Consider the following 288,358-nt stretch of genomic DNA (forward strand, 5'->3'; position numbering starts at 1 on the left):
GTCCTGAGACAGAAAAGTGCTTTCTATGCCATGGGTCAAAAACAGCACCAGCTGCAACAGGCTCCTTTCCCCTCACAAGGATCTTGCTGATGCTGTAAAGCAACCACCTATAGTTAGCTATGCTTGCACTGTTAAGGTAACTGAGGCATTGGTTTATTATTAAAAAAATGCATATATCTTTCCTGCCCAGCTTTATTTCAAGGAATTCAATAGTTTTGATCTAATTAAAGACAGTTTTCACCTTCCGAATTACTCTCGCAGTCACCCACTCTCAGCCCACCCTAGTGTGGTGCTTTCTCCATCCAAGTGCAAATGAGGTCAGCTTTGATGCTCCGCAGAGAAACAAATTTGCCAGTGTGCCTCGTGTTGCTGCATCTAGGCACCACTAAGAGCTCTGCAGATGTCCATTTTGACAACTCTGCTTTCATTCGGATGTGAACACACAGCCCATGAGTTAGGGATGGACTTTCAGAAACACTTAAAGGTTGAGATTCATGGATAAGAAGCACACAATTTCTTGAAAATCCCCCTAGGCACCTGTTCTAAACCTTCAGGTTTCTAAATACAGTTGAACATACTGGCCTAAAGATATTTACACAACAAAAAACCCCACTCTAACTAGCTTCCAGGCATTTCTCAAAGTGACCCTTGGCAGCTCCCAGATGCATTTATTTCTGTGTTGCCTGGGCTCAGATTTTAAGGAAACAAAACAGCAGCTGAGAACATCTATAACAAAGATCGTTTTGGTAACACAGAGAAACTTGGGGTTAGGTCATGTACAAATCGCCCATGTGCAATTACTTCTTTAGTTACAGGCTGAAATTTGTGTATAACTCACATAAAAAAATACTTTTTTTGGGGGGGGGACTGAATATTTTAAGAGATTTTCAGTGGTAAAGTTGAAACAAGAGAAGGGAGAGGTATGATATGGAGGGATTAGTATCACGTAATGAAGTGGTGTTCCTGCCATGTGTCACACGTCTTATATGGGAAGGTGGGGGAGAACAGGAACAAGGCAAGAAATGTGTCCACCAGGAGACCCTTGTCTACAAACACAGCCAGGCAAACCCACATGTGCACGTGTATGTATGCCTGTGTGTAAAACACTGGCAGGATCCAGCTGTGCATACAGTTCCTCCCAGAGGTACTATTACAGCAGAGTTTCTTTGCAGGAAAATCCTATGGCTTTAAGCCAGTAGAGAGACAGGAGGTAATAGAAGTCAGGCAAGGGGAGCAGAATCCCTTAATACCAGAATGGAGAGAGGAAAGGGAGGTTTTTCTTTCTTCTGCCTTTAGCAGAAAGATTGCTGTTGCACAATGCAATGCAATGAGGTTTTTAGTCTACTTTTTTCTTTCTTTTCATCTTTCCTAAAGCAACTGCAGTGCCCAGACCACAATGAGTTAGCAGGAAGGTCCATTTTATAGACTGGAAAGCAACTAGGAAGCTAGTAATATCACTGAACTGTCACTTCTCCTCTGTGCGGCTGATGCCCACACACTGCTGTGGAGAGGTCCTTGGCCCATTTTTTTTTGAGAAGCCAAATGTTGCTGGGAGTTCACTGATTCAGCATGTCTCTGCTCTTCAGATGGAGCTATGGGCTGGGCACATTGTGGGAGCACTGGTAAGAAAGGATGCTGGCTTTACTGGAAGAAAAATGCCCTTGAGATTCTGCTGCAGCGCCATGCTCTGAGGTGACACATGAACCTTGCATGAGGTGCTGCACACCAGGTCAAAGCAAGGTGGGGAGGACCGTCCAGGCCAACTCTTGGGGGCAGCCAGAAGGGCTCATTTCTGGGAGGCCTGCAGCTGCAGCCAGCCTCGTGAGCTGGCCCAGGCCCAACATCAAGGCCAGTGTGAAATCACTAGCTCAGCAGGATCAAAATAAAATGGTCAGCAGGGAAGGGTAGAAAACTGTAAGGTCTGATTCCAAGAATAATCTCCTTTTCTTCTTATTTTTCTTGCCTTTTTGACAGAAGTATATTAATGGCAAATATCCATTAAACTATTGCAGCAGGTATGAGCCAAATATACACCAAAAACCTGCGTCACAGAACTATTCGTAGAAAGTGCTACTTCTGCCTGTCCTTTTGCTAAAGGAATACATCAATGTTCCTGCGTTGTTTTGAAGCTAGTCCTGTGGGGACTGTGTACTTTCCCCACTGAGCACCCAGATGCACAGCGTGGTACAGGATCAAGCCCAGAGGAGGTGCTGAAAGGTAGCCAGGGGAGAGGGATACTGCCCCTCCTATCACAGCAAACTGGCTTCCAGCCCCCGCTGACTTACCAGCTTTGCCCCCATTTTCGGGTGCCACTGTCCACCATGGTCCCAGATGCTTTGAGGGCTCCTGGGAAGCCCGGGTGACCGCTGGTGCAGGGGGTGGCTGTTGAGACCCCAGCTGGGGCATGAGAAATGGGTCAAGGAGAAGGAGCCAGGAAGAGCGTAGGGGCCAAGACACTACGAGGCAGAATGGCAGCTCAGCAACCGTGTGCTACGCGTAGCTCCGTAAAGGGGATGTAAAACTGCTGCTTGGATAATGACAGCTCTTCCTTATGGTCTCAGACTAAACACTACTGAAACCTCACCAAAACAAATTTCTGTCTAATCTTTCATATCTCCCATTCTGAGTAATGAACTGCCAATTACGCACAATCTTCCCTAGATTCGTATCCATCCTACTCATCATAATGCACTATCAGTGTCCACTAGAGTCTTATCAAATTTCCCTTTAACAGCTTAGTGAAGTATATGCCTGGCTATAATCAGGCCTGATGTCCCTGAAGCCTGTGTCATCTCCTCCTTTCTGCCACGTGACACCACAGAAGAAACGCTACTGTGTTAAAATACAAAAGAAAATTACAGGGGTGAGAAAGATGAGTGAAGGCTCATGCTCAGATTATACCCTGTGCAAACGCTAGCTGCATTTTCCTTTATATCAGCATGTATATGTGGACCACATCCTCGTAAAGCTGTGGCTGAAATGACATGACTGTTTTCACTTGACTGAAAGAGCGAAGAGCCTTGGAGAAGTGATGGAAGCCTTGCCGTTGGGTCAATGGTGTGCCTTATTTTTGGTTCAACATTTTACTATTGCAGGTGCCCTGGCTTACAAGGAAGTAGCTTTTTCTTTAAGTAATCATTTGGCATGAGAGGGAAAGAACTGTCTGTTGCAGTGGATTTTTTAACCTGAAAACAATATCCTCCAAATTAGCATTTTCTTCTAAAAGACAATTTATGCCACTCATTTGTGACAACCTATTTTATGAAGAAGACCTTGGCTGAGGAGGTGAGAGATCAAGCTTCAGAAAATAAGTTCAGGGAGTCAGGAGGATCTCTGCAGAGAAAGGAAGATCAAACATGGCTTGTGGTTCTGAGGCCTCTGCTCAGTTTGTTACTCACTACCAGCAGTCATAGGAATGCAAGTATAGAGCGATAAAATAAGCTCTTTATGTCGGACAATCTTCTTCACCTCCTCTGAAAAAAAAGCAAGAATAATGAAAGGACTGTAAAATCAGATAAACAACAAGGAAAAAAAAAGAGATTTTCGGTTGTTCTACTCTCTAGAAGCATTCGGTGTACTTGTTGGGTTTGTGACAACCCAAAATGCTTTATGTTCACCTTGGGAAAATGGCATCACAGGGTAGACAAACTTAAGAGACCAAAGTCTACTGGCTTAGTATTGCAGTTGTGCTCACATGTGCAGGAGAAGAAAGCTATCATTGCTAAGGAGAAAAAGATAAAATCCAGGCAATAATATCTATACAAGGAAAGAGATGATGTCAAGAGAAACACTAGACTGGGAGGGATCAGCTAAGAGAAACACAGGCCAGTATGAAAATCTTCTCTTTGCTCCTTGTCTAAATAAGAACTTGGGAAAAGAGTTAATCTGTCTAATGTTAACCTGATGTAATAATATTGCTGCTCTTGAGTCTACAGTCAGGGGTGACTGGTTTTGCAGGAGGGAGCCAGAAGAGTTGCACAGGCCAAGAGCTGTGAGCCTGCATCCATCCCAAGGCAAAGCACAAACCAGCTACTGGTCTGTGCAGCACTGAGCTGCTCTTGGGAAGAGCTGGCTCAGGAAATGGAGAAAGGAAAAGAAAGGCTTGGGGTACAGAGACGGAGCAATTTCTTGTCCTCTGAAAGGTGGGAAGGTAGCAAAAGCTGCCTATTTGATGTACTTCCCCAGCTTTGGACCCATAAATCTCCCCTGATAGCACCATAGGGCTACATCAGGTTTTGTTCTCATTTACTCTCTTTGAGCCTTAAATATAAACCCCTGAGCAGGACAGACTACCTGCCTTTCTCAGTGGTGACATGGCCTTCTCTCCTCTTTGCAGTGTTTCTTCCACTGGGAACTTCCTTCTTCTGCACCATTCTGAAGAGCCGGTGGCCCAGGTCTTTAATGGCAGGAACAGCATGTGCTGTGTCTCACCCCCTCCATAGGGCTGTACTCAGGGAACCCACTCTGTCCTGAGCCTTCCCCTGCTCCTTCTCATCACTCCAAGAGGTGCTTGACACAAAACATAATTATAGGGTGGCTTTGCAGGGGACAAATAGGCACTTCACTAAGGAAGACAATTTGAAGCAAGAAAGTCAGGAGAAGAAGAGCTGATGCACAGATACAACCAGTGAAACAGAGAAGAGCAACCAAGGTTCACTCAACAGTTAGAGGGCACTTGACTTGTCCACCCTGGATCTCGTGCTACCTGGACATCAGGTCATGCCCTTGCATAAATCACAGCTACCTGAAGGCTGGTCTAATTTCCTGCGCGCTGCCAAGAGTCCCATGGAGCAGCTACAGCAGCTATTACTTGCAAAAGAGAAGGAAGCCCTGTGAGCAATGTCCCCATTGTCAGGCAGAAAGAGAAAGGTGGGAGAGGAGTGCCTGCTCAGTGGCATTTTGGAAACTGAGGTGGCATTTCACCATGCCTGCACTGCTATTGATGGGCTAGTATCTTGGTCTTGAAAATAGAGCATGGCTTCAGCTCCTGGGGTGTTTTATTACTTTGATGGCGCTCACACTTGCAAGATACTGGGTTGTATCATCTAGCCAAGCAGACAAGTACTTCACACTACTTACACCAGCATGTCAGCACAGGTGGTGTAAAGAGATATGACTCAGTCTGAAATCGAGGTGTTTACCTTAGGGGAAACTGCAAAGGAAAGACAGATTTAGAAAGCTTTTAACACCATAAATGAAAGACCAGCTCACCACAACAGAGCTCAGAAGGAATGCTGGGCATGGGAATTTCAGCAGAGAGCAGGCTGCAGGAGCACACCTAGGGTTTCTAAGGACAGGTGCAGTGTTTTCCCTACTAGGAAAACCTACCTCAGGCTCTGAGTGATAGCAGCCTTAGTCCTTCACGGGGTCCAGGGATCCTCTGCAGAGCCCCATTGAAGCTTGATGCTCACCTGGCCAGATTGCTGCTACAGAGGTTAAGCACAGACAGCCTTTCCACATCCCTGAGCTCTGCTGAATTAACATTTTATATCTTCCATTTCCTGAGGATTTTCCGTGTTGGTATCAGAAGTCTTGTTTCCTTATGAGCGTAAAGATTGCTGTGCTTTCTGGGAGAGAAGAACAGACAGTGCCTGGCACATCTTAGGGAACAGGCGTCTTGTTTTGCAGGCAGCAGACTAAAGGCACGAGTCACAGCCTGATTATCAATGGCGGGAGGAGAGATCCTTCTGGGCCTTGCTTTGAAAGAAATAGTCCAGGAAATGCTAGAACACAGCAGAACAAATGACCTCAAAGGTGCCCAGCCCCTGCACAGGAGCAACATTAGTAGGAAGGAGAGGGGGGAATGGGTAGAGTATGGAAAGAGATGAAACTCATGCTGTGTTTAAATGATGCTTGGTGCCTCTGTAGCCTCACATTTGAAAAGTTTGGAGATCTTTGCAAGCTGTTAATGAGCTTTACACTATTTTCGTGGGGCAATTATTGCAACCTCCACTGCTGGCTGAATAAACATGGTTGTGACTGGGCTGTACGTAGCTCCTAATGAAGACAGTGAACAGAGCTGTGTCAGCTTCCTAGGCTGGATCAAGCCAAGAGGCTTGATAGCAGAGCCCATTTGTATCATTGTGCTGGGGGAGTAGTGACAGATTTCAGAGTCTCCGGTGCCTTCCAACATTGGTGCCTCTTCTTCAGAAGGATTCTGCAGGTCTTTCAGACTGAGGCGCAGGCTGAACTTAATGCTGCAGCAAGTAGTCTTCCCTGCAGTGTGGCTGCTTCATGACCCCTCCGAGACTCAAAGCTGGGATACCCAGCTACAGAGGGCTGGTTGATGTTATTCTTTTGTCTATGCACACCTTTATTTGTATAGTTATTCATGTCTTCACCCTGGAATGGGTTACGTTAAGGTGCCTTTGGCAATAGAGAGTGCACAAGAGTTCTTACAGATGCAGAGAAAGGAAGAAGTGAAATTAGACTGAAGAAGGACAGACAATAGCAATTTTGAAGAAAAACAATTCCAACAGCAGTTGCTGTCCTGTTTGGAAAGATAGTACGAACATTTATCTTTTCTGCTAGAATGGCCAGGTGCTGGTTTATTGATGTTACCTTGAAGATGACAGAAAAACATATTAATCAACCTGAAATGAGAATCTGGGCTTTGAGAACAGCAGTTGATGCTTTCTAAGGGACAGAGTGATTGAAATCAGTCACATTTTATGACTCTCAGCAGTCAGTTTCTGTAAGCAACTCAGACCCAGCTACCCCACCACTACCAGTTTTCCTTCAATGGCAACAATCTGGCTTTCAGAAATAGCTATTTAGTTTGGTGTTATCTTTGCAGTGATAGTGGAAAACGAGCAAAAAACATTTGGCTCCCCGACACAAATGTTTGACCAGATGTGCACAAGTGCAATGGGGAAGAGCTGACTCAAGGCTTCTCAGGCACATAGACCAAACCACTTTTCATCCCGAGGCCAAGGCATAAAAGCCAAGGTGCCCCTGACCCAGGCTAGAGAAAGGGGAAGAAAAAAGACAACAAGCAGGGTATTCCAGCTGCTACAAGGAGAATGGGAAGTGACAGTTTGAAACACAGCATTAAGCAATAATTCAAGATGAAAGGAGCCTCTGGAGCTTGTCTAGTTCAACCTGCCAGTCAAAGCAGGGCCAACTTTAAAATGAGAACAGGTTGCCTTGACAAGTGGACTACCGAACATCTCCTGCAGGGGTGTAGATCCTACAGCCTCCAGGGGCAGCATGTCCCAGTGCTGAACCACTCCCAATTGTAGATTTTTTTTCCTAGTATCTAGCCAGCACCCCTTGCTGCAACTGTCACTGGTTTTATCTTATCCTTTCTCTCTCTACCTTGGAGAAGAGTCTGGCTCTGACTTTTCTATAACCCACTATCAGGTAGTGGGATACTGCGGTTACTCCTCACCTCAACCTACTCTTCTGCAGGCTGAACAAGCCTGACTCCTGCAGCCACTCCTCATCTGTTATATGCTGCAGCCCCTGAGTTGTCCTGGTTTCTGTCTGCTGGAGTTGTCCCAGTCTGTCCAAAAATGGACAGTACTCCATATGTGGCCTTTCAAGTGCCAAACAGAGAAGGAGAATAATGTCTTCTCTCGGCCTTCAGGCTATGCTCTTGCTGCTGCTGCTGCTGTATTTGGTAAACCATCATCTCTGCCAGGGTGCAGTGCTGACTGCTGTGCAACCTGCTGCACCTGAGGGCACCCCAGTCCTTTTCTGCAGAACTGGTCCTGAGGCAGTTGGTCCCCAGCCTGTGCTGGTATGAGCTTGTGCTGTTCCAGATGCAGGACTTTTTTGTCGACATTCATGAGTTTTCTGTCAATCCCTTTCTCCAAATTTCAAGATCCTTCTGAACAGCAGCCCTACCCTCCCATACATTGACTGCTCCCTCCCCTGCTTCAGTGCCACCACAGATTTGTTGAGGATGTACTCCGTCCTTTTGTCCCGGTAATTGAAGAAGATGTTAAATATTAGGTCTAAACATTATGCCCAGTATCAACCCTTGAAGACCACTCATAACCAACTGCTAGTTAGATTTTGAACTGTTGATCACTATCCTTTCAGCCTGATGGTCCAGCCAGAAGAAATTGTCTTGATGCTTTTATCTCCCCTCTTTCAATTTCTGTTTTTCTCCCTGTTTAGTCTTTTTCCTGGTTAGTGTTGCATATGAAGATGGGGAAAATGACTGACAGAATGTGAAAATTTATCCCAACATCACACATTTTGCCTTCAGAGTGACATCTCCATCCATATGTCTGGCAGCACTACTTGTATAATTCCCTTCCGGTTTACTAGCACTATGGCAGAAGACATTGAAATTCCAAAGAGATACGAAAAACTTGACAGTTGTCTCAGCAGGCACAGGCCCCACATGCTTTGCACATAACTCTCTTCTATTGCTAATGCCAAAAAGGTGCTGATCATTAGTTTTTATCTGTATGTACACAGATCATACAGAGATCCAGCTCAAGAGTCTCAAAGAATGACATCACTGTTTATTGGTAGAAATGCCCGGTGGTGGCAGAAAATCCCTTCTAGCATGTCTCAATTTGGACATAGAGGGCCTGTCTAAAGCACTCAGCTCTGTGCCTGGTGGAGTCCTGCATGCCCTGCTGGAGTGGTTAATAAGTGCTTCGGTATCGTGGTGACATGAGCCAGAGCCAGGGAGAGCATGAGTGAAAACAAAGGTGCCAATTAGTGCCTGGTTGATGAGGACACCTGTCCATAGTGAGGAGGACGAAGGCTTCCTTCTTGCTTGTCTGTTTAAAATGTTGACTTGTGCTATTCGTACATACAACGTTTTACTGGGCATGCTGATGGCTATATCTGAGCTGCCTGCTGTCGGACATGCAGCTGCAGCCTGAGCTGATGGCTCTGATACTGTATCTCTGACTCCTTCTGTCAGCATAAAGTGACAAAGACAGAGTCACGGTAAAATCTAGAGCCTTAATGGAGAGAAAAAACACCACCTTTATCTGATATATTTGTATACAGCAGTTCTTTATTGTATACAGTTACCATGACTGTGCTTCTGAAGTGCAAAACATAGACGTGTTAAGGACACCCATTTTACTCTATTCCTTCCCTAAACTTCTCCTCAGCAAAGATGCACCTGATTTAGACCAGGCTGAGAACAGAGTCTTAGGGAGATTAATTTTCAGTTCACACTCTGAATTGATTTTGAACTTGCAAAAGCCTCATTATTTCAGTCCCCTCACCCAGGATATGCCCTGCGAAGAAATGTCTAGAGGAAAGAGATCCAGAAGTCTCCCTACACCTGGGCTGCTCAGCTTTCATCCTGAGGAGCGCTCTGCAGTGGAAGGGTCCCCTCTTACCCTGTGGATACCAGGAGATGCAGGGGAAGTAATGCAGGCATCAGCAGGCTGGTGCAGCTGCTGCAGTATGAACTTCTGCCAGCTCAAATTCACATGCCAACCTGCTGAACATACTCAGTCCTGAGAGAACTCCCTTGAGAGGAAAGAGTGTAGTTAATGACTTAATCAATAAAAATACACACTTTGCTATTGTTTGTTGGTCGGTAGTCATCATATGGAGGTATATACACCCAATACCACTAGAAACATATCACTAGAAAGAACAGCCCCCACTCTATTCTTGATATGGGATTGATTGCCATCCTCAGAAAAGATGTCATCAGGCTTAAGAATATCATAGAATATCATAGAATTGGTAAGGTTGGAAGAGACCTCTGCAGGTCATCTAGTCCAACCCTCAAACAAGTGGCCCATACAGGGATTGAACCCACGACCTTGGCATTATTAGCACCACACACTAAGGATTTCTGCATCCCTGCATGGCTGGCTGCTCTATCTTTTAGGAATTGTTTAGGAATTATCTCCTTCACTTTAGGAGATACTTCATTTGCATGTAGATTTGTTTTTGTCAGCCAGGCTGGATGTTTTAAAAACCCTCTAGAGTTCAAAGTAATGCCTACTCCTTCTTTTCTCGTACTGTCATTGACAAAAGCATGCACCTGAGGATGCCATGTCCTCACCATCGTCTGCTACTGGGTCTTAGTGAAGTGGATTCAATCACTCCTCTGTCCAGCCCTCCCATTCCCACCTGCCCGAGGGTCAGAGGATCAGCTTTGCAGCTGGGAGCTTCTTAGAAAGTAGGAAAAAACCTTGTTATTTTATGCCCTGGTGCTTTGCGAGTAAGGCTGCAGTAACTAAGCATTTTAATCCTTCCCATTATCTTTGGCTTGAAGCATGTTGTAATATTCCAGAATGCGTTTCAATTTAGATAGGAACAGCATGCTCCTGAATGTGATTCTTCTTGTGCTCTAATGCACTCATTCAACTCCAATATTCAGGGAACTATCAGCAATGTATAGGCCCAATTCAAACTATAGAATGTAAGGGGAATCTAAATTGAATTTCTGAACCTGTTCTTCATTAAATGTAGCTAGGACATGGAAGGTGCTGGCACACAGCCAGTTAACCAGCCCAGAACTTGCTTTTATGAGTATTGAGTTGCCTTTATCAAACCCCTGAGTGCCTAGGAATTTGTTGACTCTTTCCAGAGCAGCAACAGTTGTTGTTTGCACTCTGCATTTTCTGATGAACTTATTAGGCCCATGGTATCATTTTAATATATGACCTTTTTTTTCATGATTTTGTTTTTGCCTTATCAAATGGAGTCAATTACATTATTTATGATTCAAATATAACCAGAGTTCTTAGTGTGTATTATACAGATTTGGTACAAACAATTTCCCAATAATTAAGTAATTGCTGTGGATGGGGCATGCCTTCAAATTGCTGAATGTGTTCTGCCTCTGTAATGCATGGTAAAGCTGGATCAGAGCCACAGCACGCCCAAGCGTGGGTAGCAGATTGTGGTACGTGATTATGTTAGAATCATCACTTTATTTTTGAAAATAAAACAAGAATTTTCTAGTCATGTCTGTTACTCAGGGTGGCAAAGGAGTGTAGCCAGCAGCACCTTGCAAACAGTCTGCTGCTTTTTATTCTGATATGGTTCAAATTCTAAGTGGGGCTGTTTGGTCCCTCAATTTGCTTACCTACAATCCCTTCCTGACCCCTATTGCAAAAATCCCCTCCAAAATCCTCCACTCTGCTTGTCCCTCTCTTCCAAAAGGAGGATTGAGGAAAGTCCAAACAAACTAAAACAGACTGAGCTGCCTGGGGGAGTTTCCTTGGCACAAGGAAAAACATAGTTCCTGGGATCTGGCCCTTCTGAGAAGAGTGCTAGGTACAAGGGCAAATAGCTCCTCACAGCTGAAAGAAAGACAGACATTTTGAATTAGTGAAAGAACAAAATGAAGGCCCTTAAACTTATTAAGATGCATGATTAATTGTACCTGCAAGGGATTCACAGTGATTGTATCTATTTTCCCACTGGTATCACTTCAGGTGTTGCATAAGAAGCTACTTGATTGGGAAGAGAGGTGATTATTTTTTGAGATTATTCTGGTTATTTCATCCACCGTATCATACTGCATGCTGTTAAGCACTGTTAAAGCAAATTATTAATGTTGTACAACAAAACTAGCAAAAGCTAAAATAAAATACAAATTCTGTCTTTACCAGTGTTATTTTTTGCAGTTTTACCTGCCCAGCCACTGTGCTGAGGGAGGGAGGCAAAGGTCCTGACACAAAAATGTATGTCACCAGATCACCAATGCATCCGTTTCCAACAGGGCAGAAGCAACCAACACTGTGGCTATTCCTAACTTCTGGGAACCTCATTAGCTTAAATATGCAGTTTCCTACATTTTTAAACAGAAGAGGCTTCAAACAATTTATTATATTAAACTGCAATGAGTCTCCATTCCCTCACCCTCATCAGACTTTGTAGGACTGAACTCCCTTATTTGGTGGCACATAAAGGTGCTCTCTGGATCCTTGCACCAGCTGCAGCAAAGGCTGCTGCCTCAGAAAGGTGATCCAGATATTCCTACCATGACCCAGCTTCCTGCAAGATCTAAGGGAGAGCAGATGGGCTTTGCTCTTTCTCTATCCTTCGACACCCGCTATGCATACAGGTGCTGAAACCTGCACCTCGCGATGGCTGTGAACACTTCTTATTTTGAAATGCTGCCAATATTTTACTGGAGAAGGTTAATGAAGGAAAATAACATCCTTAGCAGCGTATAAGTGAGCTAATTCTAAAACAGATTTTCGTGGGCGAAGACAAGGTATATCTGTAGATCAACATCTCTCCAGATGCCAAATTCTAACCATCTGCTGCTGGCAATGGCAGAGCATAATCTTTAAAAAATCTCTTACCCGGGAAAGTATTCAGCAGTCCAAGTGTATAGGTAGATATCAGCATCCCCTAGAGTATACCTTTTAAAACCAAATACAGGGAACTGAAGGGGAAAGCACTACATTTACTCTTGTTTTATTTTAGTTCCTGTTTGTCCAGTTCCAGCTGAGATCAGGCAAGAAAAAAAACTGTGAATGAAGAGTAACCTAGACATTTATTATTATTATTTATTTTTAATACAACTCAAGTTAGCGAATGTGTTGTTTTTGCTGGCATACAGACATTCCAGAGTATTGTCAGGAGGATTTGAATCTTTCATTGCAACCCACTGGCTCTTTTCAGTAGCTTTCTCTTAAGTTATCTCCACAGCTATGTACTAAATGCCAGGCAGTACAAACCCCAGATAGGCAGTACTCCCACAAGAGTGTTGGCAAAACCACCCTGTGGTCTCCAGAACTTGTGCTGTGAGCAGTTGTGACTGAGGACAGGATCCACAGGGCTGAACAGGCTGGAGATGAGTTCTTCAGGCTGGCACTGAAGACCAGAAAAACAAATAAATGCAAGGAAAGGAAAAAAAACCTGCTTGTGAACTGTGTGTTGCTAAACAAGGATACAGCAAGAATTCCTATAATGTGTTTGTGATAGTCAGCTTTCTGCGTATCTCCCTTCCAACACACATGTACATGTGCTTTGAGATATTCAACAATATACAGTATTTTTGTGTAGTTGTCAGATCACATTGAAGATTACAGCAACTTTACTAAGTTATTTTTACTGCTATTATTCAAATCACTCCTTCTCTAGAAGTTATGAAATACAGATTGTGAATAGAATCTGAATAAGCATATTTTTTCTTTATTGTGTTAATAGCCTGAATGAATCTTATTGAAACAGGTTTGTGTATGTGGCCAATGGATTTGTTTCAAACCTCTGGATGCTTTATATATACAAGCTAGGAAGAGGCCATCGTGCACAGATCCATTTATGTGGTGCTAACTTGCCCTATTTTAAAATTATATTTGATGAAGACATTCTCCCTTTATTGAAAGCAGTCTAATAATTGACACTTTGAGGAAATTTTTCCTAGTAATAGGCAATGTGAGAGATGTCTTCTGGCTCTGCTTATAATGCAGCTTATTTCTTATGTTTTTCAAAGCCTTATCCAGTGACAGGAGATGCATCAGTAAAGTTATATGATCATATGAATGAACCAACTTCTCAGCTGTTCTAGCTTCTGTGACATGGAAGCTTGCCCAGACAATCCAAACACAGTTGAAGTGTTAGCTAAAGAGATGGATAAAATTTTTAAAGCTTGTCACCTAAATCCCATCAAGCCATGCCCACCACCGTGGTCTAGGAAATCTACTAGAAATAGAAAATGGTACAAGATTCACAGCATTTTTTGGCCTGATTTGAATAACACAACAGTGAGATTGGTACATCTCAGTATCTCTACCTCCCGTCTTGCTTTTCTCCCATTTCAGCTCTTCAGCTGATCAGTGTCCAGAAATGTAATTGCTTTCTCTCAGATCCCAAGCTCTTAGGAACCGGACAAAAGATCAACATGAACAGTTTTTTCCAATAGGGACCTGGGCAGACAGTATGCTTGAATCTCATGAGAAGCTCAAACACCTGGAGACAGAGAATGCGTAAGGTGGCAGGAGTAACAATCTTCGAAGCAGTAGCAGTCTTTGAAAGTTACCATGAGGAACCGAGATAGTTTCCTGAAGTGTTCAACCAGGGCAAGATCTTTTCATCCACCAGACGATTTAGTGAATCTCAGTCATCTGTTACATTCCTGGCAATTTGCTTCAGAAGAACTCACAAGCTTGTTGCATCCAGCTGAATAAGTAAGAGAAGTGGCTCAGACAGTTCCTCTTGAAACACCTAATGTTCACCTCTATACATATATTTACAATGAAACGTCATAAACATCTGAGCAGAGCTTTCTATTCCCAGTACTATGTGAATTCAGGTTTTTAAACACACCAGCAACCTTCACTTTTGTTTTGTTGACATGAATTTAGTGCTTGTACCATACTACCAGCCCTGACACAGGAGCACCGTGCTCATTCACACAAGACATGTGGAGCTTGAACAGCCAGTGCATGAATTCCCTCACTCAGTGCCATGGCCAAATTTCACATCTAAATGTGAGGAAGCACATTTGGGTTGAGTTTCCCATTTTTAATGCAGCCTTTTGCCTCTCTTTTGAGACTGACAACAAAAATGTCCGCTAGCACCGTCTGTGGTATTAATAACTCTTAGAGACATTTCTAAGTACTTGACTGAGCTATGACAACATGCTACCTCACCACATCTAGGCCACCAAAACCCTGTTGCTTTCTTCTCTCCCTGAAGCACAGGGAGGAGTTCAGGGAGTAGAGTGGAAAGGAGGGAGGACTGCTGTTCAAGCGTGTAAGGTGCAAACTAACCTCTGAATCCTCTTCCTCTGTCCTGTACTTTATTCTTCAGCCAGAAATAGTTGCCATCTTTCTGAGCACTACAGTAAGTCATCAAAGTCATCAAAGGTGTTGTGCTTGCCAAATTACTCACTGGAGATGGAGTTCCTTTGACTGGTGCTCCTCTGAAGCCATTGCCTCCCCTAAGCACAATGCTGAGAGCCCACCAGGGAAACAAACAGGAGAACAAGTTCCCGAACCTTTGCAAGCTGTGGAATCTGGCACCTGACTGAAAATCAGTGGTAATGCACACTTGTGAATGACCTTGCACTAGGGCTCCCAAACAGAGACATCCTACCTTGGCTCCTAAAAGGAGCAGACACAAGCCCTCAAGCTATAAAAGTGCAAACCATTTGAACAATTCTCACATATATAAGTTTGAAAAGACATAAATACGGCCCTGCAATTTCACCTCAAGGCTGGCCAGAGCCCTTGTGCTCAAGGGAGGCACCTTGAAGTGTGGTAGCAGAAGAGATGAGGCTGGTGGGAGTGAACTGTTAGACATTTTCCCCAAAGAAAATGCTATCATTCATGCCAAGAATTCTGCTTCACCTGCTATATCCTGCCTGCCTGTTCTTCTCTCCTTGCAAAATCCTTTCTCTCAGAGCAGGTGCTGGCAGAGGCAAACGAAACTCTCTGTCTGAGCCATACTGCAGGAGAGAAGCTTTCTTCAAGGGAGTTATTCTACTTAGAGATTCTGGCAGTTCTGTAAATCACAAGATTAATGTTCGTTGTAAATTAAGGCAGAATCAGCCAGGCAGAAAACTCCAATGGTTGAACATTTCACGCATTATAAATAGGAGTAGCTGCCTTGTATAACATGAAATAACCAAGAAACAACAGGATGTCCCTTACATTGTAGCTACAAAGACTCTTTCTATTCACCTGGAGGAAGCATACACTGTAATAATATCATTTATTTTATGATCAATACTTACGCTTCAAAAAGAAATTCAGCTCCTTTTTCTTGACTACTCTCGGGTGAAATTGAGTTTGTTGTTGACTTCCTGCGCTACAGAGGGAGCAAAGCCTTATGCATTGTTCATCTTTTATCACCAGGGAAGAGAAATAGTTGTATGGATTTAAATTTAACATTTCCTTGGCTCTAATTCTTATTAAAATGCTATTGAACATGCTATCAAACTGTGTGGGTTAATGACATATTCACACTAATGGAACCCCCTAATTCAGACTCAAGGCTTCTCTGGAGTCGAGAGAGATCCCTACAGACTAGACTTGGCCCAAGCTGCCAACAGGATACATGGTAGGATGGCATTGACTCTGGCTTCCAGGAGAGTCTCCCCATCTTCTGCTCAATTTATCCTAGTCCCTTCTTCCAGCAGAACAAGCCTGGCTGTCCAGGGCTATGGCACAAGCTGAAAAAAAAAACACTGAGGCAATGCTTGTTTTAACACCATCACTCCCATCCATCCTACTTCAGCTGTTTGTGGCTTAAGGAAGCATAAATCAGTTGTTTAGGAAACATATATCTCTGGAAGGAAATCGGATGGTAATGAGCTGTGTCACTGATATTTCATTCTTAAAACGGAGCCAAGGGTGCCTGGGAGACATCTGACCACAGCAATCTGTGTGTTGGGCACTCCTGGGTAGTGTAACAGCCTCCTCCACTTGGGACTGAAAGCCACATAGGATCACCAGCAGGAGTAAAAGCACATTAGCCCAGTGCTCCAGGAGGAATTACTGAACAGTCTGTTGGTTCCATGCTCCTCACTTTGCATCAGCTCCCTACTGCTGTAGCTGTGCTCATGTCCTCACAGCTGCCACCTTTTCTTTTTCAGGGTGCTCTAGAAGGTCGCAGCCAACTGCCTTTGAAACTCTCCTGACCTTCCCATGCATGCACTGCTCTTGCTGGCAACTGAAATGATGAAGTCAATGGTCTACAATGTGAGCAGTCCGTTTAGAAGTCTTCACTGCAGCAGCTCTATTTGAAGTCATAGGAAAATGACATGCCTGCCTGAAAAAGTGTCATTCTTCTCCGGTCTCCATAGGGAGATCATGGTCTCCACATGTTTCTAGGGATTCTCCATATTTTTTCCTTGCTTGGCTTCTCTTTATGTCCCAGATCTCCAATTTTTGTTGGAGACCATGGACAACAACCCTCAGCCAAAAGAATGTTCAAGGTAACGAATATCATGCTTTCCTCTTCCTGTTTGCTTCAATTTGTAACTTTTTATTTTCTCACAGTTGACAGCAACATTAAAGGGTATCACATTGTTTGCAAGCCTTGGGTGGGGTCCAGAGTTTGAACTGCATCTTTTGATGTACCCATAACTTAGCTTTAGAATGAAAATGGACCTTTACCAACCCACGCCCCCTGCTAACCTTTAGGGTCTTCACAAAATATCCCCCCCAAATCCACAGAAGAATTGTGTCTTCTGCATCTGTGAACCTAGGAATAGAGTTCAAGAAAGTAATTAGCAAGCCCACCAGCTTGGCAGATATAGAGGGGCACCCTACAGACAGGCAAAGTGAAGACAGTGTCTTTGTCTTGTAGAATATCTAGACAGTATGTATCTGTGAGTCTGTGCTGGAGAATCTGCTATGACTGCCCATTCACGTCTATAGTGGGCTCTACCAGTTCATATGGGTTGTCAGCTAGGCCCCATATCTCAAGAATTGATGTGGTGTGTGAAGGACCTCAAAGTCCTCAAAGCAACCAGGGAGGTGCCTGATTCCACTAACTCGATGGAGTTTAGGCAAGGGGGACTATTCAGCTCAAATGCTCCTACTGTAACATGTGCAATGTAGCTTCACATGACTCCTCAGGTATGAAAGAGAGAGTCTTAGATCTGTTAGCCACCAGGCACAGTGAAGTTACGCACCTGTGGCCACCACTCCATTTTGACTGGGTGACTTGTGGAGCTGCAACTGCAGCATGAGAATTGGGCCAGTGTGCCATCCCACAATTTGTTAATAGGAGAAATTAGGAGAGTGCATCTTCTATTTCTCTTCAGTAAATCCCTGTCTAATCATTTACAGATTTGTAAAGCAGATTTTTTATCATTATTTTCACTCTCATCTTTGAGAATCCCATTTACCTCTGTAGTAGTGCCACTCACTCCAAGACTACTGGCAAATATTTTTAAGGCCTCAGGAGATGAAGTGACTCTGCAAAATCCTACACTCTTTAAAGCTAAAAGTACATTTGAATATGGTTAATTTAGAGATTGTAATAAAACATAAATAATTGGTTCAAATCTAGTCTTGGGAAACTCCTGTATTTGTTCCCTGAAGGATGAAAAATAAATATAGATTGGAAATCAAGGACAGCTTTGTTTCCCATTCTGAAAATAGGACCTCTGTCATGAGACCAACAGTGTGTATTTGTACTTCACAAGAAAATCTTTTTTCTGCAATGGAAACCAAAAATACAGTGGTCAGGATTCAACTGAATTGGCCTTTCTCCATAGCAGTGCTTGAAACAGCCCTCTCAAAATGGTAACTGGACATTTGCTCAGCAATGATCAAAGAAACTCATGATTTCACAGAGACATTGTGACTTTGGCTGTTATATGTATATAATGAGGCAAGTAATAGAAACAGCAATTCCTCTATTGCTTACACTTTCAGTGTGACAAAATGTTCACCTTACTCCATCCCCAATATATTGGTCCTTACACAGTTATTTAGAAAATCTATGGAAGAAGTGTATGACTGAAAAACTGAAATGTAGCATAATCCTAATAACGCTTTGGTAACCTTACACAGCTCTTATCACAATCTTCTCTCCACTCATTTGATTTCGCTACTAAATCCCTCGTGTTTTCTCAAGCAACATATCCTTGAAGGCTGGAGGTCAGGTTGCATCCAGAGTGGCAGATTCTACTCTGATAGCATGTCCAACATGAGGGAGATTCCATGCCTTCAGCAAGTTTTTCAAAGGAGATTATTGATTTCACTTTGCAACCAAATCAAAGTAGATCACATGATTGAGCACACTGGGATTTCATTTGTGGGGTAAGGACAAAAGGTGAAGGTTTTTCAGTGGAGTAACAAGCAGAACAAACAAATGATGAACCCTCTAGTTTTGAAACCCCTAACTCTGCCGTAAGGGTTGTCAAGGAAAACAGGGAGTAACAAAAACCCCACCTCTTTGAGAAGCCCGTTGAGTAGTGATTGCTTAAAATGATTTAAGATTTTCTGTGAGACATTCACCTAGTATAAGATAACTCTCTCTGCACTGATCTAGGATCTGAGCCCACAAAGTCCAAAATGGCCTTCATGTCTGAGTATGTGGAGCACATGGAAGGAAGGCCAAATCCGGAATTAATGAGGAGATTTTCCTCTGAGATTTAACACATAAACTGTTACACTGTCTCAGAGTGTTACTGTTCCTAAACCCTGCCTTGGACAAGTCACTGGAGAAACACATCTGAAAGAAGGTATATTTACAGGTGGCTAAGCATAGTGTTGCAGAAAGGAACTGATTTTGGAGAAACATATCTGGTTGCTTTCACAGTGGGTGTCTTGCACACTTTTCCCACAATCAGAGTTGGACTATGGGTCATTTGTATTCCCCAAGTCAGTGTTTGCCACCAGCGCATTCATCCCAGCCTAATGGGCTCTGTCAGCAAAACAAAGATGCTCTGTTCTCTGGTTTCTAGAGAGAATTAGAAAACTTTATGCTCCCTAGAGCTAGGCTAGTTTCCCTGCTGCAGCATCACTGCAGCATCAAAGGCAGGATGATCTCTCCCTCCAGATTGAAGGTAATGTCTTTTGATGGCTGTTTCTATTTGAAAAGTACATGTATTTCTCTCCAGGCTCTGAAGCACAGAGACTTAACCCAAACACAGATCCACATTAGCAAGTCAAAATAGTCACATTCCCAGCCAAACTCTTCTACATTTTCAAATGGGAGGGGGTGGCTCAGTTACAGGGAGTCTTCCGTCTCTACGTAGATCAGCAGCTATGGCACTCCAGCCTCCTAGGATTCAAATCCCTGGCACATACCCAGGCTGCAGCAGGGGAGCCCAGCGCACACAGCGACAGAGGCAAGCGAAGTTACCTCTCTCAGCCACTCTGGCTCTTGAGACCCTAGTTCTGTCCTCCGGTATAATTTATGGTACCTTGAAGGACAATCCAAACAACTGCAGTAGCACGATCAAAAGAGTATAAAAAAGACCCAGAGGTGATTCGGGATGTTAGTGCCATGGAGGCATAAATGCACTGAGAGGTCTCAGACCACCACCTTCTCCCCTGCCTTCCACACCACTGGAAGTGGAGCCACTAGCAGGGCTTCTAAGCACCAGCTCCCCTTGCAACAACGGAGAGACACGTTATTAGAGAGTATAACTCCCACTAAGATATTTTCTACAGTCACTATATTTGGCCACTAACTGTCCCCGTTGGCAAAGACAAACCCAGAAACGTTGCAGTGTTTCATGGTCAAATGTGTTAGAATTAACATTCTCTAGAACGGCAGTAATTAATTTCCACGCAGCTTACTGGGATCTGTTTATTTTTGCTCTTTAAAAACTTTCAGTTGTGGACTGCAAGATAGAGATCCTTATTATCAATCACTCTTTTGATTTGTGATTCTTCTACTGTGCTGTTACTGTCATCTTAAAAAAGATCAAAATAATAAATTTATTTATTGGCTACTTGAATCATGTAATCTATTAAGTTTCATTACTATGATTTGGAAAATATTTATATTCAGATAAGCCTTCATGCCATTAATTTTCAAGGATCAGTATTGTTCACAAGATGAAAAAGAGGTCAGAAATTCAATGTAATGTGACAAAATTTTGTTATTCCACTTATAGCAACACGCACTGGTACCACTAGTGGTAAGGCTTGCATCAGCATTTCCATTTTAAATCTTATCTATAGAGATCTGTAGCTCAGTCATAGAAATTTGCTGTAGGCAGAATATGTCATACAAATATTCAGCTTAGAACTAATTTTCTTTAACACGTTTTAGCACCTTCCAAAACAAACAAACAAACAAAGACTTTGGCACTTTTAAAAACAGAGCCCTCTATATCTTGATCTAAACAAAGGGCTTGATTCAACAATGAGCTGCTCTAGTTTGAGGCTAATATGCAGTATAATAACATTAAGTGAATTGAGTTACTCGAGCTAAACTAGAATAACGTACTGGTATGTCAGGCTCAAAGACTCTTTGTCTATTGGAAACTCTCTATATCTCTAGTAGATTCTATTTTAACACCAACCTAAAGCCTGCTTATTTCTGCTTCTCACAGTAACTTGTGCAAAAGGGATAGAAACCCTATGTTATAAAACCCGTTTCCAGATGATCGTATTACCTGATGCATTACCTGAAGCATCCAGCAACACTCCAAACTTGTCTCAGGTGAGATAAGTTAGGCGGGTGCATCTCACATCTCCTGTTTTCATTTGTTCAAAATGAAAAGTTACTTTTGAGGGATAATACTTGTATAGAACACAAAACAAGACTGACTTCAAATAATCTGAACGTTGATCTTACTTCCTAGGGAGATCACGGTGCTTCTCATTTCAATCATGATGCTCCTAACAACTAAACATTAAACAAAACAACAGAAAAGTACAAGTAAAAACTCTAGAAAATAGGTTATACTGCAGAGAGCTACATCTGAGTTTGTTATTCAATGTCACTTTTACATTGAACAGAGAGAAATAGGGCCTGTCAGAGGGTGACTCGACTTGTAGAAGCTACATAATATAGGTCAGCTGGATCACAGCCTGTAAACATCTGCTTTTCTTCTTGAGCTGTAAAGAGAAACATGATTAGTTCAGATGTAGGAGGCTTCATTTGGACAGAAGATCTCTGTCCTTGAGAATCTGCAGTAGAAATATCAGCGAGATGATAGCTATCCCATATATTACTTGGCTTTGCAGGAAATAGTTATGGTGTGTTTGAGAACTGTCTTAAACAAAAGACAAGGTTACATTTCTTCCAATAACCACACTGCTTTGGGGAGTTTCAGTTTACGTGGCTCTCACAGAAGGTGTATGTATGTGTTTTTTACTTCAACGTCTGTCTGATACCAACATTTTTGACTGTGTGTATTGGGACCATGTGAGCATCTGTGCTTGTCACCACCTCCAAGGATGACATAAATAGCAAAGCATCTCCTCTCCTCAAACCCTAGCCAGACAAAATCCCAGATGTGACACAATTCCCTCATTGCTACAGCACCAAAGAGGCTTAGAATTGGTGGGAAAGGGAGGGAAAATCGCAGAAACTACAGTACCAGTGGCAGAAACTGCTGTGCCCTGCATATATTGGGTAATTAACTGTACTAGTAAGGTGCCACCTGGAGTATTATGTTCAGTTTGGGACTTCTCAATTCAACATGGATGGTAATAAACTGGAGAGAGCACAGCAGAGGACTACTGAGATAGTCAGGGGCTTTAAGCACCTGGCAACAGGGGACAGTTTACAGACTTGGGCCCATTTAGCCTGATAAAGAGGAGATTAAGGGATGATTTAATAGCAGCCTGCAACTATTTGCAGAGCATTTACAAAGATGACAGAGCCAAACTCTCCTTAGAGCCAGATGATAAAACAAAGGGTAATGGCAACAGATAGTGACTTGGGAGATTTAGGCTGGATATTAGGAAAAAAAAATCTTTGCTGGGGGGTAATGTAGAATGCAGGTTACCTGGGCAGGCTGTGGAATCTCCACCCTTGGAGGTCTATGAGACTGGGTTAGACAAAGCCACGTTCTACCTGATATGGTGCTGGTGATAGTCCAGGAGGTTGGATAAGATGACCCCCAGATATCCTTTCCAGCCAAGGTTTCTTTGATGAATTATAAGCCTTGACAGCTTTGAAAGGAATGCAGTTGTTTACAAAGGAGGAAAAAAAAGTCTGTGGATTTGTGAAAAATAGACTCTGGGTCCTACAAATCCATCCAGGTGAAATGAAGAACAAGTATTTAGAGATGAAGGACAGCATTTGTGTTTCTGGCAAAGCTGTCTTCATAGAGTTTAAAGTCTCCAGGTGAAATGAGTGTAACAGTAAGACAAAGCAGTCTCACTAAAAACTGGAATTCTCTGTATTTCCTGATGTGAGTCCCAGGAAGCTAAGGGTCCTATCGGTGAGATTTTTTAGAGAATATAGTACCTCACACATACTGGGGTTAAAGATTTCTTCAAAGGGATGGAAGCTGTACAGTTGACTGCTTTTGAATGCCAGAAAAGATACTTTGCATATATTGAACATAGCTCTTGTGATTATATCCAAAATAACTTAAGAAGCTCAAATCATTATTTTTTGCCACTAAGTAAATTTATACAATCAAGTCCTGAACTCTCTCAAGGCTTCTGTGGTAGTTTGTTAAAAAATAGAACCATATTAAAAAAAAAAGGACCTGTTTAGCCCATGAAGACTCGCTGCCTGAGAAGTACATTTCTGCAAAAAGTATCTGAAGTTTCTTGAGCTCCTTCTTCCTGTTGATGGATTTAATGAGACCAAGCTGTTTACATTTTTTCAGTCCCACTTTATTTCCTGCATTTCCAGCTGCAATCTAAAGCTTGTAGCTTAGTACTGGTAACACCAGATTTTCCAGAGGAGTTATCACTATATGACTACAAGTAAAGGTTTCAAAGACACTTAGGTAATTGGGAAGGTGGTATCTGTTTTATTTGCATATTCACTGTTCAATGTATGTGCATTACATGCTAGGTACAATTTAAAAGGCTGTGGTTAGGCAGCAGAAAAGAAGGCAGCAGCTGGCACACTTCCTGGCACGTGAGCAAGGAGCTTGCTGCTTCACAGGGAGCAGGTGAAAACCTCTGGAAGAAGGGGAGGGATAGAGAGCAGGGGGCCTGCAGGCTGACCGGAGGCTTTTGAAAGGAAGAGGAGGCTTGCTTGTAACTAAGACTCATAAACAACCTTCAGGCTGCCAGGGAAAAATGACACTTCCGCAGGGTGTCAGATGGGACCATGCAATCCAGGAAGCTGCTCAAAGTTTCACAGAGCAAAGAAGAAAAAGCAAGAAAAAAAAAAAAGAAAGAAAAAAAAGAAAGCTTTTACAGGCAGGGAGCAAAGACTCATTTCTGAACATAGGAAAAAAAAATCTCTATCCCTCCGAGGATCAGAGTGTCTCTGTCAGAATTTACCTTGCGCTCATCTGTATTCTAATTAAATCCAGCATTAGAGACTGAAAGCCCTTTTGATATTTCAGGCATACTCCCTTCAAGGAAAAGGTATAGGAATATCTGCTCTAAGCTCTGAGCATCTCAGGATCCTGTCAGAACAGCTTAGCAATCTAAGCCTCATTCCTGCCTCTGACTAAGGGGTTTGAGAACTTTATACCACTAACAAGAAGTGAGCATTTACACATCACTTAAAAAAAATGCAGCTTGGATATTTCTGAAAATGTTCCTTGAGATGAAAAGTAGTGGAACTATGGATGGAATTTGTAATATATTTCTTCTAAAACATGTGGACAAGTCATTAGTACCATATTGTTACTCATTTACTGCAATGTGGTTTGCTGTCTGCACAGCTTGGGAGAACATGTGGTGCATTCAGGAATTATCACTAGCCCGTTTAATATGCAAGCCTAGTTATTTCTCCCTTTTTCTTTCTTTGAGGATTATTAAAACATTACTGTGATATTATAAAATATTTTAAATGGATGCTCATCTGTGCTAGTCTGAAAGTGATTTCACTTTCCTTAGCTTTCTTTCAGTCTCTTCTATTTCACATTTGTTTTATAACAAAAAAGCAGCAGCTGAACTATGCTGGGTTGCTCTGCAATAACAAACGAGGATGGACTTGAAAGGAAGCTATCTATACACAGTCCTAGCAAGAATTCACACTTTGAGTTTCCAAGCGGATTTTATGCATGAACCTTAATAAGGTTATATAGAGATGATGAAACTCTCTTGTCAGCATCCCTTTAAAGTTTCCCGGTATAAATATCAACAATCTTGCTGGACAATTGGCGAGACGTTAGGAGGCTTACTGCATGCTGTGCTGTGAAGCTATCTGGTTTTAAAGAGCAAATGACTCATTTAATGGATATGGTTCTGTTGAAAGAACATTCTTCAGAGCTTCGTAAGAGGTTTAAACCATATTAACATTAGAAATCAATGAGCCAACAAACTATGGACTACTGAGGTCATGGTTAATAAAGAAAGACTTAAATTTTATTTTCATATCCTGGTTTTGGACTAATCATTTAACCTCATTTTTAGACAAAGTTTGGATATAATTCACTATTCCACATAGATTCCACTGATTATTTTTCGTTTGCGCCAGTTTTACTCTCTTTAGTAATTTCAGTGATATTAATCCTGATATACAACAGAGGAATTGGCTGTAACAGGGGAATCGGATTCACCACCCAGTACAAACAGGCCCACCAAACACAGTCCAATTCAGTGGTGCCATTTGGAGTATTTCTGTCTAAATGATATGCAGCTTCTGCTGACTATATGACATTAAAATATATACTAACGAGCCCATTTTTTGCTTTCCCCTTCAAAGGGCAGAGGCCTCATTCCTCGTTGTCCAAGCCAAAGTGGACTGGAATGGACAGACTGGCATTTCCCTCACTGAAAACACAGTTGGCTCGAGCCTGCACACTGACTGAATGCTGAACAAATTTTTATATTAATTGGTGCCTATATTTAGGCACCCTGCTCATATACAAGTATTTGAGCAAATAGATCTTGCTTTGTCCACGTGCTGAATCACTAAGTTCCTCTTTAAGCTTCAAGACAGGAGAGTGCATAGGAAAGAAAAAGACAGGAATATTCTTAAAAAAACTGTTATTGTCCACCAAGTGAAGACATTGCAAGTTTAAGTGAAGCAGCTTTTTGCTGCCCCTACTGAAGTCCCTACTGAGAAACTCTTAACAAAGGAAGGGAAGAATCTGAGAGTCATGTGGCAGAATATAGTCAGCAGCCATAAATTTCAGATACAGATTCATTTTTAAACCTATTAGGGAACAATCTAACCTATCTCGAGCACAAACAGCTTAAAGTTGCATGCATTTTGCACTAGTGGTAGAGTATAGCTCCTGAAGCAGTGTTTTTCCACACAAAAGAAACATTTCTTGTTGAAAAGAAACATTGTGTATTGGGTTGGTGAAAGGAACATCCATCACATTGAATAAAATGCCATTGCAGGAGGAGAAACATGGAACTGCTCAGAATGCAGGTATCAGGTTTCCACAAAGATTTCTTAAGAAAATATCATCTACCAAAGCTCCTTCTGGGCTGGAAGTGAGACTACAGTGCTAGTGGTAATGAGAACCCTAGAAGGCTAAATTAGTGCTTAGTACTGGACCACTCTATAGTGTCTTATTTTTCTGTTAGTCACTCAGATAGTCAGATAATTTCATGAGCTTCAGTAGGAAACAAAGTTGGTAAGCAGCAAACTTCTAATACTTTTAATTCAAGTTCAGTCTGACTAAGTACCACTGCTTAGATATTAAGTCCCAACTCTCTGGAAACCAAATTCTGTCAGATTTCTGGTCAGTGCTTACTCATGACAATAACTTTTCCTGAGGTATTCCTACAACAGCTTTCTGGGTTCCAAACAGTGGCTTTACAAAAAATAAACAAGTTACATTAATATGTCCGATTTTATTAAAGTTCTAGTGTTTGGGTATAGACAGAGTCATCCCTCATTAATAAAAGCACAGCTCAATATTGCCCATGATTACTAGTGGTGTATTTCACATCTCCCACTCTCTGACATAACACATTCCTGCCTCCTTAATCTCCATCATCTTTCCGACAGTCTTTTTAAACATTCCCAGCTGATGTCTAGACACAAGGACACCTGAACTGATATCAACAGCATATTCAATAATGCATTGTTTTTTATAACACTCTTCAGAAAAAGTCCATCCACTTTTTTTTCACCTTTTGAGATTTAATGATTTGCTATTGTATGGCAGGGACATAGAAGCAAATTTATAGACTTTTTTGCAAAACTAACTCATTTGTATTATTCTTGTATCTGCCTCTGTTTCAGTTAGGACAAGGTCAATGTGACTATTACTAGATTAATTCTGTGATAGTATATAGCAAAACAGCCTTTAAATATTGTTATTCAGCAAAGGAAAAAGGCTCATGTTTTTAAAAAATGGAATAAAAGACATAAGACTATTTCCCTAGAGAAGTCAGTAAAATAAATAGGATTCCAACACTCTAATGCTCGATATCTTTGACTGATTTCTAAAAAGAAAGGATGTAAGAAATTTGGCCCATTCATTCCAATTTCTGGCCCTGCTGTGTCCCCATAATTTTCTGCAACAGCTAGCAATGTTGTTTGCCTGTCTGAAAGGAGCAACAAGACAAAAACCTAAGAAAATGTGCTCTCTGCACTTTCCTCCTCCCCTGTTCTTACTTTCATTTCTTCCTTGGTAAAGATTTCAGAAAACTGCATGACATAGTAAGGTTGGACAAGCACATTCTTGGCTGGTGGCTTTACATATGACTAAAAACCTGATTTAGAAATCTAGCACTATGAACAGACACTAACTTAAGAGTCTGCAAAATAACAAAAGATTTACATTTTGCGAGGTTAGATTGAATTATACTTGCCTCACTTTCTGTTCCACAGCCACTGTGGACAATTGAAGTGGAGCATAGACTACAAAATGTTTAGGTCTAGCCTCTTTATGGCTTTGTCTAATCTCACACAGACCTGGCCCCTGGCTGTCCAAATCAGGAATCTTTCAAAGCTCACCAAGCTTTCCTTCTGGCTCACGTGCTTGGATTCTTCCCAAGAGAAAAAGAGGGGGAGAAAGGGGGTGGAGGGTAGAATTTTCTTTTCACTCCAAGGAATTGTGTTTCAGGAGGAATAGAATGAAAAACACAACTTGTGTGCAATGAGAATGGAGCAGAGATTAGGATTTATACTCCTGCCAAATTCTTTTCCAAGATTGCTAAAGTATGTATTTCCCTCTCAGTTTGCATAAGCTGCTCTCAAACATCCAGAAGTAAGCTTTCATCTGCAAAACGTTGCTTCTGAGTTCAAAGACATTTTTTTCCTACTAATATTTGCAGTTAAAGAGAGAGGCTAAAGAACAGCTTGTCAATAATTTGATGTTTCTGATGTTTTCAAATGATACAATCCCATCTCCTGCATTTCATTCAGCTTCTTAGATGTTAGAACAAAAATTACAGCATAGAGCTCAAGAAATGCTGCAATAACAAAATAATGCATGTAGCAACCTCCCCCCCCCCCTTTTTTTTTCAGACTAAACATTGCTTTCTAAGCAATTGCCCTACAATAACCTAGTTTGTTCATATTACAAATATTTCAGGCATTTTTTTCCCAGACAACTGCATTTTGGGCACAAAAAGAACTAATTTGGGAATTTATATTAAGTAAGGCACAGAAGATGTATGAAACTTCTGTATAAAGCTATCACATGCCTACTAATAGGCATCTACAATATGATTATGCTCTCAGAGCTAGAAAAACATCAAAAATTGTCCCTGGTCTTTGCTAATAGCAGTCTAAGAAAACAAACCATTTACTAAAATATGGTCCACATTGTGAGAAATGTCTGTGAACTATTTCAATAAGGATCTGCATGGAAATTAAGGTCTCACTTCTAAGGCAGAAGCAGAGCATTTTGTGATCTTACTATGATTTGTACTTGTCCCTTTTACAGAAGTAAACACCTGAGCTGGCTTGCATGTTTGGTTTCTGCATCTCAGTACTTCACGAGATGGCCTGCTGTGCTGGAAAGGCTTTGCTAACATTTAAAATACTTCCATGTTACTGTTTCAGTTCAGACCAGGAGCACATCTTTGAAGTGAATTTCCCAGTCAACTCTACTACTATGCTTTGGTTCATATTGTGGGTTGGCTTTTGAGCCCAGATTCTTTTCAGATTCTTTTCAGATGAAAATAAACCAGATCCCACCTAATGAACGACTCCAACCACTAAAGGGTTTTAAGTCATAGGACTAGACAAGACAGTCTGAAAGAACTCTTCCTATCCCTCAAAACACTAAAATTTTCTTGTGTTCCACATTAGTTGCTAAAGTAGACAGCCTTTGCCTCCACTTCACTAAGAGGCATTTTTGATAGCAGTAAGTTGCTCTGAGAGGATTATTCTTAAAAAAAAAAAAAAAAAAAGATGACAGACGTGCCCAACAAAATGCACATAACTTATGTCAAATCCAATTATGGTCGCTGATAAATACTGTATTTAAATGTTATAAAAACAAACAGGCCAGACTAAAAACTCCTTCCCCTGGTGAAAGTTACGTCGGGAAGAAGCAGTTGCTTCCAACAAAATTGCTTTAGTGAGTAACTGCTCACCAAAGAGACTAAGAGATTTGTAGATAGAGTTTTCTCTAGAAACAAAATATTTCAAAGTACAAGACAGAAAAATAAGAAAGATAACTACTGAAAATCCTTTTTGCATAGGTAATTATAACGTGTTTTCAGTTACCAAAATATAAAGAGACTAATGGTGAAATGAACATTGTACTAATAAACTCTAACACACACTCTGTAGCATCACTTCAGAAAAAGCTTATTCTCGAGTTTATTTTAGTTAATATAGCTTTTCAAAGAGGATAGATCTATCTTCAAAGACACACGTTCACAGAAAAATTGTGCGAGTTGTTTAGCACTGCTACTTGGCAAGGTCTCTAGCCAGATGGGTTTGCTAATGACTCTTGCAAGGTGTTTAAATCGGATTTTAGTGGAACACATGACTGCCATGTTTAATTACTCTAAATTAATATAGCTTAATGGACATTATTTGGTACTTAAGAGTCAGAGTTTTTGATTGAAAGTACAAAGACAAAACCATCTTTTTCATTTGGAAAAAATGATACCAAAGCTTTGATTCTCTGCTTATTTATAAACCTTCCTAAGAGAAGTCATTCAAAATAATTATTATAGCAGAGGCAGACATGTGCTCCGACTTACAAAAATGTTTCTAATCAACATATAGTAACAATGGATACAGACTATTATTTTTATCAGCTGAATATATATTTGAAATATTTCAAGATTTTCTTCAGCTTTGCCTGAATGCATTCTGCTACTGAAAGGAAATTGAGATTTGACCATGATCTTTAACTATTTTTTCCTCAAGAAGCATAACTTCAAAGATGCTCATTAACTTCATTTTGTAAAAACTATACTTTTTGGCATAGATTTTATGCACACTACTATATATGAAACTGTAGCAAAATAAAAGGAATATAAAATAGTCTAAAATATTATCAATCTGCTTTCACATCTCACAGATGCTAATGCTGTGATGAAATCTTTGATTGCAGACACAAGTGAATGGCAAGCCATTTGCTGTTATGATTAATTGCAAATAATAAGAGAAAATCTTACACCTTTTGAAAATCTTCAGGACATATTTTGGGTAAAGCAGTTTTTCTCCTAGGTAACTAACTAGTTGATGCCTGTGAACACTCAAGATAGCTTTATAGGTCGAGGGACAACAGCTATCTCCTCAGCTGCAGGGCAGGACACACCAGAGAGCTCAGCTCTGATAACACGAACAAGGGACCATGGGAGCTTTCGAGGGCTGGACTCTCTCCGGACTGAAAAGCCAGTTAACAGGGATTCCAGGTGAATGTGATGCTCACAGTGGACTGAGCAGAAACCTGAGCTAGTTGTGACGGCATTGGATGTAGACAATACAAGATAGAGTAATTTTCCGATTTAAAATTTTTGAACATTTATTAAAAAAGCAAGATGTATGTTCATTTCAAATTAAACAGTTAAAAATGTTAAAGCATACAAACAAATCAAGTGTGTACTAGCAGCATCCAGTTGTTAGATTTTTCTAGAACTCCTCAGTACAGTCTTGGCAAGCTAAAAATATTACAACTTGCAACCAACTGACCTCACCATAGTGCAGATAAAACAAACTTTATAAAATTAACAATTTAAGGTTAAATAAGCTTAAATAAAGGTGTTAAATACAAGACACTTGATCAAAGCTTCTGTACAAAGATAAACAAATTTGGCATTGTACAATTGATTGGCTGGCTCACATCATACATGATTTTAATAGTTAAGCAGTATAACTGTTTTAGCTGAACATCAACTATACAAAAGTAACTGAAGTTGGGAGCGGGCTAACCCCTGTGAGCCATTTACAAGGCATATGCATCTTTAGAAAATCAGAACGCTGTTTATATTCAGGCACCATTTGTTCCTGCAAATAAATAATCTCTAATGTATCTGCATCCAAACTAGTGTTAAACACATCAGTGCTAACATTTTATAAACACAGCTTTGTGACTATTCACTATACCTCCATTCTTATTGCTATGACAATGTGGACTGTGGAAATAAAACTACTGTACATACAAAAAATAGAGCACCTTTTAAACATTAAAGTATATGTCTGGTTATTCTTTTTATCTTACAATACTGAAGCCCAAGCTAATGTAAATTGCTTTAACATCTTCACCAATGAACCTGAAATGTAGGAACTAAAACCCCAAATATTCCTTTTCAGGCAAGCCCCAGCCAGAGTATCTTCTAAAAATGTCTAAAATGACACCAATAATTTTTACATTCATCTTCACACAAACAAACATCTGCTATTCTCTGCTTTCTTCATATGAATTTAAAGATAGATTACCACAGTTCTCTCTCCTGTTCAAATGAATAAAGCTGGACAGAGAATGTAGCAGAAACATCTAAAATGGATTGTGAACACAGTGAAATTATTACCCCGCTAATTCAAAAATACAGCTCTTACACTGTTAAAGTAAGGATTTTCAAAGGGCCCAAACATTAGGATTTTTTGTCTATCGTATTGAAAAACCATTCTGTAAATTTCCTCAGTTGAGCAGCTGCTGTTTGAGATTCCTCTTGAAGCCTCATGTTATCTTGTCTCAGGTGCTGTACCTCTGCTTGGAGAACTGCTTTGTCCTGTTTTTCCTGGTTAATAAAAGGTAAGTTGAATCAAGTGAGTAGCCATGATGACAACTTTTAGTTTTGTTGCTAATATTTCTCTGCAAGTCATACAGCTATATTTGTTGAGCTCCCTAATCCATCGTGACAGCTACTAACTGTAATATGAATTCCAAAATGTGCTCAAATGTTGTTTTGAAGAGAAAATATTGCAGGCTAAAAAGAAAACCAGGTTCTACTTCAATACAAGAATTCTAGAAGTTCATTTAACAAAGCACTGAAACAGTAAGAAGCTCTCGGTATCACAAATGAGAGGACAAGTCACAGGGATTTGATTTCAAATATATATTAAGAAAGAAGTACAGCTGGTTTCAGAAATTTCCCTTACATGATCATTTTCTTAACAAAAGCGGTCTCTTCTGAGGCACAAGTCAAGTCATTGTTAAATGATCAAGATCACAGAATGGTTGAGGTTCAAAGGGACCTCTGGAGATCATCTAGTCCAACCTCTCTACCTCTAGTTGCCCCAGATGGTTTTTGAGTATCTCCAAGGAAGGACACTACACAGTCTCTCTGGCAACCTCTTCCAGTGCTCAGTCATCCTCACAGTAAAGAAATTTTTCCTCATGATCAGACAGAATTTCCTGTTTCACTTTGTGCCCATTGCCTCTCATCCTATTGCTGGGCACTGCTGAAAAGAGTCTGGCCAAATCCTTCCCACACCCTCCCTTCAGGTACTTCTACACATTGATAAGATCCCCCCCTTCAGTCTTCTCTTCCCCAGGCTAAAGAGGTCCAGCTCTCACAGCCGTTCCTCATAGGGCAGGTGCTCCAGTCCTCTAATTATCTTCACAGACCTACACCAGACTCTCCCCAGTAGCTCCATGTCTCCCTTGTACTGGGAAGCCTAGAACTGCACACAGTACTCGAGATGAGGCCTTACCAGGGCTGAGTAGAGGGGCAGGATCACCTCCCGCAGCCTGCTAATAATGATCTTCCCAATGCACCCCAGGATACCACTGGCTTTCTTGGCCACAAGGGCACATTGCTGGCTCGTGGTCAATTTGTCATCCACCAGCACTCCCAGGTCCTTCTATGCAGAGCTGCTCTCCAGAAGGTCAGTCCCCAACCTGCAACTGGTGCATGACTCTAGGTGCAGGACTCTGCACTTGCCCTTGTTGAACCTCATGAGGTTCCTCTCTGCCCAGCTCTCCAGCCTGTCCAGGTCTCTCTGAATGGCAGCACAGCCCTCAGGTGTATCAGCCACTCCTCCCAGCTTGGGATCATCAGCAAACTTGCTGAGGAGGCACTCTGTCCCCTCATCCAGGTCATTGATCACAAGGCAACACAGATGATAAATCTGGTATTAACTACTTAGCAATAGTGCCTGTGTGCATATTCCTACCCATTGTTAAATCCAAGATATCATAAATGAAATGGAGATAAAGTACCTCATATCCACTCCGGGAGATGACTGTATATGGGATAGCTATTCTGGAGTAGTTAATGACCTGTGAATTTGTTAGCCTTGCAGTAACTTGTTTACATAACCATTTCCAAAGAACTTTCTGCACCTCACTGTACTGATCAACTGTTGATCTTTACAATTCATTGATCATCCTTATGTTATCTAGTTTAACTGATGCATTTTTTTCATGCCTTTGATGAACTCTGCATAAAAATTTAGATATTAAAACTGGAGAATAACAATGCTGGTAACAATTTTTTACCTTTCTCAGGTCAGTTTGTAGCTGCCGGAGGATCACTTCTAGCTGGTTTACTTTTCCAGTCAGAGTAGTAGGAGCATGTTCCCTGTAAAGTAAGCGACTACCTTACTCTGGGTTAGTTAAAAATATTTACTCCTTCCCCATGTTTTGCAGAATAATACTTGTAGTGACAGCAAGGGAAACAAAGCAGTTTAGGGATAGCTGGGAAAATACAGATGAAAACAGAAACAGTGGCCAGCTATTACTGAAGCATAAACCATTGCTGCAATACCCAAAATACGACACTGCCTCTTATGCTACTCAGGGAAAAATTAAGATTATTTTTAAGGAAGAAATTTTTTAGGAATTATTTGCACATACTTTCACAGAGCAAGCCAAACCCACTGCTAAATGGTGTGCTCAGTGCATTTGTTAACAAGCTGCTTTCTGATAAGCACTGTACTAATCTGAAGCAAGCTGCAGCAGCAGTTATGGTAAATCAAAAGAGCTGTTGGAGTTCTTTTGTCTAGTCTACAGTTGTGCCATTTCCAGTAAAAGATGAACCTATGACTTTATGAAGACAAATATTTTGTTTAAAGGTCAAAACACATGAAATATTGCCACAGGTTAATCAAATACATGACTGAAGGAAAATGCTGAGAGGAGCTTCTCTTTCTGTATGACAATGAGCACTCTGGGAGAGGGTTTCATATATATTATAGATGAAATTAGACATACTGTGAATTTTGTCTAGAAGAGAGAATATGTAGTTATACACAAAGCTGAATCTGCTGCTTCATGCAAATGTGCAAACTGGACAGATTTACTAATGTTAAAAGTGGAACATCTTTAGCAGCCTTTTGCAATCCTTACTGCTCACTAGTTGGTGTAAAGATGTGGTCTTAGAAGACATTAAAAGAAATGTGCTTTACCATGTAAGTAACTTAAGTTGTGTAAAATTGGCTCAAATTAAAATGTGATTGTCTAACAAGCATGAAGACTAAAAACTTTATTTTCCCTCCACTTCCTTTTCTTCCAAACTTGCAGTTGAAAAGCAAAACTAATCAGAGAAGTGTTTTTCTTTTATGGTGTACTAATGGATAGATTCTGCTGTTGAATATCTATTTTAAAAAGAAGTATACTCCACAAAGAAGAGAAGAGAGGAGAGAAAAAAAAAGAAGAAAAAGAAGAAAAGAGTATATAATCTAATTCTCTCCTAGAGCACTGGGTGTGAGGAATTAGGACAGTTATGACACTAAAGTCTTTTCAGCCTTCAGTTACAAGTTTTCTTGATTCATTTTTCTCTATATAAGCAGAAAATTATGGATTTGCAAGTAGCAATTTTTCCTTGAACGTGAATACATATTCACGTTTTTCCTCTTGAACAGTGGCAAGAGTTAGGTAGAAACATCTGTTGCATGGTCTGAGACATTTGCTACAGATAAGGTTATTGCATACTGCAGAGTTATAGCTCCTGTCTTCACTTCTATTCAGATGAAAACAGAAAAAAGCACAATACAAACTATTGTATAGGAGGAGTACAATGAGAAATTCAACTCTGAGATGCAGTAGGATCAATCCAAAGTGACCTTTCAAAATTCTAATACCTAATTGTACTCTGCATTGGAGCAGAGTGACAATTTTTAAAGAGAACACTTTTTCTGGCTATACTGCGAAATTCCTAAATGGAACTGTTCTGACTCTGGCTGCAAGAGATGACATTTTCCAGAAGCAATTTAAAGACATGTTCAGTCAAGGCAACTAGTCTGTCAACAAATAATAGTGAAATATGTACACAGACAATTTGCATCATGCTTTTGGAGATAAAACCCTACAACTCATTTTTATAGAGAGTTTCTAGAAAAAGTTTCCTGGTATGGTCATGCAGAGGTTAAAAACATTTACAGGATATGTGGTTGTTATGGTACATCAGGATTCAAGGAGATGTGTTTGTCTAGTGATTCATGATCTAATTCTGATTTCTTCATGATGTAGCTTCTTGAGCTGCCTGCCTTAAAATAAAGTTTTAGGGTTTTTATTCTTATGGTAACATAAGACAGACTAATTGTCTTTTTTGAAACTAACAAGCTTGGCAATCCCTGTGGATAAAGCCTATCAGCTGATGAGCCATAAAAGTCAAGAATGATTTTCATACAGTAGTAGTTAGACCAAAATAATTCTATTCAATGTTCTATTTTCTTGACAGTTCTTCAGGTCTTATAGATATTGCGCTGACTTCTGAACAGTTTCAATCAAATTCTAGACTTTCCATGGTCAAAGGTCATGCAATAAACTATACTATTACATGAAAAGACCATATTCACTACTACCCTGCAAGTGTCAAATCTGATGTCAGGGTAATTTCAACATTCCAGTGTGTTGATCTTACATAAGTATTTCTCTTTCTAATTTTCATTACATAGAAAACAAGGAAAACCAGAGATTATTATGTAGTACATGTAATTTTAAAACCTGAACATTTTCACAGCAGTAGTGCTTTTCTTCCTTTCCCCCTTTTTTCATGTTATTGACATGTTGACTCTCTCCTCCCATTTGATTTTTTTGTCTGCCCATATTACCTATCTTTCCCAGTTTTGTCTCTCCATTTCCTTTCCTGTCCATCCCTTTTCTGGGAGGAAGAGAGCATTTAATTTAGGGGGAAAACTTAGCCCATCTACTTTTTGCTGTTCTGAGAGTAGGATTTGCCATCTTCCACCTGCAATGGGAGCCTCTCTCCTACAGCTGTTTTTCCTGTACCACCTCTACCACAAGAAACAAGAGGGAAAGAGAACCTGCACCATCATGCAGCATGCAAAATTAAGAGAAAACATTTTTTTCTATTTTTTAAGAAATTTGCTCTAATTATGACATACCCAGTAGCCTCAAGGAAATCTTTTCCATCTGTAGGACTCTCATCCAATGGCAACTCTTGTGCTCCCTCCAAATCCTGAGCTTGCTGTATATCATTCAGGGTGCAAAAAGATGCTACTCTCCGATCTATATTAAAAAAAAAAGAAGAAAAAAGAAGTAAGGATATGTGCAAATACAGACATATGTACCAAAGGAAAGCCTATATTATAAGTTGCTTTCCAGGCACAATTAGAGAAAGGGATGTAGGTTTCTACATCACAGCTTTGAAGATAATCGGCAGATATAAAGTATATTCCAGTTAGTTGGTTTCCCAACATCTGTATCCAAAGGCAACCTCACAGTCCATTGTTTTGCATGTATCAGCAGGGTAAAACAGATTTGTTTGGACCAGGTAATGCTGATTTAAAGAGTAATTTGGTCTTGATCAAATCCATAGAAAATCTTTTGAGAATTCAGGGCCACAACCAAAAACACTAACAATTCAGCTATAAAGATTGCATTTTCCATGGATTCAAAACCATCAGATTCCTTAGAAATCCGCACTGTTTAGTTTGTATTGTTTTACTGTCTCAAGCATTTGCAGAACCTGCTGGTAATCTGCATACTTGAAAAACAATAAATTAACGCTGCTCTTATCAATTGAGTATTTGTCGTATTTTACTACAACATACCATTCTCTATGTTGATTTCACTGGAACATAGTCTAACAAGCACAAATATAATTACCTATGGATGTACAGTGCAGTTGCCAAAATACACCAATCACCACATAATAAACTATGCCATGCATATCATCATTGCACAGAACAGGAATAAATGATGCATTCACTATGATAAATTTTCTTCTATGAACAACCCATATTCTGTGAAGATTGATTTAACTGATTTCTGTCAGCAAAATCCATGCCTATAGGTTTGTATATATTCTGGCCACAACATGCCTGCCTTGCCCTTTCTCCCCTCGCTCTGCCACCCCACAGGCCCAAAGCTTGCATTACCATGCAAACGTGCAAACATAGCAAATATTAAAGAAAGTTTACAAAAGGTAAAAGTCATCAATCCCAGATCATCACCTAGAAACGGCGTGTAATGACAGAGCGGCCCAAGTTCTTCATCTGAGTCAAAACCTGGAATAAGATTTAGAATGTTCCTATAAACAAGACAGACCAACCCCACTGCAGTAGCTGGGGCCTTACGTTAAGCTCACATGATGGAACACTCCCAGGGCAGCTCATGCTCGTTCTCACCGTTCACCTTTCAAAGCCATTTTTACACAACACCAGCATTACAGTAAAGCATGAGCTTTCATGCCCTGTGTTTCCTATATTAATACCCGGTGTTGTAACATAGAGCATGACAAGTTAGCACAACACACAAAAAGACAACCCTCCAGATTCTTAGCAGCCCCCCCCCCCAAAAAAGTGAATGCAAGTCAGATCATCTTAACAAGGAAGAACATTTTGTTTTAAAGATTTTATCAAATAAAAATAAGATAATAAATCACTAAAGAGCTGCTTAGAGGGATTTTAAAATGATCACTTTTAAGAATTAGCAAAGGCTGACTACACATTATACAATAAAGCTAAGTTGCATGCCATTTTTCTCCATTTTTAAAGATCATGAGTGATTTCTCCTAGGTTTATCCCTATTTCTGACCAGTGGCAGATCTCAAAAAAATATGAATATGACTTTTTCATATGTGTTGACAATAAAGCAAGAATATAATTTTAAACTCATAATCAATAACAAAACTTTCAGAACTGAAACATCTTAGTTTGTAGAGTTTTAAATAGTACAAATAAGCTAAAACTAATTTCCCTACTCAAATGCAGTTTGTAGGTCTGAAACAAGACTGTATAAACAATCAGGCTGACAAAGGCATGGCGTATAATTTTCATGCCTAATTACCTGTTTCACTTTTATATTTTGTTCACATTTTCATTACAATGTCATACATTTCATACTTCTTTTCTTATGACTTCTCTTATGGACAATCGTATAACTCAAGCATTCACTTTTTATTTTCTGCCTAATTACTAGAAAATTCCAACTGCACATCATTTAAAAAAAGATAGCATATAGAGTAGGAAATTTACTATTGAACTCTTTCTCTAATTTCATAGTATAACTTTAAAATATTTTTCTAGTATTCTGTTCTTTATAAAATATAAACTGTATTCTCATATTCATCAGGTGAGGAACACTGATGATCAGGCGAGGGCACTAGTTGGTCTCCTCTACTATAACAAGCAAGAGCCTCCTATCATATAACATGCTGTATACATTTTTGTGATGTTCCTCCAAGGATAGTTACTTAATTTTCAACAGCCACGCCAGTGTCATATCTCAACAAGTTTGTAACACAATAAACTGCTTTAATAACTAACATATCAACAAGATTCTTGAGTAGCAAAAACTTATGCCTTTGCCTAGTTTTTAATGTTACAGAAAACAGAAAAGTGAGCAACCAAATAGGACTTTTCCTAACCATGTAATTGAAAGACACTAATTATATCAAGTCCCACCGATCTCCCTATAAATATTCATGTTTAACAATAGTTTCACCAATTTATCATTTCTGTCAGAACTTTTTTTTTTTTTTTTTTTTTTTTTAAATCTAAACTGTGGTTAAATTTGACCTTGTGCTCCCATGAGCAAAATCTTCCTTATAGATTTTGGTTTTATTTGTTTTTAAATGTAATGGGCTTCATGTTCTACACATGAAAGTGAAATCAAAGCTACCTTCATTAACAGTTGGGTTTTTTAAAGAAATTAAGTCTGTTTCCAACTATGATATTACAGATGTAAGTTCTGTTCTCTCCAACCTATGAGGATACCATCTTTTCAAGTGATAAGTGCAAATTAAGCAGAAGAAAATGCATATAATTTCAGATCTCTAATTTTTTATCTAGAACATCCTTGTCAAGCCACAGGTAGGAGCCATGCATAAAAACTGTCTGAGAAAATATTTTAGTGTTTTTATCAAAAGCTTAAGCAACAGATGACTTGTGAAAGACACAAAGATGAAACAAAATATGTCTCACTTGAAAAGTAATAGAATTGTACAGTTGTAGCCACTCAGAATTTGAACCTGGATTTGCATTGTTTCAGTCTACTAATAGAAGGCAAAAAATCCTCCAAGCAATTTTCAGGTAATGGAGAGCGGAAAATGCTAAAATCAATATGGTTTATGAAGAATCCCTCTTGTTATCAAGGCAAAGCCTACCCACAAGCATATACTGACATATGCATGGAAGCAAAGAGGAGTTACATATACGCATTTGAAATGACCAAATGTTATCTAAATATTTTCAATTTTTATTTTTCTAGAAGTTTAACATACTAAGTTGGTTAAAATAATTCTCTTTTGTTGAATGCTTCACTTCTTCCTCATTATGTTTTCTCAAGCATTATTCGCATTATGCTTTGCGGATTTTAAATGGAAATGTTAAAATAATATTAATTATAGTAGCACAGATGTTCCTGCAAAGATAAATCAGAATTAGGAAATGCTGCATTTTGATTGGCATGACTAGTAGACAATCATAAAAATAACCTGGAAAAAAAAATCAGTGGTTGAAACCACCTATTTTAATGAATTAAATTAGGGACATCAGAGGGACTATCTTAGGCTGTTTATCCTCATAGTATGATTTACAAAATACTTAAATTTTTTAAGCAGGTTATAACCACTTTAAAATCATACAAATAGTACTGAGATCTATTTACAATAACAACATATTTGTTTGTGCCAATCCTCTTTTCCTAGAATGACAGAAACAGCTACAGACATCTAGAAAGGCTTCTCCCTTTCCCACCTCAAATTTTCTACATGATCCAAAATTAGCTATCAGCTTTAACACAACACATACGTTCAAAACCTGTCTTTCTTTCCTAAGCTCAAAAGCTGGGAGAAGGATAATACAAAAAGAGAATTAAACATTGTCTCCTTCTCCCTTACTCTTTTCTGAGATTTCTTTGTTCTTCCTTCTTTCATTTGGCTCTCCAATTTATTCCAATTTATTCTTTACTCAGTTCAGCACACTGTGTTGTTTTCGCTCTGTTTCTTTAACTTCTTTTGCCCCTGAAATCCTGCCTTTCCTCTTTTGCTGTGCAATCACACCCACTTCTCTACCTATTCTTTACTGTTTGCCTCAGGAAGGGATATAAAGGTATCTGCACACTGAACTAGTGTGTCAGCTGCTCCCTGAGCACCCTCGCTCCAAAATAAAGGAACTGGAAGTAGCCTACCCATGTGCACAAGAAATTGAAGGGTATTGCTTGCTGTTGACTGTTTGAATGATAAAGATGATCTCTGTTGTGTAAATCCCCAGGCTGCAGTGGAAGGCTGTGCCAAAACTTAAACAACATTGCACAGGGCTCCAGCTTATGCACACTGATCCTCGGCAGAAACAGCTCAGGCACAAAACCTTACTCACGCAGCTTCTGGAGCTTGTGGAGCAAACTCGTGCACAGTTGTCTATTGCCCTGCGAAGACCTGTCTTACGAATAATAAAGGATTTTCAGGAAACGTTTGAAGTTAACATTCAGCTCCCCACAAAAGTTCTTGGAAGCAAAAGCATTTAAAGTTAAATCCTCACAATGTGAAAAGCAGCACTCTCATTGTACTTTTAATGTAAAAAACTCATCACAATTTCTTGCACTTTTTCTGAGCCATTAATTCCACCCTTGTGGACCACAGTTTAGAAACTTGTTCTACATAAGACCAAGGCTTCAGTAGGATGCAAGTCAATACTAAGGAATAAACAATTTTCCCAACAGTCCAGTTGGGGAAAAAATAGCTAAAAATGAGACCCCTTCTTGTTTCATCTGTGAACAAATTTTTAGACCAGATGATGGTTGCAAAAATCTTGCTACTGTATTTGATTCTTAATTAATTGACTCTAATATTACAAACCTCTAAAAAAAGGCTATATATCTAATATTCACCTGAGTACAATAGTATATAATATTAACCTGAGTACGACTACATTTTAGGAGAGAAGGAAGAAGACAGTGAAGTTTGGATTTTGAACTGATAAAAATGTTCAGGTTGCCTATATACAGACTGGAAAGACTGTGAGGCGAAAATCTTGGCTTTAGAATCAGATTGGTAATTCTAATGAGTTGAAATTAACAAAAGACTTAAAAAGAAATTTTGTGTCTGGTTCCAGCACAGAGCACAACATTTAAATATCAGTTTGATAAAGCCAAACTAGAGATAAATTCTAACATTAATTCATTAGCTCAGTATTAAGTCCTATCCATTTTCTGATTCTTTTTAATCAAAGCGATTTTTTATTTGAAGATTTTTTTCAGATGGTCCAATATAAAATGTGATCACATTTCCATTCAGTTTATTAGAAAGATAGAAGTAGTTCTATATTCATAAGTACACAATCTTTAGAATCAGTCACTCTTTTTCACATTGACAGAATGTAGATCAGTATTTCCAAGCTATTTTTAAATATCAACTTCAAGTGACTCCTCAGTTTTAAAATAATTGGGTATGAATTGGCAGAATTGTTTCCTTGTGTATTTTAATGTTGTCCTTTAAAAGTAAACATAAGCCATATTCCCTCTCCGTGAACTTTTCATGATATGTCAATCAGTTATTCTTATTTAAATGACTAACTGTGAGACACAGTACACAAAGATGAACAAGGGTGTAAAAAAAAAAAATCTATTCTTAATCATAAGATTCAAATTGGAGTACTATTTGGTCAAAATATTTTATAAATTATCTAACAAATGTCTCCACTGAAGAGTCCTAAACAGAAAAGAATTCTATTCCTGCATATAAAACTACTGTATTGTTTACTCTTCAAATTCTTCCAAGAGTTCAAAAAAACCCAAACCCACTAGCACTGTTTCTGTCTTGTGACTCAGGTTGTCAGTTCTTTGTTTTTAGTTACAAATATATCTGAGATATTTGCAATTAAAACCTAACAAGTAAATACTGCCTCCCTAAAATAGGGCACTGTATTTAGTTATGTTTTTCTACATCTCTGTCATAAATTCAAATGGTAATTACATTCACATAACACTTCCAAAGTAAAATTCTTCAAACTGATTAAATAAAGGCTACTTTTACTCTAATTCCAATATGAAAAAGTAAAAACAAAGAAAATGTACTAAAGTCTTTTTTAAAAAAAACTTCTTGAAAAGACGGGCATAACTAGTGCAGAATAAGAGCTTTTAGATAACCGAACTCACATTTTTTATATATAGTAGTTAAAAATATTCTTCATGTACAAAGTTACAAAGTCTGTCTTGTACGGATCCAAATCTATTTTTAGCTGTTTAAGAGGCCAATACCAAATATCAGAATTTTCCCTGAGCAATTAAGCATACAAACACATGGGAACAGTTGTCAGACTCTCAGTTTTACAATACTTCCTACCAGCTACATGCTCAACAGACATATTTAAGTACCAGTGAATGGAGATTAACGAATAAAGTTAACCAGTTTAAGAAACAATACAGTACTTGGCTAATTATTCATCATTTTTTTTTGAAATGTTAATATTGACATTCAAATTAGTATGGTAAGATGATCTGAACAGCTTTTTATCAAGTTAAAATTTAATCACTTCATACTTAGAAAAGAACTCAGAACAGAAACCTGATTACCATGGTTGCTTCTAGTTGAAAAAACCACAAGAACATCTCATCCCTAACTCCACCACCAGTTTTCTTCATATAGGTAATACCTGCATCTTAAACAACCATGTGATTGTGATACCAAGTTCCCTTTGACTTCTCAGATCTTCACTAATGAGAGTAATACCAGTTAACAAATAGCATAGATTTTAGGACAGCATAGTGACCCAACCAAAACATCTCACAGAAACAGCGAAACACTTATATCCATATAAACCTTCAAAAAAACATCCACCCCCCTCATTTTACAAATTCAATATGTGTATGTAAGTTTAGCTGTCAGAAACCTGAATGAAGTTTCCTCTTTGGTTAGCCCAGTTTTATATTTAATAATGTAATCTTGGTCTTGCACCTGAAATTCTACTACTGGAAAATACAGCATATATTTTTGGTGTTTTTTGAGAGCTTACGATGAAAACTGAGAAAGACAGTAACACCATTTGGACAACACATTCGAAGTTTATAAATACAACACAATAAACCCAGAGAAGTGCTACTCTCAATCTCATTTTAAGCATCTAACTTAGGGACACTCAAAGCACCTGATTTTTCCAATTGATTATAGAGGGAACTTAGGCTCCTAAGTGGATGAATTGCAGCTAAGATACTAAAAGTATCAATCCAAATTGTTAGTGACAGTCTTCTGCATTAAAAACTGATACTGCCAAAAGAACTAAAGGGCTACGGAGGCAAACACTGAATTTTGATAATTCAAACTATGGCTATACAATGTATAAAAAAGAAACGTTTCTGTATGGAACAGTGATTTTTATTCAAGTTTTCCTGTTACCTTCAAACGCTCGTGCAGCATCTACCAGGTGGGACCAGTCTAGCCCTGTGGCAGTGTCTGGCAGGGGCATCAGGCCAGGATCATTGAATTTGACTTTATCAGATAAGGACCCATCTGAGAACCAGAATTCATCTAAACAATAAACACAATAATTAGTCTTCCTATAACAGTGATGTACAATCCATTTTGAAACTATTCTAATGAACTGTTAGAATTTATAAGCAAAGCACGCTTATCCTCATTTTCTTTGTTTCCATCTTTTCCTGCTCAATACTCAATCTGAGTGGAACAATTGTTAAACTTAGGGCAGGATAAGATGGGGAGCATTTTTAAAGATCTTTTTGTGCCACTTTACATATGATATGTTCTTTGCATTTTTCTGTGAATGCTGTGTGAATAGGCAGCATCCATTCTTAAAGTATACCATACTAAACCTAAGCACTGAGCAAAAAAATTGCTAGATATACAAAATCATATTTTTAAAAAGGCTGTGAAACAACACCTGAGATTTACATGCAGAATTTTATATTGAAAGACATTTTAGTTCCAGAAGAAATTTCAAAAATATCACCTAGTCTTAATATCTTTTTAAGTTCCAGCCTATACTCAAAACTCACTTTCACATTGAAGATACTACTCTATCCAGTTTAATATTTGTAGCTGTACATCCAAGGATGTAAGATTTGTATACTGATCTCTAAAATCCAGCGAGCTATGACTCATAGTATACTAAAGATACTGTGTACATTTTGATTAATGTACGATATTTAAAGAAAATTTAAACATGGTTATGGAGTCTTTTAGAAAGATACCATGCATACACATCTTAGCAGAAGAGAAGATTATTTTTATAACCACCTTAAATATTTTTTTTTACATTTTCCTTTTCTAGATATACCAATCTTTACTTGGATAAATGTGAACACAGTAAAATGAATACAGCTGAGTAAATACATAGATGTTTTAAAAACCAAATCTAAATAGTATTTGTTTTAGATTTTTTTGGTTTTTTGACACAAAGTATTTAATCAAACTTCATCTTAACCATAAAGTTTGTGATATGATATTGTACTTTATTAAATACCATAGTCAGGAAAAAATGTAATTCTGCTTCAGATATATCTGCTTGAATTAAGTAAGAGAGATCAAAATAGTAAATTTTTCTTCAATATTTCAGAGATACAGGACCCTGTATCTTCCTTCCAGTTATTCTAGAGATCCAGATTATAATATGTATGAAGAATGTTTCTTCCAGCAAACACCACCAAATAAAATCAACGCACACATACAAGTGGAAGATGCACTATATTGTAAGAAAATGGCATGTTGTCATTGTCCTGATGCCACTGAAGAAGAATAGCAAAGTCTATCTGAATTAAAGTTTGCATACCTAAAAATCCAATAGCCTGTTATAACACATTCTATTGCACACAGCAATGATTAGAACAAATCACATTCTTTCTACAAAGTTTTTATCAGAAACAAGACAGTAAAGAAGGTTTGCAATCCTTTGTCAAAAATTGGGAGTCTCACAAATCAAAACCAATGCAGAAGAGGTAGAAATCCTGCATACTGTGGAATTTGCATTCTACAACTTATGTGCAAGATGTAGTATTGTTATGTTACAAACAGAAGTGTATCTCTTTCTCAATAGCCACTTTTGATAGGCAAAAGCAGATCTTATATTAAATGAAAAATGCAGTATAAAAATATATCCTACTCATACCTGTGTACTAATATTTGATTTTCAGTTCCTAATAAACATAATTAAAACTTTATCTAAGGTCACCTTGAGATGAAAATACTTTGGAAGCTCAAGCACGGGGCGTTCCCTGAACTTTTCCATACAATCTGGGATTTGTAAGAACCTTATTTATGCAAGTATAAAGTTTTTATATAACCATGTCATGGAAAACAGATAGAATGCCTTATTTGAAAGCTGGCAAGCCAGCTTTTGGTTCTAGACCAGAAGGCAGGCCCTAAGGGAGAGCCCTTGCTTTTGTGTGATCAGCCTACAGATGTTGATTGTGAAACCTGTCAGGAAGATGTCTGTTCCCGGTACAATCCTGCTGGCTTTCCAAATTAGAGTGTAGGAGTGATATATTCACCAGTAGTCATCCTTCATTATGCATTGTCTTTGCAAAAACCTCAATTCATCTTAGGGTGGATCCTACCTGGCCCTGTATAAGCTTTGACAGAGCAAGTCAACTGCAAGAAAGCCCGCCAGAGTAGAAGATTTGAATTCTGATAGCTCTGAAAAGTGAAGCGCTCATGCTGATGTCTGAATTATAAGCTGGAATAACTGAACAGGCATCAGCATGCTACCATCAAATAAATCATTTTCAAGATCCAAATTGCGTCTTCTTAGACAACAGAAAAAAAAAAGAGATTCTCTAATGATACAGGCTTCTTTGTGCATTCAAATTTCAGAGAATTTTGTTTATATTTCAGGAATGCTCTGCGTAAGGGGAATTATTTCTATAGCACCATATTTGCATTTCCATCCTGCTGCTCTTACCTCTCTGTTGCCTCCACTTTTTCTTTGTATGACTGCTACATCAGCAGCTTGGAAGCTGCCTATTGTTTCCTTTCCAATTTGTGCAAAGGTGGCAAGTTATGCTTGAGCATCCACACCTCTGCATGGCCAGGAGGGTATGCCTAATCTCACAGGCCACTGTCCTCATTGCCCATGAGGCTGGTTTTGAAATAATACAAATATATGCTTTATTTACTTTGAAGAAACAAGATAAGTGTTATCTTTTAAAGATTATTTTCTGTATTCCCTTTTGGCACAAAATCATTGATTTTGTGTTTTCTGGTCCTTTCATTTATGCTACTCTCTGCCTGTACATAGGAATTTTCTTTTTTCTTTTTATTATTGTTACAGAAAAGTATCAAGCAATTTTAAGAGTGCTTATTTTCACCGAAATTATATAGTAAGCTCAGTTTCAAAGAGAGATGTCCTTAAATTGACTGTCATCAGTCCCACATACCTGTATATTCAAAGAGTAACTAGTTATATAGAAAGAAAAAAGATTCATCTGACTTAGTCTATGTCAGTTAGAAAACAAGTATTTTGCTTCAGCTGGAACTGCTACTTCTATGAAGAGATCTTAGGTCACGGGAAAAACAAATTCTTAGCTACTCCTCACTTGCTGCATTCGTAAACCAAATATAGTTTCCACTAGAAGAGTGGATTACACTCAAAAGATGCTGCATCTTAAGGAACATTTGAAGTCACATGCAGACATAACTCCCGTTGACCACCTCCTACTCTTCTCTCCTGCCATCAGCAATTCTATCTCTAAACTCCTTTCGAACAATAGCTCCTGCCCTTCCCTTCTTCAGTACTATCTAGAGTTGCCCAAAGTCTCCTTTCAAAGATGTGTAAATATGCTGGCCTGCTGAAAGACTTTCTCATGGAAATATGTTCATGTTACTGTTAGAATACTGGACACACGGCCCCAGTAACTACTTTTCTCTTTTGCTGTTCAAAATACTTTTATGTTCTGCTATGGTAGATTATTCATTGTGTGGGAGTTTGTCAAGTCAATGTATACATCCCTTTGGTTGTGTACATCATTTAATCAACAGCCTGCTCACTGACAAACTGACTTCCAGATCATTCAAATTGTACAACACTGACAAACAGTGATAATTTTTCAGTTTAATATTGCTGCATATCACTTAGACTGGTTTTGGGATGCAGCTAACCTGAGCAGTAAGCCAGTATTAGGACAGCCATTCATCTAGTAGCATAGTTTCAAGTAAATTGGCTGAACTTCTAACAGCCTTTCCATATAGCATGTATAATCTGAAACCTTGTAGATTTGCTAGTGCCTCATGGCAAAACATTCCCTTCATTATGACCCTCTTCGCTGCAAGTATCCTGCACCTTGCTTCTTCCTTCACAGCACTGCAATATCATACCAGGTTATCACTCACACTTAAGTGATTTCTCCTTCCCCCTTTGTGTTGTTTTTCATAATACCATGATGCCTGCAGTCTCAGTCAAACTGTCTCCATGTGTGTTCCTGGGTTTCCCTGGCTTGTGTCTGTGTACTCGTTCCGTACTGGTGGTTCTCCCTCTTTTCATTCTCTACCGTCTAGACCTGTCTATCAGACAGGGATAGATTTGTACCTGCAACAGTGTACGCTATGTTAGAATCACTCAACACAAACAGTGCTGTCTCAGTTAGAGTATCTTCAACATCCCCAAGGCAAGATTCCAGAGTTCTCCGCTACACACGTTTTGCTTTCTGTTTTAAGTTTAAAATAAGATAAAATGAAATAAATCTTTCTACAGTTGCATACTGTGTGCAATCAACAGTATTCAACTATCAGAACTTGCAGTACTTCAGGTGTTACTGAAAGCAGCTCTTTTCTTGCTTAATTTCCACCAATAATAAAATAATAATTCCTGTAGCTTCATTTTCTCACTTCTTCCCATGGTGAACACCACATACAGTTTAAGATCCTGTTTCCACATTTGCAAGGTCATTTTGTTCGATAATTCAGAATACCTTGTAATCTGAAACCCTTCAGGTTGCCCACTGTGCTTTGCTTTTGATGCTACCCTGCTTTACTATTAATCACACTCATTTCCTTGTGAGAGGGTCTCGTGAGGCTTGGTGCTGCTGCAGTATTTTGTGTACCACATGCTGGGTAATAATATGCAAGAATGTGTCTTTCTTAAACGATTTCCAGTCAAAAATAAATCACACTACCTCCACTGACTTCTGGAAACATTAAATATTGTTAAAATTTAAATGTTTTAAGAATGCAAATGTATGTATTTTTCTAAAGACATTACTATGACAGCTAAGAATCTTGTCATCTGAAAGCAACCTCAAGCTAAAATGACAAATTTCTTTCATTCCCATTGCAATTGAATGGGAATATCCACTTTGTACTGATTGCAAGGTCCTTCCCAGCTAGAGCCAGTTAGTTTCATATATGAAGAATTTGCATAACTGCAATTGAAAACTAATAGTAGGCAACTCATGATGTGTTTATTGGCAGAGGACAATTACAGATAAGCAATTATATCTTCCTCAAAACAGCCATCATAAAAGATCCTGTGCTTTTATAATATAAAATCAAACGAAGAATATAGAGATTGAATATGAAAATAGTATGAACTACTTCGGATATCAACTGTTTTGTTTAGACTGATAGGATACTACTTTTCATGTTTTTCTCCTGCAATGTTTTTTCCCTTGCTTAATTATCTTCCTTTAACTAAGAAGCAAGAATGGAAAAATAACATATGCAAGACAGAATTAATACACCACACACACTATCTCCAGAGAAGGAGACTCCACAACCTCTCTGAAGATACAAAGATATCACAAATGAAGAGACACTTTCAAAAAATAATTTTAACTTGGCACGTCAGATTACTTTTTCTGCTAATAACATGAAGTGTTATTTGCAAAGGCTTTATTAACATGTAAAGAAAGTCTCAGCAAATCCAGTTTTGAAACTGGCAATGACAACTATTGCAAATTTCCTTTCAAGATATTACCAAAAAAAAAAATCTAAGTACAAGATATCCCATTTATCAATTACATTAAAAATATTCATTAATATGTACATATTTCAATAGTTTGAATACACACAAAAATTTAAGGAAACAAATATACTAAGACAGCAGGCCATCTTGGCTTAAATAGGTCACCACTGGTTGTAAACAGGAAAATAAAATCAAAACAAGAAATATCTCCAGAGAAATTTTCACAACCATCGCTCATATCATGAAAATTTTGGGAGGAGAAGTAAAGTGAATGCTGTTCCTAAATATGATAAATCTGATTTGATCACTAAGGCAACCATAAGCATGTACTGCTGACCAAATACACTTTTTATGAGTCTATCTGGACAAATGATTTGGAATTTCATAATTTAGTCTCTATTTTAATAGTTGGTGATCCATTTCAGTTTATTAATAGTATTCTAAACTCAACAACAGAAACAATCACTTACTTCTCAGATTTCCCATTCCAGGAGTCACGCTCATTCTGGGAGGCAATGTGCTGTGATATGGTGGAGTAGTGCTGAACAAAATATCATTTGGCAAGGCCTGGTCTATCATTGAACTTCGAGAACTAGCATATGAAGATCCTCTTCGATTGCTACATATGCTCTCATCAGATAAGGTACGATAGAGTGTCCTCCGTGGAGAAAGGTTCCCATAAAATGAAAACTAAATAAGAAAATATGAACACACAAAAATACATACTACTGATTCAATTAATACACATTCTACCATATCCTATCATCAATCCTTGGAGTATTTTTCTGGGTAGGCATTCTGGAATTCTTGAGCTAATAGAGAAGATTAGAGATCAATTCTACCACAGCCTCAAAGGAGTTACTGAATTGGATTTTGACACATTCTCTTGATATTTTGGAAAATATCACCATGAATTAATCAGATACTGTGTAGATTTATTAATTCTGAAATGTTAAACAAAATCTCCAAAACCTTATAAAGAAATGGTTTCCAGAACCATACTCTGGCAAAATCTATTCAAGACCATACATAGAAGTACTTGATTTTGATATTAACCATTTTGCACTCATATAAGGTGCAATATAATTCATTTGATGATGAAAGCGATTTGAGGCTTCAGATAGGCTCAGAAGAGAGGATAGATTTCAGTGAATTTCAGTGAATGCATTTCAAAAAGTTACTTAAAGGACTACTCGGAACGTCAACAGTAAAGTAATAGTTACTGTATTGTAAAACTGGCCCATTGCACTTCATGACTCATTCTTCAGCACCGGAAACCCAGTTAATTTTTCACATCTACCAAGGTCAGTTATTGTCTGACTGTTTTGTCTTGCATGCGACAGGTTAATGTCCTGTCCTATTGTCCTTGTAATTAATTACAAGTTGCACGCTCCCTGTGTAGAATGTATGCTTAAAAGTAGTAGTTTTTTAAAAGACTGACTGTATCATAGAGTTTAAAATATTGTTATATTGTTATACATTATACTTTGTTATATTTCTGGCAAAATTTGCTTGCAGGCAATTACTTTCAAAAGGAATAGACAGAAACAGTCATGCACAAGCAAACATAGCCTTTACAAAATGGTTTAATACATATCGTAGATCTAGTTCAGGAAAGCATCTATCTTGAGGACAGTAAAGTACATGCTTAATTATTAGAATGCTTAGCTCTGTCCAAAATAAAATTGGGGCACTTACTTGGATTCTAACCTAGGAAAGCATCAAAGTACTAATAAGGTACACACTAGGTTTAGAGATTTGATCAAAACAGACATGGGTTAGGGGAGCTGACATTAGACCAAAACTTTCTTTCAACACATATCTAAAATAATCACAATGGTAGATATAAGCAGCATCCCTAAATGAATGGCAATACGGTATCGTTTTTATAAGCAGTTAGAAGATTATCACAAATTCTTCAGAAGATTACCAAAAATCCCTTAGACTTGTTAGAGACCATGTCAGGCAAAAAGTTAGCAAACTTCACCCTCTGAATCAAGGGGTCTCCCATTCTCTTTCCTGCACTCAGGATCCACAGCAGGCATCCTGTTCTAATTCTTATCTCTCACTCAAGTCTTCCAACCTCATACTGCATCTTCTGTCTAAAAAGGTTGGTCAACAGCTAGCTAAAGGTGTTAAAAGCTAATTGTTGGAGCTATGCAGTTTGCTTTCAGGGTGTGACAGAAGTTAAACAGTTTTTATTCTAGAAAGCTCATAATTCCCTGAAGATATGAACAAGGTGAAACAAAACCAAACCAAAGATGTGATTTGGTCCTGTAAAATCTCTCACACTCAAAAATTCCCTTTTGGCTTTGCTGTCAAAGGTAATTGTTCAACCTGTGCCAAGACTACTACCACCGACTTCAATTACTACATAATGGAAGACTGGATCCTGCTGACCGAACGGCTGTCAAGATCTTCTCTGGACCAGAGTCTATGGTCTCTCCCACTTGCAGCTTTACTTGCTGAACTTTTGTTTGTTTGTTTGTTTGTTTGACCCACTTTTTGGGTGTCATGGGAGGGGAAGGGGACAACAGTAATTTATTTCAGGATGGTCATATTTCCTCACTCGTTGATGTTTCTTATTCGAATAACCAGAAATATGGGCAGCTCTTGCAATTATCACAGAAAACTAATTATTGTATCAAGCATAGATCATAATGATCTCTAAGGCATTATTCCTAAGAATTCAAGCACATAAAATGCATCCTCAACATAGTACATGTTAAAAAAAAAATGTATGATCTGAAGTTTGAATTCACCTCTTGCACTTAGAGGATTCCTATGTGTTACTTTTGTTCAGACATTATGATTATGCTATTTCAAACCTATTATAAACATAGTAGGTTAAGATATATCCAGTTATAATTATTATCTCAGGTAATTCAATTGCTTTGTGTATTATTCCACATTAGGTAGAGAATTCAGAACTGTGCATACTTTGCAGAACATAAAATTTTAAGTTCTGTATGTACTTTTCATGAATTTTTTAATGTTACTGATTGTCTTCATGTGACGATAATCAGCTCCATGCTCTCCACTAGCAGACAATTATGCCTTTTGAGCAGTTAATGCCGATATTTACATGAAATTGTGATTCAGGGTTCAAGCAGAATTGCTAGCACTGAGTGGAGCAGGAGAAAGCAGGCTATTTTTATTCATATGCCTAAATATGGTTTGAGGCATATCAATTTAGGTACCCAACCTTGAAAATGTTATTCTAAATCTTTGAAATTATAATTAACTAGCCCACCCTTTACAGCTGAGCAGAGGCATATTCAAACAAATACTGGATTTAATACATAACCACCAAAATAAGTATCATTTTCATATTGTGGGAAATGATATTGTGGGAATTACATGATTATTTATAGCCTTCCTATGGAATATATTTAGTTCATACAAAATGAATTCATACTTTCTTCATACTAATTTTAGGAACACTAGTAAATCATTTCTGGATAATTGTGTCCAAGAGATACAGAGCCAAAGAAAGCAGCTAACCTTTCTTCTTCCCTCCTCCACCGAGAGATTGTCTGGCAACATCAGCTTCAGAAAATCTTCTTTGGACAATACTTGCTGGCTTTCTACAATGGTACTCCCCACAGAAGTCTGAAGTGGGCTTGATGCAGACACTGCATCAATATCACCATACACTCTGTTGAGACAATTAGCATGATAAGTGCTATTGGATTTGCAAGGCTACATTTATTTTCAATCATGAAATAAAATTTGCTTGCAGAATCTTCTGGCATAGGACACTCATCCAGAACATTTTCCAATCATTTTGAGTATATTAAACTGTGGGTCCAAGACGAAATTCTTAAACCACTAAAAGAAAAAAAAAATGATTGGGAATTCTTCAGAACAATCAAAAAAGCATAAAGCTTGTTCCTCCCATCTTGCCTCTTTTTTGCACACTATACTTCTTTATTTTTGAACTTGTATTTAGATCTATGTTTTCAATAATTCATCACAGATCAAAATATTTTAACTTCCACTTCTTTAACAAATGAGAAAAAACAGTAATTTGTGGTGTGACATTGTGTCCAGCTTTACAGTCTGACAAAATTACCATGGTCATCACTGGCAATATTTGAAATATATTTGTAACCAATTGTACCACGTGCCAAGTATGTTTTATTATCCACAATTTCACAAAGCTGTTAAATAAAACAGCCATCTTCTTTAATTATCAGATAAAAATGTATTTACAGTCAACAGAAGACTGTCAAACTGAGTTATTAGTTTCAGCTTTCAGCTTTCTTCCAGTGAGAAGGAGAGGAGATAATTTTAACTGGTTTACTTTGGAAATGCAATTTAAGGAACCAGAGATTCTGAAACACACAGAACATATATTTGAAGTCATTACTTACTGCCAAGTGCAGCATAATTAGTGACTGTATCCTCAGCAGAGAGGAAACAGGCTTGGCTACAGTAAGTTGTAATTCTCAGTGAATTATATCCTATAGTGGCACAGCCTTCAGCAATTGACCTGATTTTCATCACCATTGATGATTGAAGATGTTATTTTATTCAACATAATTACCTACAGTTAGAGATTTCCTCTCTGGGATATACAGAAATCTTTCCTAGAATGAAAGAAGTGAAGAAATGCTCTATGGTATGGAAACAAATGAAAATGTCTTCTGATATGTGAAGTGCTGCATCTTCAATTAATATTTTTTAAATAGAGCTAGTTCTTGAAGATGCTGTTCAAAATTGCTGTGGTTTTAGTTTAAATGCCATGCTTCATTATACAATTTTGTTTCAAGGGTTCCATCCAGCATAAAGAAAAATTGTTGTAGGAATTCATCAACTTCATAATGCAGAAACTTGTGGGACCAATGAAGCTGCCATTTTTCTATGCCAACTTCTACTATGCCTGAACAATGACTGAACAATTTAACAGATGAAAACATTGGGGAAAAGAAAAGAAAAGTTTACAGTATAGGAACAAAAAGAACACTATGATCAGAACTGGAGTGTAATAGCACCTACTACTTCTGAAAATTAGGAATTCAAGAGCTTAACTGTAGACTTTTATTTCTTAGTACATATATTCTAGTCTATATTTTTAAATATGAATCTTACTATAAACATGCACATATGTGCAATATAAGACAATATAGGCAAACATTTCATTCCCATTAAACAAAAGAGTAATCTCACATTACACATTTGAGAATCATCCACTACAAGCCACCTTGCCAATTTATCAAGACACACAGGGCTGACTACAATTTATCGAGAAGCAGAACTAAACAACTTATGTACAATAAGAAAGCAATAAGATTAACAGAGATGATGTTGAAGATAACAGGAATTTAAAAGATGATTTCTAAGCAGCAGAGAAAGATGGAAAATATCTGAGACATTGCATCTTTTCCTTTAAATCTAAGCCTTTTACCTCTGCGCAAGAACACTACATTCTTCATTAGCTATTCCTATGTTAAGATGAAAATATGATTGTTCATTAGAGCTGATGAGAAAATTTTTGGCTAAGTGTCACTTTCTAAAATAAATAAATAAATAAAAAGGTAATTCTGCTGAAGCCTACACATTTTGTAGTCTCTTGACTATGTGGGTCACATAAGCCCCCTCTAATCTTTCTTTTGTGGGGTAGTTAGAAAACAATGCTGGAGTAAAGATGATATGGGTCCAAATTCCTATTCCAGGTAATCTGGTTAATACCTTTGAAATGGGAAGTGGAAGGACATGAAAACTGGTACCTAATATCAGTCCTGTGTCCTAACCACCAGCTCCTATCTGTTCTTAAAACACAAAGTCAGAAAAAGATATTAAGAATCCACCAAACTACTTCCAACTGGCACTATTTCTTTTTTTATACTATCTACCATAGAATGCTATTAAGTTTTTGGTCATCTCTCTCAACTCTAATGGATTAGCTGGTATAATACGTAACAAGGTTTAACAAAGAACGTCAAAGTAAGTTAGGGACTTTTTTCAATTAACTGTAGGGTTCCTGGGGATTTCCAGAGGAGTTCTTTACTTTAATAAAATTACAGCTTCCCAGTTGTTTTCTAGGGATTTAAGAAGAAAAATCAAAATGTCTGACACAACTAACTTTTTGCTTACACAGCTGTTTCAGTAATTTCTTTCAGCTTGCTTTATTTTAGACATGGGGAAAAGACACAATTGAATAGAACAGAGGAGAAACAGTAACCTGCAGTTATTACCTTTTTTGACATGAGGAAGAAAACCCTCATACATTTAAAAGTGAAAAGGAAATCTGTATTTTTTCATCTTTCTATCCTATTGTAAAATTTATTTTCTTTATACTTCTCCTCCAAACAAAGTTAAAACAGAGTTCTTACTCATGGCATTCAGAAACTTCAGATTCTTCAGGTGTAGGACTGCCTTCTGATTTTTTCCATCCAATGACATATTTACTCACTGCTCCTTGTCTGTGGTATGGTTTTGAAATCGACCCAGAAATCTGTTGACTACTGTTCTGCGATACTATATAGACTTTGGAGGTATCTAGGGAGCCACTCTTCTTAGAGCAATGTGTTGATGGGCTTCCTGAATGATGCGACCCACTGTAAAAGTAAAGAAAATATATAAAAGCAAAAATGAAGTCTGCAATAAAATAACAACTCAGAAACTCTTCACTCAATAATCAGCTATAATTTTTAATATTAAGTTTTTTTCAAGGTTAAAATCAAGGCAATAGAATCAATATAATAATTTCCTGGATATCAGCAGCATATATATTAAAGCTCTGATAATACATACATGCACATATGAATGTGCACAAAGTTGTTTTAAGTTTCTAAAATGAGTAATGTTACAATTCAATGTGCTGAAATGCCAAGGCAAATTGATATGAATTAAGATTAAAGGACTTAGTTCAATATATATATATGGGATGAGCATGTGTGCAGTTTTCAGTATATATGTACATACATAATATATGGTATAATTCCATTTATGTCAGGAATTACATAGGGAATTATTTTGGCTCCAAATATCTCTCTAACGTTAAAACTTCTGCGCCTTCCCACTTCATGATAATTTTGCTAGCCCACATCAGTTTAAGATCAGTACTTCATTCAGTACAGTTGAGAACTTATTACCAGAAGTAATTTTTTTGTTAAACAAAAGCAGTTTCCTGGATGATTTTAATAGTGTCTTTTATCATGAATAATAGCACTGGTAGGCTCTAATGAAACCTTTTACTGAAGATTCTAAAAAATACTTTAAAATGAACTAATATTGTAAAGACTTATTTGAAGAATAAATTTCTTCTTTTTTTCTTACAAGTGAAGTAATTGAAGTATTCATGAACCACCTGTCTTGACTAGAATCATAGGCTGGAACCTGAAGCTGCAGCTCCTAACTTTCACTGCTGTTCGCTAAACACCAAGTACAGTGCTATCTTTTATTTTAATCCCAAGATTACCACATTCATTCAAAGAGTTCAGAAGGTGTTGGTGAAAGTGTAACATATGTATATACTTTGCTATCTATGTCATTAGGTCAAATTAAAATGCCTACTGTGGAAGAAAAATAGATCATTTAAAACAGGGAATTAATAATTTTGATCATAGTTAATAGGCACATTTAGCTTAAAAACAACTAACTTTCTTCCTCCCTCTTCTCTTTTCTCCCCAAAAAAGTAAAAATAACATTATAATTTTATTAGAAAGGTCAACATAAAAAGCAATAGGATTGCTCTTTTGCTTGTTTTCCTTACAAAATACATGAAGAAATGATGTAAAGACATAACAGTAAAGAAGAAAATTTAGTCATGAAAACTTGAAGTTGAAAGGCCAAATGAAGCAGAATGTAGAATGTTAGTTTGACACTATGGAAAGTATCCAGAAGATTTTAGATATCTATTTATAACTAAATTTAATAAAAATCGAGCATCTAATGTTCCTCATGTCAGTCTCATCTGCAGGCTTTAAACAAGGGAATATTTTTCAAAATAAAGAAATAGAATGCCTACAGAAATCTGCTTTAGTTAGTGAGGTCAATGCAACTGTCTGAATAAGCAGCATGTATTTTTAGAAATCAAGAAGTATTGATAACCTATATACGAAACAATGCAAAACTGAAGGCAATGAGGCTGTTTCAGCTACAGTAACCTAAAGGTATTTGATAATTCATATGTGCAATGAATATACAATAGGAGAGATCAAAATCATTAATAACAAAACTCTGAGACAAGGTTTTGCATCTATCAGGTCAGTCCTGCAATATGAGATATTGCTTTACACAATAGATTTAAATCTGTAACCCTTATTCAGATACTACAGCATTAATCTTTTCAAGACATTCTTTTATATAATGACGTTACAGAATCAGGCCAGTATTTCCAAATAACATCTTTCCTGTGTTTTGCACATTATCTATTCAGTAACTAGAATAAAATTTTAGTGAGGAAATGTTACATTTATAGATCAATGATCTTCCACCAGTCTGTGGGCTTATTTCCTCAGGTTTTACACTGTATAGCTATGACAGAAGTTTACTACTAAACATTTCTAACTGTGAATAAATGCCTCAGTCATCTTAGATTATAAACAAATAAAAACTCAGTCTCTGACCAGTTGAAAAATATATATGGGATTTGGCTGTAAATGTCACACACTTTTGGCCTAATTTGAAGGACACGTAAGCAGAGTTTAAATAAAAGGCTGTTCAGTCAACATAACAAATTTGCTGTTTGATTATTTTCCCATACTGGTTGATATTGCAAATGGAAAAACCAGAGGGAAAGAACAACAACAAAAAAATCTCTTTCCATGCTTTACAGAGCCAAAACCTTAACATATAGACCAAAGCTTCAACTTCAAAGTCTCCATAAAAGGGGAATTAAGAGATAAAGGCAACCAGCTGTAGAAGTGTGCCTTCACAGTTTGCTTTAGAACAGATGCACCATGCATACATTCCATTGATAACAAAAAGGATGAGTGCAAAATCAATTATAAATTCAGTTCAACAAACTTGTAAAGAATACATCACAATAATTCAAATAAAGGGGAATGGTATACAATGCTGATTTAGTACAAGTAAAAAAATTCCATTGCAATTTCTTTGATTTCCTTCTGCTTTTACTCCCAGGTCATTTGTTGCGCTGTACTAAGAAGTATGCAAAGTCAAGTTCCAGGGGCAAAAAAAGACATTAGTAAGACTAACTGGTGTCAAGATAACATGACTGGGGTGTTTTGACCTGTTAAACTCACCATAATGAAGAAATGCAGAAGGAGATACTAATGCTAAACTCTCGCTAATAATGCAAAGCATCATGAAAACATGTTTTGCTGACACTTGCTAATTTACAGTTTTCTTCTGCAATGATGAAAGTAAAGTTGTACGATTTCCAATATTTTAGTTATCAGTTGATTACTGGTAAAATAGTTTGGAACTGTCCAAGACTAAATGTAATATGTTTTAGTAAACTTTTCTATGATGTATGCCATTATGCCATATGATGTGACTTCTCAAATATGAATGAAATTGTTTTTAAAATATCTCTCAGAAATAAATTGTGAAAAACAAATTAAAAACATTCTGGAGAAAAACAGAAATAAAGAATTTTTTATACCACTTTGCTTTGACTTAGGGATGTTTCCCAACTTTGAAAATCTAAACAATGTGCACAAGGTCACATTTAAAGTCTCCTTTGGATTTGGGAGCAGAGCTAACTATGCATTTTTATGCAGACTCATCAAAAATGCTTAAAAATTGCTACAGTTTCTCTATAGGTATTTAAATACAGCAAAAATTGAAAACAGTTAGGTGCATTTACAAAGACAGATAAACAGAACAACAGGGAAAAAAAGGAGAATCTAATCTATAACCAGAAATCCCTGATTGGTAAACAAACAAACAAAAAACAACAACAACAAAAAACCCCACATACCTGGAATGAGAGGATATTTCACTTAGGTCTCCCATACTGCCTTCACCTGTATGACTGGTAGAAATAGCAGAGGCATAGCTATGAACGGCATAGATTTTAGCTGGCTCATCATCTGGCCCAGGAGTTTCAGAAGATTCAGTCCACTGCTCAGTACGACAATGTGCTCCAGACCTGCTGCCAGCAAGATGCAAAGGGGCCAGAAGTGGAGCAGGCATACAAGGAGCTGTATCAATTCCACTGTCAGTAGAAGCTCCTTTTATATACGTTAATCCAAGCAGTTCAGGGTCCATCAAATCTCCAGAACCAAAGTGTTTTTCATCACTGTTGCTGGATGTATTACTGGATAGAGTATTGCTGCTTGAGTGGCTGGAACAGCTTTTGTCTCCAATCTTAACAACAGCAACAACAAAACAAAGACATCCCCCAAAAGTTAAATGACAGAATTTTTATTTTCATATAAATTTCTGAATTTATGCTGTTCAAAGAGGACTTAACCCTTATTACAATATGTTATAACTGCAAAATATGAAAAACACTGATTATACCACCAGTTTCTACGAAATGAATTACATGACTGGCTAGACACTGTAGAGACTGATGTCATTCCAAATAAAAGTGAATTTTAGGCTTCAGTTACATCTTCTGTAGCAAATCCTGTATTACACTTGAATTTGCTGATTATAGGCCTTACTTAACATCCATAAAATTGTATTTCAGAATAGTTAAAATAAACACTTCTTAAAGCTAGAAGAATTGGTAATTATCTGTTTAAACAAGTTCCATAGCAAATCTGAAGAACACTGAAGACTGAATTACCCTTGGCCTTTTCTCAGTGTGGGTGAAATATACAGTTTATTGGATCAAATTCAATTGGATGTGTGGCTACTTGAATGGAAGCCAAGTTCAATGTATGTGTACCAGATGAAAGTAACTTGAGTCACAGGACTCTAAGCTAGGCATGGCTATTGAAGTGGAAGAATTCTGTCAGAGTGTGTTCCCAGCCAGAAGTTGTTCTTTTTAAGAGGTTTTATAGAGAGTCAGATTAATTTACCTATGTGCCAAAGCAACCAGAAGAAAGGTAGATGGACCTCTGTTAGGTAGAAGGGAAGTGGGAAGGGAGACTAGCTTTTTTACATGATTCCCTTTCTAGTATACATATATGAACATAAGTGTTGCTTACACATTAAAAGCTGTCAGACAAAGCAGCCTTTACAGAAATGACACTTCCATTTCATGTAGGAATCAACAGGATGGAAAGTTGGAGAAATTGTTTAAGAAGGGGGGAGGGGGAACAAGGTTAAATTTGCATTCATTCTGAACCTTGTACAAGATGGTGGTTACTTTAAAAACAATAAACCGATTGATGAAAATGAGCAGTTTTAGCATGGAGAGGAACATAGGGAAAGGTGTTCAGAGAAAAGGTGTATCACTTTGTACTGTAAATGTAAAATGGAATCAAAACGGAATGAAATAGGAAAAAACCCAAATTTTCTTGTGCCAAGAGAAATTTGTATATGAAGGCTCAGTTTGGCCCTGATAGCAACTTCTAGTTAAATATTGTCATGCTTGTTAAATATTATGTCATAGAGCAAGATAAAAAAAAAAAATGCAAAATCAGCAGGAATATAATATTCAATCAAGGGATCAGGAGAACAAAGAGCCCTTGAGGACGGCCAGAGAAATTTTCCCCCTCTCCCCCCACAAGTTAAAACAGGTAACAAGTTTGAAAAAAATGTTTTTCTAATGCTTAAATATATTACAGAGTTCTTGCTCATTTGCAGTAGCCCTCAGTGCGAATTTCACTGGCCATTCCAAACTGGAAGTGTCATGTGGCAAACTGGGCTGAGCAAAAAAAGGGAGGCATAGGAGAATGTTACAAAGACCTCTACAAGGCAATGACCATTTTTTTACTGCTTTACAACATATAACAAATAAAGAGTATCACCTTGTTAGAATTATCTTTATAATGAAACTATTCTTGTTTTGTACAATACAGTTCTCTTGCACCTGCAGTGCACATATGTACATGCATGCAAACACTGCCTAAGTCCATTAGAAAATTTTCTGTTGAGAACTCCACCATCTTAAAAGTTTCACTGACATAAAAAATCTAATTGAAGTTCATCGAAACATGTATTTAACTTTGGTATCCACACTGTATTTAATGTTGTTTCATATACTGATTCCAGCTTCACATCAACTTTGACTTAATGAGAAAGAAAGTAATTTTGTCCTCATGTGCATAATTATGTAGCATGATTCTGCTTATAATATTACTTTTTTTTGAGAAATCTCAGATTTTCATAAGGTAATGTACATCAGAAAAGAATCTGTCTCCAGATTATCAGCATAAGCTTACAAATAGCATACAGGTTCCTATTACGTATAACAGGAGGTTCACATTAAAATCACAAAAATAATAGAAAAGAACAAAGCGTATCATTAGTGCTGAGAATTTTGCCACTACTAAAGACAAGTGTCTAATCTAGATGGAAGAATCATCTGCTTACCACTCCCAATATAGAAACTGCATTTTTACAGTGATTACTTATAATTACAGTACATACGTATTTCCTACCACAAGACAATAAGCTGTATGGTGAATATAATTTTGTTATTTAGTATGTGAAATACTTTGGAGATTAAATAAGCCAATATAAATGAAACATAGCCTGCATTAGCTAGGCTTTTATCTCCTCAGTGCCCCAGATCCAAGCCTTCTAAAAGTTCCTAGCTTACACAGATTAAGCATGTTCAACTCGCTCCAGGTGCAGATGAGCATACTCTTTGCCTTTCAAAACCTGCACGGGCTTTCCTAAACTATCAAAATATATTTTTAAGATGTGTTTCTTCAAGCCCCATTTTTTTTTATTTTCAGTTGTTTTTAAGAGTTTTGAATGACATACAAGTAAAAGACTTACATGTGAAAGTTTGTTTGGAGAGTCCTTGCCACTGCCTTCTTTTTGTAAAGCCCGGTCTTTGTAGGAACTCAGGACTTTGGTCGATGGTGCATGCCACTTCGTTTCTGCCATAAATAACTGTGTTTTAATTTCTGACTGCTAAAAAGATGAGTATACTGTACAAAGAAAAACAGCATATGCCTTAGTGCTTTAAACATCAGGTTTTAAACCTGTACGCTCTTTGGAATCAGAGATGAATATCTTTGCAGAATTTCCTAAGATCTAGTTTTTCAATGATAATTAAACAAAGCTTACTGTTTAACCTGCTTTCCATAGTTCATGAGGCTTTCAGAAGTTCAGAAGTAGTTCATTTCAAGTATTATCTAAACATTCCACAGCTTATTCTGTTAGACTGTCCATAGCAGTCCCTACTCTCACTGTTATATTATGTGCTGTTCAGGTATTCAGAGTGGCTGCACTTCTGATATTGACACTGCATTGTAAAAAACATTAAGATACCGTATTCGTTATTACCAGAATGTCTGGTTCCTTCCAACGTTTCCTCTCGGTCTCTGCCTCCTTCACACTCCAGTGAACCTGAACCTTGGTGTTCATGAAGTAAAGGGGATTGGCACCTTTAAACATAAGCAGAAAATTAAGCTGTTGGGTTTTTTTCCTAGGAAACTAGTTACATGATGAACATCATCACGTTTTACACTTCAGAGCAAATATTCTGTGATTAAACAATCACACCACCCAATCCACCAAGCTAGTAACATTTCCAAATACAGAACAGAAATATTTACATGTAGTTTTCTCAACAGCACACTGTTATGTCTTAAGTATGAACAGACCAAAAGACACTAAATTTTAAGCATTTAAGCTTGAGGTTATATAGACAAAGCTTTTTGCAGTGAGTTAATTATGGAAATTCAAGCTTAACTGCTTCATAAACCAAGCCCCACTAAAAATGACTGTGCATGTTATTGCAGAATTTCACATTCCAAGCATGTTGGCAACTAGATTCGTTGCTTTGTTTTTCTGCCATTTTTACTTAAAATCATGACTGATGCCTCTGGTCACTTCAGATTTAAAAACTATGAAGATTCTTCAGATCTTATAACCTGAGCTCCAAATTATCAGGTACATTTTGCAGAAGGTAAGTTATTTCACAAAGCAACACACTAAAAACAAGGTTGCTATTAATAATTACTGTGCAGAAAAAAATGAAACTAGATGAATTTTCATGTATTTCTTGTTCAAAAAATTGCTACAGTTTTATCTGAATTATTAACATCTATCTAGCTGCCAGAGATTTGAGTGAATAATCTGAAATTCCTTGAGGTAGATCCAAAATATTTCTTGTGTCTGCTACATGAGATATTTTACACATAAACATACATGCCAAAGCAATATCCTCCTTACAGACAAGAAGTCAAAATGATGCTTTCAGTATTCATATTTTTTCATAAAAGCTTTAAAATCATGTGGCAAAACTGGAGTGCTTTTAGATTATGCTATGTAGATACTGCCATATCTCAGCATCTTATAATAGAAGTGTTTTCAGCAGCTGTATTTGTACCACAAAATGATTAAAGTAATCAAGAACAGATTTCTCATAAAATATTCTTAAAACATGTACAGTACATTGGGGTGGTCTCTTTATTCACAAATAGCTAACTTCTGAAACCTTCACAACTAAGGGATGAATAGGAGTTGGAAAGAACCTGTATACTGCAACTGTTTGATAGGAAGAAGAGACTTCAGAAATATTGCTACTTTTCTGAGCAAGAATGGAGGCCACTGGAACAAGCACAGTAGGAAATACAGTCTTATAATAACCGAAGGATCAATTACCCTTCCACTGAAGCAAAAGGAGGAGAAAGGGTAATTTTATTCTTGTTCTGAGTTACTAAACTGATGTGTGTTATTCCTGGGAAGGTAGTGCATGTTATTTATCTGGAACATAAAATAACCATTTGGTCCTAAAGAGCTAAGTAGTATAGTTTTAAAATTATATTGGCATACACGTTACATTAAAGATAGGCAAATCTGTGCTTCTTAAAGTTTATTAGTAAACTTTGATATCTGTCTATGATGTATAGCATGCACATAACTTTTCTTTCAGAAAGATGATGCATGGAAGCTAGAGTAAGATATAAAGTCATCAATACCCGTCATATCCCACTTGCTGTCTCCACTGGCTACTCCCACTGGGTCCTGGGTCACTGGAGGAGGACTGGTTGCTCGGAGAACTTCTGTAATGTTGACTAGAATCATTAACAGTGCACTGAAGTATTTGTGGAGTTTCAGAATTGAACCGTTTCTTTTACAGAAATAAATCCATGTTTACAATTAAAAATGAGTTATACAGATGCAGAATGAATACTTAATGTATATTAATTTGGGAATTTATAGTTTTATCTTTGTTTCCGATCATTTAAGTAAGTATTTTTAAATATATTATTTCATTATTAACAAAATATTTCCAAATAAAAATTTTTAAAAGAGCATAAACTTTAAAAAGGACAAAAAGATAGAGACTAATGGCTAAATCCTACTTTCCTTATATCTACCTTTACTTCTGAAAAGTAGGATCACTCATGATCACAGCAGCTGGATCAGGCCTCAAAATTTACATGTGGAAATCTCTTGTGGTGAATTAGAAGTAATTATTAGTCTCTTTGCATGTATTCCAATTTTGAATGTAATAATTCAGAAAACGCACAACTGATACTTTTATTATATTTTGCGCTAATAATCTTTGACATAGAAGAATAACATGAAAACAGTTTCATTAATAATGTTATTTTGTGCTTATTATTTAAAATTTGAGCCTTATGTCTTTACAGTGTCTCCATAGTAATTCTTCCAGGATTTTCAGACAGCTGAAATACAATGTTCAAACGTGTTCTTGATTGCTCTCCTTTCCTTTGCTTCTGTGCATATCATCCAGAACTCTCCAACTTAATTTCCCTCCTCAGCTATATCTTGAATTCCCTGTGCTTCCTTCTTCTTCTCTCTCTCTCTTTTTTTTTTCTTTTTTTTTTTTGAAGGTAAGGTAAAAATGAATTTGCGCACCCAGGCAAGACTTTAAAAGAGGTAGTTTGGGATTTACGCACAACAATTGGCCAAAGACATGACAGTAACTAGGCACTTTTACTGTTCAGTTTGAAAATCACTAAGACACTTGCAATTGTATTTTGTCTAACAGTCAAACACATATACATTAAGTAGATCAAGCAATGCTTAATTCTGGTGCGTGATTCTCTCTAATAAGGATGGACAAGACTGAATGTCTCACAGTCAAGTGAACTAGTCTACAGGCTACAGCTGAGTTCAATACTGTGTTGCTGCTTCTAATCACCAAGAACTCTGCATGTCTTCCTGCACAGCTTAAATTACACAGCTTCATGGAACAGGTGAAAGATGATCCAGTCCCAATCCAGCCTCTAGACTGGGGCACAATGCTCAAAACTGAGGTATCGGTTTGTTGTATTTTAGGCTGAGGAATGTCTAGACTCTAAGCCTTCCAATTCCTAGACGACTGTCTAGCCATTAGCCCACTAAATAAAAGGCAGCTACAAAATTCTCCTTTTAAAACCACAGCCACAGAAGGCTATCAGAGAATGCCCCACAGTTCCCTTACAGAACAGTTGCAGCTGCCTGTTCTCAGGAATGGATCCTGGACTTCAGGTGAACAAACCCTTGCCTACAACTCTGACTTGAGCACGAAGTATATGGAGACCTCTTGGTGCGAAAAGCCAGAAAGGTGAATATAACTAAAGTTTAGCTCTTAGTCATTCACTGAAAACCAGTCACAGAATTAGGTTTTTCGTAAAAACAGGAGTAGAGTTCAAACATACTCTTGCATTTCTCGTCAACTAATTATATGAAACCCCTTGATCAGCACAAGAGCGTCTGGCTTGCATTCTCAAAGCACTTAATTCTGCTTTTGATTTCACTCCAGGGACTGGGCACCTAACAGTACCACAATAGTTAGACTGTTGCTCATCAAGTCTTTTACTATATCTAGCCCACAGGTCTCTTACCTCTTCCTCTATTTATCTCTGAAAATACTCATTAAAAAATGACTTCAAGGTTAGTTCATTTTCAGACCACTTACTGTAAATTCCAAGTTTTATCTCCCTGCTTCTCCCTGCCTGCACTCCTCTTCAGTGTGTTTAAATTGATACTGGGTCTCTGACTCTTCTAAAATCTCTCCATTGTTTTTCTAGTCTGAGTACACATTTTCACCCTCACAAGACTATCTGTAATCAACCTTACTTTAAACTTTAAGCCATCTACTATGCCTCTTCTCTGGTGGAAAGAGCTTGCCATTTAGATATTTTGCCTTTTATGTTTCAAGACCCACATGTCACAGCACATCAGTCTCCTCCCTTTTCATTATTTGTATTCTGTACTATATCTTCCTCAGAACAGCACTTTTGCATTACACTTGTTTTAACTGATACAGAAATTTCTTCATGACAAAGAATGATCTCAGTCGTCTAAAATTTTTTTACATGCTTCACTGAGTGTTAGAAGATGTGCAAATTATGTCCGTAGATTTAAGTAAACAGCATGCCAGAAAGCTTTATTTTTTCCTACAGATAGCATGTAATACGCATAACAGCGCTTCATAAATCCTGAAGTATTTCTAAATGTTCAATATATCATCTACTTTGCCAGTATTTTACCAAGAATTTGGAGAACAAATCATTAGGAAATGCTTAAGACCTGTAATACTAAGAAATGCACCTCTCTTTGCAGGCATGGGCAAAGGCAAGGGAACGAGAGAAAGAAGCAAAATACAAGTGATCTTAATAGTGAGTGTCACTTTCCCAGACCATGACATAGACATATCTTCAAAGATTTGTTACCGATAACTGTATATTTTTCAAGCAAAATCTGAAAAAAACACTAACTGTTTTCTACTAAATTAGGTAGTTAGTGTAGCAATGGCAATATTTCATTATTTCAGGCATTTTTTTAAAAACAAATTAAAACTAATTTTCGGATTTTGTATCAATTAGAGATTTCAAATAAGCAATATTTTTTCTTTGGAGATTAGAACTATATCATTTCAGGGAAAAGGGCATAAGCAGAAATAGTTGCAAACAATAAAGAGTAAATGAAAAGATAGAGTTCTATTCAGGACACATGCTTTTCCTAAATAATTCAGAGGTCAAATGTACACAGAAATGTTAAGCTTTAAAAAAAAAGTTCCCTTCTGAAGAAATATGATTAAATTAGAACAGACCTACTATCCAATCATCTAAGAGGTGTTATTTATTCAAATCACAAACTCCTCTTTGTTTAATTAAAAGCAAAGGAAAGCATAAGGACTGGTAATGAGTTACAGAACCCTTTGAAACTCTGCCAGTAGTGTGGTAATGAGATTAAATCATTCATTTTTAAAGGGATGAGTTCATTTTATTTACCCTCACTATTTGTTTAAATATCCTCCCAAAAGATGGAAGACAGTACACTGTTTAGATCAAAAAGTTACAAGCCAGTTTCTGTCTTCATTGATTTGGAAATAAAGGGGAAAGTTTAGTTGTCCACATCATTAGGATCCTGAATACAGTACACTATCATCGCAAACAAAAGTCACTTGTTCCAAGCAGAGGGAACCATAATCAGTGAATTTACTTTCAAATGACCTCAGAATTAAAACTTCTATTTAAACTCAACAAAACAATATGAACATTCAAAAAAGGTTTAAGAAGTGAGCATATCAAAGGTCTAGAAAACAGAGATATCTAAGTAAGGCACATTAGGAAAATGACAGGAATTAAATGGAGAGTATATTACCTTGCGCCATCTGGCAGTTTTCTATCAAAGGAGGTGCTGCGAGGAATGGCTGTCTGAGCCTGCTGGAGAAGCTGCTGGCACTGCAGTCTGTCAGATGTTCCTAGGATTGGAGAGGCACGAGAGAGAGGCTGCCCAGCGGGAGTCGGCACCCGATGCCAAGTAGTATTCCTTCTGAAAGGGGTTTTATACTCACATGGGGTGCCTTCACTGTCAAGTTTGTATTCCACCATGGGTATACGACAAAGTTCTGAACAACCCCTGCAGAACAAATGAAAAAGCTGATAAATCTCACTGGAGGGGACAGAAAAAGAAATCTTGCTTCCTACAGTCAGGAGTATATGCAAATTTTTCTTCAAGATGCGTAAAAGTGTTCACACAGCATCATATTGCCATTTGAATGCTTCAAAACTATAATGCCAATCAGGAAGGAAACACTTCAAAATAAAAAATTTGCTGTCACTCCACCAAAGGTTTTTGAGCTTTCTCATTGCTCTTCAAAAAGAAAAAAAATAGTAAGCTTATATAAATAAATCTGCATCTTAAATTTTACATAATAAAACATATGTAAAATTTACATAATAAAAACTAATTCAAAGCATTCAGAAGTCAGAAAACAACAGTGTCAAGTTCTTGTGCAACACCTTTACTTTGTTTAAATTTCATAAACACAAATAACTTCTTAACGTATAAAATTCCATATCAAAAGTTATACATGTTTTTGTTTCCCAGAAATCTTAAACGTGGTATTGAGAATTATCCTTTAGAGTTCCATCCTGGCCCTGCTGAATGACAAAATTATTTGCATCACACATGACACACATTTGCATCAGAGTGTATACGCTAAGTGACATGTAAGTATTTTTCTGTTTATCTTTAAAAGGTACTTTCTAACCTCTCTCTTTCTGGGGACTTCTCTGCCCGAAAGAGAAATGGTGAAGGGTAAAGAAGAGACAAATCCAAAACTGACTGGCTGATGTCTGCTCGAAGCCTACAGTGTGGGTAATTGGTAACACATCCCCAGAAAGGGTAAACTCAGGTGAAAGCAGTGACAACACCCCCTGAAAGATCAGTTTGCATTTGGGACTTTGGCAGACTCAGGCTAGACTTGAATTAAGGACCACTGTCTAAGCAGTTAGTTAACAGAGGTTTCAGGCCCACTTTAAGCCAGTGCTATCATTGCAGGCATACTTAATATTCTCACATACAGTAAGGTTTCTGATGAGTAGTACATACTAAATTAGAATTAGTGGGTTTTTTTAATAGAAGTTAATATAGCACATTAAGTGCACGTAAGAAATAGTGAAAATATGCTTGTCTCAACTAAAATTCACTGCTCTAATCCTCGAATTAAGTCTTAATAAAGCTTTGTTTTTTGTTGAAAACTCAATATTCAACATTGTTGACTAAAGTCAAAACACCTAGAGAAATTGTAATAGAGTAGGTAGGTTTACAGTCTTATAATCCTGAAAAAACTTCAGCACAAGTGACTTCACACAAATGTACAGTTCAGTTAAACCCTACAGATTCTTATATGTTAAATTACTGTGCTCTAAAGCTTCCGAACCAACCCCCAAAAGAATATTTTCTTTGTCAGTATTCTAACAGACAGATGAAAAAGCAGGTATTATAAAAATGTAACTACATTATTCAAGGTTGTTGAAAAGAAGATCTGTGTGCAAAAGTAGCAGCTACATTCTATATTTTCTGTATATATCCAGTGTGATCAAGCCAATTGCTTCAGGCTCCTGAATTTTTGTGGCACTGGAATATGCAAACTGTTAATCTGTAACATTAAACTCCAGTCTCTGCTGGCTCTCAAACACATAAAAAAGGTAAAGGAAGAACTTCAGTCAAAATTAACAGGATAAAGCATTGAGAGTGAAGATTAGCAGTCAATGTAGGGCAGAAGATGCTGTGATGAAGACAACCTGAAGACAACCTGTTCTCTTTCTCCAAAAGAGAACTGAAAATTCTGATTTTTCAAGGTTCTTTGGTGATCAGAAAAGTCAATATTAAACTCACCAATCTCTGTAATCTCTGCTGATGAAGCACAAGTGGATTTGATGGAATTGCCTCTTTTTTTTTTTTTTTTTTTTTTTTTAAAAAAAACTAGAAGATCACACTAAAACTGTACATTAAAAGAACATCAAGATTGCAAGCAAGAACTCAGAAGGTAAGAAGTGTCAAAAATAATGTTACCCATGTAACTTTAATTTGTCCTCTTTCTATCAATGGAGTAAAATTCTACACTTTCTCTTTTGCTTTTAACAAAGAACTCTTTACCTCATGCCATGCATATAAAGGACAGCATTCATTGAAGAGATGTTACTCAAAACGTAATTATCATTATCATTTGATATATGTCAGATTTCAGATGCATTTTTCTGCACTCATTTCTCATGAGAAATTATTTGATAGCTGCTACTTTCTCTGGGTATAAAATTCATTTCTTTCCAGCCCCTCTTATCACACAGCATCAGATAATTTCACAAGGATGATTTTCTGGTTTTAGCTTCCCTATGGAGCTAAAACGACAGGAACGGTCTCCTTCCACATACAGAGAACAAGGGTATAGAGAAACTCATGTTTTACAGAATTATCACTTTATTTCAGAAGATCAGTTTGATTTGTCTATAGAAATTTTTCTTCAGACAATACCATGTTTATTCAGACCACTGCTTCAAGCTACTTCAGTTCATTTATCTCTTTAACTGTTCTAGACTTCTCAAAATCATGAAATACAAATAGTGAGCTCTTAGAAAAATGAACTCTGTGGAAAGGCCAAGTAAAGTAAATTGCATAGAATCACACAAACACTTCTACTGCAGAGGCATAAACAGAATACACTTTTCCAGGGCCCTATATAAGTAGCTGAAGCTGCTTATATCCCAGGACCATTCTTCTCTTCTTAAGGTTCCCTGCCTCATTTCCTGTACATCTTCCAAGTCTGCAACAAATAAGCCCAGGGTCTAAGAGACAATGGCTTCTAGTGATAAAACCTTGATTCATTTCCAGAGCAGGCCCATAATGTTAAGTGAACATAGAAGGTTCATAAAGGAAAAAAAAAATCACGTAAGATTAATTATTCAATTAAAGCCTTTCATAAAGCTTTATATACAAAAGGAACAGAATAAAAAATGCACAGACGATTAGCAATGTTAATATTACTTTTGTGCACTGTACAATTTTTGGTGTGGCCATCTATACAGTTAGTCATTATTTGATTAGGAAGATAAACAGCTGTGTATCTCAATTATTTCTCTGCTGAATTCTTAGCATTACTTCATTCCCTCCTTTGTTACTATAATCCTTAAGTGTTAGAAAGAACTCCCCCTGCACCATCTTTAATTGTTAGGATACTGATGTTACAGTCTTTTCTTAGTAACTGCAGAAATGTATGTAACATGTAATTGTTATTCTACTCCTCAGTAGACACCCTCCCTAAAGTACTTAAATTGCTGTAAGAGTAGCCATGGTTTTTAAAACCCAAAGTAATTGTTACTACTACTGACTCAGCTTGCTAGCTGGATAACTAAAGCATGATATAAAACCAGAAAGCAACAATCTTTCCCACCAAAGAATAATAGTTTCAAATTTTGTACAAGTTTGTAGGTGTTTCCTTCACTAAAATGTATGTCTCTAACTGACAAATGACAAAATAACTCAGGGCATTGTTTTCATTAAAAAAAAAAAAAAAAAAAAAAAAAAAAAAAAGTTTACAGAACAATCCTATTACAAATCACTATAAAAGTTTAAAAATGTTATCTTTACATTCAAAAACACATGAAGTTGCTATAAGTAATAGTGTAAGTGGAGCCTCAATATGACCCTGGTACCTTGCAAAAAAATAAAATCCATGGTTAAAATGGAACTACTTTACATGGCTTCTCTTGTCATACAGATTTTTTTTTTAAGTGCCAAACCTTTAAAAATAGTAAAAGTTGAGCATTTAAATAGAAAAGCAGTGCCTAAAGAACAGATACTGCAGCATACAAAGATACGTAAAATCATAATTGCAGCTACTGCCTATATTGGAAACAAAGGGAATCAGTTGCCTGCAATACAATAAGGTGGGGTTTTTATTTTATTTTTTTGGTGCTTTGGCTCAAACTTCAAGTTATCTTGCATGAAAAAATAAATAAAATTAAATACAATTCCTTATTAATATTTAGTCGAAATGTTAACTACCTTATAGTATTTTAACATACTGCACTGGATGAAGAATATATATTGGCACTGATACTGAACAAAAGCTTTTAACTCAATTTAAAAACTATGTAAAGACATATCTAGATCTTATAGTCTTACAAAGAAATTTTAAAGTTATGTTAAATATGTACAGGATTTAAAACAGCTTTTCAAATTATACTTGATATAATGCTTTTTTTGAAAAACTGACTCAAAAAGACTTATGCTATTTATGAAGCAAATGTGACCAAGTCTCAAGTGCACATCTAAAATGAGAGCATTTTCCATCTTTCACTACAGTTCGTAATTAAGTAAATCAGTCTTCCAACATAGAGACATATACTTTCTACTACTCTTCATTACAAGATCCATGCTATCCTATAAACAACTTTGTTCACAAATACAGTTGCAGAGAATATGCCTTAATAAAACATATGATGACTGTATTAGGCCACTGTAAAAATGTGCAATATTCAAGTGTTACTGCAAGGAACACTGTGGTCTCAAACAACTTTAAGAATTGTAAGAATCTGTAAGAATACATTATTAAATTTTTAAAAATATGCAAAACAAAGCTTTCAATATTAATTCAAAATTCCATACATAGGTTTTGTAAAAGGCTCCCTGAAGGAGCCACATTAGACTAACATGTTAGTTAAAAAGGTAAATGTTAATCTCTAGAGAAAAGTTAGAAGCTTTCATATATTATGATCAGGAGTTTGCCACCTTGATGACTATATGACAGCCTTGACTTTTCTGTTATAACCCACCACTATCAACTATTCACAGTATGACTTCTGTATTTGGATCCCAATGATATTGGGTAAATTTCATGAAAATTGTTTCCTACATTGTAAAATTCCAGAAATGAAAGAATGCAAAAAGTATGACTTGATCTGGTAAAGCTATCACATAGATACCAATTTATTTGTTTGAAAAAAATAGATTTTTGCTTAAAACTATTTTCACATGTTTAAGTTCCTGTAGCATTTGCAGTTCCTGAGAGCTGTTAAAACGTGGCTTTTAACCTGTAGATTTCATATATCATTATGAATGCTTTGTTACCACAGTAATTGAACTGAATTGCTTAGTTCAAGGCAACACAGACAGCAACTAAAGGAGATGATATAGGCACAGACACACAGTTACTGGCGTTCAGCTTTAATTTTGTATTGCACTGAATAGGTCTCCTTTACTATCATCATTTCAATGCAAAACATTCAATCCTGCTCAGTAAAGAGTCATTTCTATATCTAGCAATACAATAAGTAATTGCATTCTTCTAACTCCAACTTTGAATTTAAAAGTAAATACTTCTGTTACAATGTCTGTTTGTTCTATAGTACAGCAGTTTCCAAAAGATATCAAAATAAGGCTGAGGACCCATCATATAACCAATTAAAGCCACATTAAAAAAAAACAGATTAATTTCACATAACTGTATGAATTTAATTGAAAAGAAGAATTTAGTAGCTTAGTTCTGCATACACCTGCTGTGTAGTTTAAGACAAACATTTCCTCTTCCTTGATCCTCTGAAATGTCCCCTGGAGGGGAGCCACCTACTCTATTAACTCTTCCCATCAATTACAGATCAATCCTAAAACTTTGGAGAAGATTCAAAGGGCTGTAAAAAACTTTGGTCAAAAAAGACAAGGCAAACAACTTACGACACCAAGGAAACTTATTAATAGTCCCATTGTGCCAGAAAAAAAAAGTAATTTCAAAAATAGTAAATCAATTTTACTTTAAAATCGCATAGCACATTAAATGCACACTATTTCTTAAAACAACCTCCAGTGATAAGGCTGCCGCCTCATTATCACTCCCGGTTTTAGGGAGGAGTCAACAGTCTGATAGTCCCTTTAGAGAGCTATAGAGCTGAAGCAATCTTTCCTTTATGAAGATCACAGAATGGTTCAAAACATCACCGAGTGGTTGAAGTGGAATCTGCAGATCATCTAGTCCAATCCCACTGCTGAAGTAGGGTCAGCTAGAGCACATTGCTCAGGAGCCTGTGCAGATGGCTTTTGAATATCTCCAAGAACAGAGACTCTAACTTCTCTGGGCCACCTGTTCCAGTGCTCAGTCACTCTCACAGTGAAGAAGTTTTTCTTCATGTTCAGACAGAATTTCCTGTGTTTCAGTTTGTGCCTGTTGCCTCTCCTCACGTCCAGGAGAGGCAGAGACACTCTGGAGAGCTTGCCTCTGTCTTCTTTACACCCTTCCTGCAGATATTTTATATATATTGATAAGATTCCCCCTGAGCCTTCTTTCCTCTAGGTTAAACAGTCCCATCTCTCTCAGCCTTTCCTCATATGACAGTATTCCTGCCCCTTCATAATCTTAGTGGCCCTTTGAGGGATTCACTTCAGTAAATCCATGTCTATTTTGTACTCAGGAGCCCAAAACTGGCCAGAGGACTCCAGATGTGGTCTTACCACTGCTGAGTAGAGTGAAAGGATCGCCTCCTGCAAGGATCCTTGAAGGAACTGCTGGCAACATGTTTCCTCACACAGCGCAGGATTACGGTCAGCCACCTTTGCTGCAAGTACGTGCTGCTGGCTCATGTCCAACTTTGTGTCCACGAGGACCCTAGGTCTTTTTCTGCAAAGCTGCTTTCTAGCAGCTTTTCTTACTAAAAAGCTTTTTTCTTACTGAAGTTGAGATTAACAACATACACCGCTCTCCTCTCATCTATCAGGCCAGGCATCTCATTGTACAAGGCTATCAGGTTGGTTACACATTTTTTTCCCTTTGTGAATCCATGATGACTACTCCCCAGTAACCTTTCTGTCCTTCATGTGCCTCAAGATAGTTTCCAGGATTAGTTGCACCATCACCTTTCACAGGGATCAAGGAGAGGCTGTCTGGCCTGCAGTTCCCTGGATCCTCCTTCTTGCCCTTCTTGAAGATAAGGGTGACCTTTGCTCTCTTTCAGTCCTCAGGAACTTCTCCAGATCACCATCACCTTTCAAAGATGATTGAGAGTGGCTTTGCAACGACATCATCCAGCTCCCTCAGCACTCATGGATGCATCCAGTCAGGGTGCATGGACCTATCTAGTTTAAGCGTTCCCCAACCTGCTCCTCCTCTACCACAGGTAAGTCGTCTTTGCTCCAGACTTCCCCTCTGATCTCCTGGGCTTGAGATTCCTCAGAGCTGGTCTTAACTAGTAAAGACTGAGGTAAAGAAAGCATCAGTACCCCTGCCTTCTTTGTATCCCTTTTCACCAGGACCCCCGTGCCATTCTGCAGTGAGCCCACATTTCCTCTAGTCTTCATTTTGTTGTGGACATACTTACAGAAGCCTTTCCTGTTGTCCTTGACATCCTTCACTATATTAAAATCCAAGTGGGCTTTGGCTTTCCTAGCCCTGTCCCTGCACGCTTAGACAATGTTCCTATATTCCTCTCAGGTTACCTGTCCCTGCTTCCACCTTGTGTACACCACCTCTTTACTGAGTTTTGCCAGGAGATCCTTGTAGACCACGTAGACCTCCTGCTGCTCTGCTTGATTTCCTGTTTCCTGGGATGGACCATTCTTGAGCTTGGAGAAAGTGGTCCTTGAAGATCAACCAGCTTTCTTGGACACTTGTTCCCTCTAGCATGCTATACCATGGTATTCTTCCACATAGGTCCCTGAACAGGCCTAAGTCAGTTCTCCCAGATACAAGATATTCTCAAGATATATTCATTTTCCTCCTAATCTTTTAAATAGAATCTTTGCATTAGTGAGCTGACAAAAAAGTCATAGGCCTCCTGAAAGCCTCTGCACCTCTACTGTTGTATGAGAAAATAGACAGGACACATGCACTGGATGAAAACTGCTAGCCAGGAAACAGGAAAAAAAATGCTACAAGTTGATCAGCTTACTTGTGTAATTGTGAGGCAGTACTAACCCCTGCAGTCTGTGTTGACGAAAGCTAGGACAGAAGCAGAGCAAACCACATTTCAAAAACCCAAAGAATAGGCAGACAAGGCAACCACATCAAAAAATAACAATTATGAGGAATAAAGGCTTGAGAATTTATTGCCAAGAAGGGAGAATCACTGGGAAAACAGAGAGACAAAGAGGAAAAACCTTCAAAATCCATTATGAGATTGTAAGAGGAAAGACTGTTGGAAGATTCAGGTCTGGGAAAAGCAAGTTAGGAAGAAAAAGTTGTACGAGACAGCAACATAAGAAATGGAAGTGAAAAGTAACAAGGAAGTAAACCAAAGTAGAGGAACAGTACCAAAAATGCTTCATTTCTAAAAGGACTGAATTAGAATGAAATCTGATTTTGAAGTAGTCTTTAGGACACTAGACATGATTGGAAAGAAGACGACGTATCAGGAGATATAGGGATCATTCCTAAAGAAGTAGTAGCTAAAGATACTCCACATGATTTATTCAATTGAATCCAAAATACAAAGGCAACTATAAACCTGGCTTCATAGATATACTATTTAATTATTTAGCAATGTATCTTCTTTGATGAACAGAAACAAATCTGCTGACTTGACTCAACAGCAAAGCTTAATATTAAACTGCATGTACTAAAATATCTTTCTAGGTCAGAAATGGCATCTTTGGAATGCCAGTATTTTTAAAAAGGAAGGAAAGAATAGAAAGATGAACTGACTGAACTATCAAGCAAATCTACAGACCCTTTCTTCACCCCTCTACCAATCAGATTCAGAGAACAGCTGGCTCTTTCAAGCTGTAGATTTCTAGGCTACTGAGAATCCTTGGAAACATTACACTCTTCAGTGGAGGGTCTCAATCTCCATTTTCTGCCTTCTTTACTTGAGACAGCAGAAAGACATCAAGACATGACTATGATGACATCAGCAAACTTCAGCAATTACACACACTACAGTAATCACCTTGATAGACTAATCTTTAGATCAATTTAATGAAATGCAGTCCTGGAGACGCATTGACTTTGCTATGCAGAACTTTCATCCATTCCTCTTTTACAAAAGATAAATGACAGATCAACCATAGTTCTGATTCAGAAAGATACAAATTCCTCAAGTATGATCTAAATGGTTAAGATTTTACTTCAATTGATGGACCAAATGAGAATATGAAGCCCAAGAACTTCTAAGATCTGGCATCTCGTACCCAAATTATCATAATGAATACCCTGAACTTGATGGATAGTCTCTGAATAGTCTTTGTAAGACATGTTCTATATATCAGAGTCCATCTATATGAATACTCCAAGTATGCTCCAAGGTCCCTGAGTACAGCGCCTGTCAGCTACAATTCCATTTGGATTGCTTAGAATCTTTGAGCAGTGGAGGCTGTGTACCTTGACTTTAGAAAGGCTTTTGGCACTGTCTCCCATAACATCCTCCTAGGCAAGCTCAGCAAGTGTGGGTTAAACGAGCGGACAGTGAGGTGGATTGAAAACTGGCTGAAAGGCAGAGCTCAGAGGCTCCTCATCAGTGGTGTGGAGTCTAGTTAGAGGCCTGTGGCTAGTGGCGTCCCCCAGGGCTCAGTACTGGGTCCCATCCCGTTCAACTTCTTCATCACTGACCTGGATGAGGGGACAGAGTGCCTCCTCAGCAAGTTTGCTGATGATACCAAGCTGGGAGGAGTGGCTGATGCATAAGAGGGATGTGCTGCCATTCAGAGAGACCTGGACAGGCTGGAGAGTTGGGCAGAGAGGAACCTCCTGAGGTTCAACAAGGGCAAGTGCAGAGTCCTGCACCTAGGGAAAAACAACCCCAGGCACCACTACAGGCTGAGGGCTGACCTTCTGGAGAGCAGCTCTGCAGAGAAAGACCTGGGAGTGCTGGTGGATGACAAGTTGACCATGAGCCAGCAAGGTACCCTTGTGGCCAAGAAAGCAAATGGTATCCTGGGGTGCATTGGGAAGAGTGTTGCCAGCAGGTTGAGGGAGGTGATCCTGCCCCTCTACTCAGCCCTGGGGAGGCCTCATCTCGACTACTGTGTCCAGTTCTGGGCTCCCCAGGACAAGAGAGACATGGAACTACTGGAGAGTCCAGCGTAGGGCTACAAAGATGATCAGAGGACTCGAGCATCTGCTCTCTGAGGAATGGCTGTGAGAGCTGGGCCTCTTCAGCCTGGGGAAGAGAAGACTGAGGGGGGATCTTATCAATGTGTAGAAGTACCTGAAGGGAGGGTGTCAAGGGGATGGGGCCAAACTCTTTTCAGTTGTCCCATGTGACAGGACAAGAGGCAATGGGCACAAACTGAACCACAGGCAGTTCCGCCTGACTGTGAGGGGGAATTTCTTCCCTGTGAGAGTGACGGAGCACTGGACCAGGTTGCCTAGAGAGGTTGTGGAGTCTCCTTCTCTGGAGATATTCAAGGCCTGCGTGGATGCAACCCTGTCTACCATGCTCTAGGTGACCCTGCTGAGTGGGGAGGTCGGACTAGATGATCTCCAGATGTCCCCTCCAACCTTACCAATTCTATGATTCTATGCTGCATAGTAACAGCTTTCCCAATGATATCCAGAGCTGCTGAACAACTGAAATGTTTGTTTGCAGGAGTCAGTAGGGCAATTTCAAGTGAGACATCGAAAAGATTCAAAAGGATGTATCTTAAGTTATCCAGTGTACAGAATTTCTCTCTTTAATCTACATTATTTCCTTATGGAAGCTAGAGACAACACAATCCAAAGGCGAGAAAAAAAAAAAAAAAAAAAAGAATTAGCAGTAAGATTCTTGAGAGCAGTAACCCTGAATGGACTCTGGCATTATTAAAAGCGGTAGAGACTCACTGTATCACAAAAAAAAATAATAATAATAAAAAAAAGTCTTATTTACCCTCTAAACATTTGGTCTGCCATGTGATTTTGTAGAAAACACCCTGAAGTCTGCTAATATAAATCCATAAATGATCACAGGGTACCACGAAATTTCAAAGTCAGTATTAAAAGCTGGCCTATTTTGGAAAGAAACATGACTAACATACAGTGGTATCTAATGGATTTTTAAATCATCGTGGAGGAAATTATGTTCACAGATTGAAGGCAACATAACAAGTTAACAAGTTATGTTCATAACTCTGTTATGAATGTTACTGCACAAATTTTTCACAACTCACACTGAAAATTTATGACAGAAGACTCTCTCCACTGATGCAAGTCAGCTGTATCTCTTATTAATCACACATAAATAAAGCAACATAATAAATGTTTATAAGGATCATGAGAAGATCTCTTATTTGAATGAATATGAATTTTGAAAAAACAAAATCAAATTTCTTCAGCTTTTTAGAGCTCTATTCTGTACTCAAGTACAGGATCCTATCTAAAGTGTTAACTGCAATTGCCCTACTTCTGACATTAAACACAGCTTTTCTTTTTCTTTCTTTCTTTTTTTCTTAACAATACAGAGTAAATGGTTACAATTTGTAAGTTTGACTTATTCACATAATGGAGCAAACTATTTGTGCGTATAATTATTCTTTGTCACTGTGGTCCCTGTTACTTTAAGAAAAATTATTAAGTAAAAATCAAACTACAGATGTGATTCAATGGTAGTCTCTTTTTAATATCCTACCCCACACAATACTTGGGTATTACTTGCAGTCTTTCAAAATTTAAGGAAGGATCTTTTTGCCAAGAGTATCCCACATCAGGCTAAATCACAGCGCACGTATCATATGCCGTGAATTTAATAATTCTATAACAAACACAGAATTTTGACAGGAAAAAAGCTAAGCATTTTCTACCAGCTTTATTTACGCTGGTTTTGGTAAAGAGAATTCACTTCTGCAAGTGATATGGCTTCACATAAGTAAACATTATATTTCCTTTCTGTTAGTTCTTTCAGTTATCTCTAAAAGGAAACATATTATAGAGCTTTCAAATTACAGTTTTCAGTTATTTTCAGCCTTTTCAGGTTAGTAGCAGTGGTTGTAAATCAAAGATGCGGTACATCGAAACTCTACTTGTACAACCACACTCAACTTGTAGAACCAACAGTTTAAAGCTTCAGGTTTTTCTGCTTTAACCTGCCTCAAATGTTGTCAGTCTGGCAGTAAGATGCTAGTGATTTTAGACTGCAAGTTAATTGTCACCTGGAGTGTTTATCTTAAGAAACCATTTTATCTGCTCTGAAGTCCAGGAATCAAAGAACGACCTACGAACAATCCAGCTTCTCGCAATCACTCTTCAAAGATCTGGAATCTTGCACTAATTAAACCCTCACAATTTGTAAAAATGTTCTTCCATACATTTTACACTCTGCTGGTCATCTCTTACTTAAAAAGAAAGAAAAACGAACAAAAACTGGAAACACAGTTTAACAAAATCACAATTGTTCAAGAGGAATAAGCTTCAGAACTGAAAAATGCAGAATGTCATTACACTTATTTTAATTGTAAAAAAGAGTTCGTAAATTTCAAGAGAATAAAACAGCTTCAAAGAAATGTCATAGTACTTAATAATAGCCCACAGGTAGTTTGAATTATAACTTACAAATATTTGTAAGTTTTCAAAACTACCTGCAGCAGCAAAAAACACCCCCAAAAATCTTCTTGAACAGTTACTTGCTTGAACAAACAGGTGGAAACTACTACTGCCACATCTTTTACAGTGATTGTGCTTGAGCTTTTGTTTCTTGTCCATCACTAGAAAATTCACTTTCAATTTTGTTCAATTTTTAAACTTTCTAGAAACTGCTTCTTAAGAATATTTGCGGTGCATAATGGAAGGTGAACTAAAACAGACACATGCGCTTCCATGCAGTAGGCAAGACGCTGGTGGAACACCCCATCTTTACAATTTAAAATGGATTTCAGAACTACATGAATTCCTTCATTAGATTTGACTGATTAAAGCATATAGTTTCTCTGAGCATTACTGTAACAATATCACTAAAAGAAAATTAGAACTAACGCCATTAATTCCCTGTTAAATGTATAATTTCAGCTTATACTCTATGAGATAACAGTAACAACTGCAGAACAAGTCAAAAATTCCAAAGGGAAAGATTAAACATAGAAACAAATACAACACAAGGATACTTATTCAGATCAGAATACACTGACCAGCATGTTTGTTCTAATACTGCATTGTAATTGAAGGAATTATTTAAAAAAAGTAATTTCTTCTTTCTATTTAAATATCCTGGTGCTGTACAAATAATTATGATTTCTCAGTTGGTGTGTGATTATTTAATTGCTGGAGCAACCTGGCAACATTGGGAGCTTTGTTCATTAATTTTACAAGATAGCAAATGAAAGGCCATATCCCATGATTGCTTTGGCATATACCGCTATCAAGACTGAACATAGAATGATCTGCATTAAAAAAGTAATGGAACATATTTATTGAGCCAATTTTCCTCTGATATATTGCATAAAGTAATTTCCTAATCATTCTGTAACATTAATTTGTCTTCAATATTTCAAGTATTTTTGTTTGTATTGAAATAAATTAATACCATGCAGTTAGCAACATAACAATGAGCTACTAACAATGAATTTAATCTTAGTGTGTGCATTCATATATTTATCTTTTCATATGAAGAGGTAAAGGACTGAGGATTATACTGTGGGTAAGCTATCACACACACACACAAAAAAAAAAAATCAAGAACTTGATTAAACATCTCCACTTCAGCTGATATTTTTCCAATCTTAGACTTTTCCAGTCTTAGATTGTTTTGGAAACACCTTTGAATATTTCAAAATTATTTTCATTTCAAGGGTATAATTCCCAAGACACTCCATGCCACTCACATCCAGTCTATGCAAACTCCCTTCAGAATTTGATCCCAGCAAGCAACCACAGCTACTAAGCAATGCGGAAAGTCCATGCTGCTCTGTATGCCTAGAACTCAGAGCTGAGCAGCAACTACTTCTATTTCAAGCAGTGGAAACCTGCTTACTACCTCAGTAATTAGTTGATAGGCATTAATAAAATGATAAATGGGGATAGTCCATGAAACTTACACTTTGCAGAGGATAAAATTACACTTATGTCCTTATAAACAAGTACTATTTTTTAATTCAATTGATTTTTGTAAAAACATAAAAAAAGTGATGTAAATCAGTATCTACTCACCGATGACAAAAAGATAAACTTAAGCTAGCGGCTGAACTTGAAATCCCAGATTTTGGCACTTAAAGTAATTATGTATGAAAAGAAAATTTATAATAACCACCAATATTTACCCTGATGAATAAGACTGAAACATAGAGAAAAGAAAATTTCCACTGTCAGAAGACCCTATGCTCTGTAGAACGAGTTAAACTTTCAAGGTCCTTACTTCAGCCCCCAAATGCACTCTTCTACACCTGTCAGATAGAATGAAGTATCATATCTTAGAAGTAAAGCTCTAAAGCCACCTGTGAATGAAAGTAAGAATTTCTGGCACATACATGTGACGCTTTCTCCTACTTCTATACCATTCTTCCTTTACACATGTGCAAGCTGTATGGATCAAGGATTTGACTATACCCCAAACTTTGGAGGAAATGTATCTATTTTCAGTATGATTTTGCAATTAATAAAGCTGCTTGACAGAGGAAAATGTTCTCTCCTGATAAGCGCAGGCCCACCTGCCTTAACTGGAACAGGTTGCCCAGAGAGGTTGTAGAGTCTCCATCCTTGGAAATATTCAAAAACTATCTGGACAGGGTCCTGTGCAATCTGCTCTACCTGATGCTGCTTGAGCAGGAGGATTGAACTAGATTATCTGTAGAGGTCTCTTCCAGCCTCAACCATTCTGTGATTCTGTGAACAGTATGAACATTGATAGAATGATCTGCAAAATGTTTTCACAGCTACTTCAAGGGATAAAGTGAACAATAGCTAAATTAGACCGGTTCAACGTTGAAGCTTTCATTTATAAAAACAGACTGTATCATTTCAAATAGTTTTGATAAGTGTTAATGAATTCAAATTGCGAACAATGTTGTGAACATTAAAAATTCAATAAAACAGAAATCCAAAAGACTAAACATAAGCAAAGGTGAAAAAAAGTAAGCTGAGATGGAATTTATACACAGGCAGTTTATTAAAGAAACTCATGTCTATTTAACCAAAAAGATCCACTAAGATGATTAAGGGACTGGAGCACCTGTCATATTAGAAGCAGCCAGCTGGGAGATCTGGAACTGTTTAGTCTGGAGAAGAGAAGGCTCAGAGAGGATCTTATCAATGTGTATAAATAACTGATGGGAGGTTAAAGACAACAGCTCAACCACTCTTCTCAGTGGTAGATATCCAGTGCAATGATAAGATGCAGTGGGCACAAATACCGGAAATTCCATTAAAACATTAAAGTGTTCTTAAAAAAAAAAAAAAAGAGACCGCTGCACCCCCCCCCAAAAAAAAAAAAAAAAAAAAAAAAAAAAAAAAAAAAAAAAGGTGGTATTCAAAACCCGAATTGACACAGCTCTGAGCAACGTTCTACAGTTAATCCTGCTTTGAGCAAGGCCATTGGATTAGACTATCTCTGGAGGTCCCTTCCAACCTCTGCCGCTCTGTGATTCTATGATTCCAAAAGACAAGACGTAGTAGATGACTAAGACAAGTAATCGAGTTGGAGACAAGATGGTGGATTTGTACAGATTTTAGTAAGTATCTGTAATTACAGTTCAAGAGACTACCCTTCTTTCTTCGAACCTCTGGTAACTTGTGCCTTTACTTTCTCCTCTTCTCTCTCTACCTCCCACTAATCTATTTTATACAAACAGTATTGTAGGTGGTGCTTGTCATCTGAAATTGTCAGTCTCATCACTTGATATGCATACTGCTTTCTGTCTGCTCTATTCAGATTGTAAACGTTGAGAAAAGGCAAGCTCAAAACTTTCTGGATATCAGATCCCTTTCAAACTGGATAAAAACACCACTAGTCATACTTAGTTGGGTGAAATAGATGAGGGGCTTTGTTTCACTGAGAAGCTGATATCTGATAGAAAGAGGCACTAATGAAGACTTCATTTTTATATATGGAAGGAATTGATTTTTGCATTTTAGAATAGAATATATTTTTAAAAATATACTTGTGTCTTAATTATTAACTAAACAGTTTTAGAAAAAACAAATAAAAAAAAATACAAACAAGAACAGCTTTGCAGACTATTTTTCCCAGTTCAGTGTCACTCACTTAAAACTTCCTGCACATAGACTGAGTGCCATCCATCTTATCCTGATTTGGGATTTTAACATTTTATTTCTAAAACTGTGTCAACGGCGATATCAAGAATTCATACAGTATTTTTCTATCAGAGACTATAAAATACAGGTTTTACCTTTAATATAATAAGATCAGTTCATTAGGCTTCATATACTGTAAACAGCTTGGAGATGTATACTAAACAAGCCAGTGAAAATTCAAACCCAGAAGCAGATGGTGAGAAAAGCAAAGCTAAGCAATAGAGGCTTAATTGAAAATTCTATCCAACTAAGCAAAACGGTAGTATTCTATATTCACAGACATTTTCTTCAAAAAGGAACCCAGTGCTTCGACATGCAGATTGAAGCAGGGAAGGGCACTTTTGTGTCATTCATCAGGCCAATGACTACTTGGAGACTTGCCACCAATTAAATAGAAACACACCAGTATTCATGTATAGCTGGCAGAAACTCCATAATGCTGCATGCTATGTAAAATTTTATGACTTGTTGTCTTGCCAAGAGCAACACACTAATGCTTTTTCTGTTAAATTAAAAATCAACAAGAGATTTTAAAAAAGCCTTCGAAAAGAAGACAAGCAAGTAATTCTATTTACTATGGTACAGTTCTCATTCCGAATGAGTCAAATTAACGATGCCTATATAAATTATGTGAGAAAAGGTCAGACTGTTACAAAGTTTTAAATGTTACCACCTCCTTCTCTACCACAATAATATTCAAAGTGGAAAGAACAAAAAGTAATCCTTTGGTCAACATAAAAAATAAAGGAACACTGACTGAAGAATATTGTGTTTTGTCCCTGAAAACAACAGTACAGTCATTATAATTACACTGTTTTCCTAAGTGCATGCACTCATCTATTTCATGTTGTAGCAAGATTTCTTAGCTTTAACTGATGATTTCATTGATGTGATTCAACTTTTAATATGAAAAAATTATATATGCATAGAAAATGAGGAGGACTACATGGCCTGATACCACAGATAATCTGAACCCAATGTTTCACTAGTTGCTCTGTTAAAATTTCAATGTAAGAAATAAAAAAGTTCAATTTCAACAGTTAGGAGTCAAAGAAACTTTAAAGAAAGAAAACTTCTACTTTTCAGACAAGGATACTCAATTTTCAAAATTGGTATTAAGATATAATAAAATAAAAATCCTATGGCAGAAAAGAAGACACATCAAGTTTCATAACAGTTCAGGCTCACCTCTAACCCTTTCAATCTATACAAAATCAAGTTTCTCACTAAATTTCTTACAGGATCCCATTTTATCTTCTATTTCAAGGCCATATGGGTTTTAGGGGAAAAAAATTGCTTTAATAATCAAAATACTAGTATCACCAAATGCAAGACACAATATTCATTTCCTGAGGGCCTCTAATAAAAAAGTCACAGGTAAAGCAACAGCAAAGGAAAAAAAAATTATGAAAATGTCACATTAAGGGCTGTTACTACTTACCTTCTAGGTGCTCCATCCTCATGTGGTTGAATAATTACCACCTTTACAGTGACTGATGTGCGTAAAAGGTCAATCATTTGTTCGTGAGTCAAAGTCGCCACAGCCACTTTACAGATCTCAACCAGGCGGCTCCCTTGCCTTAAGCCTGCCTTCCATGCAAAACCAAAGGGCTCCACATCTGCCACTATCCCTTCAAAGTTCACATGGAATCCAAGTTGGCCCAAGCCATTCCTCCGAAGGGTCATTTCCGTGGTTTCACATCCTCTGGTCACTATCTAAAGAAGTATCAGATTGTTAAGCTATTGTCAGGACACTCATTTCTTTGGACACAAACAGATCAATTTTCAAGTACTATAAAGCTATGTATGGCTTGACATTAAATATCCTCAGTTTACTAATGCTAACAATTATTTTGACATCTGTGGTTGAATAGTTTCCTGTATAAAACACGAACAGAACACTTCACAGCCCTAAAATCTGACATCCCTGGAGGGGAACCAGCTGTCCTATGTCAAATTCCTCTGCTTTCCCCACCTCAACACAAGGCCATTTATATCTTATTGAAATCTTAACAGCTGCTTCAGCCTCAAAACACCAACAAAGCAAAATGCAATCCTGTCAGCTACTTCATTCTTGTTGGCTGACTGACTGCAGGTGTACTGGCATTTTTTCTTCAGTATTTAACAGTATTAAACTTGATAAGATAAGCCACACTGAATGAAAAGCTTTGGTTCTGGCAGTTATTCTTCCTCCAGCCCTTAGCAACAAAGATCCTATTGATTTATTTTGCCTTGCTATCAGATACTTAATTTGTACCATCTCCAGCTACAGACATCATAAAAATGTGATAAGAATGCTCATGCCACTGGGAAATTTAGAACCAGAAAACTGAGATTTTTCATATTCCATTTGAAGTAATTCTGTCAACACACAGAGTACTCAAGAACCTTCAAATTCAGATTTTGCTAAGTATATTTATGTACTATCTAACAAATCCTCAACAGTTTTGCCCAGTAAACCATAATCATAAAACAGCATGTCTGCTGGGACACCGCACCAGTCTTTCACCTCTCAGACGACCAAATTCTAGGTCACATTACAAGCTAAGTTTAGGAGTCACGTTAACATTCCCTTCAGTCAACGTCACAAAACCAGTACCTATTTTAGCTCTGCTAAAATTACAATTTTGATTAAAATTACAAAGGTACATTACTCAACTTTAGGCATCCTATTAAAGGTGCTTAAGTTAGGAGGCTAGCATCCCTGTTCCATCAGCTGCACAAGACAGGTCTTCTCCAAAGGTTGTTTTAGAGCTTGAGCTTAATACAGGAGTCTGTTTTTAGGAGAGTCTTTCTCCTTCTCCATTGACTTTGGGAGCAGGAATCTGCAGAGACCAGCTCCCTAGCTTATTGCGTGCTTCCCAAAGGGGCATAATCTATCCTCACTCAGGACAAGGGCAATTAACACACAGCCAGCATTAAGCTGCAAGTTACATTTGTAGTTTCCTTTGTACACTTCCTGTTTAGAAAAGCCTTCAATGTCCAAGTTTGTTTTAGTGTCAGGCATAGGAGGTCTAATTTCTACTCCCTTCCCAAATCCAGTGGCTGACTGGAAAAGCTTTGGAGTGTTTACATAACTTATGCCTGTAACCTGGCCAGCAGAAAGTCACTGTTACTTTATAAGTAACAGCACTAAGGCAGTAAGCTACAGTGTCAGTAAGTTTTAAAGCACTACCACTATTGCCTTTACAGAATATTTTCCATATGGTATCTGTCAACCAGCAGGAAAAATGAGAAACTATACATATGAGAATCAAGTGCCACAGGACAATAAGTTATTGTATGTTTGCTGATCTGAGGAAGCTGATCCATGCTCGTGTTTTTAACCTGCAGTAAAAACCAAGGTAATGAAATCCACTTACTCCTCATTTATTAAGAGCTGATCTTCATTGAATTCTGAAGTACTTCGACAACTTGCAAGGGCCTGATACGCTGCAAATCATTGCTTGGCAAATTCAGGCTATTTAAACTGTAGTAAGCTGAGTTCCTACAGCCTCCAGTTATTTTTGAAAATATGGGCTTCAAAGTTGAAATGCGAAAGTCATTATTGGGATGTCTAAAACATATTCTGTAATTTTTGTTCACAGATAGCGTTATGGGTCTTTCTTTTTTAAAAACAGTAGCAATTTCCTTTGTCAATATTCAACAGTTACTGGTTTCTTTTAATAGCTTTCCATTTTAAATACAATTTTCAACATCATTTAGTAAGTGCAACGTATATTAATGCCACACCAAAGAGTTTCCTTAAGTTATTATAAAGATAATCTGAGGTTTCTATAACTGTGCATATAGGATTAAAGTTATTAAAAAAGCTGAAAACTTTAAGCTTTTACTTTTATTCCAACATTGACCTTTATCTGTCTTGGCTAATTTTCAGACTGTTTCAAAACTTATGAACTACAAAAGTGAAAAATTAATTTTCAGCTCTTCAAAAAGTTTTCCTAGATATCTGTCACAAGTTTAAAATATATACAATATTCAGTCATGCAGTGAAACGGAGAGCCAGAAGCCCAACTGAGAGATGGAATTTTAACTTTACCAAAGTACATACAAATTCTTCTTCTGCAGCAGATACTATTATAGAATATTGCCTAGGATAAATACACTAGCTGAAATATATGGATTTCCCCAACCTAGAAGTTAAAAGAGAAGGAAGATAAACTTTCTTGCGAAAGATTCAGCTCTTTCTAAAGAAAAGTAAAAAAGATTCCAGGACACCTCAAGTCCTCCAAAGGTATAATCCCTAAAATATGACATTGTAAGTTACATAGTAATGTCACACAACACATAGTGTTGCTCTACTTAAAATAGTTATTTTTGTTTATTTGGTTATTTTCCCAAATACGTAGTTGTGCAGAATCTGAGATGGCTTCTCTGCAACCCCTTAATACAAATGAACTTCAAATTGATAAAGGTACTTTAAATTGCATGAAGATTCGAGTGAGAAGGGTTTTTTTTTAGTATACAAGCTTCCAATGAACTGTTGTCTATTCTAAGATTGATATCCAAAGATTCATTCAGAATTTTTATTCAGTCTTGAACCACTCTGCCATAACATTCAGGTTCCCTACTTTTTCTTCAAATAGAACCAAGTCCATAGTTTGCTTTTCCTTTTCTCTTCCCATTCTATATCACTAGATATTCTCCCTCACAAATGCAGATTTGATTCCAGCTTGACAAATCCCAGCTGTTTTTTTCTACTCCAGCACTGATTTTTTTGATCCAAACTAAAATCACAATCTGCTCCTCCATAGCTTTTCACATCTTTTCTTAATTCAGATATTCAGAAAGTCTTCCTTATTCATCAGCATAATTTAAAGTCAGAAAATAAAACATAGTTCTCTTCCAAAATCTCATATAGTAACTCTCTCTTTTTTTTTTTTTTTTTTTTTTTTTTTTTTTTAATTCTCTTTATATTCTTCTTTAAGAAATTATCTTACTAGTGACTGGAAATGGTTAATCTTCTGGACACTGAAGTTTGACATTACATCACAGTTTGAGCTTTAATCCTTAGCCTCTCCTGGCACATATGCTTGTTGATCTTAGCTGTGTTCTGAGGCAGTTAAAAGGGTTTTAAAGTATACATCTGCAGTGTTGAATCAGAGTTTTACATAACTTTTAGTGTTTGTAACAGTCACCTCTGAGCTTCTGTGTCTAAATGTATATAAGGACTGTTTAGAAAGTATTAAACATCACAAGAAGACTAAATATTAATACTCAGCTTTCAAAAAGATGGAAAAGAAGAGGAAAAGGAGAAAAATATGAGCTAAGAGGAGAAATTTTTAAACAAGTACAACAGCTAATCCTTTTAAGTGATATAAAAGTTGAATGGCTATGAGTGAAAGAGGCAGTCAGCATTTACAAGAATAAATACTTGAAGTTAATATTCTTGTAAACTTAGCAATAACAGATGCTAAATTTTTGTTGCTTACAGTCAACTTGAAATTGTTTAGGTCAAAATCTGATCAGAAAGAGGAAGTATTTGAGTAAATTAAACAACACTACTGTAGCAGATGGCTACTTCTGAATAAAATAGGAGAACATTAAAATCAAAGGGTCAAACTGCATTAACAATTGTCTCAAAGTTATTGTTTTTATAGATAATCACTTTGTTTCTAACAGCTTATAATTATAAATTATAAAGATTTATCCTGAGTAATTTAAACATTTTAAATAATTTTAACATTTAAATAATTTTTACGTATTTTATAAGACAGAAGTGATAAACAGAAAAATAAATTGTCATCATTGATGACAGCAGAAGCTTTCACTAAGGTTTTGAACCTCATCTGCTTTAAGCAATTTATATTTTTAATTTAGCAATACCTTTATAGAAGAGTACACTGTTTTTTAGAAGGAAAACATCTGTGTAAGGAAAGTGAAGGTTAAGACTAACAAAAAGGTTAATATCACAGTGACAAGAGGGGTCTAAAGACATTAGTCTATTGAAGGACTACCTGTACTTTGGAAGAAAAAGGTGATTATTTAAAGCGTAATATTGTGCAACGCTAAACATTAAGGCAGAACTAAAAAGGCCCTAAAACATTACCTCAAGTTCTGCAATCCAGCTCCTCCAGTGTGACAATCATAAGCATAATGATTTCTTTTCAGTAGAAAGCTTTCTAATACAGACAAAACTTACACCATTAAGATCACTTAAATGAAGGCCAATGGGAAAAACGTAACCAAAAGAAGATACATCAACATTTTTACTCTTTTTACTCAGTCAGTTCATTTGTACTGACTGGAGTAGTTACAGGACAGTTTTGCTAACAGGGCCATCAAGTGCCTGAAAAGCTTTATCCAGTCAGCTGTAAAAACTGGAATTGGTCTAGTTACCTTCACTTCTTAGAGTTCAGCATAGAGAAGCAAATCAGCAGTACCACTTATACAAATTGTTCTGCTAAAGTTCACATAGATTATTATAAAAGTCAAAATGAATGTATTTTACACATTAAGATTTTGTATATTCTTTAATTAAGGTACATTTCCGCCTATAAAGGTGTGATTTAAAAACACATTACAGGAAGGGAAGACAAGAACTTAGCCTTTCGATCCCAATTTCAACATTAAAACCACCCCTAGCCTTAGGCAAGTCTATCAAACTATCGGTATCAGATCCCACGTCCCTCAAAGTAGGCTGATAACACTTATCTCATGTTTTGTTGTGAGGATTATTGTCTGTAAAACTCTCAGAAGATTGAAAATACTATTCAAGCATAAACATAGGACATTTTTAATTACATCTCAAAGAAAATGCATCCAAGTAACTGTTGGTAAAAATGTTGGTACTCCAATTTAGAAACAGTACTTACTTCAAGTCTTTGAACAATTTCTCTGATGTCTTCAGTACAATTATCTGCTGCAGACAGAAGAATGCATTCTCCTCTTTCATAAAATACTTTGATGCTCATTAACCCAGATGTCCATCCAATAACGTCTCTGCAGGAGCAGTTAAACACAACATTTTTTGATTCCTTTTCAATCAACATGATAAATTCATTGGAGATTCCAAGGAGACATTCAATGTCAGCAGACTGGCCAAAATCTCGTGCAATCACATTCCACATAATTGCCCCAACACTGAATAAATGTGCATCTTTCCTTGGCTTCACTTTTTCTTTCTTTTTTGCCCCCAAAGTAATAAAGCTAAACTTTGCTGAAGTGTCCACTGTAGCCGTGGTAACAAAGTTTTCTGCCAGATCTTTCAAGTATTCTTGACGTGTCCTTGTGGCCATGGCTCGAAATTTTTCCGATTTATGTGCTGCATTTTCCGCATTGATAACTTTGGCTAAAAGGAAGTCCCTAAAGACTGCTGACTTGGGAAAAGTTACTCCTTTGGGAATGGGTGGACCAAATGGAGGTACATCTTTTGATCTTGAAACACCAACACTAGAAATAAGAGAAAGTAAATGGATAATTAGCTTTTTTTTTTTTAAGGCATTCAGATATTCAGATAATAAACAGGACTATGACCTATACAGTCCATTTACAGAGATGAGTTTAGCTTTAACATGTCAATTTTTAGATGAAAATTCAATAATAGGTTGGGAAAAACACTTAGGAAAACTATTAAATATAATCCCTTTTACACATCAGAAAAATTAAGAAGATGATCTGTTTTAGAATTGGCTTTTTTTAAATATGTAACAGACACTGTAAATGTATCTTAGTAAGACAAAGAACATCAAGGATGACTTTTTAGAGAGTCAGTGTCTCGTTCCTTTCAATAGAATAAATACAAAAATGCTTTGTAAGATACTGTCACGTAAATGAAAGATCAAGGATTTTTAAAAGAGATTTCTTTATGTAAATCTGCCTATTTTCAGCTTTCACTCAGTTGTGTGATCTTAAAACTGAGAAACATATAAACACAAATAACATTCTTTTCAATCCTCAGATATCTTGCAAGAACAGAGGAAAAAGTACCAGCGTCAAACAATTCTGTAACAGTCGCATTTTGCATGAGTTTAAGTTCTCTACTCTAAGCTGATGGAATTTCTAAATACCTGCAACTCAAATGATGGAATGTCAAAAATATTTGCACAGCTCATATCAAGATGTAAAGGAAGTAGAAATATTTGATACACAGCTACACCTACAACTAATAACATTTCACACACAACATATACATATATATGTTACGACACATAACATATTTCAAATGAAAAAATTTCCAAATACAGTGGAAACTACATAAAACCACTAGTAGTTTGACTGAAGTACAGTCACATTTGGGATTACAGACAACCATCATAAAATAATATAAAGTATGTCATGTATATTGCTCTGCTCAGCCCTGGTGAGGCCACATCAAGCACTGCATCCAGTTCTGGGCTGCCCAGTACAAGAAAGACATTGAGCTACTGGAGAGAGCCCTCCAGCAGAGGGCTACGAAGATGATCAGGGCACCTGCCCTCTGAGGAAAGGCTGCAAGAACTGGGCCTGTTTAAGCTGGAGAACAGAAGACTGGGGGGGGAGGGGTCTTATCAGTGTGTATAAGTATCTAAAGTGAGGGAGGGTGTCAAGGGGACGGGGACAAACTCTTTTCAGTCGTCCCATGTGACAGGACAAGAGGCAATGGGCAGAAATTGAAGCACAGGAAGTTCCGCCTGACCGCGAGGGGGAATTTCTTCCCTGTGAGAGTGACGGAGCACTGGGACAGGTTGCCCAGAGAGGTTGTGGAGTCTCCTTCTCTGGAGATCTTCAAGGCCCGCCTGGATGCAACCCTGTCTAACGTGCTCTAAGTAATCCTGCTGAGCAGGGAGGTTGGACTAGATGATCTCTTGAGGTCCCCTCCAACCTTACACATTCTGTGACTCTGTGATCCTGTACTTTTTAATAAATATAGAATAGTTACTTAAACAAACCCAGGTTCTAAAAGAAAGCATAAATCCAGGAAGATACCTGCTGACTACTGACTACCTGCAGCACTACTGTTGAAGTCCTGATCGTTATTTGGACAATTCCCAACTAGTTGAGAATTATTCCTCCACCCAGGTTGAGTTGCTTGAGGCACCTTGAGTGTAAGAGTTAAGGTGAAGTGAAATTTGGGATGTTTTTGTGCTCTCCAAAAGCCTTGATTCAAGTGCTTAAAGACAGTGACTTATTCTGGTGTCATACAGTCAGAGTTTGGGGTGTGTGTGTGTGTGTGTGTGTGTGTGTGTGTATGTACTACACACACACACACACAAGTTAACAGCCTTCTAAAATACTTTACTTTAAAATGATCTCATTTCATGAAAATGAAAGCATGCAGTGCAAATTCTAAATTAGTTTCTGTTGTTGTATCAGCAAGTTTTATTTTCACAGTATTATTGCTCATTTTTTTTGCCTATACACCAGCAAGACAGAGGTCTGTACATACTTATTTCAGTCTACAAATTATGTCCATGATTCCAAATGTGTGCAAGGTATTCACTGGAGTTTCAAACTTACAGAAAATGAAGTAGAAATTTTAAAATTGTGTATTATCTTGGAAATACAAAATTATTGGAACAGACAAATTCTTTGTAGACTTAATAGTAAATTTAAATAGTTATAAGGCTCTACTCACCTATAGCACACATTTTCAGTGCAAGGATTATGCACTTTGACTATGACAAATACATGTTGAAAGTGGGAACGAATATTTTTTGGAGTAAAAGGAAGTGCTCCTGGCTCTTGGAAGACAATTGTAACTATGTCATTTCCTATATGCCTTTTCCTTAGCAGCTGGACAAGAAACATGCATTGAAAAATTAGTTATTAAAAAAGAAAAGACATTTTTTCATTTTAGCAAAAGACAAACAAATAAAAATGAAGCTTTTTTCATAAAATATCAGTTAATCAATCATATTCTGGATAGCTAGAGGTAAAGGATATCAGGTTGAACTGCAAGAAGACAGAGAAAAGAAATTGGACTAAACCACAAAAATACCAGTGACTTCTTTCACATCTCCATAAGAGTTCTGGTCAGTTTCTATTGGTTTTATTTACTTCTCTTATTTTAGTGCATGAGTGTAGTAATCAGAAATATATGTTGCACCACTTAACTTTTATCACTATGCATACTTCTGTATATTAGTTTTATCTTTCTTATCTTTTTACAGCAATAGCTGCTTATATAAGAAAAATGTAATATTGCATTTCTTTTCCAATAAACATTCCTTTTGCACATTGCATTTTTATTAAACATTGGTTCTTACTATTATGATCTTAGTGTTTTTTAAAAATAGCTTATCATGAATACTAATCACAACTTATAACTATTGTATACTTGGGAGCAAAGCTGAGACACAGAAGACCTATGAAGGAACAGCAGCTATCAGGAAAAAAAAAGACATTTCTTTTTTTAAAAAAAGATCTATTTTTTAAAAAAGTGACATCTCTTTTAAAATAACCTTGCTTAGAAAATACCTATTAATTTGCTAGAGGGAAAGAAGTAGTCTAGCATGTGCTAGGTTGCAAATATCCACCTAAAGTGTGGAAAAGAATTTGCTTTGTCAACTATACCTTGGCTCTTTAGCATTAGTGTAACTAAAAAAGATACAAGAATAAATTTAATTAATAACTTTATGGCAGAATAAGGAAAAATTTCTATACTAAGTTGATTTTCGAAATAAAATCTTTCCAATGAAAGAACATTCACTTGTATTTTCTCAATTGCATTAAAAGCTAGTATTTCAACTACCCACAAAAGAGGTAAAGTTGCACATATTAAAGCCTAAGACCTGTAAGTATCTTGTACTACAACTGCTAAAGCAATACATGGGTTTATATTCTAAAACTAATGAAAATGGCCAAAATCATAATTTTAAAGCACTTAAATAACATATCTATATAATTTTAAACATAATAAAAATCTCAAGTGCTGTTAAAAAAACTAGAGTAATGATGAAACTTTAGAACATATATGAGAAATAATATTTGGTGTAGGCCATGTTATTTAAGCCATGTTTTTCAATTTTTAATCAAAAAATCCCCCCAAATAACCGACTCTTTGAGCAACTTAAGATGTACATCCCGTTGCATACCAACTACAATAAAAGCCCACTATGGGGAACTGATCAGAGAACTAGGTATGTCAGGTATAATTTAATTTGTTGAGCTGGTTTATACAATCATTAGATTGTAGTAGCGAAGCACGAGTTCATGTTTAGGGGTATTATTATTTCACAGGTTGGAATTTAAACCGACGTTAGATTTGTAAAAAAACTTTCAATTATTAGGTAAAAGTTGATGCCTTGCTACCTTTGTTATATAACTAAATCTTCATCTAGCAAAATTGGAAAATTAGAAAGTAACACCTTGTTTAAAATTAAATTCATTACTCGATAATCATTTTGGTAGATATTTTGAGGTTCTACTTGCAGCTATAGGTTGCTTAAGAACAACAGTCACTTGCTAAGGGACTAGTTTTAGAAGTGTTTGAAATTGTACTAGCAATAACAGTCTTTAAAATGAAGGTAGTTCTTCTACCTTCTTCCTAAACACTTGTTTTAAGAGCTTAAATCTCTAAAGAGGAACACAAATAGTAAATAGGAAGTCAAATCACCATTTTTAAGAACCTTACCAAGCTTGCTGTGATCTGAGAGACTTCTTCGACATTTTAAAATAACATCAGTGTAACACTGTTATAAATAACTGTCATGCATAAGTGGTCAGTGAGCTTAAACACAATGCAAAGGCAAAACACTGTCGTGTCTGTGTACAGGGAATTATAATGCAAAGAACTGGAAAGGGGAGGGAAGTAAATTGGAGTGATCTAGAGGATGGAAAGTAGTGCTCTGGACAGGACAAAGGAATAGGAGAAGGATCAACTATTGAATGGAGAAGGAGGGAATGCACACTTCCCTAGAAAATGTAAAGACTGCATTCTGAAAATGAAAGAGGAACCAAAGGAAACTGGAACTAAGCAAAAATGATTTATAACAATTCTTATTCTAGTTTCCATGCTATGACCTATATTTTCCTCCCAACTTTCATCTCCTAATTTTTATTTTTAAGGTTCTCCGTTTCCCCTTCCTCTCCCATTTTGAGGTCTGTTCAGGCTTTTCTTTCTTTCTTTTTTTTTTTTTTCTTTTCTTTTCTTTCCTTTTTTTTAAATACATCTGCCTTTCTAACATATAAAGAATCTCATGCCAATGTAGAGCACAGTAGGAACTCTCAATAGGGTGCACAGATTACAGAGGATTACTTACAGTAAGCAGATACCAAACACTCCCTGACATCATTCTAGTATCAGTCTAAACCAATATAGTAGAATATGTGCATGAACCCAATACAGTAAGATAGACATTCAACAGGAACTCAGTGAATAAGTTATAATGTAGAAATTCAAGACACACAAAGGGCAATCCAGTAAGGAAAATATGTTAGAAAAGCAGAATTTAGCTTTAAGCATTAAGTTAAAAATAGTTATACAAAATAACAGTTACTATGTCAAATATGAGATCTTAACTATGATAGTCAATTCTTAATTTTCAGATATGCATCTCTAAGGAAAAAGTATTTGTTATCACAAAACTTAGCATATTTACAGGCTGCGCAGAGCCACAGAAATCTACTCATTTCTGAGGAATTTTAATAGTCTATTCAAACTGCAAAACAACAAGGAACTCTCCTTGTAAAAGTAGTGGGACAGTATTCTTCATTCAATTAAATGATGAGACGCTAAGAGACAAAAACAAAAACCCTTCAAACTTATTTTAGTATGTTTCTAAAATAAGTGGCTTTAGAAAGCTCTAATTTTAATTTGCTTTATTAATCAGCACCAAAACAGAACAAATGTCAAAAGGTATTTCATCAGACCTGGTTAAACTGTGTTTGGTATAGCCATGTGCCTGGTTACCTCTAAGAACTTAATAGTAACTTAGCTTCAAGAAGTTTATTTCACTCTTGCATACCCGTTTTAAGTTTTCATTAAATCAGATAAAAACTGGTAATTTGGACTGATTTGGATTAATCAGGTCTGACTACATCCACAAGCAGACTGCAAATGCATGAATGGAAAAAACTTGCAAGGGAATGATTTGGAAAGGGGCTTCACAAAGGTAAAGTTTAAAAGGGAAAGCCTTGAACTATGATTTCAAGAAAAGGCCAATAAAGGGGAAGGAACTGGCCACACAAGGGCTGGTAGTGCTTTCTGTCCTAGGGAAGGAGCAGCTGATTTGAAAGTTCCCAGCCTATGTTACAGCCAAAGTGAAAATTACCTTGCTCTTTGGATCTCCTGCTGGCTCTAAAACTAGAGGGATGTCCTGATCAGTGACCAAGCAGGGCGTAGTTAAGTCCTGGAAGAAGCAATAAACAATTCTGGTGTGGCCTATTTTTGGCTCACACGTATTTGGAATTTAAGAAAAGCTTGGTGCTTGCTCATTGAAGGTCTTGTACCTAGATGATTAAGATTGGCTCAATATCTTGCCAAGTCATTAGTAAAGGAGTGACATTGAGAGAGGATGCAACAACCTCATTGCCAGTACATACACAGTAAGCCAGCAAAAAAAAACCCATTGATACGGAGGTCTTCATTACTAATAGAATCTAAAAGGAAAGTTACTGTGGCCTCTAAGTTCCCCTAATTTGGGTATTTAGAGTCACTGAGCAGGGACAAACAACGTTCATATTCCTTGGTACCTGAAAACCTTTCTGACTTGAGGAGATGAGCAAGTGCATCTGAGCTCTTCAGTATCTACATAGTCTCAAGGAAAAAGATCCTAATCCAAATTTATCCTAGCTTGTGAGAGATAACACTGTTGATACATTTCATATTCCAATATGTATTTTGGAACTAAACAGTAACAGAATAATAATAGAAGAAATTTAAGCAATTATTTTCGCACATTAAGGCTGGCTAAATTCTTCTCATTTGGGTGTGCCTGTCATACTTCATTAACAGTGTCCATGCTCGGCAAATATGGCTGGATATCAGCATCTAAAAATAATGTGGTGGGTCTTCACATAGGTATACTACTTCAACTTAAAAAAAAAAAAAACTGCCACGTTATTTTGATCCCAAGAAAGCCACGAACCACAACAAGATGCTCTTACTATATACTGAAACTGTTAATGAGACAATGACTGATGAGTGCCTAATAAAACACGGTGGAAAGGAGTGTTTGTTGCTGGGTAAAAATCATGGAACTAATTTTGGAAGACTTTGCAATATATAAAAAAATATATAAAACACCTGTCTACAAAGAAAGACACATAAGGAAATGAAAAAATGAAAGGAAAGCAAAGAAAGAAGTGCAAGGACAGTAATAAGGAACTGCTGAGCAACACTGCAGTGAAGGAGACAAACAGCAAACAATTACAAGAATTAGTGGATCACGGCAAGAGGGTATCGTATTCTCACAAATAATGGAAAGTTATAGAAGACAATGACAAAGCTAATAAACTCCACATAAAGTCATATTTACTGTCGGTGCCTGTGATTAGCTATGAAAATATTTATTTTTCATTATAAGGCAAGCTCATTCAGTGTATTATATCTTAACAGAATACAGTTTTCCCTGTTTACATATGTTTTCCAGTCAAAGATCAATATATTCAGAAATATTCTGCTATTGCAATGGGTTCTACATCTGTGCGTTGCAAACTTGTAAAATTTTTTCAAATGAATGCAAATTATAGCTGATTTAAAATGTAACAGTGTTTTGAACTGCCTCATATGACTTCAGAACCTCAGTCACCAAGTTCTTTTTCAAAGGGTACCGTATTTCAAGAAAAACTGAAGCATTTTTCAATTATGTGTAAAAACAAAGTATTCTATTACTGTATAGTAATAAGGCGTAAGTGAAGGTTCAGAGAAACGGAGTCATTTTGAATAGATGAAAATGATCCAGTATCTTGATTATTAGATAATAGCACAGTTCAGTTTGTGATAAGGCTGAACATTTTCTCCTCTGAAAGTCGTATATATTTTAGGACATATGATTGGTCAAAACATTCATATTATTCATACTGTGGAGGATCTCTGCCTTTTGATTCCTAATGCAGCTTCTTTAAACCTTATCTAAAGCCCAAATGTAATAGCTCAAAACTATGCAGTTATCTTAACTGCTCACTCAGAACTGTTTTTCAAACAGTTCAGAGCATTATACACTAACTCCTTAAAATACATAAATACATTATATATATTCTTCCATTTCAATTTTCATTTATCCTTTGTCAAGAATTTTAATTGTTTTCTTTATCTTCTGTTGCTGCCTTGACACATGACTTTTTCTTTCCACAAGACCTATTGATAGGGTAGACACGAAAGATGCAAGTAGTTTAACAATCAGTAGCTACAACTTTTGTATGCTGCTCAAAAACAAAATCAGACAGCATCTTTATTTCATGGCAATTTTCCAATATGACTGAAGAAATCTTTGCATCTTGCACTGCAATAAGGATACTTTTAAAAATTCTTTAATGCTTATTTCTGCAGAAATAGAAAAATGTAGAGTAGCAAGTCAGAAAGTTACAGACTTTGGCCTGATCTATGATCAGCTCTATCTTTCACCTTTTTTAAGTGCTAGTTTTGATATACTATACCAAATGTGCTTGTACTTTTTAAATTCAGTCAGAAGAAATACCTGAGACAGGCAAAGACAGAGTAACCTTACTGACACTCTGCACACTTCTTTGGATGCTGTGTTATTTCTTTAGCCATCCTTAATGCTTTAGAGATATTCTGAACTATTACATAAGCAAGGTGAATTCTCCAGAAATAAAATAAGTACAGTGCAGTTTTCTGTCTTCACAAGCTGATATCCTGAAGCTATGGTGAGGCATTTATTACTAAACTGGTATATTAATGAAAATTTCAAGATCTCTGATAGGTGGATTATGCAGAATCATTTTAAAAATCTTATCACACATTTTAACCATAAGACTACATTTAATTTTTAAAACATACAAAGGGTATAAATCCAGTTGAAAATTAAAGATACTTCAATTCAACTCAATCTCAACATCAATACTGTTTAGTGATACCATGAAATGGAGGAGATAAGTTCATGAATTATGAAGATGTGTTTAAACAATTCTATAAGCTTTTTAATACCTTATAGTATTTCAACAAACAATTCCAAATAAGAGTCAGAAGTCATATAAAAAATTCAGTTTTATGTCAGTATTATTTCAAACAAAAGCCTATTCAAATATTTATAATGTAAAATTACCATGAAAATGGGAAAGGTAAAAACATACCTGTTGCCTATTATTAGGCATATATGGAAGCATTGTTGATACATGAAACATTAACTCATAATCCTTATAGGTAGTATAGAGGGAATGAGTTCCTGTTGAATCAGCTGAAAATGAATTAAATTGCAAGAAGGTTGTCAGTGAAACAACGCATTCATATTACTTTTTAGGATACCATTCTTTGCATGCTATGTCTAAGAAACTCTTTTAAATCTATAAATGAAGTTTAAAATTTATTTCAACACATCTATAACATTTTGCATCAGCTAAAGATCTAATTTTTAGTTTCATGTTATAACATAGATAGTTCCCGCAAGAAGTTGCCCAAAGTTTGCTGTCTGTGAGATTAGGACCTAAGTGACTTCATTTTGAGTATACTGGCAAGCACTATAAAGTCTTATGAAAAAGAACAAATCACTTGGCTACTTAAGTATAGTTTTATATAGTGTATCTTTTTCTGTTATTTAAAAAGTTAATAATGACAATTGACTAATCCTATACCTTACCAAAAATGACCAAATGTCTCTCCAAATCTCACATTAAAACATTTACTGCAGATGAGATACTTTAAAAACATAAAATATATGCATCACACATTATTATATTGTAAAATAATTTTTCATGGGATTTTTCAGATCATTTGAAATTAAGAACTTTTTCAAATATGATATGACTTTCCAAATTTGGAAAGTTTAGTAATGCAGCTTGCGTTTCAGAATTTTTACAGGAAATTATATAGGGTATACTTTGTATTCATAACTTAATGCTTTTTCTTCACTTTCTTCGATGTGTTTGGATTATTTAGGTAAATGCATTTAACTTAAAATCAAAAGATTGGGAAGACTATTGAGGCAAGACAACTATCAATTATTCTTCCCTTTTCAGTGCTTGCTCATTTGTTTTAAATAATTTTATACTTTCTACACCAATAAACAATATTCTCTAGTACTCCTCTTCACACAGTATATTTTTTAATAATTATATTCCTAAAACAAATTGTTTCACTGTGCTTACTTTTTTCAAAATAAACAAACATGCATTTAAATTTAAAACTCAGCAGTAACTATATCTGCAACCCTAAATCTGAAAAAAGTGCCTATGTATAACTTGAACATTTCTGTATTACAAGCTTTGTTGATAGTGTTTGTACAAAATTAAAATTAAGCTCATTTATTAACATTCATGTAATAGAAACTATAGTTACAGTCTATATAGCATAATTTTCACTGAAGTTTCTTATTTAAATGTTGCTAAAAAAGAGAAATTATTATTGCACTTGTCTGAAAATATTTGTTGAAAATATAATTCCATAACTCCTCCAAGGCATTTTAGAAAGAGAGAGTTTACAAGAGAGAAAAAAGTAGAAGGGGAAAAACATTTATATTACACAATACAACTATCTATCTAAACGACATTGATCTTGACAACCGTACTCCCTGAATCCTTTTAAAATCAGATATTAAAAAGTCAAACTATCTTGAACACATATTGCATGAAGTAGTCCCCTTACATAATTACTACAGAAAGTTAGATCCCTTATCCTTAAATCAATTCTTTCTTAACACAACATTCTATTTAACTGAGTATTTTTGATTTAGCACTTTGACTTTGCAAATGAACTAGCAAGCTTTTCTTGTGAAATTTAGGCCCTTACATTAAGTAAGCTGAAATTTTCTAAATGAATAGATGCTCTACTAAACACCTACCAAAGCACATAGTGATTACATTTTTAAAATTAACACTATTCTGTATATATTTTTTAAAAATATTGAACTTGGTCTGTTATTTTTGTATCTCATTTTTTACTGAATATTATTTTTTTCCCCATACAGACTGAAAGCTTAGGTAAACTTCTTCTGCATTACGGAGAAGTTCTACTTCTTTTTTTTCTTTTTTTTCTGCTCCAGAAAAGCATCTTTTACCAAAAGTAAGAACTATAACTTTGTGGATACAGTTTGTAAGGCCTTTTCAATTTCTTCCAACTTTATTTCCCTCATTAGAGGTATGATGAAATTAAATGCAAAACCAATCCAAATTTCTGGAAAACTCATATTTTAAAACTCAATATTAAAAATTAAAATTTTAATGATCCAAAACCAGTATTTTCTTTCCCCATTTCTAGTAGACTGCTACGCTTAGAAACATACAATACACAAATTATATAGTGTTGCAGAATTGGTAAAGTTTCCTCAAATCCTCTAATTTCTGGATTTCAGAATTTTGAACGGATTAACATTAAAAATTATTTAAAGGAGGATAGAAGAGAGTTTGCAGTTAATATATTCCACATGTTCTTCATATTCTACATTCAATATACCATAAGGAATGGATCAATAAGAGTCATTTCTTTGTAGCAAAATATTAAATAAACAGACTAAATTAAAAGGAAAAAAAAAAATTTAAAGAAAGAAAAATCTTACAAGCTTTGGGGAATAGAAAAAAAACAAAAAATGTAAACACTACTAAAACCGAACAAGAAATGTTACAGAAGTGTTATGCCTACCAAAAATATAGTTGCTAGAAATGAAATTAACACTATTCCGAACCTTCAGGCAGTCAAATCAACTTATTCTCCAATTATAAGTATGACATACAGAAATGCTTATTGTATCATTATATTAAAAAAGTATAACACAAAAATACATATATGTAATATCAAACACTACATCTTTGTGAACTCTCTAAATTCCATTCTGTTCATTGCAACTGTAAGAACATATTATGATAGCCTAACATTTTTAGAAGAATACAGCATTAGTAAAACACCAAAATTATGTTATTGAATTATATGTAAGCATAGCTAATTAGCAGTGTATGTTTCTATTGAAGCACAGCAAACATAGAAACTGCATTTGCTGACAATCCAACTTATACATTCATATGTAGAAATTACCAGGTGATAATTGCTTATGCTCTGACTGAGGAAAAAAAGATAAAAAAACATCTCCCTCAACCCCTTAAATTTTTCAGACAAATGTGTAATTTCTTTCCATAAGTCTTGAACCAAACAAAGAATTGACAACCACAGTGAGTTAATAAATGTTTCTATAGGTTAATTTAAGAAATGAATTATTAGTTTGGGCTGAAGTAGGTTGTAATATTCAAATGTTAAGCCAGGATTATTAAAATGAAACATAAATAAAATAGTCTGTCCTAGGATTCAGCTCATCTTTTTCACTACTTCCCCCCTCTGTACTGAGAATGCAGAGTATGAAAGATCTCTGGAGTTGCAGAGCTGGTCTCCCTTCATTGCAAAAGATAAAAACACACAACAGATGTATGCAAGATGTTCTTAAACCAGACTAGATCAGGTGCAAGTGGCAGGAGGAATGGAGAAGCAGAAGAAGAGAGGGCATGTCTATTCCTACATCTCTCTGGGTAGCCAGAAGGCAAACGTCCACTGCAAGAAAACATCCTCCCTTAATTTCCTTTATGTAGAACTTTCTAAGCTTCCTTCTTGGCAGCTTATTTCTAGCCATTCAAGCAATTTTCCCACTCAATTAGAGGGATAAACAGAATATCTACACAAGTAGCTGGATCTAGTAACTTAAAAAGATGTACTTGGCTAATGAAAATATTCCATTTTTGTTATACTTAGGCCACATATAGTATGCAACAAAACAACTATATATATTCAGGATATAATAGACAGGCTACATTTAAAAAAAGCATGTGACTCAAACAGTATGTTACAATAAAGTAGATGATATTCCTAGATCACACCTCATAGGGATCAGTTCTCAAAATTTTGTTAATACCCCATTAAACTGAAAGAATGAGTTAAGTTGATGAGGTACTAACTGGTCAGCTGTAAATGAAGCTCAGAAAATTTGAAGGGCAGTGACCAACAATGTAAATGAAGAGCATCACCGTATCGCTGACTTTTTGACAAGCAATACTTCAGGTTCTATTTTTGCTAAGAAAAAAAAAAATCTGTGCAGACAATTTCTTATACTACTGCGCTGCCCTGAAGAGATAGAAACACCACAGTAGTTAGGTAGATAAATGTTTGTTTGTTAACTGCAAAATGGTAACATTCAGTTAACAGTGTTAACTGAAGAATGGTAACATGTTTAATGCGCTACTGAAAACCTGATTTCTCCTCAAATACACACTAAAGTATACACTGATTATCAGAAATGCAGAATTCTAAGAGGAATGAGGAAAATAGTCTCATCTTATGACTACACGTTTCAAGATACGTCTTTTTAAACATAACATAGCAAAATAGCTGTGAAATCCTGAAAGAAATCAAGAATCACATAATTCATAGTACTTTAGTGTCATTTAGTAAGAAAATGGAATACACAAGTTGTTTTGATTTTCCCATCTTTTTTTCTGTCACACAAAAAGTAAATAAGAAAGTGTGACACATATACACATCTTCCTCATCTAGCCTACATTCTTGCTAGTCTATCCCAAAGTCAAGAGCATGAGAACACAAAACACTATTTGCAGAAGATGCTTATCACTGGGAATTACAACTTCTACCACAGAACAGAAACACAACTTACTTTTATTATCTAGCTGAGCTCTGTATTTACTAAACCCCTTTAGCCGTACTCTCTGGCCCAGGAGATCAAGGAACTCTTCAAACGCTGGCCCTGCCATCTCATTGTTATACATTTCTTCCTCTGTGCTTTGGCCTGCTTTGCAGTAAAGGATACCAATCTTATGTTGAAAACTCAGCTGAAATAAAAAAGGAAGAAAAATTATAGAAGCAAGAGAAAGCAAATACTTAAATATAACTTATTAACATTTTTATGTTAATTATTAAATATTAACATAATTATGTTACAATGTCTGATAGGAGTAACTTGAGAACGAAACAAATAAGTGTTGTGATTCAGAAAATTAAGTCACCACAGAGAGCAAAGAAAATTATCTTGAAAGAAAACTGATCCATTTTGGTCACGATCCAAATAGAAAAAACAGTTGACGAAGTTCACTTGATCAGTTATCTATAAAAGCATACTTTTTGCATGTTTCTTAGTGTGAGAATTTTAATTTGCAATGATCATATTGTAGTATTCTCTCTGATACAAAACAGGGTGAGGTTAATTTTCCCTCACTTCTATTTTTTAAAATTCATTCAGACAATTCTCTGCATATTAAGTTCTTTCCCATCACCAAGTAACATTTCCAATTATGTAAGAGCAGCAGTTCCAAAGACGCTTTTCACAAGACACTGAACAGACTCTCACAACACTGATTTCTCTTATATGCATCAACAAATATTTTCTCCTCCCCATAAAACTGTCTTTTGCAAAAAATCATTCTCCATTTGCAACATATATTTAACTTTAAACTAGAAATCAGATTGCAGTTGAATAGTTTGGCTAAAAGAATTAAAGTCAACTCTAGAATATTAGTATTAGATATTAGAATATTAGTAACTAAATCAACTCTCCAGCTGTACAGTCTTCTCTTAATCAAACTTCAGGATTTGTGCCTAAAATGTCCCATGTAAAGATTGTACAAACATCCCTTGTATTAGAGCAAAGGGACAAGAACAGTCTACTTTACCTTAGACATGCAAAGTCTGCAATGTTAAGCATATTGCAAAATTCAGACTCATAATCATGCTGTTGCACTGATGTTTATCTCAACAATATCTAGGAAAGACTGCAAGATGGGAACACTGAAAAGTCTAGTCATAAAAACATACATACACAAAAGAAAAAAGTATCATAAATATAATTCCTAACTTCAAATAATGTTTAATCTTCCCATTTAAATAAATTCTGCACTTCTCCATTGTAAGAATAGTGTAGCATGTAAGCCAGCCGCCAAGAGACAAAAAAAAAAAAAAAAAAAAAACACAAACAAAAAAACCCACCCACGTCCTGGAGGAACAGGATGGTTTGGTTTGAAGACCTAATTCAATTAAAAATATCCCATGTTTGTAGTGAAATTTCTGAACACTGTTACACAGAACAGGTAGCTCCATGAGGAGGCTGCTCTTATAAGGAGTTTCCTGTAGCTAGATTACCCAATTTCTGATGTCAGCTTCATTCAATCTTCTCTAGAGCGTCGGTAACCTTTTTCCTATCTCAGTTTTCTGATGTCCTATACAGTTGAATTTATGCTACTGCCTCTCTCTTGAGCTCTTTCCCTTACGCAAGTCATATATTTACATAGCATCTCTCAGAACATAATACATTTAGGACCTTCATCAAGTTTAACTGAAACTGGTCAACAAATTCATTTATGAGGACAAAAAGATCTCCAGAACAAATGTATATCCAATATAAAGATTTCCTCATTTCAACAGAAAAAAAAAAAAATCAAACTTTTTTTCCTACCTAAATGTATGCAGATTCAGTATAGGATTTGGGCACCCAAAACTTGCAGTGATTTTTTTTTTTTTTTTTTAAGGTGGAGTCTGAGTCAGACTTCTAAATTCTGTAAAAGAGCAGCATTAAGACACCAGCTTCTTCTTAGTATTTCCTATTGACTGGCATTACGCATTCTTCATCTAGACTCCAGACTGCTTACTAGTATAGTCCCCATTTTGAAGCAATGCCTGGAGAGAGGTAGGTGTCTATAACAGAAGGTTCCAGATTCCACATTGGAGACTATTTTATTCAGTGGAAAACTAGCATGGACAGAATTCATGGAGTAGACTGGAAGAGAACTGCTTATATAAACAGGAGGAAGTATAGGAAGTGATGCTGTTACTTGACACTTTCCAGCAGAGAGAGACTGCTTATGAGCACACTACCACTTCTGTTCCAGCTCAATGTCAAACAGTTTAGCTTAAACCATAGGGAGTTTAAGTTAATTTCCTTGACTTTACATTACAATTAAGGACCGGAGAACTAGAGTGCTGAGCTACCAGAAGTCGAAGCAACAACTACCAGCATAATATCTAATAGTCTAGTCACACTACCCAAAAACCTGGTCTCTAGTTTGCCCTAGGGTGCTTGGAGTCCAGTAAGTCAAGTTAACCTGGAACAACTGATCATCCAGTTCAGTAGCAGAAGGAAGTGGGATAAGACTGATCAATTAAGACTTCAACAATACGAATAAATGACAAAGTAGCAAACAACCTGGGCAAAACATTCAATGTCAAAATATGCAGTCACTTTCATTCATTCTTTTTTCAGGAGACTAATGAATCCTGAATTAGCTCCTGAATCTCAATTTCAAGCAGAAGTGGAATATATCTCTATCCTCCAATACAACCTATCACCTTGTGGTTAAAATACTGTCCTAGGAAATAATAAAGATAAGGAACTGAAACTTCCCACGCTGAGGAAAGAATCAATCCTGGGTTTTCGCTTAATGGACAAGTACTATAAATACTAGGCAATTACATACAAAGTTGATTCTACCAACAGCACTCTCCCTGAACACGACAGCAGCTGCAAGCACATTTGCAGTAATCTTAATCTCCTAACAGTGCACTAGGAATAACTATGCCTCTCAGAACATTTAAGCAAAAAAACACCTTGCTTTTTGGGTCACAGACATAGCCTGTCTCTGTCAACATGGACACGTGCAGAAGCAGACGTCTACGTATCTTTAGAACTTTGGATTTAAGAAAGAAGTATACAAAAGAATTTAGGCAGCATCTTATACAGGGTATTTAATTTGCATAAAAACTACCAGATTATTTAAAATTAATAAAATTTCTAGTTTTCATATTGTATGCCATGTTTGCCTCAAGTCAGGTCATGGTTTTGATTTAATGATTTCTAAATTAGGAATCTTACATTTACTCTGAGAATAATCTTATGACACTAAACCATTAGGTACTTAGGTATATGATTTGTATTAGAAGTGTATAACAGTCCTCTGACTCAGAATGGCTGTTCTAGTCAGGATCACTCACTACGAAACCTTGGCGGCTCTTCTGCTTCTTTTATTGTATGATAAAGGACATACTCTAACAATTTCAGCACTTTTATCACATGCAGATTGAGGTTTTCTGGCAATGAACTTCAAGAAACTGGATGCTCAACCGCTATTAAATATCATTGCAATTGAAGCTCCTAATTTCTCTGGACTTTTTGTAAGCTTAAACTTTTGTCCTAAAAGTAGCAAACATTCCCGGAGGGATATGAGTGGGATGAAAAATGAAATCAGATTAAATCTGATTTCTGCCATTAGCAGAAATGGGGAAGTGGAACAAGGAGGGGGGGATTAAGAGTGAGCAAAAATATTCCTGTACGTTCCCACTGTTTTAGATAAACAGTTGACTTTTCCTGCAAATTTATGTTCAAATCTAATGCTGATCATCAAATGCCAGAATAACTGGAAAAACACTGATTCTTTATTTACACTCTCAAATTAGATCAACGATCCAATTTACATCTTTCCAGTTATTTTAGGAAAAAAGTTTTAGCCACACATTTCTTCCACAACTCATTCATAGATTCACTTAAAACAATGAAACTGTTTTAAAAATGAAATTAAAACACCACCTACAGAAACAGTCTTCAGTCTGCCAAAGAGCTATGCAAACACTTAATATAGCTATATCTAAAACAAATATTATTCTGATGACAATATTGATCCTCTAAGTCATGGTTCTTTTTTTTAATTCATGACACTTCAGTCAGTCACCACCTTCATCTACCAAGCATAACTCTTTTTATATTTGCTTGATTAATAAAATCAAAGCATTAAGTACATAAGCGAATTAAAAGCATAAATGGATTGCACGTCAGTTCTATGCACAGCTTTCTGTCTATGTTCAAGTAATTATCCCATAATAAGCAGCACATAAGATACATTAATATTACATTTTACCTGGTGACAGTCCATTTCACCATAGATGTGAATTTTCAAAATTGAACACCAAAAATAAAAAGAGAAGCTATGTACTGCTGTTTCTCAATATCAAGAGATTAAAAAAAATCACTTTGTAAGTTCAACAGACAAACTCCAGTTACAGTTAAAGATAGTGAGTTTTGTAAATATTACATTTAGGTCAAATAAGGAAGTGCTCTACACTGCCTAGAGTATAGTTCTCCTCTAAGTATTTAATATTTACTAGATGAATCTAAATTCACTCTGGAGCTCCAGCAACAGGAGACCAGGAGCTCTTAGATTTAGGACTGACTGAGTGCTTCTAATCTCCCCCATCACCCCCCCCCTCTTTTTTTTTTTAATTAAATCAGAAGCACTTACAAACTCATGAAAAAAAAAAGACGGCGGCTGTATGGCAAAATGAAATTTCAAACAAAAGAAAAGTTCTCCTCACAGACTACAACAAACAAAAGGATTAAAATATACATACAAAATTAGCTTGTCAGTCCATTCAAAAAAAAAATTGTCTTCCTTTGTCTACATTTACTTGGTTTTGAGGAAGTGTTACATCAAGACAGAAGAATTCTGGTAGACTCCAAAATATTAGACACAATCATTGTATTTTAAACTGAATTAGTGCAAAAAAATAATTATACCACTGTTATAATCAGCTGGATCTATCAGCTGATTCAACTTCAACAGACAAACATTGATTTTTGCATAGAAAACACAATAAATGACCATCTTTGGAACATGTCCTTTAAAACTGTACTAAAAGCCTTCACATGCCTGTCCTTAACAAATCATTAGGAAGCTATACATTTCCTTGATAGTTTTTGAATGAGGCAGATTCAGGTCACTGCACCCAACAGACCTCATCATTTTTCTCTCAGAATTTTAAGCATATTAATCTGTTCCATTGCTGATGCAGTGACAATTCAGTAGATAGTTCAAATTTGAATTTTCAGCTGTTTGAACCCAGAATCATTCCAGTCTACTAATAAAGACTGCTACATGTGTATCAGAAAGTGTTAATGGGTTAAGAAAAGAGGTGAGAAAAAAGAGAAAAAAACTGTGAAACTTTCGATGTAGAGACTTAACATATTATATCCTCGAGATTTTGCCTCTTCTACTTAAAATCAATATTAATAAAATACACAAAATTTATTTGCATTTGCAGTGTTTCATCATAGAAAAGAGCAAATATAGATTGTAAAAATCACTTCTTACAAGAATTAAAAGTTTGTACTCTTTTTTTCTTACTCTAAATGGAATCTTTATAGACTAGTCTTTTTTCCTAAATTTCAATATATTTTTAAAACATTTTGCTTAGAAAATAAAACTATTATTTCTAAATACAATTAAAGGAAAAAAAAAAGCTGTTTTCTGTAACCATAATACTACTACATACTGCCATGCTGAAAAGCAAACCTCATTTTTGTCAATGAAAATACATAGCTGAATAAATATCTTCAAAATCAAGGTAGTGAGTAGTCTGTATCATAGACTCATGTTTATTTATATCACCAGCAAAATATTTAAGACAAAAAGCTTAATCTTTTAAGTCACTCTTTAAAGACAGTCATATGCTACATACCCCTTGTTCATCCAGTTTAAGCAGCTGTTCAGGGACTTTGGGTGAGTTGGAAGCCTGCCTCAGGCACTGAATGCTCAGCTCTGGTATTACATATTCTAGTACCTCTTTGAGAGGCAGGCCTCTTGCTGTGCCATGCCTGGCAGTGGATGGTATAGCATCTTCCAAAATTGCTCCTCTAAGTGTAGTAAGCTGCCATAAAGATAAACCATATAAAATATTCTTAATTCTAATACTACAATGACTTTTAAAGATATGATCTTCAGGTTATAAAAAAAAGTATGGAAGAGAAAACAAGTGGGAACATTCCTATTTTTTTAAACCTGCATAAAGATTAGTAAATTACATTTAAACAAAGGGGATATAGGCGGCTCTTATTTTCTCAGTGACAAGTACGATTTTTGTTTAAAAAATTAAACGACAATCATCTTGACTTATTCTAATTTCTAAGACTATTTCTTCTTTGAAAAAATATTGTAAGCAGCGAGATAACTAAAAATTGTTAGTTATAATGCCATAATACTCCAGCAGACACAGTAGTTGGCATGTGAGGGTGGCTAGGAGAGGTATACCACAATTAACTGCAACTTGATTTATCCCATTCACTTTCTTTAAAAAAAAACAAAAACAAAAACAAACAAACAAAAAACCACAATGCTTTATCCTCACTGGATTCTGCCACAAGAGAAATGCTGCTTAAAAGTTAGCCAGCTGAATCATCATTCCCCACACACATGCACACAGACATACCTTTTAGGGTAACGAATGAAAAAATCTAGCCTGAAAACTTATGTTTGTGTATGTTCAGTAAAAACACACAATCCCAGATACAATAGGAAATCTAGCTAATGCTTCTGTATCTCCTAAGGACAAACAGAAGGCAAAAGTCCAATTGATTATGAAAGTTTGTAGTTGCTTGCTACAGTAATAACGTTGTATATTTACATCCAAGTCAAAGTTAATGGCTTTGATAAAGAAGAAATTACTTTTGCAAAGTATACAAATTCACCTGAAACAGAAGTTATGGTCAGGCTTGAAAAGTGTTCTTTCAATATTTATTTATTAATAATTCCCATTATATTAATATTCCCTCCCAAAATTATGCATGTACAAGAGTAATATGCAGAAAAAGGAATTCCTCACAGAAAACACAAGTTCCAATAAAGAGTATTTAAAAATAAAACACACACAAATTAACTTTAGTGATAATACTAGCTTTCATATTTCTGTTTCTTTTTTTTCTCCTAAATTTTGTAATCTTTTGTCACAAGAGGCATCAAGCACCTGGATCCAAACTTACCTTTGGCTTTGCTCTGATCAACTATTTCTTTGTTTGACCTTTGCAGATATACACATCTTCATCCAACTCACCTCTTTTTCGGTGTCCATTTGAAAAAGAGAAGAATTTTATGTAGCGGAGAAGAAAAAAATTGTGTTCCAAGGACCAGCTATATTTATTAATGGTGTAAGAAACATCCCTTTCCCATTTACAGATCTCATTTCAAAGTCAATAATCTATCCACAGACAAACGAAAGGAAAAACAACTATAATCTTAAAGTTATCTTTTCCATTGCTTTGCACAATGAATGAAAGAACTTTACCTCGCTTGTCCTGAAAACTATTCGATAGTTGAACTGAGATCCTTCCTTCTCCTTTGAGTCTTCAACCTTCTCCCTTCGGATGCTGACTGCTACAGGTCCAAGATTTTCATCTATTCCGAAGTAGTTCTGATGCTCTTTTGCAAGACAGAAGGAACAAAGAGAAAAGAGAAAAATGAAGTATGAGTCTCATAGGTGATGTTCATCAAATCTCATCAAAAAATTTTGCCATAAGAAGGAAAGTATTAGTTACATCACTATGGATCACATAAACTTAATTCAAATGCTTAAAAGCTGTTGACTAAAAGCACAAAATTTCTAATTAAGCTATAAGTCTGTCAATACACTGGTTTGTGATCTTCTGTATTGCATAGCAAGTGTGGAAATCACAAAATGCTAATTTTGGCTAGATCAGGAATGTCAGAAAGATCACATAATTCATAATAAGTTTTAACTGCTTAAAAACTGCTACTATGCAACAATCATTTTTTTCCTCTTATGCAATGAGAAACTAGTTCAGAGAAAGTGTATCTAGCCACAGGATTTAAGAGTCTTCAAATACATAAGGTGCTGTGTAGGATTAGCTTCTTTCATTTCATTCAGTTTATTCATACTCAAAGCTTTAACATTTCATGCAGCAGCTCAGCTTTGACAACTGAATCGAGGATAGAAACTTTTCAGTTTTTGATGAGTTGTTAGGCTGGTCCTTGAACCCACTGGCACAGTTTAAGAGAGTGAAGTATTACCTATAAAAGGGGAAGGTCAAGCAACCCAGACATACTCAAGTGCACTGGACCAAACAGGATAAATCCAAGGGTGCTGAAGGAATTGGCCAATGTCATTGTAAGACTACTCTTCATCATCTTTGAAAGGTTCTAGTGAGTGGTATATGTTTCTAATGACTGAGGAAAAAAAAGACAAATATCGTATCCATCTTTAAAAAGGTCAAGAATAATAATCTGGGAAGCTAAAGAGCAGTCCCCTTCCTGCCTTAGTCCCCACGGAGATTAAGGAACAAATCCTCAAGAAAGCCATTTCCGGTCATATGAAGGACAAAAACCTGATTAGGAACAGCCTGCACAGATTTACCAACCCAGCTGCTTTCTGTAAGGAGATGACTGCCTCATGGATGAAGAGGGAGCAACTGATGTCATCTACCTGTACTTCAGCAATGCCTCTGACATAGTCCACCATAGCATCATTGTAGCTAAACTGAATGGACACACAGATTACAATACGGATATAAACTGGATGGACAGCTGGCCTCAAAGTAGTGTGATGAGTAAAATGAAATCTGAGTAGTGGCCAGTTACTAAAGGGTTCATCAAAGGTTGATAGTGGGGGTGATACTGCTTAATATTGATCCAAACAATGGGGTGGAATGCACCCTCAGCAAGTTCACATAGGAGACCAAATTCTTGAGGGAGTGTTGCTTCATTGGGCTGCTGTTCAGAAGGATCTTGAAATTTGGGGAAAGGGATTGACAGAAAACTCATGAATGTCGACAAAAAAGTCCTGCATCTGGAACAGCACAAGCTCATACCAGCACAGGCTGGGGACCAACTGCCTCAGGACCAGTTCTGCAGAAAAGGACTGGGGTACCCTCAGGTGCAGCAAGTTGCACAGCAGTCAGCACTGCACCCTGGCAGAGATGATGGTTTACCAAATACAGCAGCAGCAGCAAGAGCATAGCCTGAAGGCCGAGAGAAGACATTATTCTCCTTCTCTGTTTGGCCATTGAAAGGCTGCTTACTGTGTAGGGTGTAGTGTCCCATTCTGTCCAAAAATGGGCAACTCCAGCAGACAGAAACAGGACAACTCAGGGGCTGCAGCATATAACAGATGAGGAGTGGCTGCAGGAGTCAGGCTTGTTCAGCCTGCAGAAGAGCAGGTTGAGGTGGGGAGTAACCGCAGTATCCCACTACCTGATAGTGGGTTATAGAAAAGTCGGAGCCAGACTCTTCTCCATGGTAGAGAGAAAGGATAAGATGTAATCAAGATGTAACTGGTCTCCTCTGTGAGGGTGATCAAACATAGGAACAGGTTGCCCGGAGAGCCTGCGAAGTGCCCACAAAGTCCTGAGCAACCTGCTCTCATATTAAAGGTAGTTTTGAATAGCTAACTAAATTACTTTATGATTTCATTTTTTGATAGCAACGAAGTAATAGACTTCTTTTTAAGATTGTCTTGGTTAAAAGCAATTTGTAGTATTTTTAAATTAGTTTTGATACTTTTCTTATAATGTATTTACAGAAACACATAATGAATTTTCCACAAAATATGCTTCACTGAGAAGCTATCCCTATTCTCAGAATGAATAATCAAAGACAGAGTTATCTCTAAGTAATCATTCAAATGACAGTCTTTCTCAAACCAAGTTTGACCACTGAACACTGGCCTTTCAAGGATCTGTCTAGAGTATTTTGGTGGTCACAGTTCCTTTCTCAGTGGAGGAAAAATAAACAATAGCACATTACAACTATGATCCTTCTTTGAGAAAGGAGATTTGAGATGTGAGGGACACAAACACTCAACTATGTGCTTATGCTCACTGGAAACATTTCTCATCTCCTTCTCACAGGGATATTATGCCAAAATGGATAAATTTTATCTCATGGACTGTCAATGAGGCACAACACTAAATCAAAACTCTGAGCTTTTATAGGTAAACTTTTCAAACAAATGAAATGGTATTTTACAGACCAACAAAAATATATTGAGGGTTTTCTTCTGTGATATTCAGAGGCCAAACAGTTTTCAGTAATATAAATATTCTCCACAGCTGTGTATTCAAATTTTGAGAAAACATCTTCGTTAAGGTTTCTATAGTCCTCCATTTTGATGCAAGTTTAGAAATAGCTATCCCACAGTTACTACTAGGTTTCTCAACTAAGCATCACTGCACACAAAGATTCAAGTTTAGTAGACTTCTGACTTTGGTAGACATGAGAGGTACAAACCCAAAGAAGTTACTAATGTACATTAAAAATATACTTGGTGAATCAGATTCAAGAATGTGATTCAAGAAGCTGAAATAAATTTAAAAAAAAATGTATGGCTACAGATATTCCAGGATTTGGAGAAAAGATTTTTAATTCAAGGCACTTTTAAAAAATAAATGTCAAAGTACAAAATCATTAAGTTTATTTAGATGTACTTATGTACGTTTAAAAGCAAGAATTGGAAAGAAGAGAGAAAAAAGCTATTTCCCAGCTCTTTGAAGTCAGATAATACAATATTCCTCATTTTTAACTTTTTAAATTTTGAACACTAACGGACAACTTCTAATAAAAAGGTCTTTCTATACTGACCAAGCCTTATATTTGTAAGATTTAACCTGCAAGGAAAAGGGACTGTCTCAAAGCTGCAGAATACAAAACTGAGTTAATATTGTGAGCCTGCTAATCCTGTAAAGTTCTTTTCATGACAGTTTTTCAGTTTCACATCAGCAGATAGATATAGTAACATATTAAGAAGAGGTTGCAAGCATCCCACAAATAAAATGTATGCTATTAACAGCTAGCCTTGGGTATTATGAGGATAATTGCAAAAGGGCAATAGACAACTCAATGATAATAAAAGCTTGTTTCAATTATCCTTTTAAAAATTAGAATACCCTTTTTTCCCCCCTCGCATCCTCTTTTGTCTGACAAAAACAGAGGTCAGGGAAGGACACCACTAATAAATCAAATCCATGAGATAAAACAAAACATTCTAGCTTTTGCAAACCTTAACTGAAAACTGAGAAGATATTTTCCATAAATATTAAAATATTTTACATCAGTCGTGTTGGATCTCACTTTAACAATAGTTACAAAGCTTATAAATATGCAGTAAAAAACTACAGCTCATTTCAGAAGGCACTGAATTCCAAATCTCTCATTTCTTGAAAGGGAAGGGAATAATTAGTGCTGCACATGCCAGGATGTTTCTTCCATGCGTCTTAAAACAGAAATAAAACTTGTATGTTGACAAGTGCCAATTATAAAACTGTGAACTAAATCAAATATGCAGAAAGTTATTTCTCACACAGATATCTTGTTAAAGGCAAAGAAAAGCAGTGGCATTGCATATGTCTTTATAAACAAGTGGCTATTGTTTGCTAAATTTTTATTTCATCCCTCCACAATTATACTGCTAAATTCAACTGTGCTATTAAATCTACAATTCAATGAACAATCAGCTAGAAGAGTTCACTGTCATGGAAGAGCATCAAGTAAGACTCAGCGTGCATATAAATGTCACTTTTTCTTATACAGGAGATCAGCACTGTAACAAGACATTTCAGTGCCCAAGGCAAAATGCCCATTTTCTCTCCTCTACCCAAAAAAAATTTTGCTTAGACAAGAGCCGTGTGCAGTTGGAAGTAACCTGGAGATTCCCTGCATGCTTTATTCCTTTTGGTAATAGATACTGAAAGTGAACTATTTGGTTCCATCAACAGATTTGCCTAACTTGCTGTTTCCCTCATGAGGGCCATCCAATGCAGATTTCTCTCATGTACCTTCTGTTACAGCTCTATAGGAAGATAACACGAAAAAGAGAAGGGCATCCATTCTAAAAGCATTTAACGAACAAGTTTATCTTTTGTTCGGCTTAACCTTTGCCTTTTTCTGTTTTCTTCTCCTCCACTACCATCTTTGTCCATTGACAACTTTCCTTTCATTTACATCTAAGCCAATCCTTTCTTCTCTCAGACCCTCAAAACATATGGTGTCTCTGTGTCACAAACTTCCCTTCATTCTCTTCCACCTGGATTCTGCCAACATCTTCTGATCCTTTACAACTTATCTAGCTTAAAAAACACTTTGAATCTTTGAATTTACTGCCTTTTCTTGTTTAACTATGGGTCTTCTTCCTCCTCCTCCATCACAAATACAGAGTTTTTCTTCCTTCCCTTTTAAATACATTGTTTTTGCAACCTATTTATTTTAAATTTCCATGGTCTGGTGAACACAAGCACTGCACTGGATCCTCTTCTGAGTCCCTTGCAAAGTGTTAAAAGAGGAAGTAGCACAAAATAGAGCTTACAGTATTTCCTGTTGTTCAAATATAGTTAGAAAGCAAAGAGATCATCTGAGGAAGATTCAGCCGGTATCAAAGTCTTTTAAGGACAGAACGAATTTCTTTTAATAACAGCAGAAGACTAAGCTGTAACTCATAATGCAGAAAGGCTAGAGAGCATTTTGGAGCTCCATACCCACAGAAACAGAGATTACAGCCAGCCAAAGCAAAATGTAAACTGCTTATCTAAGTAAGGCAAGTTAGTTCACTCTGCCAAGAAGAGTTTCCTACACTTTGCAGTGTGAATATGTCCTAAAATAACAGGCTTATAGGAGAAAGACATAAAACAATCTTCTTTAATAGCAAAAACTAAGTATCATCAGAAGCTTTCTGTTTAAGGGGCTGACAGAAGTACTCATATGTGTATACAATATGAAAGGCCCCAAGAGACACTGGAAGACAGTAGAATCTGGAAGATATTAAGAGGTTTAACTTTTGTAAAATGCTGCAAGAGCCTCAGTAATACTCAGGCCTTTCTAAAGGGAAGAAAAAAATCTTTAATAAGCAAGTTAATTCTAACACATGTATATCGCAGTAGTTACATGAGAAAAATTTACCTTTTCCATAGAAGAACTTGCGGTAATAATATGCCCCAAGATCAATGTGTTCTATGATGTAACGCTTCACTTTCTCTCTGTGAATTGACTGATTTTCTCTTGGTACTTCCAGTACTGAAACACCAGCATTTGTACAATGGGAACTTAAAGAAGACTCAAAAGAACAGCTTTCACCTGAAGAAAAAGATGCTGAATTTGCCCTAGAAAGTGCAATCCGTCTATCTCCTTCCCCACCAGTTTCATTCCTGAAGTAAGGGCAACTCAATACTAAATCATTGCTTTTCCCATCACCTTCATCAGCGTCTAAATTCTCTTTTGAATTGAGGTCCTCTTTGCTTCCCAAAGGAGATTCACAGTTTCCCATTTGGCCTGCTGGCATCTGAGTTTGTGATGCAGCTGAAGCCCCAGTGGTTATATTTTTTCTTTTCCCCATATTCAGCCTGGTAGCCATTGCTTCATTTATGTTAAATAAAATGCTCTGAACATCATAATGCGCAAAACATTTCTGACAGTTCCAAGAACGAATATTTCTGTCAAGCCTGTCATCCAGATCAGATGAAAACTTAAAGGTTTCATGCTCACTTTTAACTGTTCGCAATTTTCTAAATAGAGATGTTTCTACTGTTTCTGATTTTAGTCTCCTCTTGAAAGATTTTTCCCTGTCTCGACCAATAAGCAGGGCACTATCCATATAATCCAAGCCAGAAATCCTGACAAATTCTCCCCTGGAAATCTGTGCGGCAGCATGAAGACTTGGAGAAACTGTGGGATCGCAGTGGAAAAACTCAGAAAATCCAAATGGAGCAAGGGTTTTATGTTCAAAATTTTCTACTCGATATCCTCTTAGCATTGCAAAAAAATTCTCTCCAGATAAGCCCTGTCTATCAATCGAAGAAGTACTGCCATATTCCCTATGAAGAGCTGCTCCAGTATTCGGGTTAACAGCATTTTGATCTAACACATCTTCAGCATCAATATCACTTATTGTCACATCACTATTGCTCCGTTGCCTTATGGGATGAAGTCCTCTTTGAGGAGAATGAACAAAAAGATCTCCAATAGTGTATTTGCCCTCTGTGAATTCCAATTCTAGCTCTTCTTCCTGCTCATCACTTTGGTCATTTTGTCCATTTGGAAGTATTGATCCAATGCTTTCATAACTGGTTTGAGGTCTACTTTCCCAAGCAGCTTTACTCAGCTCCTTAGAGCAATCCTTTTTAGGGGGCCATTCAGATACCCTTGCTCGAACACCCATTTTAGGCACAGCTGGTGTACCATTTGCTTGATTATTTTCAGTTTTGCCAGGTGCATTTGAAGAAACAGGAGGACCCATGCTACCATTCAAAGCTTTAAGTTTTCTAGCAAAATAATCATCAGATTGCATGCTTCTTGAAGACTCCCTGAACTTCGAGGAAGATCTGCTAACTTTGTGTTTATCTTCTTGCAAAGACCTTTGCTCACTCATATCCAAACAGTGGGAGGGGAACTGCTAGTGTTACATAAGTTACCGTTACTTTTGTTATTACATTGTCATTAATGGAGCAGTAAACTGCAATACAGAAGTATAGCTATAGTCTTCCCTGAAGAGCAAGCAGAATCCTCAGTATACCATTTTTGTGCAACTTCTGTCAGGAGAGCAATCTTAAAGCATTTCCTTCAGTTCAGAAGCATTTAGTTCAGCAGTAATTCAGACAATTTTCTTTTATCTGTTTATAAAAGAGAGAGAGAAAAAAGTGTATTAAAATATTTATACACAATAACAGTAAACCTCCGATACTTCTTATACACACACACAACATCCCATGAAACTGGAAACAATGGGACTTGCTTTCTATGTTTTTATATTCTGTCTCTTAAATCCCTGCGAATGCAATTATCCCAGCTTCCCCTATGATATCTGCAGGCTGTGAGCAGTTTGGTTCTACATACTCGTTCACATGCCAGCCAGTGCATGCACAAACAGCAGACCAGGTTCTGCCAGACAGAACATAAAAATCATCCAATGCTCTCTGCCTTTTCTTCAATGGTAATAACAACTTAGATGCCTATTCTCTATCTTTAGAGACTCTCTAGAACTTTATCATCTCTAAAGCTCCTACATCTTTTTTAAATTTGCTTGAAAACGACTAATAAATGCAGCAGTTACTGGGAGAAGACAAATACCCTCATAGAAAACAAGCAAAATATATGCAACAGATGAGCCACCAGACAAAGAAAAATGCCTTGTCACATTTAAAAAGAACATTTTAGAGTATAGTAAAATCTCCATTGTGATTAATTCAGTGAATAAATATATTTTTCACTTTTTCCAAAGAAAAATTTCTTTACATTTCATTACTTAAGATGTAAACTATTATTTAGCTGTGTGAAGCTCTTATGATTGTTTCTATCACATTATATTCCTCTTATTGGAAACCTAGACAATAACCCACTTAAGGGCTGGAAAACATGATTACTTTCATATTACTGTCTTCCACAAATTAAAAAAAGTGGCCATACTGATAAGTGTTAACTCGCTTATAAAACTGGAATTGCCTGGACATTAGAAAATTCTTGAATTACTTGTAATGATCTTAAGTGTAACCATGATTTGTGTTACGAAGACGCTCTTGCAGACAGAGCCAGAGCTTTACCCCATTGCATAAAACTAGATGACCAATGCTCTCTGCCTTTTCTTCAATGATAGTAACAACTTAGATACCTATTCTCTATCTTTAGAGACTCTCTAGAACTTTATCATCTCTAAGGCTCCTACGTCTTTTTCAAGTTTGCTTGAAAATGGCTAAATGCAGCAGTTATGAGACACAAATGCATGTTATCTACTTCCTTATCAGCTTTTCTTCCTTGAGCAAAAACAGGAACAAAACAATCTTTTAAGATATTGCAAATAAGCATAAATATGTATTTATGAAAGTTATAAGAAGTCAATTCAAATTAGACTGAAATATGAATTCTCCCCTTATATCAGTGAAAATATCAGGTGGCAAAAGGAGTTCCAAAAATAAGTGTTTTTTTCCATATATTTAATGCTATAACGATTTCCTTTCCAAAAAGAAAAAAAGAAAAAAAAGGGGGTGGGGAGTATCAAGGAAACAAAGGAGTAATTTAAATTAAAACTTCACACAGTATTTTATCTGCCTGTCAGAAAAAATATGAATTTGAGTTGTACTTGATACAGCAAACTTGAAGACTTTTCTATAGATAAGGGTTAATGAACACAACTTAGAGAGTTATAGTAATATCATGATTGACATAGTTTCTATGTGACTGTAATACCAAGAATGGATCACAATACTGATAAAAACATATCATCACATTTAGTTTTCACTATATATGAAAAATAAAACCGCTTAACCAATCAGCCTGTTCAAAAAAAAACTTTCAAAAAGAGAACACAGGATTTTTAAATATGGACTTAGGAAAACATAATGCAAAAAAGGAAAATATCAGTCAATATGCCTAACATTGGGGGGGGGAGGGGAAACACTACTATTATACAGTACTATAATAGAGATGAAATAAAACTTTTGTGGGCTAAATATTAACATAAGCAACTGAAAGTATAAAACATGGGGGGGGGGGTTGTTTTTATAGTCAGTCTTCTTTATATAAAAGCAATAATGGAAAAACATTTACCACTGAATTTTTTGAAGTTACGGTGAATTACAACTTCTACACTTCTTACCTATCCCTATGCAAAAAACATTCAGAGAAGTCATTACTCTACACAATTACTTTTTTTTAAACATCAAAATTCAATTCTTACAAAATGAGGAAACACACACAAGGCCAGGAACAGCTCTCTGCAACACTAGGGAAGAAAAGAATTGTTAACTCTTCTCCTGTTATAAGCATCTGTGCAAAAGTAGTGAACTGAGTCAGAAACATAAATCGCACCATTGAAATCAAATTGGGAATAAGGTGGTGCAAGCCAAGAGGGAAGGGCAACAAACTGAAACCTCTCCCCTTGTTTATCTGCAATCCAAATGCACAACACGGTTTACCATTTAGCCTTACAAACATCTTTACTGGTATAAGGCAAGATACAGCCTGAAGGCCACAGGTAAGCAGGACTGCCTCTTTTGGAAGTTATGTTAGTTTAAATACTTCTTTAAACTATGGTATAAGCATTTCAAGTAGAAGTACATTGCAAAAGGCAGTATTTAAAAGAATTATTTTATTTTACAATGTAAAAAGTAGTCACTACTACAGTTGATGTGAAAGATAACTAAAAAATGACTGGTATGGAAATGCAGATTGACATTATACTGGAAATATTAGTATTTGAAGAAGTTATGCAGTATATTTAAACTATACTAGAGCTTTGCATTTTTTGATGTTGATTTTTAAACTTTTGCAGTTGGCCTAGCTGACAAAATATGACTATTTTTAATATAAAATGTGTATGTTTTTGTACTGGCCATTCCTGTAAATTCCTATAACTCAGTAATACAGGGTGTTTTGGCTGACAGCTGACCTAATGCTGACAAATAGCACTTTATTTTCCTGTTTTCTTTCACTACAGTAAGAATTTAGCCACTTGCACATACCCACTTACAGGTGATGTTGATACTACTTGTTATACAAAGCTTTTGTTTGTTGAATTTAATGAATATTACTTCCAGAAAGAATGCTGTCAAGATAATCATAAATATCCTTAAGACCTTTAACTCCTTTTGGTCAGGCTCTTCACTTCTCTTTTTCATCTCACCCTTGCATTTAAGAATGGAATCAGTGGTAGGTATGGCTAAAAGATAAAAGCTGGGTGCCTGTCCTGCTCTTGTGCTCCTGCCAATCCTTCCCACTAAGGCTGCTGGAGGTTATGCAAGTAACTCAAGTTCCTTCCACAGAGCTACAAAGGCTTCCTTCGGAGCTCAACACAGCAGCTGGTTTGTTAGCCACAGTTACAGTTCTTTAATATGGAATGATTCCAAGTTTCCTGGGGACCTGGATATATGCCCACAAATGTTCCTGCGCCAGCAGCAGAGCAATGAATAAGAACTGTACTATTGGACTATCCTGTCAAAAGGAGGCTGTTTGGTAACCCTGCCTCATGTCAGCCTTGATAGACGGAAACGCATTATTTAAGAAGTCTTTCTGTGATCATTTTGTTGATCAAGAAGCTGGAAATCTGCCTCTATTATTATGTAACGCTATCGTCCTAAAAAGAATGTGTAATTTAGATGAAAGCATTCGTCTCTGTACTATTTTATCAGGATGACAATTTCTATAAACTGCAACTCTCAAGCTCTAGTAATCTTAAAAAAAGGGGAAGTGCCATTTGACAAAATACAAGTATAGGCAGGAATAATACACCAAAAGCTGAAGATCAGGCATTTAATTTCCATTCGATTGATTCTACACAACATTTGCTGTGTGCTAAAAGAGTTCTGGGTAGTTTCCACTCTTCAGAGAGGCACACCGAAAACCAATACTATTATGTACTTCGCCAGTATAGAAGAGTAGCAGTTACATAATGGTTACGTTATGGGAAATTCAAATTTTGCAAAAAAACTCTGCCTTCAGGTCCACACTGTTCTTTTTCACTGCACTTAAAAGTGTGAAGTACAAATGCACATACTTAATAAATCACTTTTTTTTTTCAAATTTCTGCATCAGACTACCTACAAAACAAACATGATGCAGTATCTTAGTTCCTAAAATGAAGCTTAGCCTTGAAAAAAAATAGTAACTCCTGAATAAGAGGAAAATTAGAGGGAAAATATACAATATATACAATGTATATACAAAATATACAATGTTTTTTATGCAAGTTCAAAATTGACTTGTTTCATTTTGCTTGTTTTTAAAGAATAGACCACATCAGCAAATATTTTTTAGATTTAAATATTTTTAGTATATCTGTTAATAGTATTTATTTTTTAAAGCTGTAGAGAATGTTTCTGGATTAGAGTCTCAAGTGAAAGTTATCTTATTTTCAGAGGCAAAACAACGGCTATGCCTGATCCTCAAACCATGCTACTTATTTGTGTGTGCAAGCCATAAAATTTTGATCACACTTAACTATGATATCACAGCCCTTTTTATGGCAAGTGATTATCATGTCACATCAGAGCACTATTACCCTACATTGGAGTACGAAAGAAGAAAAAATTGTTCTTTCAGGATCTGTTTTCATGCAAAAGTCTTTAGAAAACCATGATATTTAAGCATGATTGTCTTTAAATAGAATATTTCTTTCAAAGTTTTCCATGAGACATGGTGAATATTAAAGGAGAACACTAACTATAATTGAGCCACTTATTCAGATTGCAGCTGTGGAAAATGGATTGAAAATAGTAACAATAAACAAATTGCATAGCTGAGGAAAAAGGTTCAAATTACTATACATCAAATTTACAATTAAAGCTATAACTACTACAGTATAAATGGTTACTTCTCATATGCATATTTCAGACTTTTTATTAATATATAGACATGGATGAGAGGCAGAAGATAGATGAGAAGCCCTTCATTTGACTAATGAGAATACATATGAGCTGCTGCATACTGAACATTTGTTACACCCTTCCTCAGTTGGGCTCTACTTCTTCACATTTATAGTTCTTAGTTTCAAGAGAAATATAAGAGTAGAAAATGAAGAGAGCCCTCTGTTGAAATAACAAAATTTCATAAACGTACCTAAAGAATAGTCTACCAGCATTCTGTGTTATACCACAGCTCAGATGATTTTGAAGGGGGAAGAAATAGACTGTTATCACTCTTATATGATATCTGTATGATCCTCAAAACTGGTTTAAGATCATTACATTTTTTACCAAACCAGTGGAATTCCACTGAAAGAGCTGGGGGGAGGGGGGGAAACCACCACGCACTACAATACCGATTTTGCTTGTTCCCTTCCCCAACAAGGAAATAGCAGATACATGATGTAGCTATTGAGACAGAGATGCAACATTTAATTTTGCGGCAATAGATTTTTAGAAAAGAACCTTGAATTCCATACCTGCTCGGTACTAGTCACTGAAAGGTATTTTAAGAAAACAAAGCACCTTCAGAAATCAGAACTGTGCTTTCTTTCAGGCTTAAGGGAGAGGGTAGGATGAGAAGAATCTCATCATCTTCTGGAATAATTGTTTAAAATTGAACAGTAAGAAAGCCAAACACCTAAAAATGTTAGATTTATGAATTCTAGACTTATGATTTCTGTCTGTCTTGATTTTCCAGATAAAATAATAAACCATACCTTCCAAATACTAAACTCACTGTTGTTATTTTCTCAGAATATCCTACCGCCACTTTTGAAACAGAACTGAAAACATGGTTATAAAATACATACTTTGCTTGGTATAACTCATCGTACAAATAATGTCTATCACAAAGTTGCCTCACCTTCCCTTTACTACATTTTCTATTACTTTTGCTAAATTTGCAATATGCCTGTCAGTCAAGTTCTTGTATCAGTGAAAATTCTAAATACAGAGAACCCACAGAAGTGTCTCTGTTCCCCTTCATCCTTCCCGTTCACCAACCCAGGTGTCAAAAGTCAAAACAACAACGAACCTTACTTACCGAGCATTAAATAATCTATTTTCTACAGTGAGACTAAGATGACATCCAGAACATACATAAATTTATGCATATTATCTCTTCAGGACAGAAGTACGGCAGATTGGATGACTTAAAGAATTTACATGTCCTTATCTCTGTGCCTACGATATTTTGTTATAACTTTCTTGTAAATACCATTATCCTCAACTAATCATACAGAACCTTTATTCCAGTTTTATCTTTGAGAATGAAGAGCCTTTAATACAGAATAATGAGTATGACACCAAAAAGATATCCAAAAGAAATACTAATCAGTAGATAAGCATAGAAAATTTTTTAGTATTACATCACATATTCAATGTAGTTCAAGAGCTTACAAAGCACAGAGTCAAAAGCTGTTTGCATGCTGGGAAAGGTGACAAAGGAAGCACCTGTTGAACTGGCATGGCTTTCACTTCATCCCTGTTACCTATTCCCTGCAGAAGTCAGGTCAGACCAAGCAGGACCAAATCATCTTCTAGAACTCTGTCACAACACTGAAATATTGCAATGAAGCAATTCCCACTCAACAAATAACTCATTTTCCATGTTCTCCTCAAGCAACTTTCATAACCTCAGAATCCTCAGTAAGAACAGTAGTGTTTACAATCTCAGAAATTTTCATGTGTCCACTAATTCTTAAATTGCTCCTTCCTGCTTGGAGGCATGTATTATCATTTAAATTGGATAATCTCCAAGGCAGGGTCTATTTCTTTGTTCAGGACCTCCATATGACAACTGCATTGTACAGGATGCTAAATACTATGATAATCCAGTTAGTAAACAACTGCACCAAGTCACTTCCAGAGGCAGGCTTAGAAACATAAAGAGCATTTCTGCACTACATATTCAACTCATTTGAGCACCACAAAAAGGACTATCCTGTACTGATTCTCAGAGATCATATCTGCATAATCCAAAAGGAAAAAATCAGTAGTTCTTGAATAGCCTGTGGCATGAAAATGAGTTTTGACAGACAGCTGTATGGGTTGGTGTATCATTCAAAATCAAACTTCATCTGCAGAATGACTACTTGAAGACTACCTATAGAGAATATTCATATTATATGCAGTACAAAGGAACGTACTATATCATATAGCATATCAAAACAAATATTGTCTTTTCAAGTTGTTAATACATATTAAAAAAATACTAAAAATGCTATAAGTTAGTAATACAGTTCTTGTAAAACACTAGCAGAAACAAAATGTGATTTAGCGGGTTACAAGAAATAATGAAGTATATTCTCTTATGTAAAAACACTGAAAAGCACATACTCTACCTTCTGCCAGAGTTTGTCACATCAGAAATTATCATTTTTGTTATAATTCTAGCTCACTGTACAGGACAGTTCTTCAAGTTCCAAGGGAAGACCAGCCTGCTCAAGAACAAGCACAGAGAAAACCTACTAAAATCCCACAGAGTATTATTAAATTGGACAAGACATTTCTTAATAAAGAAAACGCACTTGTATCATTGCATAGTTTTTAAAACTACTTATCAGAGCAGCCGGGGGGGACAGGGAGAGATCAGAATTTTTTCACTTCTAGTTTATGCTTTCCTCATGAGATTGCTGAACATAGGACCAGAGTCTGACAGAACATATAGAGTAGTTACATTTAAGTAAAACTGCCCACTCTTATATGCCCTATTTTCACAGGTCTGAGGAGGAAGACTTCAAAGCAGATTGACATGAGAGACTGAAAAGCCCTGAGAAAACTGGGAATGAAAGGTAATTAAGTTTGGCTGCTTGGGGTTTTCCCCCCTCATAGACATGAGAATGCATCAGTGTAGGCATAAGAATATGGAAAGAAGAGAATACCAGTGCTGTTGCTAGGCTTGTGCGACTGCCAGTTCTGAAGTTAGAAAGGAATTTTTCTCAAAGACAAAAATAGCATATGATAGAATTTTTGGTCCTCCTCACAGCAATCTGAAAAAAGTTTTAGATTAGCAGCAAGATAATTATTCTATATTAATAAATCAAGTTAGTGATTCTTAACACAACTTGCAGATAGCATTTCTTTTAGAGAGTCTCTAAAAGATTAGACTTTGAAGATAAGCACACAACCCTGTTAGCCTGAAGAAGGAAAAAGACACTGAGATACTGCAAACTGAAGTACCCTTCACATACATATTCATTTAATTAACAGGAAGCTTGGGTTGGAGAACTGAAAAGTAGCTGGGTTTTCAGGGCTAAGGTGAGATAGGGTAAAGAAAGAAGGCTATTTAACAGCATACTAATCTAGTATTTTGAGGGAAAAGATTGGTCATTTTTTCTTTTCTCCATGCCCCCATATTAACACTACCAGTGGAGGCTTCGCTTTTAAAGTCCTTTCGTGAGTCTGCATGATGTTCTCCTACCTGCTTAATTTTCATTGTTAGAACATGATTTAAAACCATTAAGTTAACATTCAATATCTTTTAATGCCAAAACTCTCATATGGAACAGCTAAACATGACTCAGCCTAGCATGCCAAGTCTAAATCCAGCTACCATGGATTTTTAAAAATGTAAACTATCTGTGTATGTATGTGTACATATATACATTTTTTATATAAATTAAGGCAATGACTGCTATACTGCCCGTAAAAAGCCTATTTAAGTGAATTTTGTTAAAGTTAAGCTATATTTTTTGTTCTGCTTCTCCAACAAGGTAGTTTCTCACCATTATCCAGATGATCTTAATGGGAGAACAAAGGATCCTTCAAAGCAGGAAAGTTATTGTCTGTATTTTCTTATCTTTGCATGGTTAGAACCAGTGTGACTGAAAATGTCATATATGTCATGACCATATTTTCCCATTGTTTAGCTCAGAGTTTACAGATTTACCTTCAAATCAACCTAGCTGTAAGCCTTGTTCTGAATTCCAAATGCACTTAGTGTGGAAAGGAAGTCTGTATAAGAGAGCATACAATGTATTGAAAAGGTATATTGCAATTTTCTGTAAAGGTTCAGATTACGAAGGGATAGCTTAGGATATTATCTGAAAAGAAAATAATGCATTTCCCTGCAAGACCCTATTGACATAGTACATTCTCCACTGAATTTTGATTGGAAAAAATCTTGCGATCTTCTCTGCTTACTGTACAATTTCTCCTCTTTCAACTCTTATTCAGCCCTTATTCAGCTTCAGTACAGCTACCAAATTTCTACCTCCAACTGTGAAATAGTGGTCAAAACTTCTTTATCAACCTTTCAACTTCTTTATCAGCCATTTCCTCAGATACCCCAGAAGGATCCAATGCCAACATTCTTAATGCTTTTTTTTTCAGAATAATCAAAAGGAATTGTATGCAATATATGACAGCCTTATACATACATATCCCATCAGCTGTTAGTGAAAGCTAGCAGAGGTGCCATATACCTTCTCTCCTTTCTTAAAGTATTTCAGTACTCAACAGCATGTAGCTAGGTTGATATTTAGTATTACAGCCATCTAAATTCATAGATATTGATGCCAGTAAGAAACTTTGCCACTCAAGACTTAACTCCAGCTCTTTTCAAATTCGGGCAGACATGTCAATATTGGTTATATTCTCCTTCCTTACAATTACAAGAAGTAGTTAAATTTCTCATTTTCATAATAAACCAATACTTCATAGCACAATTTAAGCCCTTCCAACCATTTTGGCCTTCTAGTTGTCAAATACCGAATAGGTGTATGCCATACCTGTAGAAGAAAGAAAAAAGAAAAGCTTCTACCTACATGGTATCAGAGTTCAGATTAATTTGAATCTTTCTTCATTATGTGCTTCAGACAGCTACTGGGGAGTTACAAGTAAGATCAAACACCTTTGCAGTTGAAGCCTCTTTCTCTGAGGACCAACTGTTATGTACTGCAGAAAATTTCCACAGTGCTCCAGGTTCTCATTGCTCCTAGCTGTATTCCTCACTGTTTTGCTATGCATTATTTCCTTTGTAGCAAGGGCAGCAAATGTAGGAATTTATAGCCCTATTTGTAATCCTACTTTCATCATTAACAAAAGACAGCACAAACTGAAATGCAGAAGGCTGACAGGCAGGCAAACATTCCTTTCTTTCAGCCCAACTGTTGACAGGAAACCTTTGGAGGAGCAAAGACAGACACAGACAACCTCAGAGGAGGCAACACTTTAAACTGTCTCAGACGGAGGTGGTATAACTAGTTATCAGACTAGCTGTGTCTGATAAATAGTTGTGTGCTCACTATTTGCATAAAGAGGTAGAATACACAACCCAAGTGACACAGGACTGTTGTTAAGAGATGACTGAGGTCGTTCCAGTTTTCAACAAGGAAAAAAAAAAAAGGATATATACTATTAGTATAGTAGTCAATCCATCATCATGAAACAGAATTAAAATGAGGTAGTGGTAGCAGGAACCTATGTTCTACTTTTAACACTTTGTGCATTCTAGAACTTTGAAAATTCCCATAGCAATCTCAGTTATTTTATACTTACGTGTTTGAAGTTATTTATCAGGGTAGTAATACCTAGTCACCTCAGAGTTACAGAGACAGTTTCTGTAGTGACTTCTGCAAACAATGTAGATATGTAAATAATATATATATATATATATATATATATTGCTCCTATCACATCTGTAGCAATTTGTTATACATTAGGAGGTCAAAAATTCTTACACTGTTACTTTGAAATGTGAAGTAACTGACCTTTCAGGGTCAATAATACGCAGGAGTTCATATTAGGCAATTCCACTTTTTATAGCTCTACCACAGTGATGTCCAAAATAAAGCTTTTTCATCCACTCTTTAAAAAAATAAAATGATAAACCAAATAAACACCTGATGCTGCCTATTTCAAGAAGCAGGTTGCAGATTCTGACAGTTAAGAGTACTCAAAAGAGCTTTTGAAGGCTACAATGTCATTTTCAGCTGTAACATGGAACCTCTTTTGTATGTTTCCATTAAAACTGTGTTTCATAGTTAAATGATACTTTAGCAGAAGCAGAGTCATGTTCACTTCAAAAAGGTCAAACTATTTCCAATGTCTGAAACAGATAGCTAGATCTCATGGTATGAGCCCCCTCTGCTCATACATTAGGCATCATGCCCTGAGATTATCCAGTTCCTCCAATTAGCAAACCAGTCAGCATTAGAACAATATTAATGTTGTTTTCACCGGAACTACTCTCCACAGAATATCATGAGATATGCCGCACATGAATTTTTAAAGTCATTTCATTTCTTGAAATAGAAAGAGCAGTGATAGTCCTCTACTTAAAGCAAAAGAGACACCCATTACATCCATCAGTGAAAAAGGTGACAAAGAGTGCCAAGATTTTAATCATGGGGATACTGACACAACAGCTTGAGTCTGAGTAACAGACAAATTCCCTATTCCCTACTAGAAATCTTCTGTTGTGATGAAATATTGACAAACAACAGAACTATGTTAAGAGCGTAAATGCCCAAAGGAAATGGACATTCCAAACTGTCTTGGATGGCATAAACAGTAAGACGTAACTGAGGAAAGGTGGATCTCTTGTTATGCTCATCTTCAAAAGAAATGGGTATGTCATCACACAGGTTTCCATCCACTTACTTGGAACAGACCTTGTTGGCCAAAAATAACCGTATTTTTGCATTTAAGGCATAGGTACAAGAAGAGTAGAGTTTACAGACATTCTTCCAAAAGTTGTATGAGCTGTGACATAGCATAAACTGAAATGTTACTGACCAGTCTTCTGTAGCTTACAAAGTGAATGAAGTTTTGCAGTTTCAGAAGTCAGCAAGTAATTTCTCATATACTTTTACATCACTTTTATTTTACAAGTATTATTATGATCAAGTGCTATTCTTTTAAATAAGCTCTTTTCTGACAGGTGAGATTTCACTTTTATCTTTTAACAAGGTCTATCTGAATCAAAAGAACACAAATTACAAAGAAAATATGCTGAAACTTCTGGTTACTACAGTGCACTTAATTCTTACAGGTCTTGTTAGATTAAAAATAATTTATTGTTAGTTTTACAGTGTAGATTTAGAAAGCTGATTTCATAATATCAACAAAATACCTTGAATATCTTGGTAGTTACCAAATATCTTGATGAGGTTAGTCATGGTTCTTTTTAATGGTAAAAAGAAAATCTTTCATAAAATTAAATGAAAACAGAGGTAGGGAAACTAGAGAGAGTTGCCCACAGAATATTGTTCTTCCTTTCTTAGCAGTCCATTCAATTCAGCACAACTTCATAGCAACGAAACATCATTATCATCTGTTCAGTGATTATTTGCTGGCTTATCTAAATCAAGCCATTGTCTGAAACTAACTTGTTTTCAATGAGATTTAAAAGTATTCTAAAGAAGTTTTGATAAAATTAGTTTTACTTAAATTTTACTGCAGTGCAACGCTTTTTAAACGCTTCCTCCCTCCTCCACTCCAAAAAGAGTTTAAATAGTGTAACCATTGCTCTACAGTTTTGCCTCTAGTATATCATGTTAAAGCACACATCAGAGAACTCTTTTGAGGTGTCCTGCTGAGGAAGCCTGCTATATATTTTCATTTCAAATAAGAAGAAAATAACTGTGTTCAAAATTACAGTGCAGAAGTAACACTTCTTTCAGAAATTCGCCTTTCTTAGACAAAGCTCCAGTCATGACTGGGTTAAGCAATACAGGCTCAATATTATATTCCTTTTTGATAGAGAGATATTACAAAATTTTCCACAAGCCTTTCTTGATATTTAGCAAAATGGCAAAGCAGTAAAATAGACTTTTAAAAGCTACAATCTTAAAAATAAACTCTTAATATCTCAAGAAACTTGCTTCTTTCTCCTCCCTCCCCCCAGCCCTTTTACTCCCAGTCTTTTCTCTTTATTTGGATCCCACAAAAATTCTGTATGAAATGACACAAAGCATGACAACTGCAGGCTATCATAAACTAGATACCATCTCCCTAACATTCCTCCTTTATGACACAGGTCAAAAGAAAAACTTGGGGGGGGGGGCAGTAAGAAAATTTACTTTAAGAGACTACTTATTGAAATAGTGAAAAAAAAACTATTGGTGACACTGAGTGACCTATTGAACACATCAAAAGCTTAAAACAGTCCCAATAAACACATATTTGATTGCTTCAGTAATTTGCCTTTAAATATTTATCTAAACAGGCAGATATGAAACAACATCATCTGGAACTATGAGTAATACAAGTATGGTCCAGTGTTGGTAAGCACAGGCAATGCTAATTACACGGTCACATTCATTTAGAAGATGATAGCTTGCTTTTACTATGGCCAATTTTGTTTTTACTTTTGCTTTTAAAATACTGCTTATGTAACATTCCACCCAATAATTCAGAAAGAATTTTGTATTTGACTAATGAAATGCTGGCATTAATGTAAATTAAGGTGTTCAAACAGCAAAGTGTGATTATCCGATCCAAATGGTTTGCGCTCTGGCACAGTAATGCTCTATAAGCACAATGAATAATTTGCCACTGAATTTTATTATTGGTTTTGATTCAGCATAAAGTTTCTGCTCAGCCAGCAAACCACATGTCATTAAAACAGACTGTGTATTTCTGGAACTATGTTTTTACTCGGTGACAATGTATACTTCCCTCTTTTTTGGAGCATATTTACATTACAGAAACAAACTACAGAGTTAATTTCAAAAAATCAAAGCTTAGAAAGCAATAGCCCAAATTGTTAAGTTCCTGACTCTTAGAAAGCTCATAATTATACAAGAAACTAATTATTTGGCATACAATCTAAATAAACAGCATTCCTTCTCCTTCCCAAACCATACTCATCATCTTTTTCCAAAAAATACAGCAAAATTCAAAAACTCAGGATATTATTAAAAAATCTAGTTTTCTAGATAACCTAGATAAATATTTTTCCTCCAAATTGCATTTGCATATTCTTCAATAAACTAAAAGGTCAAAGACACTACAGTGCCAACATTATGTAAGACACTTCAAGAACAGTACCTTTACTAGGATGCAAGCATTTGAGACAAAAATGCACTGTGTATCTTTTGAAGTTATAGGATTTTTTAAACAGTTTATGCAGAATATCAGCAATGAGTTCTTTAAGGATCTTCTAGATTCTGCTCAAATAGCTTTTCCACATTTTTTAAATAAATGCACATGTGAATAAAAAAAATCAGGACAATTTGAAAAAGTACAAAAGCATCATCCATACAATAAGGTACGGAATTTCTGGCGGCCTGAATAAAATACAATCAGGCAAAAGGCAACAAAATCAGAATAGTCAGACTAGCTAACTATCAATTGCTATCCAATCAATTTTTACATTAAAAAACATTTAAAAAACTCAAAGATATCCTGTAATATCCTGTGATAAATACTTATGTTTCTAAGTATACCATTCAGTACTCAATGCTTCAGTCACTTGAGCTTCTTTCAGCTGATCTGCATGCAAACATGTTTTTGTGCATGTTCAAGGCAGGATTCCTCAGTATGGGTACTCTCATTACAGTGCATGTATAATATAAGCAAAAATATTTTCACATATACATGCATACATACTTTCGTGAGTTTGCAGGTCCATGTTATCATTTATTTTGAAAAAAAAAATATACGGAAGTTTTAGTACCATCTTTAAAGTAAAAAAAAAAAACTTTAATCACAACTTCTCTCTCATCTTATTCTTTTACTACACTGCAAAAAAATGTTTAACAGATTTAAATTGAACTAAGCAAAGATTCTATAAGATCTATAGAGTTTTTTCAAAACATGCAATATAGGGGCCAGGGGAACAGCCTCTCTCTCCTAGAGGATAAAAATGCCTTTATGAAAACGCAGACTAAAATTTTGGTCAACAGTGTCAGTTTTACAGAAAGCAAGTCAGTTGTGTTTTTCCCTTTGATACATAACTATGTTAAGACAAAAAGCACAGGCAGCAATCTGGGTCAAAACAAGACAGGCACGAACCTGCTAACTAATTGTCTACAATCATATTCAGAAAACATAAAGGCTACTTGTATTTCAGCAGGTTTGACTACATGAAGCCTGCAGTGGTCCCTATACAAATTTACATTAGTAAATTACAGCAGATTCCTCTGCAAATGGCAGGGAGAGGGAGGGAAAAGAAAAAAAAAAAGTGCCATGAAGTCTCACAAATTGTTCTTGGAGCATAATAGCAGCACTGCAAAACTTAAACTTGGTTGTCTCTGTTTCAGTGGGAAGATTTAGTAACACAAATTCATATTTACAAAGAACACATGTACATTTTCCCTTCCATTCCAATAATTTATTAGCTTTTCACAAAGAGAAATGGTATGCGTTTGCATGCCATGTTTGCCTCTCATGATGTAGTTCCCAACTCTGATCCATCATTTCTCTTCTAAAGAAAGTCTTTGGCTCTCCTATTTTTACCTCACATGTCGAAGATGCTGCATGCCCCTTCTCTTCTCCTTTTCCCCATTTTCATATACCAGATATTTTTTCATTCCTAATTCATGTAACATTCCCCTTTTCATTATGTAGAAATACCATTCTCCTTCCAGATTACAAGAAGGACAAGCCAGGTAGATTGTGTTTAGAACATAATATCCCATCAGTCTGCAATGAGAATATTCACAGATAGGAGTTATCCAGGCATAGCTGCTCAGTATGTGAATAGGCCTATAAGGTAAAATAAGATGCAAGGCAAAATTAGAAGGAGGGTTATTGTTACACTAGAACATGCTAATAGTTGTCAAACAGTTATTTAATTTTCAGGCAATTACAGAGATGGTAAAAACTAGCAGCTCTGCTAACCACAAATCAGAAGCTCCACATGTCCATACCATCTTCTTTCTGATTTCCACACAGACCAATAGCATTCTGCTCACTGATGCCTAACACCATCCTGGAAAACTTAATCAGATCTCATGTTCAAAAACATCTGTTATTGAAAGTCATCTGAGTCAGGCCCTGCAAGTTCAGCCTCCTATAATATCTTGAAATCAAAAGAAATATCTTGCATCATACTCTTTTCCCCAGCCCCCTTCTTCCTCTTCTATAAATATTAATTTCCTCATTTTTTCCCGTGGTCCACAAGCCCAATTTTCCAACAGATCGTTTGAGTTCAATTGACTTTACAAGTATGCCTCTATTTCAGCTCTCTTACCTAAAAACATTCAGTTCAGGTTCTATTTCATTTCAGTTTTACTACTAGTTTTCCCTTTCAATATTTTGTCCTCTTTCATCTCATTACTGTTCCTCCACTGCCTTCTTCCTTTATCTCAATATCTTTTCCTTCTTACTATCAACTTCCTAAAGTATCACTCAGTCCTTTCTACTTTACCCAGGTCCATCTTTGTGGTATTCAAGATACTCAGATGACACTGTACATCACTAGCATCCATTACAGCAACTTCCGACTTTATATTCCTCTACCTTCTTTCCAGGAGATGAGGGACGCTATCAGGTTTAATTGTGCTGTATGCTTATATATGTTGTTTCTTTTCCTTTGAATAAGAAGGGTCTGAATCTATGCTCAACAATTAATACTTTGCATACGTTGGCTTACACTTTAGTCCATTCATCTCCTATCAAAACCCAGGCAAAATGAATATGTCCATCAGGGTGTCCTTAAAGTCAGCAAGTGATCCATTTCAAACAACAGTATAAAGAGAAATCCAGAGAACAAAGACCTTCAGAGAAAATTATCAGCAACATGCTTCCAACTACAAAACAAACAAGTCTAGTAAGAAAGCAAGTACAAGATCTTATAAATTACAAATTGCTAGTAATGGATAAACTAGAGGGAGATATTAACATGAAAAACAGAAAACAAACAGAAGCCCTGTGATACCATGTCCATACAAACTTATTTTATTAGAAGTATCAAAACAAAAACTTATTTTAATTTTCTGCTACTATTTTTATAAGAAATACAGAAATACTTATTCTTTGATTTTAAAAAATATTTCAGGACTTCCAGAACTATTTGAAAATAGTTCAATTAATCTTTGAGTTTAAACAATGACATCATGTGAAAAGCTCACAGATGTATATCAAAGTGACAGAAAAACATTTGAACGAATAGAACACCTGTATGAAAAAAAAGAATGCCACCTGCATTAAGAGAAAACTTAAGTAACTATTATGGATCAAACTACTGTATGAATATAATAATTCATCTTGAAGATAAAATGTGAATCAGTATTAGTTTGTCACATCTTCCTGGAAATCCGAGTTTCATAACAGGGATATGTTAACTGGAATTTACTTTTTGTTGCTAAGGCATTTCAAAATAGCTGTTTCAGACTGGACTTATTCCAGTCAAGACAATTCTTCCACTGATTAAATGAACGTGGAGTGCTCCCTACCCTTAATAGAACTCTTACAGAAGGAAATAAAGGCCCATTTAACCAATGATTCAATCAGCTCTGCCATTCTAATAAAAGATTTGGAAGTCCTAAAATATTTGTAACTAAGCCAAATATTATTCCCTACCAATCAGTGCAAGTTTGACAGAACTAATAGCAACAGAGAGCAGACAAGATTCCAATTCATTAGTCTTTGCAGAAAATTTAAAAAGAAAATCTAAACTCATGGTTTTCAGGTACAACCCTGGCTCCTCCCCAGGTGTTCAAATCTCCTCCTCCTCATTTCAGATGAGGGTATCTCTCCTATTTGAATAGACTCGCATGAAAGAACTACAGTTCAGTACAAATTGCACAAGAGAAGTGATCCTCCTGTACACAGGAACTACTCAGCAGGGAATTTTAGAGAGGAATAGTTCTGTCCTGCTGTGTTTTTGTCTAGGAACGTAATTTCCTTGTAACTCTTTACAAGCAGCTAACATTAAGAATGCCACAAGACCACACATTGTTTCAGATATACTTACCAACTCATCTGCAGGTAAAGCAAAGTGTTCATCTAATTCCCACCCACCTACTTAAGAAAATATAAATAAGCTAGTTAACTTTTTTAAAAAATATGGATAATTTAAGGTTGTCTTAAATTGTTATTACAACTGACTTTCCAGGTAAGCAAGAGTAATTGTAAGTTACAAAAGCTACGTCAGCTTAATGCAACAATTCTCTTTGTATTTGGTGTTCTAATAATGTACACTTTGAATGAGTGCTTGTTGAATTTGTTTTAATTTTTAATAAGTTTTAACAAATCTATTTTTTTAAAAAAATATCAGTAACTACTTGTAACTAATTTTTTAAAAAAATCCCATTACTAAACAAACTTGCATGTAAATTCAATGCATTTTACTGATAAATGCTTAATTGTTCTGGCATTCCTAATGACTCAACACCAGAATGAGACAGAATCCAATACATCAGGCAAGCTGATATGCACATAAGAGAGTTAGATAGAACTAGAATAGTAGCATATTGTGCTTAAGCTAAACAAGACAGGCATTATTTCTTTGAACTCTCTACAACCCCAGTGACAGTTCTGAAGTGACTGGGGAAAGAGTTCCCATTAACATAAAAATTCTGAGTCTACTAGAGAAAAGCTGCTTTATGGAAAAATGCAGAACTGAAGAAAGATTATCCAGAACAGCTACAGAGTACAACACAGTGAAAAATTCCTACCCTAAAATACTCTGAGAAAAGGTTGACTCAGAGCAAGTCAACCACCATATAAGGAATTGAATCTGAAGGTTGTTTGAAGTCATTTTATTAAGGGGGGGGGAGGGAAAGAGAGCAGTTTGTCCAATATATAGTGTGCTTTGTAAGTATTATTATTTATACTCCCACCATGTTGCAATATTACTCAGACTACAGTAAGAATTAACTTATCACCTATTTAATTTAGATAAATAAATAAATTCATTATTGCAAAAAGTCTACAAAACCGAACCCCAGAAAACTCAGTAAAATGCCTATTTGAATCTGAACAGCAAGTAGCTATTGACTACTCTGTAGTGGGAAACAAGAAGTTGGACAGATCTCAGTTTCATTCTTACATTTAGAAAATGTGAAGTATTCACGTAACAGGAAAAAAAAATTCTTACCAATTCTGTCCATCATCAATACATAATAATCGCAGACAATACAACAGAAGTAGATCTCAGACTACATCTAAAGATGATGATGGTAGAGACAGCATAGCCACACTTTGACGGGCAGCTGAAAAAAATACAATTTATACTGCACTGCTGAAAAAGTATATAACTCTACAAAGGAACCGAATGGATAAAGAAAGGAATATAAACATCAGAATTTAATGAAGCCAGAATCTGTGAGCTGTCTGAGACACTTAGATACAGAAGTGCTTTGAACAGAGTACCAAGACTGGAAAATTATCTTATTTGCAGTTTAAGTATCTTTTGGGATACTAGAAAAAAAAAACTTAAGAGAAAAAATAGCGATTATAAGACGGGAACAAAACCTTTCAAATTTATGTATAAAAAAACCCCTCAAAAATACTGAAAAGAAGTAATATGACCTATGCCTAGCATGGAAGGAGGAGAAAGAAGGAATAAAAGAAGATCTGAAATTGCCAGATGATGTAAAAAACAAAATGGAATTCATGAAAGGGTTTGAAAGAGGACACAAAATGTCAAACTTCTTTTTAATCACATTTGAGAAAGGTGAAAGATACAGCACGTGATATTAAAAAAATAAAAAGGTTGAAAGACAGATCAAGTAGATAGACAAAGAAGGAGATGACAGAACAGAAGTCTGAGCAATGGACATGTACGCAGTACTTTTACAGAAATGAATGCTTTCAAAGAAAGAATGAATACCACCACAGAGACCATATACGTGGTTAACAGATTTTTTTTCTTTTTTTAACGCGAAGTATTAAAACCAGATGCCTTCTGATTCAATTAATAAACAGATTTCAAAGCCATTTAATAAAGGCAGCAGCACGCACATTATAGAACCAGTAAATTAAGTGAGAATGACACACTGCAAAGATCTATCCACAGAATACTTGCAGACACATCTATCCTTCCCTTGTCAAGCTACTGTCTGGAATAGAGTACAGGAGCCAACAGTGCTGGAACAAAAGCAACCCCTCACCTCCAATCCATTGTAATGATAGCTTTTAGAGTATGGGATACCTAATAAGGCTTTCTTCCATGCTATGAAACAAGGCAATTTTAAAACATTCTGTAATTTAAAGATAAGTAAAGAAACATCTGTTTACTTTGTGCTTAGCTCTACAGCAAACTAGACATGAAAACACAAGTTAAAAAACCCTACTATTTTAGTAAAATCTTCACTGATCAGTACATCCAACACAGCTGGCCAGTTGCTGGGAGGAATACTGAAGGATACTTACTGTGTAACAAGAATAGAGTATGAAATTAGTGATGTTTGAATCAAAATCATGGAGGGTACTGGCTTCATGCAAATCAACACAGTTCTCACTAACTGAAATGAGACAGTAAGTATATCCTGACACTTAGCAAGAGAAAATAAAACCATCAGTTAAAAAAGTACGTTCTACTTTAACAGTCCAGAGCAATGGAGTATGGAAGGGGGGGGAAGGGGGGAAGGAAGAGGAACGGGGAGAGAGAAAAGGGAAGAAGGATGACAAGAAAATAAATTAACCATAAAAAGAAAATGCCTTTAGTAAGATTAGACAGTTTAATTAAGCACTACCAATTCATTCTAAATTAAAACTATGATTTTCTTACCATTGCTTCTTTTTACCTCTATGCCTACAGAACACACAGCACCCAAACACATTTTGTGCTCCTTCAATCCAGGAACGAAGACGTGATTGCTTGGTCGCTCAGATGGGTAACTATACGAACACATATGCCTAAATGCATACACCAGATACATATGTACACACCAGTATAGCCAAGTGGTTTTTTTTGTTTGTTTGTTTTTTTGTTTCTGGTTGTGCCACTTTGTCAAAGACCATCTCTTCAGAAGCTTCATGGATCAAGCACATACTGCCTTTTATCTTTACTGGAGCAAAGCAAAAAGCAGCTCTTGGACAATTATCTCAAGGAAGGGATCAGAGTCAGGAGGGTGGATTGCAAGAGTGGGAAAAAAAAAACAGAGTAGAAGGAAATACTCCACCCTATCACCTACGCTTTGTAACAATCCATTATGTTTGTGGCAACACTGGAGCTGGTACGAGGTACTGATTTTCCTGTCAAAAGAATTTTTAAAAAAACCTTTCTTTTTCATTAAGATGATTCATATTTCACTCTGCACCAATGCAGATTAAAAAAAAAGAAAAAATAGTTTTAAATTAACCAGATGAGGGAAACCTCAATACTACGTCATCCATTTTGGTTGAATATTCACAAAGAGAGACAAAAGAAGATATTAAGAAATAAGATTTTCCTTGGATGAAACTCCCTCTTCATCCCAAAACTCCAAGACATCACAATCTCCTGATAATGCTCTAAACACAAAGGTTTAAATCATCTGTGATTGTGAACAAAACACATTGTCTCACCAGAATATTCACTGATATTTGTAGAAACAAGATCTTACCTTTGTTCATTTTCATATTACAACTAATATCTATTTTTAAATCTCCTTAAACTAAAAGGCACATTTTAAATTTATTGTATGACGGCTTTAAACATTTAGAAATTAACAAACCATTTATCTGCAGAAAGTTACAAAATATATCCTGTATCAAAGAAGCATCAAAATATGTATCTAAGTTTAATTTTTGCTTCAGAAATACAACTATAGGTATAACTTCTATGAACTTTATATTTTCTCTAGAGAAGCAGTAGTTACACTGACAAGTGTCACAATGTTCCTCTATATCACGAGTACATCTGGTTTAAAAATTGTACCTTAGCACAATTTTATCAAACCAGGAAGGTTGAAGTTTCCAACAATGAAATAACTATTTCAATGTGTAATTCTAGAAACCATGTAAACAATACCTTATGGTAAACCACATTTAAAAACAGAGAGAACTACTTCACTGAATGAACACTATTTTACTTTCTTTTGTGAGCTTAGTAACAAAACAAAATACAAAGGCAATAGCAAAATAAGTAGTTAAGTTCAAGAGTAAAACAGTCTTCAAATTTCATAAGGTACACTTCTCAATTACAGTATAAACTCAGTCTGTAGTCTGTCAATTTTTGTTTTCATAGTTGCAGCAGACTTCTTTAAAGAAGCATTCTACTAACAAAAAAGAGTAAGCTTAAACTGAAGCTTTCATTTTAACTACATCACTTCAGTACCTTGATAACAAGCATCAGTCCCAACACCCTACTATACTAGTAATAAACCTGCGAAGGAAATAGTTTCCCTTTTACCTCTTCCCATAAAAGCAAATTTTAGTCGCTTAAAATCCATCAGGATTGTATACTTCAACCTGCTCCTTCAAGAAAAACAAGTATATCAAAAATTTATTTCTATTACATATTTTAGAACACATTGTTTCAAGGTTAAACTATACCAAATGCAAAATAAAAGAACCTACATTACCTTGCTAAACCTAAAGCAACATAAATGCTGGCTGCCCTGGAGACCAAGCTAGCTGAAATGCATACAGCTGTCATATAATCTATATTCTTCCTTCTCTTCAAACAAAGCTACCAACTGCCAAATGTAATCTAGTAATTAGCATATGTAAAGCAAAAGGGTTAGACTACGTCATCAGTTTATCTGCTTCTTAGAAAATAGTTTTGAATTAAACCTACAGCCCACTCTGACCTTCAAAATTCTAAACAAATCCTACCAAAGAGAAAGAAACAAAGACCACACCAATCCATTTATAAGTGCATTCTAAATGTTAAAATTAGCAGGAAAATATTTCTAAATGTGTTCTTCTAAGAACATCCTCTTTCAGGCAAAGATTAAAAAAAACGGTGAAAAGTCAAAAATCACATACGTTGTAGCTAACTTTTAAACATGGTACAAAAGAGGAAGATTTAATATCACTAAGTCAGAGAATTAAGTATTGCTGAATGGTGCTTTGGAGCCAACTGAAAAATAAAAACAAGCCAAAGCAGAAATAGATGGTCTAACTAAGCTGTCAATCCCCCAGACATAATTAGCTGTTATCATCATTAACAATAATGAAGATCACTTTTCTAAAATCTCCAAAGGACAAATGACAAAATGGAAGAAATGACTAAAGTCCTTCTTTGTTCTGAGACTGCTAGTATACAGGCTTAACAAAAAGTACGTGAAATGGAAGCATGTGTTCCTTCCTAACCCTCTCACTTGGAACTAACCACCTCAAAAAATATTTACAAACTTAGTTTGTGTTTTGGAGAAAACTTTGCTGCTGCACTGGTCTTTGATCAGCATTTGCTGTTATGTACCTCTGCCCTTTCTGAAACTGTTTAGGGTGGTTAACTCTACTAGCCTTAAAGATGAGGAAAAAAAAAAATCGAGAAACTTCAAGAAAAAAAAAAATCTTCCTGCTTATCTTCTATAATCATGATCCCTCCCTATTTATATTACCTTCCTCCATTAGCAATAAGCTCAAACAGGAGAACTGCATACAGCCTGACACAAGCTGCAGTGAGGCACCTCGGGAAATTTCATACCCCCCCCCCCCCACCAGATGCATCACAGAGTACACAGTCCATTCATAAGAAAGAATTTGATGAAGCAGCAGATCAGGTTACTAGGCTGAATGACAACCACGAAAAAAGAGGGGAAAAATGCAAAAAAGCTAACAGGTATGAACTACTACATATTATTAAGAGCAAAACAGTCACTTATTAGAGGACTAACAAGGATAGACTGAGTACTTTGAGAATGCTATTTCTGAAACTAGATACTTCTCCCTTCCCCCCTTCTACCCTGCCTTTGCAAATGGACAGGGCTCAGAGTGTGTTGGGTTAATAACCAGACCAGGTCAGCCTACAGGAGATTATTTTAAGCTGTCTGCATTTTTTAGATAGGGAGTGGATGTGACAGGCTACCCAAGAAAAGACCAAATATAACAAAAGGTCATCTGTATCATATTATCAATATTTTAAGACTAAAATTTACCGAAAGCAAGTACTTAGACATTTCCTAGACACGGTAAAGGCATTACAGGTTAACCAGTTCCACTGGATTGTGACACTCTGACAGTTACTTCAGTCAACACATTTTCACCCTGGAAAGTTTTTCTTATTCAAAAAAGTAATGAGCTGAGCCTGAAAAATATACCTGATGTCTACTGCCCTGCTAAGCTCACTAATCAAGGGAAAAATGACCTAAGCATCATCCCTACAACTTGATTAAGAACGAACCACAAATGGCTTTGACTTGAACATTTTAACTTATGCAATTTGTCCATCTGTTTTAGCTTTTTCATGCTTGGAAATTTTACAGGGAAAGAGAAGCAATTGGTGTATAATTTCTCTCCCTCAATCATTTTAAAGTTCTTTTATTTTCTCAATTTCACACCTTTCCTACCCTGTCACATGTTCTGTTTCTCTCATTTTCTGTGAGAAGTCTCTCCCTCCCAGCTGCATAGCTCTTTTTCTAACACACTTACACATCCTGCACAGTTCTGGTACCAATCAGAAGCAAGCTCTTAGGATGTTTTTGACCCATTCTTCAATTTATCTTCAAAAGTATTTCCAGTAATTAAATATTTAGATAATAAAGAATTAGAGATCTTTTTCTGCATGAGCCAGAGAAGGGGACTTCAGCTAAGATAATTCACTGTAATCCTTTGCTTTGTATGAAAGAACAATACACAACTCATTTTACTGAAATAATTAAGGTTATGTTAAGTAATAGATCAAGATGGTGTGTATTCATTTTTCTTCTTTTCCAAGAACTATGTTCCAGTTATTTTTATTTGGTTACTTGCATATTTTTTCGTTTCTTCTCAGATCGTCTTAGTGCACACCAGGGGCTCGTATTGTCTCTTCCTCAATATGTAAGTACATGGTAAACCATATACTGCATTTGTTGAGGCGTAGGAAAAGAACGCTTCAGGCTAGTTGCTCCCAATTGTGAAATCCTTTTTCCTCATCCTGCCTTCCCTTCTAAGATTCATTACTCTGCAGCTCTTGATCCTTGATTCTCTTCTCTTTTATCCAACACCGCCTTCTTCCCATACTCCCTCCAAAATGACCAACACAAAACACGAATAAGGACTCCTGTTTGAGTAATCTGCACGGTACTCCACCTGTCTGTCAATTTCTGCGAACCGCACTAGTAAGGTATGCCTTAACAGGCAGTTAACTAGTACTAATTACCGCTATTTCTTTATTATTTCGAGTAATATGGCATTTTAATAGATGAGAGTCCTACTACTCTCCAGGCTTCAGTGAGCTGAACAGACAGATCTAGCTTGAGACTGGAAGCAGTACATTCACATTTCGTGACACTACATGCAGCCTAGTAAATGCTGCCAGAACTAGAGACTTTGTGGAGCACAGTGCCCGAGCAATCTAACATAGCTGAGGTATTTACACCTGAGCTAGTCTAAGCTAGTCTCCAGCTCAGTGGCTTTAGGAACCAAAGTGTCCTGATCTAGTAAGCCCTGCCTAATTTACAATAGCCAGAATTGAACCATTGAACGAGATCTGAAAGATCATCTCTGCAGCGCAAGTTGCAGCACAAAAACACAACCTACTTTGTTCCTCCATGTCTTTTCCACTCCATTTCCATGATTTCAATATATTATCTCTCCAGGTCTTCATTGTAGAGTTCATATATCTCTTCTTCCTTAATTTTTCCTAGCAATTCCATCTATGTCATTGCCTATATTTATCACGTTGCTACATACACAAAGGAAACATGTTTAAGATATTTTACTGTAAAAACAGAAAAGTCCATGTCTGCTTACATAGGAAATAAAGCACATTACACATGAATTAAGTGTAGTGCCTTTGTTCCTCTATTATTCCCATTTCATGTTTGATTATTTAACTTGGAGAAAAACATATTTCCAATCTATACCAGTCCTCAAAGAATACTTTTTAACCATTCTTAAGGTTTTCTGTATTAAACAGTAAAATCAGGACTTTACACTTAGCTTACTCCCTAATGTGCACAGCCTATTGACCTTTATTACTAATTCTAGCTAGTGACAAGATCTGCAACCCTAGAAACGGTTCTTATCCTCACTCATGACTAGAGCATAGTTATTTCTAGTCCTGTTTAAAAGATTGTCTAGAACACCTCTGTTTACAACTCACTTAAATGCCACAGAAGGGTACTTACAAACTAGCTGCTGCAGATATTTCAATATAAAAAGCATTTATATTTCAATATACATGTTAACAACATTCCTTAAACCACTTTGTTAATGAAAAACAGCATACTATCAGAAACTAAAGCTCGCTTCTTTGACCAAGCTTTTTCCAAAAAGCAATCAGCCTAAAGATGTCCCTAGATATTTTGGGAGTTCTCAGTCCTTGTACCACCAGCCTTTGCCTGCTACTTCCTTCCATGTTACATGATATTTTGTGTTTATTAATTTCTCTTGTGCTCATAGAAGTACACTGTTGCCAATCCCATCAGTACCAGCTCACAGCTCCTAGCTCAGTGGGAATATCCTTGGGCCACAAGTATCTACAGCACAAAATGACGTTGCTACTCTCCCTCCCTCCATTCTCTTGGATCACACAAGGCTGCTACAATGACCCCCTTTAAAAATTTAATCTATCCTACAACAGACTGATGGTTCCCACTTCCCTCTATATTCCAAGGATTGTTTTTAAGATATATATAAAAAAAAAAAAAAAAAAAAAAAAAAAAAAAAAAAAAAGCAGAGCACTAACAGTATTTTGTAGCATGTGATCTAATAACTTTTCAACAAAATATTGAATCACTTGTCCATGACCTTTCCACTCAGCTCACAAGTGAAAGAACTGCTACGACTGTACAATCCCAAAAACGAAGGACAAACACACCACTCTGTAAAATAAAGTGGCTTGACATTTTATTTGTACCTTACTTACCATATCTTAGCTCTTTTCAGAGAGGAAATAAAGGGCAATAATTTAGAGACTGATTAGGGATGGACAGTTATATCCCATAATGCTTTGCATACATTATTGTATCAAATTTATTGCTATGATTATTCTTGCTTTGGATTAGTTTCTGAAAAGTATGGTATGTTTATTCATAAACTACATTATTTACCTACCTGTATATTCTAACTCTCAACACCATATGCAAACAGTAGTTTAAGTTTTCATGAATTCACATAACTATGTAAGCCTTTAGAGGCAGGTTCCTTCCAAGGTCACAGATATATGACCAGAATACCAAACTTAACATTCCATCTCCAAAAATTTCAAGATAGAATCAGTTCTTGCAAATGTGCATGCTCCAATGGCAATGACCATCAGAAACACCAACTGAATAGCGACTCTCTGTCAGTGGCTAAAGGTGTAAAGTGGCAGACTTGTATTCTTTTTCCAAAGGAAGTTTGTCACTGGCAGCAAAAAAAACCCAGCAGACACTGTGTTTAGAGACACTTCTGCTGAGTCTATATTAAGTTAAAATATCTGGACACATACTTCTAATCAAAAGGTCACCTAGGAAGTAGACAATAAACTTACTCTTATTTGACTATGTTATCACTTAAATCTGACACATACAAACTTTAAATGGACGTATATCTCCGATTTTATTAACTATTCCTTTTATTTTCAGAGCATAAGGCAGGCTTGGGGAGAGTTATCAGAGTTATACCACCTAAGTTACCACCTATACCACCTTGAGATTCCTTTTTAACCAGATTGGATTATAATAGGAATACAAATAATTCTCAAATATGTAATCTTGTTATGACCGTTTTTTAAAATATCTCTTAATACAAACAAACTTTAAGTATTTATGACTGTTCAGTTCTTTTTATTCTTTGATAAGTGGTTAGCACTGCTTCACTTCTCCCCAATACCACTATTGATTTTCTACAATAAGAAAAATAGTTGCTATCAACAATTTGCTCCTGCCTCTTTATAAGGGAAAAAGACTGAATCAGTCCTTATGTTCTACAACATACTCCAGGTTTACATATTTCAAAATCAGAATTGTCAAAACAGTTAATAATGGAATTACAATAATGTAATTGTAAGTAATATCTAGCGAAATATTTTGACAAATATTTCAGCAAAATACATGGAACAAAATATAAAACAAAAAAAAATGTGTATTAGCTCATGGATGAGCAAACTAGAAGTTTCTTCTCCCAGCTTTAAACAGCAATATTCCTTGTGTTACAAATATTGCATGTTATAAAAGAAAAACAATGCATTTGATTAATATACCTGCACATGTAAGATTAGACATCTGTTCTATATACTATTCTCTTGGTATCAATACTGTATCACAACTGCTATTACTCTAAACCACAAAGAGAGAACAAACACAGGAACACTTGAAATAGGGGGTTTTTTAGCTTCTGATTCTCTTTAAGTAGCTACATCTTTGCTAATTACACAGCCAAAAAGGTAAAGCAAGTGCAATGCTAGCAACAGTCATCATACAATACTAGTGCAGCTTTACCAGCTTAAGTTCTCATTTCCTACATAATTAGCACTATTCAAATGCAGATATTTTTGACAACATATATAATACAAAATAGGTTACAATACTGTCCTCTCAATCTATTTCCCATGCAGAAATAGTTTTATTCAGCCAAAGCATCAGATCAGTATTTAAGCATGTAAATAAAAATACATTAAAAGCAGTAGTTAAGATTTTCAGAGGTATATTCTACACTGCCAGTAATACACAAGAGCTATATGATGCCCAGTAACACAAGAGTTTGGTAATCTCATTTCATATTACAGAATTGACCATTTATTGAGAATGGAGTTTTAATAGTTTCTTTCCCTTTATCATCCAAGTTGATGTGAGCAGAAGAAGCCATTTAAAACCAGGTAAGCTACAACATGTAGCTATTGAGCACCCACCTAGCGTAACTTTGTAGAGCACAAAGGGCAAAGAGGCTCAGGTGGCTGGACTGAAAGTTCAATTTTGTTTCTTGCATCAAGGCATAAGCCAGCCATGCTAAGTCACTGGCAAGGAAGGTCAATTTTTAAGATTCTCTTGAATCTATGGTTCTTTGAATTGACTGGCAAACCTGTACAGAATTCAAAAGCAGATATCCTCATAGAAGTCTCTGAATGTATAAGAAGTTTTACATCCACCAAGCTCTCTCCTCCCCCTCAAAAAACACCATACACACACACTCTCCACATTTCTTTCAGATTTTTTTTTTTTTAAATCTTGGAAATAAACGTGGTTAGAAATGAAATTTATGATACAGATATGAAACTACCACACTGGGAAAAAAAGACAGCATAGATTGCAATCGGAGAGTAGAAATTATCTTCAAGCCTCATTCAGAACACCTGGGATATTCTGGAAGGACAGTCCTCTCCTGTTTCTTCAACACAGAGAAGTACCTCACAAGCAGATATAGTTCTGTCTTTTTCCTGCTGTCTCCCATTTTTGGCTGGTCTCGCTAGTCAGGTATCTCAGCTATGATGCAGACAAACGTTATGGGAACTGCATTACAATAATTGGCTCAAACAGAAAGCATCAATATGATAATATTCTATTCTTCATACGAGAGTAGTCATAGTGCATATTTACAATACCTGACTGTGTTCAGGTTATCAGATATATTATCTTAAACTCAAAATAACTAAAAAAAATTGTGTTGCAGATTTCTCTCTAGGTTATACTATTCTTGATGAACATGTGGAATGAAAAACAGAAGGAATGAATTTGATCAAGTTGTCCAGGTTTGTATTAAAATATTTCTCAAATGTTTGCATATTAGTGAAAGCAAGCAGTTTCTCCATAAATTCCCATAAAACAGTCAGTTATTCAGAAATAAACACACATATACACAGACAGGCAGGTTGTTCACCCTTGCCAAATAACCGATATGCTCACTGTGCTACAGAGAGTGTGTCATCATTAGACAACAGTCAGACTCTGTTCAGATAATGTGAAGCACTTCTAAACTTGAGCCATATGTTAGAATTATAAAGCAATTCAAACTAGATCAAGTAGTTTAGAGTTAAGAGTTGCAGGAAGAGAACTGCATCTCTTCTATTACATAAAACATCAAGGTATCATCATTTTTGGCAACTGCACTCTCACAATTTTCTACAGAGTAATTAGCCCTTACAAAGAACACCCAGCATGTAAAACTACTGTCCATTCCTGGTCATATCAGCTCTTTTCCAGAGAAAGACCAAGCTAAGATTTATGAATCACCAACATTTCAAATTTATTTTTACTTTATCCAATGCACTAGGAAATGTGATCATCTTGTATAATGACAGCTCTATAACAAGAGTTACTTCCATATGATTGAACCATACTCTCAAATTTCAAATGAAAGGTAATTTCTCAAATAATAGATTTCAGAAAAGACTGAACTTAACTTGTACACTTAACTACATAGACGATTCTCTTCAGGGTTTCCAGAAGCATCTTAACAAACCCAGCAAAATGTCAGCTGCCAATATGTTTAAAGGGTGGGTTAATACTACAAATCCATTAAAAATATATTTGCCACAGATTAAAAATTATTCTTACCTTTGGTTAGAAAGGATGCCAACTTGACCCCCTTTTTTTAATATCAGTAAAATGGAGATACCTGCAAGCCAAACAAGAAAGATTCAGATTTCTTTCTCTTTTTTTTTTTTTTTTTTAACATGCCCACTTACAGTATTCAAGTAGAAATCAGAACTATAATCTTAAATGATCATTTGTGTAAACTGAGACTCTGCTAACATATATGGCAAAAACACACCAAAAAATACACAAAGGCTACAAAACTCAGCATGGTTTAGTAAGTATCACATTCATGTGTTACACGATTTTAAAGCTGTTATCTATGCCAGTTCCTGGTAATTACTGGTAAAGTAACTACCAAGTACACGTGATGAGCAAGAAGTAGCCAAAACATCGGACTGTTTCAGCATAGCTCTGCTTCAAAGGTCCACAACTATTCCTAGATCCGTATTTTTAAAAAGTAGATGTACAGTATTTTCAATTACAGTTCTGAGAAAAATTCATGAAGATTCATAAAATCTTTTGAGGAAAGATAGTAGTTTGCTTATTTAAAAAGTAGAGAAAACTTAAAATTTGTGTCACTTCTTCAAGCCAACAATACACTTAACAGTGGAAACTTTATGTCTTACTGACAAGAAGAAATTTATTGAAACATTAAAAAGGTGCCTAAGCTGCAAAAATTCGAGTACACACATAAGGAAAGATTATTACTGCTGGATGAAGTAAAATAAAATATTAAAAGGATATATAAAATAAAAATATTTTAGATGGATCTGTCTGATCAACATACAGAAATATAGAACACAAACATAAAACTAAGTCCCAGTAAGGTGACTTGGCTTTCTATTCTATATCTATGTTAACACAGTTTCAGAATAGGGCTAATTTTAGTTAATTTTAGTATGACCTCAGATATTACAATTTAGCCTGAAAATACAATGTTATATTCCTATTGAAAGAAAAGAAAAAGAACACAGCAGGAACAGACATTATTTCTTGTACTAAACCAGCAGTGTAAGAATAAAAGTAATTTTAATAAGTATTTGACAGAATAGTGTATACAATAAAAAAGAGTAAAAAGATTCAAAATCCTAATTCAACTGCAAATCTAGGTATTACAGACTGCCATAACAAACAAAAATGAGCATATAGATGGAATGCAGAGCAGTTTACTGTTATCTTCATTCTAATCTTGGCCAAAACTAGGCCACTTGGGCTAAGTTTTGCTAGTATGCCTATCATAGTAAAAACCTCCTGGTTTAGTTATAACCTAGAACTCATGTAAAATACTTTTGCAAGTATAGTTTTTATGGGAGTCCTAAACAAAACAAAACTTTCCAAGCTTTAAATAATTCCTGCATGTGGTAAACTATACAGCTAAAGAATAAAAAGATGTCCAACAGGATATATTTCTTTATCCATTGAAATTATTGTGAACAAAATATACATCCACGCACAAATTATAAACTGGCACATATTTCATTCTAATCTGGCAAAATGGAGGCAACAATTTAAAACAAGGACTATTAGAATTTATAAATGATACCTACACTTCTATATGTGCACAAGCCCATTCTGCAGTCTCAGTGTCACTGTGACTTGTCTAACAATTGCGTCAATCTAAAATTGAAATTGAATCATAAACTAAATCAAATATATACACTTATTTACATATATATATAGTATAAATTTATTTTTATTTATGTATGAATGCATATAAAATAAGCCTGTCCACATAGGTAAGAATATTCAAAATCAAGGATGTGAAAAAATCCACCTTTACTCTCCAACAGGAGCCACTGCATTCTTAAGTTGTATTATCCAGGTAACAGAAATGGCAGCCATTAGCCAGCACAGAAGACAAAAGAAGCCACTTAAGAATTCTTATAACTGCTATGATTTTATGAAGCTTAACTACTGAGTTTTGTATACAGAGATAACATTCAAAAATATCATCCTTATGAATTTTATCTATCTCAAAAAACTTTAAGATGTCTTCATGCCCTCAGATGCATGCAAGCTTCAAAATCTCTCTCAATTCCCTGATTCCAGATATAGGCACAGGAAGCTGAATCAATTGATCCACACAGTAAAGGAGGATTTAAAGGATTATGGAATTCTGCAATGAGGCAACCAAACAGGAAAATGCTAGGCTTTGCCCCTATATTAAAATATTTAAATCTAAAGTTCTTACACAAAACACTGCACCATAAATACACATATATATCTTTAAGAGGTTACACCTGAAAGGAAAAATAATCATTTTTCAATCATTTCTTTTTCTAACAGCATTCTAAGAGTTTCTTTCACAACAACTTGTCCTACGTTCATGAAGATCTACAAATAGGGAAATACTCAAAACTTCCACAAAACATAACAAATTATAAATCAGAAGTCAGGAGAAATGATGGCTCTTTTCTTAAACATCCTTTAAAACTCGTTTGTAACAAAACATGAGACTTCATAAGACTCCTGTGCATAAGGCTATCATAAACCAGTTTTCCCTAGATATTTCCTCTTTTAAAATTCTCAGAGTCCCACTCAGGTTGTTTTTCAGGGGAAAGTAATACAGGCATCTGTTTTGTTAGGGTTTTTTTTTTTTTTTTTTTTTTTGGCCTCCGGAATTTAAAATCAGGGCCTTGCTTCTACAGGAAACATCTATGAGGAAGCCAGATTGACCAGTGGCAAGGCAAAGAAGAAGAGTCTATTGTAAGGAGAAGTACGTAAGGAAGAGAAAGGCAAGTAGAAACATTTCCTAAGCACAGTTGTAAAGCCGATCCTTCTTTGGACTCCTGTTTGGCAGAGGATCAGACATTCACACTGTTGCCTATTATACACTGCACCCCACTTTCAACTGTGAGAAATATGCTGGTCTTGCTCTCAAATTCTTAAAACTACAACTCTTAAGTACAAAACAGAATATAGAAAACAATAAGTTGTGCTCAATGCCGTATGTTAAATCAACATAAATTTCTTCCATTCCTGACCTTTTGTGAAAGCACCTTCTGTGCATATCTTTGGTATTATTTATATTTGTTTTTCAACATCTTCCATTCCTATTTTGCTATCACGGAAAAGGTAGAAACAGAGGAGAAGAGCTTCAGTACCAGACATCTGATTTTATCCAGCCAAGTCTACTTTACTTACACAAAAGTTTTGTCTGTGCCATAAAAACAAAATGACTACCAGAAAGACTGGGCAGATAGGAAGCCTTCTAATCAGCAGGGCCTAGCGCCAAGTAGGCTTTCTAGGGTCTGTCAGGTGGTCACTGCAGAGATAAGCTCTACAGCAAGCTCTGTATGTCCTGAATACTGACTTACTGGACATTTGCTATATCATTAGTCTACACAGTAGGTCCGAACTCCTGGACATGCTTGACTCATGTATGAGCCGTATTTCTGCTGAGATGCCTGAGAGAAGATAGGGAACTTCCAGTGAGGAGGAGGTCGACATCATGAAACTAAAACATAAGCCTATCAAATCTACAATAAGACTTTGAATCAAACTCCCATACCTACAAAAAGGAGAATTTATTATGCTTGCAAGACGTCTAAAGAAAGAAACATTTCTTATATATGAAATAAATATGCAATGGTTTCTTCATTAAAAATATTCAAGACAAGAACATAATTATTTCTGAGATCCCACTGACCTTGAAAAACAGTTAAGTTCAAAACTATAAATAGTCTAGCAAACTGAAGTAAATTCTACATAGAACCATAAAGCTCGGTTGATGCCTCATTGAGTCATTCACTCTAGATCGTAGAATATTGTTGGAATCTGTTTCTTGAATGTTCCAAACTTTTAAGACAAATCCTTTTGCTTTCCTCCACATCTAGGCAGTTTCATTCACATTTCCAGAGGCCCTGTGGTTACACTCTTCCAATAATAAAGAAAGAATAAAAACATACAAGTATATATATAAAAAAAGTCTTCTGACCTAAAGGAATAGCCAGCAAGGGATGTATCATCCAATTTCTTGTATGACAAGACAAAGACGGGGTTAGGGTATATGCTCTGCTCATCAAAACATTTCAAAAGACAGGCCACTCTAAGTTACCATTTACACAGAACATGCACTTCAATCTCACCTGCCAAATTAGACTGAACTACCCAGACATTAGAACTCCTGTTTGAGAAACTGGACCCATCATATAGGAAAAAGATTTCTTTAACATGGAACCATCAGACAGGAAAAAGATTTAAGATGGAACACTACTGCTTAGGTATTCTGTATTTAAATATACATTTTGAAGCCAAAGATTCAGTTAGCATGTATTAAGCAGGCTGATTTTTTAACTTTCTTCACTTCCATGCTTATAATTGCCTTTTCTTTGTATTCAACTATTAACTGCTTTCAACATATAGAGCAAAAGAAAGGACAAAAACTGCTACAACAGATTTCTATTTTGAAGTGTAAAACTGCAGATAAAGTATTACTTGTCATTAACTGTGTCTAGTATATGCATATTTATTCAGCCTTGCTCAATTTTATTGGCTGAATTTTATACTGTTGTCTGTCTTATCAGCTTCAAAAAGATAAGGTTTCAAGAAAGCCAGACTATTCTACACTACTTCAAATTCTGCTAAATACCTAATCTCATTTCTTACTGGTGGTAACAGTTCTTGCTCGTGCTACAGAATATAAATGAAAATCAAATAGCTAAGTCACCTAAAATTAATTTTATAGACATACGCAAGAATAAGACTCCTGATTCACACCAGCACTATAGTTTATGGATATTCTGTATGCACATTTGAAACCATTACTCTCAAAATCCAGCTATGATATTTCTGTAGCAAAAATGGCTGTATTTCAGAGATTGCCAGCTGGAAGAGACCTGCAAAATTCAAAGCAATAATAAATAGTACAAATATCAGAAGTATTTTTATTTTTAAATGAAATATTGATTCATATTCCATAAACTTAGCTTTTATTTTGAAGTGTAGTCTGTACCTAGTCAAGTTCTTAAAGTGATCACAAGTTAAATGTAGGATTTGGGACCAAATTGAAAAAACACTCTGCTTTGATTTCAGTGACTAATGCAGTTGCCCAGCACTTCTCAGGGTCAAGACTAAAGTAATTACATGGATTTTGCTGTTTATTTCCTCTTCAAAAACTAAACTCAATTTAACTCCGTATAACTTCCAATATTCCCAACACAATAGCCTGATCTCTGTAAAGGCACTTTTCCTTCCTTTCATACAGAAAATATCCTGTAAACAGCCTATTTCCCACTCTCGAAGTGACTGCTTTTGTTTACAGGAAGGAAAGGCAACAGAAATCTTGCCATGCAACAGTGAGAGCTAGAAAGTTTTGTTTCATTTCCTACTGTGCAGGTGTTTCATACATGAAATCTATTGTAATTCCTTATTTCAGAGAGAAAAAAAGTGTTCCTTCTTTTCAAAACACAGATCAAGTAGTATAAAACAATAGGGTTAAGGAAGTGAAGCAAAATAGAAATATACAGCAAACATGCTATAAGTAAGCTCAATGTATTTTTTTTTAGTTCTGTATGACACAAGGAAAAACAAAAGGCAACAAGTGTAAAAAAGCATGGACTCAAGAAAACAACAGGTATCTCTGACCAGGCAGTCATTTCATTTGTATGCATTCCAGCTCTCTCCCAAACTTAACTCTCAGTCTATCTTGTCTGTGTTTCTGCTATAACACAATCACACCAGATGTTTTTTTCAGGGCCTGAAAATGTAGGCTCTACAAGGTAGCATCTTTGCATCAGAATTTGTACAAATTTGTTTTTGGACAGTGCAATTCTTTTACATATTGACTTGCGAACAGGGTTTTCCCTCTGAATCTGTAAGTTTTTTGATTTATGCTGACAACATCAAGTGTACAGATCAAGGTTTCATCCACTTCTGACTACAAAAGAAAACAAAACAAAAAACTTCCCTTATTTGACAAGCTGTATTAATAAGAACTCCAGTCACAATGTTACCATATCTGTTTAAAACTCATGCTGGAATTTCCTATCTATACATTTTTCTTGGTCTCCCTATCCTTAACTACTGTAAGTCATAAATACAAGGAAAAAAAATATAATGAATTGTGTTGGTTTAAAGTGCCTCGCACCTCAGTTTATACACCCGTGAATTTCAAAAATACTGACATCTGTCATAGGAAGAGTCACATTCATTGCTGTAAGATTAGTAATTCTCTATTGTCCATTGCTGTTTTTTTAAAAAAGGCAAATGCTACAAAAAGTCAGGCAAATAATAGCACTAATCCTATAGTAGACTACATGTACCACTTCATTTATAAAGAAATTTTGAGAGTTAAGACTATCAAAGTTAAATATGCCTCTCTATACAAATGATACTTATTTGTTCCAGGCTGGCCCGACCTCACTGGCTGCTGGTCAGTTTAGGGATATTCTGCCATCACAGGCTGAACTGATGCAGTAAATATTGCTCCCAGTTCTATTTACCAGTCTCTATGCATGCAGCAATGGAGGGATGCCTCCTCAACAGATGCAGTGCCAGACTCCATTCTCTGTACTGCACTCAGCCAGTTACCTAGCCTTTAACACCACAGGGCACACGGCCCAAACACCCATCTCATATCTCAAAGTGACAGGAAGACAACTGGCAGGATAGCCAGTTGTGGGCCAAATATAGTTTGAGGACCATCAGATGGACCACACTGTTTCAATCAAAACATTTTTATTGAAATATGCAATTACGTGGAGTTTGTTAAAAAAGAGCTTTCTGAACTGTCATGTTGCATGATCTGAGGAAACAAGTTACATCATTGCAATCTGAATACTTAAAGAAAGGATTTGCTAATTAAGGGCAATTAATTACACAGTAGTGCTAATTTGAAAAGCAATATCCATTAAGCTTTTGTCTGGTTAAGTCTCTGACTGCTGAGTAGAGTTGTTTATGGAACCTGCTGAGCTAGCTATAATTTCAGACCATCCTTTCTGAGATGAATAAAGAATATTTGTTAAGAAACATATAAAGTGTACAGTGTATAATATATGCTGTTGATCCATACCCCAATACAAGTAGCAATGTAAAGGAGAAGTTTATTACATTTAGAATATCAGCTCATAGAAAGAGCATTCTACATGATGAAAACAGAGTATAAGCTAGAGAGTTCTACTTCTTCTATCTCAAATGGAAAAGGGATTGCGCATTACACCAAGAACATTTTGTCAAAAATGATCAAAACACCCCACATTGCTCATCACTTCAACTAGATCTATTATCTACCTTAAATTTGCAATTTATACAGAATTAAGTTATTTTCAAGAAAAGGTAGTAAACAAAGAGCTAAATCATTTTTATTTTCAACATGCTATCTCATATATTTCCATTGATGTACTTAATGTGAACACTATCTTCATTCCTACCTTTTTTATTTTTCTTCTATGAAACAATACTCAGTTTCAGGCCTTTCTTCTTTCACAAGATTTCATTCTGGCCACAGAGCAATAGCATGTAACAATCAAGTTAACAAAGACAGCATTAAACCATATCAACTCTAGTACTACAAAACATCATACTTGAACCACAAATTATAGAAAATGCAGTAGGTAATACAGCCACCTTCTGATCTGTTCCTCTGTTCTGTCACTCCTTCTTTGAGCATCTTTGCTGCTTCTCTGACAGAAATAGCTCAGCATTTAGTCCTCACATTCATGTATTTTTACTTTGCATTTTCCCAGACTTCACTACAGAAATAGCAAGGTGTACAACTTAAATGTGAGTGGCTTGGTATAACCACAGCAAAGTTGAGTATCATACCACAAAATAAAAGAGACAGGGGCTCTTAATCTGATTATATTTTCAACGCATGACACTAGGAGTTTTGCAGTGATTGTGAGGAGACAATATGAAGGCGCAACTGCTGAAAATATTAATGATAGACATACATTACCAAGCCTGGAACTGAAGTTCCAGGATAGAAATCATTGACAGTATCCACAGTAAAGCGAATGAAAAAAGTCAGCAAAAGAATGAGCTGACAATTAACTATAAAAGGACTGTAGGCAACCAAAGGTAATTGCTTAAAGGCAGCAAAGACACCAAAATTATAGAAATCACAAAACAAATATGAAATAAACTTAACTAAATTGCAATGTTGTGAACGTTATTCACCCAAAAAACAAGATGAAGTTTTCTGTATTGCTCCTGTAGGATTGTTCAACATTTTTTTGCCAGTAACTTTTGTCTGGGTGGAAAAATATTTTTGTTATTTTTTCCAGTGAAAAGCTGGAGATTTTAAGTACTAGAGAAAGCTCCAAAATATGTCTTTATCGTCTCTCTTCATGAGTGAAAAGTAGAGTGGTTTTCAAATTATATCAATTAAAGTTTTTCTTTATATTATTGGTTTCTCTCTAGAACAAGAGTAGAGTTTTGAGAATACCATCTGAGAATGCCTTGGTATGTTTAGAATATGCCTGTTTGACAATGCTCTTTTTTTCCCTATATTTATTTTTTTTTTCACATAAACATGCAAGCCAAAGTAACTTTAGAATTTGGTAATAAAATAAAGAGGATGGAGGATGAACAAAACCTAAGCAGATGTAGATAACATTTTAAGAGTTGCTACTACTGCTCTGATGGCAGCACAACCGTTTAAATACAAGACTGAGAGATTAAATCATCTATTAATATGTAATTATTCACAGGCACAGAGCTAGCACTTTCTAACCTTCCTGTTTCTTGCAAGTACTAAAGTTTTCATAGTTACTAAGCAAAAAGTTTATCAATTCAGTGTGAAGACCACTTCTATCATTGTTAGTGTTACCAATTTTTACCATTCATATCATTTGCAAGAAATATAATGCCTGAGCAGCCCCGCTGGAACCGTTTCCTAACGGATATCAGGAGGCAAAGGAGGAACAGGGACCAACACCTACACACTAGTACAAGTACGGAACATTTTGGAAAAAGTTGTGCCCAGATATTGAAAGATTTACTTTATGAAATTTGACTTCTATAATGCTCATCTTAAGAATCTAAACTCACAAATGCACTGATCTTCCAGAAGATATTTATATTTTGTAAGTAAATTAGGTGCATGGGGTCCCCAGACGTGGAAGTTTACAACTGGGAGCCGGCCTCTCCTCCCTGAGCTATGCAGAGAGCATATATTTTAGTTATTAGAATTTAAATCTTATTCATGAAAGTGCTGGCTAAAAGAGATGCCTGGAGGTCATGCAGTCCAACCTCCTCCTCATTCCCCATATTTTTGCACACACGCATGCATCACTGAAATAATGCCAGTATTAGAAAAAGGAGTTTAGGATCTCAATTTACAAATTCATCAGTTCTTTAAGCTTTAACAGAGATTTCAGCATGATATCACCTTACTTCTAGATAAAACATTAACAAGCAATTTTCATCATATTTGCTTAGAGCTTCAAAATAAATGTAAATATAAAATTAGGTAAATACATTGAGATACTGCAGTTCAATATATTCAAATCCGTTCTTAATGAAACAGAATGTTAATGACTGATGTTAGAGAAACAGAACAACTTATTCCTTCAATGTGTTTTCTGAGTCATGAGATTGTTGTTTGTTTCCCAAGCATTGGTTGTTATAATTAGCTCTAAGTTAAGGTTAATGCTCTTAGGCCATGCAAGGGAGAGAATGAAAATTAAAATGATGAATGAGGTGTCATATATTTTATTCTCAACTGGGACATAAAAGGACAGTAAATTCCTTGTTGTCTGCAAGATAAATCCCATAACATCCTCCTAGGCAAGCTCAGCAAGTGTGGGTTAGACGAGTGGATAGTGAGGTGGATTGAGAACTGGCTGAAAGGCAGAGCTCAGAGGCTCCTCATCAGTGGTGTGGAGTCTAGTTAGAGGCCTGTGGCTAGCGGCGTCTCCCAGGGCTCAGTACTGGGTCCCATCCTGCTCAACTTCTTCATCAATGACCTGGATGAGGGGACAGAGTGCCTCCTCAGCAAGTTTGCTGATGATACCAAGCTGGGAGGAGCGGCTGATGCACCTGAGGGCTGTGCTGCCATTCAGAGAGACCTGGACAGGCTGGAGAGCTGGGCAGAGAGGAACCTCCTGAGGTTCAACAAGGGCAAGTGCAGGGTCCTGCACCTAGGGAGGAATGACCCCAGGCACCAGTACAAGCTGGGGACTGACCTGCTGGAGAGCAGCTCTGCAGAGAAGGACCTGGGAGTGCTGGTGGATGACAAGTTGACCACGAGCCAGCAATGTGCCCTTGTGGCCAGGAAGACCAATGGTCTCCTGGGGTGCATTGGGAAGAGTGTTGCCAGCAGGTCGAGGGAGGTGATCCTGCCCCTCTCCTCAGCCCTGGGGAGGCCTCATCTCGAGTCCTGTGTCCAGTTCTGGACTCCCCAGGACAAGAGAGACATGGAGCTACTGGAGAGAGTCCAGCGTAGGGCTACAAAGATGATCAGAGGGCTGGAGCACCTGCCCTATGAGGAACGGCTGCGAGAGCTGGGCCTCTTCATCCTGGGGAAGAGAAAACTGAGGGGGGATCTTATCAATGTGTAGAAGTACCTGAAGGGAGGGTGTCAAGGGGATGGGGACAAACTCTTTTCAGTTGCCCCATGTGACAGGACAAGAGGCAATGGGCAGAAATAGAAGCACAGGCAGTTCCGCCTGACTGTGAGGGGGAATTTCTTCCCTGTGAGAGTGACGGAGCACTGGACCAGGCTGCCCAGAGAGGTTGTGGAGTCTCCTTCTCTGAAGATATTCAAGACCTGCCTGGACGCAACCCTGTCTAACATGCTCTAGGTAACCTTGCTTGAACAACAACAGGTTGGACTAGATGATCTCCAGAGATCCCTTCCAACCTTACCAATTTTACGATTCTATTTATATAAAATCTGTATTTATACCCCCAAGCTTCCATAGATAATCTTATTTGAGAAAGACAGCAAGGTTTTGCACCTCTTTGCATTCTACTAGGTAGCATAGCTCCAGTATAGCTCAGTAGCTTTGGCACAATGCCACACATTATATGACGACTTTTTTTTTTTAAAAAAAAAAAACAAAAAAAAAGTAAATCCACCCTACTCTTTCAGACTGTTGGTCTTAAATCTTCTTATGAATGCAGTTAAAAGGATTCAGCAACTAAGAGAAATTTAATCTGACCTGAACCCAACTTCTGACATTTCCAAAATTCTAGAAACACATCTTTTACCTTAGCCTCTGAAACCAAACCAAGAAAAACTCTTCATTAATAAAGCTTCAATTGCTACTGGAAAGAAGGTTGGAGTGACAGACTCTAACCAATGCCAAATTGCCAAATGCCAATTTAAAAGGCATTTAGAAGTTGTGCATACCACCATACAGTTCTATCTCAGTAACATACTTGCAAAACAGTTTATACCAGTTCAGGATGCAATCTACAGTATATTCAATTCAAAAAACTGAGATATGATCAAACAGCAATGTTGTCAAGTGGTCTATCATTTCCACCAGGAATAAATACCTAGTATTGAAAATAATAAATACATACTTAATGGTACATTAAAAAAGAACTATGTATTAATTTGATCACACAGACCACAAATAATCTGTTCTCTTTCTATTGACTTGCAAGATCACTAGAAGAACGAAAAAAGGAATTGTGCTCTACAACAGATCTGAGAGTGTTTTGCATTTTTGCACCTACATGGAAATGAGAAAAAGTCACTCATAGTTATGTCTTATTTCCCTTTCTATATTTTAGATGTGCACACAGGCAGGCACATACACACACCAATTCACCCACTCCTTTCCTTTCTGGAGAAGACCGTTCTCTTCTTCCCCTCAGGGCAAGTAATTTTTTGTTTTGTTTTATGCTAATTTTCTTTGGTAGAAGGCTGTACCCAAGACATGCTTACTACTCAGCATGTTGGGACCAGCTTGCTAAGAAAACAGCGCATCAAGACTGAGCTATCCTGAAAAGAAGTTTGAGACAACTGCATATTTTAGCACATCCACTTTGCAGCTATCACAAGGAAATATCTTAAATATCACCTAGCCTCTCCTTCCTCGCCCCACAAGCTTATCAGTATTTCTTAATGAAATAATGATGTCAGCTATAGGAGTTTTGTTAGCAACTCATTAAAACAAAACAGGTACACTGTTGCTTTTTACTGATAACAGAAGTATTTCAAGTTAGCATTCTTGAGATGCATCTATAAAAGCTACTATCTCTCCGCTCACAAGGACAGTAAGAATAAACAACATAAAGAGCTATCTAATATACTATGGAGTTAAAGGAGAGCAGAATACTTTTGTCTGACAATTCTTTGTCCCCCACAATAGGAGACAAATAGTGTCTGGAGTCGATCTCTGAAACAAAGGCATACTTTAAAGACTGGCATTGAACTTACAAAGTATACAGAAAAGTCAGGATTAAAGACCTTCGCACTGTGACAGGGGAAACACTAGATAACCTCACATGCATCAGATTTGGCTTTAGGGAGATAAAAATCAGACTAGGACAGTGGGAGTAAATCCATACTCTGACTTCTTTGCTTTTGTGCCTAAAGTGACAGCTGAAAAGAGTCTGTACCAGCTATGCAGAGCAGTGACAGTCCTGTTAAAAAAAAAAACAAAAAACAAAAAAACAAAAAAAAAAAAAAAAAGAGAGAGAGAGAGAGAGAGGTTCACTTCACAACTTTTTCATTTGCTTCATATATCACTCCATCACAAAAGACAGCATTAAGTTTTCTGACAGATCATTTTTGTTCTGTCAAAGCCATAAGGTCAGGTCATTCAGAATAGTCAGTCAACAACTGTGAATTCCTATACAAGTAAGTTTTCATTTTGTCAAAATTTGCTTCCAGTATAATGATGGAAAAGTAGTCTTTAAAAGAATATACATTTGTGAAAAGACAGACATACCAAGCAAAATTGGGGTTTGCTTAATATAGAATCAAAATACTCAAATAATCTCTTCAAAAATATCATGAATCATGAATTTCAGATCTGTATCCCTCTCTATACTAGTCAAAGAATAGCCAAGAAAAAGCTAAAGGGGATTTTTTGGATGCAAGTGGAAAAATACAGTGCTATCTAAATTCATCCGATATAGCTCTTAACATCTAAAAATGAAACTAGATATGATTTTTTTTCTTCAGATGGACAATTCTTTTAATCTAAGGGACAAATTGGGAGCATTCTGAAAGCACACATACATTGTATATTTGGTGAGTATTCTTAATAAATATTTTCATATTCTCTATGCGTTTCCATCACTTGATTTTTCTCATTCTGCCTCCACTTAAGGGCATCTTGAAGACAACAAATATCTCACTTGTCTGTACAAGGTACATAAATACAGCAAGCTAAACATTAGCCCATTAGTTTGTCACTAGCTTCCCATAAAACAATCTTACAGCTTTTTAAGCTCTTATATGTGAATATTTTCAATTCTTCTGATAAAATAAGGTACCTGTGTTGACTTGCCTTTTCCACATTAGTGGCTTGTAAGCTTTACAGATTGACCACCTCTTATTACAAAAATATTATCAAAACATACTAGTGGCTACGGCAGTCACATAAAAAATGGCAGGGGAAAAAAAAAGTAAAGTAAAATGAAGGAAAAAGGAGCCTTTATCAAGTAGACTAGGGTTTTCATTAAACTTTTGAATAAGCTGCAGGATATACATACCTACTGCATACTTCACAAGGATGTTTGTTTATACACACACACACACACAAATCATCTGATTTTACAGGACACAAAACCTCAAATTATTCAAAGTATTGATGACATGGAACCCAGGAAGCTTTTATCACCATATCTGAATGTCAGACTATTTATTTTAATCATTCATCCACATGAAAAAGGTGCTAATCTTGTGGGTATGAATAGAAACACAAAGAAGTCAAGATCTGTATCCTAAAAAGCATTTAAATATTTAAATTCCACTGGCTTAAGAATACACAAGAAAAAGAAAAAAAGAATCATCATCTTTGTGACCACTGATGGACTTCCTGATCTTTGGAACCTCTTGCAATGTTTTATTTCTTCTAACTGATGAGACAGAAAATTGCTTGAAGTCTAGTCTGCAAGGACAGATCATTCTCTGTAAATTAAAAAGAAAAGAAAAATACCCTACTATCTATTCATCTTTAAAAGAATATTCTATCATATGAAGGAGAATTTAAAAACAAAGCAGCAAAAAACTCACTCTACCCTTAGTTCTCTTGCATTATACACCATATTACCAACCCACTCAACACATAGCTGGCAAAGGAATTTCACTAATTTGCCAGTGGTCAAGTGGTCAACCTGTGCTGGCCTACTCAGAGGCTAAGAGCATGTCCTCTTGGCAGCAGCAAATGTGGAATGCTGCAGGCAGGAAGCAAATCTCAGCACTCACTTCCATGCCAGAAGGTACACATGAGCTGACAGTCAGCTGTCTTTCACCAGGAGGCACGCAATGCTTCCAACCTGCAGCCAGACAAATGACACACTGCCCCTCTGGGCACAGTAAAACAGCCAGGGTTGAACTGCATATGCTGTTGTACCACAGACCTGCAAAGAGAATAAGTGATTTTTTATTCCAATAGCTCATAAGAGCAAGTCAATACAGGAGCATGAGAAACAGAAAAAAGCAGAGAGTGAAGGACAATAAGTTTTACTGTAGAAAGACAGACTGCACGTGGGTGGAGAATATTAGTAGAAATTATGCTATTGTAATTTAACAAAAAAGAATTCTAAGCAGATTTTTAATTTATTGCCAAAAAGGTTGAAGGCCATAGGCATTTCATTAAAAGCTCAAGTTAGGTTTCAAAACATCTCATAACTGCAAGGCTTTACTGTGGTCGGCTCCACTATGAGAATTTTTGTATTATTGCTATAAATCAGACAGGCTACTGGCAATTAGTTGCAATTGTGTCACAGTGTTTCTACTTAAGATACTCTCACTAAAAGGCTCAGAGCAGTATTTTCTATTAACTTTTTTCCAAATAAGAAATCCCATTAAGATTTGAAATAACTGTAAATAATTAACAGAAAATTAGGAGATAGGGGAAAGAAACAACTTTTTTTTAAAAAAAAAAAACATAAAAACACAGCATTTGAAAACTAGATGAAGCAGGTAGGTGTTTAAATTCCTGATTCAAAGACAAGGTGAAAAAAAAAAGAGCTCCCTGACAAGTGAATGAAAAGCATAAATCTCACCAACAGCCATTCTATGAAATCCTCATTGGTTAAACAGAGGTGCTGCTCAACCTCTGATCTCACATGCAAGTGTCCTCCACCCTTCCTCATTCCTCTTCCCCTCTCTCAGCCTCTGCCCACCCCATCCAGCAATGTGTGAGCTAAGAAATCAGTTCCAGATGAGCCATCTTCCCATTTGTGTTCTTTTGCTCAGTACCATGAAATAAAGACAAGAGAAAAAGCAGGAAGAGTGACTTTATATTTATATATACATTATATCTCTTGTTCTATTAAAAAAGTTTATCCACGTTACTTCATATTGTGAGAATTTTGAAGTATTTGGGGAACAGTACTTTTAAAACAGAATTTTATCGTAGTGTGTTAATTAAGTTTGATAATTACTTCATCTTTTCTCATAGTTTAATCAAAGGCTTCTGTTTGGTGAACAATCTTAACTTCTCTGCCTTTTTCAACAGTTATTTTTCTCCAAAATTACTTACCGTTCCCTGATCTCCTTCACATGGACAACAATTTAGATGCACTGGCAGAAAGAGCCAGCAGCACAGAAAGATACTGTTGTAAGTAACAGCAATTAAAGGCTAAAGCAAACTATGATTCATGTGAGAAAAAGATTGCAAATGTTCCAACAGTTTAGGAAATAGCTGTATTGCATCAAAGACTTTTTAAATATATTCTTTAATAGTTTTCAGAAATATACTCCTGAAGAAAGCATCAACTTTTGTGAGCAATGTTCTTAGACATTCTCTATAAACATTTACCAGCTTATAAGTATGAATATGACTCATTCCCTCACAGTGCTACACAATTCTCTCAAGGCCTTGGTATCTAATAAATGCAATATTCAAGGTTATGTTTAGAGGAAAATGCCATGCCTTACACCTTTTCTCTGTAGACTAGAAAAAGGCTGCTTCACAAACAGTCAATGGTCTACAAAATACGGAAAGAGCTTTTTACAAGGACCAAGTGAAAAAGCAGAAGAGGAACTTTATCTATAGAACAACTTGTTTCTTAATGAAATTATTTTTTCACTGTTTCCACCGCAAAAGATTACAAGGAGTGTCTTCTTGAACCATGTTTCTGACATAAATAAAACACTAACTTGCTTCACTCATTTCATTCCAAATAATGCCCTCAAAATGCTCAAAACCAGACCTTAGGTAATTTTGCTCTGCAAGCTGATGTAGATCTAACCTGGGAGAATCATTATATAAGCAGATGACTCATAAGACCCTGGACTGAAAAAATCAGCAGCATAGGTAGCAAGCCTTATTTATGAAGGTTGTGGACTAAGTTTGAGTGTTATGAGCAATTCCATTCTTCTAACAGAAAGCTAATGAAGTGCAGTTAGTTGTACACCAGATCAATTCCAGTGTTCACTGTTCTATAATTTATGTATTATTTGGATACAGGCGATTGTTGGTAAGATTTGCTTTGAATGTATCCTATTCGTGCTGCACCAAAGACTTAATGGAGATGGTAAATCAGTCAGTTGATGTACAGTGGAGGTAAAATAAATTTTTTGGAAATGTTGCAGTACAGGCAGTAGCTAACAGAATCTATTAAAAAGTATGCATAAACAAGGTAACAGTATACATTCCCCATGCAGTGTTTCTACTCTCTCAGATCACTAACATTACATTTTGATGTTTTAAAGGGAAAAGAAGGGGAAGAGAGGAATTTCTGTAAAGTTTTGAGAATCCTGACACACACCTGGTTTCTGACCAAGCACCATTCTTTCACAATGTTCAGACAAAGATTTGGAGGAGCCCTCCTCGGCTCCCGCTGAACTTCCACAGTAGATGCTAAAAATTAACCATCTGTAGCTTCTTAGTTATATGTAGTCCCAAATTAAATCAAAGTTCAAAAACACACTTATCCACTCTTAAAGTTATCACAAATGTTTGTGTCCTTATGACTAAGAAAGTTCCATAAACCTTTCAGATGCTTAGGTTATTAGCATAAAATTAGCATGATAAGGCCGCTCCATTAGTAAAGCTTCCTTTAAATCCAAGACAACCAAAATTTTTAAATAGCAAAAAATGACATGAAACTACAACTTAAAATAAAGGATTAAAAGGTGGAAAATAGTATTTGCTCTTTAAGATTGTGCAAAACTACTAGCTGTAACTCCTAGTTCAGGAAGTTACTGTGAGTTAGTGACTAAGTACCATATGTAGCCGCGTATTTCCTAAGTTATTATATACATATTCATTAAATGTAAGTACAGAGCCTCAGTGTAAACCCATACCAAAGTCTCAAAAGTACTTCCATTGTCTTTTACTGTATCTATATCTATTTCATGATAAAACACAAACTTTTTAATATTTCCAAAACAAATTGGTAACATGAGTTTATAAACTGAAGTGATGAATTTTTAGCCAAATATTTTGGGACACTATATCAGTCCATTCCATTTAAAATAGAGTCTGTAAGGTGAACATTTGGTCTGCAAGTTTTATTTGTTTTTAGGTTGTTGCAGGCATTTTATTTTAAGAAAATTTAAATGGTGAAGTGAAATTATTCTATTTTACACTGAAACAAGATGTTTGTTCTATCTTTATTTTTACATATGAGATTTTTATGCTACAAACACAGGATTTACTCTACCAGACCATTAGTATACAAAGTACATAAGCTTGTTTCTGACAATATCTAATGTCACAAAGCACATCCATAATGCAATATTGCATGGTGTCTGGCTGTAACAAGGGAGGGGCAGGCATGATTTTCTCACCCCAGCAGAAGTTTTTTAGCACAAACTAAAAACTAGGTCTGAATCATCATATCATCCATGACAATGCAAAAATGTTAGTGAGCATGAAATAGTCACCATCTTCAGTACTAACTACGTATTCACCCTTTTGGAGCAACAACCTAGAGGACTGACCTTCACCAATGTAAAGGCTTAGTCACCAGTCTTTGGGCAATACAGCACCCCGCCATCCCCCCCTCGACCCCCAAAAAACCCCATCAGTCTGAGATATTTAACAGCCAACTACTATGAACTGCTTCTCTATTTGTATCTACATTTGTTTTTGCTCCATGCTTAAACAAACACAAAGATGTTCTGAATTTATTATTTTTTTTTACTTTATCATAAACACAGAGAAAAAAGTTACAGGTGAAGAATAGTAGAACCAATACACTAAAACAGTATTTTGTCACTAAAAGCTTAGTCAGTTGTCAATAGGAAGCATTAATGGTTTAATATCTTTGTCTCATTTTGTGATATCACAATCTCCAAAATAGCTGGCCAATGCAGCCCAAAACTGTATCTCCTGACAGCCTTTACAGCAGTTCTGCTTTATATTATTGGTTATAAACACCATTTTTATAATAGTAAACAGATAGTCCTTTCAACATGTCAATAGAACTGATACTCTTTCTGTCTTTGCTACTGTGGACAAGCAAGAGAACCCTTAAAAAAAAAAAAAACTATTTAAGCTGTAACTTTCATTATGAGGTCAAATCAGTTTACAGACAAACTCTCAATAATAAGAAAGTTTTGAGATAGCAAAGTCATAAAGCTATGTAGATTTTTTTTAAATCCACATATAACTCTTATTTGGGGCTTGGTATATTTCTTACTACATTTAATAGTTACCTTTGCAATTTCAAATCATGATCTAATAACTAAACATTATTTATATAAAAGCAAGATTTTGCTTAAATAATTTTGCTTCATGTCATTCAAGTCAATTTCATACGCTGCATTAACTTCAGCAGAATTAAACCTGAAATCTAGTTAAAACTAATTTTTTAAAAAACTTCAGTAAATAAAGCAAAGACAAGCACAAAGCAAATACAGAAAATTGTACATTTGTTTTAATTTGGCAGTTATATCCAAGACACTAGTATGTGATCAGAGTGCGCCAGATTACTACAGCAAACAAAAGCTATAAAATGAAACACTAAAAAATCCCAACTACAACATAGTAGTCTATGATCTTTCAGTTAAAATCAGTTAAGACTTTAAAAGACAGAAGTACTCTCTTGTGATGAGCAAAGGGAGGACAGATAAATGGAGGAAGCACGAGATGCATGTATTTTTTCCACTCCAAACCTCAAGGGCAACATTAAAAAAAAATAAAATAAAACGTGCTGTTGATGCCATGCTTTTAAGCCTCTGTACATCAGCTCTCAATTACTTTTCCTTAGCAGTGTATCTTTTTAAGTACCATTCCTGTTAAGTAACCTATCTCAGATTACTCAATTCCACCTCAGTGAGCTGATAAAAATGCAGACACAGTATTTTTAATACTTCTGCTCAGATCTTTAAATGTTAGAGACAAATATGATGTCCTAAATGCTTGGAAATAAGTGTATTTACTCTGTGAGCTTCATTTCTTTTTGCTATTTACTTTCTTCTCTCATACGTAGCTTAAAGTTTTGGTAAAGCTTCTTACCTTCCACCATGTCCTTTTTAACATTCATTTCCCAATAACTTAATTATATTGTATGGTGTTCTGAATTAGAAATGCACTGTTTGTGCAAACAGCAACATTTCATTTGGGTCATTTTCATCAAAGGAGTACAGCTAGCATTCTCTAAAACTGCTCCATCCTGCAAACTAAATTTTGGTAAGTGGGAAGATCAGGAGATTAATTTCAAAAGCTTAGTCCTGCTCTGAAAATAAAATACCAAGGGGACACATTAACTCACTAATGAATGGAAATCATGAGTAATTGACCTAAGAATCAGAGTCAAAAACTTTAAAAGAAAAATAAAAACTCACTGCTGTCTGTAACAAGAAAAGCTAGGCAAATTCTTCAGCACAGCATAATTTACCTAGTTTTCCTCTAGCAGATGTCTGTACGGTTTTGCTGAATTATTTGGAATTATTTCCTTCTAGAAGTTATATTAGAAGGGTCTCATTTATGAACTGACTAGCTGCAGATCTTGGTTTGACATTAAGTTCTAAGAGGGTCTGCTTTTCCCCTGTGTATTCTACTAGCAGCTGTGAGCCAGACTTCTACCAGCCTTTTGACACAAGCAAGAGTTTAGTTGGGCTAGATGAAAGAACCCAGTCCAGATGAAAGAAGCTCTGATTTCACAGCTATGAAAATTCTAGGCTGTTTGTATAAATTTTGAAGTGACACACAGTTTGGGACTAAATCTAGCCACCTTTAAAAAATGGGCAGGTTAGTAAGTGGGAACCAACGTTTACCATAACTTTCTGGTACTCCAGTTTGACAACTTCACTTTACTTCCTTTACCAAATATCAGTTACTATGCTCCATATTTAAACATATGAAAACACATGGAAAGCAGAATATCACAAAGTGAGCAAGTATTTTACAGCTTTCAAGCTTTTAACTTTACCTGTTTCCATATTTTAGGTAAAGATTTGAGAGAATGCATTAGACTAAGGCAGACAATAATCAATTCTGATAACAGCAGCTGGGATTAGGTTCTGCAAAAGCCTGGCAAAACACACACGCACAGGATTCAATAGTGCCATTTTCTGAGCATTCAGTTCCAGATGATATTTACATTGAGTTCTATACAGACCTGGATGCTACTCTACAAAAAAAGCCCTCCTTTTTGCAGTATTGACAAGGACACTAATTGGGACCTGATACACCACCTGCACAAAAGGTACTACTCCGCACAAGAAAAATAAAGCATTAATTTGGAGCACATCCTTTAGTAGCCAGCTTTTATTTGAAGAAGTGTTAAAATCCTTCCAAACACTCTTTATAAAAGACAATAAAATGAGCCTCTGCTAAGATTAAAAAATAGATGACCCAGGAAACAACATCTACACATAAGCTACCTTTTTTTTTTTTTTTTAAAAAAAAAATACATTTAACATCATATTAATGAACATGCAATCTTCTAAATAAAGCATTACATGTATATCTTAGAAATGCCACTTTTAACTCAAATAAAGTGTGAAGTACTATTCCAAACAATACCTCTTGACTGACAAGAATAGCCAGACTTTTCTCCCTCTCATATTGTTTTCCCTTATATATTTTTACAATACTCAATCTCAATTCCCATATCATTCTCCTTCCCATGTTTAACACATCTCTTAATGTTGAAGCTGAAAGACTATTTAAAATAAAGAATAGTCAGTAAAATCCAAACTTTCCAAAGACTTAACAATTCTGCATTGATTTCAGAAAGGTGTTTTTCCACAGAATACGTTCTCTACTTACTGTTGAGGTTGGGCAGTATCATACCACTACTACTGCATTTTAAATTACTATACTGTCACCATATAGAAACTCAGCAAGAGCTGCTGCTCCAGCTGGGTTTTCTACAAGCATTATAGAGTGGCTTACTCTGGAGCTGCAGCGTTACACAGTAGCAAGATTCCCTAGATCAGCTGGGGGTGGGGGGAGAGGGGGAAACCTACAAAAAAAATCTGTTGATGCACCCTGGAATTAATAAAGTATCCTATACAGTACTATTCTGAAAACAGAGGGACAATAGACTGTCCTGAAAGACATTAAGACTAAAACAGTTCACCAGATGAAGTCAAAGATCAATCTTGGAATCAGTCTTACTTCATATTTTCAATAATGGCCTCGACACAAAAAGTGGAAGTTGCTAATGAAGTCTGAAGATAACACAAAGTTGAGAAACACTGCCACTGCACAGAAAGGTCAAAAATACAATAGCGAACGAACAAAGTAAGCTTTCAGGAACAATTTCATTCCACATTTATCTTAAGTGCAAAGTCCAGGGACTATAGCGAAAATGTGCAAATTCATCTTGGGATTATAGCAGAAAATTTTGATCAGTTTGGTAGCTCATCAGCTTAAAGCAACACAAAGGAAATAACTATGACATTGTACTCAATATGAAGACACAACTGAATCATTATGTAAGAGACCCGTGTCATTTATCTCAGGAGGCATCGAATAAGATACCTCCAGTAGAAACAAAGCTTTAATGTCATTCTATCTGCCACTGACAAGACTTGATTTAGCAACCCATGTAAGTTCTTCTTAGCCACATCAGAAACACACTAACGTAACAAGTGCTAAGAAGAGTCTAGGAGGTCTAGAGTGCTAGGAGGTCAGACTGAGCTTCTCCAAATCTTCTCCAGCACCACCCAAAAGGATAACAAATAAAGTGACAGGAAGAAAAAAAGATTCCTTCTCCTCCTCACCTCTAGCAAAAAAAGAGCGAGAGCGAAGAGAGCGAGAGCGAAGAGAGCGAGAGCGAAGAGAGCGAGAGCGAAGAGAGCGAGAGCGAAGAGAGCGAGAGCGAAAAAAAGAACTTTAGTAGTAAACCCCACTGCCAACTGACAAACAGTGTCAGGATTATTTCAGCTTTAAAGAGTTTTACCCTGAAGGAAATTCTTTCCATTCCCTTTCCTGTTTGTTTTGCTTAGCTCAGCTTTACAATCTTTTCATATTGACACTGAATATTATAAAAAAATCCAGATTTTTTTTAAAAACACTTAAAGTGGTATATTAAAACCAGAACAGGGATCTGAATATCAAGCATGGAGGTTTTGAGAGTTTTTTGCATGTGTGTGTGTGTGTGTGTGTGTGTGTGTGTGTGTGTGTGTGCGTGCGCGTGCATGTTCTTCTGGCTCTTGCTCTGCTAAGCCTAGAACTATTTAATAGCATAATTACTTTGACATTGGATAAGCAAGAACAAGTATTGCTTCAATATTCTGAGGTTCTGCTGGCTCTTGTTTATAGTTAATGAGGTTAACAGATAAGACTAAACATAAAAAGGTGTAAGAAGAAATTGTTTACAGAGCTGAAACACTTTAATTCCAATTTTAAAATACTTTGACAAGCCTCAACATTTTTTTCTAGCCATATGGATAACTCTAGCATGTATGATCAGAAATTTCACAATACTAAAATTAGTAGTCAGTGCAAAAGAATTAAATGTAGCTTTAACTGGCTGAGAGCCAATTTCAGACTCAACTTGTCCTGCTCTTTCTAACAGTAAAACAATCTTTTGGAAGAAAGCTAACGAAATAGTTCAATAGGTGTTCACATATTCAAATTCTAGCACTGCTATTCATGTTTTAGAATTCAGTGACAAGGTGAGAAAAGTGTATCCAAAGCAAAACCTGAAAAGATGCTCTTTTCTTTAAGTGCTTATTCTTTTAGTGAGTAAAGGATTATAGTTGTTAAATATTTAACTGCCAGTAATTTATTTAGGATTTCTTGTCAATTGGTTTAAGCAAAGAATATACGAGTACCTAATAATCTAGTTCTTAGACATAAAGAATATTTTCTTTATGACAAGATTTTTTTAATAGAATAAATATAAAGCGAAACAATACAGTAGAATATCAACTGAAATTCTCAATTATTAGACCAATCATCAAAAAACATGATGTTTCGTAGAATAATTTATACTGGAAAATGCCTCAGGACATCTAGTCCAACCTCATGCTAAAAGCACTGAATTCAGACCAGAAAGACTAAGGTTTTTTCTGGTCTAGTCTTTAAAATTTTCAAGGAGGCAGATTCCACAACCTCTCTGGGGCACTTGTTCCTATTTGGAAAAATCAGGGTGATTTTTTTTCCCCCATGATGGCGAGAACTTCACCTGTTTTAGATTATGACCACTGTTTCTTGTCCTCTTGCCATGTACCTCTGCAAAGGACCTGTCTCTCTTAAAAACTCCCTCTTAGGTATCACAAGGATGCTATTAGGTCTCTCCTAAGCCTTCAGTTGTTCAAGCCATACAGGCCAAGTTTCCTCAGTATTTCCTCATGTGCTCCAACCTCCTCATCTTGGTGGCTCTCCACTGAACTCACCGCAGTTTAATCAGTTTCTCATGTATTTGGGGAACCAAAACTGGATGCAACATTCCCAATACAGTATAATGTGTGCCTAGTAAAGGAAATCAATCACCTCCCTCAACCTACTGGCTACACTTCTGTTCATGAAGCAGAGCATGTTGTTAGCCTACTTCACTGTCTGGGCATGCTGCTATCTTAGGTCCAGCAGGTCACCGAGGTCCTTTTTAGTAAGACTGCTCCCCAGCAGCTAGTCCCCAGTCCGTAGCACTACAAGGAGGTTCTTCTACCCCACGTGCAAGATTTAGTATTTACCACTGTTGAATTTCATGAGGTTTATATTGGTCCACTGCTCCAGCCTCTCTAAATGGCAGAGCAGTGTCCTCAAGCTTATTGATTACTCCCTCAATTTGACATCACCCACAAATTTGATGAAGGTACACTTTACCTCCTTCTCTAAGTTATTGAGAAAGGTATTAAGCAGGACAGATCTCAGTACAGTACTCAATTTGTAACTGGTCTCCAGGCAGAGTACGAATCATTAACCACTACCTTTCGAGCCCAACAGTCCAGCCACCTTTTCATTCCTTTAGCAGTCCTCTCATGCATACTATAACACTCCAACTTGGTTATAAGGATGCTAAGAAAAAATCATATTGAAAGCCTCAACAAAATCAAGGTAAACAGCATACAAACTGCAACAAGCAGCATTATATCTAGTCCAATGGCATTTACACTTTCAGCAGTACACAGAACGGTCTCAGGACTATCAATACGTGACATGCAAAAAAAAAAAAAATCAGTGACTCTATATGAGACTTTTTAATTACTATTTAGGCAAAAACGCAACTGCTCTAGATTTCTTCCTCTTGGGGAAGAAAACAGAAATAAAGAATGAAATGCTTATGCATAAAATTTAGAGTTTTTAAATTGCAGAAGCTGCAAATATATCCCATTAGAAGAAATACTTATTTCACCACCCAATCTGGGAAACTCAGAAGAGTTATCCCTCTCATACATAAATACACAATGGGAAAGGCTTCAAACTGTAACAGACAATGCAAAATTACTTAAAAATTAAAATTCTTTATCATTTTAATTGATTAAGATTTCATAAACAGCTGCAACAGACATGTTGACCTCTGCTTAAGGGATTTATTAATAGTTTTCCAGATGAGCAAAAGCTTCACACTAACTCATAGGTGACTAGGAGTCTGGAGAGCACTTGCTGAGATGTGAAGAAAAATAGTTTCCTGGAGTTGCTTTTTCAACTCCACAACCTGTTGCTAAGTCACAAAGAGAAGGATCTAACATATTTTAGCAGGCTCTTATTACTGCTTTTTCACACAGTGACTTTTATAGTACAATTGTATGAATTTTTTTTGCCAGCTAAGAGATGTGGTTCAGTTAGTTTGCAAGAAGAGATTTTTCAAGAACCACTTTTCTCTAAGTTTGAACACCTCTGACCTACAGGCATACTGACTGCAGTGAAATGAGTGAACAGGAATGCTGACATTGTTAGGTACAGTCTACATAAGAAAAAGCAGTGACATTATACATACATTTTCCCAGGGGAAATGAACATTTATAATGCATGCATATAAATACTCTGTTTTAACTTGGGGCCATAATAATTTCATAGGTGTAGAGCAAGGTAGATATTCAACTGATTGTGCATACAGAGATATAATTTGTATGCACTTTACCTGGTCCAAGTGTAGATTCTATAATTTCTAGTATTAATATAGTCTTACATTTTTAATAAACCAAAAATGCAGCAACGACGCTTAAAGTAAAAATAAAACACTTTACAGAATATAGTACCCATTTGCTACAGAACAGTGTTACGGAAAGAAAGATCATCTCTTTTTTAAGAATTATTTTCTAAGGAAACAAGGTTTATGTAGTCATACAATGTAACTCCTCCCTCACCTTCAAGATTTGAGCCTGCTGTTTGATTTAGTACAATTTGATAGAAAGACAGTTTCAAGGATAATTATGCTAATAGAAACATCATTAAAAAAAATTACACTATCACAGAGAAGAGGTACTAACCATCCCTACTGCTGGAGAAACACTGGCAGTAGCAAAGTGATCAAAGCTCAGAAGCTCGTGGGTTAAAGTACTGCTTGCCTTTCATTCAGAAAGTTCCAGAAACAATAATGATCTCAGGTGTCCAAGAAGCCAACAAAAGCTGAGGACCCCAGCAACCCTCTGCTCCAATAGTAACAATCTTATCTCATCTAGAAAACATGGTTGAAACTCAGCTGACATTTGACAGGCTGTTTTTTTGGCATAGCACTCATATACAGCTCTTGACCAACTCAAAGAAACTCATCTATCCTGTTTCCTTCTCTTAGCAAACTGGTCAAGTTCTACATTTTAAGATAAATGGGAATAAGTTCACCTGGTTCTTGCATTGTTACAGATTATACTGATTACTATTTACTCTGCATCTTATCTTTAAAAGTAATCATTTAAAATGTTTCCCTATGCAAACAAAGTTTGTGTGATTCAGAGAGGTGTACAAATATACAAAGAAAGCTGGGAGGTGGGGAAGGACAGGCAAGTAGCAGAGGAGCTGAGAGAGAGAAGATGAGAATCTCTGGACCTACTGACTGATCTCAAAAATGAAAGCCAGGTAAAGGAGAGAACATTTTGAGCATTTACAAGCTTATCCCAGTAGCTTCTAATTCTGTCACACAGGTTCCACAATCGAACACAGATGTCCATGTGTCCCTGCTAAAATACTCTGTGAATGAACATTTGTTCCAGTTCTCTGGAAAAGGAATTTGAAATAGAAGATTACTATTTTGATGAAATATTTTAACTACCTGGACATCACTTCACTGACAAATACAGATCAACTCAGATCAGAGAGCTTCAATATCAGACTAAGGGACATCTTTATATCAGCAATATAAAGGAATTTGTGGAAACATCAAAACAAGCTCCATGTGTTGGCACATTTTACAAAATAAAAAAAAGTTTTCAAAGTTATTTGGTAGCTTTCTTTATATAGTACTCCCTACTGAACATCACAACAACTCTGCTGTCCCAGAACATACCAAACTAAAAGATATTTCAGTTGAAATTATTTCATCATATGTTATAAAATGACCACATGCAGAGAGCACTTTTTAGTGACTTAGCTTGTGTGTGTAGTAACAGGCATTCTTTTTCCATTTACCATATAATACAGAACGATAATTTTTCCCACTGGCAATACTAAAGCAATTACTGTAGAGCTTATCATTGGGCACCAACTCTATGTTTTCGTGGAAGACACAACAAAATACCCAAGTAGAAATTCCCAGTAGTTTCACTTGTTAGCTTTCCAGTGTCAGATGGGAACACACTGACATAATACAGCCCTTAAACTAATTCCTACTTTGCCTCAACTCGTAGCGTAGGTTCCATACTGTCAAACAGAAAACATTTTTCTTTGAGTCTCCAATGGAAGAGAACAAGGGAATAATGACAATATTACTGAGAAAATAGGGCATGGGTTTGTAAACACAATGTGTTGTTTTGCATTAGTCCAACGAGCAAAATTATTCTCACAGTGGGTTTGTATTCATCATCAATTAGAATTTTTACATGACAAACCCAAAGCATACCGCTCAACCCAAATCACAGCTGGCAATCCTTGCAGCCCCAGTGTGGCAGGCAAGGCAGCCACTCACCATTTTAAACAGCTTCCTCCACTGATAAAGGCATGGGGGGGGGGGGAAGGGGACACTCCACACACTAGGAACAATAATCTGTTGTCCTGACAACCTCACAAAGCAAAAACTAGACTTACTTTACTGTAACAGAACAACAAGGATAACTTCATCACCTTAAATGCTCCTAATTCGTCAAGCGTATCTGGCCTTGCAATAAGCAAGGCAAGCAGAATAAATATGTATATTTATGTTTGCCCACACACTAGGTACAATATGCATATTATGCATGAGCATGTATGCGTGCACAATTTTTCTTCAGTCAGTGCCACACTAATATTGCAATGAGATTTCTGGCTAAAACAAGTCAATATTCACTTTCTGCTGAAAGGTTTTAAAAATACTAAGGAGCAGTTGTTCCCTTGAAGGTGCTTTAGATATCTAAAGTAGGAAATAATGTTTTTGAATGAAAAGGCACAAATGAAAGCAATCAGAGTTGCTCAGTTTTCATAACTTTTAACAATTTACCAGAAGTTTTGACTGAAGCAAATGAAAAATCTCATATGAAATACAAATTAAGAGTATTCTAAAGGTGGGCCAGAATCTCCTTTCTATCTCAAATACACAGAACAAACACGACCGAAAAATAAGATGACATTTATGAAGGGGTTCAAGAGTATATGCTAGGTTTTAAAATAAATTCTAATTTCATTTGAATTAATTTGCCACAGAACTTTTTGTATTCTCAGAGTATCTTTCCTTACAGTACTTAACAAAATGTATTTGTAATCTGCTGTAATGTAATCTGTAAATCAGTTATAAAACTTTATCATCAATTATATGAGGTTTAAAATAAAGGCTGGTGAACTAGAGAAATGGAAGCACAAATTGTTGATTCACATCACAGCTTTTATGTTACATCCTCTAATAAATTCCATCAAATCATTTTCATATAACTTAATTTCTGAAAAGTTATATTTCAAAATGTCTACTACTCGAAAGCCTACCTAAAAGGTAGCAGGTAGCCTTTATCACAATCCACAGCCTCTGTGCCAGTGAGAATTGGACGGGGGTGGGAGAAGACAAGGGAAAGGAGAGCCAAAGGAAGAAAAGGCAAATAGTATTAGGAGGATTATCCAAATGTCTGCAGAGTTCGATATGTCACCCTGCAGGCACCAGGACAACAAATAAAGACATTATGTAAGAAAAGATTCAAAGTCAATGGCAAAACTCCAAGTCCTGTGCTCAGAATTTTATTTGTACATCTGAAATCTCCAGAGCTGCTGAGAGGATGGGAAAGTCATGACAACTTCACCTCCCCTCCTACCTTTCAGCCTCCTAATTACCACACAACACAATCCCCTACCTCTCCTGCAGCCTCCTTCTGAATACCCCTAACTTCCAAAACAGATATAGTATCTTCCTATGTTACTTCTCTTAAGTTTCCAAAAAAGCTTTAGACTAAAGTGAATATATGTCAGTTTTCTAAGGAACACAGAATTCCCAATTAATAGTAATTAAAACAAATGCCTGCTTTCTTTCAACTATCTACTATTCTAAGAAAGTATCAGATTCATTAAAGCTGCCTTCTTGCAGATTCAAAAAGATAGAATAGCATCTGCTTACATTTAAGCATTCAGAAGATTATCTCCATAAGGATTCAGGGCATATTTTAAACAAGATCTTTAATTATGTATGAACTGATCACTATTTAAAAGATTCCAAAAACTGGAAAAATCCACTTATAGATCATAAGTAGCTAACTGCTGATGTAATTACATATTCATGACCCAAATAAGAGCCTACATAGATCTAGTAAGAACCACAGTGCAAAATAATCACAATGGCATGTCTACTTACTGCTATCCTGCCTTCAGCTGAAAAAAATTACAATAACCCCCTCAATCTTCAATTCATTCAGTTATACTCAAAAATGGCTTTAAATCTGGAGTCAGTGCTTTACCATAAAGGAACAAAGATGCAGAGTCTCTAGTTTTTACCAATTATGTTCAGGATAAATCAGATATTTAACATTCAGTTTCTTCGTAATTTATTGCAAAATAAAAAGGGGTTTTTAACATTTTCAAACACTTCTTAAAAAAACTGAACAGTCATATGGCATCATATCACTGAATGTCCTAAGGAATTAATATTACTCTAGATACAACCTGCATGAAAATGTAGTATTGTTTTTTAAGTACAAAAGAAGTGAACCTTACTTTTCCAGCTACAAAATACAAATTCTAGAATCAGAGCTACAGAAACGTCTTCATGAATTCTTATGATCAGCTGGATTTGGTAGACAATTCTCCCTATAATTCCCCAAATAATTCAGGCAGAAAAAATGGGATAAAAAAAGGTGGTGAGGGGCCCCAACAGTCTGATCTGTTCAGATTTGTAAGAGAATGAAATTTCCCTTAAAGATAGATAAATTGAATGACCCACTAACATTTAATTTTCTTAAGCTTGCAAGAAGTAATGTTCTAAAGAGTAAGATACAAATTAGGCTACCTAATATAGCAGAAATTCTGACTTGGAATACAATACTGCAATATATAAGATAAACAATCATCTCCTCTTTCATTCTGTGATTCAAAAGCCAGCTTGCTCATTCAATAGTCCAGTATGAGGTAAACATAATATGAAAATTAAACATTTTAAAATGCAAAGCAAAAATTTCATTCAAAGAGAAAGGCACATTCATCAAAACATGCTTCCATTTCAAGCTGTCAATACAGCTACTGTTGGTAATCTTGGATGACTAACATGAGAAACTAGATAACCCAGCACCCCACCCTCTTTCCACAATCACTGTATCTGTAACTTGGATCTTATATTTTCATAATACCATAGCATTTCTCACTCATTAGCAAACTAGATCGCTCATCTGTAAAAGCTATGAGCCAACTGAAAATATTTTAATATGCACTCTTCTAAATATAATCTTAATCCCAGTCAAGGGAAAGAAATCCTTTACTTTCTCCTGCAGACAAAACTGCTGATCTGCACATAAAAATCCTAGGTGCAATGCCCGACTAATACATCCAATATGAAGCTGAAAGTGAAAAAAAAAAAAAAAAAAAAAACGTACTGCCTCAGTTCACTTGCGAAGGTCATCAGACAGCAGAAGATATGGATGGTCTGGGCTGCTCTGATTGCTGGTTTGTTTAGCTCCCTGTTTGGCTCTCTGTATTTTCAAGTATATTTCACAGCGTGATGAAGGAATGATGTACATCATTAAATGTCTACAAAAAAAAGACTATATTATCCTTCCTTCAGGAAAATAGAACAGAAACCTCTAAAAATATTCTGATTTGCCCAGTAAGCAAACACCAGCTACAAAGAATTAAGGTTTTGTTCAATTTTAGGTTTCACATTATATTCTTGGTATATATGAATGACATGATCTTCAACTGATCCAATATGATTGGTGAAACAGTCTGGCATCCTTACAAGTAAGTATTCTTTCCTGTTACATCTATGTGCTGCATGACCTGGAAAGGTAACCCACTGGGCATGCAAAACCAAGACAATGATTCAGGGTCCTCTCCTGTGATCTTGCTTTATCTATATGCTACATAAATTATAAATCAACTATTGTGGAGCCTAAGTGATGCTTAAATATCCATAATGCATTATATCTCTTGCTGATTTAAACATTCTTTTTTATCACTAATAAAAGATATTTCAAAGATCAGATTTAAGATTCAATTATTCTAGAGATACTACCACAAGAAGCAAATACAGAGGCAAATATGTATTCCACTCAGTCCACTCACAGTTTGGGAAAATTAGGGAAAATAAATTGCATCAGGCCTAGATATATTCTTATATCCAGCAGGCTGTGGTGCATTAGGTTTCTCAATTCAAGCCCAAAATGCATCACTCTAAAATAGTCAGGTGGAGAATCTAGGGAAAAATAAGTGTATCCTTAATACACTCTGGTCCTCTTTTAAATCAGAGGAGTCTGTCAAACAAAAGAACAGACTGAATTATTGTTCTACTCTGTTTAAAAACATCCCTTCCCATCCAGCTGCATTCCCTTAAAACAACCTAAATATTTTTTAGAACTATCTTCTGACTAAACAAACTTGCTTTGGATATTGGGAGTACACATATAAAATGATGTCTATAAACAGTAAGAAGCACTGATCAAAACAATGAATGTCAGCTAGCAAGCAAACTTTAAATTCTGCTCTGGTCTAATCAGCGCAGAACTGATCAAGAAGGTAGTTTAGTATTCAGAGGAAGGAAAAAATAGACAAATACAGAATGCTAGGCTGCAGAGAAAGATTAGAGGCCTTCCTTCTCTGTTGGATGTCTGATATAAGAAAGCCATCTAGTGTTAACCTTTAGAAGTGAAAATTGCGCACAAAAGAGTTCGGGAGAATTTATACGAGCAATTCTCTTTAACTTTGCAAGTCTTCTGCATCATAAGCAATAAAACTAGTTTCTGCAAGAAAAGCAAGGCTGAAAGCAAATACTCAAACTGCTAATATGTTAAAATAATCCAACATCAAGTACTAAAATAGCTTGCTGATCTATTTTGTGAATGTTAACAGCCACATCTGAAATTTGTCAACTTCAGAGTAGTCTTTGTCAAGAACAGGCTAACCACTGGTTCCGCATTCACGCGGACATGTACCTTCAATGCAAAATGCTGTGCAGCACCACAGATGAGCTACATAATTAGAAAAAGATATCTAAAGCAAAGTTGATCTCAATTGGCTATCATTTAATGAATCAAACACAGTTTGGAGAACAGATCACCAAACACAGAGCAAAGCATGACAATGTAACAAAGAGTGCAAGGAACACAGCAGAAAGTACAGTTAAGTCTAGGACACAAATAAATTACATTAAAAGCACTTAAGAAACCGACACAGGCCAAAGAATCTTTCTCTGTGTTATTTTATATGCCTGGCAGCCCCAATTCTACTATTCTGCCACTGTCAAACAAAGCCATATCCCAGAGATGTCCTACGAAGACAAACTTACTCCACAACTGCCATTATTCTTTAAACGGGCTTCAAAGACCGAAACAACGTCGCAGACGCTCTGAAACGTTCAGACAGTTCTGAAACAACAGCGCAGAGCTGTTAAGAGACGCTCAGAGAGCCACTCTGTAAGTGCCTGACGACCCGATTTACACCCGTGCCGCCCCCACGGCCGCCCTCGCGAGTATTATTTAGTTAGCAGGTCACAGCGCTATTTATAAAGGCGACGTGCGGGAGCAAGCGATCCCGCTCCGGCGCGGCGGGGAGAGCGAGGCGAGCGCTGCGAGGGGGAACCACGGCCCAGACGGCGGCCGGGCGGAGGTGGGGGGTGGGGGGACACGGCTCCCCTCCCGGCTCCGCAGGGCGGCAGACCCGCCGCTTCCCCCAGAGCACCGCCGCCCGCCCAGCTGGGGCGCCCCGCGGAGCCCCTGAGAAGCCGAGGCCCCCTTTCCCACGTCCGGGGGTCGCCCAAAGGTAGGGGAGAGGAGACGAGAGAGGGGTCCCTTCCCACCCCTCTTTGGAGAGGGGAGGCACCCGCACGCTCCCCTCTCCTTCGGCCACCCGTCCCGTCCCGGCCCCCTCCCCGCGCCGCGGCGCACGGACGCGGCGGCAGGCGCCGCACCTTACCTGCTGCTGCCCTCGCTGTGGCTGCTCCCGCCGCGGGATCCCCATCGCCCCCCTCTCCACACACGCACACCAGCCCGCTCCGCTCCGCGCCTCTCCCCGCGCTGCTCCCCGCAAGCGGCCGCGCTGCTCGCCCCTCCCGCGGAGCGGCGAAGCCGTTAACGGAACGCGGGGGCGTCCGCTGGGGTCTCGCGGGCCGGCGTGCGCGCGCGCGCGCTGCTCCTCTGCGCGCTCCCCCCGCGCCCGCTCCGTCGCGCTCTCCCCGGCGCTGGGTCTCGAGTGCGCCTCAGCCGCCGGACGGGGAAGAGGGAGGGGAGGGGCGGGGCGGGGCGGGGCGGGGCGGGGCGGGGAAGGAGCGGCACAGACACACACACGCTCTCGCTTTCCCTCGCGCACCCTCAGGCCCCACCCCTTCTCCCGGTCCCGCCTCCCATTGGCTCCGCCGGCTCGGCCCCGGGGGAATACCAACTCCGCATTGGCCGCTCGCGCTGTCGCGCAACCAAAAGCAGGCCCCGCCCCGCAGCGTGCCCGCCGCGCCTTCCCCGCCCCCCCCCCCCCCCCCGGGCCGCTCTCAGCCGCCCCGGCGAGGGGCGCGGGAGGGGGCTCGGCGCCGGCCGCGGGCTCAGCCGTGCGCCGTGGGCGCCGGGGCGAGGCGGCTGGTTGATGAGGTTGATGAATGGAAGCGAGCGACAGGTGGGGTGGGCTGGGGCGGAGGGCCCGGGAAGCGCCCTACCCGGCCAGGAGCCGGTGAGCACGGGCTGCCGCCGCGGGGCCTCGGCAGACTGGGGCGCTCGGGCGCTGCGGTGCCGGAGCCGAGCCCCCGCGGAGGGCGCAGGCGGAGCGGTGCTCCCCGCAGCGCGGCGGCGCCTCTCCTGCCCCGCACGGCTCGTCGTCGCCGCTTTCAAGACCCTGGACAACGCCGCCCGCTCCGGCCGTGGCCGGGCCCGCTCCGGCCGTGCCCCCCCCGCCCCCGGCTCGGCGCCGTCGCCTGCCCCGCGGCTGTTAGCGCCAACGGCCGCGGCACGCGGGCCCGGGGCCACCCGGCTGCCTCCCTCGGGACCCCCCGAGTGACAAGGAGACCTCCGTGGCACCCTAAAAAGCGCTGCGTTACCCTAGTGAAAGCCCTGAAAATCAAATCGTACTGCCGTGCGAGGCCCTCGGGGCTCGCAGCGGGGAGCAACCCCTGCCAAGTCTTTGGTTTTCTTCCCATCCTTCCGCGCCTCTTGTTCTTACCTCTAACTTCAAGCCGAAGATACCTGTAATAAACAGACACACATCAGCCGAGTCCTCAGCATTTCCCTGTGTGCTCTGTCTCCTACTTGCTGCTTTTAAATTGTGTATGGTCACATATACAGGGGTTTCCTTCCATGTTGTACGCCTCTGAGCATGTTTCGTTTGCCTGCCAAATAAGCCATGGCAAGGCAGCCGCATTTCCACCACCGCCTCCACGAGCTCTGGTAAGCAAACTAAAGTCTGGTTTTGAAATTTGAATTTCCCTGTTTCTGCTCTCTGGACCAGTTTTGCAAGGGGCCGCATCTGCAATCGTATGACTACACGGAGGCTGCAACATAAAAGATATTATCATGACTGATGTGGCTGGTCCCATCTACTACCCCAAATTACAAGGCCTGCAACAGCATTAGAATTAGAGTCTACTCCTACAGAACCCTACAGAAACAATCCATGATTCTTTTATTTTCTTTAGTCCTCTCTCTTGCTTTCCCCTCTGCCTGCGCCCACCTCTCATGGGTATGTAACTTTCTGGTCGTACCAGTTTGCTCAGCTCTGGTGAGCAGGTTGCGTGTTGACATTTACAATTATTCCACTGCCTTGTAAACTTCTCCTCCCTGCCTACCCTTTGCTGGAAACAGAGAAGAAGGATATAGTGGAAAGCAACTACCACACATACACCAAGATCAAAATGCCCAGGACAGACCAAATTGGAGTTACTACGCTTAACTGTTCCTGTAATGTGCATTTTAAATCAAGAAATTCAGTTCTCATTTATAAATTTAAGCACAGATTCATGCAGGCCTATTAGTAGAACAAAATTTAGATGTCATCATTTATTCTGAAAGCACTAGCAAACATCACATACATCATTAGTGTTTAGATGCCTTCTTGAGTGTTACAGTTTTAGTTAAAAAAAAAACATTTTTGGATATTATTATTTCTAACCAAAATCACTAGTAGAGTTAGACTATCTCTGTACTAAAGCAAGACCACAGGAAAAATATTATTATTGTCCTGATAGGGAGCCTCAGAAAAAAATACTGAAAGTGAAGGAAGTAATGTATTTTTCCATTATGAGCATGTTATAAACAGTGTCCTTGGAATGATCATTCCTCTGAAACCTAAGCCAGGAAATGTCAATGGAAAGATAAGGGATTAAGGGAGATGTAAGTGTGCACAAAGTATGGTAGTCAGTATTTGTTTGTAATTTCTCTGCTGTCCAAGTTCTCATTACTGTGGTCCTCTGGCTGCTTATTTCAATGAGTCTCTTTCACTCTGAAAAACAGCTGCCTCTCTGGAGTTCAGACTTTTGCAACAATTCCTGAATTTTTTCTCCTTACTGTCATTCACATTCTCCTCTACGTGTCTTGTTCTGCAGGAAAACTGGATCACCAGAAAAAGTGTTCTCCAGACTCTCTCAGAATCTTTTTTAGAAAGATTTCTCACAAGTCCCTCCTGTTTTTTCTTCTCTTTTATCCTCTTTTTTTTCTCTCTTTTCAGCCTTCTCTCACCTCCTCTGTATCATGTTATTCCTTTTGGTCTTTCTGCTCAGATTTGAAAGCATCACTCTGCACCATCATTAATATCCCCCACTTGACAAATGTGCATTAATATTGAGCTATGCAAAATACTCTTGATCAAATTCTGTTCTCGGTGCTACTACCCCTCCAATGCTGTGTATCAGAGCGGAGTTTGACCCATCAACTGTTTTTTGCGGGCCTTTCCAAACCTCATTGCTGAATTCTCCCCGTGGTGTAGCACAGTGTGTCTTTGCTGTGTACCCCACAGCACAGCACAAATTCACTGCTGGGCAAAACAGGGAAGGTGACCCGGCAGCAGGAGTGTGTACCTGCAACAATTTACGAGCATCCCTTGAGGGAGGCGCTCCCGCTGCTCGCCACCACTAGGTGTCCTCTACCAATCGAGCGCTGCAGCGCTGGCTCCAAGCTCTGCGCAGGGGCTATGTTCTTTTTATTCTCTTTTGCTAAAACTGTGTGATTAATGACTAACCTACCTCTACTGTGGCTGATTTTCTGCTGGCTATATCGGCAGTGCAGCTAAATTGTTCTTTTATAAGCTTGCCTACCTTTCGTGTGCAAACTTACGAAACTGGTATAGTGCTACACTAACAGGAAATAGAGTTGTAATATTTTGCATGCTAAGAACTGTATTTGCATTTACTTACTGGATTTTCTTTTTAGAGACTCATTTCATAAAGCACTTTGGATGCAAATCAGATTTCTCCAGCAATATTCAGGTGTTTCACCTACTATCCCAAAGAACATGATACTAAAGAAAACTGATTGAAGCCTTCTGTAAGTTCTGACATTTCCTTATCCTCTAAAGAAATGCTAGTCAAATCCCTCTCAGTCTGCAGTGGTAAAATTAACTCCTTCCTGCACATAGGGTGAATTCACCCTTCTGCAGAGTGTGCCCACAGTCTATGTAAGAGGACTTAATTTGAACAGGAGAAATGCTTAGGCATTCTGCAGATGTGGTGCCTGAGGCTGAATTCCACCATTAAAGAACAGGCTAACTATGGCACTGAGTGTGAATGAAAAGGTATTTCTCAACTGACTAAATGCACTTCATAATGGAATTGTGCTACCTTACTTAATAGGTCTGAACGTTTACAGCTAACAAACTAAATGCGTTCAGGTGCCATTCCTGAAATTATACATTACCTGCATCTTGACAAGATCCAGGACACTGATATGTATGAGGGTTTTGTTGTCAGAAACAGAGTCTGGAGGCTTGCTGTGATTACTGTTTTTTTTTTTTTTTCTTTTTTTTTTTCTTTTTTTAACCCCTTTCTCTTTCTCTCTCACTCCTCCAGTATCATTCCATTTGCCTTCCAGGCTACCATCTGTGTACCCTCAGGGAACCATCAAGAGAAAAACAAGGGCCAGAAAACAGAACACAGGTAAAAAGAGGTAAACAGGAGCTTCTTGCAGTAATAATAAAGGGCTGTTCAGGCCTCTGGAGCACAAAAGCAAAAAGGGATAAGATGAATCCCCTATCCCAACTGAAAACTAAAAACCACAAAAATGTCATTGTAAGGGGTGAGTAGAAGGGAGGGGACTGATTTTTCTTTGAGATTCTATTTCTTCCAGGATGCCTGTATTTTACTTGAAATTTCTAATAAAGGACACTCACCTACTGCAGATTTGGGCTATGTCACTTAGAGCAGAACAGTCGGACCTTTGACAATATGGGCTCAGACTCTGTTGTAACAGTTCAGCCACGGGTCGGAGATCATCTAAACAGAAGCCAGACAGAAGGCATCCCACTGTTTGGACAGCTCTGATTTAGAGATGTGCCAACTTTTTTCCTGCAGTATCTTCTCTTCACCTCTCCCCTTCTTATTTCATTTCAAAGTAGGGGCAATGCCTACGCAGCTCAGCCATGTCTGAAGCCAGTGTTCAGATATTGCTAACACAGAGTGTTCCAACATCTCCTACGGGCTGTTTGTTTCCAGTGACATGAAAACAACACTAACAAAAAAAAGTGGACTTTTTCGTTCATTCTGGAGGAAGTGGGTCTGAGTGAGGTGCTTGGAAATGGTGCAGGAGGTGGAGGAAGCATCCGGTAGCCACACGATGAGACATGTTTTGCTGACACAAAGCACTCATAAATAGGCAAGCTGAAGAAGGCTTGGGTTTGTTTCCTCAGCCTTAGGCACTAGCCTAGAATCTGGGTGAAGTAAGCCCTGAGTGTAAAACCTCACCAATGCATAAAGATGTAATCTCACTCACAAATTTTTTTGCTGACTTAGCTCAATATTTTTCTGATGCAGTTAACAAGGGGAGGACCTCTGTAAAGGAATCCTAACTAGGATTTGGATTTGACAAAAAGGGCTTTGGAGCAACTTCCTCTCCCTCCAACAGCTCACACCAGAGGAAAGCTGTGAGCAGTAGTAGGGAGGCAGCTGCTGGCTTCACACACTTGCTGGGAATCACCATGCTACCCGTAGGCTGGTGTTATGGACAACACTGGAGGCAAATCCCCAGAGTTCATACGTTCACATACAGCAGCCCTGAAGCCACACACACACGCAGCCTGGGTACACAGCAGCTCCGCTTCCAGGAACTATGGCTGTTTGGCATTTTCTTGCACCTCAGGGTAATCTGAGGATGGATTTTGCTCCTCTAACCCCAAGCTGCCACTTAATTTAGACTTTATGTGAGTGAAATCATGTACTCACAATCTGTAAAGTGTCCATTATTTCACACACTGCTGTTAAAGCAGATACATAGTTTACTGCAATGCTAATATTCCATCCTAGTGGCTTCTCTAAACAAGCAATGCAGTGAAACGAAACATCCTCTGTATCATCTGAGGCTGTTTTGAAAGCCTGGATGGAGGAAAATACTATTGGTTTTAATTAGCAATATCCTTCAAGTGTATCCTCTATTAACCTAAGGGACATACAATATTTCATCTCACTTCCTCTAGTTTACTTACTACTGCCTCTCTTCTCTGTGGTTTACCAGGAGGAAACCACTAGAGGGGACATACCCGGATAAGATTAGACAACATACAATTACCATTTTTACTATAGCCATGCTGGCAGTCTTTCTACTAGACTCTGAAATGAGATTCACAGCCATTCTGGTTTCAATTCACTGTGGTAAGAAGGCATGAAGACATTCTTTTAATTCCACATCCCAACCCCCAACTATTTCACTCAGGATGGGCAATTTATTTATTTTTCCCCCCACAGATGCAATAGTCTAGATCTACCATAGTCAATGGTAGTAGGATGCAGAACCTGGGTGTCTTGGCAATGCAAAGATGTCCAGGGGTAGGATTATGGTAGAGTTTCACAGAGGCTGCAGCCTCTCCTCTGGTGAGGAGTTCTTGGGAAGACCAAATGGCTTCATTCCAACAGAGGCCTGACAAGACTGTGCCTGGCTCAATATACTTCTGCTGCAGGTTCCACCTGAAGATCTTTCAGTGGGCACAAAGCCTCAAAGGTATAGAGGAGAAGCACACAGAAGCAGGAAAGGGTGGTCTTCTCCTGGACCCCACTGCTCTCACTGTACCATGGATGCCCCCAGTCAGAATTCTCTATACTTTGTCACGCTGTGTAACGTATAGACACTTTGCGGCAGTGCAGATGACTTACTTAATGCCTGTGAAGCTGTCCCATACAGCATATCACTTTTCACCAGAGCAGGGGCAAAAATAACCGTATTCAAACATAGATAATCAGTTTCTACTTGCAACTAATCCCCCATATCTTTATTGGGGTCAGTACTCTTCTGCACTTCCTGCAGAGTGCTGCTGTGCCCTTTATCAGGAACATTTCAGTGACTTGAAAAGACACCTCTAATCCTTTAGCTACCTCACAGATAGTGAGACTTCATTCTTTCCTTTGGAATTTCTCCTGCCAGGTAGCAGAAAGTTCACTCAGTAAGGCGATTTCCTCCCTGCAAATAGGCTGCAACATCCTACTCTGCTGGGGAAAGGTAAAGGACTGAACAAACTGGTATGATGAGGCATGTGAATGAAGTCAGCCAGGGAGAAAAGACAGCCCAGGCAGGCATCGAAAGACAGGCTGTTTCAGCCCATCTCCCAGGCAGCTTCTACTGGCAGGTCTCTTAGTGTCTGCATCTTGTGTTAAGAAAACTAATGATGTGCACAGTAACTCCATTACAATGATCACTAAGTTCATTTTTTAATACAACTACTCCTTTTGCAGTGACTCTTAATTGTGACAAGCATGATTTGGAGGACTGACATTTTCCAGACTTCATCTTAGCATATGACAAGTTTGGGGTATTTGAAAGATGGAAGAAAATCATCTGAGCCATTAAAGTATGAAGAATAAAGATTATTTTGCCACATGGTCCAACCAGAACTTTTGCACTTAACTAACTCAAGAATTTTGAAATTGGAAACTGTAAACATAATAATTTTGTAAAACTCATTAGCTCTTGATAAAAAAATGTTTGAAGCTAATTTGTCAAGAGGTTTTAAAGTTGTAAAATTCCTCAGTTGGCAGTTTTACAATGTTCATTAAAACTTTCTTATGTATTATTTTAAGGTGTTTTCATGAGATATAATTGGATGGGTTGTTTCTCAAATGAAACATAGCATTTTATATATTCAGAATAAATATTCCAATAACCAAAGTGGACTGAAAAAAGAAAGATACTATGAAATTACTAGTGATCTCACTACACTAATCTAATTTTTGGGGGAAAGACAATGATGGAAAGTATGGAAAATTCACTGATAGACAGAAAGATCAGTCTTTGTTAAGGAGATTCTACCAGGAGAAAATTTGTTAATACCTCTTCAACATCCCAGAGATTTTTAGACTTTAAAGGCCCATTTGTGATAATCTAGTCTGACCTCCTGTATATGACATGCCACTGAATTTCTGTGAATTTGTTTTCGTTTCAAGCAGGTGTCTTCTAGAAAAATTTCCAGTCTTGCTACATGCACTGTCAGTGATGGAGAATTCATTGAAGTCCTTGATAAATTGTTTCAGCTACATTCACTGTTAAAAATGTGTACCTTTGAACTGTCCAGCTTTCAGTTAATGGGTCTTGTTACACTTTTGTCTACTGTATTGAAAATCTGTTCATGTCATGTTTTCAGCACTAGTCATACACATAGATGATGGAGTTATTCCTCCATCAGTTTTGTTTGTAGAGTAAATAAGTAGCACTCTCAGAGTTTTTAATTCTGAACCGGGTTTTTCATTTCTCATAATAGTTCTAATAGTTTTCTCTACATAAGGTGTCCTCTGAGTTCTTTCTAAATTCCTTCCTGAACTATGGCAGAATGTAGATGTTACACTGTCAAGAGCCCCATGGAGATGTCTTCCTCAAGTGTGGATCTCTGTTAGGTAGCTATTGGACACAATTGTTAATTATTTTTCAACTTCGCCTGTAGAATCTAGGCTCTCACTTTACCCTGCATCTTTCAGTTCTTGTTTATAAAGCACTGAATTTGAGATAGCAGAATGACAAGAAACCATCAGGGCTTATTCTGTGGACCTATTATATAAAGCTACTCAGCTGACCAGCATTTGGAGTTGAAATCTAGAACATTTTTCAGGATTCACAAAACTTAAGTCATTTGTTTTGTTCCACCAAAATAAATTTTGTATAATCAAAACGCAACTTCACTTACTTTTGATGGCCCAAACACAGCCCAAAGCTCTGTATAATTCTTTTTGCTTTGTGATTAAGTGGTAGATGATGAAGCCTTACCTGGATCATTCACAGATGAAATGAATTTCACTGGTAACGCTATGTCTAGTTCACATGAGAGAAGCAAGGGTGCATAATATTGAACCTAGGCCTCATAATAACCTGTGATCTTTTGCTCTTGCTTTATGTTGTGACATGCAACCAATAGCACTACTTTCTAAACTTTACCAGCCCTACGCTGGAATTCACAAAGGATGCAAACTGAGGCTTCAAAGCTATGTAGGATCACCAAAGCCTGTATCTTTATCTTTCATTTGGTGCCAGAGGCAATATCTATCTGATGTATGTACTAGTGGTCTTTGGAGGAAGCAACTGCTTCTGCTCTCTGGAAATTACTGGGAAGAATGATAACTTGGAATTTAATTTCTCAAATGCTTGAAGAGCCTGGACACACCCTTTACCTACATGGTTTGTCTCCTGGTATTTTGTAATTGCTATCTCTTGTCTTTCATCTGCCCCACAAGCTGTGGGCATTTTTTCACAAATTGTCTCTTCTATGTCATCCGCAGCTCCATTTTCTCCTTTTGAAGCCTGCTAAATAGATAGCAGTGTTGCAGGCAACAAAGGGTTTCTGACTCATTCATCATGAGACATCTAACAATTCAGTGAGTTTTATTTTTCTGCTCTGAATCTTTGCCCAGCACTTTGAGTAGTATAACATTACTTCCATGTTTCTTCTGATGCTGCAATAAAACCTGTGAATTCTCTGAGTACTCTGTTTCATAAATGAGCAGACAACAAAAGATACAGTCTAAATACCCTCCAGGTTCTTACTATTTAAGTTAAAAATGATTCAGGCCTAATTCTAATATTGTTTGACCTGATCTTGTTCTGCACCAAAGCATCATTTACACAACTTTGTCAGCAAGGTTTGGCATCCCAGCAGACCCAGGGTGATGGCAGCTTTAAACTGTTTTGTGCACACTCAGGGCAGACTTTTTGCACAGGGCCAGCCCAGGTTTGAAGAGTAAAAGTCTGGGATAGTCAACCCAAGAGGGAATATTAGAGCAGAGGCTTTATTACTCAGCCAGCTGGTGTCAATTTGACCAGCTCAGCTACTTAGGTAGCCAGAGTTTGCAAAATGATCCAGTCTCTAGGAGACACATTCACACTGCCAGCCCTGGGAAAAAAGGGATGTTTCAGATCCTCAAGGTTGGCTGATCACACCGGTGGGGCACCACAGGAGGGTTATGACAGACATACATGACATTATCTAAGCCCTATTATTTTCAGTTGCAGCTATTTAATCCTTTAACTACTTGTGTATTTGAGAAACTTCAGAACTTCAGCTGCCTTTTTTTCTCTCAGTTTTATTTTATCATTTTCTTTTTTGTTGTTGCTTTTTCCATTTTATGCTATAAAGTTATTTTAGCTGAATTACTGGAACTGACAACCTGCGATTGCAGACATAGGAAAACTGGAGCAGCCAAGCAACTAGATAACCTTACTCTTGTGACCTGAGTGAAAGCTTGTTGATGTTGTAAGAGTTCAGTTTTCTTCAGTGGGTCTTATATCAGAGTTCTACAGCAAGAATCTGGCACAAAGGAGGCAAGGACAGCTGGTAAGGTAAACAGCTTTCAAACACCAGAGAACATTGTTCCTTTCACTGTCTTCACCTCCCTGCATGAAAAATACCACATCGATTCAGAGCTTGGGCACATCTACAAATCACCGTGGAGTTGGCCTAAGCTTGGAGATGCTGATGCTGCCCCAGCAGCAGAGCAAGAGGTGTTTCAGCCAGACCGTGCACTACTATGCCCAAAATAGTAAGCCCTGCTGTGGGGGGGGGTTGGGTGTAAGTTTGTGGAGCCTGGTGGTGTCACAGTCACAGGGCTTTACTGCTTTCTGTACACATGGGTCCACACAGTGTTAAATTTACTCACATGGATTTATCACTGGACACTTGCGCAACAGTGGGTCTTTGCCTAATGAGTCACAGAGTAATATGAACATTCCCATTACTTTTTGTTTTTATGGTTTTATTGCTATTATTCCGGTTTGCCTTCTATCCTTTACAAGTCAAATGCAGAAATGAAAAGACCATTCATCCATTAAACAGAGCAATGGACACACTAACATTCACCATGGCTTTTACCTGCTTTACTGGTTGGTTGGTAATGTAATTATTCTTTGCATAATAGCCAAAAATGAATAGGCATGTGAATCAGGTTTCCTGAGAGTTTTCCACAGATCAGTAAATGAGATAGTGACACTCAAGTAATCTCCTAACTCTCCTTGCTTTTGAAAGGCTGGTATTTCTGTAGATGCTATCTTCTAAATGTTGTTCGCTAGTGTGACTGTACGAGGAGAGAATTGTTTCTTTCTCTGGCCTACTTTCTTTTTTGTACACATTACAAAGGGAGATTCTGGCTACCCAGAGGTTTCTACCTCGGTACAGTGAGGTGTGCTGCCTCTTACCTGTCAAAACAATGTCACTCCATGGTGAGGTATGGACAAGTTGTAAATTAGCTTTTGTTTCTGCACTGCGCCTTTCACCTTTCCCCAAACAGGAACTCCCAACACCTTTTGCGTGTGCTCCCACTGTGAAGGGAGCCGAGCCCAGAGGCTCGCTGCAGAAATGAGCAAGAGCTCATTATTTCAGGTTACTCCAAACTTGAGGAGGGTTGGGAAAACCATCGGGAAGGACCAAATAACTCCACTCAGTAATGGAATAAAAGCAACAACATAAAGGAAGGGAAAATGCATTTAGGCTAGTTATTTGTGTTGGCAGTTGAAGGTCAATTTTAATTATGCTTAATACCTCCTGAAGTGCTGTCTTACAGCCAGTTGAAACAGGCCACTGTTGAAATAATGAAGACGCGGTAACATGAGATAGTGCTGCTGCGCACACTGTTAAATCTGTCCTGAGCGGTTGGGATGATCCACCCTATGAGCACGCTGGGGCTCACTCTGGCTAACTGCCAAATATAGCAACCCCGCTTAGGCATTGCCGTCTCTGCCTAACTCCTTACGCACAACTACTTCTGTGGCACTCAGTGTGGCAACTTGTTTGCTGACTTGCTTTGCACAGTGGCAGAGAAAAGCTGGCAACCAATAGCTTCATGCGCATGGGCCACCCCTGAGAAATGAAGCACAGTTGCCAGCCTTGCTGACAAGCACAGCACACGGCATCCTACCCAGGACAGGGTGATACTACCGCCTGACAAGCAGAGACACCCCCCCCCAAAAAAAAAAAAAGCCCTCCCAGAGCAGCGCTGTGAGATGTGTGCTGGGAACTGCTTGGAAACAGTTTAATTTTCACAGGACTAATGAGCAGCTGAGAAAGTGTCTCCTGTGAGGCATGGAGTACAACCCTCTTCCCCCCACCCCAACTCCTCAGCAAGCTGCCCTAGCTCTGCTGCTGCCTCTTGGCAGCCCTGTTCTCCAAGGATGCAGCCCTAAGGGAGGCTGCAAAGGGACTAGCTGTGGTGCGAGCATAGGGGAGGACAAAAGCATGCTTGGGAGAGTGAAGCCTGCTTGCAAAATGGTTTAGCAAACAAGGGGGACTAATTAGTTTCAGCAATCTGCCCTTGGCTGTGTCGACTAGTCAGATTCTCATGTTTTCAAACAGAGAGGTAAAAAACGTGCTTGCCTTCTCCAGCACTCTGGAAGTGATTTCCTATCTGGCATTGCTTCTCTTTAAATCACACTGCTAGCTTACTCATCCCTGTCCTGCTCCCTGTGAAATCAGCAGTAAACCTCTCATCAGCTCCAGTAGGAACAGGATCAAACCCAGGACAGAGATAACTTTTTGAAGCCCACATGACACCAAAATGACACTTTTTATTTAAATAGCATGGTCTTCTTTTAAATGGCTGCACGCACATTTTGCCTTAAGCCAAACCCCAAGAGATACTGTGACCAATAGACTTTATACACGAGCTGTCTGCACTCAGCTACGAGGTTCCAATGAGCTTGCAGGGAGGAGAGCTGTCTTTCTGAGGTTATTTCGTTAGGAAATCAGGAGCATCTCTTAGAAAGAAAGTAAAGAATACTCTGAAAAGAAATGAGAATAAGCTCTACCTTCTGTAGAAACAGAAACTTAAAATTCATCGTGTTCATAAATTGTATTAGTGGCATTATTATAAATATGCAGAACATAGGTACCTACTATAATAGGATTTGAATGTTTTATTGGATTTACCTTCACAGTTATTCCATGAGGAGCTGAAATAGGTTCTCCCTATTTTACAGCTGGAAACAATAACACAAGATAGGTAAGGGATGCATTCAGGATGTCAGGAAATCCTTGACACATCCAAGAAATGAAAGTACATCTCCAGTATCTCACCCTGCTTCCTGCAGTGCCAGTATACAGCCAGTGCAAGCCAAGGTGGCATGGTTGCTGAGTCACGGTGCTCTGCCCAGCTAGTTTCCTTTTCAAGTCATGTTTCTTTTCAATATCCAAAATAGTTTCTTGAATATTTCTATCGTAGTACAGTTGCATAGGCCAACATATTGCAACTCACTGCCAGCCTCACACCTGGAGGCTCTGGACTCTGGAGGATCAGCCAGCACTGAGGAACTCCAGAGTGGTGTAAAACCAGCATTTATTGCTTCTCTAATAGTGCCTAAATGTTACAGCAAACTGACAACTGGTTTCATTACTATAGGATCCAGCCTGGAATGATTTGGAAAGTCAAGGAGCAGTAACAGAAAGCTCTTGCATAGGACTGGATCCACTGCTGAAACAAGATTATAAGAAAATCAAAGGGGAAAATGGGAAGAATCAGGAAAGAACAAAATAAAGTGTACTAGCTGAGCCTAAAACAAGTTTACGTAATGCTCAATGGTGATACTCTTATTCATACTTAATGATACATTAGTGCATGTGAGGGAAGTTACTACTGACTTTGGGGCACCAAAATCAGATCCATCAGGCTTTAGAAACAAGAAGGCTACTTTCTGGAAACATCCTCTAAAATGAACAAGTCAGTGAAGCTCTTTTAGCATGGGGAAGCAGGTCGATCTACTTTAAACTTGTCAGGCAGATGATGCTTTGAAATGGCTGTGGCTGATGCTTACAGGAGTGATTCACAGATATGCCTTAGAAGCAATGCTTGAGTTGAGAAAGAAAAGGGATTGCATACTAAACGTATTCTGAAGGAGATAGTACACCTAGATTTGAGTTTGGCTTTTCATTTTCTTTCATCTGGCAGGAATGGAAAGCTATGGTGGGTATGTAACCTAAGCTGTCCAAAAAAGAAAAAGAAAAGCTAAAAAAAAAAAAAAATAGGCACTGTATTTAGTCATAGAAATCTGCTGAGGCAAGGCAGCAGATGACACTGATAGCTGGACATCTGCTACCTTGCATCTGACGGTTCCTCCAGTTAAAAAACTTCCTGTTCAATGAACTCTCCAAAATATTGAGTCAAGCCCTTTAGCAACTCCAGTCATGCACCTTTTAATTTTTGGAGATGAATACTGAGTCCTTTGCCAGAAGGCTACAAGGAGTGGAGAAGAAGGTATGTGTGCTACATTTTCTTAAATAAACCACACAACTAGTACTGTGGAAAGAGAAAGACGTATTCAAAAAAAGCACTGAGAATGCAAGCTTATGAAAACTTGTTATTTCAGCAGCTTTCAGCATGAAGGAATGCATTCTCCTGCAAAAGACAGAATTTCACATTAGAACGTCTAATTTATCCTCTTTTTATGCTGCTTGATATAGGTTAATAAACTGCAGTCCAGCTAGGATCTTTATAATAAGTCTATTAGTAGCAGTGAACAAGCAGAGTAGTCTGTGTGCGTGTATGTGTGTTGTAATCTGTTCGATTTGAAAAATTCAAGAGGAGGGATGAACTAAATAATGCAAAAACCATTTTCAAACTGGTGAAACAGGAGTTTGAAAGGTCAACTCAGATCAGACAATGTTAAGAGACTTTTGCTGGAGCATAGATCAGAGCGCAGGAGTGAGCATAAAGTAACTGTCCTCTCCCACACTGCCATTAAGGCATTGCTTATCTATTCTTCCTGAATACGTATAGAGGAGGCTGCCAAACCAACTAGCAGCACTAGACAACCCTTCTAAGGAGCCTTTTGCTCCTCAAACAAAGCCACAAAAGGGATTTTGAGAGTCATTGCCATCGTGGGCATCAAAAGAAAGTCAAACAATCCCAAGCTGCCAGATGAGATAGCAACAAGAATGGAAGATATGGAAAGTACTGCTAAAATAGTAGGAAATGCTTGAAGTGAAGAAATTAGATAATTATCAACATAAGACTTGATTCTCCTGTTATGCTGGTTTCATGTTAGCATAAGTGCTGACTATGAAAGAGCTGCTTCTGATTCAGACTGAACTAGTGCTTCATGAGCATAGTGATGAGCATCATGAGAAGTTCTGAGCTTGGTGTCAATCTTGGTACACCTCTGTCTTTTTAAATCAGGTGAATTGGCATGAGAGTCACGACCTGGGAATCCTGGATCCTCCTGCATCCCTCTGACTAGACAGACCAAGCCTGTGTATCCAGTTGCTCTCTGCAGGCAGACCGGTTTAATTCTTTCTGAGAAGACTTGTGATCAAAATGCACATACTTTTTTTCTTTGCAATGCATAAACTAATGCCAGGGCCAGTGAGCTCCATCCAGCTCCTTGCTCTTGGTACCTGCCTTGTGCCTGGATCAGTGTTAGGCAGGTGCAAGCCAGTGATTCAGCAGATCATACCTGCAGCTAAATTACTTTTCAGCTGGATCAGTTCTCCCATCTGATTGACTATGAATCATATCAATGTTCATGCCAGCACAAAAGAGGCAGCAGCAAGCACAAATAGTAAGGGCTAGGATGGGGAACACACACACTTTAGATGGTTATAGTTTTACTAGTGCTCTAGGGACACTAACAAATTCCACAGTAAGAGCACTTCTTCTTTGTTGCCCCATAGGACAGCTTTTTGTATAGAGCAGCAATAATATCTACTCTTAGACATAGCCATGCCATATCACAAGTGGAAATGCCAAGGAATGCCATGACAGGCTTCCAGCTCCTCCCTTCTGGTTTCAGTCTATAGATCATAAGTCCAAACAGCTAGTCAGCCAGAAGACATCACTGCCAAATTCTAAACCTAGTGAGACAACTGGAACTGACTCTTACATTTTAAAGTGAAATTTCCTTCAGGAATTTAATGTGAACTGTTCTAGTCCTCTGTTTCTCTTTACCACCACCACCGCATTAAGTAACATCTATCACAATGCAGCTTCAACTGAAAATTAGCACACATTGAATGTGTCACATATAAAGACAGCCAAGATTTTTTCTCAGCTTTAAAAAGGCAGAAAGTGTGTGATTTGCTTATTTTTGCATTGTAGGCACATCCTTGGGCAAATAGCTCAACAAAAGGATTTTCAAGAGCCAGCTCTTATCCAGAGGACATGAAATGGAAGTGTTAATAGCACCGATGCATAAGTGTCAGTGTCATTGCTATGACCGTGCTACAAGTCAGAGGCTGACACCTTCATAAAAGAAAGTGTCAAAACTGCAGAATTCAAGGCTCTTCACTTAAGAATACAGATCTGAAACAGGAATTCAAATGTTCTGCTGAATTTTCAACTACATTTAAAGTGACAATTAAAACTAACCTCTTAAAAAATGCATAGAATTTTCGTTACAGCATCATCAGGATAGAAACAAATGGGAAAAATGTCATGGGCTTATCTACCTCAGGTGACAGGTGCTCCATGTTCTGTGAGCTACTTGTTTCCACAGACTTAAGGCACTTTAATGCAAATGAAAAAACATTTCCAATGTTTCAGGTAGACCTGGGATCAACTGTTTCTGAAAAAAAATGTATCAGTAGTTTCAAAAGCAGAACACTTACAAATCTAACAATCTTATCAAAATAGTTTCTTTTTTTAAGGCTAAAGAGGGATTTGTGTTTTTTTTTCTTTTTAATCTTCTTGTTTTGTTCTTATTTCCTCTCTCCAGAAATGACTAGAAGGCCTTGTACTTCAGGCCTTCATCAAATCAAATCCTTGACCTTTGATGGAAGTGTTGATTTCTGTGTAGAAGTCCTTTCCATTCAACTCTTTGGTCTCTTCAAAACAGAGTTCATAAACGACAATAATTTCCTCCACTGTAGGGATATCATGGTGCAGATGGGATGATCCAATATGATCAGGACATGAGAAAAACAGGGCATGTTTTCATTCTCTGCAAACACATCAGATGACAGAAGGGAAGGGAGCATCTTCAAATTCCCTGCTTAATTCTGCTTATTGGGGTAGCAAGCTGTAAGAGCATCACAACAGCAGCTCATGGGCACCAAGTACACCAGAGTATATGGACAGAAAGCACTTTGTAGGGCCAGGTTTTGTGTCTGTACTTTTACAAGTGTATTATTCCCACAGAGCTGCCAATAGATGCCATCTTGAGGCAAGTAGCTTTTTTTAGCAGATGACAACACAAGTAGAGGGAGGAAGAAAAGGAGATGAACAAACAATGAAAATAAAAGGGAGAGGAAAAAAAGAGAAAGAAGAGAAAAAGGCGAGAGAGAAAGACAGACTGAACAGAGACCAAACCCTTCTCTGCTTCCCCCCTGCAGGGTGAATAAGAAACTTTCTTCACTAACTTCCATTTCACTTTAGGTTCCTTGAGTTGCAAAGGTTGAATACCATTATGGTTATGAAGCCAAGTCCTTGCTTAGTCTAAAAGCACTGACTTTACCAGAAGGAAGTTGTTCTTGTCTTCAGAGCAATCTTCAAAAGCTCTTAGCAGCCAGCCAGCCATCTGCAGAATCTGTTCACGCTACCAGAACTGGTATATTTACAGAGCCCATTGAATTAAGTCACAGATACGAGTCATTAGTGCGTTAGCCTATCTACCTCCCCTCCCAGAAATAGTGGCAAAAGGAGGGGGCGAGGAGGAAGGAAGAGGGGGAGTGCTTTCCTGGTCAGCTAGACATATGATTCTTTTCATATATGGCCTGGTTGGATGTTCCGAAAACAGAGACACTCCTCCCTCATCACTGTGCATTATATACGAAGCGCACTCATGAAAACACGGCCATTTCATTTGAAAGTCTAATTAAGTCTAAGGCTTATTCAGTCAGATTAGAACCCATAATATTTCAATTTTCATTCAAATCTCATCTGGGCAATTAAATAAATCAATGTCAAGAACTTTGATTAATATAGAAATAGCAGAGGAGGAGAAATGGGATACATTTTGCAGGTAGCAAAGGCCATTCCAGCATCTGTACCATGAAAAAGTTTGATGCTTTGTGTGAAGGTGACACCTTCAAAAGTGGTAAATGAAGAGCTGCAAGTATAACACGTCACCCCCAGAATCAGCTCTATTACTGCACTGGTGGAGTACGATTTACTCCTAGATGTATTTCTAAAATGAGAAGCTGCTATTATATTTGAATATATATTAGAAAAGAAAACTGTGAATGGAAAAAACTCCCCAGTGTGTCCTCACACTGCAAATGGCCATTACATTAGCTTCCAAGGATACAATGACATTTCAGTTAGGTCTGTCTTAAAGCCAAAAATTCAGTCCTGAGGTTTATTTGAGTTTAACCTTTTTCCCAGCTCTGAATATTGTGCTGTGTAATTTTGCAAATAAAAACACGAATGGTGAAAGCACTAGGTTCAGTTTCAAAAAAGTAAATGGCAGAGATTTTCCTGCAAGTGCAAGTAGATATCCTGTTAGTCAGTGTATTCATATTTGAGCTTTTTTACGGCTTTCATATATCTCAACACCTCTTAAGGATTAATGAATTTATCTTTACAAAACCAATTGACATAGTCTGATTACCTTGGGCCTGTGTGTTCAACCTACACCTTTTAGAAAACTTCCACATTCTCTCTTATTTGTTGCTTTTTGCATCTCAGTCATGCACAACCTTAGCCATAAACAAGATAGTTATCCCTCTGTCAACACTCCTGTAAGATAGAGGAGAGCTATTATTCCCCTTTGGAGGCAGCAAGGGGCAAGGGCTGAGTCACAGAGACACTAAACAACTTCTCCAAGACTAGAAGGAACATCTCTGGCAGAAACAAGAATTATCTTGTCCTGAATTGCAGTCCAATGTTTTAACTACAGAACTTGTTTACTCTAGTAAATAAACAGTGTGATAACAATGTATGGAGCTAGGACATTGTCAGTCAGCCTCCTAGGTGTTGACCATACCGGTACCTCTCAACCAAGTAGAACGGAGTGGGCTGCACTCCATTGCAGCCGTATGGACTGAAGATTTCCTTATCCTGTGTCATAGCTCCAGAACAATAAACTCACCATATTTTTACTGTCCCACACCTATATGAGGCTCTGCCTTAAATAAACCAGTAGTGCCAATCTAGTACAAAGTAGATATGTGGTCATGATGTAAAAGTTACCATCACAACTCTCCATAGATGGCACCACTGAATGTCAGATAATGTGGCCAGGGGTGTGTGGGATGTTGCAAAGTGGTAATCACAAACAATGCTAGGATGGAGCACGGAAACCTGCACCAATGTGATCTGTGTCATAGACATTCAATGAATAAGTAAAATATTTCAGTATCACAGACTGTGGAGCACAAGTACAAAATCCACACCAGCAGAAAAAGAAGAATTAAAGAACTGAAAAATTAAAAGAAACAAACCAAACAGACAAAGCAAATACTAGCTTTGTCACTGACTGGCTGTTTCCTAAGAGAATTACATGCAATGATAGCTAGGCACTAGCAAAGCAAAATAACATTCATTTCTTGAAAATCATTCGAAAGCAATCAAATGTTCTTTGACCCATAGAGTGCTGCTGCCGAGATCTCTATATACAAAATATGCAATTGATTTGCACAAAGGTGAACAAATTGCATTTTGACTTCCTTACAAAAAGCTGAATAAAATATCCATTCCTACTTCTTACTCAATTAGACTGCCCCAAACCTGAATATAAATCTGCAGCTTCAACATTTTTTCCTCTGGGATGCTTTGGTTTCTTAGACCAATGTTATTTTACAATGTCTCTTTTCTTTCCTTCTAAATTTTGGTCTTTTTCAAGACATGTAGAAGAGACATCATCTGTAATGGACAGATCTTTAACTAACACGTTAATTCCAGGTGTATGTTGAATGGATAGAAATAGTTAAATTAGTATGAAAACCATTGAGCTCAACAAAGCTATGACTTCTACAGCAGCTGAAATGCACTTCTATCTTTTGAAACACTATGAAATACAAGTTCCAAATCAGCATGGCATTTAACATTTCCTACCATGGCTCAGATATCTGACCTACAATGTTGTGGCTTGAAAGGTTGCAGAAGTTCAAAACTGATTGCAACTGTAATATAGCAATGCCCAAAGGCCTTCACTTGAATAAGGATCCTGTTCTCTTTAGTGCTTCTAAATGTACAAGGAAAGGAAATGGGTTGGGAAAAGCTTACAGCTGAAGACGAGTAGGCAACATCATCAGGCTTGTTCTAATGAGGGAACTGGGACATGTTCCAACAATTCATGTTAAGTTTGAGACATCATTCTAGTTGATAAAGCAGAGAGGAGGCAGGAAACTCTGCCAACTCTTTTAAGCAATCTTGTGGGCTCACCCAGAAAGCAGAACCTTATACTGCAACTCATCTTGTTGAGCAAAAAACTCATGTGGGAAAAAGATAAGTGAAAATCTTCCCTCTCTCCAGAACTGTCCATTCAGCTTCTTATGAAGACTGCCATAGCAGAAGAATTATTATTTAGGGCTCAGGTGTGACCTGTCCTCACTGAAGTAGCTGCAAATATAAAAATCTTAGTGGTATAAAATACTAGGTCCTTTAAAAAAGGCAGATATTTAGACAGCAAAAGGTCACAGAGGCAAAGAACTTTAGCTAAGGTGTGTCTGCTGCCCAGTGGCATGGCCAAAGTGCCCACTGATCCACAGTAAATAAAACAGACACAAGATCACAGTCTTCTTATTTTTAACCAGGTAGACTAGAAGGTGTAGACCATACCAAGAAGATTTTGCACAAAAAGCCCGCTCTTTTTCAGGTACTTTTTCCTGGATGCTAGTAGTATCAAGTATCTCTGTAGCCCATCCTCATCAGACAATAGAGAAACCAGTTGATTTTCCTGTCCTGTAGCATGTCTTTGTAGCTTGGTTCATATACAGAGAAAACAACGAGACCGAGGATAAAATAATAATAAAGGATAAAATAATAATAAAGGATAAAATATTTGAACAGAAGTGCAACGAGGAGGAATGATGTAAATTCACCCACTGACAGAGTGATTTTTCTCTTCTTACCATCCTTACCCCTTGTCTGAGATTTATGTGCTTGAGTAAATCATAAAACTAAGGGTGCAAAGAGACAGGCTATTGGAAAGAAGATGAAGAAGACTTGAATCTTTATTTCAGCTTTAGCATCCAGAAGGCACAGAAACGATAATACTGTGTTCTATTTTTCATTTTCAAATGGATTTGCATTATTGCCTAATTCATCCTCATAACAGCCCTCAAAGAAAATAATAATGTTGTAATATGGTTACAATTAAGGTTTTGGAAGGTTGGTCCCAACTGCTTCTTCATAACAGTAGATAAAACTACCAGGTACTTATTGCCCATAACAATTTAAAATCACTATCTATGATGTAATATTTTATCCATGTGAGTGTTTGATGGGGTTGGGGTTTTAGTGCTTTGCTCCACTGCCTGCTTAAAGGTAGATAAATCATGTCTAAATCAATGAGATATCAATTCATCAAGTAATTTAAGTATATGTTTAGCTTAAAACTATTCACCTGATTCACCTGGGGGCCTCTTGAAAGCATTTTTCCTTGTCACTTGGAGGATGAAGAAAATTCTGTATTGGATTAGGAAAGGAATGACAGGAAGATATTTCACAGACAATGAGCATTGCTACCTGGTTGCTGATTCAGTTGCAGGGATAGAGAGGGCTCCTGGGACAAGAGGTGTTCATGCAGTAGGGGTGGTAGTCACCTCCCTTAACTGTAGACAATTGCAGTGTGGACATATACACCTCGGCTATCCTGCAAGGCTTCAGTGTAGTCACTGGAGAAATAGGCTTTCTTTTTTGGTGCACTTTAGGTAGGATAGACCAAACCAATTGTGAATTTTAGGCACCATTTTCTCTCCACTCCTTGTGAAGGGGCTTGGTGTGCTCAAAAGTCAGGCACCTACACTGCAGAGGTGTCGTTTTAGGTGAGAACAGATCCTCTTCCACTCCCCAGGAAAAATCTCTGAAGCAAAGGCCTGGAACAATCATCACATTTGCCTTCAGTAATCCATCCTAGTTTTCCTCCTGATCCTATGCCATTAAAGATCCCTAGATGTGAGCCTGACACTGGCAATATGTAAATGTCCACTCTTTCTTTTGGGACAGCAGTGCTACTAACTGCATTTGCCAGAGACCAGATGCATCCCTGTGACCGCAAAACTGAGTAAAATGTTTGGAAGCAAAATGACTGGTAAAGCTAATAAAGTGCAGCACTGCTCGCATGGATACCAAAGATATGATCCTATCCATAAAAAAAAAAAAAAAAAGGCAAGTTTGATTCCTATGTGTTACTAAATTCTAGTTAAATTTAGAAAATTTATCGAATTGTCTGGTTTATCCTGAGTACTTTGTAAGCAGGGAATTCAAATTGCTCAATTCATTCAAACAGTACACCTTTCTTTTGAGATATGATTCATTTCTTAGGTGAAATACCAGTTAGTCCAGAGCTGAATAGAAACTAGAACCCAGTCTTTGGTTGTTTTAGTGCTCTATTTAAAGTGTACTTTTCTTAACTTGGAAGCTACAACCTCAGCTGTTCAAAGACTTCTATAGGTGCTTAACAGTATACTTGGTGACTGTCTCCAGCAAAGTCAAGAAGCTTGTTCACAGTGCCTAATATTAAGTATGGGCACGAATATTGCTCGGTTGGGTCTTAAAAGCTAAATCCTGCAATATTGTGGGTGTTCTGGCTCCAATCTACCAATCAGCATCGTTATTTCTGTAGTCTACTCTTATTAGTAAGGTAATAATGATCCAGTAAGTACCCAAAACTTTGTGCTTCAAGTTATGGTATGGTTTTCCGTGTACTCAAACAGTGGCTTAGAGCCTATCCTTTATATAATAAGATTTTCCTTCCACAGAAGAAAAATGGAGCTAACTGCATGAAACTCAGATGAACATACTGATGATGAGCTAGCAAAATGGAACTCAACAATGTTTTTCCCCAGAGAAAATCACCTAGCGAGGGAATTACATTAACAGTGTGTATTTCCAAAAACACACTCCATATATTCTTTCTGTTTTCACTAAGATGACTACTTTATCCAGTATTCTGATGAGTGTATTGTGCAATAACTGAAAAAAGTTTTGTATAAAAATAAAAGCAAGCAATTTTACAGACATCTTAATTTTTCTCTTGCTTTGGCAGGTATATCAGCTTGCATCCTGCCAGTTTTAATGTGACTCAGCAGCTTCAGCACATGCAAAACACACAGTGACACAGAAGTGCACAACAATATGGATGCAGGCTGTGTTTTAAAATAAATGGGAAGGTCAAATGTGGTCATGAGAATTTCCTTTAAACTATATAAGGAATCAGCCATATGAAGTCTTCTGTGACAATTTTACAGTATATCAGATTTTTTTTCCCATGTCAAAAAAAAAAAAGCACACAGAGAACAGGAAACATCATGTTCCTTTTGTGCCGAGTGCGATGTTACTGGCAGTTCACTGAATTAAGGCTGATTTATCAGCTGAGTCTAATATGAAGTTACTCCCTTTTTCTAAATCTGGGGTTGACATTTCCTGCAAACGGTAAGCATCCTCAACTCCCCTTTGTTTTAGGGCTGTCAAGGATGGGATTCATCAGACCGTACTTTAGACATCTGTCTATATACATTTACAGCTGAGCTCAACTGACCTAGGTCCTTTCCATAGGCACTGGAAAGAAATCAACAGTTTTAGCAGTAAGTCATCTGACCAGTTTGGGATACATGAGCAGAAAACACCTTTTCATTGAATTTAAAGAGAACTCAAGGTTATGAACTCAGAAATACCTATTCAGAGTAGCTCTTTCTTATCACCATTCATGAATCACCTCTATCACTTTCTCATATCCCGGATAAGTTGAGATTGATTCTTTGGAAGATGGAGTTTACTTTCCCATACACACATCCTATCCAGGAGATATTCCTGGAAGATTATACTCTTTCATCTTCCCTTTTGGCAAATTCAGTGAGTGACAATCAAATCATGTCGATTTAACGATTATAAAACTAAGTATCAATTTATATGGATAATGGTAAACAAGACTATATCCAGCCAAGTTAAATGCAAACAGACTAAAAATAAGGCCAGAAAATTCTTCCATTTCACTATTTTCCTTCTCTATTTTCAAGATCCCTCAACAGGATTTCAGGCCCTACTTCTTTTCCTTCTGAGAAGGCTGAAGGCTGCATAAGCTTCAAACCTGCATCTACCAAATAATCTTCAGCAAGAAATGGCAGGCAGAAAAAGGCACCAAGTATGTAGACCATAGAAACATTCAGGTGATCTCAGAGGCTGAAGTAAAAGGGAGCATGAGACACTGTCACTACAGTGCCACCATCCTCACTGCCAAGAGGAAAACAAAATTCTCTTTCCATTTTTCCTGGGCCAGAAAAAAAGGAGCAGTGGTGAGACTCAATGCCACAGAGCTCACTCTTCCCCCTACACCTTCAAGAAGATGCAGGTTGATCAGGATGAAGGCTCAGCTGTTGGGGAGACAGAATGACTGCTTCTTGGCTTGGGAACTGCTTCCAATCAAAAGGTGAGCAGCACCAGAATCTGGTGGAAACAGATTGTGCTCTGGCTGGGCTTCCTTTCTTCTATAGGGAGGATCTCCTCTTTTTAAGTGTCTTCTATCCTTCTGTCCAGTGGGATAGACAGAGAAAAAGAGGTTATGCCTCCTCTTCCAGCTTCCACTCTTCTCTAAGGGAGGGAAGAAAGGGAACATGCCTCCCACCAAGAGCTGTTGTATCATATTTAGCAAAACCTTTTTCTTTCCTGCCTAAATCAAGATATTTCACAAGAGTCTACCACTACGAAAAACACGCGTATGCATGCACACTTTCCCCACCCAAGACTTTCAGAAGGTCTCATTTTCACTCCTATCATACAGAGACAATATCTGATACTTGCTGGCATCATGAGAGCCTTGTCCACCTGCTTCCACATGGACATGCTCTTGTGGCTCACTGCAGGCGATGCACTTTTTTTTTAACCAGTTATTGGAATATTTTTCCTTCAGAGATAGACCCCTTTCTAGTGGGATGCCCTCCCTCAAGAAATCTAAAGCAGAGGGTAAAAAAGACAGAGGGTTTCCCGGATTCCATAATCCATGCTGGCACCTCCTTTGAAGCACAGGGCATAGAAGCCACTCCGTTAGCTCTAACCGGATCGGTGGCATAGACAGACCTAGGAGGCATCTTTATCCTGCCCTCCTCTTTGCTCACATTAGGCTCAGGGCAAGCTATATTAGTCACCTTCATTCTGTCCCCTAGATGTGTTTGTGTTTATTGCATTCTAATCCACTTTTTGCTTCCTGGCACAAAATAATCAGCCACATCATCTGAGGAGAAGTGCTTTTCTTTCTCTCCATGGTATTTTCTCCAGCACTGTCTGCTTGAGTAGCCTACAGTTCAAAACTAAGCTCTTGAATGAAAGTGAGTTTACAAACTGATTGTTCTAAGAATCTGTCAGTAGTTATTTCACTTTTTATTTTCTCCCATTTCATATGTGCCCAGAATATCAGAAATTTTATGGTTAAGAGCATTCTGTAAGAAATATCCAAAGGCAACAAAAGGCTTATTTCAAGATCCCAGTGTCAGCTGTAGAACTAATGAAATAAATGTTGATTCTTTACACAAATATCCAATGATGCAATCACCTGACTAGGTCAAGCACAGTTCAGAATGAATGCCTCAGACTATCAGGCCAAATACATTATAAGCATGTCTCACAGAGAGAAAGAGGAGGTAAGTCTTGAAAACAGTTAACTAAACAAGCATCTCAGCTACTGTATGATCAGTCAGGAGACTGACCTCAGAAGAAGAGTTCTTTTTCAAGCCAAGGGGAGATGAGGTAATGAGAAAAATGAGGACAATTAGACAATAAAAGTGTTACTGTGCATTTGACATTTCAGTTAAAATACCTTTCAGCAAAGACCTCTTCCCCTTTTAATGAAGAATTCCATGGGTACATCAGTAAAAGACTGCCCCAAAGAGCCAGCTGTTGTGCAAACAATTTCAGTTTCCTCTGCCCAAAGATATGGCTGCATTTTCAACTTGTATGTGAATTAATTTCCATGAGTATCCACAGATGAAACGCCAGACACAGTAACTATTTTTGCACGGTTTTTTTTCCTAAGGTCATTCTTTAAAAGCATCTCTTTCTTTTCCTCCGTATTTATCATCCTTTGCCTGTGGGGAATCTTAGAGCAAGGCATGTACATCTGTATATACTGTAAGTGTGGTTAGCCCTTTTGCTGTAGTAAGTGAGCAAGAAGAATGGAAAATAAATAAAAACAATCTGAAAAACATCCAACTTACCAAGCCAGCAAGAGCTTTCAGACAGAGACAAACACAGTTTTCCTGCTTGCACAAATGCAGGTCTGAAATAGCACTGCCAGTATATTATGGCTTTATTCCAGACTCACATCTCATTAAGATGAGAATGAATTCTAGTGCCCCAAAAAAGTTTAACAAAAGCGAAGCAAGTCTGAGACTCACTGAATTAAGAGTAGTGCACTTCAGAGACATTGTACCAATAACAAACTATCAGTGAGGAATATTCATCAATTTAAAAATTTTAAGACCTTGAACTGGATGGCTCATCAGTGTAAACTACCATAGGTCTGTTTAGTTTACTGAAATTACACTGACTTGCATCACCTTGCAGGTCTAGCCTCCTCCCGCCCCCACATTGCCGATTCTTAAATCAAGGTAGATAAGTCAGCCAAATTACTAAGGACAAGCAAGCTCCCTAACGGCCAGAGGTTCCTGAATACAGTTTCCAATAGCTTTTTCAGACTTCTTACCAGTTTGATTGTTACGAATTAGCATAGTATTCTCCTCAGAACAAGCAGACATCGCAGTAATTTTCTGTTATGTATTAACACAAACTTCTGGATGCAGAGGTTTGGCCCTTTGTTATACCCAAAGGAGGCAAACAGGTATATGTACCAGCACTCACTTCCCAAAACAGTGTTTGCCAAGTTCTTGGGACACCGCTCACTTGCCATCATCCATGGCTCAGGTGCCACAGCACACCAAACTACATTAAATACTGTTGTTACTGGATAAAGTGCTCCCATACACAGCAGTGATTAATAAAACGAGAATAAAATGAGAACGATACGTACCTCTTCAGCACGCATCACTCATCTTGGCTCAATCCATACCCTTCCTAAGTACAAAGGTGCCTGAAAATTAACAGTAGCCAAAGCTCTACTCGATGAAAGTCAAGGGAAAGCAGTTTCTAGACATATTCCTCAGTGTACTTGGAGATTACTTAAGGATCAAATCCCCAATACGAATACACCTCAAAGTGCAGTTTACAAGCCACTGGAAGCCAATGAAGCTTTTAAATTAGGCCTGCAAATGGATTCTTGAGTTGTGCCTGTCATTGACATAGTCACACAATTGCTCGTGAGCAAGGATCTCCTCAGAGTTGTATCAGGACACAGGGGAGGCCCTGGGGATCAGTCAGCGGCGTCTGGGAGTCAGACCACTGAGCTGCCTCCAGGGGTGTCCCATGAATGAGACTGGTACCTTCAAGGTGAAATGCAGGTGAAAAAACTAGGAAAAGCTAAGGCAGCCCAGTGAGACAGTGCTACCAGTGCTGACTCAAGAGCAACCTTGGGATTCCTGTTTCTGAGTCATTAGTGACTTTACACAACACACTGGTAATCTGGTAATCGGCTCCTTATCTGAGGATGAGCTGCCATGCTATTGCAGCAGCCTGGTGACTAATCCAGGGAGTATCTCTGCACTGCTATTCGTCTAGCAGGGAACACTGACATTTAGTGGGGGGAAAATGGCCTTGTTCCAAAGCAGTGAAGTAATGGCATGATAGTAATAATAATTTACTTCTACAAAGTGCCTCTTATTGTGAAGAAGCACTCAACAGATTATATCTATGTGTATATGTAGAGATCAATCAGTCCCCTCTGCAGGGGACATGCCAACTGTCCTGCATCGGCAATACTGCACAAGAGCATTTCAGAGAAGAAGTGAAGAACAGCTTCTCCAAATGAGTATACAGAAAAAGGACGTTGTGCAGGAAAAAAACACCCAGGATATATTTACAAGTATGTGCCTATTCAGGCAGGAGATTCTCTTACCTCCTAGTTTCCTAACGCCAGGCCAGTGCCAGGGCAAGGCTTTGTGCAAGCTTTAAACAACAAACATGCAGGACAAGAGAAAACTCAAGACACATAAGAAAGCAGTAAATCATGCACATTGGCAAGATGGAAGACAAGCAGCCTACATGCACTGTTACATTCAGCCTGACCCTACAGACCTACAGACTCAGTGATCTTGCCTCAAGTTGGGCCACCAGAAGACGTCACCCATCAACTCTCACCCACAACCAAGGGAGGAGCCCAGGTGGCCGTGAGCCTTCTCACTGCAACCAGCTTCCACCACGGTGCCACCTCTGCCCTGCCCTATGCAGCAAGCAGTGCTCATCAGCTTCCCATCATCTTTTGTCCTTCCCACCATGCCATGCATCCCACTCCCTCCTCTGTGCTGCCAGTCTTTGGGGGTTTTGCTATTGATTTGCAATATAGGTGCAGTTAGCATGGCTGGAATTTAATGGTAGTGAAAAGATCTCTTCTCCACCTTCAGTTTTACTGACGACCTCTTCCTGTTCATAACTGTGGAGGTCTTTGCTTTCACATTAGCTATAAAACTTTCTATATAGAAAAGTCATAAATATTCAATCCTATTGAATTTTTTCTTAGTGCAACTTAGAAGCTGGAAACAAGGCAGGAAAAGCAGTATCACAGTGTCCAAAAAAAAAAAAAAAAAAAAAAAAGTGGAATCCCTCTGCAACAATTCACAACTTTCACAACTGCTTCTGATCTGTGTTTTCTTCCGTGTGTTGCAAGGAGGTTTAATCTGGGAAGACATGAAGTGGGTTCAGAGTGCCTGACTAATAAGGCAGAAAGAGTAGGTAAGAGCTTATACTGTGATGCTACTGTAGTCCAGGAACTACTGAGAACAAAATCCTATAAAATTACTTGTGTAATTTAATTAAATGCTCAGATGTACAAATATGTCCACATTTATACACATGGGGCATTACACTCCCAAACCTCCTGTTAAAGCATGTTAGGGATTCATATTTCAGTAACAGCCAAATGCTGCTGACAGTGGTATTTTTATTTGTTCTCTAGCATTACAAACTCAGTGCTACTCAGCATATGAAAGAACTCCTCCCTCCTCCACAACTTAGGGTAAGGACAAGGTACTTCAGAAGGACGAGGCTGGCAAATGAACAGCACGTGGGTATTGTATTTTGCCACCCCCTTGTTTGCATAGTGTAGCTCACCACCTGCTCAGCAGCAATTTTTCATATGTTAGTTATTTAGATCATGTCAACAAATGCATGTTTATGTGTAAGTGCTAATTATGCCAATGTAAAGGAAACCAAGATGATATTAATGATCTTCTCTGCACTCTGCTTTGATTTTGTTTTCATTTGATTCATTGAGTTGGCCTCACTCTGTGTTGCAGGGAGGCTGAGGTTCAAAAGCACACACGATGGATGTCTCATGCTGAACTTCCCAGCACCCTCTGTAGCGAAGGTCACATCTTAAACCATTCCCTTGCTCCTAATCATGTCAAAGTCAATAAACATTTATATCTGAATAGCAAATGTAGCAGTGCTAGTGGTTCAGAATAAGGAGGAAAGAACACAGGTCAGGAAAAGAGACTGCTCTATTGGTTTTCTCCACCACAATATCCTTGATCAATACAACTACCATCTCTCACCACCTGTCCCAACACATGAGAATATCTTACCTGGATTCTTTTATAAAAAAATAAGATTACTCTGCTGGTATTTTTAGAGAATCCTAAAATTCAATCTGTTCTAGACTTTTCTCAAGGTGAGACCAGATCTCTTCCGCCGTGAATTTGCAAAGTTAACAAATCAATTCAGACATGTTCATAGGGGTGTTTCCAATGTCACCAGGACAGATCACAAATTTCACTGCTTCCACCAAAACCAGGAGATCATCTCTAGGCTAAATTGCAAGCTCAGCTTAGTCAGAAACTCAAGGCTCAGCCTGAATGCTTCTGACACCCCCGCACATATGCTGAAGTACTTGTAGTTAGCCTCTGACTTTCAAAATTGGCATTTAAGGAGACAGTGCTTGTGTTCCTCTGGGCCTAAAATAAATTTTACTGAGTGGAAAATAAAGTACGTAAATTATTAGTCCCTAGATTTGGGTAATTAGAGGGTTAGTGGATTTATATCTGCAATTGTACTACAAACAGAATGCTACAGTATGCTTTCTGCATCTCATTGGACCAATTGGCACTTAATGACAGTGAAATTCAAGGTATGCTGCCGAAAAGCTAGCCCTCACAAATGACAGCTGGAGCTTGTGAACTGCGCTCTATTATTTTTCTGCCAACACTGTGTGCAGGTTGCTTGAAATCTCACCTTTGTGGGAAATTGGGGAAAATGAGGGACTCATGACTGACTGAACATTTATAGACAAAATTTTGTCTGAGGCAATGTTTGTTTTTGAGCAGTTTCAAGTCATCTATTCAGAACAATCTCTGAAGGGATGGGTTTGCTGTGGCAAGACAATAACAGTTTTGGAAAAGTTTTCAGTAAATTTGGAAGACCCTTGTGTTCGTGTTTCTTTTGAGTAACCTATGATTTAGACAGTTTTAGAAGACAAAAGTAAAGAAAAAAGAATGAGCCGAGTTTAAAATCCCAGCAAGCAGCAGGGTCTGAAGTAGGTATGTGGGAGCTGGGTGCACCTAAAACAAAAACAGCTCTTCAGATGCTGTGGTGGTGCAGCCAAATTCTTCATTGTCATGGACGTCACTGAGACATTCATGCCAAGGAAAATTTGTTGCAAAAATTACTCTCTGACTTTGTAACGTCATATAGGATGCTTTCTGTGCTGGCAGAAATGCCAATACAAAATGCAGAATGGTAGCAACCCAGGACAGGAGCATTAATGGAAATTCACCTGAACTCCAAACAACAAGTCTCCTTGATCACACTCATCACTGCTATTAATTGCTATTTATTCACATGAGAGTCCATTCACCTTAAAGCTTGGGAACTGTTGCAGCACAGACCAGTGGTCACTCTCCCACAGTGACAAAGATACCAACAATATCTGAAGGTAGGTCTTCAACTAAGAGGAGTTACTATAACTCCACTTAGCATAGCTTGAAAATTCATACTTCCTGAGGATTTGTGCCCATCCCTTCCTCTGTTACCAATGGGTTTTCATATGCTCTGCTCTTGGGAAAGTTTCACCCATCAGCACCATGCAGTTTGGTTAAGCACTTCTACACCATGAAGCAGATAATTTGACCACATAGAAATTTGAAATATCCTGACAGTTTAATCAGTAAACAGTTGCAAATAGGGGGAAAAAAGAGAGAGCGAGAGAACAAAAACAAAATATAACTCCCTAATTGATTCAAAACCTGAAAGGATTAAGAACACTTTAGATTATTTATTCACAGTTAACAATTTATCCAGTTCTAATTACAGCTGCTGGAACACTTTTCTAGCTGCAATATTAATTATACTTATTTCATGGCTGCTATTTCTATGAATGGAAGATGAAATATGCAATTAGGTGATCAGTTGTTACACCAGTATCACTGATAATGATATCTACTGGGAAAAAAAATATCCTCTTAAAACACTACTACAGGTTGAAAGGTTGGGCATAAATGCTGCCTATCACTTAACACAGAGTAGAGAAAGAGTTTAGCCTCTTATGGAAGCAGAGAGCTGACTTGAGGCACCTCTATCCAACAAGCAAGCACAGGTCACCCAAAACAAAGGCACACGTGCAAAAAGGCGCACGTGCAAAAAGGCTTGCAAAGGCTTGAGTATCTGTTACAACCACAGAAAGAAATAGAGAAGCTAAGGGAGAAGGCTGCCAAGAAACACTAGGTTAGGCTGGACAACACTAAGCACACAGTCCCGAGAAAAGTAAAGCAAAGCAACTTCTGCACCTAGGTGCTGTGCAGAAAGGACCTCAAAACCATGAGCAAGGACACTGACCAACTGGGATCACAAGACTCTGGCTTTGCACAGGAGAAATTCAAATAAACCCTTGATTCCATCACCAATTTCTCCATCTATGGAAGCAATCCATCATGAAGCTTTATATTTAGCTAAAAGCTTGCGTCAGAAAGGGTAACAACAGGAAGAGCATTAATATCTTCTTTTATGCAGCTCCTTGTATACTACTTCTCAAAGGAGATAACATGGTATTTCCATTTTACAGGTGGTAAAGCTGAAGCACAAAAGAGAGTAAAATATGGAAAGGCTTTACTGTACAAATCAACAGAAAAAAAAATATTTCCATGTAGAAGCTCCTATAAAATATATTAAAGCAGTAAGTTCTTAAGATTACATTTTATGACATGTTAAAAAAAGAAAAAGGGTAGATACAGCGTATTTAATTTCATACAATCTTAAATCATCCATACTAGAAGATCTATATTAAAATTCTACAGTACTTATATTACTGTTATCTCTGCTTGCTTTACAATTCATACTCTCTGTTCCCATAAATATCTTATTCTATGGGGAAAAAAAAAAAGATTAGCGCTATCCCAGGCCTTTAGTTTTCTTACTTACAAATTTGAGAGGGAGAGTTCTGCAGACCATCCTTTCCCCATTCTTTCAGCAACAGTCTATTTTGGTCATTTCTTTTGAGCATTTCTTTGTAAGGTTAGTTGATTGTTTGCCTTTTCTGTGTGGAAAATGAGAACAGTACCACAGACGCAAGGATTTCCTTTTAGAAAGAGAAGAAGTATAAATACAAGAGGATTATCGTGCTTACTATTTAAAGTCACAGCAACCTGTATGATTTATTTTTATGAGCCCTGTTAATTGTCACAGTTACAGGAAAGCAGTAAACTTTAGCTTAGAGAGAGGAAGCCCTTTTGCTTGTATTTTGCTATAACACAGAGAACAAAGACAGCCCAGACCCTTAACGGTTGCAAGTTTATGGAGTTTTGAAAGCCTGAAAAGCCAACTTATGTTTGCTGTAAAAAACCTCAAATCGCTCCGTGATTTACTGCTGTCTCGCTGCAAGCGGGTGCAAGCGGGTGGCTGGATCCAAAACCAGCTGGCTGTTCCCTGTTACTCGCCCACATGCACAACCGCACCACAAGGGTCTCAGTACTGTTTCCCGGAGAAATCCAAGGGAAGCCAGACTGTAGGGACACCCAAAGCCTGCAGGGTTCTGCCGGGACACAACATATTACCCTGGTGTTGGTAAAAAAACAAACAAGTAAATAAATAATAATAAAAAAATTGGTGGGTGAATATTTCCTCGCCAAAAGTGAAACCTTTAAAGGGAACGTGTTGGTCTGAGCCAAATTACCAATAAGTGAAGGCTTAAATAAATAACTTCTTCCACTGCTTTCATTTATGTCAGCTGTTCCACTCTGTCAACGCCAAATTGTATTTGCAAGGTAAAACTGTTTCCATTCAATCTGAGTATTTTGAATTTAATTTAAAGTACTAAGACATTAGTTTTAAAGAGTAATATTGAACTACTGCAAGGGGAGCAAAATGAAATGATTTAACATTTTCAAATGGATTTTAACAGGAATTTCCCTTTCAAAACTTTTTGGTTTTTTACTTTTTATTCTTACTCAAAACAGAACATCAATTTTCAAATACTTGAATTTCCATTTTCTAACTAGGTCTTGCAGGTCAAAGTTCCTTACAGTTTTGTAGTTTAACCTAATTTTCACTATTTCTTTGTCCATTTGATAAATAACATCTCACTGTACAGCTCATTTGGAGTTCATTGCAGAAAGTATGTTTCTGTAGGGAGTTCTTTTTAAGGGCTATGACACATTTTCTTCCAAAATTTACCTTATTGAATGCATTTGATTTCCTTAGCTGACCTTAGCTTGCCAGGGAGAAATATGTAGCGTAATATTTTGGAAGCAATAACAGCCCTCGCATAGTTGGTGAAGCAACGCTGGCCAAGGTCAATCCGGAGAAACAGCCCCTTGCAAACAGGCCTGCTGCAGAACCATGAAAATGCAGAGTGTTTTCTTGAGCGAAGAAGATACTTTTCTTTGAATGCTGCCTCCTTCAAAGCAAACTAAACTCCAGTCCTGCTCCGCAGAACGGTGCCCGAGGCCTGTGATGGATGGCCCACGTTGTTTCAAGACAAAGCTGTTTATAAATAGCTCAGCCTAAGACAAAGGGTCTGATCTCACTTATGCCAGTTTTAGCCCTGCTTTACATTAACTAATGGTGAAAGAAGATCCATAACATATAAACTCTGGAGAGTAAAGTTTCTTCTAGAAATGTGATCTGCTTCCTGTAGCTGAAATACATTTATGCTCCCTCCCTAGCGGGCTGAAGTCTGCGGGGGTATTTTGCTCCCGAGGAAAGATTGGTTTACCAAGCTCCGTGTGGGTTTGCATGTAGTCAGCCCCCTCTGCACTGTCAAGCTCTTTACGTTTTACCCTCACCAGCAGGGCTCAGCAGCAAATGCCTGTTGAAAAAGGAGATCACCGCTATGAGGCTGTCACCTGACATCTGGGCAGCCACGACGTGTCAAGCAGATTTCTGGATCTCATACCAAAGACTGTGAGGCTAGTTGCTTAAAAGACTAGCTGTGTCAGCAGAGCCTCCCTATCCACCTGTTTTAATGCACACGAGTAATTAAGATTTCTTCCCAACTCCTCCTTCTATACCCTTGCAGACCGTTGTCTGCCTCACCTCCTTTCCAGGTCTATGAGAAACATCCAGCTCTTCACACACGTACCACTCAAGCTGATGGGCTCACACTTCTGAAAGCCGGGGACAAACGCGAGCTGGACGATTAGAGAAAAGCTGCAGTAGGTCATCCAGAAGAATCAGATCTGGAGGCGAAAACAGAGTGAGAGCAGGGAGAGTCCATTAATAACAGGCTGGTTTCTTTCCACTTCAGAGCTCGCAAGGTGCAAAGCTTCAGACGTGCAGGACTTGACAGGTCTGTAGCACTTACAATTAGGGTGCATAGATGGGGCCTTTGGCACCACTAAGACAGTTGGTGGGGAAAATGTACCACTTCAGTCATCTGACAACAGGAGTGTTAGACACTTGTCACAGGCAGAAATTGGAGGGAGATGGCAGCTGAACAGGGGTCAGGACACTTGGAGCAAAGATGGTGAGAAGCCCAAAGGTGAAGGAGCGTAAGAGGAGTGCCTTGGCGAAGAAACAGCAAGGAAGGAAGTGCAGAATGTCTCAGGGAGCAGCAACGCGGAGAAATGTCACCAGGAGCAGCAATGCAGTTGGAGAAGGGGTCACTAGAGCCGACCTGAAATGCAAGTCTCCTCCAGACCCAGGGGAAAGAGTCAACAAAGCCAAAGCTGAAAAATAGCAAGCTCCACTACCATGGGATTTGCAAGAGCAGGGAAATCTGGTGAATATCCTGCCAAAGCAAGGGCTCATATCCTCCACAGGTGAGTATCTGGGCAGCTGCCCACAGGATGTGAACAGTTTGCGCTCAGCTCAGTGGTTTCGCCTTGGCCGGACCCCTCGGCTCCCAGGGAAGCAGACCTGGGGCTCTGCGAGGAGCAGGCTACCAGGGGCAATGTCTGCTTAACGCGGGACTGATGTTTGTGGTTTCTTCAGTCTGTAACTCACTCTTACTGAGTTGGCATTTAATATTTGCCATTTTGAAAAAGAAAAAAAAAAAAGACAGAAAGTTCACTACACCTCAGGCATAAGCAGTACCATATTAGACAACTTCCTCTTTGAAATACATTGTGGGACTTGCAATGTTTAGAAAAAAATCATGCACTAATATATTTTCCATAATTAAAAAAATAATCATTCCATTCATTCAAAACAAATGCTTTGGAACTGAAATTGCTTTCTTTATCGTGCATTATTTTCCCCTTCAGCTCAGGTTCTTTTGGGTTCTTTCTTTTAGGTTCATAGGAACTTGAATTTTATTTTTTTCTTTTATAACCTCTCCAGGGCCAGATTTGTTATCATGTTCCGCACTAAGGTCCTGTTGTCTTTTTTAATCTACAAGAAGTAGTAAAATTTTCTTTACAAATGAAATCTAATTTGATACTGATCTTTCCATCATTAATGTTAACAAAAGATGACTTTAAGTCAGCTGTCTGACACTGATCTATAGCTAGTGAAACGAGGGGGGGGGGGAAATCAATTTTTTCCACCATTGTTTGTTGTATAAACCTTAGAGACACTGAACAGGTATTTTCTCAGGCATTTCTACTTAAGCAAAAAATTCCTAGTCATCCTCCTAAAGTCTAGCATCATGTTTGCTTTTCTATAAACCACACCATATCACCCATCCACTTTCCTATAAACCTGCCTTTTGAATTTCTTTGGAACAGAGGCTTGACTTTTCACATCTGCCCATGAACGCTCACTTGGCTAAAACATCTTGAATATGCTGCTAGAAATACATCCTGTGTCATGGAAAACAAACCACAGAAGACTAGCTGTTGATTTTATCCATGCAATGCTAAATGTAACATGTATAGGAGCTATATACACAAAAGAACTTCCTACAGAAACATGGATTTATTTTAGCATGGGTGGAAAATAAGTGAGTATATTAAAGCAGTCAATGTGAAGAACGCAGAATAACAGTGTGCTTGGCACTAAAGGCACTCTGGTGTAATGTTGATTTACCTCTGATTTGCATTAGTACAGACTCAAGCTGGCTGCGACTTTTTGGTTAGTGTGAATGTAAAGCTCACTAGTCACTGATATGAAATGTTTCCCTCAGGGCAACTAAGACAGAGTGATGACTTAAAGGCAGCTGTCATCATTATGACTGTGTCACTTGCTGTCCACAGAACAAAGCATACTTCAGAAACCCAAATCGAGGTATTCAGTAAACTAGTTCAGTTTATATGGAACTGGAAAAAAATAACATTTTGTGAAGAAGATAACAAGGAATAAAAGACCTTGCATCTTTATACAGCTCTCGCGCTGCAAATAATGCAGGTAAAGATAGTGTAAAATCAGATGTCTCCATTACCTTATGTAAATGACAGTGTTTTAAATCATCTTTTTATTTGTTTTTCACTGGTGAATCACTTCCTGTGGCTGTTCTTGCTCCATACTCAATAACAGTGATGTAAACTACTGTTGTAAATGACAGAAGAAAAAATATTTCCTTTCTTTACTGAAGTTCTTATGGAAAAGGAAGAGCTCTGAGTCCTCAGTACCTGCAGCTATGGCAACACACCAGCATAATCCTCTAATAAAGTTTAGAACAATGATAAACTACTATTACAGCGTGCCCAAATCAAATAGATTTTTAGCATAGAACAACATGTACCTAAAGCTCTGTAGAGTGATGTGAGACTGCAGTGATGAGCAAAATCAGAGTGACTAGCATCTGCTTCACATCGATAATCAGTAATTTGTCAGCATTTACACCACCATAAATTGATCAACCTGGAACATATCTGAGGGAAATCCCAGGGCTGGAAGAGCAGGAATGCTGCTGGTCCAGAAGAAGATAGCAACAGCTCTGGGTAGGGAAGTTTCTGGGTCCCCCTGTGCTGCGCTCTCCTTTCAAACACATGCTACCAGACCTCCCCCAAATCACATGGGCACTAACGCCCTGCACACACACAACATGCTGAAAGCTAAGAACCTCCTTTCCTGACACAGACATCTAAGGATAAAATGACCTCCTCAGGGCCCTTCTGCCCTGCATTATTCTGTGATTGCATGATGTGGGGTTCTTTGCCATGGGCCAATGCTAGCTATAACACCAGATTACACAAATCTGAGAAAAACGTGCAGCTGGTTGCCTGTGGGCATCCATGCCCCCTCAGTGCTGGGATGCAGCAGGTTGACATAACCTCAACTCTAATTTTGCCAATACCAGGAAAATGTTCATATGCTGGAAATAAAAAGCAGAGGGTACCAGCATTTCAGTGCCTGCCGTGTTTCACGAGCACTTTGGAAGCAGGATAGCTGCACTGGTGCTGCCTCTGCAAACAACCAGGCTTAATGTCAGGTATCTAAAGTGGTCTAAATACTGCTTTACTGGGGTTAACAGTAGGTACTGCCATCTCAGACTGCCGGCCTAAACTCCCAGGGATGAGGTAGACTGCTTTACCTCAGCAGTGGATCGCCACACTGGTTCCCATATTTGCCCTACAATACCTCTCTTTGCAGTGACATTTCCCACAAATGTTGGTGAATATTAAACAGCACATGTGTATACCAACAGGCAAGAAGGTAATGATTTAAATTTAGTAGAAAAATTTAGGCCACCCGCATTTCTGATTTCTTAAAAGGATTTTCCATGTATTTCCCAAGGAGAGAGCACACCTGATGACTCCGATCACAAACTGGGCTATGACTCAGCCGGGGCTGACTCCCAAGTCCCCCTGCCTCACTGCCACCACCTAGCAAGCAGCAGATCTGCCAGCCTGAAAGCCACTGCTCTCCTGCTCGGGCTGGAGGAGAAGCCTCTCCAAGCAGATATCACATCAGTATGTTGGTAAGTGCTTTTAGAGACACCCTTACTTGTCATTAACTCTCCACAGTTGTCAGATACAACATGTTACAGAACAAGTCTTGAAAGGCTTTGTCTTATTTCAGAGGTTTGTCTGTCCCCCTCCCACTGTGCCAGAAAACTTATTATTTCCCCAAGCATTCATCATTCTCAAGCAAAGACTGCATGTTTGGTCCATGCAGAATATTTGATTTAAATTATCTGCATAGGAATTCACTCAAATCACATTTGCATTTATTGATTTTTTAATACAGGAAAATAAAATTATAGATATCAGATATCTATGTGAGAAGGCAAACAATTAAGAGCATTTCACAGGTGCTATATTGATGTTTCTTTGGCTCAAGCAGCGAACTCAGGATTTCTTTTGTCGGAATGAGATGTAAAGTATGTTGGACATATCTAGCACCATCTGAGACATCCTAAGCTATCAAAGCAACATCTAACACAGGACCTCTGGGAGGCATTACCCTTCTGGACACGGAGATGGAGGCTAAGCAGGGTACTCTTAGGGCATCTCAAATGATGCTAGCTGCCTGCAAATTGCTGAATTGTTCTCCAAATCTTGCTTGTTCCAGTGAAGACCAGCAGGGAGTTTGCTAGCTTAAAAAAATCTTTGCCTACTATTCCAGGAGGCTCTGCTCCTTCGTCCATTTTAAAGTCAGCCTTCTGCTAGGGATAGAAACCATTTCTTAACTGCTAAGTTCATCTTTGTGTTCAAAAACCTGGAAACCTGTCAGTTCACACAATTTAGTTCTGACCTGCCATGCAGGGCTCCACCTTCAGAAACTGCTGAAAAATCATAACACCTTCAGATATGATATTACTGCACCTGCTCAGATTTATGGATGTATGTGCAAGAGCTATGATGGGTTGGGGAAGCTTCTCTGTAAAACAGGCAAGGCCATTTAAAAACCGGACATCTGGCAAAACTACCTACGAGTGTCCTAGCGCACTGGGCAGCAGCATCATATATCCAGCTAGTTTTAGTATAAAATGCAAAGTGCTGCTGAGGCTGAAGGCAAATGTTCAACTTTAAATAAAGTAACGGTTTCCGGATTCAAGGCTCACTATTCAGTTATTAACATTTTCAGGCTAAGAGAATGTCATTAAGAGCATAACAATGTCAACGTAACAAAGTGTAGCAAGTAACAAACCAATTTTAGTAAAGCATTTATAATGATGGTTTGCTACCAATTTTAAAATAGTTTTCATACTTCCTTATGTCTGGAGTTGGGAGGTGCCTTCACATGCTCCTTGACTGATTTAGCAAAACACAGACTTTTACCTTGAGATAGCTGCCTTGAATCCCTTCAACAGACGGTGGAGAAAACAGACACATGCAGCGTTGCAGGCGTGAGGTGTATATCTTAACACGGGTGTCTACAAAAGGCGAATGAATCATGCCATAAAAGAGCATTTCTCCCCCTAATGATAAAGGGCGTGCAGGGTGCTCTGCTCAGCTTGCGGAGACGGGGTACTTCCCACGGTCAGCAAGCAGGATCCCACCTGCGACGCCTCATGCTGATAATAGCCCCAGGTACTATGACAGATTGAAGGGGAAGATACAGAAACAGAAGGCCAAGAGCTTGACCTAGATTATCTTAGCTGTGTTAAAGAAAAAACAAAATCCATTCTTTAGACATGTTTTCACATTTTTGGAAAGCTAGGAAGCCAGTTTGTTTGTTTGTTTGTTTGTTTTTGTTTTAAGTGTGGGGCATTTCCCTTCATCAGGTTGAGAAGGGTAGTTCTCGGCGAGTAGGCACACTGAAATCCAGGAGGATATGCTGTGCTTTCTCGATTAAGGAGGCAAGGCTGGGATGTTTGCAAGCAGTAAAACAATGGATGTCTGTAAGCAGGAAAACGTGATGTCTTTGAATCATGTCAGCCTAAACAGAAATACGTCAGACCAACCTCTGGAGTGCCAGGTGAGCACAAAGTCGTGTCCACATTAGTTGCTGCAGTGCTACACGCTAGACTTCAGCACAGCCTAAGCCTCCCCGAGAGGACAGTTTCTCAGGCTGCCCCTTCAGCTGAAATACTGCGCCTGGATGGGCAGTGCCTGGCTGTGGTATAGCACAGCAGGCTCAGCCCAGTCAAAAAGCTCAACCTGCGGAGAAAAATGGAGGGCAGAGGAGTTGGAAATAAAAGTCCAGCTAGACACTGAATCTCAGCTGGACACATGAAAGTTTTTAAAGAAAAGATGAAAAGAAGTACTTAAGTTAAACAAGCAGCATGTGTAATATTGTAACTGTAAAGGCCATATAATGTTGATTCATTTCTAAAATAATATGACTTCTCCAAAATGTCTCAACTTCTCATTCCAAGTCATGATGAATAAAAATCAAAAGTATCAGAATTTTCTATAGAATGAAAATCCTTGTCTTATTATGCACCTGTAAGAATGATCTCAGGTTACCTACTGTTAAGATGGATATGGAAAGGAAGAGAAATAAAAAGAGATTTTTCTTCCTTAGTGTCAGCATTTCAATTTCTCAATGATTCAGGAAGAACAGACTCTCTTGATATGCTTTTCAGAGGTAGCTCTTTCAAAATAACGATAGCTAACTTTTTAAAAAATGAAAAATTATATTTATTGGGAAAAAAACATAGAAATTCTGTGGTATGTATTTCTAGGAGCTGTAATTATAGTTTACCTCTCTTCAAGGTAAATTAAATCCTTGAATAACAATACTTTTGTTCAGAAACAAAAGGGTATTTAGACTATCCTATTTCCCAAACCATTTCCTTAACTTGTTTCTAAAGACAAGATTTCTTCACAAGCCAGCAATTCCCTGAAGGACAAGTGTGTAGAATGGAAGTGATTATGAGAAGCTGATGATTTTCATATTAATTTAACAAATTATGTGAAATCATTGAACAGTAACTCTCTTTGTTTAATTATAAAATAAGAACATACTTATGTTCTTTTTTCTTATGTTCGTTTTCTTCTGACATCAGTGCAAGTAGAGCTTTTGCTTTAAATTGATGTTTCAGGCAATCTCACACACTCCGTGATCAACCTAACATTTTATAGACAGGTGGTATGCACATTTACTTGCACTGTATGCCCAAGGGCCAAAGTACGGTGTAGGCTGCACATGCAATTATAGTTATCAAATATTTATGCAGATGTACAGCACTGCTTCATGTGCTTTAAGTGCTATACACAAGAAACAAAATATGGGTGTGGAGGAAAACATTCTGCACAGTATAAAGGCTGTCCACAGGCAACAGTTGCTGGGAATTTTGTTCAAGTAACACTACCCACCTTCTGCTTTTTTTTCCCCCCAAGCTATACATAAAATGGTGTCACTGAAGAAAATAAAAGTAGCAGACCCTAGATTTCTGTTTCACTTAATTCCCTCCTTTCTAAATATCCATCTTTTTATGTGTGATGGCAATATTTTTCTTCCGCTTCCTCCTATTGTAACCTGATACAGCAATTACAAATGCGGAGATAAAGTATTTAAGAATACTTTGCCTTGACCATAGATAACTTCATAAGTCTTGCCAAAAGGCAGTGTGTTTCTCCCCAGAGGACACGGAGTCAGCCATAGCTATTTCCAGACAATTTACAAAACGATTTTATAGACTCAGGACGCCAAAATAAGGTGTAATGAGGTGGAGGACGTCTATATGCTATCACAACATCTTGCAACAAGTAACCTTCAGAGGAGTGTTAGATAAAATGGCCGAATTTGCACTTTACATGCATCATTTCTGGAACCTATCCCCAATTCTGCAGGTCTGGAGCAGAGCGGGTTACAAATCAGTGTATGTGGAGGAGTTCTTTGGTTAGTGACCTAGCAGTCCAGCTCCCCCAGGGTGCGTGAAGCTGCTTATTCAAGGGCATAAGCTAATATGTGACTAAGGGGCTTTCAAGGGGTACTTTGCCATGTCATGGGTTTTAGCCTGGAGCTAAAGTGACCATAAGGAAAGATTGAGGAAAATAAGAGTATTAATGTAATAGGCTTACATTTATCTACTATCCTCTACTGGAGTACATGTCTGGGCCATGAAATAAAATTATAAAGCCCTCAACCAGCTCTAAGTCAGTGTGTGGAACAGCTCCATCTTATGCAGGAATGTAGAAGAATCACCTCCAATAGAGTTAAAAAAAATGATATTCAATGACAGTTGTTTCTAACACATTCTTTGGAATAATCTAGATCTCATCTTTTAGATTGTATAGTATCTGTTTTCCTGTCACCTTGTAATTTCATAATTAACTGTATGTATAATTTTTTTTGTCACAAGAAGCAAAGGATATTTCATTTTGCTATCTAACCATGGAGAGGTCAACTTTTTCACCTAAGAGTGAGTCCCAGATCCTTCTGACTTGTGATCCTTGTTTACTTGCGATCAGTAGGCAGACTTCTGTACAGTTAGAATTTCTGCCATCTAGTTGAACTATTCTGCCTACCCATACAATCTTTTTAAAAATGCACAGAGACTAAGCATTAGACTGTCTTTGAAAAAGCTGTAAAATCCCATCAACTGAATATATTTTCTGGGTTCCTGGCATACGTAATTGAGTTCTGAGCACCATCCATACTTCCCTTGAGTCTTCACTTACGCATTTTCAATGCCTTTGGTCAATGTCCGCTTAGCTCCCTGCAAGGAAAGTGGATGTGCCAGGAAGCACAAATAACGGTCTAAGGATACAGTCACTCTGGTAATTACCACTGCTGAGGAGCTGTGCTTGAGGGGGACTTTCATACCCCCGTAGAAGAGGGTAGCTGGCGAGACCTGGTTAGAAGAGCAAGGCCTTGCATGGGACTTCTCACAACCACAGCCGTACGGAGCGTGGGACTGGCCAGGGAAAGGAATCCTTCTGACATTTCACATCTATTTCTCCTCTTCCTCACAGAGAGCACAATGGGACTTTTGTTACCTCTGATAACTAACAAACCCAGGGAACAGTGCTGAGCAAGTATCATGACCAGCTCTTGTGTAAATCCACTATGCTCAGGCTGAATTTGGCCCTGACATATCTCTATCGAGCCAGTGCCTGACAGGCAGAACTGAAAATGCTGCACATATCTTTTGGAAGAATCAGCACTTGACAAAGTATCCTGAAATGAGTTTCTCTGCCAGAAGTTATGCAGCACCAGGTTAAACCAAAAATTCCTTGTTGCTATGGTTGCCGCTTGCTCTAAATCTCTTTACTATTCCTTGTTGAACAGCAGCAAAGGAGAATAAAACATATACAACACTTGTAATTGCCTAGTGCATATTTTAACATTTCTCTTTGGTGGCTGCTTTAAATTATGCAGTAATTTTGCTGGCATGTTTCTTCAGCCCCTCTCCCCTAAGAGGATACATTTTACAGTGCTGAAATTGGACACAGGGTGTAAGAATCACACATTTGAATATTTTTTTCAGTAGCAAATGTGTCACATGCAATGTATTACAACTCAAGCTGTAAAAATTAAGTGGCATTTGCATTCATTAAGCATACATGAAATCTAATTCCATTAGGTCCAGTAGCATTAAGGTCTGTCTGTTGCTGCTGATGTTACAGCTTAAGGGCATTATATCTTCTGGGTAGATTCTGTTTCATAACCTAATAAAGCCAGGAATTAGATCCTGGCTTGATGCCTTTGTAAATCCAGCTCAGTGAACATACAACATGAAAGCTGTAGATGTAAATTATTTATATTCATCATTGTCCAAAATATTAATTTACCAAAAAAGGTTTAAAAGATTAAGCAAACTGTGGGCACCATGCCCACAGCAGAACTAATTTAAGAAACAACAATATGATTTGCTGAAGCCAAGTCTCACTCATAATCTTCCAGCTTTGTTACAGATACGGTACAGAAGAACTCTTAACATTTCATCGAGGCTATTTAAAGAATTAAAACCTTACATTTATATTTCACTCAGCTTCCCAGAAATGTTGATCTGCACAGTTCTCTAGGAAAATCAGGGCTGCTTTACCTTTTGGATTTTGAAGATTTTTATCTGACATAGAAGTTAGGCAAACACTAGAAAGGTAAAATGTGAACCATGATGTTTTGCCATTTTTATAATGTATTGTGCTGAGATGATAGTTGGAGTGCAGTACTCCGAGCATAAGACTCAACTCAGCAAATAAGCCCATGCGGACTAATCGCTTTGGTCTGCACGGAGTTTCACAGAAGACAACGTAACGAAGAACGTGAGGCTGCCCTCCTTACAACTTCTGCAAAATCAAATCTATGAATTAAAAAGCATTAACTCAGTTCTAACTGGCACTTTCTATAAGATGCATCCAGGCTCCAGTGTAAGCTTTCTTCCACAATCCTTAATTTCTAACTATCAAATTAGCCAGGGTTTTCAAAGTAAAACCTTACCTTTTAAAGTCTCTGATTTCTTCTCTGATTCTTAATGACATTGTCAAGTTGTTTCTCCTGTTGGAAAAATCAGCAGAATGTTTATTTCTAATGAGCTGAACAACAAATCTATTTCCATGGAGATGTGGGAAACAGAAAGGTTTTACTTAATTATGTACAAATGATGCCTTATTTTCCTGTAAGTTACTCCCCACTGGTCTGAGAGGTTATTTGCAGAAATTGAAGTTCAAAACCTTCCTGTTGGAGACTGTGTCTGCCCCCATAATTTCAAAGGCACAAGTATCCACAACAGGCAAGCGATTATGATTTTTGCCTATTCAAAGCAATATATGTATTATGTATAAATATATTTACTTATTTATTAAATGTAATTAAACTCATGCCAACCTTACCACTATCTTCAAACTATTCCATCATCTGTTAAAAAAAAAGAATAAAACTCAGAACCTATCAAGCTAGACCATGGAGTTCTTTAGAAAATAGCATTTATTCTGCTTTTGATATGCAGACGGGAAGAATTCATTTCATCTACAAAGGAATCTGAAAAGGAGCCCTCCAAATCTAAGCCAAGTCACCCATATCTTTCTCCATAGTCAGTAGAGAGTGACAGGGACCCACAGAAAGCAATCAATCATCTCATCTTAAAATAAGTGGCTTAGATAAGAGATTTGAGACATTTTGGAGGTCTCTGTTGCCCTCTAGGAAAGAATGCACTGCATAGCTTAGATAGCTTTTAAAAGAAGCTAAACTTAAATGAGATCCATCTTGGTATCTACTTTAATTGGAATCCACTAGTGAGCACAGTCTCCACTGTGTGAGTTTCCCATTAATTTATTGCAGTTGTGTAAGTCAACATCAACCCTTTAATCTATAATAAAAAGATATGCAGGCTACCAGTTAGCAACAAAGTGTCCAGGCTGTCAAATATCCAACTTACAAAAAAAGCCATAATGTTAAGTTTCAGTTGTAATTAGAAGGAAATTAAATATATACATTTTTATTAAAGTTGAAAAAAAGTTGTATTTCATTTTCTGCTTTCTACTTATCGTGTTTTCACACCAGCATCACTCTGGAATCTGACATACCAGTAAGTACGATCAGATCCTCTGGCCTTGGCTACTTTATACTGCCAAAATGATGCAAAACATGCACAAAAAGCCCTTCAGGGGATGCTAAGATTACCCTGTCTACAGCCTCTCTGCAGTGTTGACCTGCGTCAGTCGATCCTGGCCTTTGCACCACAATGCTCTGCACTGACGGGTATAAAACAATGCATTTTGGTGTTGCGCTGCCGCTGAGATGGGAAATATTCTGGGGAGGTTATTTTTCACGGGTTCTCCTGGTCCAGCACACAAAACTGCTCTTCATTTACAGAGTGCACTTACTGTCTTTCTCCTTCTCTCTCTGGCCTAACATAGAGCTCTTGTCTACGGCAATGAGAGAAAGGTTATTTTATGTAAATCACTTCCAAATGGAGTTACTCATTAATAATGCAGAGAGCTCTAAAGAGGAGAAACCCATGATATTTGGCAGCAAGAATTGTTAATGAAAATGTCATTAAAGAAGTCAATCTGCAGCCCGTGAAACAGCCACTCTACCTTTTCAATTCTTTCCATTTTTCTGCATACAAATATGTACCTCTGGGTACATTTTCCTTAAATTAATCTTTTGGGGCACCAAGACACTTTTTCATCTGGAGGTGGGCGTCATCTCTGGCAAAATGGTCACATTTGAGAGAAAGCTCTCTATTTAAATGCTTTAGAAATGTGACAGAAATATAACAGTTACGTACAGAACTAAATGGTAAGGCTGAGGAAGGGGAGATGCCAGTGACTAGCTATAGGTTATAAAATTTCCAGCAGCACTGATCTGGAAGTTGTGACATAGCACTTGCTTTGCTACATATCTGGTAGAGCTGATAACTGGGCATCTCTCTGCCTTAGATCTTGCAAGTTCTTCATATTTGTAACTCATGCTGTTTGCATGTCTCCTCCTGATCACATTTTTATTGTTGAGCTCTCAAACTATTTAGCTGATCCAAAAGATCTAATCCAACAATTCTGCTAAAAATTAGCCTATTCCTTCAGACCATTTATATCTCACCATAATGGACTATATTATCTGGAAGCAACGGTCTGACAAACTGACTCAGACTGACAATGAACATCCCCTTTTCTCTCTATTTCCTGGGGACTTTCCATTTCCACATGTGCGCATGTTAAGTGCTTTCCTTCATAAAAACAGCCATTGGTATCATGGACTAGATGATCTCCAGAGGTCCCTTCCAACCTTACTGACTCTATGATTCTATGGAGAGGTGACATTTCTGCCTAGGTGCACACAGGCTGCTTGTGGCTCCTGTTCCTAAGCTGTAAGGGAAATAGATGCCTTTCTCCCTGTTTTTGAAGGAGATTTATTTCTTTCAAGATCTGAATTGTATGCATGTGTTTAAATTAAGCCAGGGAAATTTTGTGGGTAAAGTCGATATCTTTTAATTAAAAAGCTACTATATTTAGAAAAATACCCAAGCTTTTGGGCACACAGAACATGGAGAAAGCATGTGTCCAAAAGCTTGTCCATTTTTTTTTCCTAACTATATAAATACTACTCACAAACTTTATCTTCCATACAACGTTACAGTATTATGGCTGTAACAGGCTTACTGCCGTAATACTGTTTAAATCATACATTGCCCCCTATTCATGCTCAGCACATCCTATCCTAGGTCGTCAGTACAGTCCTTTTCCCATCAGCTAGGACACTGGTTCAGACTTTTACACTCTAGTGCTACAATCTACTGGTTGATTCTATTTCCTCTCAGCATGGAGTGGCAATTCAGCACGATGTGGCGAAAGATGGTGAAAAACGAAGTGTCATTTCCCCGCTCGGCAAAGAAGCGAAGGCACAGAGAGACTGCCGCTAAGGCGCGTCTGCTCCCCCTTTCCCTGTCACTGTACTTGGCAACAAGAGAGAAAAGAGTACTGAAAATGTTCACACTAGGCAATAATAGATTGCCAGTGATGGGCGGGGAAAAGCAAAGCAAAGCTGTTCCTTGCTGAAGTGTTAAAAAATAAATGAAAGTCCAACAGACAGATGAAACGTAACGAGCACTTCAGAGCACTGCTCTTTTTGCCTTTGAAACTTGCACCCCGGTTTGGCAGCCGGCGCTGTGGCAGGCCACTAGCCCGTCCCAGCTGCCGCGGGATGCCCGCGGGACGGCAGGCACTGCTGCCGTATAGCCCATATTGATTTGCTGCTGCTTGTCCCTGGATCTAACTGCTATTTATTGTGCAGGACACATACAACGTTCTGCCTTGGTGGATGCACTTCACTGTCATGCCTGATCAAAAGTGTTGCCTTGGAGCGATCTTCGCTTGAGAGAACCCCAAGCAGTTTTATAAGTAAGAAGTCACCAGAAGGTGACACTTCAGAGGAACAACATTAAAGTCTATTCATCTCTCTTGTGTCCCTGGCTACTTCAGACAGCTCACAAACAAAGCCTATCCCTGCTAGCTGGCACTTGGAGAGTAAAAGGACCCTTATGCCCTTGTTCATGTTTTATTGGGGCTTCCTAAGTAGTTAAACTAATAAAAATGCTGACTCCCAAGCAAACTGGATTTTTAAGTAAAGATATTTAACTAAAGATAAAAACATGCAAGCTAGTGAGTTTGCTCTTTCACAAGGCCAGGGACAAACCAATGGCACAGAGACATCATTTCAGGCCTGATCTCAAGGCACAAAACCCGCCTGTTACACAAAACAGTAACATACCCATGCGCGCATGCAGGCAAGTCCCCTGAGCAGTGGGAGCTGCCGTCCCCCAAGGGTTTTTCCTCATCTCCAAGCAAATGCCTCTGCTGTGCATGGAGGTGTGAGGCAGAGATGCTTGAGCCAGGGAGCCTGGGCTAGCTCCAAAGCCAGGGAAAGCGCAGCCGGTGCAGGGCGGCACTATGCCTGCGCTAAAACGCCTGCTCGCGCAAGCCGAGCAGGTCTCCCGCGTGCTGGGCTGAAGCACCATGCCCCTGCCACCCTGCGTTGCTGCTGTTCAGCAAAGAGATGCTTACAGTATGGGGAGATGGAGATGCTCTTCCCTTGAATCCACCACCGGCTTGTGCAAGCAGCAGAATCCTTTGGAAATATCCTTCTGGTCAGTGATTAGGGCATCACTGCCAAGACTGTGATTTCTTGCCTCTTGATTCAGTGTGCCAACAGTATCTTTTATTATTCCACCTAGACTCTTTTTCTTCCTACAGGTACAGTATCTTACAGTAACCAAATAGATTGAATTCTCCTTCTGCTTTTGTCTTTTTCCAGCTAGGCACATTTGCAAAAAGCTCACGTGTTTTCTTATAGCCCTCAGTCAGCTCTATGTCCATCTGCTGAAATCACGAAGGCAAATTACAGATTGTGGGCTGTGGTCAGCAGCCAAGAATGAGTTGAGTTTCTAGGACCAAATAAAAAAATGCCACATCTCTCTTAGTAGTCGAGATAGGACTTGTCTTAGGTAAAAACACTTGGATGGGACTGCCAATGTTATTCATTTCCAATGTCTGACAAACAGTTGGAAGGAAGAATTTGTTAAAGATTCAGCAGCCTTTCTCATTTGGTTAAGCGTTCAGAAATCTCACACCCAGTAGCCTTCTGAGCCAACCTCTTTTGAAGGCCGGGGAGATTCCTCGGGTGAGAAAACAAATCAGGCAGCTTGCTTGGGAGAGAAAACAGCTACTCGTTTCAGACTGTGCTCACAACACCTTGTCTTTTCCTTTCAAGGTCAATGAGGAATCCCTTGGTCTGGGTGATGCTGGATGTCGCAGCAGACACCAGAACCATCTCTCTGCTTTTACAGTCAATGTATATTTAATTTGCACACAGGATTCCCAGTGAAAGCCAACAGGTTCATCCTTCATCATCAGCCAGCCACAAAACATGCTGTGGCATCAAGGGATTTAACAGATTTCTCATTTCTCTTAATTAGCTCTACTAAAAAATGGGAGGAAATAGTTATTTCCTTCTTTGGTCATCCACGTGGAAGTGCAAATTTTCCTTTTTTTTTTTTTTTTTTTTTTCTTATTTTCATAACAGTGCACCAGGGTCTCATGTCCCAAAGTCCTCCAAAGGCGTAAGATACCAGATGTGCATATCAGACACTACGAAGCAATGGTAACTGGACAATCCTGAAAAGGGCATCTTGAGAACTACCAAAATACTTTGTGATCCAAAATACAGACAAATTCACTTAATTTTTCAGAGCTATTTGAAAGACTCAATGCTGTCATACTCTTAAGAGTTATTCAGGAGTTCTTCAATGAAATGTTCTCTTATCGGAAAATACCAGGTCACTGAAACAAGTGTTTTGCAGGAAAACATACCAGCATTGCCAAAACTTCTGTCAGAAAAGATTTCTCACCTCCAAGACGTGATTTATGATCAAAACCTAAGAGAGGCTTAGAATCGACAATAGCCTCAAGTCCTGGGCTCTCGCAGACCTGAACTTAGGACCCCTGTATGCTAGGCTGGTGCTATAAATCACCAAGCTATTAACTGCCTACTGAAGTCAGAGTCTCATAGGTTGGCACTGTTCCATTTTGCATAAAAAAAAAATGAAACATTGCAAAAGAGATCCCTGATATTATCACCTTTCAGGAATGCCAGAGGATGGCAAAGTTGAATCTTTCACACCTGATGTGAGCTGATTAATGAACTGTTGGCTATGCTAGGCTAGGCTCTCCCTTTCTGCATTTTTTTTCACAAAAATATGAGTAATGTGGTTTTAGCCCTATAGGGAACAAAAAGGGGTGGTTTTTTTTTTTTTTTTTTGAAACCTCAAAGTTGTGCACAACTAGAAAATCATCTCTCACCCAGCTGCGAGAGATGACTCATCCCTGTAAGATGGCCATGATTTTCTTTTGGGAAACTCAATAGCTTCCAGGTGAGTTGCAGTGTAGCACATAATGGGCATGTCCCTAATTTGCAGGGGTTTCTAAAGCAAGAAATTAAATTAAATTAAATTAAATTAAATTAGGCTCCTTGGAATTTGGGAGCAGAGACTCAGATTTAACAAGGAGTTAGAAGGAGAGAGTACCAGGAGGTGGAGAGCTGCACAGTTTATACTTTGCCTGTGTCTTTTCCAGGGTTCTGCTGCTTCGTGCTCATGGGAATCTAGGATTCAGGAATGAGATTTTTTTAAAGCAGACTGCCCTGGATATGGGCACTGAGATGAAACATTTGTTGCAGAGGGACCGCATAATTTTGCAGTTTCAGTAAATCTAGTTCCCATTTTAGCCTTAAATCAGTGTTAGGATATAGCAGTTCATTCTAGTTTAGTGCCCCTGTTTTCACCTTACTACAAGTTAACCGGGGGCCATCGTATAACCAGTTATTGTTTCATGTTACCAATAATAAATCTAGCTGTCTGGATCGCTGCACACTTATATATCAACAATAGGACATGAGTTAGGAGTCCTTGGTCCTGCTGTTTCAGATATGAAACGGCAACGAAGCGTAGCCACCATGTCAAAAGCTGCTCTGGGGGCTGGGCAAAGCGGAGAGTTGCCCAGGAGACTTCAGTTTTACTTGCACAAGGAAGTTATTTCTGAGTTGTGCCATTACAATCACAGTGTGTACATCCATATATATATGCACGTTACAATTCAAAGAGGCAGGAACGATTGCACACAGCCAGGCATTTATACATTTGAGTGTCCCAAGAGGGATGGCAAAAAGGCCAAGGGGAAGAAACTGGCTATCTCCTGGCGCTGGCAGGCACCAAGGCGTTTTCGCAGTCCGATTTGCTGTGTTTTCCCTTGCAGGCTGAGCCAGAGCACCACGTAGCATTAAACAGCACTTCCCAGCAGAGCTGCAGCCTCCTGCTTCTCCTCGCGCCCAGGCAAACCGCCGCGGCCGGCCTCGAGCAAGGTGCGCTGCTGCAAGGTGCTCGGCGAGCTTCTCTTCACTCTTACACCCCATTCCCTCAAGCAGCCCCAGAGAAGAGAACCCAAACTTCACATGCTCCCCCTGTAGCAGGGATATTGTTATTTAGAAAGGACTACCTTGACAAGTCAGCTGCATGAGGATGTAACACAGAATAAAATTGAGTCCCCTCAAGCAAAGCTCTTCCAAGGTGCCTAGGGACCTCCTGAAAACTTTCAGCTTATCAAAACACTGAACTAAGTAAAGAGCTGGCAAAATCCATGATGCAGGTGGACGTTGATCTGCCTTTTCTCATCAGTCCTCACCTAAATGAGCCTTCAGGAACAACACAGAGCAGCCCTAGCGTTTCTCCAGAAATTGCAGATTAGCCTTTTCTTGATTTCAGTGTCCCATTGAAAAGCCGATAATTATTCTTCCTCTTTCAGACCTCCCAAAACAGCATTTTTAGAATAGCTTCTTCAAACACAAAATACCAGTTTTCTTCTGAAAACTTCCTGCAGATACACGCCAACTATTAAGAAAGGGAAGCTGGGCAGAAATTCTCTGGGAGGTAAATGGTGCAGCTTTTGTTTCAGGTGTGCTGGCTGACAGCTGATAGGTACTGACAGTGAACATGAAAAAATATAACTGTGTTTATCTGCGCCTACTGTTTAGCTTGTGGCCATCGTCACATTAGATTAAAGCTCTCAGTCCCATTCGAAGAGACAGGTAAACAGATTTAGCCTAAAATAAGAATATCAAGCACCTATGGTTTTTCCTGCATGACAGACTGTATGTGTTTGTGCGTATGTGTATGTCAGACAGCGTTGGAATATTTTTAACACTAAACTGCTGCATTCAGAGATTGGTAAATTAAATAATCATTCATTAGTTACCATAGTGATGCAGATGCAATCACACTGAACAAAGAAGGAATGGCAGGGAGAAGACATGAACAAATGCTGGCAAAAGCTAACAGGCCGTACATTTTTGTTAATATATTTTTATTTATTAAAATCCCTCGACTGCAAGATCTTGTCCAATACTCATTAGTGTTTCACCTGCCTGCAAAGAAAAATGGCAGATGTTTTGATATGGCCTGAAACATTCAAATCGTGAGCTGGAGTAAATTGGTATAGCTCTATTGACTTTGGCAGAGCAAAAAGCCAGTTTATGGCAGCTGGGGATCTGGCAAAAAGAGCTTCTAATTCTCTTTAGCTTCTGCAGCAACTGAATACTACTGCATCCTCTGCTGCTTTGTAACTTCTTACAGCAGTGCCCTCTAGTAAACAAGAGACAAGACAGGGAGAGGCTGTTTTTTCCAAAGCTAGTTGGTGGATTTAGTCACATAATTGTCATTAATTTCAATGGCAGTTGTACAGCTGAGTCCCCTAGTCAGCCTCGAGAATCTCATCAATAACCCCTTTGCCGCTGAGAAGAGAAATTGCATGGGGTTAAGAGCAGCACTCATCACGCTGGGTTCAAAAAGGGAGGAATGTGATGCTTTGGCCCGGCACAGCGATCCTCCTGCCTTGCAGGTAGCGCTGCACTCAGCCAAGTCCCCCAGACCTCCACAGCACCCAAGTAAGAAAACGACAGCAGCAGTCTGCAGGAGACAAAAGAAGAAATGGGGAGAGGACCCTGCCTTTCTTTGGGTCACCAGCGAACATGCCCGTGGTCAGCCGTCTGATGGTAATGCTAAGCAACTGGCCTTTTGAGAGGCCAAGTAGAACTTCTTCCTCATTTATTTCTGTACATGTGCTCAGAGAGAAGTGAGTGCTGGTAGATTACACACATGGGTAGTCTACCTGGGAACCACTGGGCTGCAGCCTCCTTGCTCCTCCCACTGCCCCATCTCTATGTGGCACTTTTGGGGGAAGCTACTTTCTTTCTTGTGTCTGTAAATCCTTTTCAAGAGGGTCTGTCTTCACAGAAAGACCATGATGGTATGCAGGGGCTGATGCTGGCTTCCGTGCAAGGAGTACCAAAAAAAAGTCTCCAAGCTCAGCCAGTTGCTAGTGACTCATACCAAACTTTTCCCCTCTCTACGGACCAAAGTCTTGCCCGCTCTCACCTTTGAGCTTCATATTCTACTCCTTACAGGTAGAAATCAGGCACTTTTGAAAATTCAGGAAACAGGAAGCCAAGCTGAGATCCCTTCTCCCAGCTCTACGTCAGTACTGTAAGAAGGAAAGGTCACAACAGCATAAACGAGGTGCCAAAGTCTTCTATCCAGTGCCCCCCCCCCCCTTTGCAGACACTGTAGGAGGCAGCCACAAGGATCCCAGGTATCTGGGGCAGGCAAGCCCCAAGCCGGAGGTGCAGTGTGAGACCCTGCACATTTCAGCAGAGGCTCTCTGAGCACATTTGATAAAATGGCTGTATTTTATGCAGCTTCGGTTGGGCACCGGTAGCAAAGCAGCTTTGCTGCATTTCGGATAGCAACTCAGTCCCCTTTCCTTACATTATTAGCCAATGACATATGTGCTTAATAATGTCTTAAATCCCTGATCATGATGTAATTTTCTTTTAAAGGGACAGTACTCTCAATTTACTATGAAATGTATTTAGAAACCTTAATTACCCTACACTATGTAATAGTCATTTTTACATAGAAACCTTCCTGATGCTAGTCCCCCTGGAAATGACCAGCCTGCTTTATTTGCAGGTAAGAGAACCAATATTAAGCTTTTTCACATTCTAGTGAAAATAAAATACCCACTTCATTGTTATATTGTGAGCTGTGAGATGAGAAAAGCTTATATTTACATAGTCATTTTTGTGTTACGTTTTAATTGATTTTAAGGATTCTCTGTATACAGTCTGAGTCATGTAAAGAGACCTCTGTTTAGAAGAGAACAGTCTGGGGTTGTTGGTCTGGATTTTTTTATTTCTACTGTAGGCTTCAGAGGTTAATAGCCTTAGGTCAACTTCCTCGCATTAACAGCATGCTAGAAAGCACAAACCTCGAGAATATGGTTCATCTCCTCTCATTTCCACTAACATCACTGAATCTGTATGTAGGAGGAAAGAAGCAACTCCCACGGATTTCTGTGGTTCTTTGCCCCCTACCAGTGCCTCGACCACCCTGTGCATAGCACCACTGCCCAGGGATGCAGGCTTCTGCTGCAGGAACTCACACATCCCACTGAAAACTCTCCTCCCCTTGCAGCAACCAGGCAGTGCCAGATTAAATGGCTTCTCAGTTCTCTGCTTCTCTGCAGCATAGCAAGCACCTCTAAGCACCTGGTCGCCACTGACAGGACTTGCTGATCTCCCCAGGCATCAGTAAAGCTAGTAAAGCTTCAAGGGGGAATGCTCCCCCTGCCCCAGTATGCGATGTGGCCCTGACTCTCACCCTGTGAAATTGTTCAACTGAACTGAATATGGGGAGCATGTTGACATTGTTAAGATTAATGATATAACAACAGAAAGCACATTTACAGGCAAATGGATTTTAACAATTGCCTGAGCAAACAATACAAGCAACATTCTGCAAATTGGCCTTCGGTGCGCTTCAGCAGCTTTGCCGTCATCATCCCAGTTCCACAACGGAGTCCGCTATCTCTGATCCGTGAGGGATGTGCCACTTTCCACAGGGACGCTCTGTACATAACTGTTGACCACACATAAGCCAGAAAAAAACGCCCTATATCTTACTATGCGTCCTGAGGTATACCCTGGGGTGCCCCTCCTTGCGGTTTCGTGGCATTCAGAGGAGGGAGTGATGAGGTTTGTGCACCACATGTAACTTGCCTTTGACTTCTCAGCCAAATTATCAGCCACTGATTGCAGGTGTCCTGGCAGCAAGAGGCCTTCAGCACGAATCCAGTGAGACACTAACTGCTCTAGCACTGTGAGGTGGAGGAGGAAGCAAAATAATAATAATAATAATAATAAAAGATTACTAAATAAAAAAGAATCTCTTCCCTCCCCAAACCCCCAAAGTTCAGTATGCTGATCTTTTTACTCGTTAGCCCTGTTTCAGGATCTTTTCAGTATCACTTACAAGTTTTTAATGTTTCTGCATGATCAAAGCCTTTGACAAGAGCATGCGTCACAGACAGCACGGCTGTGAGCCATGGCTTTCATATATATGTTAACCAACCTTTATAGCATTACAGGGCCTTGGTGACACAAGAGTAATCCAGTTAAGCTGCAGCGAAGCAAAAGGTTTCAGCACAATACATCAGAAGACAGAGGAACAGGGGACTGAAAACTGAAAAGCCAGAGAGCAGCCAGCTTGGTGGCACTGCACTGCGCACCGCTAATACGCAAGTGCCTCTGCCTGAAGGGAGGTGAGCACGTGGGACGTCCTCTGCGGGCACGGTTCTGCTGGCAGCTTCACCTCAGGAAAGCAGGCTGAGAAGAAAAGCCTTTCCAGCTACACAAGTGTTTATGCACAACTTCATCCTGAATCGCACATATGGGACACCTCGAAGTATTAAAGAATATCACGTTACCGTCGAAGATAGCCAGATTTGCCCATCAGTGAAACTCAATCAGAGATATATACAGAGTGAATTTGCTTTTCCTTCTGAAAAAGTCCCCTTCATATAACAGGAATCTCTGGCTGCCTTTGAATAAGACTCATACCTTGAATCTCCTTAGGAGCTTTTTGAATATCTAACTTAGAGAGTCCTAGTTTCCACCATGGTATCATTTGCCTTATTTAAAAAACAACAATAAACCCAGCACTTGTCCACATCTGCAGTCTCCAAAGAAAGCTGCTGAATAAATGCAAGTATTTTTGCTTTATCTTTTTTAATAAAATATTTTCTATGGAGGCTTAAAAAGCAACATCTATTATAACACAGAATCTTGAGATGAATAGAATAACACAAAATCAAACATTTATAAGGTTATCTTAGAGCCATTTATTGAATTTCTATTTCTAGGCTTCAATTAATGTAACATAATTTGTAAAAGGCTGAACAGGTAATCAAATTGCAATCAACAAATCTTAAAAAAAAGAGAGAGAGAGAAAAGATTTAAACAATAAGCTTTACGGATATGAGAATAAAAGTAAATTTTCTTCTGCAGCCCCACGGGAAACTCTAATCAATTCATGATAAAATTTAATTAAGAGAGCAATGGGATGGGGGACAAAATTCAGGTATATAGGAAATCTTTGAGAAATTCTCCTGTGAGAAAAAGTAAGATCATTGTTCTGCTCGTACAGTTGAGTCAGAACAGTAGGCAATCCATATACACATCATAAAAAAAAAATCCATATACACATCATAAAAAAAAAAAAGAAAGACTCATTTACTCCTCCTTCTTAGGGAACTCCCCACTTAGAGGGGGGTAAAACACCACAACAAGTGCTTTAAAGAATTTCAAATATTTTTGTGCCTATCCCCCTAAAAGTGACTGGTTTATCCATTCTGCTTTATGTAGATCTTAACTCCTCATTGACTTGCCATGTAATTTTGGTTCAAAATTACCTAAAAATTAGGCATAACAATAATTTTGAAAGTGAGGGGGAAAGATAAGGGATATGTAGGTATTCAAAAAAATTTGAGCTCCAGAAATATGAACTTATCTAAAACATATGCATAGACTGTTATATACTGCTTATAAACAAAAGAGCATATAACTCCCTTAGAAAACTCCCCTGAAAACTGGTGCAGGGAATAGAAGGAAAATATAACAAAAAAGAGTAAAGAATTTCATGCAGCTCATAGTTTCATTTGATCTACAAAGTATGCAGAAGTCAAGCACAAAATGCCAAGAGAAAAATTAATGAAATTCTTAAGCATGTATTGCAGATTATAAATTCTATTTCGTTTATTGGATTTTTCCTGCCAGGACACAACAGAGCATAATGGGGCAGATCTTCTGCTAGTGACAGTTGTTACAAACCCCGGACTCAGCTAAGGTGCCGGTACTGCCTCTGGGATTGCTACGAGGGGACCAGACAACAGTATATAAATAGCTCAGCAAAAATGACATGGAAACAGAAATGAAAGGCACCCGGCAGGTGGGCCAGATATCCCCAGGGATCTGGAAGCAGCCCATGGCACCTTCACAGCCATGCTACAAGCCAAAGCAAAGGACATTGCTTGGAAGAGCGGCCAAGGCCTAGCAAATAGAAAAGCATTTTTAAATGAAAAAAAAAAAAATCAAACTTCCACTTTAGCAGAAAACATTTTGTCAGGATAGTGAATGTGCACCTCCACATTCATAGTAGTGGAATATACAGGAAAATTTTCACTAGGTTGATCGGTTCTGCCAGCTTCTGCAAGGCCACTGATTGCGTGTTACTCCCTGAGCACTCTTTCATGGCAGAGATGAATATAGTGAATGGTCCCAAGCCTTTCCACAGTGGACTTCTGTGGTCACTGCCCAAAACATAAATAGCTCATATCTGTCACCACCACCCCCTGATGGCTACTTTCTCTTTCTCAGCATACAACTCACGGCACCTTCCCTGATATATTCACACCATTATGGAGGCCTTCAGGTCACGCTGTAGCATGCAGCTGCAGGAGGAGGGAATTGGTGGATGAGAACTACCCGTGTCGACATCAGACTTTTATTCCAGAAAAATAAAAGATTGTCTAAAGAGTAACTGCCAAGATTTTCAGAGGAAAAACCAAACAAAAACTCCAGCCCTGATTTCAAAAAAAAAAAAAAAAAAAGCTTTACTGTTCCACCTTTAATTCCTGCATATTTATTGGAGTTCTGCATCTGCATATTTAAAACTGCATTTCATGCTCTCCTTCTAAAAGGACAGGGAGCTCAGTGATGGCATATAGAGGAAACTTTGAGACTAGGTATTAAGAAAAAATGCTATCAGAAGGATGAAGTAAAACTAAAAAACAGGGGAAAATATCTCCTCCTTAAAACTCTCCATAAATTCCATGTTTTCCTCATAACACCAGGAGGTAAAACATTTCAGGCAGAAATGTAGCGTCCGAGTTGACAGTATTCCTTTAAAATTGTATATTACGATGATAATGAATAGTCTCCTGTTGGTGCTTTCTTGGCAGAGATTTCTAACTTTCAAAAGAAAAATGAGAGGATTCACAGAACAGAGATAAAAAAGTCTCTCAGTGATAGATGCAAGGAAGACATTGTTCCATTTTGTTCAAATGGCTTTTATAAACTGTTCATTGCATCAATTGATTGCAACAATTGATGTATTAATTATTGATAGGGAAAAAACAACAGGCAGTGACTGCACTCAGTTTAACTGAGGGTAGGGAAATGGGTTTAAACCACCAAATGCAGAAAGTACCTAATCTGTAAGAAATTGTCCCAAATGCACATTCATTTTTAAGGAGAAATTTCCTCATGAAAGGAAGATGCTAGTAAGAATCCATCTCTTAATCCCACTTCCTCCAAGTGAACGCGTAAGCGAAAGGATTTTTATATCAACTCAAACTTTGTATCACACTAACATGCTTTTAAAAAAATGTATTCTAATTGTTAGGTAAATAAAGGTGAAAAAAAAGTTAAAATCACTCAAAGAGGAACAAAAAGGAAAAACCCTAACAGTGAACAAGGATTTTAATTTAAAGTAAAAGAAATACATATATAATATACATGTTTATAATAGTTACTAGAAGCTGGCTGCTTCTAGCTGAAATCAGAAGTGGGCTGCTAGCTGAAATTATGGATGTGCTGAAAAAGCCATAGTCAGATTTTGCTTGAGATCAGATTACAGTTCAGTGCGTCAGGGGTTAAACTGTGTCCTAGAGAAATCTCCTAGGATTTTAGCCTTAAATAGGAAATCTCATGACACTAGCTGTTTGCAAGAAATTTTGCCAGCACAGCAAAATGTTGAGGAGAGCAAAAAGTAGAGGTGTATACTGTGTGTGTGCTATCTAAGTAGTGGGTATTGCCCAATCTGAGATGTGTTTTGAAAGTTCACTCCCCAAGAGAACACCGGAGATGGTGTTTTTCCCAAACTACAAATTCCTTCTATTGATTTTCTTCCCTCTAAAGAAATCACACGCCTACCACATTTCAAAGGAAACTGTCCATCTTGCAAGAACTCTTTTTTTTTTCTGCTGTTGCTTTTCCCCAGGTCTCAGTAGGGGTGCAGCTACACACTTGAAATGCATATGCAGCAGACCAGCACATCACTCACCCAGTGAAACACCTATAGGAAGGCAGACCTTCCTGTTAACAGAGCAATTGCAGTATGAGAGATTCAGAATTGCCAGTGAAAGCCCTGTAGAAGAAACTGAAGAATTTTTTAGACGTTGTAAGAAAGCAACCTGCAAGCAGGTGTATAATTATACATCATGGTTCAAGCATAAAACTCTACTTAAACTTCTGGCCTTCCTCTCAATTTCTCCACCCCAAGGTCTTAATATATCTTCTTTTCCTTTTCTTCCTTTTCTTCTTCTTCTACACAAACTGTGCTCTTGGCCCTTTGAGTAAATTTGCAAGATCTACTCCTGACCCACTTTTCTATTGTCACTCCTGCAGCTCTCACCCAGAAACTTGGCAGAATCAAAACATTTGGTAGCAAGGGAGTGAAGTCCTCCAAAAGCTGCATTAGTGAGCAAACCTTCCCCAGCCTCACTGTGTCCTCATTTCTGTTTCTTTGTCATTCAGGTCAGGTGCAAGCTTGCAAAGGAAGAAGCCTGATCTCCTTATGGAGCAAAGAATCCAAACCCAGTGTCTTGAATTTATCCAAAGTGGCAGCCCATGAAGGATCCTAGGAACAAATGAGGACATTTTGAACTTTTAGGGAAGAAGCCAAGCTCACTTGGCCTGCTTGGAATTTTGCCTATGTAAAATTGGCAGGAAGGGACTTACGGCATTGAGCAGAAACCTCTCATTTGGCATACCACTCTTGGAAGCTAATAACATGACAAAAGGTAACAATAAATGCAAAGATACAAATACAATCAAGGACAACAAAAAGGACAATGTGGTTAACTTGGCTACCACACAATCTAAAGATAATAATAAAGAAAGTGACAGCGAAAGTGAGGAATTTGGGTTTTCTTTTTGCTCATTTACTTCGTGCATCTGGCAGAACTTTGTTGCTTTTTACTCTTTCATCTCTCAGCTGTGCTCTGTCTCTGCAAGATAAACCACATGTTCACATAGCTCCCTCAGGGCTCTGATGGGCTTGTACACCAGCACAGAGATCCACCTTATCAGCCAGCAGGCAGCATTTGGGGTATGATTAATATATTTTAGCCTGGCCGAAAAGGTCCTTTAAAAAATCCCACCAATCCCTGCCATTCCTAACTAATAAAAGAAAAAGCAACTCTAAGAAACTGAAAGGAATTTTAACAAGAGAATTCAGTGCATGCTCTTTTTTACAGGGTGTTATACTAGAAATGGAAATCTTTTGCAACTTAAAAAGCAGCTAGACATGGAGTATAACCAGCACCAACACTTCTGACGCTGGGGAAGCTTCAGTTCCAGATTTGGAGCTTTAGATTATCTGTAGCCTTAACACATCCCGTTATGGTATCAAGGCTCCCAGAAGGTGTGACCACTGGCATAATATAAAGGAATGTTTTTAGTTGTCTGGGCAAAATTGATGTTTCCAGCTTCCCCAGTACTCTTGCTGGGCTACAGCTGTAAGTACTGTTCAAGGAGAAAGGCCCTTTATTGCAGGAGAACATTCTCCTTTATTCAAGGAGAGAAGCCAGTACAGTTTGGTTAGTTTTCTTTGAGCAAGTGAAGAATGTGTGAAAGTGGCCAGAATTACTGCCTTAAAAGACAAACTACATTTTTATCCAAGGTATGAGCTGTACTTTGTTCTTAAATTATACTAACACATATCTCGAACCTGACGCAAAGGGAGTACCTCTCAGCAATGCACAGATTTTTAGGCCAGAAGGGTCTATTATGATAATTTAGGTTGGTCTCCTGAGTAGCACTGGCAATGTCCATTCATTACTAGCTTCTTTCAAGAATACCAGCAGAGGAACCAATTAATTTTGTTTGGTCGTTTGTAGAATGTCACCTCTCGTCTATTAATGACTGCAGAATGTCAACTCATTCCCCTCGGGCCCCTACGAGCCTTCAGATACCAGTGACTGAGTTACCGAGCCAGTTTTGAACTAGTGATCTAGAGTTGAAATTCTTTGTACATAGTGACCAGGCCTTGAGCAATCCAGTATGTTAGAGACAGAAAATCATAATCAGCAGGTTTCCTCTAAGCTGACTTTAAGTACCTGCAAACTTAATGTTCTCCTGTTCTGAAACGAATGTGTATGCATGCAGCTGCTAAGCTAATATCCTCATTTATTTCAGCAAATACTGGCTTGCTTTTGCCTGTTTGATTTCAGAGGAGTTTCCAACACACCTCATCATGACTATGCAACTATCCTGCCACAAATTATATTGATGATGTTTTCCTTAGCTTGTGGATCAGGTAAGATCACAGCATATTCTTTAAAGATCAGTCTTTCACACAACTGAAGATTGTGCTGAGCAGCAGTACGTTATAAAGCAGAGTTTTTGTTTCTAAGAGAAAAAAAATAATAACCCCCCACTGGAATTCTTCTGGTTGTATATATGGAAAATTACAGGAGTAGAATTAGACCGGCATAGTTAAATAATCATGATTATACCATCTGGGCTGATGTTCTTGATGAACAATATACCTTTTCCCACCCCCTTTAATTTTTTGTTGAGACAAAATTGCAGAAACAAGTCTGTTGTGAGAAGCTTGGAAACGTATGGCATCCTGAGCTGAGAAGAGCTACGGTCTGAGGACTGCACATCTACGGCAAGCCTATCTGCAATTTGAAAGACACTGACTTGATGAGTTAGGTGGTGCCATTCAGCCCTATATTCTTAGCTCACTTGTACAGCTAGTCCTCCACTCTGGAATGACTGCCGTGGAGGGAGCTCTGCAGGTAGAGTGGATGCAATTTATCTACATATCTCTAGCTGAACATGGCTACCCCTGAGCTATTGGGCCTCAGTTCTTTTATAGAGTGCAGAGTGAAATAGATACTTCCAGGGTACACTTTATCTCCTCTATTTTCAGTCTACATTTGATTAGATGAATTCCACCTGAAATAATGATACCATTCCAGGCTCCAGCTTTAACGCTAAGTAGCTATGCAGACAAGGTGCTAGGCTTTGCTTTATTACTCTGATTACGAAGAAGGGCCTTAAAATTAGCATAACAAAAATCAAGAAACTGAATCTGCTCAGCTTGCCTGCCAAGCTTACCAAAGATCGATGAGTAGAGGTCAGGATCATCCCACTCAATTTTAACATTTAACTGAGCCAGCTAAACAAGACTGTAGTCACTTTTGCTTTCCTCTATAATCAACAGACAAAAAGAGACTCCTCAGAGAGCAGTCAGCTAATCCAAAGATCTGATAGTTCTGGAAGAGCCTCTCTTTCCTCCCAGAGCAGAGGGCAAAACTAAGTCATCTCAGTTAAGTGGGATGAATGCAGGCCTTAAGAGTGGAGATGGGCAAACTGGGAAGACGTATAAATTAGAGGAATAGAGAGTGAAATGTAAATTGCTGCAAAGTTGACATCTGTTTTGCACACTGTGTGTCTCTGTCCCTCATGAACACACACAGATTTGAGATGCAGGGGCTGCATCCTACTTATCCTATGCTGAGAGGTCACACGGCCTTCCCCTCTTTACGAGGGCCATCCCCCCACAGGCAGGATACCTCCATGCCACTCCGGCTTGCAGTGCCACATTTTTGATGCTCACGGGAGAATTAACCTTCTTCCTGTTTAAGATCAGCCTACAAAGCACAGCTGAGTTTACAGAAAATATTTTACCCCCTGTCTCCTTTCAATGATATAGATGGCTTTCAAGACAAGTGAGAAAGTATTGGGGGGAAAGGAAACCTCCCCTGAGAATTTTCAGTGTTAAAGCCTTCATGAAAGATGTCATTATAAAGAAATGAATGAATGCATTTGTCAGCCTCTGGGAGGTTTCAGAGTGGCTTCTATTTTTATCTTTTTTTATCCCTTGAAGGAACTGAGAACTAATATTTGCAATGCCTGACTGAGGATATTAATGTTTCAAAAAGCTGCCATTCCTTTCAGGGCAGGAAATAAAGTAACTTGTTTGGATTTTTTTACTGGTTTGTGTCTTGAAATCAAATTTCTATGACTGTGTTTCCAGTAAGATGTGCCTGCAGGACCATCCAAACCTTCCATTCCTATCTATTTATCAAGTATCAAACCTTTAAAAACTTGAATGATGTGTGAGCAGCTAATGCATGTCCAAAATACAATTCTTTTTCTTTTCTTCCAGTATTTCTACAATGCTGTGCTACATGTAATTGTATAGTCTAGGCTTACAGACAGCCAGGGAGATGACAGATTCATGTAAAATCAGGATATATATTTACTGAAGATGAAATACTGAGAGAAAATAAAATGAATGAAAAGAATTTCTGTTCTGTTTTCGGAACAGCATAATCTCATGGCTAACTGTCAAATTGCTATCCAGCTCTGTGAGTGTAATGATTTGCCCACTTCGAGCAGAAATATGTCTACTTACAGTTAGCAAAGTACTCAATCATTAGTCCAGCTCCTGGTACAGTCATGTCTCATACAAACATTTTCAAATATGAGAAGGCTTTTTGAAAAATCATCACCCACTACTGCAAGACTGGATGAAATTTGTCTGAAAGACTGTTGATGTTTCATTTGATGAAGCAGATGGGTCACTGCTGAGCACACACTATTTCCTTGCCAGAGGCTAGGTCTATGGTCAGAGCAGCACTTCTAGCCACCATTGGCCTGAACAGCAAATGATCAGGCCCGGAAACTGAGATTGGAGATCTCATCAGAAGGAGATGGCAGACAGCTCACTGCATAAGGACATTAAGGACCCTTCTTTTATGGAGCAAAGATTTTATATATTATTTTCATTCATTGCATTTTGAATTTCACTCACTTTCAAAAGACACTCACTCAATTTCCACAGACAAGGACTGAAACCATTACCAACCTAGTCACATGATCACTACTATCTCAGGATTTAATGTTTGGAATAGGATGAGATACTGCAACCTCTGACTGCCCTACCATAGAAAAAGGGCAGGCTTGCATTTTCCAGAACTTTTTCTTCTTGATTATTTCCCTTGCAAAATTAAAATAAGCAATTTAAAGGCAAATTTGAATTAGCATATTGAGGACAGTTTATTATTTATGAGATGGAAATCAGGATCTTGGATGACTGAACTCATTAAAGACCATTTGGAATAGTTCCCATCTATTTCTCCACAGCCCCCACACAACAAATAATTCACATAATAATTAATGCCATCTCTTTCCAAACAATATATGCTTCCAACAGGAACTGCTCAAATAGGAAATGCACAAAACTGCACTGCAATAGTAATAAGCTTAAAATGCATATCAGCAAAACCAGGAAACTGTGTTAAGGCAATAACAGCTGCTTCAGCTCAACTCACTGGGCCAAAGACATCTCCGAATTATCTCAGAGAAGGTCACATGGAATTAGTCATGGGGGCAGTGTGGTCCACCAGGCCTCTGCATTGCCACAGCTGTTATTTGCCCATGTTAGGAGGCTTCTAACTGGCCACGCTCTGTCTTTCTGCCCACGCAGATCACACAGTATAGCACAAGAGAAAGAAACCTATTTTCCTCCCTAGCTGTAGCCCACAGGACTATCTGCCTAGCAGTGAATTAAATACTTCTTCAGCATTGCTGCTATCAGTGCGAAGCTCCTGCAGGCACAGCTACTCTGTGCAGTGCTACATGGCCCAGGGATCACCAGGACAGGGTCAGCTGAGGAACCAGCAGCAGGAGAGCTGTGTCAGCGTGCTGCTGTGTCTTGACTAGCCCTCTCAAGAGGTGGGGAAATAATTAGCTCCAGCAGGCTGCCACATTTCCAGAGCCAAAGAGCCCTGCAAGGCAACACACTGAGCTCTGCAGACACACCGACTTCTCCAAGCGACTCCCTTTGCACCGCAGTGCTCCTTCCAAAATGCAGGAAGGAGTGGGTCAGGTCTTTGAGTAAGGAATTCCTCCCTTCCAGCCTCTCCTTCCCTTGTGTGGAGAACTGCTTGCTTCATCCTAGGGCTGGAGCACTCCCTTTCGGAAGCGAGCAAAACAATCCCAATGGCCACATGCTTGTTCCTCAGGCCTGTAAGGCTGGCAGAGATGCTACGTGATCTGCACATCCAAGAGAAATGTTCCTTTCTAGAGAGTACTTACCCAAGTATCACCTCTGTGAAACACAGGTCTTGTTTTATGAGGGGAATTTGAGTATAGAGAAATTAGATATTCCTAAGGGAGATTAGGGAAAATAAGGGATCTAAGGAAACCTACGGAAAAGAAGAGGGAAAGAAAGCTAGGTTTCCAGATTCCATCACTTGGCATGCTAAAATACAGCTTATTCTTTCTCTCTAATCAATAAAACAACATAACAGGCCAGGACTTTTCCCTGTCCATTCGTTTAAGTTTCACACAACAGCCATCACCATGGTGCATAATAGTCAGAAAGTTAAAGGCTGACAGCAGGATACTAGTGAAAAATACTCTGTAATTCCTGCCTTGCCAAGTAACAGTAAGGAGAGAAGCTTGAAACTATTAAGAAGGCCAGAAGGACACTGCTGTTGAGATCACAGAATCACAGAATGGTTGAGGTTGGAAGGGACCTCTGGAAATTATCTAGTCCAACCCCCCTGCTCAAGCAGGGTCACCTAGAGCCTGTTAGACAGGGTTGCATCCCGGTGGGCTTTGAATATCTCCAGAGAAGGAGACTCCACAACCTCTCTGGGCAACCTGTGCCAGGGCTCTGTCACTCTCACAGGAAAGAAGTTTTTCCTTATATTTTGGTGGAACTTCCTGTGTTTCAGTTTGTGCCCGTTGCCTCTTGCCCTGTCACATGGCACCACTGAAAAGATTTTGGCCCCATCCCCTTGACACCCTCCCTTAAGGTATTTGTAGACACTGGTAAGATCCCCCCTCAGTCTTCTCTTCTCCAGGCCCAGCTCTCACTGCCTTTCCTCATAGGGCAGATGCTGCAGTCCCCTAATCATCTTTGTAGCCCTACACTCTCCAGTAGCTCCATGTCACTCTTGTACTGGGAAGCCCAGAACGAGACTCACCACTGCCTGGCAAATCAGGGATAAATGGCATGAGAGAGCTATCTTTCTTCACAGTTCACCTTGCTGGACCACAGGATTGCCACCATGCTTCCTTGGGAAATAAGAATGGACTTGAGAAATACAGGGCTACCTGGGCTCTCTTTTCTCCACCTCTACAAACAGCTTCATATCTCCTGTTCACTAAGTGGGATGGAATATTTCAGTGCCCTTCCTATCAGGCATACAGCTGGATATTATTCAGCCTCATGCACAACTGGTGAGGAGCATTTGGTCCAGCTCCACAGCTTAGCTATAGCATCCTTGGCTCTCTTTTCTTTTACTCTCTCAACAGGAAAGCTCTAAAGCTTTCTAAAGCAGTCAAACTGATTTTAATTTGATTTTAAAGGGAAAAGAGAAACAGCTTAGAGGTTGGAAATGTGCAGTGAACAAAGCAGTTGTACTGAAAAAACATACTTTACAATGGTAATTATGACAGATTAAACAATGAGTGTCATCAGTGTGACGGTACAATGCACTCAGTACTAGCTGTTTCCTAGTCAAATATTTGCAGACATCTCCGATTTTTTTTTCATATGAAATCTCATCTAACTGTTGAACTAAGCTTTAAAACCACCCTGAGGCTCACAAGAGCTTTCACTGTTGGAAACTCTGTCAGATAGCTGAACTCTAATTTGCCCCTGGTGTTTCACAGCCTGAGCTAGAGAGGAATGCTGTGAACGTAGTTTTTTACGTTGTGGTGAGACAGAGAAATCTTTGTCCACAGGGAGAAGGTCAGATCCTGAGAGAGGCTGAGGACCTATTCTTCCCACGATTAAGACAAGAATTGTAGGGACCCCCACACCTTGAAGAGAATCTTTGATAAAGATTTTCTCTGTTTTTCAAACACATGCACACACAGCCACACTGTCCTGATTAAGCTGTCTTTTACAGTAACTAAATGCCTGGAATCCTTTTGTCATTCAATATGTATGTTCATGACATGTATGAGGTTGCATCTGTGATGCTGAAGAAAATAAACTGATCCCTTTGAGAACTTTCTGACAGCTTCCCAGCTATTGGATAGTGAGGTATCACAATGTAAACAATGATACATTAATTTATGCTAAATTATAGCATGTGAAACCATGGGGTTTCCATTTATAGCAAATGAGTTCATGATGCTTTATAAAAAATAGAAGGAAAGCCTGATGGTAAAGCCCTCATGTGCTAATGACACCCAGTTATTTAAGGAAATAAGCTTTGTATGTTGCTGGACATTGTGCAAAGAATATTCAGTGGGTTGAAACCTGAAGTTGACCCTTCACTATTGTTTTTTTTAAAGCAAAATGTCTGTTGGCTTTAATAAGAACTTTGTTTAAATAAAGGAAATCACCTCAGACTTGACCCCCTATGATACGTCGCATTGTCATGTTCAATATAGCTGTCTAAGCTTCTGTATTTGTGACATCCTGCTTCCTCTCAGATCTCACAACATCATTCTCTCTCAAGTATTTCCCAGGTTTTCCAATGTTTCTTTAAGTATCTACTTGGACTGAGTTTTCCCAAGTTTAAGAGAGATAATGAGGAGCACTCAGCAGAGAACGAGAAGCTGCGTTTTTGCCGCAGTCCCATTAATCCTTGAAGAAATTTGGAATCAGAAGGTAAGATGTTAGGAGTTTTATTTTCAAGCTGTCTGTGAAAGTCACGGATTCACACATGGCAAACCATTTTTTCCCCCCTGAAGTAATGAGAAAACAATCCTGTGTGCCTTCCCTGCTGGCTTTGCAGAAGTAACTAAGCCATGAGCCTTAACTCCCACCACTCTGAGAAAGTAAAATACTGGGGATAGCAATGAAATCATTAAAAAGAGAGGAAACAGACTGGTGTTTGCCAAATGGGCAGGGTCACACAGCTAGGTAAATAATGTTTACTTTAACACTCCCAATGTCTGCTAAAGATAACAGAGTGTGAAAATTAATGTGACAGCTATCATACTGAAAGAAGACTAGTTAACAAGTGTCTTTAAAATAACAACACAAGGGAGGTATTTTGGTGCCCTATGGCTGACTAGGTTTGTACCAGCTGTCCTGCATACCCAACATATGGGGCATTTTGTGGACAAGAAGGGACACTTTGGGAACTGGGAAGAGGCCCTGCTATCTTTATTTCAGTGAGATTTCTAATAGGGCCTGTGCCAATAAAACCTTTACAGCTGTTCTTAGACTGCTCCATATAGCATCAGAGCCGGGTCAGAACAGAATCAAGAAACATGAATTAGAATTTGGATGCAGGAAACAGTTGTGCTCCCTGCAAAACTGTGTCTGGAAACTCATACAGAAAACAACCTCTGAATGGATTTAACCTTCCTATTGACTTTACCTCTTTTGTAAACCCTTTCTAGACTCTCCAAGAGATAAATCTAAAATATACAGCAAAGACTCCAACTGAAATCTTCTGCTTTGCTCCTGTAATTTATAGTTCCTGATTATTCTGAGCTAAGGATGAGAGCTGATGATAACTGAGGGAGTTACAGAAGGATGACATCCTTACTCCTGAATTTCCTCCTGTTTATCGCCCTTTGACAAGTGGCTGACTCAACAGACAACTGAGAAAAGACTAAATAACTTCTCTGAACGGTATTTTAAGATGGAGTATTTTGAGAACTGCTATTACTGTCGCAACTGAATATTCCAGCAGACTGTCTGACCCCCTCCTGAATCAGAATGCCGTCAGGCTAAATATTTGCACAAATTCCAAGTGCTGCCCTGCAGATTCTGCACAGAGAAGATGTATTTTATCCAGCACAACAAGAACTATTTACTCCACCATTTGATCTTTAAAAAAATGCAGTCTTTAGAGATGACACTAAAATAAGTATACTTAATTGCAGATCCAGCTTAATCCATGTTTTCTCAAGATCTCATTTAATATTCGTACTTCTTCATCCATAAAAATTTACAGCTTCAGCAACTAACCAAATAGTAACACAGTCACAGTAGAGAGATCAATAAATCTGAAATTTTACGAAAGTTAAGGGCAAAAGGAAGGCATTTCACAGCCTTCAAAAGATTGATTTGAACCAAAGTTGCTGAGTTGCTGGCTAATGAAAGCAATTGTCTGGGTTGGAATTTTTTGAGAGGAAATGTTAGTACATCAAACACACAAATGAGGTCAGTGAAAGACTTCACCTAATCAGCAAAATTCTTCTGTCTTCAAGTCTTTTAGAAAAAACAGAAGAATTGAAGTCTAGCTCTGAGAAAGGAGGACTCAAAGATTGCACCGAGAAGAGATGGAGCTACTTTAGTAAGTTTACTGAATGCAATTAAGGAGGGTCCCCCCCCCCCATCTCAGTATGCACCTGCTGTCTTTGCGGTATGGCTACGTCACCACATGCAATGGTATCTGCATACTTAGTGCTTCCATTTATTTGGGTTTTGTGTTACTTCTGAGAAAAGCACTACTGACTGTTGACTACTAAACTACTTCTCAATCAGCCTGCTAGATTAGAAATACCATCCTAACAGAGCATATTGCTAGTATGCCCAAAAAGGATGGGGATGGTGCCTACAAGGGCATGTGAAAGTTGGATTTGAAAGAAACCCACAGTCAAAATGTTCAAGAACAGTTTTTATGCTCTCCAAAGAATAAAAACAAGGAATTTGAAACCAAGGGCTGAAAATATTTCTGAAGGAAAGATGATGAACCAGACTGCAAAGCAGATTAGAGAGATAACAGAAAGAATTACCTGCCTCTTTTTGAAAACGAGGGGAGAATATGCATTTTGGAGACTTCATACTGGGGTCGTAAAAGAAAAGAAAACTTCATTCCATAATCCTGTCTCTCTAAGGCATGGGGATTTCCTAAACAGCTCTCTTCTGAACACTTTTCTTTTTCATGTATCTAGAAAAGCGTTATCACAAGTCTCTTTGCAATGGTGGGTACTAGGAACCAGGACTATAGGAAGGTCAAAGGTTTCTCTGTCTTCTGTGTTCTTTTCCCTAAGTTGTAATTGGTTGGTTGTTTTCAGTATAATTCAATGAGAAATACACTTTTGTGATCAGAAAATTGAATTAATAAAACACACCAGCCAGAAAAAAATGAAAAATCTATACCCCTTTCTATTTGAATAGTTGTTCTGTCACTAACTCACTGACCAACTTTGCACAGCTCATTAACACCTGCAATTTTCAGAAGTATTCAATAATTTCTATTTATATTCCATGTGCAGACAGAAATGCAGGATTAAGATAGATTTTCAGGGATACTGGGCACCTGTAATTCCACAAGAAGCTCTTTGGAGTGCAGATGCTCAATGTCTTAAAATAAAGATTCAATTCATCCATAATTTGGTGCTTAACTTTAGTTGCAGTTACAACACAAAAAAGATGTGTCTGTTGCCTTCTCAGGTGGGAAGTTTCAAAGTAAAGAGATCAAAAACCTTGGACTAGACATCACAGTAACAATACATCCTTCTGAAAAACAGGGAAAACACCTCTCCATCTGCTTCCTGGGGGACCGTGAGAATGACTGTTTGACCACTGTTAAATTCTTCTGTTGTCTCCCATAGATCAGGGCATCTTTTGTCATTCTCCTTTTAGACAGAATGACAAGCAAGCCATCAAGCCCGCCTGGAACAGGAAAGGGCTAGAAACATAAGCAAAACAGACCACTGATGACAGCAGATGAAGGTAGCTGGGAAACGAACTGTCATTTGTTTCATCTCCCTCTGTGCCAGTCCAATGGCACTGCCCAAACAGGAGCAGCACTGATGGCAGAATATTTGTAGTTCTTACATAAATATCCTTTTCTTTTTCAAATTACTACACTTTCAGAAGGAAGGCAGTGGAAGAAACGAGGAGCAGATCAATTATTTACTATTTAAGCCCCAGTCACGGTGAAGAGGCCAAATGCCTGTCTTCTCAGCAGAAGACAGCTAAATAACAAAGTAGCTAATAAAAGGTGGCGTCCTTAATTAATAATGAAGATCAAGGGACCTGACTTGCAATTCTTTATATATTTCCCTCTGGTTTTTGATGCTCTAAAAAGTAATTGTGAGGGGTAGGGGGGAAAAAAGGGAGGAAAAAGGAAGGAATAAACAGAACAAAGAAAGGGAGGAACAGTGTTTAGCATGAGCAACTTCTCTGCTGGCTAATGCTGATTGGGTACTGTAACTTCAACTGAATATCATCAGCTCAGGATACAGGCTTTTACTTGAAACCTATTAATTGGACAAAATATTTTTCTAAAGCTTTTTCTCAGCTCAGCAAGTGTTTTGTTCGGCCAGCAGACTCTGATTCAAGGAAAGGGCGACAAGCAAAGGACGGGCGCTCTCTTCACGAAGTAGAACAGGAGATCGAGCGTGACATCCACCTCTTCCATCTCACCTTACACCAGCGTATCTGCCGCAACTCCCAGTGTACCCAGACACAAGAGAAAAGCTAGTAAGCTATAAATGCGTGCTGTCCGTTTCTAAACCCCACTTTGGCGTAGGGGGAGGCGCCCGCGCCACCACTGCCCCGTGCCCACTGCTCATGGCAGCTGTAGGCCAGGCCAGGCTGCAACATGGTGGCACTGTAGGAGGCAGGGGATGCGCGGGGCTAAGGGGCCCGCCATCGCGGCAGAGCACTCGCCCGCCCCGGCGGCGCCCGCGGGCAGCCCGGGCCGGTGCCGCGCTCCCGCGCAGCGGGGAAGGGCTCCCCCGCGGCCCGCCCCACCGCTCCTCGGGCCTCCCCCCCCCACCGGGACTACAACTCCCAGGGTGCTCTGCGACGACGCGTTGCTGAGGCAACGAGCACGCCGGCTCCCTGGGGAGGCAGCAGCACGCTCTCCCCCCCCCCCCAGCCTCTCGCGAGAGGACCGCCAGCGGAGGCATCCAGCGCCTCCAGGTCTCGCGAGACTTGCGGCCGGGCTCAGCCGCCTGCCGCCGGGGCCGTGCGCCCGCGCCGCCATGGCGGCGGCGGAGGGCGGCGAGGGGCTCTTCGCGCTGGAGCTGCTGGTGGAGGCGGTGCGGGTGGAGGCGCCGGGCCCCGCGCTGCGCCCGGCCGTGGCGCTGCGTCTCCTGGACTTCCCGCCGCTGCTGGTGCACGCGCCCGCCGCGGCGCCGCCGCTGCAGCCGGGCCGGCCCTGCGCCTTCGGCCGCGGCAAGCGCTGCCTCTTCCGTCGGCGCCGCGGCTCGCTGTGCGCCGCGCTGCGCCGCCGCCCGCTGCGCGCCCTGCTGCTGGCGCTGCCCGCCGCGCCGGGGCCGGGGCCGGGGCCGGGGCCGCCCCGTCTCCTCGGCGCCTGCGGCGTCTCGCTGGCCCCCGCCGCCGCCGAGCTGCTGCGGCGCCCCGCCGCCGCCACCGCCTCCTGGGGCCGCCGCGGCCGCTTCCCGCTGCGGGACGCCGCCGGCCGCCCCGTCGGCGAGCTGGCCCTGGGCTACCGCCTCAGCAGCCTGGGGGCCGCCGCGGAGCCGGAGCCGGGCCCGCCCCGCGCCACCTCCCCCGGCCCCGCGCCGGGCGCCGAGGAGGAGGAGGAGGGCGAGGAGGAAGGCGAGGAGCTGGAGGGCAACATCTTCCGCCCTCCCGTGCTCTACTACAGCCGCGGGCGCGCCGAGCCTCGCCCGGCGGCGGCGGCGGCGCCCGGGCCGCAGCAGCGCGGCGAGGCCCGGAGCCCTCCGCGGCCCGGCCGCAGCCGCAGCCCCGGGCCGGGCCGCTCGCCGCTGCGTCCCGCTAGCCCGGGGCGGCTCCGCGACGCTGCGCGGCAGCTGCCGCTGCTCAGCGCCCTGCTAGCAGAGCTGTCCGTGCTCGCCCAGCCCGGCGACGCCCCCGCGGCCGTCCACCCCCGCCTCGCCTGGCTCTACTCGCCCCCGGGGGAGGTACCGACTGCGGGCGGCGGCTGCTCTCCCGGGCCCGACGGGGCTGCAGCGGGGCCCAGCGAGGCCGCCAGCCCTGAGTCCAAGCGGAGCCAGCAAGAGCCAGCCTCAGCGGGCCCTTTGCGGGCCAGGAAGGGAGCAGAGGAGGCCGTGCCCTTGGCAGAGAGGGGCTCTGGAAGGAAGCAGGAAACTAAGGCAAATGCGGCTCGTGGGAGGCACCTGTTGTACGGCCTGACAAATACCTTGAGGCTGCGGCTGCAGCAGACCAACCCTGGCATGCTCATGGTTCATGAAAGGAGGGAGCGGTATAGAAAAAAGCAAGTGGAAATGTTGAAGGAGAAGAGAAGCCCTTTATCGAAGAAAAAGCTGGTCAAAAATGCTGGGGGACAGCACCTGGTTTCATACAGGCGCTGTAGTAGGGGAGATGGTTCAAAGCAGAGTAATCAGTTTGATGAAACTGTTGAGACTTCGTTACAAAGCAATGCTCTCAAGGAGTACTCTTCCACCCCAGGAAATGCGTCCCCTGACCTGCAGAAACAGGCTGTTCACAGTCTTTTGAGGAATTACGAAACTGCACAGCAGGAGTGTCCGTGTGAATTAACTACAGCCCCCTTACTGCAGGAAAGGGTATTAAAATCTGCTCACAGAGAAAAGGGTATGAAGGTCCAACTCCTGGCACCTTTCAGATCGGATGCTGATGCAAAGGAAAGTAATGATGATGCTTCTGTTGTAAGTGATCATAAATCAAAACCAAGCCCTAGCAGGAGTGTTGAAAGCAACTCTGAATTCATATACTCAGATGACTTTGTTGCTAGCCCTGAGAACTCAGTTTATTCAGAAGGTATCAGCAGTGCTGACTATTCAGGCAGAGGCTCACAAACTTTTGACAGCAGTCCTGAACCTCTGTGGGTGGGAAGCCTGAAGCAACCGCATTCACACTCGGAGTCAGAATCCAGCAGGTCCAGAGTTTCAAAGATGAGTCGAAGAACTGAAAGTACTTCAGCTCTTGTGCCAGTTCCTTCAGCTTCATCTCCAGTCCACTCACTCAAGAGAAACTGTGATGGGAAAACCAGCAAGAGAACTAGTGGTGAAGCTGTTGATTTACTTAATGATGCCTCCTTTCAAGCAGGGTTATTACATGCAGAGGAGACAGCCCACCAGATCAGTAAGGAAGAGAACAGAGTTGATCAACATATTGAACAAGCACCTACACCGAGAAGCAAAGAAATTAGCTCTGATAGTGATCTAAATATAGGAAAGGGGCAGACTTCTGTAGAAAAAAGCCAGTCATTAACTCAAGCTAGCTCATATTTGCCATCTAACATGTCTGATCTTGAGCCTAGTCCCCTGGAAAACAGTATGTCAGACAGAGATGATGATTTTTTGGGAACACTAAGCATTCCTCACCAATATAAAGACATCAGTGAACTTGTAATAAGCAAGCTTCCTGGATATACAATGTAATTAGAAATTTTCTCTGTCTTGATTAAAGTACGATATTTAAACTATATTTTTATAAGGACTGTTACATTTGCCTACAATTTATATAAGTTGAGAATGTCATTTGCACTTAATACATCAGTGAATTTATATATGACTTTTTAAAATAAACTCTGTTGAATATCTTAAAAATGGCTCCAAGTGGTTCCTGCAGCATGATTTCAATGTTAGTATCCTAATGCAAAAGTAATCTAAACAGTACAGGAAAAGTAACTTATTTTCAAAAGCAGAAACTAAAGCAGAAGTAGCAAATACAGTACCTTCAAAACTTATCTAAAGCAGGAATAACATATTACAGGAACAACCAAGTACAAAATATATAAAATACATTCCTGATGAAAAATTAAGTTTTTATCCTTCATGAAAATAGTTCCACACTTCGTTTGCATTACAAATACATTGACTTAATACAGTTACAGCCAATAATAGCAGAGATTTCTGTCGGCTAGTCTGTATGAGGTATTTACTTGACTGTTCTGTCACTAAATATAATGGTTTCAGAGCTAGACCAGCACTTCTGATTTTTTTTTAGGTTAAAGTTTCTCATGTAGGCCAGATTTTCACAATTTATTACAAAATAGTTAAGGCATTATCGATGACCATAAATCTATATCATCTGGGAGAGTTTTGAGAGGTTTATGGAAGTTACTTGACCTTGAAGAGTAAGACTGTGCAAAGAGTAGGACAGAGACATTTACCACAGTAAATTTTCAACGCCTCGCAACTCTCTGATTGCATTCCCCGTGACATTGGGGAAAAGGGGAAGGAGGGAGGGTGTCATGACCCACAGTCGAGAAGCTCTGTGCAAACGTGCACATCGCATCTTGATTTAGAGATCCAAGTTAATGAAGAATTTGCCACATCCCCTTTTCTTGTTCTGGTTGAACTACCATCTGATGTTCACTTTTTATTTCTGGTTCAAATTTTATGACTTCCATTTTGATCACTGAACTTAAAACTTTTCTTCTGTTTAACCACTGAGATTTTTCAGAGTCTGTTTCAGAGATGTTCCTCAATTTGAATCTGAAGAGAGCTCAAAATTGCTGCCATTGTCTCTTCTGTTCCCCTACTTACTTTGTTGGCTGTTTCCTTTGCCAACTTTACTTTCATAATTATCCTACTTTAAATATTTATCTTCAAGGTTGTTAAATGATGTGCTTTCTCTGACATCTTTATTTCTCATTGAGTCCTCCCATCCTTCATGTACTCATTGCAATAATCTGTTTTTACACTTTCACAGATTGGACAGATTTTTTTTTTTTTTTTTTTTTTTTTTGCATCCTACTGTATGCTTTTTTTTGTAGGAATGACAGTACCTTCCTATTTAAAGTACTAACATTATCTGTTAGGATTATTCAAGTATCTGCTGCTGACTTTTGAAAAGAACGCTACCAGTATTGTTAATTCAAAGGTAAGCAGCTAAAAATACCTATACATCAAAATAAACTCTTACAGCAGTTCTAAAATGTTACTTAGGTTGCATCTGTTTCATCAGCTCCCAATTTCAGAGAAAAAGATTTCTTTCTTTTTTCTCCTTATGCATTGGTCCTCTGCAACACACATGGATTCAGAGTGTCATATATATATTCCAGTAATTCCGAATTTATTGATGAGAAATGTTTAGTTCTTATGGGCAAAGCTGTCTTTGAAATACAGTACTGCAAGAGTTTGCCCAACTATTTAAACAAAGTGGCTGTTTAATGTGGATAAAATATGATTTAAAATAAACTTTCCTTAAGTAATGATCTTCAAATCTTAGACTCTTAGTGTTAGTAACTCATTTAATCATCCCATAATGGATTGAAACTCAAGACAGAAATTCCTAATTTTTCTTCCTTCTGCTTTCCTATCTTTGCTTTTCAAATTCCAGCAGTAAATACAATAGGAACAATACTTGTTTTGTTTAAATAGTGAAACTAAGCAATCTATTCATCTGATCTTATTTGGGATAATGTCTGTGAGGTTTATGGTTTAATAGCATTTATATTTTTACCCAGAAAATGGTGAAAGTGTCAGAAAATGCATGCCCACAAGACCGTAGGAGATGATACATGAGAACAGAATGTCAGCTTCATGCTTACATGGTTTAATCTGTTTTTGTCTTTCTAAACATAGACTCCAGGTAGTTATTGTTGCATGGAGACATTAACAGCTCATTTCTACCCTTTGGGATAATAATCTTTTCAGATACTATCTATGTTGTTTCAAGAATAAACAAAGCTTTATTTAATGTTCAAACAAGAGCTCTCAGTCAACAAAAAACAGGAAAGAAAAACAGATTACTCACTGAAGACTCAGAAACCAATGTATTTGCAAGGAGTACCTTTTAATGGCAAGAAGACTCCATAACTCAACACAGCAGAGCAAAACAGGTATTTACTATTGGTATAAAAAATGAAAAAATGGCAGCAACAAATTCCCTCTTGTATGAATCTTACAATAATCTACACTTAACCACGTTATATTAGCTATGCAATTTTTTTATTTTAACTTGCATCATGTACTCCCATGATTAAATGGCTAACATCAGAGGTTTAATAAGAGATTTCTATACCTTAATGGAAGCATTCAACTGATCTACATCAAGACATCTTTTCTAACCTGGAAGGACTAAATTGCATGGATTATGTTTGCATAGGGGATGTTGGGAGAGGCAAATGGTAGTAGCTATCTCCGTCATTTCATACATATCCCCAAAGTAGCCTGATAAATATTTTCTGACCTCAGATTATGAGGCTGTTTTTGAGGTGCTCCACATGCATCCCAAGAAACAGGCGCCCATAGTTCCCTCTCCTTGTGGTACTTAGCAGTAGAGCTAGGCCATCAAAATTAGGTACTAGGAGAAAAGAGAAATGTTTGTACTCTCTCTAGTAGTGCTGCACTACTTTTCCGCCCTAAAAAGCCTGATTTAGTCCACGGATAAAGTCAGTGCCTTTGAAAGCTGCTTTCCTAGAAACATCCCACCTAAAATTGCTACCTAAAGTCTGTTTCATAGGACTAGAAAAAGGGAAGATATAGGAAGAATCAAATCCTGTGCTCTCACCGTACACCAAAACCTTGATTTGAAAGCTCAGCTTTCGGAGTAAACACAGCTAATTTTTCCACATGTATTCAATCCCTTACTCTCTGTCAGAGTTGCTGGAAAGATTATTAATTATTATTACTCATTACAGTGTGGGCCCCTATCCACTGGGAGACCGGCGTAAAAACAAACTGATTTCTAACTGGCTCCCAGCTATCTGCTCATAAGAGCTTGTGATCATGACCACCCATCTGGATTCATACCAGCAACTTGAAGGTTGGGCAATCCCTGTAAACATGCGGTCTTTGTTATGGATTTGTTATCTGCCTGACAGAACAAGTAACTAGTCACAAGGTAAAGCATAACATAACAAGAAAGTATTTACTAAAAACTACGTATTTCCTACCTTCCGACAGCCTTCAGAGATTTCACATGTGGTCATATTTTGACTGAATATGCTATAGCTTTCATTTCTGTCTCATTGACCCATCAACTCTTAAAAATCTCTTTACTCCACACTATTAAGTAATTAACTATAGTTACTTCAAACTTGAGTTTTCCATTGTTCTTAGTTATGCTTTACAACAGGGAGATTAAAATGTGAGATGTAGTTACTTGAACTTCTTCTAGCTCATCTTTAAACTAAATCATCTGGCTTCTTTTGAATTGCTACTCTAATATCTGATCTTAAATTCTGTACTGCACTCTGGGAATAAGGTCCCATTACTTGATGGCTTTTCAGAACCACAGTCTGATTGCTTAAGATAAGGGCAGTTGAACCAGCTGAAATAAAATTTAACTTAATGTTTCACCACATATTTCAAACATAGAAATAAAGTTTAAAATATCTTAGAAATACGTATTAATTTCTTTCAAAATTTAGGTCCTTCATACAGCAGTTTGCTATGTCTGTATTTGAAATAATTATTTCAGCATGCTTTTTGTTCAAATACATTTATAGAGCCAATTTTGTATAACTGATGGTGAGATGAGAATAATAAATGCTGACAGTTTGTGTCGCTTACTGTTCTACTTCTTTTACTGTAAAGTTTCTCTGCTGTTATGTAGCTCCGATCAATTTTGTTACTCATTCCTCTGTTCTTGTGTCATTGGTGGCTTTGAGATGCCCTAGCCTCACACCAGTTTCCTGCATTTCATTTTTTCTTCATCAGCTCTCATCAGCATTAGTTGATACAATTTCTTTTCTATTTGTGATTTTTCTGACTATACCTTCTACAACTTATTTTACAATCCCTTCATTATTTTGGAAGTCGTTTTCCTCGATTTTCCAAAACCACATCCATCACAACAGCTCTGCAGTTAAATTTTCGGGTGGAGTTATGAATTCTCATTACTTTAATTTTTCTAGGTCCTAGTAATTTATGATGTCTGGTTTTGTAACTATTTTGTTTCTCTCTGTGTATGCACTACTCAGAGTTAAATGCTAGCCTTTATTTGGAAATCTTTCAGACACTGCACAAGGGTCCTTAGCACTTGCCACCAACAGCTGCTTTATTGCTTGCTCGGCTTTGGTTCTCTGGAAATTAGTCAAATCATTAAATCTTACAGTTGCATCCTTAAACGATTTTGTTGACTTACATACAGGATCTTCACCATCTCCCGTGGAATGTAACACTGCCCATTCAGAGCTGCAGAAGGACCATCCCTAAGCCAGGGGTTGAGCAGTGGGCCGTGCGGATGGGATATCAGGTTTCTCTCCCTCTCTCACACTGTCCTGCCTTTTCTAAAGTTTTCCACTTCCAAAATAACTTTGTTTTAGATAACTGAGGCCATCCCTGTGAGAACACATGCTGGCTTTAGTGTAACATGCCTTTTAGAGCTAATGGCAATCACATCTGCTATAGCTAATGTTAGCAACCAGCTAGCTGCTGGCACTTTCCATCCTCTCTTTCTGTCATTATACTGTTTGATTTCAATTTCTGTTTTGTTCCCAAGAATTCACATTCAAATACTTCCCTCATTTTAAATTCTTTATATGTATGTGGATCTGTTTGTTTTTGGTTTTTTTTTTTTTGTTTTTTTTTGTTTTTTTGTTTTTTTGTTTTTTTGGGGTTTTTTTGTTTTTTTTTTCAAGTCACCCAGTGAGCTTCACTGCCTTTTTCTTTTTTGGTGTTGACATTCATCTACATTAAACTGTTTTTGTTTTGCTCTTTATTATTTTATTTAATCCTTTGAACTCTTGTCTGAATTTTATGTTACAATTGTAATAGAACCTCGCTTGCCCTGACTTTACAGAATTGCTTGCATCATCCCAGAAGATTAGTCAGTGCTCTCTATTGGGTTGTAAAGGATGGATTTGAATGTCTCATGCTGTAGAAAACAGTATTAATCTTCAGTTCTACAGAGACCTCTGCAAGTGATTCACTTCCCAGATATTTTAAAAAACATGGCCTCATACAGGAAATGTTTAACTAACATTTGAGATACACACTACTTCTAACTAAATTAACATTTAAAGATTGATTCAGTTACAGTTAATTTGAAAAAAAGTTAATAAAAAAGGAAATTTAGATATCTATATATTAAACAGTGCTAGTACATATAGGCATGTTTCAAACATTTTGGGGTAGTGATTAAGTAGATTTCCATCATATATTGCAGTACCTGGGCTAAATTTGGAAAGAATTTGATCCTCTACCTATCTAAGAGAACACAGCAGGTTTTCAAAAGGAAGTGAAGGTATTTACATGGTCAAATCCCTAGAAATTCCATGGGAATTAGTCACCTTTAAAAAAGTCACAGAACAGAAACCTGTGCAGAGTGCTCTAACAGCATTATCTCTTGGAATGCAGAAATGTTTTTGAAAGAAGATAGCTTATGCTTCAACAAATATTTTCAGAGCCATTTGGAAAGTTCAGTGGTATCATGATTGAAATAAACTCCCTTGGTGTCAAGGAAATTCCAACTGTTTTTCTCTTGCATTTAATTGTTGTCAGATTCTATATTTTTCCTGTCTCTTAGGCTTATATATTAAGAGCAACGTTTGACCTTCCCCAAAGTTTCGATGCAGCCGCTTAATCTTGCCTGTAATTCCTCACAACCTGTGCAGAACCCTATTTCAGTGACCCCCCAAATCCTTAGTCTTCACTTGACCTTCAAGCCTTGATTGTTTCAGTTTCTCCACATCATTTTTTTTCATGCTGTCTATAACTAAGCTTGTCCTCACCTTTGTTCAAAAAATCTCCAAGCACTTCTCAAGCGTCTTCACTGTCTTGTTCTCATCTTAGACCTCAGGCTCGACTCGAGCTCTGCTCAGTATCTGCAGGGCCCTGCATGGTTTAGCACTTCCTGCTTCCATATACCTTTGTTTCCTACTCTGTGCCCATTTTTACATAACCTTATTTTCTCCTATTCTCCAAAAATACTTTTAAAAAAAATCTGGTAGCTACTGTATGGCTGTGTTTCCTTCCTTCATATCAGTCCTGCTGTTTTTGCCTGCAGGTAGCTATATTCCTTAGATTTCTCATCTCCAAGAACACAGACAGCCATAGAATTTAAGACCAACAAAAACCATCAGATCATGGTCTGGCCTTTTTTTGCATTGCAGCCCCTAACATCGCAACTCCTAAAATTTCATCCATTTACTGCTCTGTCAACACTGGGCTACAACTAGACTAATGCCAGCCATCATTTAATAGCATAAATAGCCAAAGAAACTCTTGAGGAAATGTGTCAAACCTTGCTAAACTCAGAATATAAAGGGAGCTCTGGTGTACCACTTGTGGATGCAGCTTTTATTCTTTCTTGTATATAACTCCAATGAGATGCAGTAATAAAATTATATGTAAAGAAATTTTGTTTCTGATTCATAGCCATCAATCATAGCCATTACTGTCCTCTTTTGAAATAGTTAGAGCCTCTGGATTGTTGCATCTCTTTCATCTTCTACTGCTTCCATAATCCTGTTTTACAGCACTCCATGCATTGTCTATTTTTATTTGTAAACTGAAATAGATGCATAGGACTCCTTCAAAATGAAGATGTAACTAGTTGTCCAAGATCCTTCAGCACACATGTAAGTCCTTGAAACAAGGCACTTCAGTACATTTCTTATGTACTCATTTTTAATAATGAAACATTGGAGCAGATTCACCATTATCAAACTTTTATCAATGGGAAATTTGGTCCATTTTCTTCAATGAGAGCAGCAGATTTGCTAACCCACTACTTCCATGCTACTCATCACTATTATAACACCATTTTTTAATTGCATCTTTGTTCCAAGTTTTTAGTTATTGATTGAATTCTGCCAAATTACAGATGTACTCTGTGAATGTCAAGGGCTGCACTGCGGAAGGCAGTAGTAACAGCCAAGTACTAGCTGAAATTTGCTTTCCTTTTTTTCTGAACCATTATAGCTGTACAGGAGTCAGTCATAAAAATGTTATCCTTAGGCTCGTGCTGGCATCACATTTGTTTGTCCATAACAATGGGGTATCCTTGAGAATTTTGGTGTAAATCTAGTGGCTAAGTTACAGATGTTCTTCTGAAACTTTATTTGCTTTTTTTTTTTTTTTTTTGAAGTTATAAAATGGAACTGAAAATTTGTTTCCCTTGCCTTCCATGAGACTCTAACAAATAAAGTGAAAGACAAAAATTGATCTTCTAGAAGGTGACCTTGTCTCCTTAAAGAGACACACAAAATCTATGCATAGGAAAGGTGTTAAAGAAATGTTTACAGAAGCCATCTAAGAAATGTTTTAAAGCACTATCCCATTCCACTTACACTCTAAATAATGTGAGAACAGCTTCCTTCACTGCATTTTTTACTTCTACTTCTGATCCCAATAGGAAGAACTGCGAAGACATGTATTTTGTTTTGGTCTGAGTTTAACAACAGTTTAGATCCCAGCAGTCCTGCTTTCACTGGAGCCATCTCACTGAGGCCTGCCAACAGGTCAACAAAGTTATGGATCAGCTGTACAACATCGAGCAAAGTAACAGAGTATTGATGCAATATTAACAACAGGAGTTTATTCCCTGCACTCTAGGTCAAAGAAAGAATGTCTTTTTTTCTGGGGTGGCTTTGCATTTTGACCTGTAGGACAATGAAATGGAGACTGACAGGGATAGGAAGGAAAGAGTAAGTTTTAAGGAAGAGCATCCCTCTTGAAGAGGCCCTCTCAGTTGCCTTCCTGTTTGTACAAGGAGAGTTATCTTTTAAGAAAACCTAGATAAAAAAAAAATATTTATGCATCAGAAATGACACCTTGAGTTGGACCCTTAAAATGAGTAACAGCTCATTCCTGCACAAAGCACTATGACTTGCTGCTCTCTTCCCTTTCTTTTCACTTTGGGAGCCATTCTGGACAAAGAATTAAAAACAAGCAGTATACATAGAAACACATGCACTACCAAACACCTTTTTCCTCCCCAGTTCCAGACAACTAGGTAAAGCAAAAACACTTGAAAAGAGCAGATAAGAAAGTCCCGCCACTTAAACTTTAGGAATTGCTGTAAAGTCACCAGCAGTGACACAGCTGATTTGTTCTCTCTCTCCTCACCATCTTCCCAACAGCTGTTGGGGAACATCAACAAGACTTTTAAGCACATTTGGAGAGTAAGTGCAAAAATGCCCCTTGATGCAAATGAATTGTTCGAATGCAGCTAGGAAACCACCCAGCCCCAGTCTGAAAATCCCTGAGGCACCATATCACTTGTTATTACACTCTATTTTAAAAGTTGTCTTTGCCTTTGTGAGTGACCTCAATTCCTATGTCTCAGTAGGCAGCCGTATCTGACACTCAGTACCGCACTTGTTACTCCCGAAGAGATCTAAATGGTTGTGTCCACTTCTGCATGAAAGCTCCTTCTCACCATCTATTCGTGGCAGCCAAGATCCCCATTCTTACAGGAACCTTCTGCAACAATTTTACCTCCTAATGCTTTATCATCCCACACAAAGCTACAGGAAAGCAAGCAACAAGGCCAAAGCATCGCTTCGTCATGTATATGGCCAAAAGGGGGAAGATCTCCACAGCCCCAGACAGGCAGGGGAACACAATCTGACCCACGCCTGCAGCTTTAACCGACTGCAGTGATCGTGCTCCGTTTGCCAGAGCATTGCCAGGTATAGGTCTGCGCAGCTACAAGGAGCTGGCTCATCACACGCACTTTTTCTAAGCACTTTCCTAAGCTCAGAGCAAGAGTTTGGAAAGTGTGCAGTGCCTCTGTGTACTAAAATACATTCTCACAATACATATCCCTCTCTTGTCTTCTAGAAACCCAAGATGCTAGGCAAATTTGTTTGTCCTGTTAACTTCATCTTTAGCTTCCCACTTTGAATGTCCCACTCTGAGTTCTGGAAGACAGTTATCTGAAGGTAAACGCTATTTATGCTGCATGTACTCATATGCTGAGACAGTGTGGTTCTGTATCACCTAGACTGGATCACAGCTTTTATAATCTCTCAAATTCTTTTTTTTTTTTTTTTTTTTTTTTTTTGAATAGGAATCGACTAGTTTATTGTGGTCAAAAAGTTATTATGGTCTTCCTGACAATTTAGATGAAAAAAGAAACCCAGCTTTTTTCTGAAGAATTCCTTATGCAAGTTTATTACTTTACACTGTTAAGTAAGTACTGAAACAATTCCTTTTCCAATATTTAATAAGATATGTAAGTTAAAAAATTGAAAAGTACACATAGCAACTGGTAACATTAGCTCAGTGTCTGCTGCAAACCAGCGCAGAATATGTGGATGTAACAATTAGAAACCATCTGGTGACCTGCCACTTGCTGGTACAGGAATGAAATTTCAATTAAGTTTTATTATCAGAAAGTGTAAATGACAGTTCCCATCTGAAACCCCAGAGCCAGTAAACTGTCCAAATAAAGAGAAGGATGTCACCCAGTTAATGGGTTGGATCTCACGGCTTGATTACGTACTTCATAAGTAATGTGCTCCCTTCCCGTGTTCTTGGGCACAAATTGCTCATGCACTTGGATTTTTAAGAAGAATTGGCCATATGGCAGGTAAATTGGGAATCACACAGCAATTTACTGAGAACAGGGCAATACAATAGATGAATCAATCACTTCCCAGGTTTGACAAGCCAGAATTGCATCTTGTGTAAGACAAAAAGAAGAAAAAAACTGAAAACAACCTTTTCTGATAATAAAGCTATGCCAGCTAACACTGCAACTGTATTCGGGTCCACCTGAGGCTGTAAAACAAAACCCAGAAATTCTTCTTTTCTCCCACCTCCATAGCTCACATTACTATCAGACAGTGATTCAGATGGCGGTCTTCAGGGTGTTGGAAGAAACTCAGCCTATCAGCAAATCTCTCTCAAAAAAAAGAGAGAGATTATTAATGGGGTAGCAGCAACAGACTCACAGTCTTTCATCTATGAAATATGTTCCTGCACTGGATGAACAAGCCCTGCATTTCCTATTCTCGCTCAGCCATTGCTAACTATTATTGCTATGATTTTTTTCTTTACTTTTTAGTATACAACTGATCAAAAAAAATCAGTCACTTCATCCAAAAATGTTTCATCATTTCTATGTTATAGTTTAATTAAAGCTTTAGTTCCATTAAAGAAATAGAGTCTGCAACTACTGATCCATGAAAGTTATTACGATCTCAATTTTGCAGTCATGAAACCAATCTGCGACACAATCACAGCACCTGGAGAAGGTCTGTTCTGCTTCAGCCAATCTCCAGTTCTGTAAAGCAAAATCAGAAATTACAAATAAGAAAATTAAATCCAGATGGTGACCCACCGTGCTCTGAGCTCACTCAAGAACAACTCCACAGACCCACACCAGTGAAAGGAGTCAATCTCAGTCTTGAGAGAACTTCTCAAATGGGATCAGTGCACATTCACAAATGCACAGATACACTTGACTTTGCAACATTAAGCATTAACTTTAAGAATCAGTCAGTTTAAGTAGGAGAGTAGAGGATCTCTGTCCATTCTTTTTTAACTTTGAGTATTTTCACCTTTATCAAGGGTGGTTGTGCAGACAGAAATCACTGTCATCCTCTGCACAACCAAACCACCACAGACTTTAGATTAAGCTTCATTGCACAAATATAATATTGATTATTATTTATGCTTTTTGGTTAGCATGTATCAAGCTAAGTATTTTCCCCTCCTGAACTGTTTTCTCATAGGCCCACTGTTTCATAAAACAGCAATCTTAGTACATATAGAAACTATTCTAAATGTTGGAATATTAGATCAAACCCTAACAGAAGTTGCTTCTACTCCCTACAGTTAAGCAAAAACATCAGTGGCATAATACTACTCTCCAAGTAAGCTCTGCTTGGAAACTGAATGGCTAAAGTGCTCCCAAGAGTGGCAATTAGTATTTTAGCCAGTGAAATCATTTTGGGAGGCTCTTGTAGATTTAATGAATTCCCTAGTACTCACTCCATCAGAATATTTATTGCCAGCATATTAGTGACTGCTACAGATAATGTTGCCGATAAATTATAAGCTCTTGATTATTCACTCAGAACTATCTAAAATTTTAATTCGATGAATTCTGCATACGAACTCTTCTCAGATGGCGATACTCAGTGTTAATGCAATCATACATGGGCCATTTGGGAACATAACAAGACTGAACTCAGTACGCTTGGCAGGATGTCACTGGGAAGGCAAGGCAAGGCATTTTTTTCACCCAAACTCCTGCTCTTTCTCTCTTACCTCCCTAATATTTGTGCCTCTAAACTAGAATGTAATTAGATCTACCCCTTCCAAACTTCATTTCGGGGATTAGAAAAACAGCACAGGGGAGCTGAAAACTCAGGCTCCCTGTGTATTCAGCCAGCATTTAGAGATGAACACTGAGGTGCAGGATTCAGCAATGACACACAGAACTACAGAAAATAGCACTTGAAGAATTAAGTATTTCATCTAACCCGTCCCTGTGCCCTAAGGCAAAAATCACCTTTAACTACATCACTTCTGACAGATTTTTGTCTAGTTTGTTCTTAAAAACCCCCAGTAACAGAGACTCTGCAACTTCCCCAGGCTACGTATTCTAGCGTTTAATTATCATGACTCTTAGAAGTTTTTCCCGTATCTAATTTCAGTATTCTCGATGTTATTTAAGCCCATTGTTTCCCTTCCTATCCACTACAGGCAGAAAGAACACAGTATTCCCATCCTTTTTAAGGCAGCTTTCTTTGTCTTAAGACTTACCTTTCCTCTTGGCTTCTTCTCTCTGGATTAAGCACCCACAGTTCCTTCAGCCTTCCCTCACAGGTCACTGTTTTCTTGTCAGCCCTACTGCTCTCCAGTTAGAGCCCACATCTTCCTTGAAATACTGTACTCTGAACTAGACACAGTCACTCCAGATGAAATTTTCCTAGATCCTAGTAGAAGCTCCTTCAATGTCTTCCATTCTCTCCTTGAGTGTTATCTGCAAGTGTAATATATTTCCTTCCTCTTCTATCAATTAACTGTTAATGAAAATATAGAATATGCCCAGACTCATTACAGACCCTTACAATTCCTCACTACTAGCTATTTCCCTTTTAACAGTGACCCACTGAGAACACAAAGTCAACCACATTAAGAATTTCACATCCAGAGCATGTGTCCCATCTTGTTGGTAGGAATGTCAAAGCATCCTAATGTCAGGACACATGACATCTATTGATTCTCCCCTTGACATCTACTGATTCTCCCCTATCCAAATAGCCTGTTACACTGTCATAGAAAAAAAAATAGATTAGTCTGATATGATTTGTTTTGAGGTGTTCTGGTGAATCTGTCTTAACAGGCACACTAATTTCATTACTTTGGTGGTAGTCAGTGAAGATGAGTAAGAGACATAAAGGATTTCTTTAGCTGCATTTGCAGATTTTTTTTCTTCCCTATGTCAAGTGCACTCTGATCTATTGAAGTTTTGTTTGCTTATAGACACAAGCCACTGAGGTATGTTGTGTTCACTTACTCATCATTTGTTTTTCTGAACATGCTGTCCTTACTACTGATTACCTGTATATCGTCTGACTGATACTCTCCTTTTGAAATCCAGGAGGAAAGTACTGTAACAAATAGTCATATAAACAGTCTGTAAGTGTTTGGAAGACAACAAGGAAATAAGTAATAGCCAGTGTGGCTTTGTCAAGAACAAATCATATCAAACTAATATACTTTTTTTCTATGACAGTGTAACAGGCTATTTGGATAGGGGAGAATCAGTAGATGTCAAGGGGAGAATCAATAGATGTCATGTGTCCTGACATTAGGATGCTTTGACATTCCTACCAACAAGATGGGACACATGCTCTGGATGTGAAATTCCTAATGTGGTTGACTTTGTGTTCTCAGTGGGTCACTGTTAAAAGGGAAATAGCTAGTAGTGAGGAATTGTAAGGGTCTGTAATTTTTGACACTGTCTCCCATAACATCCGCCTAGATAAGCTCAGGAAGTGTGGGTTAGACGAGTAGACAGTGAGGTGGATTGAGAACTGGCTGGAAGGCAGAGCTCAGAGGCTCCTCATCAGTGGCGTGGAGTCTAGTTGGAGGCCTGTGGCTAGTGGCATCCCCCAGGGCTCAGTGCTGGGTCCCATCCTGTTCAACTTCTTCATCACTGACCTGGATAAGGGGACAGAGTGCCTCCTCAGCAAGCTTGCTGATGATACCGAGCTGGGAGGAGTCGCCGATACACCTGAGGGTTGTGCTGCCATTCAGAGACCTGGACAGGCTGGAGAGTTGGGTGGAACCTCAAGAAATTCAACAAGGGCAAGTGCAGGGTCCTGCACCTAGGGAGGAATGACCCCAGGCACCAGTAAAATCTGGGGGCTGACCTGCTGGAGAGCAGCTCTGCATAGAAGGACCTGGGAGTGCTGGTGGATGACAAGTTGACCACGAGCCAGCAATGTGCCCTTGTGGCTAGGAAGGCCAATGGTCTCCTGGGGTGCATTAGGAAGAGTGTTGCCAGCAGGTCGAGGGAGGTGATCTTGCCCCTCTGCTCAGCCCTGGGGAGGCCTCATCTCGAGTCCTGTGTCCAGTTCTGGGCTCCCCGGTACAAGAGAGACATGGAGCTACTGGAGAGAGTCCAGTGTAGGCCTATGAAGATGATCAGAGGGCTGGAGCACCTGCCCTCTGAGGAACGTCTGCAAGAGCTGGGCCTCTTTAGCCTGGGGAAGAGAAGACTGAGGGGGGGATCTTATCAATGTGTACAAGTACCTGAAGGGAGGGTGTCAAGGGGATGGGGCCAAACTCTTTTCAGCTGTCCCATGTGACAGGACAAGAGGCAATGGGCAGAAATTGAAGCACAGGAAGTTCCTCCTGAGCGTGAGGGGGAATTTCTTCACTGTGAGAGTGACGGAGCACTGGACCAGGTTGCCCAGAGAGGTTGTGGAGTCTCCTTCTCTGGAGATATTCAAGGCCCGCGTGGATGCAACCCTGTCTAACATGCTCTAGGTGACCCTATTTGAGCAGGGAGGTTGGACTAGATGATCTCCTGAGGTCCCTTCCAACCTTATTGATTCTGTGATTCTATGATTCTATGAAAACCTAACAATGAAATAGCATTAAACCATAGCAGTATGACTAGACTCATTCAAGTCTCAGAACAAGTTTGCCTTAACAGGATGATTGAACTATTACAAAGCTTCATTAACAAGATAAATGGCCTGGGATGCTCTAATGACAAGTAGATATTTACATGAATCAGAATAGCTTTTCCATTAAATAGACTGGAAATTGTTTATGGTACAGATTTCTCACTAGCAGTGTTTAGGAAGAAGTTTCCTTTCAGATATGATCAAAAGAGTTCATGTCTTCTGTGAAGCGTCAGGCACAGTCTCTTCCTGAAGGCAGGAGGAGAGCCTGAATCAGAAATAAATCCAGACACTCATAGTGATGTACAGGTACTCAGGCTATGCCAAAAATAATAAACAAAGCAGGCACAGGCCTGTCCCTGGCACACAATCATCTGTGCTGTTTAAGAGCCTGCATCTCCCCAGGTGGGCTTTAGCATAGACACAGCAGCACCATGCCATGTGCACAGGCTCAAGTTGGAAGATAGTATGGGCTGTGGCAGCTCCCCGGAAACAGACTGGACAAGACCCTCTCTGCTTGAAAGCCAAGAATTCAACCATATGGAAACAATCTGCAACTGGACTGTGGCCAGGAAGTTGAACCTTGGCTTGCTGTATTTACTATTATTAAGCATGTAGCCCTCGAGACCATCCTGGACACACAAAGCATTTCCCAGAGTGGAGTGAAGCACCTATTGGGAATCTGTGACTTGCATCAAGCATGCCCTATCCCTCACCATCATCTTGACATCATATTTTTTTATTAACCTGATAAGCAACTTGCTCTCTGCTCACCACACTGAGAGACTGGGCTGGGTGTCCACTGGTTCATACAGAGAGGGCAGGGAGAAGAGCTCAGATCCCTACAAACCTTGCTCCTGGATCTTAGTGCATGCCTGGGTAGAGGAGCAGAGCTGCCTTTTTCCCACCCAAGTACAGCATGTCCCTACCTATGCCTTGGCAGATCCTAGTCTGTGCTTTAGAAGAGGTAAGTTTAAGTGCTCTTTCTCTAAGGAGGGGCATAATGTAGAAATGATTTTCTTGCTCCCAGAATGACAGAGACCCTCCAGATCTCAGCTTTCATAGGAGAGCAGAAAGATGGTCTCGGAAATAGATGGAAGGGCAGAGATATTGCAGGTCTTCACATAAATATCAAAAAAAAAAAAAAAAAAAACTGAGGTGGTGAAGCTGAAATGCCTCTTTCATGCCTCCATATCCCACTGGCTCAAATATTGACCTCCTTTCATGGACCTGAAACCTCCAGCATTTTTCATTACTCCAACAAATACTAATTTCCTTGCTTCAAATCCCTCTCCACTGCTTCCTTCCACTCATATATCCTTTAATCCCATTTTAGCTCCCTGCCAACATTTAGGCCTTCTCTTTCCAAATTTGTTCAATGGCAGATGTTATTGATAGACTACTCTCCATCATCTTTGAAAGGTCCTGGAGAACTGGAGAGATGTGCCTGAGGACTGGAAGAAAGCTAACGTCACTCCAGTCTTCAAAAAGGGCAAGACCCAGGAAACCACAGACCAATCAGCGTCACCTCCATCCCTGGAAAGGTGATGGAACAGCTCATTCTGGATGTCGTCTCCAAGAATATGGAGGAAAAGAAGGTGATCAGGAGTAGTCAGCATGGATTCACCATGGGGAAATCCTGCTTAACCAGTCTGATAGCCTTCTATGATGGAATGACTGGCTGGGTAGATGAGGGAAGAGCAGTGGACGTTGTGTACCTTGACTTCAGCGAGGTATAACATCGCTGTTATGTCTCCCATAACATCCGCCTAGATAAGCTCAGGAAGTGTGGGTTAGACGAGTAGACAGTGAGGTGGATTGAGAACTGGCTGGAAGGCAGAGCTCAGAGGCTCCTCATCAGTGGCGTGGAGTCTAGTTGGAGGCCTGTGGCTAGCGGCGTACCCCAGGGCTCAGTGCTGGGTCCCATCCTGTTCAACTTCTTCATCAGTGACCTGGATGAGGGGACAGAGTGCCTGCTTGCTGATGATACCAAGCTGGGAGGAGTCGCCGATACACCTGAGGGTTGTGCTGCCATTCAGAGACCTGGACAGGCTGGAGAGTTGGGTGGAACCTCAAGAAATTCAACAAGGGCAAGTGCAGGGTCCTGCACCTAGGGAGGAATGACCCCAGGCACCAGTAAAATCTGGGGGCTGACCTGCTGGAGAGCAGCTCTGCATAGAAGGACCTGGGAGTGCTGGTGGATGACAAGTTGACCACGAGCCAGCAATGTGCCCTTGTGGCTAGGAAGGCCAATGGTCTCCTGGGGTGCATTAGGAAGAGTGTTGCCAGCAGGTCGAGGGAGGTGATCTTGCCCCTCTACTCAGCCCTGGGGAGGCCTCATCTCGAGTCCTGTGTCCAGTTCTGGGCTCCCCGGTACAAGAGAGACATGGAGCTACTGGAGAGAGTCCAGCGTAGGCCTATGAAGACGATCAGAGGGCTGGAGCACCTGCCCTCTGAGGAACGTCTGCAAGAGCTGGGCCTCTTCAGCCTGGGGAAGAGAAGACTGAGGGGGGATCTTATCAATGTGTACAAGTACCTGAAGGGAGGGTGTCAAGGGGATGGGGCCAAACTCTTTTCAGCTGTCCCATGTGACAGGACAAGAGGCAATGGGCAGAAATTGAAGCACAGGAAGTTCCTCCTGAGCGTGAGGGGGAATTTCTTCACTGTGAGAGTGACGGAGCACTGGACCAGGTTGCCCAGAGAGGTTGTGGAGTCTCCTTCTCTGGAGATACTCAAGGCCCGCCTGGATGCAACCCTGTCTAACATGCTCTAGGTGACCCTATTTGAGCAGGGAGGTTGGACTAGATGATCTCCTGAGGTCCCTTCCAATCTCAACCATTCTGTGATTCTGTGACTCTATGACTATCTGGGGTGCTGGGAGACTATTGCAGGAACCTTTTGTTTAAACAACTCCAGACTTCACAGTAATAAGTGGTGTTGATAAGAGAATTGACTATTGTATAGCAGAGATGGAACAAAAAGTGCATCATAAGATAGATCATTAAAGGAAAAAAGAAAATCTAAAAGAAATTCAACTAAAAAATAGCTTTAAAAATTACAAACATAAAGACCAGCAGAATTTGCTATGCCAGAGCAAAGCTACAGCATTCTTTGCTTCAGTGCTAACACATGACTCCAGCTTTAGTATGCTTAATAAATCATTGTGAAGCTTGTTTTTATACTGGATTTTTAGAAAGATCTATCATGTGGATAGTTCTTTAACTTCTTTATTTAGATTTTTTATAACCAACCAAAGTGTATGCATTAAACACATGCTTACATGCATAACTATCAAACCAGGAACTGCTGGTTTTATTTTAACTTTGCCCCAAAACATTTTTAGTCCATCCTTTCTTTCAAAAAGAAAAAGAACAGAGAGAGAGGGAAAGACAGAACCACCCATAAATATACTTTGCATTTTCTAGTTCAGTTTGATTTCACTGTTCATGGATAATCCTTAGATATGATGCAAGAACGTAATAGAGCTTTTCTCAACATTTTTCCTGTGGAAACCTATTCCACAGATCCTCGGGCAGGGCAGAATGTTTATGTTATGCACTTCTTTGTATGATCTATGATAAGGAATTAACTTTTGACTTTAAATTTGGTTTCAGTTCTCAAAAGGACAAAATACAAAGAGCCAAATCAGAAGTCAGCTTACTCAGGTGGTTTGGGATTTCAGTAACAATTGCTTTAAGCATGGATATGAAGCTTTTACTACTGCACTCATTAAGTTATTCAGGCTTGAACCTATTGTCAGAAAAGTGAATTTGTAACTTGTAAACAAAAGAACAAAATTCTATTACTAAGATTTCCCAAGAGCTTGGACTTGAGACTTCTTGGCTACAGTAAGAGCTTTGCCTCCTGTGTTACTTTCCCTTAGGCAAAAGAGATGCCTTGTGTGCTTTTGCAGCGTGCAGATACATTCACTTCATGTTGACTTTTAACTGGACTTATCAGAGTTATCAACTGAAGCAACTCTAAATACCAGGAACAAATCCTTACTCCATACAAGCAAGGAGAGAGGTGCAGAGATCTCTGAGTTACAGACCAGAAACAACATGGAGAATTTGTTATCCTACCAGCTGCTGCCTTTAGCAGTTGTTGCCATCAGCACCCACTTGTCCATGAGCTCCAGAAGTCAGATCCAGGATCAGGATTCCTATGAACTGCTGTTTGTAATTTTTAAGTAAGTGTATTTTTCTCTACAATTTTTGAACAGCTGGAACAACCTTTTACCCAAATTTTTCAGGTTATATCCTGCTTCCCATATTATATTTAAGTCAACTATTGTTAGATTAAGGCTATAATTTTCTTTGGCTGCATCATATTTAAAGGTGGTAGACCTCAAAGCAAAAAAAAAAAAAAAAAAAAAAAAAAAAAAAAAAAACACACAAGAATAAGAAGCTGTAAATTATGGAACAGATCTCCCTTCAACAGAGGGCAAACTGGGGAATTTATCACAGAGTCGGAATACAATGAAGCCCTGTCATTCAAAGATAAGCTGAAAAGACCTTTCCTCTGGGAGCTAACCACTTAGTTAAATAATGATATGCCAAGTTCTAAAAGCTGTTTATCTAGGACTTTAGAGTGGCTGTACTGGGTCTAACTAAAGGGCCAATAATAATAAAAAAGGCGTATGTATAGTAACTCTTCCTCACTATACTCTTAACCTTTGCTAGTGTATGTTCCCAAAGACACATCCTTAAAGATATGTTGCTGATCCCTGCAGTGCTAAAGTAATCATTTCAGCCAGCTGCATCCCAGACACCTTTAGTCCATCCTTTTATCTCTGTGGGAAAGCACACATGGGACCCTCTCTCTGATCCTTCTGACTTCTATTTTTTTTTCCAAGGGCCAAGGGGCCCTTTTCAGGGTTTGTGGTGAAAACAGCCTTTCCTCTAGCAGGAGAGATGGAGAAGATAAAGGTCCACAACACATACCTTAGTCCCAGTTTAAAAAAAGAAATGAAGTCAGGCAATCCTGAAGTCAGGTTTGTAACACTGGAGATGCTTTAATGTGTCTTGATGGTCAACAGACCCCAGATCAACTAAGAAGAGTTATCAGATAGAAATTGGTTTCTTTTAAGTGATTTTTTTATTGTTCTCAGCAATATACATACACCATCAGTCAGTCTTTATTTCCAATGACACTGCAATGAACTTCAGAGATCAAGACAGTCATATGGACGAATGCTGAATGAAGCATCACACAACATAGGGCAGGAGCCTGTAATCAGCACTTTTTCTACACCTCATGGCTGATCAAGAATGGCACCCTGTCCATCTTCAGGGTGCCAAAAAAGTTTTATTTTTCCAAAAGACTGATTCTTCTCTTGGGTCCCTACTCTGGCATTGGCAGTGACACACAAAGTAAAAAGGACACAAGCTCTGCTGAGCACACACTTCTGAAAGCAGAAACAGCTTGTTTATGTTGATAAGCCAAGCAAGCGAGGAGCTGGAGTTACTGACAGCCTGCTGGAAAAAACCTCTGTTTTTGCAGCAGCTGCTGGTAACGAGAAGGCTCAGCGACCAGGTGTTTCCATCACAAGGTTCCCACAATGCTCCAACCCACTGTGAGACTGTGAAATGTGGCAAGACTGACTGAAGGAGAAAACAGATAGGCAGAGTTTTAAGGTACCTATGCTCTTCTCTGTCCTTTAGCACTTCTTCTACAAATGGGCTGAATATAGTTTTGCCAAGCTCTTTTAGCCCTCAGAGTCCTTTAGGCACAAAAGAAGGACATTCACTTTTCCCTGAGATCCCCCACGATTTAGAGATAATACAGGTTATTCATCATTGCCAAGTTTTCAGTTCCTTCCTATTCACAATAGATTTTTCAAATGATAAATATTCATTCATTGACCTGGAAAATCTGACTTGTACTATTTCTGATTTATACCAAGTCAATTAAATACTGCATGTTTACCTAGATATTCTCCACACTCAGCTACCTGTTCCTCTTCAAAAGTATAAGGGGTAACAATAACAGTGCAAGAGTTGTTCCAAGAATAACCTCTACCCTCATGTAACCTGCTGTAAATGAAGGCAGACGGGTTATTGTGGGAAAGATGGTAGATTATAGGGGACCAAGAAGAGAGGTGGTATGATAAACTTCCCTTGGCATATGTTCCACATGACTTCTGAATCTCTTATACTTACTCATTCATAAATTATATTTGCAAAAACACAGAGCTTCTTAGGGGAAGTTATCACCCAGGAAAGTGCACTACACAGAATTCTTTAATCACTTCCTTTCAAGCTAGACTTTTGCAAAATCCAACCTAGCCTTGCAACAGTGAGAAACCAGCTCCAGCCTGACTCCATCCAGTCTTCTCCAGCACCCTCAATATGTGGGAAATAACTAGCCTGAAACATCCACTTAACCACCGCTCCAGTCACTCACTTCTCCGCCTTCAGAGAAGCAATTCTTTGAAGTCTTCCTTCAAAGCAGTGGTTTCTTCCCTGGGCTGTGATTGTCACATCCATGTCAGGTTGGACAGGGACAGAGAGGGCTGTGGATGCCCTCAGGAGGCTGAGGCTCTTCAAAACATATCTTTATCTGGTATAATATGGATCTTACACCCACAGCCACAATCGCTGTTGAATTCAGAGCAAGATTTTGGTGTAGTTCTTAAAAAAAAAAAAAAAAAGAAAGAAAACACAGGTGACCTGACCCAAAAGCTCACCCCAGTCCCTTCCCTGTGGGGGAGGAGTGTCCCCCCGAGCAGGGGACACTCTCAGCTATGTGACGGAGAGCAGCTGCAGACCTGTCTTCTCCATCCATATCTGCTTGTGGCTGCACTTGCTCCCTACCCTCCCTAACTCACATCAGGCAGCTGAGCTAACCCACAGATACCCCTTCTTCCTTCCCCTTAGCCCAGATCAGGGCCTGATGCAGCGCACCAACCACAGGCACCATCCAGAAACACCTCTGCAGTTTAAATGTTGCTGCCAGTTGCCTAACAGGAAATGAGCTACAAAAACCTGCTGCGGAAGAGCAATGCTGACCCTTGTTAATACATGTCTGCAGATTAACTCTCTCTGCTTCATCACCACAGCATCAGAGATACTTTATTGGCACTTATCTTCTCAAACAGGGGAACAGCAGTGACAATAGCCATTTGCCATCTCACAGCACAGAGGGGGTTCCTGCAAATACAGCTTACCTAAATGCCATCTGCTCTCCCATGTACTCACGACTGTTATTCTTGTGTAAGAAAATCCTGGATCTACATAACCCTCTGCGGCATGTTAAGCCCAAAGCCTAATTGTTTTCAAGATGAAGACTTATCACACACAGTCAGGGTCTAAAATTGAGAGTTCTGAAATCTAGTTGTGGGTAATTGCCAAAAAAGCAAAAAGAAGCAAAAGGAAAAAATCTCCTTTTCTCCTGCCTTAGCCCTTGTCTGAACTCACCCAGTTTGTTTTTGCTAGTGCTCTTGTTTATAGCCAACATGAGTCTCACACTGGGTTGTCCCAAGATGCAATAGCGATTGCAAAGGGCTCTTTTCTTCTGGGTATTCTTCCCCTTTGCTAGAAGAGCGCTATTAATCACCTAAGAGCCCCACATGTCTCCAAACAGAAGAAGCTGTCATCCCCCCTGAGAAGCATCGCCCCAAAGCCTTGCGGGTGAGCCTGCCCGTTCGTCCCACTCCTTCCTCCACTGACCCCATGAGTATGTACAAATTATGCTGACTTTTAAAAAGAAACGATTGCAGGTGCCTCGCTCTTTGTTTATTCTGGCAAGGCTGAAAATAGCAACCGCTAACAAATATTTTGCCCTTCACAAGGCTTCTCACAGAGATGCAGCTGTTATCTCATCTAGTAAAAGTGCCAGCCATAAGGGGAAAACAGACACTTAATTAGGTTAGGATAAGCTTAAAAAAGGTGACGATCTAAAATGAATACCCATAACGCATTATCGGCTGGGATCCTTGAGTTGAATCCTCACATGTGCAGTATGGAAAAATTATTTCAGAGTTTTTGTTTTCCATACTTGTCTCTCACAGATTGATGGTTCCGTTTAATCATCAAAACCAGCATGCAACAGGAAAACTGCGTGGCTCTGTCGAGGTGGACAGATCCCCAGGACGTAAGGTTAAACCTCTGGGGCATGTATTCTCCTCTAGAGTTCCTGAACTTACAAACCTGGGGAACACACATTTACAGAGAGCACTTTGCAGGTTTTACACTGAGCCCAGCGTGGGGCAGAACTTTCAGATTTTTGTCCTTAACCTGCCAAAATGCACAGAACAAAATGGTGGCAGCTGAGACATCTTTTCCCCAATACGGCTTAGCACCTTAACACAGGAAGTTGCCTGTCGTTAGGGACATAGCAGTTAATGCCAGATTTGCAAAGAATGCATCGGTGTTCAGTTCAGATTCAGTTATTAGTATTCGTTCCAAAATACCCAGGGCTTTAGACAAACAGCCTCCAAAGTAAGAGAAGAAATTATATATTCTGAAGACCTACCATCCATGCCAAAAGGAAGAGTTGTACAAGCACATTGCCATTTTCATAAAACAGCAATTAAAATAATACTACAATACACAAGTTTGGGGAAATTGAGCCATATGAGATCTTCACTAAGGCATTTCTATCTCACAGTCCACTGCAACACTGTCTACAGGCTAAGCGCTGACAGGCAGACTAAGCAAAAAAATTATACCAGAGCACTTACAATAGCTTAGTCTGAAGGGATACAAAGCTCCAGGTATACTGCATTAATCCATTTTTGCAATACCCCATTATCCCTTTTTATAGAAATTCAAGAAGAGAGACATAAATCATAAGCCTTACCACTTCTTTTTACATTACATCTGTTCTGAAGGCTTGAAAGCTTGCCTCAAAAGTTTATGAGGACATCCAGGGCGGTCTGTCAAGACTTTGGTTCCCTGCTCATATATATAAAACTATTTTTAAAATTATAGGGTAGTATAGTCTGGTTAAGAGGCAAAAGAGATTAAGCTTCATTTAAAACACCTTAGGCTAAACAATGTTTGATATTGTAACAGAAATACCTTCCTGGGATTTCATATGGGGCATATCAGATTTATATCTGTAGCTTCACATATGCACATAGGCGCTCAAGAACTCACTGCAATTACAAATAAATAAGCCAGCTCCTTACATCAATCCTTGAAAAAGTAAATGTAAAGGAGACTATAGTCAAGAAGATGTTGGTAAGTAAGAAATTGATTTTAACAGTTTTGACTATTAGGCAGAGATAAGCATAGGCTAAGTAGGCATAGTTAGAGAGAAGATTAGAAAGACAAGAGCCTGCACCAAATAAGAAGAGAAACCTCAAGATTTAGCTCCCAGTTTAGACTATCATCATCCTATTTTTCCTCAAACTCCTGGACTTCTCTGCCCAATTGTTCCCAAGGTAAATACCTGTGATACTATTATAATAAATATGGAAATACATCCCTGTCACCACCCTGCATAATATAAAGAAATAAAAGACATCCTTTTCTCTGGGTAGATTTTCAGTCTCTGTACATTTTGATAGTTGAAAAAACAAAAAATATTCAGACTTGCCAGTAAAACGAATTGTAAACCTTTCCTCCCTCTCCAGAGGAAGAAAATCAGTCTGAAAATAAGCATTGTTATGGAAGATTCCAGGGCAGCTTCTCATCCAGAGATAGCACATTTTTATTTTAGATTAATTTGAAACTGGTAAAAAGGAAACAAAGAGTTATATCCATTATTTTTTTTATGTGCCTTGGGCTATGACCCTGTTTTTTCCTTGAAGAGCATGTGGTAGAACGTGTATGGAGCAGTAGCCAGGATCCAGGGCCACATATAGGCAGGTCAAAATAGGAAGGGTAATAAATAGGCTTCGCTGCCGTCCCTTTTATAACACTGCAGTTTGGTCAACAACAACGAGGACTGGAAGAAGCTGTGGCTCACACTGCCCTCAGGCCAAAAGCAACACCCCATGGGTCACTTTACACACTGACCACCTGCTGGATGATAACCCATGGACAAGAGCTGCCTAGCCCTGTTTCTATCGCTTGTGTAGAAAGCAACCCACAAGCATGTCAGCAGCTCCAGTTTATTCTCTTTTATTTTATTTCGCAGTGCTGTGATTCATGACTGGGCGGTATCCAGAGTTCTCACCAATAAGGCAGTGCAAAATAACTGGCAAGGGCTGTTTCCGGGGTCACAAATGGATGGGCTGTTGGGCATGCTGAGCCCACCGAAACAGATCTATTTAAGAGCAACAACGAAGCTTCAAGCCCAGCACACGGCGAATGCTCAAGGGGAAATACCCCAGCTGCTTCGTGAAGTTCATATGGCTGCAAAGGCCTCTGCACCCAAGCACAGAGAGGTCCTGATGTTCTAACACCTTAAACAGCAGGGAACAACCAATCTGTTTCAGTTTTCAAGGATGTCCTTTGAAGAGATTTCCATGTGACAGAATTTGAGAAATTCAGTGGGAAATATTTAGTCAAAAACACTTACAATTACTTTTGCCAAGGAGGGGGCTGAAGGAATGTAAAGGGGAAGCCTTAAAACCTTATGCAAAAAGTAATCACTGCTGTGTCTTGTCTGTAAAATATACATTTCAGAAGGTCAAGTGATAATCTCTGTAATAAACCCTCTTGAACCCTTTCCCAAAACTGTATCAAGTTTCAGACTTCACAACGAGACCAGCTGAACTTTGAGTGATTTCTAGTTTTTGGCACAACTGTTACAAAGCTTTCATTATCAGATGCCAAATAATTATTCTTGCAAGATAAAGGGTAACTTGGATCGTAATCATTCATGTTGCAAAGGAAAGAAGTAGCTGGAGTTACACTAGGGAGCAGTCTGACCCACCAGCTTCCAATATTAAAGTAATTACAGGAGGAAATTTACCATTTTTGTACTTTACTTTTACAGGTCATTAAATATGAATGTAATTGCTGTGCTGTTTCATTTCTAGAACATGAATTCTAATTAACAGCATTGCAGTAAGTTAATTTAATATGGTAATAGCTTCAGAATAGCTTAATTGTTGTCATTACGGAGCACCTGCAGATGTTCAGCCAATCAGACCATTCATTAACTGACCAGTCTCATATATCCATAGGTAGAGAAAACTTTGCCTGGGGAAGGATAGTAAAATGTATCCAGTGTTAGCACGGGAAAAAGCTTTGCCTTTTCTAAGAGGGAAAGGTCTAAGGGGAAGGAGGCAGTTGTAGCTATATAGGAGTTGGGGGTTTTTTAACATCTTTGACATTTTAGAAAATGGAACTATCCCTTTATGTCTGTGACCAGAATATAATGTCCCATACTGCCTACCTGCAAGGCTATTATTAGTGTTTAACTCAGCCTCATGTCACAAATGCCCATAAGCTCTGAATAACTCAACACTGTGTCATTTCTACATCATTTAAAACAAATTCTCACATGGACATTATTGGGAATAACCAGATGGCACTATTCTTGCTGCTCTTAATGATGCTGATCTAAACGTAAAAAAACATTTTTGTTTCTTGAGACCTAGAAGAAGGGGGGGAAATGACAAATAATAGTTATAATTTCAATTCTTCACATAAAGAAACCCTTTCTTTTTTTTGGGGGGGGGAGGGGGGGCTGCTACAGACACCTATTAGTTATATCTATGCAAGAAAATAAAATGTAGCAGTGTCATAATGTTTGAAGTACTGTTCTGAATTTTTTTCAGGTCTTTGCCTTCCTAAAGGCTGGCATTTTCTTTATGACTTGTATACCTCCAAGTGTACTCTTGGACCTTAAAAAAATACAATAAAAATTAAGGACATAAAGTTAATGGAAGTATACTACATGGAAGAAATACTATTTCCACTGTGAAGCGAAGGATACAGAGGCAAACAGAGTAAGTGACTTCCCACAGTCACAGTTAAGACATAACATATGTAACAACATGGAATCAGGAAAACTGAGATGGGAAGGAACCTCTGGAGCTCATCTCGTCCAACTCTCCACTATAAGTCAGGGCGCCTTCAAGGCAAGACAGGTTGCTCAGGGCCTTCTCCAGTCAAATTTTGTAGGGTGGAGGATGGAGATCCACATTTCTCTGGGCAGTCCCTGTGCTGAACCCCTCTTGCTGTGACATTTTTGTCGCTGTATTGAGCTGGCATTCACCTCATATTGCAGTGTGTAACTATTGCCTCATGTCCTTTCCCAGTGCACCTCTAGAAAGAAGGTGGCGCCATCTCTCACCCTCCTGTGTCCACCTCTCATCCTCCTGTGTTGGAGACATCAATCAGATCCCCCTTAACTTTCTCCAATTGGACAGACCAGGTCTCTCCATCTCACCACATTGCTTCCATTCAGAAGTGTGTGCACTTTTATTCTTGGCTAGAGCTGGGCAGATTTGCCTGCCCTTCTTTCTACATCTCCATCAGTGTTGGTAGCTTTTCAGGACTGGCATGCAGAACTGTACTTTGCTTTCCTAAATCTGAGCTTCTGTCTGCTGGCAGAAAGCCAGCAGGAGATGCTTCCTCTCTGATGGGTAAGACAGAGCCAGTCAGCTCGTAAGTAGTGCTGGGCATCTGTGTGAATGGCTGGCTCCTGGCAAATGTAGGACCCAGGGCGCCTCTCATTCCCAAATGTCTCTCTGCAGTTGCCATAAGCCCCAGCTCTTCACTCTGCCAGGAGACTTGCCCACACTTAGCACTGCTTGAGTGTCTCAGCTATAAGGACCAAACACATGTAACCCCGCTTCCAAACCACCCTGCAGAATGTAAAGCATGAAAGTATTGTTCACCTCTTTTTGAAAGGCAATGGGAATTCTTTGTAACTTGTTCAGGTTCTTATTCTGTAAGTTAAAGCTTACAAAATTAATAGAGGCTCCACCTTGACAGCCTTAAAAAAACGCATTGAAGGTTTCTGAAGCACAAAAAAAATCCGAAGTGCATTATAGGAGAGAAGAGACAACTGGCGGAGGAGCAAGACTAAGTAAAACAAGCTGAATTTGCCCTGCAATCTTCTCCCCTCAGTAGCTGAGACCTAATTTTGCTCTCAAACTTGTTCAAATGCAGTCACAGCAGAATTTGACAAAGGGCAGACTGAATTCACAGCTTAGGGATAGTGAATATGCCCTTTATTCTGCTCCAGCACAGATCATTCTTATCTATATATTTGACATCCAGGTTCACTAAGTCCAGGGACCATTGTGAAACAGATATAAAAGAGCATTCATTCTGATTTAGTTTTGTAATTTAGCTGAAGTCCTTGGGTCTTATTCAAGACCATTTTAGTCTCTAAGCTTTTAGAGGAATTGTTCCTATTTTATACCAGCATGTGTTAAAGAAAATACTGGCCTCTTTTCCTGGAGTTGAACTTGTGCAATGCTTACATGTAAAAATAATCCCACTGAGACCCCTATGGCTGCTTTTGATTACAGAAAGCCAAATGTTTCTACCCACTACACAGCAAGGAAAGGCACAAGGGCTCTGCAAACTGGAATAAAGGACAAGACAAAAGCAGCGAGGAGATGGGAGAGCGCTTTGCTCCATATTCCTTGTGAGTCTGCAAAATCTTCCACGTTCACATTGCAAACTTGATTATCCGCAAGGTTTAGAGGAGCCAGCAAGCAGTTCCTGGAAAGGGCTTGGCCCTTAACTGCCAGCAGATTTTTCAGTCAAAGTTAATACTGCTTGCAGCAATGTTAGAAGGACCTCCATGCAGCTGCTCCCACCCCTTGTAGCGCAGAAGGAGCAGCAGAGCAGCCCTGGCAGCAGGGATTTTTAAGGGTGATGCTACCACTTCTTGGGATAGTGAGCAACAGTGAAGCAGCACTACTGCCATGATGGAAGTTTTGCCCTGCTGAGTCCAGCTGGAACAAGGCCCCCAGGCCAAGGACAGCCTGCACTGGGGTACAATGCTATGCAGAGGTGAAGGCAAAGGCTCCCAAGCCGCTGCACTGCGCACCGCAGAATTTTGTTTCTCGCTTCAGGAAACTCCTAGATTTAGAGTGTGCACAGGCCATTTGTAGAAGCCATTCTGTATCTCTCACACTATCACAAACCTCTTCCCTTTCCAGGAAGGTGCCCGGGGTTTATGTCAGTTTGCAGAGCATTTCAGATAGCTTTCCCTTTCTACCAAAGGGAGGCATTTGAGCAAAATAAGCCAGAACAAGCACAGAAGCAGAGAAAGGACTCCTCACAATCTCCCAGGTGCTGTAGCCTGACCAGCTTTTGGCTGGCAACAAAGAAAGAAATGAAAGAGGAGATGTGCTCTTTTTGCCTCCTTTTGCTCTCAAGAAAGATCTTGAAAGATCTGACTTCAATGAGACTGGGAAGCTTGAAAGAAGAGGCCTGGGAGGTGGAAAAAGATGACCCCAAACTGGCTGTTCACACTTTCCTTTGTGATTCCTTCCAACTCACCCATCTGACCTGCAGACAACCCCCTCCAGAAAAGGGAAAAAAAAACTTTAAAGTACATTTTTCTCTCTATAGAGAATACTCAGTCATCTACAGTTTCCTCCCTCAGTGTGCAAGAGTGCAGAACAGAAATGGGAGGCCTGTCATGGCAGGGATGTTGAATAGGGTAAGTTATCTGCTACTGAAACAAATGTTCTCCAAAAAAAAAAAAAAAGAAAAAAAAAAAAAGAAAGAAAGAAAGAAAAAGAAAAAAGGGGAAAAAAATAATTTGCCAGATCAGACATGAACTCGAGTCATTATTTCTCTGCCTATGTTCTGTCTGCTATCTCAGTAATGTCACTAAGCTATTTGAAAGGGAAAGAAGGAGTGTTAGCATACAAACACAAAAAGTAGCAAGAACTGAAGAGTAAAGCTTTGTGCAAGGACAGATCAGAAACTCAGAGACTTCTGTGCCAACAGACTGTAGCGACAGTCCTTTGCAATTGCCTGGTTTGACTCAGTCCCTAGGTGTGGTCTATCCTGTGTACATTCACCACTAGCAAGTTAGTCATGAACGGTGTCAGGCTGAGCGCTTGACGGACATACTGCTGTTGGAGCCAGTGGCCTTTGGGGAGGTGGTTAGAGCTAAAAGGAAATGCATGGAAGTGGAATAGTCTCTCCTTTTATTAAAAAAAAAAAAAAAAAGAAAAGAAAAAAAAAAAGAAAAGAAAACAGGAGGTGTTTTCCCTCCTCTCCCTTTTCCTGGACTTGGGAGGGGAGAAATGTAAAATAAAATCTAGTTCAAAAGGATAACAAATATTCAGTGAGTTAACACAGTCATAAATGCCATTATTTTCACTCATGATGTACATCAGAGAAACTACTAAGGGCGCATATTAGTTTCTGTTAGAAAGTAGAGAACAATCTAACAAATTTCCTTAAGTTTAGAAGTTTTGAATTTAGGAAATCACACAATGCTCTGTTCTGAGTTTCCACATACAAGCTATAACATTTATTGCAGCATACGATATTTTACTCTTTCTTAACTCACTTGTGCAACATCAGCAGTTTTTTCCCAGTTACAAATTTTCCAAAGGGAATTCATTTTCCGGGGTCGTTTAAAAATTGTATTATATTCCATGCTGTTAGAGGAGTGTTCTCCTTTGAACTGATTTCATTCTTCGCTCTCCTGCAGGCAGCCCACTTGCAGAAAGTGCTTCCAAGCTTCATCACACACATGCAAGATTGGGATCTTGCAGAAATTGCCACAGAGGATGTGTGATACTGGGTCAGTTCCCCAAAAGGCTGATCTAACCTCCATAAACATGTCTTTAAAGGCTAACTGCTTCCATCCCCCATCCAGCAGTTTGCACAAAGACGGAAAATTAATCTTGAAGGCTCTCGATTTCGTTCTCTGGGGATATTTGAACAATTCCTATTTGCAGGAACACTCAAGTGACTATGGAAAGATGTGAACACAGCTTAAGTAATTGCCCAAGTGCTAAGACTATTTTTTTCTCATTGTGCAGCTGGTTCTTAGCCCCCCCTTAGCCAGGATGAATACACTTGGCTTTTGGATTTCAAATTATACCATATGCCTAGGATTAAGCTAAAAATACCTCAGCTGCTGGACTAGAACATCATGCAAAACACACTAACCAATTCCATGAACCCCTGTTCAGTTTTTAGACAGGGCATTTCTTTTTCTAGCCATGATAACCGACTATGGAGGGCGATTCAAGGGGAGGGCAGCAAACACAACTTTATGGCAGTGAGGAAAGCTACATCTATTCATTCCATGGCTGAATTTCTCCCTTCT

General features: G+C 38.4%; 2 protein-coding genes and 1 long non-coding RNA gene across 7 annotated transcripts; 2 read left to right on the plus strand and 1 right to left on the minus strand.

Annotated features, from left to right (window-relative positions):
- Positions 1-30,337: 30,337 nt before the first annotated feature.
- On the minus strand, positions 30,338-182,892 carry SIPA1L2 (signal induced proliferation associated 1 like 2). 5 transcript variants are annotated; one of them, XM_062572265.1, is made up of 22 exons: positions 182,834-182,892; positions 149,703-149,763; positions 117,767-119,472; positions 112,149-112,282; positions 110,550-110,738; positions 104,710-104,884; positions 100,199-100,302; positions 93,579-93,736; positions 90,838-91,414; positions 85,464-85,738; positions 67,702-67,959; positions 64,059-64,139; positions 62,419-62,519; positions 61,906-62,009; positions 58,985-59,373; positions 55,428-55,652; positions 52,594-52,747; positions 49,560-49,779; positions 43,575-43,706; positions 36,124-36,247; positions 33,275-33,356; positions 30,338-31,571 (listed from the first exon to the last, which is right to left on the minus strand). In XM_062572265.1, the coding sequence occupies exons 3-22, from the start codon at positions 119,229-119,231 to the stop codon at positions 31,425-31,427; spliced, it is 5,094 nt and encodes a 1,697-aa protein (XP_062428249.1). In that variant the 5' UTR covers positions 119,232-119,472; positions 149,703-149,763; positions 182,834-182,892; the 3' UTR covers positions 30,338-31,424. The 5 variants fall into 5 exon arrangements, with proteins under 5 accessions (XP_062428249.1, XP_062428248.1, XP_062428250.1 ...); XM_062572264.1 differs by having other exon boundaries at positions 64,059-64,142; XM_062572266.1 differs by lacking the exon at positions 43,575-43,706 and having other exon boundaries at positions 64,059-64,142.
- LOC134137868 (uncharacterized) lies at positions 126,977-144,029 on the plus strand. The gene is made up of 3 exons (XR_009957758.1): positions 126,977-127,049; positions 139,913-139,988; positions 144,017-144,029. It is a non-coding gene; the product is annotated as an uncharacterized LOC134137868 (long non-coding RNA).
- A 72,332-nt stretch (positions 182,893-255,224) lies between the features above and the next one.
- MAP10 (microtubule associated protein 10) lies at positions 255,225-257,705 on the plus strand. The gene has a single exon (XM_062573684.1). The coding sequence runs from the start codon at positions 255,225-255,227 to the stop codon at positions 257,589-257,591; it is 2,367 nt and encodes a 788-aa protein (XP_062429668.1). The 3' UTR covers positions 257,592-257,705.
- The last annotated feature ends 30,653 nt before the right edge of the window (positions 257,706-288,358 follow it).

The sequence above is a fragment of the Rhea pennata genome, chromosome 3 (genome assembly GCF_028389875.1).
Source record: "Rhea pennata isolate bPtePen1 chromosome 3, bPtePen1.pri, whole genome shotgun sequence".
Classification (NCBI taxonomy): Eukaryota; Metazoa; Chordata; class Aves; order Rheiformes; family Rheidae; genus Rhea; species Rhea pennata.

Coding starts and splice junctions, on each gene's coding strand:
- MAP10 (XM_062573684.1), top strand. CDS start 255,225: ATGGCGGCGGCGGAGGGCGGCGAGGGGCTCTTCGCGCTGGAGCTGCTG.
- SIPA1L2 (XM_062572264.1), bottom strand. CDS start 119,231: ATGAGTGAGCAAAGGTCTTTGCAAGAAGATAAACACAAAGTTAGCAGA. Junction 64,143..67,701: donor AAACTGCCAGATGGCGCAAG/GTAATATACTCT, acceptor TCAACATTACAG/AAGTTCTCCGAGCAACCAGT. Junction 36,248..43,574: donor TGCTGCACGAGCGTTTGAAG/GTAACAGGAAAA, acceptor TTTTTAATATAG/ATCGGAGAGTAGCATCTTTT.